At 35.3% G+C, this 281,663-nt stretch overlaps 32 protein-coding genes, 3 long non-coding RNA genes, 1 other non-coding gene and 3 pseudogenes across 70 annotated transcripts in view; 20 read left to right on the top strand and 19 right to left on the bottom strand.

Moving 5' to 3' along the window:
- LOC140815851 (uncharacterized) overlaps window positions 1-350 on the top strand; it is a 659-nt gene extending 309 nt beyond the window's left edge. Inside the window, exon 2 of the long non-coding RNA XR_012114454.1 lies at window positions 1-350. This exon is cut by the window's left edge and continues 116 nt beyond it. This is a non-coding gene — a long non-coding RNA (uncharacterized lncRNA).
- Window positions 246-7,271, bottom strand: LOC140815850 (polyadenylation and cleavage factor homolog 4-like). Of its 5 annotated transcripts, none has more exons than XM_073174833.1 (8): window positions 6,500-7,271; window positions 4,962-5,063; window positions 4,606-4,869; window positions 3,149-3,679; window positions 2,019-2,804; window positions 1,386-1,934; window positions 468-581; window positions 246-350 (listed from the first exon to the last, which is right to left on the bottom strand). In XM_073174833.1, the coding sequence occupies exons 1-7, from the start codon at window positions 6,851-6,853 to the stop codon at window positions 537-539; spliced, it is 2,631 nt and encodes an 876-aa protein (XP_073030934.1). In that variant the 5' UTR covers window positions 6,854-7,271; the 3' UTR covers window positions 246-350; window positions 468-536. The 5 variants fall into 5 exon arrangements, with proteins under 5 accessions (XP_073030934.1, XP_073030935.1, XP_073030936.1 ...); XM_073174834.1 differs by having other exon boundaries at window positions 4,615-4,869; XM_073174835.1 differs by having other exon boundaries at window positions 4,735-4,869.
- A 1,962-nt stretch (window positions 7,272-9,233) lies between these two features.
- LOC140816614 (uncharacterized) lies at window positions 9,234-12,126 on the bottom strand. Its single transcript, XR_012114604.1, has 4 exons — window positions 11,953-12,126; window positions 10,407-10,513; window positions 10,217-10,266; window positions 9,234-9,425 (listed from the first exon to the last, which is right to left on the bottom strand). It is a non-coding gene; the product is annotated as an uncharacterized lncRNA (long non-coding RNA).
- Window positions 12,127-12,783: 657 nt separating this feature from the next.
- On the top strand, window positions 12,784-16,217 carry LOC140817018 (uncharacterized). The gene is made up of 6 exons (XM_073176574.1): window positions 12,784-13,401; window positions 13,911-14,052; window positions 14,750-14,909; window positions 15,136-15,330; window positions 15,580-15,630; window positions 16,019-16,217. The coding sequence occupies exons 1-5, from the start codon at window positions 12,894-12,896 to the stop codon at window positions 15,583-15,585; spliced, it is 1,011 nt and encodes a 336-aa protein (XP_073032675.1). The 5' UTR covers window positions 12,784-12,893; the 3' UTR covers window positions 15,586-15,630; window positions 16,019-16,217.
- Window positions 16,218-16,921: 704 nt separating this feature from the next.
- Window positions 16,922-19,603, bottom strand: LOC140816886 (exocyst complex component EXO70I-like; annotated as a pseudogene).
- A 3,388-nt stretch (window positions 19,604-22,991) lies between these two features.
- LOC140816913 (uncharacterized) lies at window positions 22,992-24,238 on the bottom strand. The gene has a single exon (XM_073176409.1). It carries the CDS (start codon window positions 24,109-24,111, stop codon window positions 23,026-23,028), a length of 1,086 nt encoding a protein of 361 aa, XP_073032510.1. The 5' UTR covers window positions 24,112-24,238; the 3' UTR covers window positions 22,992-23,025.
- A 1,603-nt stretch (window positions 24,239-25,841) lies between these two features.
- LOC140816871 (protein SOB FIVE-LIKE 5-like) lies at window positions 25,842-27,021 on the top strand. The gene is made up of 4 exons (XM_073176357.1): window positions 25,842-26,358; window positions 26,447-26,491; window positions 26,653-26,713; window positions 26,827-27,021. Exons 1-4 carry the CDS (start codon window positions 25,987-25,989, stop codon window positions 26,853-26,855), a joined length of 507 nt encoding a protein of 168 aa, XP_073032458.1. The 5' UTR covers window positions 25,842-25,986; the 3' UTR covers window positions 26,856-27,021.
- A 2,260-nt stretch (window positions 27,022-29,281) lies between these two features.
- LOC140815855 (WD repeat-containing protein PCN-like) lies at window positions 29,282-39,369 on the bottom strand. 2 transcript variants are annotated; one of them, XM_073174841.1, is made up of 11 exons: window positions 39,054-39,369; window positions 38,826-38,969; window positions 38,182-38,497; window positions 38,023-38,086; window positions 33,718-33,831; window positions 33,457-33,619; window positions 32,831-32,978; window positions 32,109-32,710; window positions 30,751-30,932; window positions 30,323-30,580; window positions 29,282-29,757 (listed from the first exon to the last, which is right to left on the bottom strand). In XM_073174841.1, exons 1-11 carry the CDS (start codon window positions 39,213-39,215, stop codon window positions 29,454-29,456), a joined length of 2,457 nt encoding a protein of 818 aa, XP_073030942.1. In that variant the 5' UTR covers window positions 39,216-39,369; the 3' UTR covers window positions 29,282-29,453. The 2 variants fall into 2 exon arrangements, with proteins under 2 accessions (XP_073030942.1, XP_073030943.1); XM_073174842.1 differs by having other exon boundaries at window positions 32,109-32,707; window positions 39,054-39,366.
- Window positions 39,370-40,865: 1,496 nt separating this feature from the next.
- On the top strand, window positions 40,866-42,795 carry LOC140816927 (protein PHLOEM PROTEIN 2-LIKE A10-like). The gene has a single exon (XM_073176435.1). It carries the CDS (start codon window positions 41,218-41,220, stop codon window positions 42,502-42,504), a length of 1,287 nt encoding a protein of 428 aa, XP_073032536.1. The 5' UTR covers window positions 40,866-41,217; the 3' UTR covers window positions 42,505-42,795.
- A 952-nt stretch (window positions 42,796-43,747) lies between these two features.
- On the top strand, window positions 43,748-49,618 carry LOC140816186 (uncharacterized). Its single transcript, XM_073175275.1, has 12 exons — window positions 43,748-43,924; window positions 44,367-44,556; window positions 44,634-44,708; window positions 45,092-45,198; window positions 45,352-45,412; window positions 46,294-46,353; window positions 46,441-46,515; window positions 47,289-47,438; window positions 48,110-48,164; window positions 48,516-48,638; window positions 48,824-49,056; window positions 49,332-49,618. The coding sequence occupies exons 1-12, from the start codon at window positions 43,893-43,895 to the stop codon at window positions 49,353-49,355; spliced, it is 1,185 nt and encodes a 394-aa protein (XP_073031376.1). The 5' UTR covers window positions 43,748-43,892; the 3' UTR covers window positions 49,356-49,618.
- A 273-nt stretch (window positions 49,619-49,891) lies between these two features.
- LOC140816185 (kinesin-like protein KIN-7N) lies at window positions 49,892-56,069 on the top strand. The gene is made up of 18 exons (XM_073175274.1): window positions 49,892-50,097; window positions 50,178-50,267; window positions 50,675-50,793; window positions 50,900-51,013; window positions 51,092-51,173; window positions 51,266-51,333; window positions 51,466-51,543; window positions 51,855-51,997; window positions 52,066-52,168; window positions 52,256-52,336; window positions 52,671-52,739; window positions 52,812-52,871; window positions 52,948-53,100; window positions 53,545-53,823; window positions 54,336-54,422; window positions 54,575-54,733; window positions 54,817-55,089; window positions 55,288-56,069. Exons 1-18 carry the CDS (start codon window positions 49,953-49,955, stop codon window positions 55,705-55,707), a joined length of 2,523 nt encoding a protein of 840 aa, XP_073031375.1. The 5' UTR covers window positions 49,892-49,952; the 3' UTR covers window positions 55,708-56,069.
- A 1,859-nt stretch (window positions 56,070-57,928) lies between these two features.
- Window positions 57,929-59,484, top strand: LOC140816756 (uncharacterized). The gene is made up of 3 exons (XM_073176182.1): window positions 57,929-58,507; window positions 58,620-58,734; window positions 58,878-59,484. The coding sequence occupies exons 1-3, from the start codon at window positions 58,121-58,123 to the stop codon at window positions 59,333-59,335; spliced, it is 960 nt and encodes a 319-aa protein (XP_073032283.1). The 5' UTR covers window positions 57,929-58,120; the 3' UTR covers window positions 59,336-59,484.
- Window positions 59,485-60,474: 990 nt separating this feature from the next.
- On the bottom strand, window positions 60,475-72,385 carry LOC140816858 (pre-mRNA-processing protein 40A). 3 transcript variants are annotated; one of them, XM_073176338.1, is made up of 29 exons: window positions 72,240-72,385; window positions 71,887-71,953; window positions 71,373-71,441; window positions 70,992-71,276; window positions 70,720-70,914; window positions 69,283-69,356; window positions 68,926-68,995; window positions 67,061-67,113; window positions 66,879-66,936; window positions 66,460-66,794; window positions 66,309-66,381; window positions 65,865-65,972; window positions 65,721-65,789; window positions 65,574-65,651; window positions 65,314-65,400; window positions 65,026-65,060; window positions 64,847-64,952; window positions 64,666-64,746; window positions 64,509-64,601; window positions 64,264-64,317; window positions 64,063-64,179; window positions 63,838-63,936; window positions 62,936-62,983; window positions 62,753-62,845; window positions 62,308-62,415; window positions 62,130-62,194; window positions 61,899-62,001; window positions 60,918-61,268; window positions 60,475-60,805 (listed from the first exon to the last, which is right to left on the bottom strand). In XM_073176338.1, the coding sequence occupies exons 2-29, from the start codon at window positions 71,917-71,919 to the stop codon at window positions 60,668-60,670; spliced, it is 3,078 nt and encodes a 1,025-aa protein (XP_073032439.1). In that variant the 5' UTR covers window positions 71,920-71,953; window positions 72,240-72,385; the 3' UTR covers window positions 60,475-60,667. The 3 variants fall into 3 exon arrangements, with proteins under 3 accessions (XP_073032439.1, XP_073032441.1, XP_073032440.1); XM_073176340.1 differs by having other exon boundaries at window positions 65,865-65,963; XM_073176339.1 differs by having other exon boundaries at window positions 72,167-72,342.
- Window positions 72,386-75,416: 3,031 nt separating this feature from the next.
- On the top strand, window positions 75,417-75,507 carry LOC140817649 (small nucleolar RNA snoR8a). Its single transcript, XR_012114858.1, has one exon. It is a non-coding gene; the product is annotated as a small nucleolar RNA snoR8a (small nucleolar RNA).
- Window positions 75,508-80,524: 5,017 nt separating this feature from the next.
- On the top strand, window positions 80,525-83,891 carry LOC140817032 (uncharacterized). Its single transcript, XM_073176592.1, has 5 exons — window positions 80,525-80,908; window positions 80,992-81,119; window positions 81,253-81,365; window positions 83,233-83,418; window positions 83,697-83,891. The coding sequence occupies exons 1-5, from the start codon at window positions 80,571-80,573 to the stop codon at window positions 83,724-83,726; spliced, it is 795 nt and encodes a 264-aa protein (XP_073032693.1). The 5' UTR covers window positions 80,525-80,570; the 3' UTR covers window positions 83,727-83,891.
- Window positions 83,892-86,348: 2,457 nt separating this feature from the next.
- LOC140817012 (AP2-like ethylene-responsive transcription factor ANT) lies at window positions 86,349-90,101 on the top strand. 3 transcript variants are annotated; one of them, XM_073176566.1, is made up of 9 exons: window positions 86,350-86,982; window positions 87,090-87,642; window positions 87,920-88,002; window positions 88,171-88,179; window positions 88,280-88,368; window positions 88,440-88,513; window positions 88,591-88,641; window positions 88,796-88,872; window positions 89,250-90,101. In XM_073176566.1, the coding sequence occupies exons 1-9, from the start codon at window positions 86,715-86,717 to the stop codon at window positions 89,879-89,881; spliced, it is 1,836 nt and encodes a 611-aa protein (XP_073032667.1). In that variant the 5' UTR covers window positions 86,350-86,714; the 3' UTR covers window positions 89,882-90,101. The 3 variants fall into 3 exon arrangements, with proteins under 3 accessions (XP_073032666.1, XP_073032667.1, XP_073032668.1); XM_073176565.1 differs by having other exon boundaries at window positions 86,349-86,982; window positions 87,920-88,179; XM_073176567.1 differs by lacking the exon at window positions 88,171-88,179 and having other exon boundaries at window positions 89,250-90,100.
- Window positions 90,102-91,352: 1,251 nt separating this feature from the next.
- Window positions 91,353-94,434, top strand: LOC140817036 (transcription factor bHLH74-like; annotated as a pseudogene).
- A 2,111-nt stretch (window positions 94,435-96,545) lies between these two features.
- Window positions 96,546-99,932, bottom strand: LOC140816817 (probable xyloglucan glycosyltransferase 12). Its single transcript, XM_073176288.1, has 5 exons — window positions 98,598-99,932; window positions 98,178-98,486; window positions 97,629-97,919; window positions 97,361-97,474; window positions 96,546-97,248 (listed from the first exon to the last, which is right to left on the bottom strand). Exons 1-5 carry the CDS (start codon window positions 99,348-99,350, stop codon window positions 96,625-96,627), a joined length of 2,091 nt encoding a protein of 696 aa, XP_073032389.1. The 5' UTR covers window positions 99,351-99,932; the 3' UTR covers window positions 96,546-96,624.
- A 1,761-nt stretch (window positions 99,933-101,693) lies between these two features.
- LOC140816374 (amino acid transporter AVT6A-like) lies at window positions 101,694-105,810 on the bottom strand. The gene is made up of 6 exons (XM_073175596.1): window positions 105,358-105,810; window positions 104,681-104,833; window positions 103,824-104,027; window positions 102,438-102,903; window positions 102,182-102,301; window positions 101,694-102,093 (listed from the first exon to the last, which is right to left on the bottom strand). Exons 1-6 carry the CDS (start codon window positions 105,740-105,742, stop codon window positions 101,955-101,957), a joined length of 1,467 nt encoding a protein of 488 aa, XP_073031697.1. The 5' UTR covers window positions 105,743-105,810; the 3' UTR covers window positions 101,694-101,954.
- A 4,957-nt stretch (window positions 105,811-110,767) lies between these two features.
- On the top strand, window positions 110,768-114,356 carry LOC140817022 (squalene epoxidase 1-like). Its single transcript, XM_073176578.1, has 8 exons — window positions 110,768-111,141; window positions 111,762-111,873; window positions 111,960-112,134; window positions 112,521-112,689; window positions 112,894-113,112; window positions 113,200-113,475; window positions 113,658-113,936; window positions 114,018-114,356. Exons 1-8 carry the CDS (start codon window positions 110,902-110,904, stop codon window positions 114,120-114,122), a joined length of 1,575 nt encoding a protein of 524 aa, XP_073032679.1. The 5' UTR covers window positions 110,768-110,901; the 3' UTR covers window positions 114,123-114,356.
- Window positions 114,357-115,283: 927 nt separating this feature from the next.
- On the top strand, window positions 115,284-119,128 carry LOC140816697 (probable pectin methylesterase CGR2). 3 transcript variants are annotated; one of them, XM_073176107.1, is made up of 7 exons: window positions 115,284-115,570; window positions 115,700-115,739; window positions 116,145-116,180; window positions 116,623-116,811; window positions 116,908-116,997; window positions 117,985-118,040; window positions 118,589-119,128. In XM_073176107.1, the coding sequence occupies exons 1-7, from the start codon at window positions 115,442-115,444 to the stop codon at window positions 118,739-118,741; spliced, it is 693 nt and encodes a 230-aa protein (XP_073032208.1). In that variant the 5' UTR covers window positions 115,284-115,441; the 3' UTR covers window positions 118,742-119,128. The 3 variants fall into 3 exon arrangements, with proteins under 3 accessions (XP_073032208.1, XP_073032207.1, XP_073032206.1); XM_073176105.1 differs by having other exon boundaries at window positions 115,287-115,570; window positions 116,623-116,997; window positions 118,589-119,125; XM_073176106.1 differs by lacking the exon at window positions 116,145-116,180 and having other exon boundaries at window positions 116,623-116,997.
- Window positions 119,129-122,309: 3,181 nt separating this feature from the next.
- Window positions 122,310-125,496, bottom strand: LOC140817482 (homeobox protein knotted-1-like 2). Its single transcript, XM_073177193.1, has 5 exons — window positions 124,935-125,496; window positions 124,717-124,839; window positions 124,376-124,511; window positions 122,781-123,034; window positions 122,310-122,712 (listed from the first exon to the last, which is right to left on the bottom strand). Exons 1-5 carry the CDS (start codon window positions 125,349-125,351, stop codon window positions 122,509-122,511), a joined length of 1,134 nt encoding a protein of 377 aa, XP_073033294.1. The 5' UTR covers window positions 125,352-125,496; the 3' UTR covers window positions 122,310-122,508.
- Window positions 125,497-130,022: 4,526 nt separating this feature from the next.
- On the bottom strand, window positions 130,023-135,623 carry LOC140816286 (inactive poly [ADP-ribose] polymerase RCD1-like). Of its 5 annotated transcripts, none has more exons than XR_012114525.1 (6): window positions 134,635-135,623; window positions 134,184-134,422; window positions 133,978-134,111; window positions 133,758-133,860; window positions 130,551-131,851; window positions 130,023-130,478 (listed from the first exon to the last, which is right to left on the bottom strand). XR_012114525.1 is itself a non-coding variant. In XM_073175438.1 (5 exons), the coding sequence occupies exons 1-4, from the start codon at window positions 135,615-135,617 to the stop codon at window positions 133,765-133,767; spliced, it is 1,452 nt and encodes a 483-aa protein (XP_073031539.1). In that variant the 5' UTR covers window positions 135,618-135,623; the 3' UTR covers window positions 130,023-131,851; window positions 133,758-133,764. The 5 variants fall into 5 exon arrangements, 3 of the variants coding, with proteins under 3 accessions (XP_073031539.1, XP_073031540.1, XP_073031538.1); XR_012114526.1 differs by having other exon boundaries at window positions 131,480-131,851; XM_073175438.1 differs by having other exon boundaries at window positions 130,023-131,851.
- LOC140816287 (probable mitochondrial adenine nucleotide transporter BTL3) lies at window positions 135,506-138,432 on the bottom strand. The gene is made up of 4 exons (XM_073175440.1): window positions 137,976-138,432; window positions 137,562-137,865; window positions 136,465-136,932; window positions 135,506-136,347 (listed from the first exon to the last, which is right to left on the bottom strand). Exons 1-4 carry the CDS (start codon window positions 138,320-138,322, stop codon window positions 136,279-136,281), a joined length of 1,188 nt encoding a protein of 395 aa, XP_073031541.1. The 5' UTR covers window positions 138,323-138,432; the 3' UTR covers window positions 135,506-136,278.
- A 1,125-nt stretch (window positions 138,433-139,557) lies between these two features.
- On the bottom strand, window positions 139,558-143,975 carry LOC140817102 (uncharacterized). Its single transcript, XM_073176693.1, has 5 exons — window positions 143,837-143,975; window positions 143,051-143,186; window positions 140,701-140,838; window positions 140,504-140,625; window positions 139,558-140,018 (listed from the first exon to the last, which is right to left on the bottom strand). The coding sequence occupies exons 1-5, from the start codon at window positions 143,881-143,883 to the stop codon at window positions 139,859-139,861; spliced, it is 603 nt and encodes a 200-aa protein (XP_073032794.1). The 5' UTR covers window positions 143,884-143,975; the 3' UTR covers window positions 139,558-139,858.
- LOC140817103 (uncharacterized) lies at window positions 141,662-142,983 on the top strand. Its single transcript, XR_012114715.1, has 2 exons — window positions 141,662-141,844; window positions 142,517-142,983. It is a non-coding gene; the product is annotated as an uncharacterized lncRNA (long non-coding RNA).
- A 4,578-nt stretch (window positions 143,976-148,553) lies between the features above and the next one.
- LOC140816692 (E3 ubiquitin-protein ligase WAV3-like) lies at window positions 148,554-153,016 on the top strand. Of its 2 annotated transcripts, none has more exons than XM_073176100.1 (3): window positions 148,554-148,780; window positions 150,965-151,131; window positions 151,215-153,016. In XM_073176100.1, the coding sequence occupies exon 3, from the start codon at window positions 151,233-151,235 to the stop codon at window positions 152,856-152,858; it is 1,626 nt and encodes a 541-aa protein (XP_073032201.1). In that variant the 5' UTR covers window positions 148,554-148,780; window positions 150,965-151,131; window positions 151,215-151,232; the 3' UTR covers window positions 152,859-153,016. The 2 variants fall into 2 exon arrangements, with proteins under 2 accessions (XP_073032201.1, XP_073032200.1); XM_073176099.1 differs by having other exon boundaries at window positions 150,936-151,131.
- A 2,864-nt stretch (window positions 153,017-155,880) lies between these two features.
- Window positions 155,881-163,102, bottom strand: LOC140816595 (uncharacterized). 6 transcript variants are annotated; one of them, XM_073175960.1, is made up of 14 exons: window positions 162,988-163,102; window positions 162,659-162,810; window positions 161,809-161,882; window positions 160,974-161,057; window positions 160,393-160,473; window positions 160,049-160,129; window positions 158,999-159,091; window positions 158,386-158,565; window positions 157,339-157,406; window positions 157,204-157,255; window positions 156,729-156,782; window positions 156,525-156,617; window positions 156,252-156,318; window positions 155,881-156,141 (listed from the first exon to the last, which is right to left on the bottom strand). In XM_073175960.1, the coding sequence occupies exons 2-14, from the start codon at window positions 162,798-162,800 to the stop codon at window positions 156,050-156,052; spliced, it is 1,161 nt and encodes a 386-aa protein (XP_073032061.1). In that variant the 5' UTR covers window positions 162,801-162,810; window positions 162,988-163,102; the 3' UTR covers window positions 155,881-156,049. The 6 variants fall into 6 exon arrangements, with proteins under 6 accessions (XP_073032061.1, XP_073032064.1, XP_073032062.1 ...); XM_073175963.1 differs by having other exon boundaries at window positions 162,659-162,803; XM_073175961.1 differs by having other exon boundaries at window positions 162,659-162,812; window positions 162,996-163,095.
- A 5,457-nt stretch (window positions 163,103-168,559) lies between these two features.
- LOC140816317 (DEAD-box ATP-dependent RNA helicase 39) lies at window positions 168,560-183,422 on the top strand. Its single transcript, XM_073175507.1, has 9 exons — window positions 168,560-169,154; window positions 177,460-177,555; window positions 177,634-177,822; window positions 178,636-178,776; window positions 179,151-179,291; window positions 182,019-182,161; window positions 182,440-182,569; window positions 182,655-182,703; window positions 182,798-183,422. The coding sequence occupies exons 1-9, from the start codon at window positions 168,636-168,638 to the stop codon at window positions 183,244-183,246; spliced, it is 1,857 nt and encodes a 618-aa protein (XP_073031608.1). The 5' UTR covers window positions 168,560-168,635; the 3' UTR covers window positions 183,247-183,422.
- A 4,446-nt stretch (window positions 183,423-187,868) lies between these two features.
- On the bottom strand, window positions 187,869-189,250 carry LOC140817217 (probable choline kinase 3; annotated as a pseudogene).
- An 8,641-nt stretch (window positions 189,251-197,891) lies between these two features.
- Window positions 197,892-208,081, bottom strand: LOC140816304 (uncharacterized). 4 transcript variants are annotated; one of them, XM_073175488.1, is made up of 9 exons: window positions 207,910-207,937; window positions 207,607-207,702; window positions 205,458-207,575; window positions 205,216-205,374; window positions 204,906-205,085; window positions 203,845-204,039; window positions 199,081-199,179; window positions 198,442-199,002; window positions 197,892-198,347 (listed from the first exon to the last, which is right to left on the bottom strand). In XM_073175488.1, exons 3-9 carry the CDS (start codon window positions 207,555-207,557, stop codon window positions 198,006-198,008), a joined length of 3,636 nt encoding a protein of 1,211 aa, XP_073031589.1. In that variant the 5' UTR covers window positions 207,558-207,575; window positions 207,607-207,702; window positions 207,910-207,937; the 3' UTR covers window positions 197,892-198,005. The 4 variants fall into 4 exon arrangements, with proteins under 4 accessions (XP_073031589.1, XP_073031586.1, XP_073031587.1 ...); XM_073175485.1 differs by having other exon boundaries at window positions 205,458-207,644; window positions 207,910-208,081; XM_073175486.1 differs by having other exon boundaries at window positions 197,892-198,344; window positions 205,458-207,644; window positions 207,910-208,081.
- An 806-nt stretch (window positions 208,082-208,887) lies between these two features.
- LOC140817229 (uncharacterized) lies at window positions 208,888-209,564 on the top strand. The gene is made up of 2 exons (XM_073176870.1): window positions 208,888-209,382; window positions 209,475-209,564. Exons 1-2 carry the CDS (start codon window positions 208,888-208,890, stop codon window positions 209,562-209,564), a joined length of 585 nt encoding a protein of 194 aa, XP_073032971.1.
- Window positions 209,565-218,703: 9,139 nt separating this feature from the next.
- On the top strand, window positions 218,704-219,975 carry LOC140816683 (splicing factor U2af small subunit B-like). Its single transcript, XM_073176081.1, has one exon. The coding sequence runs from the start codon at window positions 218,910-218,912 to the stop codon at window positions 219,747-219,749; it is 840 nt and encodes a 279-aa protein (XP_073032182.1). The 5' UTR covers window positions 218,704-218,909; the 3' UTR covers window positions 219,750-219,975.
- Window positions 219,976-226,830: 6,855 nt separating this feature from the next.
- On the top strand, window positions 226,831-234,555 carry LOC140815844 (AT-rich interactive domain-containing protein 6-like). The gene is given in 16 exon segments (XM_073174825.1): window positions 226,831-227,016; window positions 227,120-227,160; window positions 227,544-228,223; window positions 228,225-228,302; window positions 228,413-228,543; window positions 228,619-228,658; window positions 229,785-229,837; window positions 230,573-230,618; window positions 231,093-231,185; window positions 232,066-232,188; window positions 232,278-232,329; window positions 232,443-232,515; window positions 233,351-233,417; window positions 233,514-233,564; window positions 233,729-233,821; window positions 233,959-234,555. Coding segments are annotated over 16 exon segments (1,728 nt in total). The 5' UTR covers window positions 226,831-227,014; the 3' UTR covers window positions 234,064-234,555.
- Window positions 234,556-242,630: 8,075 nt separating this feature from the next.
- Window positions 242,631-244,037, bottom strand: LOC140816383 (cysteine protease XCP2-like). The gene is made up of 4 exons (XM_073175610.1): window positions 243,535-244,037; window positions 243,224-243,459; window positions 243,012-243,152; window positions 242,631-242,947 (listed from the first exon to the last, which is right to left on the bottom strand). Exons 1-4 carry the CDS (start codon window positions 244,004-244,006, stop codon window positions 242,732-242,734), a joined length of 1,065 nt encoding a protein of 354 aa, XP_073031711.1. The 5' UTR covers window positions 244,007-244,037; the 3' UTR covers window positions 242,631-242,731.
- An 8,123-nt stretch (window positions 244,038-252,160) lies between these two features.
- Window positions 252,161-254,227, bottom strand: LOC140816398 (uncharacterized). The gene is made up of 2 exons (XM_073175645.1): window positions 253,833-254,227; window positions 252,161-252,645 (listed from the first exon to the last, which is right to left on the bottom strand). The coding sequence occupies exons 1-2, from the start codon at window positions 254,184-254,186 to the stop codon at window positions 252,436-252,438; spliced, it is 564 nt and encodes a 187-aa protein (XP_073031746.1). The 5' UTR covers window positions 254,187-254,227; the 3' UTR covers window positions 252,161-252,435.
- A 115-nt stretch (window positions 254,228-254,342) lies between these two features.
- Window positions 254,343-256,828, top strand: LOC140816397 (uncharacterized). 3 transcript variants are annotated; one of them, XM_073175644.1, is made up of 9 exons: window positions 254,343-254,580; window positions 254,654-254,705; window positions 254,812-254,885; window positions 255,032-255,133; window positions 255,347-255,508; window positions 255,664-255,715; window positions 256,133-256,206; window positions 256,325-256,414; window positions 256,543-256,828. In XM_073175644.1, exons 1-9 carry the CDS (start codon window positions 254,453-254,455, stop codon window positions 256,553-256,555), a joined length of 747 nt encoding a protein of 248 aa, XP_073031745.1. In that variant the 5' UTR covers window positions 254,343-254,452; the 3' UTR covers window positions 256,556-256,828. The 3 variants fall into 3 exon arrangements, with proteins under 3 accessions (XP_073031745.1, XP_073031743.1, XP_073031744.1); XM_073175642.1 differs by having other exon boundaries at window positions 256,538-256,828; XM_073175643.1 differs by having other exon boundaries at window positions 254,346-254,580; window positions 255,368-255,508; window positions 256,538-256,828.
- A 2,607-nt stretch (window positions 256,829-259,435) lies between these two features.
- Window positions 259,436-261,913, bottom strand: LOC140816496 (probable flavin-containing monooxygenase 1). The gene is made up of 5 exons (XM_073175818.1): window positions 261,333-261,913; window positions 261,007-261,244; window positions 260,741-260,907; window positions 260,225-260,574; window positions 259,436-259,908 (listed from the first exon to the last, which is right to left on the bottom strand). Exons 1-5 carry the CDS (start codon window positions 261,813-261,815, stop codon window positions 259,563-259,565), a joined length of 1,584 nt encoding a protein of 527 aa, XP_073031919.1. The 5' UTR covers window positions 261,816-261,913; the 3' UTR covers window positions 259,436-259,562.
- Window positions 261,914-263,986: 2,073 nt separating this feature from the next.
- On the bottom strand, window positions 263,987-270,280 carry LOC140817090 (BTB/POZ domain-containing protein At2g30600). Of its 9 annotated transcripts, none has more exons than XM_073176678.1 (13): window positions 270,177-270,280; window positions 268,070-268,922; window positions 267,116-267,445; window positions 266,595-266,825; window positions 266,092-266,253; window positions 265,550-265,762; window positions 265,426-265,473; window positions 265,286-265,344; window positions 264,846-264,978; window positions 264,695-264,769; window positions 264,551-264,631; window positions 264,413-264,481; window positions 263,987-264,321 (listed from the first exon to the last, which is right to left on the bottom strand). In XM_073176678.1, the coding sequence occupies exons 2-13, from the start codon at window positions 268,865-268,867 to the stop codon at window positions 264,103-264,105; spliced, it is 2,418 nt and encodes an 805-aa protein (XP_073032779.1). In that variant the 5' UTR covers window positions 268,868-268,922; window positions 270,177-270,280; the 3' UTR covers window positions 263,987-264,102. The 9 variants fall into 9 exon arrangements, with proteins under 9 accessions (XP_073032779.1, XP_073032777.1, XP_073032780.1 ...); XM_073176676.1 differs by having other exon boundaries at window positions 270,073-270,271; XM_073176679.1 differs by having other exon boundaries at window positions 268,070-268,875; window positions 270,073-270,259.
- Window positions 270,281-281,663: the final 11,383 nt, after the last annotated feature.

Genomic DNA, 281,663 nt, shown 5'->3' with positions numbered 1-281,663 from the left:
AACATGCTCTTTCTCCAGAAATATTGTAGTCGGCTCCAAGATGTGCTCATCCCCATGCTGGTTTTCTAAGTCATGAAACTATTTCAAGCCACCTCCTGCAAAACAGGAGCGAGAGAGAACTTTTGACTAAAACCTTTAACAAGCCCCAACCCAGCCCCCTATGCCGTTGGAAACTAATAAAAACTTAAAAATTGTCCCAATAATTCTTCAAGGAAGTGAGAGTGAATAACTCCAGAGAAACAAAGTTGTAACAGTATTGGTTCTACTTTCCCTTTTCACGCGAACAAGACAGTGAATAAACCAACTGTAGTATATATGTACAAGAATCTGGCAGGCTATAAAATGTAGGGCATATCTATCTCTGAGATGTTTGGATTTTTCAAAACTCCATGGACATGCAGAAGAGAAATGCTATCCCCACTCGGACCAAGACAGAACTTTGACTTGTTCAAATAACAATTAAGGTGAAAAATAAAATATCACTTGACAACTGCTTGATAAGTTACAAAAGACCTATCCAACCATTCCTAAGAAGGCTAGCTCCTCAGCTTTTTCTTTGGACCACCTTCTTCAGCCAATTCCTGAACATGGACACAATTAAAAGAAGGCTGAATGATTGCTTTAATCATATTTATCCACAAGAGTCAAGTTATCAAGGCTGATATAGAATAGAATATTTTTCATTTGCACAAGCATGCCACCAAACCAAAGATTATATGGTAATGCCACAACATGAAAGCATGTCTGCCAATATGTTATTATTATAATACATTTCTGCTGATGGAGTTGCTCATGAATGTGCAACAACAGTTGCCAGGTATGATAAATTATCCGACATTCACTTGAGATTTTAACTTGATTGTAACCAGTAACCAGAAAAAATGTCTCGAATATGATGAAAGATCTCTAGTTCAGATTCTAGAGATTGATATGCCTAGAGTTTTTCACTACACACAAACACACAATCAGCCTTGAAACTACAACCAGCCAGATGATATATTTATAGAACTTTTGGGGCTATGAAAGACTTTAGAACTATTTTGGGGAGGGGCGGGATTATAAATTCTTCCCTGACTACGGTTACATGCTTATGACCGCGAAAGAAGAAAAATGAAGGTTCGGTGACATCAAAAGAAAGAACACAAGTTCAAATCTCAAATAATAAATTGTAAAATGTTTTTTTAATGCAGATTACACACACTCAAGGTGCGAAATAATCATAATTTTGAAAAGGTTTGGAAACAATTTTTCTTCAATAATACACCTCATTCCATAACATAACAATGATATGATATTCACGAGAAGTTGATATGTTTGAGCAGTTGGCAACATTGAGCAGTGAGGAAAATTCATAGAACATATTACAACAGTGAAGAAAAGCATACCCCTTCATCTCTTGTAAAATCTTCAGGTGGAATACAATTAGAGTCAGACTTGCATTTAGCATGCACTATGGGACCTAACTGTGATCTGTCCATTCCTACTGTTGACCCAGCCGGTGAATACATGTACACAGCCCCCTTATACATCCATTCTTCCATCTCATCACTGTAAAAATCATCAAAACGCTCTCCGCATAATGCACAAGCATTCTGGTCCTCGTCAGCAGGAACAACCGGTTCGTTGTTCTCCTCCTTTTCAACGGTGTTCTCAGCAGGCAAAAAACCTGGAACTGCTTCTGTCCCCAATGCCTCCGCACCATGAAGCCACATACTTACACTTACAAACCACTTGGGAGAAGGCTTTGTTTTACGGGTTTTTAATGTCCTATTCCTGCTAACATGCCAATCCATATGCTTGCTGTGCTCTTCTTGGCTCTTGAATCGAAGACCACATGTGGTGCATTGCCTGGGCAGATCACTGTATAAAGCAGTTATTGCAGATTCATGCCGCATCTTGAGACTGTCTGGATCAAAATCCACTCCAACAGAATCCTATTTGTTGTAAACAAAGGATGTGAGAGGTTTGCCCATTTAGATGATGCTATATAACAGGATATAAATGACACAATCACATACCTGCTTTGTCAATGATATCACACCTTGAGCCACTAAAGAACTAAATAAAGTCGAAAGCGGCCCCACGGCTCCAGAGTTAGGTGGACGCCCACCGGGAACTAGATTAGAAGAGGCCAAACCAATAGAAGGACCATGACCTTGTAAGTATCCATAGTTTGGAGGTGGTACTTTTGCCTGTGATGGGACTGAGGCTGTAGAAGGCAGGAGCAAATTTGGTCTAAACTCCTGAGATGGTAAAAAATTAGGTTGTAGAAAAGAAACTGGTGCATGACGTTGGAGATTTAAAGGAACTAATCCAGGACTCTGACTGGGAATTTGAGGCATGTTCAAATGTGACATGCTAGTAATGCCACTCAAATGTGTCCCAGAATTAACTGTGCCAAACTGACCCCTGCTTTGCCATTGTGGGGGAAGAGCAGAAATTGGGGTTACCATGTGTGAACTCGACAACCTCACAGGATATGGTGAATTAATTAAAGCCGCAGCAGCATCAGGCCGAATCTCAGGAGCTGAAGAGTCACGAGTAGAACTAAGCTTGGATACAACATTTGAGGACCCACCAGAAATCCCATCTGATATTGGGAAATCACCTAATATCGGGGGTCTTTTATAACTAGAAGTAAAATGGCTTCTATTTTCTAAAAATGAACCACCTCCGTTGGCATTTAGACGACTCTGAGAATGGTGTGGTGGTAAATTAGGAGGGGGGATATGGACTATCAAATCGGTAGGGCCAGCAACATTTGGCAGGACTCCAGCAATCTTGTTCATTGCTCCACGACCAAGCTACAAAAAAAAGAGAAGAAAATATAACGAGTTAATTTTCAAAAATCACCAATGAGTTGTCACAAAAGATTAATTGTTGGTGTGCCGCCTGCTTAGGCGTGGGGCTAAAGCCTGGTATCGAGAAAGTAAATAGCCATGAGATAAAGTTCGACAAAAACATGATAATATAATTACAGAAAAGGTCATAAACTAACAAATCATATCATAGCGAAACGGATAATCTTCAAAGTTGCTAGCTATTTATTAAACACACGCAGATACAAGAAGAATCCTCAAAAAATAAATCAGGCTATTAGCAATAAAAAAAATCGACCGTTGGACCGATTTCCTATGAAATCACCCACCAACGGGGCACTAGTGTTTGACGGGGTCATATCTTCCCAATCAAATTCTTCTTCTTCGGTGTTTTGCCACGTCCTAAGAGCTCCCTTCGAATCAATAACATTGGCGTCCAACTGCTCTACTCTTTGACGTTTGGAGCTCATATTTTTCTCCCTTTCATCAATTCCATAGGCACTAATCAAAGCTCTAGGACCTCGAAGATCAACATCATTACTATGGTTATACACAGCAGAAGTTTTAAGATGATGATTGGATTTCCCCTGCCAATTTATCATTTGCCATTCACTGCTTTCCTCCTCACTGAGGCCATAATTAATCCCCAACCTAGATGGTGAGGGCCCAACAGCAACTCTCCTTGGAGAATTATCGATGCTAAATTCATCAAGAGAAGGCACTAATGACCCGGTATGCCCAGTTCTATAAGTAGAGGACCGCATGATCTTTGCCGTTGATGATAGAGACTTCTTTATCGCATCAACACCGAAAGTTGCACGGTTTGCACCACCAGTTGTGCTTGCACCTTCAGCTCCAACCTGCAAATTGAATAACTCAAAATTGTACAAACATGATCACTGTACTCCATGAATGTTCCTGACAATATTGCAGGTACTATTCCCTCCATATATATCATCAGTTATATGAACTTTCCCAGTGTTCTCATAAACATAAGCTTTACACTCCCAAAGCTTTGACAATAAATTCAATTTAGAAATGACAAAAAAATTAAAAAAGATCAGAATATCTCAAAGAAAATTAACAAAAATGTAATGAAATGTAGTGAAAATAATTTGAAGAAGTAAGATAGATGAAGTCCATAATATGTAAAACAAAAGGCACAAACAGTAAGCTATAACAACTCGTGCTCGTGAAATTTAGCCTCCAAATTAGCATTATAATATTTTTGCTAAATTTAAGAAGTAAAACTATTTTTTGTGTAAAATTGGCTAATTGGAATAAAAGTATATGTATCAATCCTTTAAAACATTGACCACAACAAAGGGGAGGTCTAAAAGAACTCAAAACGATATGTCCACTTGTCAAATATTCTTTCAAATGAAAAGGCCAGTTCAGTGTAGAGAGTAAGGTTCCTCAAATTATGTAAACAACTTTTACTTGCAGAAAGGCTAAGCATGAATTTCAATAAATACATATTGGAAAGACCTACCAGTAATATAAAAATAGCCTAAAAGAGTTTTTAGGCCTCAAAATAGTCACATGTCTACTTCAGTGAATGAGGCGCATGCTTTCTCTATTACACAACAATGTAACAAAGAGAGGAGATCGTAGCATTCAATCCAATTTACTCTTTCCTAGGATATTAATACTGGTGAAAAGGATCAATCCATTTGAATCATAAAAATGCAAAGCATGCACAATGTAACGAGTGAATCATGGCAAGCAAGACAAAAGACAATAAAGTAAGAGAGTTAAAAGAAGAGATAATTTCATTAAAGCTTACGGAGCCTACAGTTGAATGACCAAACTGCCGCCGTGCTTCCAAATATTTAGGGTTCACATGTATTCTATGTGTAGGTCGAGGAGATTCAGCAGCTCTCAAAGAATTCAATATAGGAGATTGACCACTTACAGAAGGGGAAAACTGTAACTGTTCCTCAATCTTGCGAAGTACTGACACAGGGAACACAGCTGACCATGTACCAAAAAGGTGGCGCATTGCAGGGTTCATACTGGGGTGGACTTGCGCATAGGCCTCACAAAAAACCTTTTGGAAATCAAACGCAAATGAGAAAACACAGCATATCAAATGCAAATGAGAAAACACATTTATTCAATATTAAATTCTTTAGTCCTCACCTCAGGCAAGTGGGCAGAGAAGTATGAAATATATCCTTTACCTATGTTCTTCACAATACTGTCCAAAAGGTACAAGGCAGGCAGCTTTTGATCGACAGGAACCTGGAAGAGATAAATATCAGAGAATCGGATGTCTTTAAGCCACATAGTGTATGAACCTACAATTAGTAGGTTGAGATGAGACAAGAAAATAAAAAAGTGAATAATTCAAATAATAAAAGTGTATGATTATGGGAAACAGACAAAGATGAACGTTGACAATCCTAACTATTATAGAAACCAAATCTCGATTGGGGGCATGAGCATTAAGTCATTGACTCGGGGATATCCAAGGAGTGGCAGAGATAGAATACCAATCACTACTTTTTACAATCCAAAAACAGTTTCGAGCAGTGGTGCTAATCTTTCCAAAAGTAATAGCCCTTTCTATTGTCAACTTCGAAAATTTGGAACAAGTGTGTAAACTATGAAACGAGTTTTTGTAAACAAGGCAGAGTGCACACATAGTTATTCATGGAGGACAACAGGTAACGGGCCAATCACAGTAGAGCCAACAGCAGCATAAATTGTGTGAGACTAAACCATCAGATTACCAGGATAATCAAAATAGAAGAGAATCAACAAAATTCAACACCTTTTCATGAGATGTTTCACCGTGAATAAGTGCCATCAGAGTTCTAGTCATTCATATTTCCATTTTGCCACAGCATTCCAAAGGTCAGTGACCATTAAGACGACACAATCACATTTCCCCAACAAACACACAACTGTCAAGCCAATACCTTAAATTCAGTACTGGCTAGTGTTGCCAGGAAAATTTTCATGGAAACATGAAGAAAATAAGAAGAAAATAATTATAAAGCTATAAAGCTATGATCATCAAACAAGTATCAAACAAAAGAAACCAGCACTTCCTCAAGTGAAATGAAACTCTATGAATACATACATGATCAATCTCTACAGCGTCAACAGCTATAAGGAAACCAAAATTGATAAAGATTTATACTACTCGAGCTACGCTCTCCTGGCATATATATTCAAATTCATATTTTAAGTAAAGAAAATTTTATTTCTTGCTCAGAAAGATATTAAAACCGCATTTTCAACCCATAATTTGAAGATCTGAAGGTGTGTGGCTCTTGCAATGAGATAATTCATGTCAATTTAGTTACGTCAAGGTTGGTAGTTTGGTTTGGTTCTCATACGGAGTAACCTCGTGATTAAATAAAACTTGCTTGAAATTATTTCACAAATCTTCAAATTTGTGCTAGCAGACACTTTACTTGCTGTATTTCATTCATTCGTGAGATTGCCAGGCTCATTATTTTTTGTGAACTAAAACGAAAATGAAATCATAAAATAATAAAACTTCAACGGAAAAAAAGAGGAAGAAATAAAAACGAAGCTTCAATTCACACACTTTATTCTCTACAACTCCAGCCGCTACAACCCCAATACAATCAAAACTACCACATCAACATATTTACAAGAATTCCATAAGGCTGTCGAGGATTCCAAAAGTATCCTAGATGCTATACCTCGATAATCCGGGAACAAATAGCTTCAGAAATCCCCTTTGCATGCGCCCTCTGCTCACCCGCAATCATAGTGAGATCAGTGATTGTGGGTTTGGAATTAAATGTAAGCTCTGATAGAACGATCTCATAAAACCGTACAATTTCATCCATACTTAAAGGTGAAACTGCTTCTTCGCCAAGACAACCAAAAAACCCAAGTTCTTCCTCCCTCTCCCTCACCATTTCCCGAAATCGATCCAGAATTATCTGCGGCGAGGGTCTCATGCCAACGGCATCATTTCGATTTGATGGCATCTTGTTAAAACTTCCGTTGCTGATAGGCATAGGATTCTGATATCTTGAAAGATTGTCCATCGACGGATAAGACGCTAAGAGAAGAAAATCGAGTAGAATGAAAATGGGGTTTTGGTCCTCGCGGAAATTAAAATTAGGGTTTCGAATCAGCGTTCGAATATAAACAACAAAAACACAGGAAACGATAATTTAAATAAAAAAACCGGCAATAAAAAATTGGACAGACAACCGGAAATTCCACGACCCGAAAGTCCGCGACTTTTTTATGTGGTGAGCGTTAAGGCGTGGGCGTCGTCGAATACGAGACAAGTACCTATGGGCTTAAGAAGAAAAGAGGACCGAAGGATGATGAAATGGGGGCGAGAATGTGGTGGCTAGCGGCGGAGCACGCGTGAGATCAGTACCGAACCCACCACTACTACAAAGACGGCGCGGCCGAGCCAGGGGGGGGGGGGGGGGGGGGGGGTTATGGGAGGGACGATGTGAGAAGATCGACAATCTCTATAAATTTAAACAAACACGCATAAATACATACATTTTACCTATTTATCTGTGTAATCGTTTTAGAAATAATTTTAATATATATTAGGATTTTACTAATTTTATATATTCAATACAAATAATATTTTTTCTCAAATATTATATCTCTCCCATTCGAAACGTACTATTTATTAAACTCAATCTGTTGCACCAACAAAAATTGGTATCTCGGTATGACTTTTATTTAATATCATAACTTACTTAGTATTTTTGTTCAAAAAAACCAAACTTACTTAGTATCAACTCGACTTTTTATTTAACTAGTATTTAACCCGTGCGATGCACGGGCTGATATTTTTAAAAATCGGTGACAAATGATTAGATATTTAAATTGAAAAAATAATATAATTATAAAAAATAAAAATAAAATTATTTTTTCGCTAATTTTAAAAAACTTTCTTAAATACAACGCATGTCGATTAATTTTTTTGCCTAATAATCACTATCATATATCAAAATTTTAGATTGTGTTAGTCTAAGGCCATTAATGACATGATGGTTATCATGTTTAATATATTGATGTCGGCCACCAATCTTAATACATATTTAATTCTTTAATTTCCGAGAAGCTACATATTATTATTGTTTAACATGTGACAAAAAAAAATTTCTAAATCATATTCATTAAAATTAATGAAAAATACTTTTTTAAAAATTCAGTAATTTCGTCTAAATCCACATTCACCAACAATTTCGTGACATGACACGTGTTTGACACATTTGAATGATAACAATAATTGTTTCATCAATATTTTTATCCAAATGGGTTGTGATTTTATTTACAAAATCTCTTCATAATAAACACAACAGCCTATTATTTCGAAAGAAAAATGAAACATGTGATCATAAGAAAATTATGTATAAATCAGAAAAGTTATTTTATTAACATTTATTATGTGTATTCCAAAACAATGTCAATATATTTTATGAGGTGCATTCTAATAAGATGTTCACATTCTTTAGAATTGGTTTAATAATTTCCATTACGGGAATTTTATATTATCATGTATCCGTGAACTTTGTAATATAGAAGAATATCACATTAGTAATACGTAATAATCAAAATTTTATATAAATAGATGAATAATATTTTTTACTTCTCGATCATGAAAAATATATTTCAAACTTAATATCTCATTGTTCTCGTTGTTTCCATATGCAGGTAGTTCATAACAACGAACAAATCTAAATTTAAATGAACATTACATCTTGAAAAGATTCAACTCAATTTTGAATTAGATAAATTTAGTAAGATAAATAGAATAAAACTGGTTTCTAATATAATATACAATTTTGCATTATTTATAATTTAACATTTAAATAAGACATCCCAAGGGACAAAAAATATACATTGGATGCTCTTGACATAATTATACCATACATTAACTCTTTTTAATTATGAAAATCTCGAATTGCATGCATTCGGTGTAATATACATGTTTATTAAGAGTAATTTAATGTCAATTTGAAACTATTTTGAATCTATCTCTTTTAGTTTTTTTGTGCTATCTTATTTGAATTTTTAAGAAGAGAATTTAAATTATACAATATACATATGGTTTTGGAAGAAAACTAAAATGCATTAATTCTTTCAAATTAAGATAATTTTGAAATAATATTTTTAGATAAAAAAATTATTATTACAACTGTTAAATAATGCAACAAACTGACATAGTGATTAATTCAAACGCAAAATATTTTAAAAAACAAATAACTATAAATTTGAAAATAATACAAAAATTCTTAAATAAAATGCCTTAAATTATTCAGGGTTTTTCTTTTTTTAAAAAATACAATTAAATTCATAGAAAATCGCAAACAATCAGCATGATTTCATAGAGAGAAGGAAAAATGTGCAGAAACGTATAGGCTTTGTTTGCAGAAATATTTTTACTCATAATTTTACGATCAAAGACAAATAATAGAGTTAATTATTCATAATTGATCGTAATCTAAATTGTAAATTGCTTTTTATTATGGAAAATACATGCATATGAGGAAATCAAACAATTCAGCTTTATTTAATTTTTAGCTCTTTGCCCACAATTCATGCCGATTATTATCCCCAGTTGAAGTGCACTTGCTCCAGATTCTGCAAGAGAAAATTAAGTTATTGTAACAATAAGAATCCCTTGTGTAATTCTAACTATGTACTAATAATGCATATACATTGCTTAATTACGTGACAATTCTGCATATACTGCATATCATCGGTTGGCTGACATTTTCACCAAGGGATCGAGCGAAGTACAACATTCACTATTGATATCCAAGCTTGGTGCCAAGACTTGTACCAAGCTTGAACGGATGTGTTGGTTATATTAGTTTACATTGGTCATAAACCGTGTTTTGTATTTTACAGCTTTTTATATTGTGTTCATGCAGTTAGTTTAGTTGGTTAGGTCCAAGCTAGCTGTATAAAAGACCATGTAATTCTCTGATATTCTTTTTTAATGAATAAGAATAAGATTTTTGGTCCCATTCTTCCTCACTTGAACACTACTACCCTAAAACAATATAGTCACAGAGGATAGTAAGATCAGTTGCTTATCAAGCCTTTCAGAAAGGCTCCTGACATTTGAAAATTATGTAGAATTGGCATTTGTATAATATATAATATGCACAAATTTCTAGTATATGACACATTCCCACTCAGTTGTAATTTAGGAATGCCTATACATCCAATTATCACTGTCAAGAACTCTTCAAATTCTTTATTGTAAATTGATGTTTTTTCATGATTTATGGATAATTTCATAAAATATGTGACGACACATCATCGTGGGATATAAGATAGATAACGTACTGAAATATTTACTGAATGTCGTAAAAAGAAAGAAAATAGCCCAAGACATTACGAAAATAAAAACTGAGAACACTTACATTGTGCAGTTTGAATTCAGGTAAGAAGTGTAGCCTCATCCCATCTGCCACTGCAACAAAATAAGATCAAATTGGTGTATCATTACCAGAGCACCATTATTCTTTAACAAGTGAACACCAAGGACAAACTCCAGTGTAGCCCATGCAACTATGACAGTGAAAACAAAAGGATATATATAGGTATTTATACCTTAAGAACTGGTTCGCCTTGATTAGTATTAGCCTTTTGTTTGGCGGCAGCATGCTAGCTGTGCTTTTGCAGCTCTTCCTGCTGGAGATTGCTCAAATTGTTCTTGCCTGCAGTCATGGTGGGAACAAGCATGTCATGCAGAGTTTACAAGAGAATACCGTAGACTTCGAATCACTTGGTTGTGCAGGATAGGAACTTAAAGATGTGCATGACAGCTGGCTGATGAGCTGGTTACAAGCACAATTAGTTTACAATCAAGAAGCCAATAGAACTATAGACGAAGCTGCAATATAAAGAGCCTATTGTTGGAGAGAAATGATAACAAATGAAACATGGAAAATATAATGCAAGATTGCCAGGTTTTTCACTTCTTTAAGCTGACCAACTGAGAAACATGACTACGGAACTCAACTATCCAAACTTAATGATATCTAGTTGCTTAAAGAAGAATACTATTTCAGATCTTCAGATGCATCTCATCAAACTTCACATATGCATGATTTCCAATTTTATTAATAAGTACAGGGGCTTGGGAAATAGACATATATGTCAACAATAAACAAATAGAGTTATCTGCCATCATAACGTACCGAAAACAGTCCTGCGTAACTACAAATGCTTCTCAGTTACCACAAAATCCCAATTGTTCTCTTTTCTCATATAATCCACAAAACGCATCGAAGTGGATCTTCCTGAAGCTTTTTCATTCTCTGTTCAATCTACTTTATTAGCTCTTATATGTAAAAATTCTTTAAGTTTATTGAGTAAGGAGACTATGCATGTGATTTCAAGGTCATGTAAGTTCGCAGATTTACACAACCTATCGAAATATAGCTTATTAGAATTGTCATCTATGGTAGGATGAATCTCCTCCATATAGAGTTTGCCAAGGGACAAACCAAAAGGTTCTTTAATTTGTTCCAAAGATTTATTTCTAGGCGATTTCTATAGACAATAAGATCTAATAAGAGCATCTAGTTTGATTTTGAGCTCAAATTAGTAGCTCTACCTGCCCTCGATAAAAAGTCAACTGTATTCCCCTTTTTCGTACCAATTCCAAGATCAAAATGGATATATTAGTGCTTTAGGATAATTTCATGAAACTTAAAAAGATCATTCGATTCTCCAAAAGCGCATGGAGAGAGAAGTATCTCTGACTCGGTGATGTTCTCTAAGCCTGGTCTTATTCCCTCCACAATAGCTTGAGAACAGCTCAGTAGCTCACAACCACGCACTGTATCAGTTCCTTAATGCAACATCTTAACAACAAACAACACGAGGAGCACACTCGTAAAGTTTGAGTACCTTGAAAATCAAAACTTAACTTTTTTTGGATAAAGTACAAATGAAATTGTGCATATTTTAATTAGATGCCACGGATAAAAGCACAAACCAGACAATACCGAAATGGGCCCTGAAACATACAAATGGTATTGATCAATTGTGGCGCAATTCACGTCAAAAACAGATTTCGATTCGATAATGGCAATAATTAGCCTTCTCAATAAAATCTCAGAAAACCAATCAAAAAAAAAAAAAAACTTACCTTTTGTGTGCTGCTTCAGCGGCTTTAGCACGGGCTTCTTCAGAGGCCAAACGCTCTTCTTCCCTCCTCCTCTGCTTGCCCCCTCCATCGAAGCAAGCGAAGCAACCCATCTCTCAAGTTCTCTTCTCCTGTCTTTGATTTTTGTTATTTGGGACATTTTTAAACTTTGACGTGTAAATGGAGCAATGGTTTTCGACGAGCTTAGTCCATTTTTCAAAAAATGTAATTTAATTATTTGGTCCAATAATTTGATAATTTAAATAGTCCGATTATACTTTCTCCCATATGTAATATTATATAACACAAACCATATGGTCACCATTTACAATGATATTATTATGTATCAATAGCTATTCCACGTCACATAATTCGATTATTTAAATGGTCCTATTATACCTTTTTCATGTGTAATTTTATATAATATAAAACATGGTTACCATTTAAATTGAATTTATTTTAACGTGAGAACAAATTTCATCAACAAATAGTGAAATCATGATTTAGACTTTACTTGAAAACAAGGCATTGCATTTATAAAATCCACTTGGGTATAATAGAACAGAAAACGAATATTCTCCAAGATAGGTTTTCCCAAGGAAAAAGAAGCACGTCCGGACGTGAATATTTTGAATTACAAACAATATCTTATTCTTCTTTATAATATGAATTCCGACATTTTTCAAATTATCAAATTATATATTAAATAAATATTAATTGAGCTTTTATTTTCAAGTAGTTAGTAAAAATGTTCAAATATTTGAAGTTGAAAAAAGTGGACCTTGATTTCCTCGAATCGAATAAACCTGATTCGGCACAAGTCAAACCTTATAATTTTCTTCCAAGATTTAATCTCTGAACCAGCAAGAAACTTTTATATTTTCTCAACATTTAATCTCTGAGCCGAGGAGACAACAAATTCCCTGCAATCGACAAACGCCGCCATGAGCCATCGGAAACCACTTGACAGCGTTCTCCCGACGGAGACCTTTGAACTCGATTCCGGTCTTTCTTTAGTCCCTCGTATAAAACTTAATCTTACAATCCACCGTGCGGACAAATCCGTGTACCCTATCGACGAGTGGAAGCTGAAACGTTCGTTAAGCGATTACTTCAAAACCTCCCACTCAATATCCGTTGCCGAAGAAGACATGAGAATACACAAGTACAAGGATTTAAAAAAGAGGAAGCGTGAAGATCCGGTGGCTCGTGGGAGTATATTTATTTTAGATTTTGGGTCTTTTTCGAAAGGGGCGTTTGGAGGCTTGAGCGAAGGAGATGGCGTGGAAGACAAATTTCTGGAGTGGAGAAAGGGCTTTGTGGAGAAGATGGATGGAATGGAGTTGAATTTGGAGGGGGTGAAGTTTAAGTTGAGTGCTGTGTTGCCTTTGTCCGATGATTTTGAAGGGATGAAGAAAGAATGGGAGGAAGTTGCTGCCTTTAGACATTCAAGTTAGTTTTTTTTTTGCTTATTCTTGAAATGCTTTTGTTCAGTTTGAATTTTCTGTATTAATATGCATTTGTATGGGAAAGAACTGATTTTGTGAAGAGAATTATGGGAAGTAACTGTACTGGGACTTTTAGCCAAATTACAGCTACATTGAATCTATTCTTCGACGAAGTTGGCAGAGTTAACTTGCGTTTGTACTTGAGCTTTCAGTTAAATTATCAAGATCTCGTCTTAATGCATTCTTGCTATGTGGATCTTATTTTTTCGGCAACCATACTTGTAGAAATAAATAAATTTTCCTTAATCTTGAAATACAATGGTTGTGATTTATGCAGTTATCTTCTAGGTTACATTTATCTGTACTGTTTAAATGATAAGTTGCTTTGAAATCGTTGTTGATTTTTGGTCTATTTCATGTTTGCTTTTCTACCCTCGTATTTTCTAGATATTTTAATCTGTGTGATCACAATAATCAATTCTGAATACGGTTGACGCAAGTTTATTATGGTAGGGTACCGAATGGCTGAGAGACAGCAGCCTGATACCCTCATAATGAGAGGTACGCCATCAAGGTGGTTTGCCGAGCCGCGAGTTTCGTCCAAACCTTCAATGCTAGTTACTCACACACTTCTCTCGGCATTTGGAAAGATAAGGTGTGTGTTTGTGTTTATATTAGGTTTAATAGCATTGCCCCAAACATTGAAACCTCTTGGAGGTCGTGTAAACGACTCCCCTACCATGTTCTAAATGAAATTATGAATACATTTTTGTTCATCTTTTGGGTAAATGGCATGCTTAAACAAAATTCTTAGGAGTTTTGTTCTTGGGCTAAACCTCAATGGTGTATTTGGAAACGATTCACCTAGATGATTTGATTAACACTTTTTAGTTTTAGCTTTTAATAAATTTCTCATTCGAGTAAATCCGTTATGAAGTTTGAAAATTCGCAACCCCAAATCCAATGTTTTGGTGTCGAAAATGGGTTTAAAGAAATGGTGAAGGCACCAAATAACTTGAATTCAGGTTTAGCTCTATCTCAGGCGTTTCATTGTAATTCTTTAAAAGCTTATGGAATTCTGTATGTGGGCCTAACATCGAAGTGTATTGTTTTAATATCCTATCATATCATTCTTTTATCGTCTGTTTTAGATTTTGTCTATTGTGATCACAATGATTTCCCTTAAGAATCAAATTTGTGCAAGAAAAAGTTCTGTGAGGTAAAGTATCAGTTATATACAGAAAGATGAATACGATTGCTATAGTTCAAATCTTCTCTTTGATGGCTATGTTATTTTTTTATGTGATGAAAGTATGTCTGTATTTCTATGACTTTAACTGTATTTGCTACAGAAATCTTGATGTTGCTGAGGACAATGATAGAGCTGAGGTTGATGTTGAAGACGGTGGGGACCTAGTTTCTGGCCTCAATTGTAAGATTGTTGTTCGGTTCAAAGGTCACACAGAGTTTTGCAATGCTTTAAAGGTTTTATGCGGCCGGTCCTTAGTCAAGGTACAGTGCTATCTTCCAATTTTAATGTATTATTTTCAACCTCTGCTGTACTTATTTGATGTCATTCCCCTTCCGTGAACACCAATCAAACCAACAGTTTTTTGGGTGACAGTTTGAATGGTAAAATATGTCATTACATTCATCCAAACAATTTTAGGATTAAGATACATTGACTTGACGAGGATTGAATAAGTTATTTGTGACGTGGAGTTGGTCATTAGTGCAGCAAGGATCACGCTTGAGGGCTGATTATGAAGTGATTTGGGACAAGAATGGATTCTTTCAAAATTCGAAAGGCCAAGTGGAAGATAGAAGATGGATGCCAGTGACAGGATCAAGAAATAACAGAAATCAAGCATATGGACATGGGTCTCAAGCCTCTCGGTTTATCTCCGATGAATCGCGGAGGAAACGCTTCAAGGTTGGTAGTTAAGGACATATTTTTTATCCCAGGCCTAGCTAAGAAAACTAAAAATCACGCTTGGCATTACATTTAATGTATATGCCTCGTGTAGTGTCCAGCATATCTTAAAGGTCATCATGGTATAAATGTTGTCTTGAACACCCAAGTACCTATTTCCTTGACCAATTCTCCAATTCGAATCGAGTCACTTAAATTTGTGTATTTGAACTCAAGCTAAGAATTCACCATGCTTGTTGCTGATTGCAGGAATGAAGAATAATTTAAAATTCACAGAATCCTTCCTGGTTAAGCTAAAAGGTCAGCAACACTCACTTTTTTTGTATGCAGTGGCGGACCTGGAAATTTAGATTATAGGCCGACTTAATTTAAGGATAAAACCTACTGTTTAGCAATTACAACCACTCATTAGGCGTGACAATTTATTTCATCGAAGTGGTTACATCCTCTAGGCACAGCTTGGTCTATTTCCTTATTTATCTTTGGCTCGAATTCTACAACTACTACTTGTTAAAAAAAATTATATTATCCATATATTTCGATTTATAAACCTCATATTATAGATCCTTTATTATTCCATCCCACGAAGAAAGTGGTGCTTTACAGCTCATCCTTGGATACAACCCTACTTTCCTTTAATTTAGGCCAATGTTGATCTTTAAGCAGAGTTTGTTTTTTCTTGTGCCAGTGGTCGAGATATCGTTTTATGCTACTGAGAAGATGATGCATGAAGCATAACATCTGCAGAAGGTGATTATTTGTAAGTGTTGCCCTTGCGCTGATTCCACCAACCTTTTATCTTGTGTCGTTGGATCATCTTTACAATACTGATATTCTGTGGGGTAGAATTACTTGTTTGTGATAATGAATGACAATCGACTTTAAAAGATTCAGCTAACACAACGTACTCAGATAAATAGAAGCTAAAAATGGGTCGAACAGTTCAAAACACCCATAGATCTTAGCAAAAGAAAGAATTGGAAAAACCAGAAAAAGAGGTAATTTACATGCAAACCCCGAAGTGATGCAAAACTTTGCAACACAATCAAGTTCAAAAGAGATTTCTTCCCTTTCTGTTTCGTAACTTTTGAGTATGCTAAAAGAGTATAGAATTCGCATGAACCTGCCTACATAAGTGGTTTGGTGCTGTTTTTGAAGAGATCGTCTTCGTTTTTTCCCTTTGGAGTGGAACATCGATCTGGCGTGATAATATGGGGATCTTTATTGAAGCCGGCAAAGGGTGGTGGCTAGCTACTGGTCAAAAAATTACCGCCCAGTCTTTCTCAAAGATTGGTTCCACGAGCCATCGATATTCCAGCAATAACAATGATAGCCACTGTATTAGCCTTCTCCACGCACATTGTGCGTGCGAATAGAGTGTTCACGAAGAACAAATAACGCGACAATAAATCTTTTAAAATTGAACATGTTTCGGTTTCATTTTGATTGAAAACAATAAAAACTTGGAGAAAAATGTATTTGACTTGCCTCGATGAGATGGCTCATAATCTATGCTATCGATACTAGTAGAAGCTAATATAGCTCAAACGCCTAACGAGAAAAGATTGTTATCATATAATGATAATCTTTCTAAAACGAAAACAACTATTCATAAATATCGAATTATTTTAAAAATACCAAATGACAAAAAAAAGTGAATTCCAACAAATTTACATTCCGTCAACTCTAAAGCGTGTCCTGTTTTACGAAAGGATTCGGATCATCAAACACAAGTCAACAACGGCCTGGGGTTAGAGTTTGTTTGTCAATGCCTGCGGACACCATCGTCTCCCACAGTGAGATTCTCTCTGTCTACATAAAATATCTCAAGGGCTGGTAGATAGAAATTATAAATATGCTAAACCACTCTATTTATATATAAATCACTGTTATCAAGTTCAGGACGTCGGGAATTTTCGATCGGACCTGCTCGGTTGATGACGTGCAAGTTCAGACTTTCCGTCTATTCCTTGATCACCATCTTCAAAAATTTGCACCAGCAATCCTTGTATTGTATCAGAGTAAAGATAAGACTTGACCTGCAGCAGAAGTGACGAGTAAGTGTCGAAAAGTAGAGTATGCAGGCACTATTAACCTGACAGAAGCCTGCCTCATTTGATCCCTTAATAGCATCGGAAACGATATTGTCAGTATTCCTGTGCCTTTGATACATTTCATCAAATCCCACCAGGAAAGCTTCCATTTTGCCCCTCACTGAAACTCCAATTCCATCCTTTTTATCCATTTTCTGGATTTCTTCTATGTTCAGCAATTTGATCAAAGAACCCCAAGCTTGCTTTTGATACAAATAAGCAGATTCTTCGGCAACTTGTCGGTATCTTTTCTTCATGTACGGCTCTTCTAATAGCTTCCCAAGCTCCGCATTTCGAGTCCTCGTGTAGATATAAAATAGGCGTTCATAGTAAATATTTGAGCAAGTACTTTGTCCTTGTAACGGCATTTCTTGGACTCGATGTTTCGTGGGATAGCCTCCATGACATTAGAAATGGCATCTTTCAGTAACTCTTGGTCGTTTTCTGCATTTGATGGTATGCCCACTTTCCATTACTGCCCAGTCTTGAGTGCTTTAGCCATCGGCGAACTGTAACTATCCGTTGCTAGATTCTTGAGGTAGTTGATGGCATATCTAACAAGTTTAGGAACTGATCCATCTTTTGGTGGAGGTAAACAGTACATTTGAGCTTCAAAAATATCTGAGAATTCAGATTTGAGCTTTTCTAATGAATCAAACATGTCTAATAGCTTAAACAGCTTCTGGGGTTCTTTGTCGCTTCTCGCAACACCTTCTCCGAATAGGAAAAAGACTGCTATGATTTTGTCTGCAATCTTTATGAAACATTCTGGCCATACCATTCATTCCATGATGTTTCCTAGTACATGTTTGCAGAGGTTCTTCTCTGATACGAAAACTACCTTGACCGCAAGTTCAAAGTGTTGGATCCAAAAAGCAATTGCTGTTTCTAAACTCTCCCATTCTACTGATCAATTTCATCTGGCGGTGTGTATGTTCTTAGGTAATCTGAGCTTAGTCTCATTAATTACCTGTCAACCGTTGCGGAAAAAGGGTTGTTTTAGAATGGATTTTATGATCATCTTAGATAATAATCGAACGCAACAGTACATTTATCATATATACAGGATTTAAAAGAATTTTTTTTTATGTAAACTTCAACATTCACCTTCAACCTAGTAAGCAAGAATAAAAACGTCCAATTCTTAGCAAACATGCGAAAGTTGTTAAAGGAAAATGAACAAGAAAGAAAGTTACTCTAACCTTTACAAATCTATCGATGCATATATCCAAGCAATCGTTTGCAGCCAAAGTCCCAGAAATTCATCTGAGCACCGCAATCTCCAAATCACTCACCAATCCATTCTTCACCTCCGTTTCGCTCTAATCGTCACCTTTTCCTTCGCCAAAATTCTGTTGCCTAAGTTTCTGCAGCAAACTCTCGCATTCATCCTGCAAATTCAACAATGCCTCGTCTGGAAAACCATCGAACTTCATTGAATCCACTTCGGTTTCATATAGCGCCTTAAGGGTGATCAACGTCTCCCTTAACCGAAGCATCCTGTAATGATCTGTGGCCTTAGTCCTGCTCAAGAAATTAACAACTTCTTGGAGTTTTGAATAGAAGACTCACTTTCTTGGCTGATGGAGTGGATTGATTCGTTCAACTTATCGACACAGTCCACATACTCGATCAGTTTCTCTAGTCTTTCTGTGGGTTCTTTCTCCACGATGAGTCTGGAGGCTATTTATAAAAGTTTCAGTTGGAGGCATTCGGATAGTTTGAAGCTCTCTAGGAGCGATAGGGCTGGAGAAATGGCTCGGTTTAGACGGGTGTCGAGTGCTTTGGTGGCAATGGAGAGAGATTGGAGTGGAGCTGCTCTTCTTGAGGCCATGTTTAGGTCTTCTAAAATTAACTCATTTTTCTCATCCATTTTTTGGTAAGTTGAATCCATATTCTCAGAGGATTTGAGGATCGTTTTAAGATCAGAACAAGCTGTTTGGAGTTTGATTAAAATTGGGTCATCTTCGCTTCTCGGATCCATTGATTGGAAGGGCTGGTTTATGCGTGAAAGTTGGTTTTAAGGAAGGGAGGACAGGACATAGTTTTGGCCAAAATTGCATTCTTTGACCCTTAGTTATAGGTAACAAGTCGACTCTATTCTTGAAGTAAAAGTCAATTTTATTTTTTGTTTTGTTCGGGAAACACTTGCACTTCACCTCCAAAGTCGCAATATTTAGCGAGAATGATGTACTGTGTTGGACGGCATTCATATGACTAGAAGATCAAAAGTTCTGCTATAAAGTTAGATAAGTTATTCTAAATATAAATTTATTGGCTGGTATCAGAGTTCAATAGCGTTTAATTAATGATCATGAGTACGAGAATTTACCCAATATACAAATAATTACCACACCAAAAACAAAAAAAATAAATATTTACAGTATCAAGAGTCTTAAGATGAGGACAAAGTGTCAAGAGTCTTAAGATGAGGACAAAGTGACGCCTATTAACCTATGAAAGCTTATGACAGACTCTCGTGGGATTTTATTCGAGATACTATCGGTGAAGCAGGTTTTGATCCAGTTTGGGTCAGGAACATCATGGAGTGTATTGAATCGCCTAGGCTGTCCATACTGTGGAATGGCGAACAACTAGACTGGATCAAGCCAGGTAGAGGAATCAGACAAGGTGACTCAATATCCCCGTATATCTTCGTCCTCTGCATTGAGAGGCTCAGCCATCTTATCTGTCAAGCGGTTAATTCGGGAGCCTGGAAAGCCATCAAACTGTCTAGAAGAGGCCCTAGCATCTCTCATTTGTTATTTGCTGATTATATGGTTCTATTCGCAGAAGCTTCCAGCGAACAACTTCAAGTCATCTTGGATATTTTAAACAAATTTTGTTCGTGCTCTGGACAGAGAGTGAATCTGCAAAAATCACATATCTTCTTCTCAAAGAATGTGGAGAGATCAGTGGCCAATAATCTGTCCTCTATGTCGGGGATTCCGTTGACAAAAGACCTCGGCAAATATCTAGGTGTACCATCTATCCACGGAAGAGTCACTAGTAGCCTTTATCAACAAGTTCTTGATAGAATACAATCAAGACTAGCAGGCTGGAAAACCAAGTGCTTGAACTTTGCAGGGAGAAAAGTATTAGTTAAATCAGTGCTTAATGCAATACCCCTCTATTCCATGCAAACAAGCGCCTTACCGGTGGGTATCTGCTCCAAAACTGAGAAAATAATCCGTAATTTCCTTTGGGGAGGGAAGTCAGGAGAACACAAGTGCCACTTAGTGAGATGGGATATTGTTACGAGGCCTAAACATATGGGAGGACTGGGAATCAAGAGTCTACATCTTATGAACCAAGCTTTCATGATCAAACTGGGATGGAGATTACTGGAAGAGAAGAATAGTTTATGGGCACAAGTCCTACAGAACAAATACATTGGCCCAGACCTAAACCAAATGGTGTTCCAGACTAAAAGAGGCGCATCCAATGTATGGCAGGGAATATCCAAAGTGTCGCATTGTCTGGAACAAGGTAGAAAACGAGTACTGAGGAATGGCAAGACTTTATCCTTCTGGAAGGATATTTGGGTTGGGAATGACCCACTAAGTAAGTCATTACTTCATAGCATTGACTTAGTGGAGGAAAATAAAAAAGCTTGTGACTACTGGATCAAAGGAGAAGGGTGGAACTGGGATGCATTAAAGGGGAAAATTCCTATTCATGTAGAAAACGAATTGGCCGGATACATGATCAGCGAAGATGAAAATTTAGAAGATTGCAGCTGCTGGGGCCTCTCCAATAATGGGAAATTTTCTGTTAGATCTGCCTATGAGCTGCTCACTAACAACACATCTCGGATAAGTGAAACCTCATGGGAAACCATATGGAAACTGGATGTGCCGAACAAGTTAAGATCTTTCCTTTGGCAAGTTTGCCATGGGAAGATTATGAGTAATGCTGAGAGAGTCAATAGGGGTTTTACAACCAACGGGAGGTGTGCCCAGTGCCAGGACTATTTGGAAGATGCCGACCACATTTTTCGCAAATGTAAGGCAGCAAGAAGAGTCTGGAGGAGGATTATGCCCAACACGTACTACCAATCGTGCTTGGATCAGAATTTTGAGGAGTGGATTATATCGAATATTCGCAGTAAAAGAAGGCTCTCTATGGCTATGGACTGGAACATTACGTTCGCGATTACAATCTGGGGAATATGGAATTGTCGTAACAAACTGGTGTTTGAAGATAAGCATGTCGACGAAAAAAGTAAGGTGGAATGGATCAGACATAAAACAAGAGAAACCATAGTAGCTTTTGCCTCTAAGAGGGTGATGCCTCTGCATAAGGCGGCCTATGCTACATGCAGAATTAAATGGACAACTCCACCTGCCGGCTGGAAATCCATTAACGTTGATGGCAGTTGCAATCGTAAGGACCGAAAGACTGGCAGGGGTGGTATTATGAGAGATGATCAGGGAAGATGGATCAGGGGATTTATGCACAATATTGGCTGGTGCTCCATTGATGAGGCAGAATGTTGGGCAGCTTATAAGGGATTGGAACTAGCCTGGAATTCGGGGTACAAGAAAATGGTGCTTGAAATAGATTCAGAGAAAGTGGTGAAGTGGTTGACGACAGAAGAGATGCACAAGTCATCTATTATTAATTTGATATCAGCTTGTAAGAACTTCTTGGGTAGAAACTGGGAAATTAGAGTCAACCACATCTATAGGGAGCAGAATCGAGCAGCAGATTTCCTGGTATCGGAGGCACTCAAGTACAATAGAGGATACATGACCGTATGGGCACCTCCTACAGGTATTCAAGAGATCATGGAAGACTCTTTGAGGAAGATTAGAGTTGCTAACTGTGATTAGCCGGGTGACCCCCCTCGTTTGTTAATCAAAAAAAAAAAAAAAAAAAATTGACGCCTATTATGTTTTTTAGGAATAATGTTTAATTCATGTTAAAATACGTAAATTTTAAATTCGTTATTAAATTATCTATCAGTGTATGTGGTGTAGACAATATTAAAAAAAAAACTAAAAAATTACTTATTAAACTAATTTTTAATTCTATTCATCTTCATTTATGTAAATGTTTAATATTTTTTTTGTCAATCACTTACGGGTATAAATAAAATACAAAGAAACATTAATTTTAATATCATTCACAATTTATCTCAAATATTTAGCAAAGTTTCAAATTTTAGTCAAATATAAAAAATTATACTTCCCGGTATTTTTATATATTTAAAAATAAAAGAAATTAAAAAATGATTTGTACTCACCTACCTAAAATTTAACATCAAAACTGTTTTGTTTTTGGTTTTCCCTATTAACATTATATCTGCATAACTAAACATCAAGATATATAGAGACGAACCTAGCTACAACAGACAGATTTGAGAATTAAATAAATCCAAATTTGTCTGAAATGCTTATTGTAATTTAGAATATATAATAACGGACGAAGATCAATTCAAACGCTACATATATAATATTATATTAATAACTAAATCTTTTAGTCATATACAAATCTTATACAAGAAGGCCAATTACATAAAAGAGTATTTCAGAAATTTATATATATATATATATATATATATATATATATATATATATACTTTTTACATTTATAAATTTCAAATATTATCGGAATCCGAACCAGTTTTGGGAGTAGCTTCCATTGTATGAAACCTCCATAAAAACCTGCAGCTTTTCTCCTCAAACCCTACTTTCACTACATCGCAGAAACCATTCACACGGATCTTCTTCCCTTCACGCTCCCACACAATCTCAACTTGGCTTGTAAATCCATGCATCGACATAATCTTCACCACTGAATCCCCACAAAATTGAAGCAAAACCTCGCCACCAATTCTTTTGCACCCGCCGCCGCACGCCGCCACACAGTCCAGCCAGAAGCATTCGGGCTGGCCTACCATCTCCTTGTATGCAGCATTTGTGACTCTTACTTTATTGTTAGAATCAGATATGATGGCCGGTACTGCATCCCCCTCGATCTCCTTCTCCACCTCCTCCGGTAGCTTTACAGTGGCGGCGTTCAGCCCTGTACAATCGCCGATGTTCTTCACGACGACGATGGAGCCGATGGGTCGAACTGGCTGAGGCGTGATGATATTTGACTTCACAGGCTGCTTTAGTTGTGGCATGAAATCTAATTCTTTAGGACCTTCTTCGGCTTCCATGTTCAAATCTATTCCTTTGCTGCAAACCCGATCTTTTCCCTCATTCCCAGTAACCGGGATCTGGGTCTCGTCCGAGGAGGTGTAGTGGAGAATAGGAAGCGCCACCGACTCAGCCAAGGTGGTCACGGCCGCGTCCAGGCCGCAGTTAATCGGCACTAAAGAAAATCCATGCATGGCCAAGTTTTCAGCGGGTGAATTTGTAATCATAAAAGGAGTAGAGATGCCCTGGAAACCACTCCTCGATCTCTTCATAGGTGGTGGCGGAAAGGCGGCACTTCGGCCCCTCTTCCGCGTCCGCGTCGGCCGGGCTTGGAGATGAGCCCACACATCCCTTAAATACGCAGACTTTCTTATACTCTGAGGCATGCCGGAATTCTCTTTTTCACTTCCGTTCTGAATATCACTATTCTCAGCCATAGAACTACTTGAAGGGGCTTCAGGCTTAGGAGCGATAGGCCTATACCTAGACATGATTTCAGCAGTTCTTGCAGAAGCATAAGGATTAATTGTTTGAATCATTTTTTAATCCAAAAATGACCAAATTCAATTAATCTTGCGTTTGCAACTCAAAGGGAAAGGAGGAGATAAAGAGTGTGAATTGGGTGTGTAGTGTATGAACAGTGTGAGGGGATTTTAAGAAGAATATCGGCGAATGAGATTGCGGCAACATCAAGTAAACTCGACACTTGGAGGTATACGGTGGGTACGTGTTTAAGAAAGGAGAGATAAGCCCATGTGGGATTTCAATACTACACTTGAATATCACATCCCATAATCTTGTCTACTTCTTGTGTATGAAAGTGAACAAATAAAATTAAGGAACTGCCTTTTTCTTGCTCTGAACTTTGACAAATAAGTGAAAAGAGGGGTTTCTAAACATAATAATTAATTTCACACCTATAAATTATTATTACGATCACTCCACATGTAGAACAAAAAATTGTTCAATTTTATTGATTAGGGTGAGTAATAAATTAAATATATAGGGGGTTTGTTTGAAAAAAGAAAGAAAGAGTTTATGTTTACCAATCAAGCGGTGGCTCGCATTTTGTGGCACCATTAAGGAAAAGGGGAGATGCAGCAACGCGTGTGGGTATTGGAGTGCATGCATGCCTACACCTATCAAGGATTTGGTTGGCTAACACGATATTCCCTTTGGTTTGGTTTTACTATACATGCCCTTGTTACACGCAACCATTGGGGTAGCTTATTCAACAATAAATAAATAAATAAATAAATATATATATATATATATATATATATCTATATATATATATATTGATAAAATCTAGAGATATTAAACAATTAAGTAATCAAAATGTTGTGCTTTCATGTAGTTTTTCAAAAAAATTAATGTAATAATTGTATTAGCAACGTTTAAAATTCCATTATATTATAAATTTTCAATGCATCTATAACTTTCATTATTTTCTAAAATGGGATCAAAATTTTCTTATTAAAATATACAATATTATAACATTTAATTTGTGGAAAGATGACGGGTTTATAATAAATAAGTCTCGTACCCCTTTACTTTAAGCTCGTAAACATTTGGCACATTCTTCATAAAAAGGGCCGGGCCAATAATATATTCTTATTTATTTGAGGGGCCAAACTGAATTCTGGCACTCATCACATACACGTGCTCAAAAATGTGAAAGTGAAAAGTACATATTTTTAAATTTATACGAGACAAATGTACGTATATTTGGTAAGATATGAAATATTTTCCTCGCCAGTGAGGTCCACAATCGATCGATCGACAACTCCCATAAATTTTTCACATTGTGATACTAGTCCTATAAGTAATTATAGTTTGTTTTCATTGCAACAATTTCGTATATTCTGTATAAAAGAAATTACATTGTTGGTCTTATATATTTGTTTTCTTTGTAATTTTAGTTTTTTCGACCTACTCCTGATTAACAAGAACTAAAATTACAAAAAATAATTAAGACTAATTTGATAAATTAGAAGATCAAAATCGAAAAGAAGCTTGAAAATTTATGGTAACCTGTGATAGGTTTACAAAACCTACAGTAGGCAGACAAAACTATATAAAAAGCGATTAATAACAGTTTTTAACATTTACTAAAATTTAGCTTAGCAGTACTGTTACAACTTACCTCCCAGAAAATGTCAAAGGCCACCCCAAACCCCACCAATGACCCGGACAACTGGCAAGTTTCAAATTCTTTTCAAATTAGATAATACAGTGTCAGAACAAAAGGGCAGAGCCAAAGACAAAAATAATCTAGGATTTGGGTGTGATTCATTTAATTTGGTCTCACATGTGGATGTGTGTTTATATAATTCTTCTTATAAATACATATTAAAGAAGAAGAAGCAGAGCTAGCTCAAATAAATATCAATCTTCTTCACTTAAAAGAAGCAATGAATGTATCGAATTCTGAATGCAGCAGTGGATGCGAATCAGGTTGGACTATGTACTTGGATCAAACATCAAATTTCACTGGTAAATACACCAGGGTTTTGGTTAAAAATGTGAATCCAGATCAAGAAGATGAAGATTTATCCATGGTTTCGGATGCATCGTCAGGCCCTCCACAGTTCCAAGAACACGAAAACTATGCCGGTGGCAAGAATCTGCAGCTGTTTCATGGCTATGATGAATCTTCAATGACTGAAAATAAGAGAAAGAGTAAGCAGAATAAGAGTATAGCAACAGAGCTAACGAGGGTTAAAAAGCAAGAGAGTTTTGGCCTGAATGACACTGCCACGTCTCCACTTCCTCATTTCGCGCAGGCAAGTTCAAGAAATAGACGAAACAATGTGTTTTGCTAATTTTCTATCTGCCCTTTTGAAATTTTGCCATGTTGGGATTGAATATCAGGACAATCTGGCTCCTTCTGGTCATTTGCAAGAATTTTCTGCCGAGGTAATATCTTTTCACTTTGTTGTTTAGGAACGTTTTCTTGTTTAGAATAGAAAATTTATCGGTAAGAAGTTACTTTTCTGAACTATATATATTATTTATGCGGCACAGTCTAGTTTATTTTCAGTCATAACTATTTTCATCGTTTTCTAAAAATCATTCAGGGCGAACCAATTACGAAGAAGCACTCGGGGTTCTTCAAATCTTCTACAAAAGGGAAATCAAGTGCGTAATTTTCACCGATTCTTTGGTGTCAATAATATTTTTATAGGTTGGGAGGTAACAAAATATATAATATAATGTTTTATATATATTGCGTCCATTTTGTAACATGTCAGGCACTTTACTTGGAAGAAAGAAGCAGTAAGAAGTGGAGAGAAGAATGTTGATGGAATGTCAGTTGAATTTTAAGGATCTTTATAATTTTATCTCCTTCATTTATTTAGTGTAACAAATATTTAATTTCTACCTGCTATTTGTTCCTGCCCGTTCAGTAGGGAACAAGCCTGAAATATAAAACCTAGCCAAATTAAACGCCCAAAAAAAATGGAGAAAAACAATCTTTTAATACTTCATTGCGATCATGAACAAATAATGAAGTGAAATAAACCTCTTCTCTTAAGGAGAGAGATATAATTCAAACTCATGTAAAAGCAAAAAACCCTATCCCTATCCATCCCAAATGTTAGTGGTATGAAAAAGAAAAGAAAAGGTTTAAAATTAAATTTAATTATGAATTTTTATTTCGATACGAGAATCCATAATTATGAATATGAATAGAGGTATAAAATTAATTATCGCTAGCTCGTCCAAGAACAAACGCATGACCAACATAATATAGTATAGAATCATTGTTTTTCCTTTTTCCCTAATTCAGACCACATAATATCATATCCATAACAACATTAATATTTACTACAAGTACTTGTGGGCTGACCACATATATCGATAATTATTGTAGAGCAAATACTGATCATAATTAGATAATAAAACCTTTCTATTATAGAAAAAAATTATTGACGTGTGCTTTACCAACTTAAATGGGACAATTCTCATGATGAAGTCAGTAAAATTGGTGCCACTTAACTCAATTTTTGGCCCCCCAAAACAGAAATGTCACAATTTACGGTTTTGGTAGGGCAGGGTTTGTTTTGATTTACAAGTTTTACATATTTATAATTATTTTTAGTTACTTATTTTATGCCAAATCACAACTCATGGAAAGATACATACTGATTCAATGATCTGTTTATTAATATTATTGATGCGAATATTGAATGAATTTGATTTTGATTGGATTCTTCCAAATATGTGTTGAAGTTCTTGCATCCTTAGAAATTAGAGCCCAACTGCTCAAATTTTAGGAAAAAGACAATGCCTCCCAGCTGTGTTCCTAGTCCTAACAAGCTCTCACTTCATAGTACCCAAATAATTGAGAATAATATCACAATGGAGTGATATCAAACAAATTACCATACAGCGAAATAATGTAGCACGAATTTAGGAAAAGAGGAAAAATCTTAATCGAGTTCGTTTTTTACAAAAAAAAATAATAATAATAATAATAATAATAATATGTACTATTGTTGTGGAAAAGCTTATCAATAATCGAAAAGAAAATGCCCATGTAGCATCTAAAAATCATTACTAGTCTTCCTACAATTGGACTATGAATACAAAAGAGTGTTTTTATACACGTGTAATATGTGCGAGGCAACTATTACAACAATAAATAAACAAACACAACAAATACAAAAGCATAAGACTTGTCTTCTTTAATGCCCCATTATTATTTTTCATGATTTTTTTGGGGGTGAGATATTGACTAAATATATATAATTGGTATAATTACCAGAAGAAAAAAAACACTCGTTTACAAAATTGTATATCCAACACCCAAAAAATAAAATGTCTCTACCAAAAGATTATTTTTCAGATATTTAAAAGACTTGATTATTAAATAAAAAAAATTACTAGAAAACTTAATATAATCACATGAAAGTGTTGCGATTTTCTTAATTGGATTTAATGGCATTTTAGATAATTAAGATTTAAAATGTGTCAAACATGACAATGGTCCTATGAAAGCATATTACATTAAATGAGAGAGGACAATTCAGGGAAGAAAAAATGTATCGGCCAAATGATTTTTTTGGCGAGGAAACTTTGTAAAATTAATGTTTTTAGATTTTATATGTTTCTCACTACATAATTTTATTGAATGGGCTTTCTATATACACGCACACGGCACATGTAACAACCACTTGTACCATGCCTTCACATGTATTGTTGTATGGTCCTTGCTAACATTTACAGTCTGAAATAATGTCAATCCTATCAAGGTTAATGAAGAAGATAATTCTTCTACGAATTTTTTAGGTTCGTTGATCCATCTTTTCTCACTTGCAGTTCAAATTTTCATTTTCGTAAAACATTTTGAGAAAGCTGAACTTTAAGTTGAATAAACGGGAACGGCAATGATAACTAGGAATTGTCGGAGACAGAAATTGGAATTCAGAAAGATCAGATATTTATGACAGCGATAAGTGGTGGAAGGAAAGGGGTTAAGCTTTTACCCCATTGCGAACAATTCCTTCCGAGGCCCAGCGTAGCTGGTCCCTGATCTACACAATTTAATGTGGTACAATACACGTTTTAAATAAGAACAGGTAAACGCAAATGAGGACGATTTTTTTTTTTTTTTTTTGGGTGGGGGGTGGGGAAACCATACTGCGAGAATAAAATAATAATAGCATATGGAAAGAATGCACAAAATAGAGAACCAATGAGTACATTAAACTTCCTGTCGTTAATATAACTATCAAGATACATTGCACAACATGGTACACAGCCTCCTCCCAACGCCACCGAGAAAAACAATACGAAGAAGAAAAGGAGAGCAAAAATGATAGAAGGCAGCATTGGTGACCTTGTGCAAAAAAAAAACCTACCTGTATTGAGTGTATTATGTCCCAAAAATATGTCTGTGAACAGGTTGGGCATCAAAAGTCTTAACAACTTGTATCCACGGCTTGTCTATGACCAAGACAGAATTTTTAGAAAGATGTTCAACGAATAAAACAGGATCCCTGAAAGCACAAAATTCAAAATTCTTTCTACCACCATGTTTAGTTTCTAATTCGTGAACTTTCCGCTTATGTTTCAGAACACCATTGCTGTGTAGCTTTCTTGTTAGTCCTTGATCATTTTCAAACTCAACATCATCATCTCTATCAACAGGCAACCCAAAATCAATCAAGCACATCGCCCTGGTGCATCAAAAGACATCAGTTTTGCTATTGGAATATTGGGTACATATATAAATAACTATATTTGAGTAAAATGGGAGTTCTATGGCTATTAATGTCTTAAATTCACTCCAGATACAACAGTTACATTTAAGTGCAGACCTATAAGCTACAGTATCATAACGAATTAGTTCTGAATTAAAAAACAGCACTGTCATCGTATTGTTCAAAAAACATCACTGTCATCATATTGTTCAAGGACAGCGAATTCCAACTAAAGATTTCACCTAGTTGCACGTCACTTTTCATATCTACAAGGAAATTTAAAGATATTGGCTCCCAAGATGAAGTCTATTAGCAGCTTCTACACTACAGCACCTAAGTTTTTGCAATACTGACAACAAATTACCCTTTCAGTAGCTACTGTGGAATGTGAATATCTTCTGACTGTAACTAAACAAAAGATGCATATTGACCGTCGAATTCAGTCACACTACAAAGGCATGAGAAAATTTAGCGTAAGAAAACAAATGCATGTGTGTGCAATATGTATATAAACCATTTCCATCAAAGAAAATTGAATCACCTGGGACTGTAGACAATAACAGAAGAACTAGAAGATGGCGGGAAGGAAAGACCAATTACTTCTCCAGGAAATTCCTGATATCTTCTGGGGAGAGAAAATGTATGACGAATGGACAATCCTCCCAATTGTTTGGACTCCACGTCCAATGAATAAACTTGATTTGATGAGGTGGAAATGATAAGAATGTTACTGTTTTGAGGCGTAAAACCACCAGCAGTAACAGATGCCCCATCCAATCTTGATAAGAACCAGTGTTGCCTGCGGTTAAAAAAAACTAATCATAAAAAATTTCCCACGTAGCCACTGATTGGATCAGTTGTATGGCACCGATTTTTGTTAAAATATATGTCCATGCAGTTATGATTACAAGAACAGGACATATTGAATAAGCAAATCTTAACAAGAGTACTAAAAGGGATCCCATGCACCTCAATGTTTCAAGATTGAAAATATATAAATCTCCAAAGCAGTTGATGGCAGCTAGCCATCGATCATCAATACTCGTGAACATTTTTGTCATGGGAGGTTCACAAGGCGGCAATTCCTCAACATCATCTCTGGAACAAGGAGTAAAGACATGAACAACCTCTGCACTTCCCACATTTACAACCTGCAAGAGATAAAAAGATTAAGAAGCAAACAAAAATAAAAAATACAAAAATAAACCGCTACAAAAATCTAAGGGCCTTAATCTACATCAATTATCAACAGACACTTCCGTGAATTATCATCGTCCCAATGACTTTTGGTTAGACAAAAGAACACATCATCACATTTGACCAGACAAACCAATGTTATTATCTAAGCTTAGCATCATTTTTAAAAAATCTTAATGAGTTTCATCTATTGTTCAAAATAAAGTTGGAAGTTACATAAAAAAAAGGATAAACAAGCATGCCAAAATATGTGTTCAACAAATAACAAGCACATGATACAGTCAATTTTATTTTTTTTAAGAATCCCAAAAAATGGAAAACAGCTGACTAATGATTAACATCAACATTACATAAGGACAGGACAAGGCCGTTCAGCACCAAATCTCCAAAAAGACCAATGCACAGTAGCACACTCAGATGATTACAGCTGGCTACTGAGTCCCGATAAGTCAAAACGGGAAAGTCCTTTCAAAGGAACCACTTAATTTTCCGAACTTAACATCCAAGTAGAACGTTTATTCCTCATGGCAGTTACATTCCAACTTTTCTAAAAACATATACAATGCGCTTCACTAACAGCATACAATGATGTGCCACTTTTGAACATCCATGATACCATATAGTATTATCTAATACATGGAAGACTAGCTTTCTCAAATCAAGAAGGTAATATAGATGCCTCCAATTGTGGTATCAAGTGATAAACTTAATTTCATCATTGGCTGAGTGAAATAAATTATATAATATATATCAAACATCCATTCGGAACAACATCCTCATGGGTCTGACAGACAGAGGAAAAAAGACAACATGAGACTATCACTGCAAGTAAGACCCAAAAAAACAGAAAGGAAACACTAACAGCATACAATGATGTGCCACTTTTGAACATCCATGATACTACATGGAAGACTAGCTTTCTCAAATCAAGAAGGTAATATAGATGCCTCCAATTGTGGTATCAAGTGATAAACTTAATTTCATCATTGGCTGAGTGAAATAAATTATATAATATATATCAAACATCCATTCGGAACAACATCCTCATGGGTCTGACAGACAGAGGAAAAAAGACAACATGAGACTATCACTGCAAGTAAGACCCAAAAAAACAGAAAGGAAACACTAACATATATCCTTCTATCTTGCCCAGCTAATAACAAACGTGAAGAATCAGAACTAAAAATCATGCAATGGGCAAATGGTATTTTCAGAGGAAGCTGCCTTTTATTTACTGCCCACAATCTCCTGCCAGATTTACTTCTTCTCAATTCAAATAAATTAGGTTTCACATGGTCGGAGTAGGCAAATGATGTGCCGGATGAGGAAATTGTACTGCATGTGATCTTCCGAGAAGCTTTAGATTTAACTCTTGCTACTAAATCTGTGTTTGCAAGCCCACCAGACGGTCCAGGGCTGATGTCGGAGACATAACCATTTTTCAAATGAACACAGTAAATGTCTAACCAGTGAGCAGCCTGGATCAAAAGCAACGACGTCTGATTGAAAACAGTTTTCATCACTAGCTGCATGGGCATTCTCTGTGGTGCAGGGCATATATCATGGGGAGAAAACTTGTCAAACTTCATAGCAGAGTATGCGAATAGTTTAGTGTCATCACCAGCTGAGATAAGCATTGGCACACCCAAATGGGCCCACTCATGATAACTGAAATCAAGCGGCTTTTCCTTGCCTCGTGGCCTTTTAACCTTCTTCTCAGGAGGTATATCTGCTGATGAAACGAGATCCATTTGATTTGATAGATGCAAAATATAGAGGAACAAGAAATGCACATTCAACCACACAGTCAGAAAAGTTGAAATTATCAAAATCACTCAAAGCACAAACCTACCATCATGGTTTATAGGTACTGCTACAGTCAACGCCTTTACATCATGTGTATGAGCCCTTACACCACGAATATATGTCCATTTTTTTACAGTGTCGGACTTTCCATCACAAGAACCAACAGCGCCATTGGAAACTTTATAAAGTATGACCTACAAAAAACAGCAGGTTCATATTCCAGCTTGATTAAAACATATCACAAAAAAAGGACACATAAAATATGTTTTGCGCATCACAAGGTGTCTAATAAAAATCACAGTTGGAATAGCTAAGATAATGAAGTAATTCAGAAGTAATGTTTCAGCTTATCAAATATATACAACCATCTCTGAAGAACCAAAGATCTTGTGAGCACCTAAACCATCAGAGCAAAGAGAAAATGTGGTGGTCACCCATCAAAGAAACCCGGGTAAATAAAGTGATGGCAATTAATTTTATTCCAATCATAATTAACCACAATCAATCATACTAACAGACTCAACCACATAAATCCATTGTTAGTTTTTACGGAAAGAGCCATGATCTGGTGGCAAACAGCACTTCAACAATGACAGAGAATGATACAGTGGAAAGCTCACCGAGGCATGTGGCAACAAATAACCAGACCAAAAAAATCAGATCAGAATGTACCTGACCATCTGAACCAGTAGAAAATACTCTGTTATGGTTAGGCGTTGTGGCTAAGGCATTTACGTCACCCTTATGATAAGTATGTGCCTGGAAAAGCGTCCCAAATTGACTGTCCCAGAATTGCACACTACCAGAACTATCCGCACTGACGATGGTTCCACATCTAAAACCAACAATATTATTGGAAAAATAATCTTACAGAAAGAACATTCAAATATTGAACATGCATAGGCAGAATGATGTACATGAATAGACATATACCTCAATGCAAGTAAAGACCATATGCAAAGATCACTTCCACTCCCAGGACCTCCAATTGCAACAGTAATTCTGTAGATCTCATAAGCCAGCTTAGCATCCCAACACCTTATGAATCTGATTAAAAAAGGAAATCTGAGAAACTGTACGAACTTTAATGCATTAAAGGCATTTTTTTTTTTTGATAAGAAACTATTATATTAATAATTAATATTAAAAGTTACAATTCGAAGTGGATGATCTATCCACCATCCAAAAAGATTGTCTAAAACGTAGCCAAATCAAGAACAAATAAAACTCCAATCCCTAGCTAGATCTGACACTGATAAATGCTGAAACGATGGTATGGATAGTGTCCATCTTGCGACTTTCAGTTTCAATTTCTCCCACAAGTTCTCTGTGTTATCTTCTAAATCATTGAAAATTCTGTTGTTGCGCTCCAACCATATCGACCAAAATAAGCAGTGTATTATGATGCGCCAAAAGTTTCTGAGGCTTTTTCCCTTTAGGTACCCGTGCTCCATGACAAACATGTCTCTAGAATTTTTAGGGAATGTCCATTGGAAACCTAATTGTTGCATAATCTTAATCCAAATACATCTTGTGAAAGAGCAGTGAAGTAATATGTGATCCTGATTTTCCTCATCATTTTTACACAAGACGCACCACTGAGGTTGTAAGGCATATGTTGGATTTCTTTTCTGCACTTTGTCAGTCGTTTGCAACTTGTCCAAAGCTACAATCCATGAGAACACTTTCACCTTTTGTGGGATGGGTACTTTCCAAATTTCAGCGCAGAAAGGGAAAGTTGGAGTAGCGTTGCTGTGAAAGAAAGAATAGTAAAAAGATTGTACGGAGAAAACACCAGAAGAATCCCCTAACCAAACCCTGATGTCCCCTACCCCCACTGTAATAGACACAGAATCTAGAAGACCACTAAGAGATGTGAATTCTCCCAACTCAGTATCGGTGAAACATCTTCTTAAACGAACATCCCACTGAACGACGGAAAGACCCTGACTATCAAAGACTGAATAGAAATGGTTGATTGGTTTATTATTAGACTCTGCAATAAGAAAAAGATGAGGAAAACAATCTTTAAAAGAACACAAACCCACCCATATATCCTCCCAAAACCTTAAAAGATCCCCGCTCTTGAGAACCGTGCCAATCAATTGCTGACAAAGTGGACGTGTCCGAGATATATACTTCCATGGGCTGCGAAAAGTTGTGTTTGTAGCCACTTTTAAATCCAATCCATTTTCCTTGAACCCGTAAATGTTACCCACAACACTTTTCCACCAAGATCTTTTCTCGACCGCACATCTCCACCACCATTTCCCAAGTAAAGCCCTATTCCTTAACCGAATGTTACCTAATCCTAAACCTCCTTTATCTTTCGGTTTGCAAATCTGAGCCCAATTTATTACATGGCAATGCGTGTCACCATCCGGTCCGTCCCAAAAGAAATTTCTCATCACTGATTCCATTTGTTTTGCCACTCTGATTGGTACCATGAACACTGACATAAAGTATGTAGGTAAAGCACTTAACACTGACTGGATTAGAGTTAATCGGGCACCTCTCGATAGAAAAGCCTTTTTCCAACCTGCTAACTTGGTAGACATTTTTGCAATCACCGGACCCCAGAATTCCTGCTTTGAAGGGTTACCTCCCAAAGGCGCCCCAAGGTACTTAATAGGCCATTGTTCTGTTTTGCATCCAATTTCCTGCGGCCATGCCATCAACCAAGTCATCCGACTGATTCAAACCAAGCAAAGAGCTTTTGTCTAAATTAATCCTCAATCCTGATTTCGAACAAAATAATTGTAGGAGATCTACGACGGCCTTCAAGTGTTGCTGAGATTGAACGAGAAATAGTGTGTCATCGGCAAATTGAATATGTGACACTTCAAATTTGTTTCGGCCAACCTCAAGTCCTCTGACGACGTTATTAGACTTAGCCCGATCAACCAATCTCCCAAGCCCGTCAATGACAAGATTAAAAAGGAAGGGAGATAGAGGGTCCCCTTGTCTCAATCCCCTTTGTCCTTTGAACTTTCCCCGTGGTCTCCCATTAATAAAGATTGAATATGTAACATTCGAGACACAACCCTTGATCCACTTCCTCCATTTGACTCCAAAACCCTTCTTTTCAAGCACAAAATCTAGGAATCTCCAATCCACATTGTCATAGGCTTTTTCGAAATCTACTTTGAAGATCCATCCGTTCTTCTTTTTCCTTCTATACTCCTCAACCACCTCATTAGCTATGAGGCAACAATCTGTTATGTGTCTACCTTGAATGAATGCACATTGATTGTCTGCCACTGTTATACTCATCACCGCCTTCAATCTGTTGGTTAACACTTTGGCCATAATTTTGTACAAACTGGTTATAAGGCTGATAGGTCTAAAATCTTTGATCTTCATTGCCTCTTGTTTCTTTGGAATGAGACACAAGTAAGTTTCATTAGTAATTCCATTGACAATTCCATCATCGAAGAAATCAGCGAATACTTTGAGGAGGTCGTCCTTTATTGTATTCCAACTTTTTTGGAAGAGAGCTAGTGTAAACCCATCGGGACCCGGAGCCTTACAACCATCACACTGTTGCACTGCCTGACTTATCTCCTCCTCGGAGAAAGGCTCTTCCAGCTTTGTGGCCTCCATGTTATTAATAGGCTTCCATTCCAACCCCTCTAGTCCTGAGCCATCACCTTCTGATTTCCTGTATAGTCTTGTGAAATAATGGATGATTGCCCTCTCAATCTCGGACTCTTCTGAAATTAATGACCCGTCATCCAACTCAATCTTGTCTATAATTGCTTTGTTTCTCCTATTTTTCAGCAACGAATGAAAGAATTTTGAATTTTGATCCCCATCTTTCATCCATCGAACTTTTGCCTTTTGACTATCCATTTGAAGCTTACGAATAGTTAAGATTTCCAGCTGATATCTTGCTTCCCTACGCTGCTGATGTAATTCGTTGGACCAAGATCCGTGTGCCTCTGTTTCGTCTAAGTGAACAACCTTGTTATGCAACTCTTTAATTTTGAGATTTAGGTCACCAAATACCTCTTTGTTCCAGCTCGAGACTCTTTTTTTTGTTTCTCTAAGTTTCATCATGAACTTGAATCCTGCCCAACCTTGAATGTTACCACTGTTCCACCACACCTCAAGTGACTCTTTAAATAATTTGTGTGACAACCATACATTCTCAAATCTGAAAGGTGATGGTCCCCATTTCAGCCTTGTAGTATCCAATATGATGGGGTGGTGATCGGAAGTTATTCTTGGGAGCACTAACTGTCTATAAGTTGGGAAGATAGCTTTCCACCCCTCCGATAAGAGGAACCTGTCTAATCTGCAACAAATAGGTGTTACTCTGAGGTTGGACCAAGTGAACTTGGCATTCAATAACGGTGGATCATGTAGACGTAGCTCCTGAATAAGAGCATCAAAACATTGCATGCTTACTGTGAGTGAATTGCTATTCAACTTCTCTTCTAAATTTCGGACGACATTGAAATCACCTCCCACACACCAGTTGTCCCCACATATGGTGTGCAAACCTGCAAGCTCATCCCAAAAAATCTCCCGTTGTCTCGGAGAACATGGCCCATAAATTGCAGAAAACCACCATGAGATGTCATCCTGGGGATGAATTTGAATTGAAACTGAGTAATTCCCAATCAGATTATCCCGCACCGCAACAACTCGAGGATCCCACATCACTAAAATCCCACCTGATCTTCCTTCCGCCGGCAGACTCACCCAATCAACGAATCTAGATTTCCACAAGCTTGCTACAAAGCGGCGGTCAGCTTTGATACTCTTAGTTTCTAAGATCACCACTATATCTGGATTTTCCTTGCGAATAACCGTGCGAACTAATTCTCTTCTTCGTGAAGAACCTCCCCCTCTAATATTCCATGAAAAAATCTTCATATCAAACAATTGGATCCCTTCGAAGTAGAGCCTTTCTCATAATTGACTCCACTCTGTAACCTAAACAGCTCTCTGCTAAGTTTTCCTGAAGCTTTTTTGACACCCTTTTTACTGATGTCTGTCTGATGATTATTTGGAGTAAGGAAATCTGCTTCCCTTTTGAAAATTGAGTGCTTGACTCTCTCGGATTCCGTAATGTCTGAAACAATTGATTGGCACCTACCCGAAAACCCACCACTGTTGGTTTAGTGTAAATTTTAAACTTCCATCATTAAAGGCATTTTAAACTTCCATCATTATGTAAATACAAATACCCATATGTGCTTTATCAACATAATACAACGTAAACAGACATACCCATCACTACTCCCTGAATAAATCCTGCTGGCGTTGGGACTCCATGCCACACTTAATGTGCGTCCTGCGAGAAATGTGAAATAAAGTAAGGCTGTCAGGTTTTTGCACCAAAAACAAGGATTAAAAATAGAAAATAACAAAATAAGGAAGCTGTCTCACCACTGACCCTAGGCAGTGTCCTGTTGTAAGTGAGTTTCTCAGCACCTGAAACACTATAAACTCGCACACAGCCATCATCACAAGCAGCTGCTAGAAGGGTATTCTTAGCATCGCTATCCTCGTGATGCTCAATAGCATCCTCGTCGTCATTGTCATCTTCACTTTCAACACGCTCCTCTTCATTGAGGCAACTATTGATTGAACTAGTATGACCATTTTCACGAGGATTGATTTCCTGGTTGACGCCGAATAGCAGATCATAGCATGGTTCGGCAGCAATTTGCCATATCGAGATCCCAATTGAATCCAAAACCCTCTGTAGTCAAGCACAGAACGAGACATACATATTCAAAGTTTCAAATACATGAACTTGAAAAAAAATTCCATAAAATGTTGGGTTGGTGTTAAAATAATTTATCGAGTTCCAAAAAATAACTTCAGATGTATTTGCATCAACAAGATTCCAGTATTCTAGCTACCCTCTCCAACTCCGACTACTGACATAAATTTCTAATTCACGTTTAGTTCTTCAGATCATTAATGGCTGAAAATTTTCCATTCCCTCCAATTCACGTACGTTGAAATGATGTACACACACAGAACTGTATTTAACACATCATTTAATTTCCATGTATAAGGTTCACCTTTTGTCTTAAATCAAACAGATCCCATTCGGAAATAGAACCATCGATACTGGACGAGAACAGTCGACCCAAAGATGCACCTGTCGGCTCGGAACGACACCACACCAGAGATGAAACTCTCGAATTAGGGTCCCCGTGTATCGTCTACACAGAAAAAAAACATTAATTTCACCATTTTTCCAAGCCACAAAAATCTTTAATTCATCGAAAAAGAGTGGTGTGACGTACAATCTGACAGTGCCAACCAACGGAGCCTGGGGATACCAGCCAAATCTCTAGAGAGCTGTCAGCGCGAGCCGCGGCGACCTGAGAGCCGTCTGCGCTGGTGGCTAGGGCAACGACAGGGGATGGATTCCACTCAACTGAGCTGCTCCGATGAACTTTAAGCATCTCTGTGTTGGGATATTGAGCTGCGTTCTTCGTGAATCTGACTGATTCCCAATTATTTGAAGGAAGCGTCACAGAAAGGTGGCACCAGTGTGGAGGAGAAATATTTTGTAGGTTTTTAGGGAATTAGGTAAACAATGGGTCGGGTTTGATTCGATCATCTATTCGGATCTCGTCAAAGTGGACTCTAATCTACAAGAAATTTTGGAAAATATACATTTTGTTATCGATAAATAACAATTCGACCGAATTATTATTTTTATTTTTTAATAATGAATGATTAGTTTTTTAAACACAATAAGTTGGTGAAGCTGGAGATATTGACTGTGATTCACGTCTTTGGTTTTGGATAAAATCTTTTTACTCGTCTCACATAGTGCATCTCTCTATTGTATGTGATAATAATTGATGAGATACTGAAGTTTCTTTCGAGAAATGCAATTCGTAATGATCATTCTGATTGCAATTTGTAATTGTGAAATTTGTAGTCCACACAAATCCTGATGTTGGACCAGTTTTTATTTCATTACAAGAATTATGTTTAATTTCAGATTCAGGAGAGTGAATTTACTTCCTAAAAGAGAAGTTCGTGACAAATGATGGAAGAAAATTATATTGCTTTCGTGATTACGTCGAGGAACATTAATGTGCTTCGTGTTGCTTGGCTTGCAAAGATGATGAATGTACACTAACTTGAGGAGTGATGGCCAACTTTTAGATCAAGATTTGTTGAGGTAAGTGGAGTTTCAGAAGCTCTAAAACTCTTGTTTTGTTGTTAGAAATGAGTAAGATCTCGAATGTTCTGGGACGTCATGTGGTACTTTAAAAGAGTCAAAAGTTTGGTAAAAAGTCGTGTTACCGTACCACTTTGACAAGAATAACTTACCCACACAAAAAATTTAGGATAGTCTGAATTTCTTATATTCATCAAGTTGAGTAAAATTTTTTGAGACATATACAACTATTGATATTAGCATGACTATTGATGCACATTATACGATGTTAAATCATATAATATGCATGAATCTCAAATCAACTAAGATTTTAGACGATAGTGTAAATAGTTAAATGTAAGCTACATGATACCAATACTCTAAAATTCCCACGTGTATTACAATATAAGTTAAATAAAACATTAATTTTTGAATACAATATATAATTCAATGTTTTTTGAGGTGAGGTAGCTGCATGAAACATGCTCTGACTTGAAATTCATTTCTTTTGGTAAGGTATTAATTAATTATGGCTAACTCCTTTAAAATAAACTTCACCATGTGAATTTTTAAAGTTAAAATATATTAAATGTTATTTTTCTTGTGTGCATATACTCAAATAATATTAGTTAAATTTCTTGAAATCAAAAGAGTGTTATATTTATGGCATACCCAAATGTTCAACTGAGTCACGAAGTATGTTTTGTTTCGAGAAATGTGCATTTAGTCGGTTTATTAAGATTGTATATTTTTTTATCAACATTTTTCGGTAATAATGATTGTAAGTTTGGAACTTCAATTCTTAATTGTTGTTCTTATGTTTGTTCATATGTGTCAATTCACTTATATATTAAGGAATTTTTGTGTTTTTATTATTTATATACCAAACAAAAAAGGAACCAAACAAATTTCATTTTATTTTCATTTTCGTTTTTCCCTTTGTCACCACAATTATGCTAAACAATCCCAGATACGGCGACTCGTCTTCGACATGTGTGGTGTATTCTCACTCGATCCATGTAGCGCTACAAAATTCATAAAGTGGCCATTATTTCTTGGTCAATACACCGATCAGAAGGCACGAATCCCGTCAAACGCTCCTCGGTATTCGAAATCGCTCATATCTTACATTATCGAATAACCTTTTACTCTTTGCTTAGGGTTCGATTAACTTGAGCTCCAGTGTTCGCTTTCTGTTTTCGTTTTCTTTGCTTTTATCTTGATTTTTGTTGGTGACGTGTAATTTTGTAGCTATTTGGGAATTGGTTTTATTTTGCCTCCATCTTAGCTTTATGGAAAGTAGGTTGGCGAGAAGCCGATTAAATTTTGCTCTAAGGAAGAAAAAATGGATCTTTTTACTGGGATTGGTTGGAATCTCGACTTATGGTGTGTACAAAGTGTACCATATACCCTCTGTAACTAGGAAAAGAGAGAGAATAATGAAAATATTGGGATCTCTGGTTTCAATGGCTGAAATGTTTACTGATTTAGCTGAGACCATCTCTGTCGTATCTGGGGATTTAAAGGAGTTTCTGAAATCCGATTCAGATGAAATGCCTAATAGTTTAAGGCAATTGTCGAAAATTACTCGGTCGGAAGAATTTTCTGAATCCGTGATCCGTATTTTACAGGCTATGACTGTAGGGATTTTAAGAGGTTATAAGGTAGGGAACGGTGGTGTCGAGATGCAAGAAATGGATAAACTGAGTCTTCCTGATAGGATCATGGATAAATTGATGTCACGTGCTGGGACTGGTTTCGTTTCTGTGATTGTTGGTAGTTTTGCGAGAAATTTGGTTTTGGGATTTTATGGTAATGGTTCCTCGGAAGGACCAAGTGGAAGTGGTCAGTTAGACGCGTCATGTATGAAGTCAAGTTCCATGACCTTGTCTAGATGGTTAGATATGATTTCGGATGATAGATGTAGGGTTTTAGTAGCAGACAGTATTAAGACCTTTGTTGGCACTGCAGTTTCAGTTTATCTCGATAAAACCATGGATGTTAATATTTACGATGAAATGTTCACGGGATTGACTAATCCGAAACATCAAAATGACATGGAGAGGATCTTGGTTTCTCTCTGTAATGGGATGATTGAAACTCTTATTAAGACATCACACCAAGTGCTGACAAGTTCGAAATCAGCTCCTATATTAGGATCAAATGATTCTTCTTCCATCGTTGACCATAGTGAAGCTTCAAGCTTGAAAAACTACAAGGGTTTTGAGTCCGAGGCCTCTCTGGGTAAAGTGGGAGAGATGAATGGGTTGATTGATCTTCAACAAAGTGGGTGGATCAGTAGCGTGTCATCAACATTGGCAGTGCCTAGCAATCGAAAGTTTCTTCTCGATGTGACCGGTAGGGTGACATTTGAAACAGTTAGATCAGTCATCGAGTATTTCTTGTGGAGAGTGATGGAGTTCTTGAAAAGAAGTCTTAATGTGATTCAAGATCAGGTTGTGGAGAGGGGATTTGAAGTGGTGAGATATTTTGGCTCAAAATCTTCTGTGATTCTCACCTTGTGTCTCATGTTGTTTTTACACATTGTGGGAACCACCGGAGCTATACTGCCTGCCTGAAACGATTGATGGACTTCCTTCAAGTATGCCAAAGAGATGATAAGGTGTTATGCGGTTTCCCTGTCTGTATATAGATTAGCTTCTTGAAATGATGGCCATGAAATTTTATGTTTAGATTAAAACTCGTTGAGCAACTCAGGACATGAAGATTCTGTTCGTGCCTAGTGTTGCTGGAGTTCTTGGCTCATCTGGAAATGAATGTATACTTAATACTTACAAATTCACGATTGCAGCTACGATATTAATTTCATTAATCATCCTGTTTTTAGTTATGTGATGATATTGAATCTTGCGCCCGCATGGGCTTAGCCTGACTGGCTAGCAGTGGTGACATCTTGGAATAATGACTAAGGATCGAGTCTCGCAAGCGGCAGTGTGGGAGTAACTCCCTTCGACGTAGGGGGGAGGCTCCTTGTGCGCGGTGAGCACGGGTCTAGCCACTGCTGGTTGGTCAGGTTACCATGATTTATCTCCTCTCACATATCCGTCGGGCAGGGTGTGAGGGGCACCCGGGGTGAGCGATTTCATCTTTTGGAATAATGATATTGAATCTTGCAGATTTGCGCTGTCCTCCTGTACTGCATCAGCTTCTGTCTTGTTTCCCATTTCGTAAAATTTCAATGATTTGGATCATGTTTGGGGTCCTGACATCGATCGATCATGTGTCGTAGATATCTAACTCTGAACGGGTCTGGATCAGTTAAATATGATATGATATCGAGATACTTACTCTGCGCTAAATTATATTGCTTGCCAGCATCTCAACGTCATTAACTAATAAATAATTATATGTATTAGTCATTATTATTAATAAGGGACCATAGATATAATTTGTTTAAAAACAATGGTCAATTTATAAATCTATTGTCGATTGAATAAAAAAAATAGAGTCAATCTCATGGCAAACGAAAAATCTGACTGAACGAAATTCAAGTTATGCAATTCAAATGTACTTAAAAAATGGATCGGGTCGACTTTTAAGAAGATTGGGCCAATCAAAAGCCCAATTGAATCTCACGTTGCAGTTATGCCTACTTTTTGTTGAATCGGACCCAAGTCGGGGTAACGTGGCAGTCCTGTAAGGGTATCGTGCCGTGGTAGAATTAAACCGGATATTTATTAAATCATCGATCATTTATCCAACTCATAAAAAAAATCATATGCAAACGATAAAATTCGAAGAGCAAATTACCAAATTTAAAATAATGAAAATATTACAGAAATAATTATTTATTTATAAAACAAAATAAATCGATCAACTCTTCTCGATCTTCGAAATGCGGCATCCGTTGGTAATTTGAAAACAGTAATCCGACACCTATCATAATTCAACCTCGATTGCCAAAATTCACTTCTCTGGATTAAGATCCCAAAACCCAGCTTCAAACATGCTAGATGATAAATCCGTAACCCCCGGACGGTGAGCTGCAATTTTACTTCATTTGATTCGATTTTACGTATAGAGAGCATCGATCAGCTAATTAAACTACTCCTGTGATTATCCAAGTGTTTATTAGTTGAATGAAATGGGACAAGTTTCTTTTGTGGATCGAATAGTGCCTTCCGGAATTGAGTTGCTAATTTGAGATATTTCGGCGTGATTGTAAACTTTTCTAAGAATTTTGAGTTAATTCGTTTTTTTTTTAAATTTGATTGTTTAGTTCGTGTATTAAGAAGTCGAAATTTTGAAATTCTGCGTCTTTTCTTTTTTTTTTTTTTGGGTGCAAATCCACAACTAACCTTCGTGACTTCTTCCAAAAGTTTTTTTGTGCTTCGGTTGTTGACAAGAGTATGTTGTAAAGTTAATTGGACGTTATCATTGTTTTTACTTAATAATACTTTGAAATTAAAACTTGTTGTAGGCACGAATTATTGAGTATGGTGAGGAAACACTCAAAGTTGATTGGGAAAACTATTTTGGAGGAGGAAGAGACATCGGATGTGGAAATGGATTCAGGATTCTGGCGGGGCATCATTGATTTATATTTTGTTCGTGGTAGGGAGTCCCAGGGTCGTCAAGATGATGATATGATGTTCTTTGTTCGGAAAATGGTATTTTCTGATCTTTATGATAGGTTGTCATCAGTCATTTTTTGTTTTAGTGGTGGTAAATGCATTTATCTGTGAAGAGTTTGTTGGGACAAAGACTCAACGGAAATGTGGAAGGCAACTCTCCCTACTTTGTGCGCAGGTGGGCCTCTAAGGTAAACCGAGAACAAAATTAGTTGGTGCCTGTTTTTGTACCTCGTGTCCTTCTATTTTAAATCCTGACATTAAACTATACCTTCTGGACATTAGCCAAAGTAACAAGGAAGTACAGAATCTTTTTGTGTGTGCGCGCGCGCGCGTGTGGCATGAGAGTATACGACCTTATAACAATAAAGTTATTTGATTATATCTTGAGTATGTATTTCTATATGCACGCGTCTACAAAATGAATTTTGTTTATCAGTAAATAATAATAATTATTTACATAGCTGAATTGAATTGCTTGGCCAATACCAGTCTTTGGATCTGTTTTACATTCTGCTTGATAGGATGATGCTAATTTGCCATTAGATGAAATTAATCTTTTATTATCTACCAGTTAGATGAATTAGTTGGCGACTATTCAGTGGAAGTAGATTGGAGACGATCGTTTTACTTAAATTTGATCGCTCACACTTCCTTCAGTGTCACTGTAGCAATTTGCAGGTAAAATATTTTAATCTTATTGTGATCTGTAAAAATTTTTATTGGTAAAATTGATCAGATTTAATTGTATATCAATCCATTTATTTGCTTAATGATTCACTGTTATCTTCCTTTTCTTTTTAATAAAAATTACTATATTCTTTTCCACGGCAGCAATCAGGTCCTTCAACAATATCAATCTGCCCAAGGCAAACCTTTGTCTCCTATCTATAAGGTATATTCTATTCTTCAGGATAGAAATCTGCTTGTTGTCGAATCTAAACTCTTCTCTCATGTGTTGATGTGTCCTCATTTATATCGAGGGATCAGAATTTAGGTCTTTGGCCTCGATGAATTATCAGTGTGTTGGTGTGTGCATGTGTGTGTTGGGAGGGTGAGGGTTTATATATTTAAGAACTGCTGTTTCCTCTTTGGTGTTTCTACACCAATATAAGTCAATAACAAAGTTTGATACCCTTCCATTACGTGTAAAAAGTTATAAACTGGTCAAGTCCAGTGATAAGAATTGCGACGTAAAAGGAAACTTTGGATTTGGTGTACTATGTAGTCGGTGTTTTTGAATTTTTTGGATTCGATCTTAAATTGATGTTTTTTTGTACAGATTCTCTCTCTTATTCTTGTTTGGGTTATTTTTAATTATTTTTCACATATTTAAGTATGCCACGTATCTCAATTTAGGACCTATATCATAAGAAACCCAATGCTCCACCAGAGGGAAAAATGGTTGCTCATAGCATGTGTGGATTTTTTGGAGTTCATTTTAGATGTTGGCTTGCTTCTTAAGCAATAAGCTCAAAACAGATTCTTGTGTTCATAAACACGTCTTTACTTGCAAATATTGTGATTGCTCTTGTGATTCCAATTGCACGAGTAGATCTATCACAGGACATATGTAGTGATCAATCAGATTGCTCAAGTATCCTATTCTCAAGACCTCTATGGATGTATATTTTGTCAAAATATTTGTATTTTACATAATGCATAATTATATCTTTAACTTGATGTTATCTATATCAGTGTTTGTTTTTATGGATTTCATTTCCATCCTCATTGATAAGACAGGAGAACTTAAAACAAACATATCTTGTTTTACAGGTTGTAAAGACTGTGTATGCATCTCCGAGTCGCGTTAATTTTCATTTGGATTCAAGGAAGGTAAGTCCTCTGCTTTAAAGTAAATTGGCTTTATTATCGATGTCTTCCCCCTATTGGTTATAGCGACAGTCTTACACACGCAATCAGGAAGTAGAAACAACGTCTGCCTATCCAGATATATGTTTTGCGGTTGATGACTTTGATTCCACTTTTGATGCAGTGGTAAGTTGCTGTTTTTTATGTAATCTGGATATTTCATACTGCTTCTGCATTATAAGCCATTATTTGAATCTCTATTTTCTAAAGAATGTCTTTTGTGCCCCATGTTGATACATATAGACCTTAAGAAAATTATGATGGATCAGCCTTTCTTCAGTGCATCTCATATTTGTATGGTTATGTTTCTTTTTTTGTTTTTTTGGTTCTCAAAACTCCTGAGCACTTCAGTTAGTAACACGTAACAAGTTAGGTTCCTTCAGGCAAACAGTTTGGCTGTTCCTTGAAAGGTGCTGTTATCTGATTCATGTTGAGATGATCATGACTTTGCTGATCTTTTCCCTTCATATGTGTTTGAGTGAGTAGGACTTTTGAAGATTAGCCCCTACTTTTATCAGTTAGGGATCTCATATTTTTTTTTTTGGGATTAGGTGGGGGTTGTAGGTGGTGCCGGGATGTTGTTTCTACATGTATTTGGTCTTTCTGAGCTTTGCTTTTCTGGTGTTTACCGCGTTAATGTTACAAGCATACTTTATCAAATAATAATATTTTGATATATATTTAGATTTCTCAGGATTCTTTACATTAAAATTCTTATTTTTTACACTAAATTACAAAATCAACTAAATAATCCATGACGAAGTTGGCTATCATCACAATATTATTGAATAATGAACGATGGCTAACCTCTTATGATGTTTTTTACATATTTTAAAGCGAAAACATTTTAATTATTTTGCAAAATTTGTTGATATAAATTTAAATTATTAATCCCACAGGTCTTGACTGATACAGACCACTGCTACTGTGTACTGCTTAATGCTCATGATGGGGCAGCATTTCCCAGCGAAAATATGGAGCAATCTGGTGGTTCTGGCATTTCTTCCTCGGGGACAGTCACCAATGCTGGAAAGAAAAAAAACTCCAAGGTATCATTCAGCAAATCATGTAAACAATTTAGTGCAAGGAATACGATAATTATTGTTCTGCACTTGAGTGAAACGAGAACAGCCATCCTAGTTGTCTGCCTCAGTCTAACTTGGCTTAATCAAGTGGGAGGTGTTGTGAAATAGTACCTACTTTTGTTCATCAATAACCGCAAAAAATATTAATGTACAAATGTTAATCAGCGAAAAGCCAAAAATGTTCAGGCCGAACCCAGTTTAAACATTACTAAAGTGTGACCAGGTTCGTAGGCTCAAAAATGAAGCAGACCAAGGTTCGACCTAGCAATACACATATTAACTATTCAAAGGCGCTCTCCTCTCATATCCAACTGTTGTTTAGACTGATGCCTTGACACGCCATCATCCTGCTCTCCGAAAGTACTTTAACTCCATACTCCATGTTGAATTACACCTAGTTTTTAAGGTTTTCTGCTCTCACGTGAGCCATTGCTGCACAAAATTGCTCTTGCGTCCTAGTTGCATCGCATTTGTACCTTGAATATTCGCCCCAGTGCAAGTTCATGCATGTGTGGGAGATAATTGAAGCCTCTCATGTGAAACTGATCTCAGCCTCGTGAAACTTTTGGTTGCCGCATGGTTTTCAGATACATTTTAAACGAACATATTGACAGCTGTATGGCCTGTGGTTGCAGGTCACTCTTTTCTCAGGCTTTGTTAGTTATCAAATGGTCCGAGAAGCATATGATGGTAATTTACTTCGCCCATATCTGATGCATCATACCCGGGGTTTTGAAGTTTTGTATTTACTTTTTCGATATAGTGTTGTCTTCTATAAGATGTTTATGTTACTGGTTTAGATTTTGAATTTGATAGTATCTGGGAAATATGCTTTCATAATGAGTTAAGGAAGACCAGTAAAGTGTTTAGATCCGTTCTGCACCTTATTGGGTTGCCCTTGGGTTTGTGTCTTTTTTGAAGTTTCCTTGTATAAAACTGAGAGTTTTTTATTAAACAATTGTTATGCTCAATTATATTGCAGTTGAAATTTTTTCTAATGCTGTTATACCTTTCATTTCCTTCATATTTTCAATGTTCCAGCTGGGAGGAGTGGTTTTGGAAGCCTTCTCTCTCTTGGGCATTCTTCTGGGAAAACCGACCGGATTTACATGAAAGGCCCTGGAGGGCGTGGGGAAGTTGAAGTAGCTGTGTCTGGTGTTCTAGGTAAGTTGACCTCTCTCTTGTTATCTTTATGTTCTGTGGGCTGAGAAGCATTGGTCTGAGTTCTATTCAACACTGTGGGGGTACTTGTGGATATATATTTTCCTACTTGGGTTAATTCAGTTAAATTTGCTAGAGATATTGGCTATAGCTCTAAACATTTATAATTTTTGTTTTTCCTATGATAGATCAAAGCACAATGGAATCAGGTCCTCACTCACCAGTTCAAATATCTAAAAAAGGACTTGGGATAGGGACTATTGTTCGTACAGCAGCATCAGTTGCATCAATGGCCGCAAAACATGCGTATGCAGCAGCATCTGCCAATCGACCTTCAGAAGAAGAGATGCTACCCCTCAAGTGCTGCCTAATGTCCATATCATTACCATGGGAACACATTGCTCAAGATCTTTTATTCAAGGTGAAAAAATTTATTTTTCCCAATCTTATTCCGGTATTCTAATCAGAAATCTTGACAGTAAAATGACTGTTAAGCTCAATCATGCCGGAAGCCAATTGTGGAACTAATCATGATTTTCCTTTTCAAGGAAAAGTCGTAACATTAAGTCAATTTAGTTAAAGTGTTTACTCTTACCACTGTGATGAGAAATATTTTCACATGAATGATGAAATATAGTTACTAGATCTACTCGGCTTGAAATGATCCTCACTTTTGTTTCGATGTGAAAAATGCAGGGGAGTCCTCCAGTGAACTTGTAGACATCAAGGAACCTCAATGTAAGATTGATTGACTCGGTGCGAGGACAGGTCGAATGCTTCAGAGAGAGACGATGGAGCTCATTTGTATATAGCTTGTGTTTTTGGAATACATTTACAGTTTGCCAAAATAATACTTTCATCGTCATGTTTATGTCTGCTAAAAGCTCTAGTCAGCACACAACCAGATAAATTGAACTGAGGGACTATTCCCATGGAAATAGTTCATCTGACTAAAGGATATTTTTTTACCACCCAACAACTGACCATATTCTCTCAAATCGTGTTTTAGATTGGATCTCTACTTCTTGGTTTATGCATTTAAAAAATGACATGACTTGAATAAACAAAACTAAAAACAATTAATTGAATGCAAACGCACGCGTGACTTTCTGTGCTGTGTCCGAAAATATTCAATGGCTAGGCCCAATATATAACGGCCCAAAATCAAACGGAGCCGAAGCAACAGCCCGATGGTCCAAGGGCATTTTTGTAAACTCGTTCCCTTCTATTCTTTACATCACAAACACAAAATGCCGCCCGTTGAATTATTCAAAACAAAATCTATTACCTCGCCGCCAAAAGGCTGCCCGATTGAAAATGGAGAAGATTTGCGTCGCCGTGAGAGTGAGACCTTCATCAAGAGAGGGATCGGGAAATGCCTTTCAGTGGAAAATTGAAAATAATTGCGTCTCTCTGCATGGAGTTCACAACACTCCAATTTCTGGAATGTCATTTGCTTTCGGTGAGCTATTTTACGAACTATGTTGAAGTATTTTGAGTTGGATCTGTCGACTGTTTGAATTATTTTATTCTTTTACGCAGATCATGTATTCGACCAGGATTGCAGCAATGGTACGGTTTATGAGCTTCTGATTAAGAACATTATCCACTCTGCCGTGGAAGGATTCAACGGTAAGCACGTGTCGGTATTATTTATTTATTTTTGGAGTTTTTTTGGTCAAATTGGATAATTACTTGAGACTAATCGCTTAAGGAATACGAAATGCTGAATAAAAGAAAAATGAAAGAATGTTTGTCAAACAAGAAGTCGGTGTCAGTTCAATTAAAATGTTCTGTTTTACTTGGACATTCTTGCTAGTTGAAGCTATGTGAACTAATTTAAGGAAAGTTTTTATCTGAAGAAAAATGCTTGGGATGAAAAATAAAGCCAATCATAGACCCACCTCCTTTTATTGAGTTGTGCCGTGATTTGCTATACTGCATCAAACTTGAAATTTCTTTTTCTTTCAAGTGTGCTTTAAGATATGTTGCTCTAGTTTAAGTTCTTACTGTTATAAAGATAATCGAATTGTATTTAGGAACTGCATTTGCATATGGACAAACAAGTAGTGGGAAGACTTTTACCATGAATGGCACAGAAAATGATCCAGGAATTATCCATAGGGCCGTAAAAGATATTTTTGCTAATATTCAGCAGGTGATAAAAATCAATTTTTTCAAACAACATAATTGTTTCAATCAATTTTTTTCAACAATAAAAATTGTTCCCATTATCTAATGAAATATTATCTTTTGTGTTTTAGACATTTGACAGGGAGTTTCTAATACGAGTTTCCTACATGGAAATTTATAATGAAGATATTATTGACCTTTTTGCGGTGGAGAATCAAAAACTTCAAATTCATGAGAGCTTAGAGGTGATTTATGGATACTAAACATATATCATAACAACTTTTTTTAATACATGAATGTTTTCAATTTTTCTTGTCCTCCAGCGTGGGGTATTTGTTGCAGGGCTTAGGGAGGAAATTGTAAACAGCGTCGATCAAGTTCTTAGTCTTATCCAACTTGGAGAAGGTTTGACTTTGGATCAGAGTGCGATTTAAAGTGAATTGAATTTTGTCCTTTTACTTATCCGAATCCAATATTGTTTATTTTTATTTTTCCAGCTAGTAGGCATTTTGGTGATACTAACATGAATGCCCGCAGTAGCAGATCACACACTATTTTTAGAATGGTATGCATTATGCTCTTGAATTCCCTGATGTTGTGTCTATGAATAGCTACTTGCTGTGTTTGTTTTTTAAATTGAAAGCTTTGTATCTCCCAATTCCCACTTATATCAACTTAAATATTTATCATGAACTAGGTAATTGAGAGCAATCAAAAGGATACCACCTCCAGTAAGGGTTCAAGTTCAGATGATGCTATTCGAGTCTCGGTCTTGGTTTGTGATCCTCAACTAGAACTATTCAAAAGGCATCAACTTTTTTTACCACTTGAGCCAAAACATATCGGTCTACTAAAGTGAATGTTTTCTCTTTATTTCCCTCACTACTGGCTAAATACTACCAATGTACACAAACTAGTGTTACCGATGTTTTAAAAGAAGTTACAATCTTTTTTCAAACTTATTTGGTAAGTTTTTCTAATGTATTGAAAGTAATTTTCACTTATTTTGATCTTCATATCCCATGATATATATCATGATTGTATCTTAATTTTCGGCATTTTTTTTGTCTAATTTTTGCAATGTAGAACTTGGTTGACTTAGCTGGATCTGAAAGAGTTGCTAAAACTCAGGCAGGGGGGGTTCGTCTGAAAGAAGGAAAACACATTAACAAGAGCTTAATGGCTCTTGGTAATGTTATTAACAAACTAAGTGAGGATGGAAAGCTAAGGTAGCCAAAGACGTCTGTCAATAAATATAGTGATAAATGTTTATTAACTCATCTAATTTCACGTGCAGAGGTCACATTCCTTATCGTGACAGCAAGCTTACTCGTATTCTTCAACCTGCTTTAGGTGGTAACGCGAAAACTTCAATAATTTGCACGGTTGCACCAGAACAGGTCTTTAACTGCTTTTTTGTCCTCCCATGTTGCTATTACATCTACTTGATATCAATTTTGCTTGTGGAAAACGACTGTAACCTCTAGGCTCACATAGAAGAAACAAAAGGAACTCTCCAGTTTGCCAGTAGAGCAAAACGGATCATCAATTGTGTTCAAGTGAATGAGGTATGTAAAGATGTCTTGTAAACGTGGTAATATTAATATTTTCAATGGTCTTTTTCCTTCCTTCCTTCCATCATTGAGCTATGGCTCGTCAAAATCGACTGTCAGTTTTTTACTTAAAATAATGGCTTTATTGTTTCAAATTAGTGTTTTCTCATTCCTGCCTATGAAAGATTCTGTCTGACCCTTGCTTGGTGCTATATGGCTGAGAATCGAATATTAGTATACCGGACCCTTTTATATAGTACCCTTTCGGAGGATTGCAGTACCCCGAATTGATTTGGGATCCTTTATTTGAACCAGATGGTATAGCTAATATTTCGTTGATGTATATCAGGTATTGACAGATGCTGCCTTGTTAAAGAGACAAAAACTAGAAATTGAGGAACTAAGGAGGAAACTTCAGGTAGCTTTGATTTTGCTGTATATTCGACTTGGACTGACAATTAAATAATCTCTGTAAAATTATTTTTTTCAGGGATCTCATGCAGGAGTCTTGGAGCAAGAAATTCTGAAACTGAGGAATGATATGCTCAAGGTAACTTTTATGCATTTTTTGGAGTTACAAACATTTTAATATCTTCTCACAATAAAATTCATTGACCGTTTTTCAGTATGAATTGGAGAGGGAAAAGCTGGCTACAGCGTTGGAGGAGGAAAGGCGATCACATAAAGAGCATGATCAGTGCATTAGGGAACAGTACATGAAAATTGACAATCTTAGCAATCTGGCTTCTTTGTCAGACTCGGAAAAAGGTTCTTTCCAGGTGAAACTTTGAGATGCCCTTAAGGTTTTACTTTCAGCACATTTCCTCTCTGTTTTCCCTGCAAAATGAAGTTATTTTTTTTACGCATTGAACCCTTATTAAATTCATTTTTGTGTAGCATTTTAACTTTTTTCTGGGTTTACTCCTTGTTGTTTATCAAGAGCACACCCCAGATCTTCTGGCAGGTGTTCTGATTGCCATTAAATGTGTTCTGATTGCCATTGAATGATTTAATTTGGGAAGCTGCTCCGAAATAATAATTATATGCCACAAACCTATGAAATGTCTTTTGTCATTTTGAACTCATGACATACTCTTGTTCCTTTTCTATTTGTCATTATGAACACATAACAGTCTACTCGTTTTATTTTTCTAGCTTACTTCTATTGATCCCATCATTCGTTAATCTTATTGATTCAAACAAGCGTCTAATAATGGTTACAGAATGATGTCACAATATGCCTTCAAGATGGAAGCATGGATAGTCACAGCATGAGCCAACAAAAAGGTCTTAGTACCCCATGTTATAAAGCAGCTCCCAATCTATTTGTCGCTAAGAGGTCACAATACTTGACGCAATCCGAGTTTAGCCCACTTCCAGATACATGTAGTAATTTTGCTGATGAAGACACATGGATGAAAATGAATAAAGGTTTCATAGTTGACCTTGATTCACTCCACATGACTCCTGCAAGGAAAGTTCAATCATTTCCGTCTAGTGAGGTAATGTATTCATATGCCTGCCTTAATTTCTGATCTCGTTGTCATTGTTCGGTCTGAATTATCGTATCATTTGTTGTCTTTCTGTTATGTAATTGATAAATAAATGTGACTCGAGTGGTTGGCGTGTGTTTGTCCACCAACTTTGCCAATGCTGTGTTTTACTTCTATAAGCTGTCCTGGAAATTGTTGATGGCAGGCTACTGTAATCATCGGTCGACACCTAGTTTATATGTAAGGACACATATTTCTGTCCAGGACATGTGATTGAAGGTCTAATACATATAATAAATAGTATTAAATCTTAAATATTTAGTGAGTTTTCCTATTCCCTAGAGCTTTTCATGAATATGGATTTGGAGAGAGTATATGTAATTCTGTGAAATCATATTTGATTTTGTGAGTTCCAATGCTGATAATGTTTTATAGTTGAAAAAGATGTACCTTTCTGACTCATTTATTTATCAGACTTGGGGAAGATGCTAGTATGTTCTTATATTGGGTATCTGTCACAGGATCTATCGACGGACAATTACAGTCAAGAGATTCAAAATCTCCAAAGACAGCTAAACCTTGTGGTTGAGGAAAGAGATGAATTTAAGGTGCGTTGCTGCAACTGTAAATTTGTCCTAAATCTGTGGAAAGGGCTGTGTAAATGGAATGCACTGAAAATAGCATTCTAATTTGTTCCTATAATTACCTTGATTGTATGTATAATTCATATTCATCTTATGCCTCACTACATGCTTCTCAGAGAAAATATGCTGAACAAGTTTCATTTAATAACCAAGTAACAAGGGAGGTATCTGAACTTCAACGAGAGGTACGGCATATTAGAGAATTTCCACAGAACCTGTGTGAGCTCGTGACGAATTGTAAAGATATTTACAAAGATGTTTTTTCTATTTTACAGGTGATGCCTTCGTAAAATTCTAATATCATTCATTTAATTGTCTACTTCCAGTAAATGGTAATATTTGTCTTTGGCATGATCAGGACTTCATTGCAGATGAGAGATCTGCGGCTGCACAAATGCTATCGACAACAAGTGAAGTTGGCTTGTGCCTATTCTCAAATTTAGAATTTCATCTATCAACATTTGCGGATGGCAAGGGACCATCCCCCACAATTGACTATTTGTCGGTTCAAGAGCAATGCAGTATGCTCTGTAAGAGGTTGAATAGCACAATATCAAAATTGGTAATACCAGATGGATCAACTCTAAAGGATGAACATACAACGGGTTCCCTTATCAGCAGAACAGTCAAGGTAACTTCCTTGGCATCTATATCAAGATTTCTCTAGCCAATTTTCTTAATTTTCTCTATCTTAACAGTTGGATTCTATTTTTTCTCATTTGCTTGCCATCTTTGGTTCAATTGACTTTCAAATTCTCGTCTCTCATATTTTCACGATGGATTTCTTGGTTACCGTTTTCCCTGCATTTCTCTCAACATTTTACAATAGTTAAATACCTTGGGAGAGCAAATTGCTTATTGGAAGGAGGCGGTAGAAAATGAAGTCGCAACAGTCAAACAAAAGTACAATGACTTGGAAAATGAGAGGGATATATGCAACAAGCTTCTTGAGATTTCTGAGGGTAAATATCAGAGCTTGGAAAGGGAGTTCCATCTTCTGAAAGAAGACAAAGAAGCGCTGCTTCAACGAATTTTAAATTTATCTCAAATGCTCGAGCTAGTAACAGGACAAAAGGATAACGCTTTTCAGGATTTGAAAACAGAAGTTCGTAGGAGGAAAAATCTCGAAGAAGAGATCAGATTGTTTAGCATTGCATTTGCAGGTCGACAGCGGTCATTAAATTCTTTCCACGGTGACTTCAAAGCTTTACTTGATACCATGAAGTCTTCATTATCCAAATCTCGTTGATCTTGAAGACATTTAATATTTCGGTATCATGTATAATTTCCATGTTCTAAATTACTTATCATTGTCATATAGCAACATATTTTGTTTATGTTTCTTCTGTATCATAGTTGGAGACCAGAGAAATATTTTGGTGTACGATAGAATGTGATTATGATATGCCCACAGAATTGGAATGTGCAAGTAATTAAAATTGTGGTGATGCGTCTCTTGGTACATGTGAGAGTTGGGGGTGTGTATTTTGGTAGAAAAGATTTTAAAATCCGAAGGTTTGCTGAAGGATTTCTGCTCTTACTACCTACTATTTAATTTTATGCGTGTAAATTCGAAGTACAAATTCAACATTTTATAGGAAAAATATTTGTATTATTTAAATTGTTTCCAGAAAATGGCGACAAAAGCAGAACGCCTGTTTTTTCTGTTTTTGAATGCGATGTAGCTTTCTTGAAGCATGTATCTCTTTTTATTTTATCATTTTCTTTGAAATGTCACTGCACCTGCAGAGACATATGCCTGCATCGAAACTTAATTGTAGGCTATTTGTTTGAATGCTTTTATGTATAAATGAAAGGACCACAGTATTGGCATGGCCAGTGTTGTTTATGTCATGACAAATGCCCCATGTTATTTAACATGGCCTATCCAACCAGCCGAACCCCTTATTTATGAATTGAAATTATCTGCTCAGGGAATGTTTCTACGTAATCACATACTTCAAGTAGCTGAATTTGCCTAAAACAATTCCAAGTATTTAGACAATCTAGCCATGGTGAATGTATCAACAAGTAGCGGTGATTATTTCACGTGTGTATATATTGTATGTAATTTTCTTTTTAGAAAAAACATATGAATTTTATATTTCAAAATATATTAAACCCTTCTGGGTGGTATTAATTACTGCTTACTTGTTTGCCAATAAGCAAAGAAGAATGTCACCCTACCTCAGTTATTATTACCACACCAGATCTTTTTGTTAGATAAAAGATTTATCTAGTAACAACCACAAGACTTTAAATACACTGCAATGATAATTCTCAATCTTGGTGATGGAGACTAAATATAGAACGTGATAGGTTTCAGAAAAGTGGTTTGGCCGTTCCAATAATACAACTGTTTATTTGGCTACCATACATGAAAAGTAGGGTCTAAGTCATTCTCCCATTTTTTGCAGCAAAATACGGGAAATATAGTGTATTTTGTACCTTTCTAATCTTTTTTAGGCTGTCAATTGTTTGTTAAAACAATCTGAATTTGTAATTGATTGATGTTCATTTAAATCTGAATTTGTAGGCTTATAATAAAACCAAATCCAAAACTTAGGGTGGGAAGGATCATCAAGGTGTAAGGACCAAAGTTTATATTTATTGAGAAACATACATTAAAATTTTAAATTAGTCAATTAGTCAATCGACTTTCCACTTATTAACTAGCTCGGTGCTAGATACAACTATATTGGAATGAGTTCATCTGGCTCATGCACCAATTATCATTATCGATTTCACAAAGATCAAAAGTGACAAGTAGTGATAATGAAACTCGTTTGTTCAAATAAAAGTATCCCAAATTTGTGTATCATTCCGGAAAAAAAATTTGTGTATTGATTGGTTAAATATTGGATTATTTTATGCATTTTGTGAACCCTAATAGTATTTCCGGAGCCAACATTGGTCCACAAGAACAAAATGAGAGAGGGCCGATGACAAATAATACGGAGGGACCATTGCAAATTACAAGTAACAGGCAGTGTACGAGCATTTTTAGTAGAGACAAATCCAGCAATGCCATGTACCACCACTATTCATTTTACTTCATCTTTCGTGCACGTATCTATATATCTATTCAATTTTTTTTTATTTAATTTTAATTTTTACTTTTATAAAAACACACGCTTTGGGCAAACACAAATTAAATTCCTTTTAACATACGATTATGTACTATTTGGGATGTCTGGGGGCTGGGCTCAGGAATCTAATGAGGCAACTTAAGAATAGTGAACTACACAAATCTACACGTACGCAATAAAACACATAATTAACGTGGTGAATTTCATAATAGGTTAAAGGCTCTTTTTGATGAATAAATTTTGTACTTCTCGTTATTGAATTTACTAACATGTACCAGACTAATTGGTCGGTCGATAATATAAAAAATAAAAATTCAAAATCAAGAACGATCGAGTATGTACAAATATGTTAATATTTAAGCACCAAAATGTGATATGCTCCAAATTACATCTCTAGGCATTAGAATCTCCAATCCGCTGCCACTGTTCAGATCAAAACTAACAAGAATTCTGTCTTCTCTCATCATTACACCTCTTTGTCCTCAGCAGCGCTTCGAATTTAAAATCCCCTCCGTTTCTTTCATCCAAATCCATCGAACTTAGCTACATCCAAATCTTACCATTTTTGAAACCATGCCAAATTTTCTTTCGGAATTCCTTCAAGAAGAACAAGAGCCATTTTCCTTGGAGCTCTATCTTCTCGAAAGAGGCTGCACCAAAGGTGCACCAAGACTCGGTTCAAGATCCCATTTTCTCAATTCCGACAAAATCTTGAAGAGATATGGCCTAAAGAACAGAAGAAACTTGATACCAAATTGTTCGAATTTTGTGGAGGCTGTATTTAAACAGCTCGGTTCGGTATCAATCAATCTGAAAATTAAGAATTTGAGCAATGGAGATCAAGTTGTTACTGAAGAGAATGCAAGCAGGGATAAGTTGGTTTCGAAAAGTAGCAGAATCTCGTTAAATTCTTCTCCGCGTTGTGTAGAAGAAAGCAGCAAACTTTTCTTGGAAGAAGAGGTGAAGTTACCTCTTACTGATGAGCAAATAGTTTCAGAATGTAATTGTCGTTGTTTTAATGTCAGAAATGTAGGAATATCGATTCACGTGTCGATTTTCATGACACTAACAGGTTGATGCGGATGGTAAGCTGAAATGGAGAAGTGCGGAAGATAACAGGCAGCAACTCAGCCCTGTCTCAGTTCTAGAAGTTGCAGAATCGGATGAAATTTCACCACTTCATTATAGTAAGTTAAATTTTCTTGAAAATGTAAAATAATTTGTACAACAAAGAATCTACCAATATAATTGGCGTTTAATTTCTAAGTGATATAAAATTATTGAACCATGACATCGTTTTTCTCTCACTTATTTGACCAACTTCGAACAGAACAAAGTAATATCAAGATGACAACACAAGCGGAATCCTCAACTTCAGCAACTCCATTCAAATCACAGCAGCCAATAAATTATAGTGCTCAAGTATTGCGACAGATACCGGCCTCGAATCCGTATACCCAGCACATGATAAACAAGAGGGCGTTGCGACAAACAAAACAGCTTTTGATCGATTGTGTGAGAGAAGTAATTGAAAGCTACCGAAAACAAGAGCATGTGAAAAAAATCTTGGGAGCTGAGGAGCTTTGGAAACTTGTTTGTGAAAATGTATGGCTATGGAGTCGAGATTCAATACATGAAAGAAACATAATTCATCTTCTGCATTATGATTTCTTGGCCTCTGCAGAAGAATGGAGTGCTGATTTTGAGGTACAGAAAGAGGGAATTTGGATGGATGTTGGAGATGCTATTTTGGAGGATGTCATTAACGAGATTGTCGTATACTATTGAAGTTCAAAAATTTAGTCATATAGGATGATTTTGGATTTTAAAGCTAACACTCCTTTTATCCGTTTCAAACACTGTAATATAATGTCATTAGCATATCAAGTGTATTTAGAGTGGCAAGATGGAAATCAAATGCATGACGTTGATCGAGAAGTATCCGATAGATTCATTTACTGGTCGGTCATACTCGAGTTTGAAATAGATACGCAAGAAATGAGACGAATCAACGAGCGAATATGGGATTCGTGCATGAATAAGAATAAAAAAATAATAATGTAACGTTTTGAGTTATAAGTATAATTGAATTAAATGTGGACTTTCAAAAAGTTTTGTTTAGTGCATAGTGGGTCCCCACATAGACAAGAAGAAGACAAGGTATCGGATGGGCAGACACACGGACTCCCCGTGAAAGTGTCATAAATGTGATTTTTTATCCCTTATTTCATAACTCCAATCATATTTTCTTAAGAGAAATAACTAAATCCTAAACATCATTTGATTAATACTAATAATAAGTACGTAGTAGAGGAACATCATTGATTTTTCCGTTTTCATACGGCATTTTGATAAATAATATCGCTAGGTATCTTAACCCATCGAGATAGATTCACTTCCAAGTACAATTGTACTTCTAAATTTTGGGCTTAATCTACTATTTCATCTTAACAGACGAATTAAGTGTTGCATTCAAAAGACGTCGACCAATCAGAGCACGAACGTATTCTGTAAACTAGACGCACGCATCTCTATTATCAGTTTATGGAAACAAGAATTCAATGTTGCTATCATGTGATGTGATGTGGGCCTTCTCCGACAATTGTTTTGGATCACCATTTGCTATGATAACTGAAAATTGGTCTTGAATTGTAAACAAACGATTTCTAAGACAGCAGCTACTTGGTGAGGCAGCGACCTAGCCATTTTAGAACATGCAATAACCAAACTCGGGCGTATGTGTCGAATGAAAGGAACTCGAGTCCAGAGAAACTGAGAGCATACCTTCAAAATAAAATTTCATGTCCCGAAGAACAAAATTTATCGGATTGGTGAAAACAGTCTGACGTAAAGAATTACCAATTCCTGCGGTTATAGAGAGAATAAACTACTACGGTGTTCTCAGACAAATGGTCAACCGCTATGTCAAAAACACTGACGCAGACCACATATCTTGAAATAATCCTCCGGAAAAATTTTCTTAAGACATCATAGATATCAATATCACATTATGGTCAGGGGAAGGGAAGGGGCATGTAGAAAGTTGTCAGTGCCGCAAAACACCACGATTTACTTATGTGAACTTATAAATAGATGCATAACAAAATGAAATGGCATTAACTATTGGATCTCCCCATCCTCACCAAGTTCACCATCTTCAAGCTCCTCGTGCCCACCATTTCTTCGATATCCATCATGGTAATCTCTTTTGTGTCTCTTGTGTCTACTTTCACTATCTGATTCAGGGGAATAGTTATGCTGAAAAGAAATGCGCAAACATGTAAATTTTTTGCATCTGGCTTAGTTTAGGATTAAAGAATGAATTAAGTTGACATTGAAATAGGAAAAACAAAAACGAGCACTCAATCACCTTTCTTGACTTTTTACGGTCACTACCATGCCGGCGAGATTTCTTTGTCTCTTCTTTCTCATCCTTGTCAGAACTGGCATCATCAGCTTGGCTCTGATGCCGCTTCCGATGTCTCCGCTCTTTGTCCTTTTCCCTCTTTTTATCATCTCTGTGTCCATGACTTTCAAAAACATCCATATTCTCACTCTCGACTTCATCTTTTCTGGAATAATCCTTCCCCTTGTCCAGTTCTTTCTCACGATCAGCATCTTTGTCTCGGTCTTCTTTGTCTCTCTCTTTTTCTCTCCTCTCTTTATCTTTTCTCTTCTCCTTCTCCTTCTCCTTCTCCTCCCGCTCTTTCTCCTTTTTGGCCTGTAAATGTAGCATAGAAAAAGTAAAATATAGTTGACAATGACAATCCTAAAAAATGAATGCGTGGAAAGCTAAAATCCAGTGGAGTGAATATAAAGAAGCATGCCACTGATCAATACAAAAAGAAATTAACAGGCAAAAAACAATTGTGCTATTTCGGCATAATAAACCATTGTATTCATAAGCACAAAGCATACAAAGAGGCCAAGTACCCTAAAAATGTTCAGCCATATCCGATGGAAGGCCTAACAAACAAGAGTCGGAAGACAAACTAGTTCACAGAAGTCTCTGCTGTATTTGCCAAAATACCCTATTAAATCATTGTAAAAATGGCACCCATAGAATTTGCATAGTCCAAAAATCATGCAAAGCCGGGTGGTATCAAACTGGTGTAATCTATTCTCAGATGTAAAACATACATCCAACAATAAACTGATAAAAACAGGCAAGGATAAATTGCTATTATACATCATGTGAGATAAACAGACTCACAGACCCCCAAAATATCTTAGTTGTTCTAGAAAGTACTACTGAGTTGTTCTATACATAAAACAAATGACAGATCATAGATATTTAGCCACATAAAATAATATATGATATATTTAAATGATGAATCAAGAATTTCATTACCTTTTCCTCTTCTCGCTTGCGTTCCTTCTCCTTAACTTTCTCTTGCAAGCGAGAAACATATTCATCAAATATTTCCATGCAGAAACTTTCTTCTCCCATTGACCTAGAATATATGAAGGTCGGTACAACAAACCAAAAAATTTCAGTACACGTCATATTTGTAGCACATATATTCAAGTTTTTTGAAAACACTGTAATACATGTAATATCCAATAGAAAAAAAGATTTAACCTGTACTCCGAACTGCCCTCGACAAGTTCTTTGCATTCCTCCCAACTTGAAGATGCATTTATTTCCTGATAAAAGCAAAGCCTAGAGCAGATCAGGCAACAGTTCAAAATATTTTGCTGGATAAATTGTAAAACACATAACAAAGCTCTTGTTCCACCCTCAAATTGATTTCACATACCTTAATGGTGCTCAGTTTGTCGGTGAAATCTTTGGCAAGACGTTTCCGTTTCTTAGATTCTTTCTCCTCTTTATCCCTTGCTCTCTCGATTAGGTCTTCAAATATGAGCTGCAATTTCAAATTAATAGCACACTAAACAATTAACCTCAAGTTCCACATGTCATTGCTCAAGTCCATTAACCTTATTAGCATGACTTAAACATGGAGGATTAAAGAAATGGGAAAATTCGAAATCTCCCTAGGGTATAAAATCTGGGCATATCATGCTTATGACAATTTATTCAACCAACAAGCTTATTCTCTTGTACAAGAAATCAGGAATGGTGACTTAATCAGGAATGGTGACTTGGCTGGTGAGAAATGCTTTTGCCCCTGAAACTTTTAAATCTCCCAATTTCTCCAGAAAGGGACAAGAATCTCAAGCAAAAGGAAATGAAAACTATACCTGTAAATTAATGTCAGATATTGAGGGGGAACCTATGCTGTCTTTAATAGAGGACTTCAAAACTTCAAATGTCCATGTTGATGAAATAGTGATCTGAGAAAATGCATAAGAAACAATTTAGTTTCAGAAACAGAAAACCAAATAGATCATGGGATGAAAGAGATAATAAGTTAAGAATCCTACCTTTTCCAGCTTCAACATGTCCTTTATGCGAACTTTGTCTTCATCAAACTGCATAATACAAAAATTGTTAGCAGCACACGAGAAGTCATTGGCCAAATGAACCTCAACATAACAATAAAGAATTACATAAAAGAATATGAATAACTAAGAGATGCAAAACAGTGTTTTCAAGCATTTCTCATATCGACTCTATCAGTAAAAACTTTCAGTACACAAAGTAATATCTTACTTGAAATGCTGGCTACGTAATTGATATATTATCATTCAGACAACACCACAAACAGATGAGGTCGAGCAGAATGATAATGAAAGCACACACTTAAGAGATGAAGCACTACCAAAATAAATAAAATAACGTTATAAAAAGATTTAAAAATTGAGCCTATCATGATGCTAAGAAGTATGGGCCTAAATTACCAAGTACATGACTATAGTCAGGTGGCATAATCAACCAACTTAAAAACATGGCATGCAAAGCAAGAATTGGCATGATGGTCATCAGGAAGTATCTAAATTGAAACTTGAATATGACAAAATGCACCATATATGATGATTAGTGATTACACGATACAAATATTTCCTAAAAAGCTCAGGGTTAAGTCCAAATAAAAAGTAAAAGGAATTCCAAGATATCAGGAATTGCCAACACACAGCCCTCATTTGATTCATGATATACAAACGTCACTTGTACTGGTAAATAGTGCCAACATCAAATAACAATAAAATATGGAGGCAATGCCGACGACCTAAGGCAGATAATTTGATTTTGCTTTCATAATAAAATCATATCAATATTACTTGGACACAATGGTGCAAATTTAAACCTCCGACCTCTACGAACCAAGGCCTCAGCCTTAATCATACAGCTAGGTCTCATTGTCAAACCTTAAGGATCAAATTACCTTTTTCTCCAATTCTTCAGCAACATCCTCAAACAAATCTTTGGGGGTGGAACCCGAAGTATTTGCGGCAACAGCCTCATATGGCACAGAATCCTTGACCTGAAAATCAAAGCACCAAAAATAGGAAAAGCACAATCGAGGAAAAATCAATTATAAAAAACAAGGAGCAATTGACACTTAGCAAACAGAGAAATTCTTCTTCAAAGGAAAAGAAAAGAGTGACACCTTCTGACAGTAATCTCTCCAGTGAGTTTTAGCCGTGAAAGTTCCAACAGCAACATGTTCTTCCATCATCTTGCGAAATGCATCACGGTTTTTACGTTCAGCTCGTTTTAATTGTTCCTGAATGTAAAAAAATCTCAGTGACAATCAAGAAAACAATACGATTGTGATGTAATTACCAAATAAGTTTGATTACAAGAACACCTTTTGTCTCTTCTTCTGCTCATCCTCCTCCTTCTCCAAGTCACGGATATAATCCTGAAGTAACAGAATATATAAAAGTCAAGCAACAAAACATGATCATCCTTGAACTGGTTTGACCTTTAAAGTTGGAATAATCTGAACCCAAATTACTTGACCCAAGGTTTATATGATGTGAAAAAGAAGGAAACCAAAAGAACTGATAATCTTGTGTGGGTAGCTGAGGACGTTCATCAATGGAAGTTCACCTGAAAAATATCCAGCCGATCTATTTTATCAAGGCGTGTGCATTTTTCATCATCTTCCAGGAGATCCTGAACTTTGCGCCACTGGCTATCCACCTACATAGTGCGAACGAGTCAATCAAAATTGCATAGCAGAAAAAGGAGCTAGAAGGCATTATACCTTTATAAAGCTGCATGCTTCTAGAAACTGCCGAAATTCCAACCTACTTTGCCGATACTCCTCTTGAGCCTTTGCTCTTTCCTGAACAGCACAAAAGACAGCAGAGATGTGAAAACTAAGAATATTTCAGATCATATGTCACGTCTACGACAGCAAATAAGGACACAAAACAAGTGTCGACCTTTTTATGAAGATCAACCAAGTAGTTTCTAAAGATATCCTCACGTTCAGAATCCTTCTCAACAGCCTTGAACCGTTTATCATCCTCAAACATTGTCACTGCTTTGCTGGTGAATGCCCAAGATGTTTCATTAGAAAATCTAGCCTGGTATTTAATTAAAAAGAGAGTTGGCAATCAACCTCCATCGTGTGGATGATGTGAGTTCTTCTGATTCCTAACAGGAAAACATTACAATCAGCTTTCATTCAAGGCATATAGCAAAAGAAGAATCAAACCAAAACATTTAATCGCCAGCAGTACAACAACCAAAAGTAAAAAACTAAAGCAAAGTAGCAGTACAAAACAAAAAAGCTGTCCACAGCACGTATATGAGGCACAGAAAAAAAATGGCGGTATAAGTAAAACAAAGCAAAGTAAGAGATAGACGGAGAGAGAAGACTTGATATTGAAAGAAGCCTGATGCTTACTTCCAGCATCTTCATGAACTCCTCCTTTGCTTTTCTCTGCCTGAGACGCCTCTCTTCAGCTTCCACCTTTTTCCTTTGCATCAAGTACTGCGACGTAAATAAGAAGGATAAAAGAACAAATCAAAGCCATTGTTACTCAGAAAAGATGAAAAGTAATATCTGAAAAAAAAAATGTACATACATACATATATATATATATATGTATATGACAATATATATATATGACACTAAATTAACCAAATATTGTAGAAAATAATCACCTCATTAAATGCTTGTTTGCGTTCACCAAGGGTTTTCAAAGCACTATACCGTTTGTCGTTGATTATTACTCGCATAGCCTGATGTGACATGACTCATCATCATTCAGCATCTCAAAGACAAAAATAAAAGATCGGATGAATACGCACCTGGTCCCAATTCCAATCAGCCTCGACATTTGCAGACTCTAAGAGTGATTTAAATACATTCTTCGCCTCCTGAACAAAAGTAATGAGATTAATACATTCTTCCCTTACATTAAAACAAGAAACAAAGCATCTCAAAGTTTGCACCTGCTTGTTAGCATATATTAAAGGTTCCTCATCTTCTGTTTTCTCTTCCACTGATGTGACATTTATCTTTCCTGCAACAGCCATCCCTCGCTTTGCCTCCTGAAATAACTGAAATTCCATCACTTCAAAATAAATTTTGATCGTTTGCATCCCATCCAACAAAAAGTCTCTTAATGTCCTTTTTTTAACTGAAGACAGTTTCAGAAAGTTTTAAAGAGTAGAATAAAATCACAAGAAACAAAACTTTGGTCACCATACAAGTGTTTCAGCTGAATAAAATGATAAACCAAAGAAATGTTTGAGATGAATGAAATAGCATACGCAAAGTAAAGTTTGAAGACATATTTGAGCTGAAAAGTAATATGAACGGTTAAAAATTTCGGACATGGCCAATACTGGATGAACTGCTGAATTGTAAAATGAACACTTGACAAGCTAGCATACCTCAATATCCTGGACAGAAGCTCCATCTAATGAACTAGAGACAACATGGGATGATGGATTCTCCGTGCTCGCACTAAATCATTTTCATGGAGGAATCAATCAAAAAATAAATATAACACAATTAAAAGTAAACAATTGAAGAGTTCCATACGTTGGTGTTGAATTGGCATTTGACAATATAATTGGAACGCCAGAACTTCCAGGAACTTCAGAAGGGGATATATTAACATTATCTCCCATTGACATCCCAATCGCACTCGTGGGAGAAGTTTTTATGGCAGGAATACCTAGTGGTTCAGAAATTAAGGGAGATGACGTATTAGCATCTGAGCCAATGGGTGCAGCAACAACTGGAGTAGGTGCAGCAACAACTGGAGCAGGTGGCGTAGTGGAATTGGACAAATTGACTGCAGCAGGAGGTTGTTCAGTATTCGGTTCTGAATGAGCTCTTTGGGCCACGGTCATTTCAGCCTGTTCACGAGCCAACTGGAAGCAGAAGCGCAAGAGTTAGTGCAAGGAAAGGAAAGGAAAGGAAAAATACTCCTAAATGAGATTTCTCTTCCAACAAACCTTCAACTCATCAGGAATGGTCCATTTAGATTGCTTTGTTTCCTTGTTGTAATAATACCTGAGGAAGTCGAATTGGGTCAACATTCTATATCAATATATTATGACATACGGATTAAATAATATCTCAGGGACGTTCCAGAGGATACATTTAACAAATTATAAAGGATTCCAAGCAAACTCACTTTCGACCCTCGGGAGTAGTGAATTCTTTCCAGACAGTTAATGAATCAGCTCTCTGTTCAAAGCACAAGTTCTCTATTAGATGAGTTAATTACAACTTTTCAAGGTAGAAAAACACAACTATGTTCTACGATCATGTCAAATTTATACACACAGAAAATGTTAGAACCCCAATGTAATAAAAAATGCTAGAATGTAAGTAATGAATGTATCATTAAATAATGGAAGGAAAAAGATAAAGACTAGCCATTCCAAAAAAATTGATAAGGCGATAAAGTTAGAATGCAGTACACAAGGCTGTCCAAGAGCTCATAAGAACAAAAAGTTGCTCCCATATGTCAGGTAGACAGCAAAAATGAGCCATACTAGATAACCGAGACAACAATAATACAAAGTACAAGCGGAAGCAAAATTTCAGTAGCCTCTTCAACTGGCTTATGCCTAATTGATAAAAAAATGTTACCAATTGGAATTAATGTTTAATAAGTGACAAAATATATACTCTCTCCTCTCCACATCCCTATTCTCTGAGAAATAATATGAAATTCTTTATCTTTCTATCATAGAAAATTGTTAGTTGTCTATGGCAATCCAGAACTTAACTGGCAAAATCAGCTTAGCAAGTTTGATCGACACACACAATCCCACTACAGTTAGGATTTTGAAATAAAGTGTCCTAGAAGTTTATTCAATTTTTTTTGGATCAAGTTGCTTTCCTAGTTTTCTTACGCTTATGAGAGCATAGGAAGGTAATCCTGTCAAAGAACTTATAGATACTTAGAATTCAGTCGTACATATGTCAGTCTCCATACACTCAAGAATTTCTGCTAATTTTCTTCTCAACTTCTGCCCAAAACAAGCCCTGTTTTCTGCATTCTTTACCAGCCTACTGCCTGAGGCAGATTCTCTCTCATTCCTGTCAAGTGGTAGCCAGATTACATAGCCTGGTAATCTCATCCATGAACCTTTCTAAATAATTATTTAAGCGATGTGTTCATAGAAAACCATAAAAGGTATCAAATTTGACGGGTAGATCCAAATAAAAAAATGAAACCGGAAGAAAAACAGGATTGCAACAAAATTATTTACAATGAAACTGCAAGCAGTCGAAGCAGGTGAATATTCAGTATCATTACTTTCCATCCAGATGTCATGTACCATTTCATACTGGCAACAATGAGATTAAGAATCTGTGCCTGTAGAACTCTTAGAGAACCACCAAAATGAAAAGAGAGAGACCAAATACCAATAAACTATTATGAAACAGCAAGGTAAATAAAACACCATACATATATTCCACACTCAAACCTTTATGAAACATCAAGTAAATACGGAATTAACTAATGAATTGTAAAAATTGCATGTCAAACCAGACATAAATTAGGAAAGTGAAAAGTACCCATAACTCAGGTGAATTACGGCTAAAATATTCGCTAACCGAAAAAGACCCACATGAGAACAAACAACTTAAATTAAATATAAGCTTACAATCCCCAACCCCACACAAATTGATGTACTAAAGCGAGACAACAACATTTAGTGATTATTTCATAAAAATTTAAATCCCACATTACATGTGAAATGTAAATAGCAAATTGGCCTGCCTCGAGAAAGTGAAAGCTCCTTCAAAGTGAGGATAAAGAGCAGTCGCTAAGTTGTTATATTCTCCTGACTTGCCATGACATCTAGAAACCAGTGGAAGGACATGCAAAGAAAATGAGAATATGCATAAAACAGAGTCGACAGTTTTTTAATAACCGCAGAATAGGATAGTATTGCACATTTTAAGAGCGGTATAAAATATATGCCTCAAAATAAACAAGTGATCCTCAACACTTGAGAATATCATGTCGAGAAAATAACACACCTCCAGAGGAGACATCAACTCGAGAGGCTTCTCCCAGCAGGACTGCTTGGTGATCTTGTTGTAGTAATATCTGAAAGAAAAAGTATTGTTATAAAATTTGTGACCACACAATTGGGGTTTAGAATTACAGAAAACACAACAATGTCATAGTGTTGAAAATAACGAATGACGCTAAGGAAAAAAATCAAACTCTCAGTGTACAAGTATAAATTCATTAACCAGTAGTTTAATTTTATCTTCCACTGACAAAAGGAAGTAGATCAAGCCATATCTGCATTCAAAATTCCAGTTGGCGTTGCAATATGAATTAACAGGCGATTAATAAGATTGCAAAATCAAATCAATTCTATGATTTACCTTCGACCATCAGCAGCTTCGTATTCTTGCCAATCAGAACCAATCTGCTGAGAAGAACTGGAGCCACTAATAGCCTGCGGTCAAGGCGAGTAAAGAATTAACAAAGGAAATGCAAAATGACTATGACATAGAATGGAGAAGTAGTGCCAAGTGCCAACCGCATTTTGAAATCTAAACATCAACAAATATCATGAACATAACCCTTAGCAGATTTTGACAAGAATGTATGACAACCCAGTGTCAGCAGTTTCAAGTAAAAATAAAAATACACATGAATTCTTAGCGCAAAAACAAATATAAATATTAATACAATAAAACTATCCATTTCCTAAAAAATTCACATGAAACATCATACAGAAGGAAAAGTCAACGATAAGATCCTCCCTGAGAATATTTAGTCTCCAGATTTCTATGAACAGAGCAACAATGACCACAAACACAATCACACAAACTTCAGGTAAAATGAAACAAGGAAAGAAAAAAAAAGAACAATATTCAAGCTGCGGGTAGCTCTTGAGTAAATTTCTTCACATACTCGATAAAGTTCCCAGAGTTTGCAGCCATTACACCAAAGTGAACATCTAATAATGCAAATCATTCTAATAAACTGGTATATTTCAAGAATTCTGGAGCCATGGACAACATTTCCAGGTTTTTTTTTATAAAATCTAACATTAGCAGTGTCGACAATGGCATCAACTTTTCAACTGCAGTAATCTTGTAGCAGGTACTTCCAATCTTGTTCTGTCTTCTTCGTAGAACACGACTTCAATAATCAATGATCCGGTAGAGCTAAATCAAATTGTCCGCATTATGTTATTGTACAACTATCAAATGCAAGGTAAACTTTTGTCTAGCCACACTTGTTTATGATTTTTCTGCATAAAGCAGGAAATTGCATGCATAAGCAGCTATTCATCCCCTTCCAAGATATCTGATACAGGTAAAAGTTGCAACTGTCCCATGCCTTGACTCCAGTAAAACATTCAAACAAGACATTAAACTAAAATATTCTTCTGGTCAATAAAATTGCATAAACAAAAAACTAGTGCATTTAGTTGGTAAAACGAAAATTGGATGGTCACTTTTCAGAAGCGTGCTAGTTATTGAATGATTCATCAACCGCGTTTTAAAATCAAATCCATTAAGCAGACTACAGACATTTTTACCTGTGTAAGGTTCATGTTGAAGTAGCCAAATCACAAAAAAGAAGCGCGGGAAAAAGTAGTATAATAATTAAAATAGTCTCATGCACACGGAAGTGATAAGTGAAAGAGAAATGAATGAAAAACTTGAGCAGCACATTCTTCTAAAAAATAAGTACAACAATAAAATTTGATTAATGTTTCAGAATCCATTGACCTTATTATTAATAAAAAAAAGTATCTGCCCTACAAGAAGTTAAATATGAGAGAGAAACAAGAAAAGAGCAACTACCGTGATTGGGGCACCAATAGCCGAGGCTTGCTGGCTACCTTGCTGCAACGGTGCAACAAGAGGCATGTTCTGACTTGAGTGCAACCATGGTTGTCCAGCAGAAGAACCAACAGGTGCGGTGATTTGGGATGAAGGTTGGAACTGGGACGGCGCGTTAATGATGTTTTGTGACAAGCCAAAAGAAGATGGTGCAAACTGAAAGGGAGGAAAGGACGATAAAATATGTTGTTCTTGACAGCATGAGCGGAAGAATTATCTGCCAATTTTCTTACAGTGTAGGATGATGAAAATGAGATTCCATGGCTGTGAGCAGTAGCCTGAGGCTGTGGCATGCCTGATGTGATAGGCATATTAGTTTGAGCATATGAAGATGGCGTCGCATGTCCAAGCTGACCGCTCCGTGGCAGAAACTGTTGGGTTGGCTGAGAATAAGGAGGCGGATGATTTTGACCATGAGGGACACCAATATTTTGTTCTTGTCCTACAGGATGAAATTGCTGAGTAGCCGATGCAGGAATAAATGGCGGTAGTTGTGGTGCCGGTGCAGCTGGACGGAACTGTAGCAAGAAAAAAGTATGTCTGTGATGCACTTTGTGGGAGTTTATCACTCCCAGCAGACGATGACGCGAGAAAAAATCAATCAATTTACATACTTGCATAGCATAGGGAGAAGCAAAACCCGGAGAGTTCATGGATCCAGATGCCGGAGGTGGCCAGAGTGACTTACGAAAACAAATGCATCAAAAGATATTAGAACCTCAAATTTTAATTTAAATCTTAAATTCTGCTATAAAAGAAAAAAGAAAACCAACTAAAAAAAAAAATCAAATTCATAATCTAACCGAGAGTACACACTAGGCACTACAATATTGATGCCACACTGTATTGTCAATTTTTAGATACCTCAATCAACATGGAAGAATTGTAACACCAATTATATTCTTGGTTACTCAAATTCCAAATTGTTTCCCTCAATATTATTAGTCCTCGTATGAATCAGATACCAAAGTCAATAATTCACTGTCGTACCAAGCTGCCATATATCTGACCAAATTACATTTTCCCCATTTCTTCTATGTCAAATCCATGAGAAATTCCTCAAAACCAAAAAACAGGATCTTATAGTCCAATATCGGATAAAGTGCACATGTTAAAAAGAAACTCTACCTGAGAACCAGATGAGGGAGGGTTACTTGCCATGCCTGTAACAAGAACCAAGAAGGGCCCAGAAAACCTGCGAAAGATAACACTGATTCAGCCTCGTAACCATCCAATAGAAAAAGAGGGGAAAACAAATAAAGAACTCCACAACACATGAAACTATTCATAATCATAGCCTCAAAGGGTTGCGATTCGAACTATCATCGAAGCAATTAGAAAATTAATTATTAAATTTAAATAAAATTTAAATAGTGCACTGATGTAGAAAAACCATGGGGGTGCATACGATGAGATAGAGACACAAATTGGAAAATTTCAATGTCCAACAGGACAAGCGAGCAGTTTGCTTCGGAAATTACCAGCGATATACCAGAGAAAGGAATCACCGCAAATATCGCTAGAATTTCAAGAAAAATGGGCTGTTGTGTAAAATTATCGTAAACCCTAGAGGGTCGATTTCGCTGTCACGGAAATGCTGGCTGATTATAGTGATATATTGATTGGAATACAGGATGAATTGGGCCGCCGGTGCGGATTGGAATTCGGGCCTTTTTCTGACCCGCATAACAATCACCTTCTACTACAACATAGATTATTATTATTATTCTTACAGCAAAAAATTATGTGAGACGATTTCATTAATCGTATTTTGTGATACAGATTTTTTATTTGAGTCATTCAGGAAAAAGTATTAATTTTTATGCTAATAGTATTATTTTTTATTGTGAATATCGGTAGAGTTCACCCGTTACACAGATAAAGATTTGTGAGACAGCCTCACGAGACATGTACTCTATCCCTACAATGTCCTTGTTTAGAAAACCACTTTCAATATTTTTTTGTTCAATTTTTTAAACACTTATGGCATCTAATTAATAAAAATATATATTAATTTTTTATATTTATAAACCAACTATATAAATATATAAATAATAAATATGTACATATATATATATATATATATATATATATATATATATATATATATATATATGGGTGTGTAAATATCGAGTATTTTATAAATTGCCCACTTGAAAATAGATTATAATTCGGTAATTTATTATAAAGACAAAAGCCTTGAAATAAAACGTATGCACACGCAAATTAATTTTACATGAATTTAGTAAATAAATAAATTGTTAAGTAATCTATAATAAATATTATGCACGTACAATACGTTTTGTTTATTTGTTAAAATAAATAAAGTTTACCAACACATTGACACAGATTATATCATTAAAAAAAATATTTCAAATTACAATACCACCCAAATCTCGCAGAAAAATGACATCATAATTTTTTAAAAACAAATTACAGATATTTTTACAAATTATAACAAAATAGTTACAAATATTTTCAATGCAGATTTTTCATAATCTAAATATTTTTTTAACTCAAACAATAATCATTCATAAAAAATAAAAATTAAAAAAAAATGTATGCACGCAACGTGCGTAGAGTTACTAATATTAGTAATTCATACGCATGATTTGGTTTGTTTGTCGTAAAACTACCCTACCCTCCTGATTATATTTTTATCTACACTTTCCGAACTACATATTACGCTTATTCATAATTTAAGGAATGATCAGATCAAAGCTTCGATGATTACTCAAATGATAAATAACATGATATTTGATATGATTTTAAAATGATGGATTATTTTTGTAAATTTTATTGTAATGATCAAAATGCCCAAAGTGCTAATTAAATATACATTCTTAAAATAATTGGATAAATGATTAAATATTTATAATTATAATTTACATTTTTTAAAATTAATTTAAATCAATAAACAAAATAAATTAGAATTTAATAAATATTATTTTCATAAAAGAATTAATTAACAAGGTTAAAAATTTATAAAAATTTAATTTAAGATAGATTAGTATTACAATTTATTTTTTTTAAATGACTGAAAAAAAACAAAAATATATTATATTAATTTATAAAATAATATAAAAAATTTAAATATTATATTAATTATTAAATTTTTACTAATTTAAATTTTCATATTATATTGAAGAAGACAATTCAAAAGTATTATAGTCAATATACAATCTTATCATGATCACTATTTAAAAATTATATATTATCACAACTTTTGATGAGGGATATTTAATCACACAAATAACATGAATAACGAGATATTTCAATTATAATCAAAGGCCTGCAGACTAAATAAAAAAATGAACGAAACGCGAGATGAGATATTTAATCACACAAATAATATGGCTACCAAACATAGCCTAAAAGATTAAAGTAACCAGCAAGACGTTCACGGGAATTTGATTCGACTAGATAAATCAACCATCCCATATTGACAAAATACATTGGATTCAATAAGTAGTCATGTAAAACTACATGATCAATATTCGGTGGATTCCATCAATATCTAATCATCAGCATCTCGTCTTAATAATCTTGAATTCGGAATTTGGCGTAATTTTAATATACTATTTTTTGTTAGAACATATGATCGTTGTTTACATGTAAAGAATGTCGTATTCTTCAATCCAAGCTCACGTCAGACTCCTCATATATCTGCATTCAAAAATTTACCTTTCTTAGAATCAGTACTCGCAGTGACCTCTTTATATGGGAGCAAAAAAGGATCATCCGACCTTTTCAGACATTTTTTGGACGAGCTACTAGTTATCACGTTATATATATAAAAATATATTTTTAGATATTAATTCATGTCTATTAAATGAGAGGGATTGATTATATGACTAGTTGTTATTAGTTTTGAATGACGACCGATGAATAATATACAATAAAATACCGAAAAGATAACGATTTGTGTCACCAACGCTGGAGAACTCACGAAAACGACACACATGTATTTGTTTGCCTTCACACTTGCTTGATTCATCGAGTTGGTGAACTTGTATACATGCACATTAACATTGACAACATGATCAAAACAATTTAACAATACATTTTAAAAAAAACCAATATAAAAGTCTATTTAAAATTGTATCTGTCATAAAAAATAAACACAATTTGAATCAGTGCTAAGCCTGAATTAAGCTCAAACAATCTCCTAAGTTATTATCTAGATAATTTTGTTACGCTGAGTTTGAAATTCATTTTAACAAACGTGGATGATCTTGCTACCTCTCTCAAGTGTTTCCGCAAAGGACGAGCTGCTAGTTATCACGTTACATATATTTGTTGTTGATTTAAAAGTAGAGTTTAAACTTAATATTTATATCTTTAAACATTGATAATGATAATGGTCATTTTTGGGCTTATTTTAGATCAGTATTTGTCATTGTTACACGAATATTGTAAAACGGTCCAAACAAAATTGGATTTTTTGTTTAGGGTTTGAGATCCCCCGCCCCCCCCCCCCCTCCTATAAAATCAACTAATCGCCGCCTCTTTTTAACCATCTTTCTGTAAGTGTATGAGCTTGTTCTATGCTCGATTACTTTCTCTTGCTTCTCCAATTTCATTTTTTTGTTTGATGGGACTTAATTTTCTTATAGATTTCATTTTTTTGATTTAAATGTTAGAGGTCTAAACAAGGGTGAGTAGCGATGATTATAAAGTAATTCTTCGTTCTGAATGCTGCTGCCACAGCTTGACAGACTCTTTTACACCCATAGAATATGAGCTACCACACTTTTATATCTCTGTTTTCTATATAATTTGTTTATTTCTTGAATATTTGAATGCGTGTTTTGTCGGTATGTTTTGTTGTTCCCTTTAATACGGTGCGTCATAATTGACACTCAGAATGCTGATTGTGAACAGAATGCTGATGAAAACGAGATTGAAACCTTTGGATAATAGGTTTTGGTTTGAGAAAATCTATTGTTGTGATAGGAAAAATACGTGCGAACAAGAGATTTCTACTTTCTGTATATATAAGTTTTTCAGATAAATTAGTGGTTTTGTATGAAAGATTCCAAATTTTGTACTCCCTAATAAACCCATCCAAAGGGAATTTACACGATGAAAGTAGACCCTAAAAAGCTTATTAAGTGCATTGTAATTTCCAAGTAATGCGCTTCTTAACCTTTTACATAATAAAAAAATTGTGTCTTGTTTAATGAAATGAACCACTTTCAAATTTTTTTTATACAATTTTACTTTGAAATGCTCCAGAAATTTGAATCTGGGATTGAGTTGAGGTGATTGCAATTATATTCTGTATCAGTTGCGACCTTTTATCTTACCAAGAGAGGTGTTTTGTTCAACTAATCGATTGGTTTAAAAGATCTTCAGCGTGCTTGCTTTTATTTCTACATAGCACTCGAAATGGATTCTATTATTTTGTAGTTTTTTTAATGAAAAATTTTAATTAGAAGGAGTTGGTTTTGTAAACAGCATAGCACATTTGCTATGCATATTTGGCCACTCTTCATATCAAGTTTTGGTGGCGTTTAAAGCCCAATTTGACTAAGTACTCCTAGAAATGAGGGTTACGCACACCTCCAAAGTCATTATTATCGAGTAATAATGTCATTTTAACAAAGGGTGTCTCTTTGCATCGTCTGCCCTGGATTATATCACTTTTCCTTCTCTCCATGGTGTCAATATCCGCCAACACAATTTGAGTTTTAATAGTTAACTGATATAGTTTTACGGAAATGTGTGATCATTATGGTTTAATCAACAATTTTGAAGTGCTTTGCCTAATACTCCCAACATGTGAAGTGGTTTTTTAGCCTAATTTTTTACTCACATTTTCTTTGTTATATCAAATAAAACACACAATTTCATATTCTATTATAATTATAAAGAATAATAATTATTTTGCTCAAAATTTTAGCTTCCTCTCATTCACTGCATAAGCATTAGGAAGGAAATATTTATATAATATATATATATATATATATATATATATATATATATATATATATATATATTATTAAAAACTAAAGCTTCGGAAAATTCAAATCTGGATATTGGGGGCAATTAAAAAAATGAGATTGAGACATAAAGTTTTTAAAAAAGAAGGACTCTGACTTTTTTTTTAAAAAAGAAGGAGTTGACTCTTAATAATAAAATTTAAACTTAATTAAATTTTTAACTTAATAAATTAATTATTCTTTTCTTTTTATTCTCCGCCTATATATGCTTTCACCCAGAAAAATTGATCGACCAAATATTTTCTCGGTCGACCAAGAAGAAAATTGGTCGACCAAATTTTTTTCTCGGTCGACCGAGAAGAAATTTTATATGGTGGACCAATTTGGTGAAATTGGTCGACCAAATATTTTCTCGGTCGACCAAGAAAAAAATTGGTCGACCAAATTTTTTTCTCGGTCGACCAAGAAGAAAATTTTCGTGGTGGAACAATTTGGGGAAGGTTGACCACGAAAAGCGTAATATTTGCGACGGTTATAATAAAACCGTCGCTACAATAGATCTTAATCGTCGCATTTAGCGACGGTTTTTTAATTGTCGCCTTTAGCGACGGTTTAAAACCGTCGCAAGTAGCGACGGTTAACTCATAACCGTCGCAAGTATGTGTATACCATTTCCCTCGTTCATCCACACTGTCAGGTCGATCAAAGCTTGGTCTATCAAAAGAATGTTGTTTGTCGACCGACCAAAGCTTGGCTACCCAGATTTTTGGGTAGATCAAGAAAAGTTGGATAGACCCAAATTTAGGTAGTTGTTTGGTCGACCGAAGATACATTGCTTGGTCGATCCAACATTTTGGGTCGACCCAAGATAATTACTTAATTTTGACGGATAATTACACAATTTTGATTAATGTTGCATGTTTTTAACATATGAATCACATAATTTCACAAGTATGTTCCATAATGTTACATGTTATGACATATGAGTCACAATTTCACAATTATGTTATATGTTTTGACATATGAATCACAATTTCACAATTATGTTATATGTTTTCACATATGAATCAGAATTTCACAACTATGTTACATGTTTTAATATATGAATCATAATTTCACAATTATGTTATATGTTTTAACATAATTTCACAAATTTCACAATTATGTTATATGTTTTTTAACATATAAATCACAATTTCGCAATTACGTTATATGTTTTAACATATGAATCATAGTTTCACAATTAAGTTATATGTTTGTTTAACATAAGAATCATAATTACGTAATTTTGATCAATGTTGCTCGACAATCGTAGATGTTTAATCCATTAATTGATTAATATATGAATCACATAATTTCACATGTATGTTTTATAATGTTACATGTTTTGACATATGAATCACAATTTCACAAGTATGTTACATATTTTAACATATGAATCACAATTATGTTACACGCTTTTGGGTCGACTCTTTTTCTCACACATTAATCCATAGATTTGACAAATATGACCGATAATTACTTAATTTTGACGGATAATTACACAATTTTGACCAATGTTGCGTGTTTTTAACATATGAATCACATAATTTCACAAGTATGTTCCATAATGTTACATATTATAACATATGAGTCACAATTTCACAATTATGTTATGTGTTATATGTTTTGAAATATGAATCACAATTATGTTATATGTTTTCACATATGAATCGAAATTTCACAACTATGTTACATGTTTTAATATATGAATCATAATTTCACAATTATGTTATATGTTTTAACATAATTTCACAAATTTCACAATTATGTTATATGTTTTTTAACATATAAATCACGATTTCACAATTACGTTAATGTTTCAACATATGAATCATAATTTCACAATTAAGTTATATGTTTTTTAACATAAGGATCATAATTACACAATTTTGACCAATGTTGCTCGACAATCGTAGATGTTTAATCCATTAATTGATTAATATATGAATAACATATTTTCACATGTATGTTTTATAATGTTACATGTTTCGACCCAAAAGGCTGGAATTTTGGGTCTACTCAAAAGGCTGGAACTTTGGGTCGACCCAAGTTGGTGCATAAATGTTACTTTGTCGACCCAAGTTAAATATGTGTTTCATATGTTAAATCTTGTAATATTATGTAATGAAATTGTGATGAATATGTTAAAACATGCAATATAGTTGTGAAATTATGATCCATATATTAAAACATGTAATTGTGATTTTTATGTTAAAACATGTAATTCAATTGAAATTGTGATAACATATAATTGTAATTTTTATGTTAAAACATGCAATTCAATTGAAATTGTGATTCATATGTTAAAACATATAACATTATAGAACATAATATACTTGTGATTATGTAATTGTGATTTATATATTCAAACATGTAACATAATTGTGATTAATATGTTAAAACATATAATTGTGATTTTTATGTTAAAACATGTAATTCAATTGAAATTTTGATAACATATAATTGTGATTTTTATGTTAAAACATGTAATTCAATTGAAATTGTGATTCATATGTTAAAACATGTAACATAGTTGTGAAATTGTGATTTATATGTCAAAACATGTAACATAATAAGTTAAAACATATAATATTATAGAACATACTATACATGTGATTATGTAATTGTGATTTATATATTCAAACATGTAACATAATTGTGATTCATATGTTAAAATATGTAACATACTTGTGAAATTGTGATTCATATGTCAAAACATGTAACATTATAAAATATACATGTGAAAATATGTTATTCATATTTCATATATTAATCAATTAATGGATTAAACATCTACGATTGTCGAGCAACATTGGTCAAAATTGTGTAATTATGATTCTTATGTTAAAAAACATATAACTTAATCGTGAAATTATGATTCGTATGTTAAAACATGTAACGTAATTGTGATTTATATGTTAAAAAACATATAACATAATTGTGAAATTATGTTAAAAGATATAACATAATTGTGAAATTATGATTTATATATTAAAACATGTAACAAAGTTGTTAAATTCCGAATCATATGTGAAAACATATATCATAGTTGTGAAATTGTGATTCATATGTCAACACATATAACCTAATTGTGAAATTGTGACTCACATGTCATAACATGTAACATTATGGAACATACTTGTAAATGTATGTGATTCATATGTTAAAAACATGCAACATTGGTCAAAATTGTGTAATTATCCGTCAAAATTAAATAATTATCGGTCATATTTGTCAAATCTATGGATTCATGTGTCAGAAAAAGAGTAGACCAAAAAGCAACCTTGATCGACCCAAAATCAACATGGGTCGACTCAGAGATACTGGGTCGACCAATCTTATGATCAGCTGTGTGGTCGACCAATTTTATGGTCGACCATAATAGTTGGTCGTTCACAAATGGTCGACCAATTATTTTGGTCGACCATAAAATTTGGTCGATCGACCACAAAATTAAAGTCGATCTCAACTCATCGACGCACACCGTAGGAAACCAAAATCGACAAAAACGTAGAAGCAAAATATCGACATAAACGTGAAAATTAACACATTTTTGTTTGTCATTCTTTCGATTGAGTTTGTGTCGCCTCGACTGAAGGGTTTTTTCGTGAACGGCGGGTAAGATTTATGGGAGGAGGTTTCTCTGTTTTTTTGTAAAGATTTATTTATGTGGATTTAATCGTGTGTTTAAAGATTTTAAACTTAAAACATAAGGACATAAAAGTAAATGTGCGTGTGGATCCTTTTTTTTTTTTAAAACACATTTGAGTCCCTTTTCCCTAATTTTCCCCAGGATATTGTTTTCTACCACAACCGTAGAATCCTATGGTGCCTCTGCTTAGCCAGGCAGCCGGCGGCGGCGGTGGAGCGTTGCTTTCCTCCACACATCAATCCTCCCTTCAATTCGCTAACCCAATACCGCCTCTTTTCTCCAAACACGGCCGCCATTTCTCTGTTTCGCGCCGCCTCAAGCCCCTGACCCTCGCTAATGCCGCCGAGTCTTCTAGCGGTGGTGCTGCCACAAAGCCGGCCTCCTCTACCACCATTCCTGTAAACGACCAAGGCCCTAGCTCTATCTCTCTGGTGGGTCCGGAAAATCTCCCACTTGAAGGTGTTATTCAGTTCGAAAAGCCAAATTCTTCTTCCCTGCTTGCTAAATGGAGGTACGTTGATGTTGATGTATTTTTTTCCCGATTTGCATCCGTTTTTTTGTTTCTTCTGATGAATCGCATTTGGAAATCTCTAGTCTCGTGGCTGTTTTAGCTGGGGGTGATGTGGCGGCGCTGCTTTTGTTCTCTTCAATCGGAAGATATAGTCATGGATTCTCTGTTTTAGATTTTGAAACCTTCAAAACGGCGGATCCTTTCATTGCAGGTTAGTTAATTTCCCTCAGCCATGACAGTATTATATCTGGTGTTTGTTTGGAGAAAGCTATATACGCACATGCGATTAGAAAAACGAGTTTTAGAACATGCTTAGCATTTCTTTTCTTTTTTTATGATGATAGGGTGGTTTTTGAGTGCTTATTTTCTTGGCGGATACGAGGAGGATGGCCGAGGAATGAATGGTTTGTTTAAGGCTGTTTTTGCAGCTGCCAAGTCCTGGGCTGTTGGCATACCGGTATGTATGCTTGTGCCTTTCATGATGTTTTCCAATTTTGTTTCTTCCTCTGCACGGAATAAACGAATCCATTTGATTTCTTGCTTGCAATTTTAAGATTTGTGACGGTACTGATTTTGATATACTTGTAAAGCAAAGTTGATTTGTGGAAGGCATAATTGCAATTGATAAAAAATAGAAATGATTTGTCATTCTAAACTCATGAAATTTAATTGAAAATACTGATCCAAGTTATACCCATATGAGGATGGAGCAGAGTTTCTTTTGTTTATGGTAACAATTGCTTTTCTGATGCTTTTATATATGACATGGTTTTGTTTCGACAAGAAACAAAATTCATTAATTACAGTAGAGTGTGCACAAATGAAGGATTAGGTTCCTTGCTCATGAAATTGTGGTTATGTGACTCAATATAGCCCTTACACGAGGTCCTTAGCACAGCGTGGCTCATGACTATTAGAAGAACAGCCTGAGCGCACGGTTTTAAGTAGAATATATTCAGCATGTTCATAGTTCTGCATTCACATCCTTATTTTTAAATCCTTTTGATTGCGGACCATCAAAGCTTTGGTTTCAAGTCATGATATGTGTTCATTTCTTCACTCGATAGCTTAGTCCATGGTCAAATTGCGTTTCTTCCTTTTTGTTTTTGAAGTTCGCATGTTATTTCGTTGAAAACTGACTCTTGAAATTTTTTTATCCCATTGCTCAACCCTGTGAGAAATTAAGACCATTTTTCAACATTTTACATGCTTGAAGTTTCATTTTGATTTGATTGTTGGTTCGTGGGTAAAAAACATGACATTGGTTCCGTTTTTGAGTGCCCCATGTCAACCTAAAAATGAACTATTTATCAAGTTCTTTTCTCCGGACTACTCTCATTAAATTAAATCCCATTTTTCATGTTACACATTTGTATTTTGAGATATGCTCATACAAATAACTTTGTTTCCGCTTTGAGAGACTAGAAAATACCGCATTTCCTACCCTAATGATACTTTATATTCGGAGATTAAATTTGAGTTTGGAATGTGGTGAATAATTTATGGTGTGAATTTTCCCATCTCGTTTCCCCAAAAGTGAATGTATGAAATTCTCTCCTTCTGGTGTTCTCCACTTTTTTCTTAATGATGAAAAATCATCATTTTTCATCTATATTTATGGAAGCTATTGAGTTTGACTATTGTAAATATATTTGGAGTGAATCTTATTCAACAATAAGATGCATGTGAAGATTATCTCATGCGTGGAGATGCCTTTTTGATTGTCTCAATTCCAAGTTATTTGTCAACAGTTGAGTCGCTTGTAATATTAAAAATAAGTTTAGTAGGAATAGATTCTACTTGAATGACTGGAATGCAACGCAAACCATTGGCAAAACTGGTTTCTTTTTTTATCCTGATTTAAGTTTAGCAAGGACTCTAGCTAGATTTTGACCATGTCAATAATTATGGTGGACTCGCCCAATCTCCTTTTTTCATAATATCGATCAAGACAAGTATTTAGGGTAGTTTGATCTCATTTAAGATACCATGATCTGTTCGGATCTAAACTGATTTTAATTCCTAAGTCAATTGTACTCAAACCAAGCACCAAGCATATAACAGACTATTCCACCAGACATTTTGAAACTATTTGTTCATTGTTCTTTTTGCATTCCTAGTCTTATAACGGAATTGAAGATTCTACTTGGGAAATGGCAGTTTCCGTAGTGTCATACTGGTATTTCATGGTTTTTGACACACCAAACTTTGATATTAATTGGATCATAATGGAATTAGCAACTGTCCCTTCACCTAATCTCGTGTGTGTGGCAGTCATTATAAAATTATGTTTGCATTTAATTGGATCTCCTCATACACTGCAGTTGGGGTTAATCATTCGTGCAGCCTCTATAGGCCACACACCACCAACCAATTTCATTTTAGTCACCATGGGCAGCACTGCTGTGTTACTGATTGGATGGCGAACATTGTTGTTTAGCTTTTTCCCTGCTAACAATGGCAAGAAAGATAATGCATACAAGCGTGGCAATCCATTTGAATTGTTTGAGGTACGTGAGCCTTTTGACCTCATAACGAGCTGCACAAGTTATTGCATCAGATATTCTCTTTGCTCTTTGTGTTTAAAATGCTCGAGTTTTTTGTGAGAAGACATTTTGGTTTCTTATTGGAGCTAGAGTTTATTTATTAATCTTTCGCGATGAGCTTTAAAAGTTTAGGCTGTGGATCCGAGTTTTGTTAGGTTGATTTCACAGGCTTTTGAATATGTATGAGCTTAAGATCATGTAACTGCGGGTTCTTAATGGATACTATGTTTGTTATGTTGCAGCTTCTGACGTCGTTAGTGAGAAGATGGTGAGCGATTTTGTCTGGCCAAAGTAGACCGCCTTTGTTTTTCTATGAGTGTGAGGATGTACATGTAAATCCTTCTGTTGTTGGTAGAAATTATGTAATATATGGTATCTCCTCGTTGTTATCATGTGTATCCATTGTACATAAAAATGGGAAAGATGGTTTTCAACAAGCTATTATGTTACCTGTATGATATATAGTCGGCGAAGTTAATATAATTTAGTTATAACCCACCCTAAATGTCAATTTTAAATCAATTTAAAATGCACTAAATGGGTCCGTTTGATTCCAATTACACATTTTGTTGAAAATGAAATGACCGGTTTTTTTTTTAAAATTTTCTAATGTTGATGTTGAGAAGGAATTCATTAATAATTTATAATATTACACAAAACCATTTTGGTACATGACGAAATTTATCAGCATCTAGCAATCCCAAAAAAGAATTAACAAAATTTTTATAATAATTTTTATTTCTTTTATGTAAATACTGTTCCATGGCTAAAAGGGTGGAGTGGATGAGTTCATGAGAAAGAAGAGCAAAAAAAAAACAAAACAAGCTCGGCGCTGCGGGTCTCCATCCCTGTCCCTTTCACTTTCGTGTACAAACCACCAGAAAATTTTAAGACCACAATATATATGTACTCATTTTTGCCCTTACACTGTCTCTCATGCAATTTCTTAATTAATAATATATATATATATAGTGAAATCATCTATATTATTTATTTTTAAAAATAGATAGACCACGAGCATGCAACAATGATTTGGTAAACGTACAGCATTTGATTGTTAAAATTAATTGGTGGATTCACTCATCATTGCCACATAAAATGGAAAAAAAAGTGTTAGTCGCACTTTGCTTTCTTTTCCCTCCCAAAAACTTTATTTCATTCGAGATTCAAACCAAATCATTCACATTTGAAAATCTGTCTCCAAATAATTAAAAACTTAATTACATGCACCTCTCATGCAAACAACCTACCCGCACGAAGAATATAAATATATACTACTTTTATATTTTCACACCTTAATATATAAATAACATTCTAGCTAATAATTAATCATCATAATTAAATCATCTTTTTCATATTTTATGATATGCATGCATGTATGTATGAGAGCACTGAAATATATTATAATTTGCAAAACGACATATGTCCTACCGCATTAAATATTGGCAAATAAAAGTGATAAATGAGATAAGGTGATAAAATCATATGAAAAAAAAAGGATTATATATTATTATCTCTAATGGCGTTATGATTTTATTGATAGAGCACAAACAAACCCACTTCTACCTTTTGTCTGTAAGCAGGTGTTGACTAATATTGGATGGTGCCAAATAAATAAGCTTGCCAAATTTGAGAGCATCAAGGTCTACAACTAACAAATTTTGTGGGTCGTAATTAACATCACGAACAAACATCGGAGGTGTTCAAATCCAAACTCGAAATTTAAAATGAGAATTGCCTTATAGAGTCTAGTTAAAGTTTTGTCACTTGTCGCGATAACTAACACAAATTTAATTAACTTGAATAAAGATAAATTATATAACACCCCATCAATTATATACAGTCTTAATATTAATTTCAATATTAAACATTTATTAATATATATATATATATATATATATATATATATATATATATATATATATATATATATATATATATATATATATATATATATATATATATATATATATATATACAAATTTGTTACCCTGCACACCAGGTGTGCAGGGTATCATGAGCACCGCCTACGTGGCGGTGCATGATTGGTCAGTTTTTTTTTAAAAAAACAAAACAAAAAATTTTGTGTGGTTGTGGGCGTGCCACGTAGGCAGGCGCCCACAGGTGTGCAGGGAAGAGGTGTGCAGGGTATCATTGCTCTATATATATATATATATATATATATATATATATATATATATATATATATAATAATATATGAATGGTACAGAAAAAGAAAAGGCTGTAGAGCATGAAGTGGGCTGGCAGATCTAAAAGAAAAGGCTGTAGAGCATGAAGTGGGCTGGCAGATCTAAAAGAAAAGGCTGTAGAGCATGAAGTGGGCTGGCAGATCTAAAAGAAAAGGCTGTAGAGCATGAAGTGGGCTGGCAGATCTACAGATCCTGTCCGTCAAATCTAACCACTTTTATAAAAAGCAAAAATGTCCTCTCTTGTTTCTCTTTTTTTCACCGTTCCTGAACATTAGATTGATCACAACAATTTGCACATTGTATAAATGTTTATATTTATTACCTGAAAATTGAAATACAAAAAGTCTTCCAAGACACTTCAAATTTAGTCATTAAAAGGATTGAGTAAAATAATAAAAAAAAATTATACTTAAGGATAATTTAAGAAGTTTAATTTTTATTACATAACTTTCCCAAGTTTAAGAGTTTTGAAATAATAAGGCACTTATTAAGAAAAGAAAATTTAACCACAAATTACGAAAACTAAAAAGACGACAGAAATGAAAGATTCAGTAATAAACGATCCAATGTCGGATTAACGCATGTTTTAAATCGCATCGTGGGTTTTAAGAACTTAATAACCAATGATATACTTTAAAAATATATATATGAAGAAGAGTGGCGACTGTGTGTATTCTAGCACTTTGCTTTTGGAGTATGTATATAAAAATATGTACACAGATCCCCATAGAACGCAGATAGAAATGCTACTCATTTCCCAGCATATGTTGCTTGCTCAACTTCATTCCTTTTGTTTAGTTTAAAGGGACCAGAAATTTATTTCTTTTTGCGTGGATTGGTAACAAAATAAAAATTTGTTTGCTAAATCTCGTGGTCTTCTCTCTTATTTTCTCTTCGTCCAACGAAAGATTCAAGTTTTATATTTTTGGCTTAACAGAAGGTTATTGAAATGATTGCTCTATGTTCACCCAATGATTGACTCGATCCTTGTCTTCAAGAACTTGAAATATACATGTATGTGTGTGTGTGTGTGTGTGTGTAAAGTAGAAGATGAAGCCTTTGAAAAACGACAGCAATGGCAGCAATAATAACTCGTTGGGCTTTTCTCTGGCACCCGACATGAAAATGGAGGCTAACAATACCACTAATGGGGTTGCAACAGCAAGCTTCTGTCTTTCCTCTTCTGACCTTAACAATTCTGCACTGTGTTATGGTGTAGCTGAAAATGGTGTCTTTCACTCCCCATTGTCAGTAATGCCACTCAAATCTGATGGCTCTCTTTGCATTATGGAAGCTCTTTCTAGATCACAATCCGGAGGTCAGTTTCTAGATCTCTGTCTTGTTTGAGACTTAGTTTTCGGCTTAAATGGATGCTTTGTTGTGAATCATGGGTTTTTCTCTCTTCTATTGTGCTGACTGGTGCAGCTATGGTGCCTAATTCTTCTCCAAAACTTGAAAACTTCTTGGGAGGTGCAACGATGGCGAATCATCAATATGGCTCCACCGCCTCTCCTCAAAGGGATGCTATGGTTTTAAGCCTAGACAGCGCATTTTACAATCAAGAACCTTATAGACAGCAGAATCATTTCTATTCTGGCCTTAAGTGCAACACCATGTACCAAACGACTGAGGAGCAGCCCAATATTCTGGAGGATGTAATGCCATGTTTGAAAACATGGATGTATCAAAATCAAGTACAGGAGAATCAGGTCAATAACAGCAATAATGATGATTTGGTTAATGATACGGTTGTGATGGAATGTGGAAATTTACAGTCCTTAACTTTATCCATGAGTCCTGGTTCTCAGTCAAGCTGTGTTACTGCTTCAAGGTACATTTCACCCGCTGAAACTAATGAGGGTGTAACCGTGGAAACTAAGAAGAGAGGGCTTGAGAAAATACCTCAGAAGCAAACAGTTCACAGGAAATCTATTGATACATTTGGACAGAGAACTTCACAGTACAGAGGAGTGACAAGGTGAGTTTATGTTTCTTTCTTTGACCTTGCAGTATCATCATTACAGTGTTAGTAGTAGTTGCTGCCTTTTCTTAATGTTAAAAGTTTTAAAGTATCGTATTTCTTGCATTTCTCGAACTTCTTTTTATTCATCCTTTTTCGTTTCTTCCTCCCTCCACCTCTATTTTCAAGATTTGGTTTGATTTCTATTGACTTTGGATATTATTTAGTGTCGTCCGGTCTGCTTCTCTACTTTATTTGAAATTTTATTTTTTCCATGATATGTTTATGCTCAAAGGCATAGGTGGACAGGTCGATATGAAGCTCATTTGTGGGATAACAGCTGCAAGAAAGAGGGGCAGACCAGAAAAGGAAGGCAAGGTACTTACAAAGACAAGAAACCAATGGCCTTTTCCACTAATTTTACTAAACCGATGAATTTTGACTTCTACCTTTGCTTCATTTTCAATTTTAAACGCCTTTTATTTTTGGTCGGATTCCCTCTCTTTGGTCTGGCTATGCTGTTTCCATCAAATTGCGTCATCTCAGTTTATCTTGGTACGAATATCCTACTCTAAGAAAAAAAATATTGGTATAATGTGAGAATTTTGTATAGATATACTTAATTCATAATCTGCTATTGATAATGAAATTTTAGGAGGATATGATATGGAAGAGAAAGCTGCAAGAGCTTATGATCTTGCTGCTCTTAAGTATTGGGGTGCTTCAACCCACATCAACTTTCCGGTATATATCAATTTGTATTTCAGTTATAGGATATGTGTGTCTCCGGAGTTATGATAGTGCTGTTGTTACAGTTGGAAAACTACCATCATGAACTCGAGGAGATGAAAAACATGACTCGGCAAGAGCAAGTCGCTCACTTAAGAAGGTGAATTCATTAACGCCTTTATTAGTCTCGATCCTCAAGTTTGGTTGCGATACGATTATATCTTGTTTCATTTTCAGGAGGAGTAGTGGATTTTCAAGAGGTGCTTCTATGTACAGAGGCGTCACAAGGTTGATTTCAATTTTATTATATATATGATGACTCGATTATGACAATCAGTGCATATTGAAAGCCTCGTTGTGAAGTAAAAAGATTGCGTTTTTATCATCTTTAAAGTTTTGAGGATTATGTAAATGAAGGTGTAAGGTTTGTGTTTGCCAACAGGCATCATCAGCATGGCAGGTGGCAAGCTAGGATTGGTCGAGTAGCCGGTAACAAAGACCTCTATCTAGGAACTTTCAGTAAGTTGATATTTTCGCTTTTTTCGGCATATAAAATTTATATTCTGGCGTGATTTTATTTCAGTTGGAAATATATATGAACTATTGTTTGTACTGCTAGTCGCTAGATTCCGGCATTATTCAGGATCTATTGGACTCGGTTTCGTGTCTTTATTTGCTTTCATGCTTCTCCTTTATCGGTGTGTGTTTTTATAAGGCTGATCATACAGCAACTTTGACTCTGAGTGACTGGTTTGAGTGGGACTATAACTTTTCTCAAGGCTGTCTGTATGAGAGAACATGGTAAAGAGGATAAATTAATAGTCTCTATCTATGTGATTTTTTTTATTATAATTGGAGTTTGAGTAAATAAAATTTTCGCTCAATCTGTAATGCAGGTACTCAAGAGGAAGCTGCTGAAGCTTATGATATTGCTGCAATAAAATTCCGCGGCGCAAATGCTGTCACTAACTTTGATATATCTCGGTACGCTGTGGAGAAAATCATGGCGAGTAACACATTGCCTACTGGAGAGACAGCAAGGCGAAACAACGACAGGGAGCCTAATGTAGAGGTGCCGGCCATTGAGTACAACACAGTCGTTCCTGGCAACGCGGAATGTGCCCAAGTCAAAAGCGTAGGAAACGTCCTTGACTGGAAAATCGTGCTGCACAATAAAGGAAATCCAACAACAGAACCGAATCATGAGAGAACCATGAACATAGGGAACTATCAAAGTTCTCCATTCTCGTTCGGTCTGCATGATCTGATATGCATTGACTCTAGCCACTCGATGGTGGATGAATCGGGTACTCATGTGATTCAACACTTGTCGAATCCATCTTCTCTAGTTACGAGTCTTAGCAGCTCAAGGGAGGCCAGCCCAGACAGAAAACTAACCCCTATCATGTTTGCAAATTTGGGTTCAAGCAAGATCAATTCTTGGATCCCAACTGCACAGCTGAGGCCCGTGCCACTCAGTATCGCTCAGTTGCCTGTTTTTGCATCGTGGGACGATGCACGAATGTAATTGTCTGGCGGTGTACTTGGGAAGAGTTTTTTTTATTGCATTGTCTTGAATAATGAAATGAAAAGAGGAAGATGGAATTTTGTAGCATTTCTTGTAATGGACACAAGGTGGAACCAGTTAGATGTATGTGAATGGAAGAGTTTTGGAAAATTTTCCGAACTCAAAAAAAGCTTTTTGCTAATACGAACAAGATTTTGCCAAATGGAGGGAATGTTTAATATGATTATAAGGGAAATCCATGATTAATTCCTGTATGCGTGAATCTGTTTCTATTATTATTATTTACATTAGTTCATGTCAAGCACAAAAAAGCCAGCTCATGTTGCGCCAATAATGCAAGAAAAAGCTTAATGCTTTGACCAAAATATCAAGATTTTACATTTCAATCTGTTCCTTAATTTACATTACACTATCATTCCCTCAGCACTTTTTAGCAAAGGAGTGGAACTATGAAGGTATGGATGATGTTGGATAAATTTCTCGTGTAAATTATATATTTTATTTTGGACAAAATATTATAACTGTAAAATCTAAACATCCTTTTTTTAAAAAAAAAAAAAAGAAGGAGAAGAAGAAGAAAACAAAATATATCCTAACTGGCTTTACCAAAAGGCAAGAGACGTTCCCTCCCATAATTCAAAAAGGAGTGGAAGGAGATTCTTTGATAAGGGGATTTTAGTTGGCATGCATCGCTTTTGAATTTATGGAGAATGATTACTCATGCTTTGTCTCCTGTTTTAAAAATCTATTATGTTTGAGATATTGATACCACTTTAAAGCAATATTTTGATCATCAATACACGTGTATCATAGATAAATATGACGTCAAAACAATTCTTTAAAAAAAAGAAAAGAAAAAAGATGCACGTTTTGACCCTATATTGAACATTTGGCCTTATTTAAAAGTCAAGTTCAATCAAACAGTCCTTACATAAAACTGTCTCCCAAGAGACCACAATCCTCTCTCTCTCCAACAAATTTTTGTGTAAATAGTGTTTCCTTTTAATAATATTTTTTATGTGTTTGTTTTTGAAACATGGATCCATTAATGATGGGCCATTTTTTGAAGTAATTGTTATCAAATAGGTGTGTGGCCCATCGCATTCATTTACAGCACAGTCCACCCGTTGCTTACTTAAATTCCATTTTTCCTCACTATTATTTAATAAAATAAATAATTGGTTTATCTTCCACCAAGTTTGTCTTTATTACATAAATTCTAAATCACAAAACCTATCTTCCAATCTTTCCCATAAATTTTCCTGGATATATATTGTCCGGGCCTGCCGCGATAAATGGGGGGAGAATAGTAATGTAATGGGCTTAAAATTGCGTTGAGTCCAAATTCTCGCAGGCCCAGCCCAAGTAGAGCTCTCAGATGGCAAATCTATGTACATTCATTCTGTTCGTATGTTACAAAGAATCACCAAATATATTTAAAGCTTTAAAACATCGCACCACTCCCTGACCCAGTTGACAAAAACACGTGTATTTGTTTTAATTATCTTTATATTTGTATGCTTTGATGCATATGTCGTCCTCTTTCTGATATTATTTGTTAGGCCGTGCAATTTACTTTTTATTTTTATTTTTGGGTGGAATTTAAGCAAGATTGATGCCCCGAGTGGCTAGCATATACCTCTGAAACTGTGCTCATATTCTGTTTGTTCATAGCTCAAGCGGAATTTGATCCCTTTTTATCAATTTTAGCCACCCACAGTGAGAATATCACAAAAGGGTCCTTGCAATTGTGTTTTTCTTCCATTCTTAGCCTACTTATTGAGTTGTTGAGTTCTTACTCAAAGTTTCTGGTTAAGCAGCTTAAAAATAGCCCCCTTTTTTTTTGTTAAGAGTTAGGATCCTTTTTAGTAGTAACAAGATAATTTCATATTTGGTGAAGAGATTTACTGTGGATTATAATAAATTATGGGTTAAGCATTCAGCAGATTTGTTCTTTAATTTGTTGATGCGACATATTTTATGTGATCAAAAGAATGAACAAGGAATCTGTTATCATAAGTCTGATGAGCTGTTGCTTAGCCAATAGGCCCAATACCTTTAATTTCTCCATTGTCTACTCTAAGCTATGAAAGGTTCATACTTTCTTGTCTGGGGAGAATTACTTCTTCCACCTTAGAGTAGGATTGATGCTAGGATTCAACAAAAAATGACTTTGAATAGCTGTGTAGATATTGTGCCTAGTACTAAGATTTTTTATTTTATAGATATATTTTTAATCTTTTTCTCTGTGACTTCAGGATGCTCAAATTGGGGGTTTCTTTTGTTTGCTTTAACTTACCTCTCAGTACTATAAAGCTGACAATTTTATTTGTTCCTTGGTAAGTCCCGCAAGATTTTACCCGCTGTTTTTGGTCAAAATCAAACCACCTCAACTTTAGTTGTATTCCTTCCGAAGAAAGAAGATTCGGGGTTCCAAGTTCTCGGGTTTGTCTGTTGATCCTGAGTTCTGAGGAAAATATGGATAGAGGGGTGGTAATGGTTTCAAGTGAAGTAGACCCTTTTTATGGATCTAACTGGGATTCAAGTACGTCGCTAAATCAGGGTGGGAATCTTGGAAATTCGTCATATTTTGCTCAAAATGAGTTTAATGATCCACATTACTCAGCTGTGCTAGAAAATCAGATTCTGGCAAGATCATCCCATCTGGTTCATTTCCCATCTGATCCTCATCTGCTTGATTTGGTGGCAAAGGCTCCCAGCTTTGGAAGTGGATGCTTTTCAGAAAAGGACCATTCATTTGGCGACATCCACTCATGTTTTGCTCAAAATAATGGAGTTAGTATTCAGAGCGCTTCAAGAAATGGTGCAATTTATCTGGATCACTGCCAAACTTCGGAACACAGGGTATTAGGAGATTCCTTCAATGGGAAGAGGAAAAGAAAAGTGGCGTTTGGAGCATCATTTAAGGTAATTAATCCAATTTTTTTTTCCCTTTAAATGTCTGATGTACCATGTAAAGAGTTGATCTAACATCACCTTTGCCCATTGGCATTACAGAATGCTGAAGAACATGGTAAGGATGCCTCTGAGGATACTGAATCACCTGGAGAACATGACGAAATGAATAAAAAAATTCGGTCCAAATTGTTCCACAAATTTACGGGGTAAGCAAGGTGTCGAGCTAGCTAAGAATAATGCTGTTGGTGCCGAACCTTCTAAAGAAAATTACCTTCATATGAGAGCTAAAAGGGGACAGGCCACGAGTAGTCACAGTCTTGCAGAAAGGGTAATTTTTCTATTAGTAAGTAGGATTGTAAGGAATATTTCTGCCAATTTTGTGAAATGAAGTCTGCAAGATAATATGGTCAACAGGTTAGGAGGGAGAGGATTAGTGAGAGGATGAAATTGCTGCAAGAACTGGTTCCGGGATGCAACAAGGTAGCCGGGCTTGTTTGGTTTAACTTTCGGTTAAATCTATTTTGTTCAACTTTATATTGAAGTTTGTTGATTTAAAATTCCAGATCACTGGGAAAGCAGTTATGCTTGATGAGATTATCAACTATGTGCAATCACTCCAGCATCAGGTTGAGGTATGTCTGATTGCTGTACGAATTGTATTAGGATTGATTTGTTTTTTCTTGGGAAAATATAGATGTTTTCTATTCCTTCTCCCCAAAATAGATGGTTTGATTTGTTATCAAGTTATAGTTTAGTATATCACGAAGATGAGTAAACTTTGTGGTTGCAGTTTTTGTCGATGAAGCTAGCAACTGTAAATCCAGAACTGAAGGTGGATATAGACCAGATCTTATCAAAAATTGTGAGATAAAATATATGAGATCAACTAGTGTTTAGTAATATTCTTGTAAACAGAGCCTTTGTAAACCATTTGTGTTCATTCACTCGTATTAGATACTTAACTCGCAAGGTGGCAATGCAAACACACATGGAATCAACCCCGGACTGAGCCCATCTCATACTCTTCGAGGATTTTCACATGGCAGCTTCAATGGACTCCCGGGCACCGTTCAGCCGTTCTGCCCCTTACCACATGTAACACAAAGATCTCTCAGCTTATTTTGTGTTAAGTGTCTTCAAAGGACTGATAAGATGGTCGCATCTCATACAGACTCTATTTGACGATGAACTCCGAAGTATCCTTCAAACAGGATCCGGTTCCAATCTGCCAGGGCTAAAAGGTTCTCGACTCGAACAGAGCTGTTTTAGTAATCTTTATTCAACTTCATTGTCTCGTTAACATGTTATCCTCCTTTTCAGAGATGTAAACGACGACGACGGAGCTATGTAATTTGTCAAAAAGTTGGGAAATGATGGTTTCTCCTCTAACAAGATGTAGACTGAACTGATTGGAGATTTATTATTATTATTATTATTATTACTATTTTTTGTGTTCTTTTCTCTAAGAAAATGGTGAGACATGGTTAAACTTATCTAGTTATTGTGGTTTTAATAGGGGTTATGAGTCATAACTCTTTGTTCTTCGAATTTTAGCAGAAGAAAATGACTGTTTAGATTCACGAAACCTTATTGTAAATGCGGATTGGATTGGGAATAGTGAAAGATGATTGATTTTATTGTTGTATTCAGCGGTTTACGATCCTATGTTTCAAAACAAACAAACCATTACTTCTACCACTTTTGTTTGTTTGTTTGTTTGTTCATTCATTTTTGACTGGAGGCATAATACTGTATGAATGAATATACATTTAATAATTTTGCATACTTCTTTCTATTAACATGGAATGTATGTCTCTCTCATTTCATTATACAAATCGATATTAATATAATAATAATAATAATAATAATAATAATAATAATAATAATAATAAGGGAAAAGAAATGTGTTTGTTGAGTGAATACCCACAAAATAAGATAAGGAGCGCGGGGGGATGCTTTACTCCTAACCCCACAAGGTTCGGACGTTTTTTGGTTTTACATTTATTAATTACTTGAATAAAATATGATAAAAAAATATTGTGATGTCTTTTTTCAGAGTTTATATTTTTCTACTCACTTTATTCTACTTGTACCAATTAGTCATAAATTATATGTTTAAATTAAAATTATATGTCTTTTTTAAAGTTATAATTTTCTAATCTCTTTATTTATCATTAGCCAGAAAGTATATGTTTAAATAAAAGTTATGTGACTATTTTTTAGAGTTTTTAATTTTTTAATCTCTTTATTCTACTTGTGGTAATTAGCCGGAAATTATATGTTTAAATTAAGAGTATGTCTTTTGTGAATCTTGTTTCACGAATTTTTATTTGTGAGACGTGTCAAACATATTACAATAAAACAATATTTTTGGCATAATAATAATAATAATAATTTTTCATGGTTGATTCAAATAAGATATATGTATCATAAAATTGAACTAGTTAGACTTTAGTTTTTGTATTAAATTATATATTTAAAAAAGATTAACTATATAATGTGGTTTGGTTTACGAATCATTATCCAGTTTTCAGATATTGTTGTATATTGAATGACAACTGATTATTTTCAAATGAAAGAAATACACAATATAAACATTATTAACTAAAACATTTAAATGAAATATTAGATTTGTCAATGCTCAAAATAAGAAATAAACAAAGTTTGATAGTTGACTGAAAATTGAGATATTTGAATAATGTTATAATCACCACAATGAAATAGTGTAACTAAATACATTTATCACTGTAGTTTTGCAACTAAAAAATCAATAAATTTTTTCCATCAATTATTTTTATACCATGTTTAAAATAATAATAAATCCAAATTTTCATTATTTGAGTTGGTATTTATTGTGAAAAATCATTATAAAGAAATTGAATTTGAAAATTCTTTTATATATAAAAAACAAGAAAGAAGTGTTGTTTTTCATTCAGTTTCCAAATTAAATATATTATAATAAAAAAATTTATATTTATTATTCAAACTTTATAAATACAATAGATTTTTCCCAAAATAAGTACACACAAATTATTCCGTGAAGACATATAAACAATTGAAAAAATTAAAGTATTATTATCCGGATATAATACTAATAAGATATTATTAATTTAAATATGCTCATTATGGTTATGAGTTGATATGGAATATTAAAAATGTGTTATAAGAGTTAATAAAAAAAGATTTATTGTCAAAAATAATATTATTATAAACTGCAAATAAATGAAAACATTAAATCAATATTTTTTTTATCAATACATCAATACTTTTATATATTGATAAATAGTTACAATAATATACAATTTATATGTTATCATACATAAGTGTCTCATAAATCAAAGATGATTAAGAAATTAAAAAAATCCAGCATCATTTATTGTCATTTACATAAAAGAGAACAATAACCAACATTTTTCCAAATTAGTTACATATAAATATTTGAATTGTCGAATTTACGATAGTATTATCAATTTTTATAATTAATTAATAGATGAGTTCGAAAGTTGTAAAATACTTAAATCAGTGAGGAACATTATTAGTAGGTGGATACAACGTGAAGTGTACCTATTCATTGATTTTTAACCATTACTTCGTACAAAAAGAATATACCAAGGGGAATTTTTTTTAAAAAAAAACAAAAGAATCCCATAAATTAAATTACAAAAAAGAAAAAAGAAAAGGAAGGGAAATGTGATCTTATTTAGTGATAAAACAATAATCACCATTTCCCCTTTTGAACCTCTCATGCATCATCTTGGATCTGCTCGCGCTTTTTATTTACAGAAAAAAAAAAAAAAAAGAAAAGAAACACGGGGCAAATGTTATCATACCTGCTCGCCAATCAAGTCTAGCCCCACGAGCAAGAACGACACGCCTTGGAATAGCAAGAAGTAAAAATGGATCCCTTGTGCAGACATTAAGCTTCTTACTGAAGCTGTTAACAACAGAAATGCCAAGGCCAACTCCTTGGTATATATCCTATTATGCTTCTTTTTCATAAGATCCCTTTCTCCTCCCACCTTCATTTCCACTCTCATTTCATCTAAATTCGGCTCTGAGCTAACCCTTTGAGGCATCGGCTGTCTATCAACCAATGATACCAGATCCCCCTCGGATGAACGCCCGGATTTTTTCGTGACGACCCATTCATATGCAGATCCAAGTTGGAAAAGGCCGGAGATCATGGCATTGAACTTGGTTACCGACATTGTGTTCTCGAATAACAAGTAAGGAACAATGAAGGGGAAAGATTTGGGTGCCGGAAGAATGTTGAGAAATGACATTGCCGCGGGAATGTAACACACAACCCATGATGGAAGGGTCGCCTCCGGTATGAACATGGTCATTGGAAGAATGATGCAGAAAAGGGTGAAAGAGTAAAACGGGAGTATGAGTTTTCTTAGCAAGAAGAAGAGAAATATGATGTTGGCTTTCTTCCAAACGCTTATCTGCACATACCAAATTTAGAAAGAAAACGAATCTGCATCAATAGCACACGATATATTTTTGGTCTTTAACAAAAATTATCGTAAAAAAACCGTTTTAAGATTCTGCACAAACCTTTGAACGGATTATGGCTGGCAAACAGAGTCGGAACAATTGCATCGGCCCCGAATGCCATCTATGCTGCTGCTTCCTATATGCTTCATAAGATTCGGGCAACTCACACTGGCACTGAAATTTTGATAAATGAACATTAATTAACAAGGTTCGCATACAGCTTAAATAGATTAAAATCAAGAATTTCATGATGGTATAGTTTACTCGGAAAGAAACTTAAACTACAAGGATCAAAAAGCCAAAAAATAATTCTTGCATTGAGATATACCTCAACATCATTGAGGAAAACGAATTTCCAACCATGAAGGTGGGCTCGTACTGCAATGTCCATATCTTCGACAGTGGTTCTCTCCAACCAACCGCCGGATTCTTCCAACGCCTTTATCCTCCACACCCCAGCAGTCCCATTAAACCCGAAAAAGTTGAGAAAAACTCCATTAACCTGCTGCTCCACTTCGAAATGAAATGCTAAATTAATGAGCTGCAACCTTGTTAGTAGATTTTCGTCCTTGTTCACAAAAGACCACCTTGCCTGAACCAATCCTAGTTCCGCATTATCCTACAATCCAAATAGTAACCACATCTTTATTCTTTATTTTAGCTTACCTAAAATTAACACAACACTTTTATCTGCCAAGTTTTTATGCATATATTATCCCAAACTGTAACCAATACTGATCGAAATAAATGCCACATTAATGGAATTTGGATGATAGAACATGTTCTGACAAGATGAACAAGGGAAATTCAAGATCACAAATTCAGTTGAAGCGACAATTCCCAAGCAATTGCGCAAACTTGTGAGTAGTAAAAATACCTTAAAATGAGGCATAGTTCTTTTAAGAAAATCCGGGAAAGGCTGAAAATCAGCATCAAATATGGTGACAAATTCGTAATCTTTAATATAGCTACAACCCATGGCAGATTTAAGATTGCCAGCCTTATATCCATCCCTAACAACTCTATGCCTGTATATGATGTTGGCACCATTCTGCTGCCATTTATGTACTTCTTCTTTGATCAACAACTGAGTTGTCGGATCATCCGAATCATCTAAGATTTGAATCAGCATTCTCCCTTTTGGCCAGTCCAAATTGCACACGGCTGCAATCGATTGCTGATAAACCTATCACAATGCAAGCAAAACCCAATAGTGTCCAGTAACTAAACCCATAAAGAAATGAAGAATTCGACCAATAATTGATCCTTTTTTTTTGCTTTAAAATCAGCGTGTCACCTCTTTTTCATTGCACATTGGTATCTGAACCAAGACCATGGGGAAATAGCCACCCCCATCACCAGACTCATCGACAAGTTCTTGTTTGGCTACTGGTTTGAGATTCTTGAATTTGATCCAGAAGCAACCCAGACACAGAATTAGCCTATCCACGCTTTGGACAAGGAAGAGAATTATACAGACATTGATCAAGAACTGAAGCGGTGGAGCAAGATACTCGACTCTGATCAGAACCCACCTCGAATAAAGCGAATCAAACACACCCTTTATGGTTAAAAGATTTGTTAGCGTAAAAAGATACTGCAATTGGAGATCTGGAGCCCCAAAATCCCACCCTTGGAAATAAGCAGATATTTCAAAGCCTAGTAGGATTAAAGAAAAACAAAGGAAGACTTTAATGCAGGTAAAAAATCTCGACTTGACGGCAGGGTTTTCTGCCTCCGACGTGTCGGTGGAGTCGGTCCTTCCATCGGCGATTCGGCGGCGAACGATGGCGGCGAGGGAGAAAAATGCAGCGGCGAGGGAGGTGAGACAACCGGCAGCTTTATGGGCTTTGAGGAGAAGAACCCAAGTGATCTGCTTGGCGTTCTTGTTACGGCCGCCCTTTGGAACGGCGCCGGTTGGGTACATGAAGTCTTCTTCCGAGGGGGATTCTAGCTCCACCATTGACCAATTATTTGGGTTCTCCATCTTCACAACTACAGGGGTCCCCCTGTGAGTTTCCTTTGCCCACCAATACAAGGATGGGGCCATTATATACGAACAAGTTATTTTCGAAAACCCAGAAGAGGTAATGAGCCAAAATGGCCAAAAAAATGCGGAATCCGTGAACCTTCTTCAAGCTAAATGGTGAAATTCCAGGCGGGGAATTGCTGAAGAAACACCTAAAGATAAAAACTTGATGACTTTCAAGCTATTTGAAGAGCGTTAACGAGGAAAATGCTGAAGAAACCACAAAAGTTAAAGACATAGGAGCCTTTCTTCAGAAGTGTCAGAGATATGCACTCGAAAGAAAGTCCAGAAAAACAGAGGGAAGAGTGCGGCAATAGAGACAGTGAATGCTACAAAAACTTCATTCTGGATGGCATTAAGATACGTAGAATAATGGAGGTGTGGACGCGTGTTGACAGGAAGAAGAAATATCGAAATCACATAAAGAATACAGCATAGAAATCAGAAAGACAATACAGTATTGTTGTATACAATATTATATTCATATTCTTAGAGATGAAGAAGAAAGAACATGAACGGTACCCAAGTTCCTTATTTTCATTATCGCGATTCATTTACGGCTTGCAACCGATGTTAAAAATTTGGAATACAGATTACCCAGTTGGCAGGTTAGTTCTTTTTCTTGCTGTAAGAGTGGAGGAATGAAGAAAAAGGGCAACAGCTCAACACGGAGAAGTACGTAGGAAACAAAACCAAAATGAGATCATCATTATCGTTTATTTATATTTACAAATTATAATTTAATATGCCTGCAATAATATTTTAGTACTCCTTTCTACCATCTACTGTTGCTTTGGATTCCAATACAAATAAATCATATTATTAAATAGAATGAAAGTTTAAGAGGTAAATGATGCACAATCAAGGCAGGCGTCTTTTAAGCTATGGATTTGGTCAGAGTTAATGCATCAATTTATAGATTCATTGTCGCAAATAGGGTGGTTTTGGAATTTGTGAAAATCATGCGACTTTTGGAGTTTAATCGACAAAAAAGAAACTGGAAAATTAAGTTTATGAAAAAATTAGTTATTCGATTTGACTTGATTAGCGCCGAGCAATTACTTTGTACTCTTTCTTTTTAAGGTGAAAGTTTTGAAATTTATTGAAAAACAGTAAAGTCTTTGATTACTAGATTAATCAAAAGAAAAAAAAATTCCACGCCTTCGAACAAAAAAAGAGATGGAAGAACAAGCAAAAATGGTAATAGAGTGAGCTACACTATTCGCATTACGTCGTACATGTCGAAGCGATGGGCTTCTTGGAGGAACTAGAAGTCCTCAGATCTGATTTTTACTGGGAAAAAAATTATGTTCCGAATCTCAATACGGAGATTTGGATTTAAGTGGTTGATAAATTCACGAATTGCAGTGGTCAAATAAGAAGATTATGATTGATTGTTGTCAAATAAAGCCTCCATCGCAACAAGTTATTTTCGAGTGAAAAAGCTTGTTTGCGTTTTTTTTTTCTTCATTTTTTAACACAAAATCATTTGTGTTGGCCGATTGTTTCGATGACAATATAGTTAGATAATGAGAAAGACCGTAGGAAAAAGTAGATGCCGTATTACCATTTATTTATTCCAAAATCCACTTGATCTAATTCAAAATTTAGGAAAACGAATTTGCATCATCCAATATGTTTGAATTTCATGAGGAAGTTAAGTGAGTTTTGCGTAATTTAAGGTAGCACCGACGGATTGGTGCTCTTATTTGGTAAATTCACAGACACGGTGAGCTACCAAATTGTTTCTAATTTTCCAATATCCAAGGCACAACCAGTTGCTAACTAAAACCAACAAGGAGAGGCTGTGGTAGAAGGGAGATTTTCAATCGAAGAAAAATTGAAGCGTGAAAAAAACAAGGAGAGAACGCAAATTTATGCATGTGGGTGGAAATCTTGGAATGCTTTTCTTGTTCTAGATTAGGCAGTCTTAGATTAAAATATTTTATAGAAATATACAAGCATTATTTAAGGTATTTTAGTTGGACTGTCAACTTTGTGTGGTATTCATTATGAAGTTCACAAGAAAAAAAACATCAGGCCCAGTGGATGTTTAAAAATATGGTCACATGCACTTTTTGTTGTCCACTGATTCAATGAATGAAGACAAAGAATGTCGGCTCCATTTCACAAAATCAACCGTGACCGATTTAATTTTGTACCAACAAAACTTACTATTACATTCAAAGATCGAAATCGAAGCATACTCGAACACTGTCTCAAACATACCACAATATAAATTAGAATTTAAGGAATCGAAGATGGTAAAAAATGAGCCATAAGCAGAACCCAAAATGCTGAATTTGTGATATATGAATCAAAATCATATTCAACATGCAATAAAAAAATATTTGTACCAAGACAAATCAAAGCACCATTCGTTATCTATTAAAAGACTATTCTTGAAAATAATCATGGACAAGTTGCACAAAATTACATCTCGAAGCCTACACTATTCTGTTAAGTCATCTGTATAAGCTGTATAAGGATTCACTATCAAATATTTACCTAAAACCACTGTTCTGAAGACTGGGAAATACCAAGAGTTTGTGAAATTTCCAAAATGGAGTCAACACAACAACAAATAAACATCCTTTTTCTTTTAAATCTGGATGCACCACTCTTTTAAGTTTTAAGTAACCACACTTGCAACGAATCAGAAAATCGAGAGGTGTGAATGTTTACCAGGAACAGAGAGATCACTTGGCTGGATTTATGTTCTATTTGAGTTTTACAAGTATAGTTCAGGAGTGTTTTTCCCCGGCTGCCAGTCATATTTCGCGATCAATGACAAGTGTGCCCGCCCCATAATTCTTTGAACACAATGGTGCAAGATATGCTCAGCTCCTTACCTATCCTCAACAGCACTGTAAATATCGCTGCAGATGGCCACAGTGCTGGAAGACACAGCCAAAAGTATCATGATCCAAGAAACTACTCTATCGTTTTTTGTTGCGATTCCATGAGTATCCCTGCATCATACATTGAGCCGGGAATATCAATGTACTATAGGTTGAAATGACCTATTGCGCTGGACTTTAATAAATATAAGTTAGGCTTTTCGACTAAATCCCATTAATTTAAACGGTGGTTGCAACTTCTACTCACCTGAGGACAATGGCAGCAGGGAAAATAAAACCAACGGAAACAGTAGCTGTTGCACCAGTAAACTGGAAAGCATCCCATATACTAGGGATGGAATTTGCTCCCATGAAGATAAAGGCCATGAGACATAGTGTCACTGAAAAGAATCTCCGGTTATCATATGCAATGGGAATGGCATATGGGAATAGGATACCATCGATGTTGAGACGAAGAGAGAAGAAGATGATCGGAAATACAAGCATCAAGTGGATGGCATAGCTTACTCTCACAATGTCATTAAGCAACGAGCTAAAAGGGATACCAAGATCTCCATCAAAATTCGCAAGAACATCATCCATTGTTTGATTCCCGAAGAGGAGAAATCCAAAGAAACTGGTTGCTACATATGCTGAAGTGCACAGAGTGATTGAGGTCTGAACTATTGACTTCATCTGCGAGGGGTCTTTTAGCTCATTCTCTATTGGATGAACTATGAAGTTAAACAAGAATCAGAATAAAAAATCAGAACCTAAAAATGTAGAATTGGGGATTTAAATAATGAATAAGACACACCAAAGCAGTGGCAAAAGACAATACTGACACTAGAAAGAAGTTTTCAAGAAAGAAATTTTGGCAAAAATAGAAAGAAAAGAAAAGAGACTATGTTTCAGTGGAATCCAGAGAACGTAATAAATGCAAATGAAATGGAAAATCTCTTCCCCAGTAAAATAATAACCTTCAACTCTGAAGGTAAGTCAACCATGTGAATTTACTTTTAACCAAGTACAAACCCATAAGTTGAGAGAATGTATCTGTTAAAGAGGAAAATTTTGGAGCAAGGCCGTCCAACAGTTCCTTACATAGTTAACTCGGAAAATACCGTATGTCATAAGATGAGGTTGATGCGACCAAAAGAAATAACACAACAATAATTCTGGAATATAGCTGAAAAGGTATAGACAGTTTCTGAAATAAGAAAAGGAAATACAATGAAAATACTCTACTCTCTCACTAAAGAAGGAAGATCCTCCTTGCTCTTGCAAAGCTAGCAAACTCTCAACAAAATTCTGGTATGCCTCACTCCCCACTACTCCCTCCCTCTTATTCCCTCACTCCCCTGTGCATAACTAACTCTCCACCCCCTCTGACCTCAAACGTGCGACTTATTTCTCCTGTGATAAATTCTAAAACTCAGTGGGCCTTTATCATGTGCCTATGCTGCTGGATTGATAATTCCTTGTTGGGCCTTTAAGGATTAATTCCCGTATCAGAGGTACAATTGGTAAAGAGGTTCGGTGTTTCAAATGACATATGATCACTCAATACATAGCATCAAAATGAACTATTTCACCTTTAAGCAGTATCAACCAGATTAAAGAAACAATGTCAAGTAGTTTCAGATAAACTTACTATTATGGTGACAAATATACGCAGTGACAAGTACAGGAACTGTGGTGAAAAGTTTCCAGAAAGCTGCTTGATCAACAAGGTCAGGCAGTAGTTGAGGCATTCCAATGCTTCCACCTATCAATTTGATAACAGCTACTCCTGCTATAATCACCACAAACACAAGAGCCAATGCCACCGACAATGCTGAAGTGTATCTTAAAGAATCTGATACCACAACCATTAAAACAATGTACTTGGAAAGTTAGAATGATGCTACACTCTTACTTTCTAGAGAGAGCCATAAAAAAAATAGGTAACCTTTACAAGTTATCTTAGAAAGTATGCAAGAAAATGTTCATTATGTCTAGCCAATGGATCATCTTATGTCTCAGCCAAGCTATTGGTTCAATTTAGGAAACTTCATCCTTTCAAAAATGTTATACTGCATCAACCAAGCAAATTGCAATTATATCTTTCAAAATATTTCCATCTAAATGAATATTGAATGGCACAATATTAAGAAAATAAATTCCTCCGCTTCCGATTCTTTGCACCTATCTCGGAAGAGGATGAATCTCTGGATGCTTGAGGCGTCCAAAATTTTGAAAGCACGGCCAAAAATATAGATCAGTTTCTTCGATATTGTATTAACTTTCGTATGATGACGAGGGCGATGTTAAGAGATGTATAAAATTTTTATAATAGGAATTTTAACGTTATTCATTGATAAGAAAAAGGAAAATGCAGGAATAACGTTCCCATCCATTATCAAGGTTTCTCGTCCATGAGAACCCAGTCATCCATCCACCAAGAGTGGACTTATTTTCAACACTGCAGTCACAATATTAAGAAAATGTGCATGCATATATATAGCTCACCGATACGCTTGAAAGAAATCAAAGGGGCAAACACAAAGATGGTTGTGAGGAGCAATATGGAACAGCGTGTGGTCCACCAGTGAAGACCAAACCATTCTTCCATTACACCCGTATGGTGCACTCCTTGTGACCATGTCTCTGATAACACATCGCCTGGCAAATGAAATGAATATGAGCTCGTGATTTGTAGATTTACACGTTACGAGCTCGGCCTCTTGATGAAAAAAAGAAAGAAAATTCTTCAACATTAAGTTATGTGCGTTACGGGTCCATTGATGAGGCTAGCCTTTGTAGCTAATGGTAACTAAATAACTGTAGCTTTGGACTGAAGCCTGAACAGACAACTAAATATCCCCATTCTTGAAACACTGTATTCATAATATTTACTTTGTTTCTAGTTAATGATTCAAATTAGATCTAGTACCAGAGCCGGGTAACATGTGGTCTAGCTTTGCAATCTCCCCGTGCCAGAAGAACCAGATGAATGAAGTAATTTATTTTCATAAACCAAAAACTTATTCATCAAGCCCATGAAGAGTAGGATAGTATCCATCAAATTCCCAATAAAAATAATAATTACTAAATCAAAGCAATAAGAAAACCCAATGAAATCAAAATCGATCCAAAAGAAATTAACTGAAAAATAAATAACAAAGTATAAGAAAGTTGACGCGTACCTATAATAATCATATAAACCACCAGCATGCCAAGATTATTAAGGACGATACAGAACTGAAGAAGATTGCGACCGGCTCCAGAGAACGCGTCACCAGCTAGACCGGAATACGAACCGGTCTTGGCGGCTCTGCTGAACCGAAGGATCATTTCTATGGATTTATACGTCAGCATTCCAGCCAATACGATGGCCATCAAACCCGGGATCGCACCGAGTTGTTTGAGCGTCTCCGGAAGGGCCATGATTCCGGCACCGACGATAGTGGTGGAGAGATTAAAGACCGCGCCGGAGAACGAAGCACCGTTCAATTCTCCGCCTCCATGGTCCTTCGGAAGGAGCGGGACGGACCTCTGGGTCCGGCGGTGCTTCCGATCCGCGAAGGGCATCGCAGCTTTGTGTAGCAAAGAAAGAAAATTAACCCTGGATTATTGAGTAGGAAACCTTAGCGAGTGAAAACATTAATTGATGTGATAGCGAATGAGAGTTAGACACGTCAATGTGGTCCGGTGGATGGTAATTGTGTGTGGGTAAATTTAACTAATGTCATAAATAAATAAAAAAAAAAAACTAATACATATTTGTATGAAACAATCATTAGGCGGCCAAGGCAAAGAAGTTTACAGAAAGAACAGAATAAAATGAATCAAATTCAATATGGAAACTGGGGCTCGTTCCATACTTATGATAACATTATTGATTGTGTCGAATTGAGATTTGAAAATGTTGAAATATCTTCGATAAAACCCACACTTGATGTTACAGTACCTGTCGGCAACACAACCTCATCTCAGTGTGATGGAAAGTAAGCGAATCTGATTAATTCCATACGCCATGTGACCTGAAATATTCTTCGAATCGTACGCCACGCGATATGTTTATACAGATTCGTAAAATTTGATAATATCAAAAATATGCCAACTAGTTACTATTGACTTTTGGTGCAGCAAAAGTTTATTACTGGAATTATCGATGGTGTGAAAAATGTACTATAACAAGCCTTTTGAAGAAATACAAAAATATGTTGAAGTATTTTGAATTAATAGCAAATGAGATTTTTACGACGCAATTTCTCAATTTTAATTTTAGTGAAACAATGTTTTCCAGCATTGAGGAGAGAAAACTTCAACTAAAAGTATATTCGAATTTTAACGAAACAATATTTTCATTTTTTTATTGATCCTCGAGAAATATAAAGTGAACATGAAATTTAAAGTTTAAGTTTTAAAGTCATGACGATATTTGTGGACCTCTACACCCACTATATGGACCATTTCAAAATCTCATCGTATTTATTGATGTCTCAATTAGATGGCCACATGTTAGTTCAATTTTATCATGAAATATAATGTTTGCTAGACTATTTAGGCAAATTATCAAATCAGTAGCTCAATTATCTTATTACTCAATCAAGACAGATCGTCTTATAATGATGTTAAATTTCAAATCAAAAGCATTCATTTGATGACTTTTGTATGTCAATGAAGATTTCAATTTCTCAAGCTCATAAACATAAATGACCTTACAGAATTATTTATTAAACGGTTGCAATGAATTGCTAGACAGCTACCAATGAAAACAAGACTACCATATTCTGAAGACAGGAGAGAAGTTTATCCTACACTGGACCCCCAAAAAAAGTAGCATACGTAGGTGGGACACAAAAATATTTTTTAAAAAAAACTTTTGAAGCCTGTTACACTTGGCTCGTGACCCAAATCGTTTTTCTTTAATTTGGTCTCCACTATTTAACATCAACCACACAATTCACAATTCAGTACATTAATTCACAAATCAATACATTTCCTGCCGGTCGCCGATCAGACCAGGCCCGTCACTTTTCTGATTTCATTCTAGATGGGGCTTCTTATCTATCTAAAAATAGATGCAGGCAACTAAATTTGTTTGTGATAAGATTTTAGGTTTCAAATTGAGATTTTAAATTAAATATTTCTATGAGATATGGATTAATTTTATTTATATGTTCAAATATATTTGTTAGGTTTTCAAATTTTCTTTTTATTATTATTATTATTTTTTTACTTTTTCCTTTGTTTTGAATATGGAGGCCAAAAGATTGTAAACAGAGGGTATTTTATTTGGTTATTGCTTGATAATATTATATATTTATTTAGAGGAACAAATTTGTAAGTATCAAATTATATTTATATATATAAATTATGACGATTGATATTTAATATTTTAGTATTATCTTGGGAGTTATAATTTATAAATTTTAAATGAAAAAAATTGAGTTATAATAATAAAGCTATTGATTATTGGAACAAAAAAAAAATCAGCTTTTGATTGAAATCAACTGGAACCAAAATTATCAAGAAAATATATCAATTCTTGTTCTATTATCTTTTAGGTTATAAATTCCCAAAACGAACATTTGGAGTGAGCCAATGTAGATGGTCTAATCCTTCATGGTTTAATTAATTGGGTGATCTGTTGGTGTAAAAAAATATATCACGTATTGTTTGTATTATGATCTCTTCAAAACAACTAAGAGAAAACAAGTAGGAGTGAAGGCTTTTGTTAGTGAAGGATTCACAAATTTGAAATATAAAGATATGTTAAATATTCATGTTGTCCAGCATGACAGTGAACATCATAAAGCTCGAACGAATGTGAAGCTTTGATGAATCAACTATGAGCACATTCAATGAATGTGAAGCTTTGATGAATCAACTATGAGCACATTCAATCAGTTTTGCACAAACAATCAAAGCAAATGCAGAATGATTATCGTATCCGTCTTAATGCTTCGATTGATTGTATTAGAGTTTTGTTGTGACAAGGACATTTATTTTGAGGTCATGATGAAACCGAAAGTTATCTTAATCCAGGTAACTTTCTTATCCAACTGGAATTTTTAGGTGCTCACAATAAAAAGATTAATGATGTGATATTGAAAAATACTGCTAAAAATTGCAAATTAACATCACGTGATATTCAGAGAGAAATAGTGAGTGTTTGTGCCACTGAAACGATTAATGTTATTATTAGAGATGTTGGTGATTCATTATTCTCCATTTTAGTTGATGAATCTCGTGATGTGCCAACAAATGGGCAAATTTAAAGTGTTATCCATTATGTGGATAGCAGTGGACATATAAATAATTGCTTTATCGATATTGAACATGTTATCAGTACTACATCACTCTCACTTAAAGCTGCAAATGATATGATGTTCTCTAAATATAATTTGAACATGTCTAGTTGAGAGGACAAGGTTTTAATGGAGTAAGTAATATGCAGGGTAAGTTTAATAGTTTAAAAGCACCTATTTTAAAGGAGAACCAATGTGCATTTTACATACATTTTTTTGTCTATGCTCTTACAGTTGTAGCCAAGAAAAATATTCAGATTTCTAATTTTTTTCGTGTTGTTGGTGATGTTGTTGGAGCATCTTGCAAACCTTCTGATCTTTTTCGAAAGAAACATTCAGATTTATTGTCGAGACATAGGAGAGGGTGAGATTTCAACTGGTAGGGGTCTGAATCAAGAAACTACCATTCAACATGCTGCGTATACACATTGGGAGTCACATTACAATTCTTTGTTCAGCTGTATTTCCATGTTCTTTGCTGTCATTAATGTGCTTGAAATAATTTCAGAAGATGATTCTAGTTCTCATGATAAAAAAAGGCATTTAATTTGTTGGAGTCAATACTTTCATTTGATTTTGCATTCAATCTACACTTGATGAAGCATGTCTTAGGAATTGCGAGTGAATTGTCGACGACTTTGCAAAAAAATAAAATCAGGATGTTATGAATGCAATGAATTTGGTACAAGTATGCGAGTACCGACCCCAAAAGATGAAAATTCATGGTTGGGGTTCATTTTTAGAGAAGGTTCACCGGTTTCGTTAGCAACATTATATTGATGTTCCATTTTGGTATCCGTTATTTCGTTGTTACCAACACTCATTGCATTGCATTTCATTGTATTTTATTTGATTTTATTTCATGTCAGTTATACTTGTCATAATTTTACTGGTTTGTCGTACTGGGGCCTGACCTTCTTTTCTTTTTTATTTTGTGGTTCTTTTTGATGCCATAGCAGACTATCCAGGAGGCTTTGACGCGTCTGGTGAGGCGTCAAGTAGTGATGCCCAGTAGTTAGGTTGTCGATTGAGAGTTACCAATGAATGCCATGTATAGCTGTACAGTTATTTTTACGATGTTTTCGATTGATAGTTATGTGATCAAACCTTGTCGGCGCTGCATGTGTTAGTCCTGGCCAGTGCGGTTGTAGATTTGTGAATTGCGGATGTAGGTTTGTGAATTGATGTTATGACTTTATTTCGAGTATATAAATGTTGTTTGTGTTGTTTGTAAATTTTTGAAATGTCTTATTTATGGGGGAAGTTATGCCGAAATTTCTATTGGCCCAAATTTTTTTTTAATCATTTGCGCTGTTTACATTAATGAATCATGTTTGTTTGGTAATTAAACGCTAATCAAGAGCACTGTAATGCCTCAGATTTGAGGATTGTCATCACTATACTAAGACGAGTCTTTCCAGCGTGCTTATGTTCTCATTTACACGCACCCTAAAAAACTTTCCAGATGGTTACACATTCCAAAATTACTCCAAGTCGAGCACACTTAACTTTGGAATTCTTACGTGATGAGCTAATGAAAAGAAGATGCATCTTCTTGATATGAGTAGTACAAATCAAATCCTTTAAGCCATACTCAACTGTGCAGTCTCATGCCTGAACAGTTTCGGAATCCCTCTCCTTCCGGTATAAGATCTGTTCATTCATGTTCCATCCGCTAGAAGACTGCCAGGAGCCGCTCATTGTCCGTGCAACCTCATGGCACCGACGATCACCCCCGCCCTCTTCGATTCCGGGCCTCACATGCACACCATCTTCCGCTTGGTTCGTTCCCGAACCACACCGTACTAGGAGAGGTCGGCTCTGATACCACTTTAACGCCCCAGATTGACGACTGTTCTCAATATACCAAGACGAGTCTTTTCAGCGTACTTATGTCCTCACTCACACGTACCTTAGAAAACTTCTCAGATGGTAATCCATCTCAAAATTACCCTAAGTCAAACACGCTTAACTTTAGAATTATTACGTGATGAGCTAACGAAAAGAAGATGCATTCTTTTTTTTATCAATTTCTCCTTATTCTTTTTTTTATCAATTTCTCCTTCTCCTCATTATCTACCTTTCTGTAAATTTATAACACATCAAACAACAACTACACTTTTAGCAATATAATTTATCATTAAGAAAAAACGATGCAGGCAAATTTTTCGAAAAATGGAAGATACCGCAAAATTTGCGATGGAGGCCATAATTATAATTAACATTTTGGTCCCATAATTTTCTGAGGCCGTTGCATGTTCTCTTGTTTTTGTTTTTCCTCTATATATATATGCATAAACGCCAAACCAATCCAGCGAAGCATTTAAGCATTAAAAGCACCCTCGCTCGAAGCACCGGTGTTATATTCTCTCTCCTTCTCCGGGGACCCTTTATTGCTTTTGCCCTTCTCTTCAACCTGCATTGCCGAAAATTATGGCGGATCTCATCCTCTGGCCATCTGTTTTGGCTGCCTTTTTGAGCGTCCTGCTCTTTTATTATGGGTTGTTGAGCAAAAAGAAAGCAAGCTCGTCGTCCGAGGAGGAGCCTGGAACTTCCACAACTACCGCCGCCGTCACAGATAATGGAGATTGCGGATCGAGGAATATCGGAGATGACGTCATCATCGTTGGTGCGGGCGTCGCCGGCGCTGCCCTCGCCCACACTCTCGGGAAGGTACATCGATATTTCCTTTTCGATTCGGTCGAGGTTTTGCTCTTTTTTATGGATTTACGGACCGGGAATGGGTTATTTAACTTTTTTAAGCATTGGGTGGTTTTTTCTCATGATAAAAGTTTTGCTTTTTTCAAAAAAACCGATGTGCTTAATGTGTTATTAATTTTGAAGTTTGAATATGCACGCACATGAATCAATGCATGTTACGCGTGTAAAAACTGGTTCTTCGAAATGAACTCCGATTCTTATTCTGTATATTTCTAAACCTTGATTTTCTATTTAACTTGTTCATTTCGGGGTGTCTCTTTTACAATTATTAATTAGTATTTGCAAAATCAAATTATTTACAGGTTCAGAAGAAAATTTTAATTCGGTGCTGTTTTTATAGTACATATTATTAATAATAATGCCATAAAAAGATATCTGAAAGAAAACAAATTACTGATATTTTGATATATGCGAGCTTTGCATTCACCTTTTTCATTTTTTCTTTGCATCAAGGTGGTGTCGATTTTTTTCTTCTCCCTCGTTTGTTTGGAAATTTTTTATTCTTTAACCTACTCCAACAGAAAGATTAACCGTAAAAGTCTCTGAATAATAACCTTATAATTTGGTTGTAGGAAGGGCGTCAGGTACGTGTGATTGAAAGAGATTTAACTGAGCCGGACCGGATCGTCGGAGAACTGTTGCAACCAGGTGGATACCTTAAATTGATTGAGTTGGGATTGGAAGGTAAATTTTGCATTTCTCGTGCTAACAAATTATATGTGTGGGTACGTATTTCTGTAACTGTTGAAAATGTGTTGTGTTCTTTATAGACTGTGTGGAGAACATTGATGCTCAGAGAGTTTTTGGTTATGCTCTGCTCAAGGATGGAAAAGCTACACGGCTTTCTTATCCTTTGGAAAAATTTCACTCTGATGTATCAGGAAGGAGCTTCCACAACGGACGCTTCATACAACGGATGCGTGAAAAAGCTGCATCTCTTCCCAAGTATTGTGTCTTCTCCCTGTTTTTTCTGATGTCTTTTCAGCCATTCTATTTTTAATAAGGCCTATGCCACGTGTGCTTTTGATAATATCCTCTGCCCCCACCAATGTCCGGGAGTGATGGGCAATGAGACAGGAAAAACTGACTTTATTCAAGAAGTCTTAGTTTTTACTATCGTATTTGTGATTATTTATCATTAATAGTTTTATGGTACAACTGGATTATTTTTCCTTTTGTTGTTGCTCAATTATTATTATTTGCAACTAAGATATGTTGGATGGATTATCGTTGATTTCCAAAGGTTAGATGATTGAATGCCACAAGTTTATTCTCGTTCAAATAAATGTATCAGCTGATGGAGGCAATTTTTGTCTCTTTTGTTTGACAAGTGTTCGATTGGAGCAAGGAACTGTAGTGTCTTTACTAGAAGAAAATGGAACTATTAAAGGGGTGGCGTACAAACCAAAATCTGGTGAAGAGTTAAAAGCTTATGCACCTCTGACCATTGTATGCGACGGGTGCTTTTCTAACTTGCGTCGTTCTCTTTGTAGCCCAAAGGTAAACTTTACTGCAAACTTTTGCTGTTCTGATGATTCTCAACTCTAGTCCAATCATTTCTATTCAATTTTTACAAGTTCAGTTAGAACTCATTGTATCTGTGTCAACAATTATATAAAATTTAACTTGTTCGGTTTTTTTCAGTTCTGTTTCTGTTTTCTTTTATCATTTACTTGTGATATTATATATCATTCTGCTCGACAGGTTGATGTGCCGTCCTGTTTTGTTGGTTTGGTCTTGGAGAATTGCCAACTTCCATATGCAAATCACGGGCATGTTATCTTGGCCGATCCGTCTCCTATCTTGTTCTACCCCATCAGCAGTACAGAGATCCGATGCCTCGTAGATGTTCCCGGTCAAAAAGTGCCCTCCATATCAAACGGCGAAATGGCAAAATATTTGAAGACCGTTGTTGCTCCTCAGGTAAATGTACTGCAACACACGCACGCGCACATATTATTTCACTTATATAATGCAAACATCTATTTATTTTCTTATTATTTTTTGTAGGTCCCTCCTGAAATACAAAATGCTTTCATCTCTGCAATCGAGAAAGGAAACATTAGGACAATGCCAAACAGGAGCATGCCGGCTGCTCCGCATCCCACTCCTGGAGCGTTGCTTATGGGGGATGCATTTAACATGCGGCACCCTTTGACAGGTGGAGGAATGACTGTGGCTTTATCTGATATTGTTGTACTACGTAATCTACTGAGGCCACTGCACGACCTTAGTGATGCACCTGCTCTTCGCAAATATCTGGAATCATTCTACACATTACGAAAGGTAAATCAAATAACTTTAGTTTTTAGTCTATATCATTTGGTTATCTTATGGTGTGATGTATTTTCTTTTGGTCATACTTTGGCCAATCTCCCTTTGCTTAGAATTTTTTAAACGTATTTGGTTGACATCTAAAGGACTTTTTGGACGATGACTTTATTGTCTCACCTGTATACAACCTGCAGCCAGTTGCCTCCACGATCAACACACTGGCAGGTGCACTTTACAAGGTCTTTAGTGCCTCACCAGATCAAGCACGAAATGAGATGCGACAGGCGTGCTTCGACTATTTGAGCCTTGGGGGTGTTTTTTCAGACGGGCCAGTTTCTTTGCTTTCTGGTTTGAACCCCAGGCCACTGAGCTTGGTATGCCACTTCTTTGCAGTGGCTGTTTATGGAGTTGGCCGATTGTTACTCCCTTTCCCTTCCCCCAAACGAATGTGGATCGGTGCCAGATTGATCTCGGTAAGTACATACATCATTATCATATTCTTCTCTGATATGTCTCCAAATTCTCCATCTGTATGATTGCATATGTTGAAACAGAGTGCTTCGGGAATAATCTATCCCATTATTAAGGCGGAAGGAGTTAGGCAAATGTTCTTTCCCGCGACTGTACCTGCTTACTACCGAGCTCCTCGTGTTATGTAAGTTTTGGATGAGAAGCAGAGAGAACTCTGAGCCATCTGTGAGTCCACTCAGTTCCAGCATTGGAGTGCTTTAAGATTAGTGAGATTTGTGCAGATTGTCGAAAAATGAGTCTATTGTCTCATGTTTTTCGCTCTTAGGTTGTTTTTGGTTATGTTGGCTCCTATTTTCGGTTATGTTGTTGGATTGGTTGCTGCATTTCTTGAGTTCGGAAGTAAATATGGTGTAACTTTGTAATGGCTAGTCTCCAATAGGAATTAGATTCCGGTTTTAAAATATTGAGCAAGGGCCAGGGCCGGCAACTATTCCTCTAATGGGCCCAATTTTTAAAATTTGACTCATTAAACAAATTTTAAATCAACTGGATAAAATATTAGTATATGACACTAAATATTTAATTAATCAATAACTTATCATCCATGAAGCGGTGCATCAAAGTAGAATGATACTAGACTAAGAAAAACATTCTGCCTTTTTTTTTTAGATCAATTCCAATTGAATATCATTTCCATGGAATTAAGCAAGCTGATAAAGTATTCTGGCATTATAAATAGCGCAGCTTCTACACTTTTTTTTTTTAAAAAATATTTGTATAATTGAAAAGGATCTTTTTCCAGCTCTCTCTGGTCTTTATCATGCTTGCTTCTTCCATGTAGACACTAATGTAAAACTGCTGGTCCCGCACCTTCACCTTAATAATCCATGCTGAAGCTTTCATCTTAATTAAAGAAACACAGTTTGAGGAGGGTTTGGTCTAATTTCAATCTGTTTTTTTATATATATAGTTGGTCTAATCCCCATTTTGTTTATATATTTTCTTATTTATGATATAAAATAATTAATATGATACAATTATGTGAGAAATTCATTAAAAAAATATAATATTTTTATTTGTATTTTACGAATATAGATATATGTCCGTCGAACTCACGGTGTTTGTGGATTTATTTCACCCTACCTTGTGAGTCACTGCCTCCATGAGGTGATCAAAGGCCCAGATTTAAACACACATACATCCCATGAAGTGATCAAAAGCCCAGATCTAATTATCATATAAAATCAATGACTGAGATGGCACTGCCCCACAAGTAGCATCTACTCTACCGTGTTTGTGGATTACGTTCGTTCTTGTTAGATTTGGTGGCAGCAGTAGTTAGTTATTGATTGTTTGCTATTTCATTTGGGGGCATGATGCAAATGTCATCTACCCACGCGCCAATCGCAACCCCACGCGCCTATTTCGCTCTAAAAACCACGACCCTCACAAACTGCACTCTCCCGTGGATTCCATTCCGAGTAACGCAAAGCTGAACTAAACAAAAATGGCGATGGCGAGGAGGCCAATAAATCCATCTAGACGTACATCAGAAAGTGGAGGGGCTCCATTTGCATCTTCCCTTCGTTCAAGATCTCGTTCGCATCCTTACCTGCCCACTGCTTTCATTATTGTGGTATCTTTAATCTTTCTTTCGGTGATCTACTAGATTTGTGATGTGTCATGTTCTGTTGTGATCTTGGTGTATTTGATCGATGCGACGTGTTTGAATTCTGATTAGAGATTCTAATTTCCGATTTTTCAGGGAGGATTGCTTCTCATAGGTTATTTCTATCGTGGCAGAGGTTGTAAATTCCTTCTGTATTTATTATACATACGGTCGATTTTTTAACTAAGCAATATCTTGACTAGAGTAAATAATTAATAATTTTGCTGCTGATGTTCTTTGATTATGGATTGAATAATGGATGGCCATGTAATAGATTAAGTTAATTTGCAAACAGGTGAGGTTGAATTTTAGTTAGCTGATTCTTGTAATAGCATAGATAATTATGTGGAGTTTGTGCTGTGAAACGGTTGAAGGTTAATGAAAGTGATTTCTCGGTCATAACATTAAGTTTAGATGCTATTCTTGTTACTATACTTGGATCACATTGAATCTAGCAATTTTCTGTTCATGATAGGATTTTATGCTTAATTTTTTTTTGCTGAATGGTCACGTTTTGACTGATGGGTGGTTTGCCTGATAGGTACTGAAGCTAATAAATTTTTCAGTCGAGTGGAAGGTAAGGACACTGGTTTGCTAGCCATATAAATCCTTTGGTTTTCCTGTATCAGTTTCCTGCAAACTCCCTTTTGCAGCTTACAATCTAAATGTTAATAATTGTCTACAAATTCAAACACATTGCTCGATACAGAGTCCAGTATAAGATACTCAATATCTTTACCTTCCACTGAAACCACACACTCTTTTAAATTGGTATCAACGTTTGGTAAGACGTTCAATATTTGACAATTAATTGAATTTTCTCCCAACTCATTTCAGGACCATCATTATCAATCGCCATACTGACTGTTGAATAAAGATATTGTTTATCATAACTGATATTTCTGTGAGATACAATAATATATCTACAGATCATTTGTTATTTTTGTCTCATTCCGTTCTTACATCACCAGAGTGTTGTGGCATCAACTTGAAGGTTATTTGACTATGTTCTTTATCAGGTGACTTTTCATGTACTGTGGAAGTTCAACGTGCAATTCCACTTCTAAAAATGGCATACGGTGGTAGCATGCACAGGGTTTTGCATGTCGGTCCGGACACTTGTTCTGTAGTTTCCAGATTGTTAAAAGAGAAGGATACAGAAGCTTGGGGTGTGGAACCATACGATATAGAAGATGCTGATCGTAAATGTAAGAGTTTGGTGCACAGAGGCATTGTTCGAGTAGCTGATATCAAATTTCCTCTACCCTACAGGGCAAAATCATTTTCTCATGTAATTGTCTCAGATGCATTGGATTACTTGTCTCCAAAATATCTCAACAGGACTCTTCCTGAATTAGCAAGGGTATCAGCAGATGGTGTTGTCATTTTCACAGGTACAATAAATTATGCCACTTGTTTACAAGACTTTGTGCATTTCTAAATTAGCGAATGACTGGGTTAAGCCTCTTGCCCTGAATAACCACATGTGACACTTTGTCTGTAAGAGAAAGTCCTTCAGTATTCTCCTGTGTGTTGGATTATATCATGCTTCTCGAGGATTTCTTTTGCTCACAGTGAATGAAACGGTGGGAGTAAGAATTGAGTGTTTTGTATGGTTAAAACTGGGATTAGATGTGGCCATGCATTTTTATTAGCCACAACATGAATTAGAAGTGTATTGTTTACCGCAAAGTATCCCTTGTCGAAAGGACAAAAACTAAAGGGAAAAAGAACTTCCTAGTTTATGATCTTATTATGTCCACAAAACTCAACCATTGAATGTTGAGAGAGGCAGGTTCCACTAAAAGATGAATAAAGAAGAGCAACAATAATAACCCCATGCATCTTCATGGACTTCTGTTCCTAAATTTGGATCCTGTCATTATGAGTACTAGGCAGAAAAAACAAAGAAGATATTACTGGAAATAGTAGATAATAAAATGTGGAGTTGGCATCACATGTTGCTAAGAATTCCCACCAAGGTGCGCGATTAAATTGAAACAGGAGAAGGATTCCTCAAGATACCTTTCTTGTGCCAAAGCCATATCTATCGTTCATGGTGCTGAGTTGCTATTTTGTGTCTAGGAACTCTTTTGCTCCTTCTTCATAATCCTCAACTTGATTCATATTTTTATCTATCCAAACATTGGAAAATGGCGTTTCCAGCAAAAATCTGTACTGTCAGATCACAAGTGTTCCCGAGTAAGGGGTGATGTTCCTCCAAACTTTCTAATTTATCCTAGGTCTTGTTCTCAAATTATCTACATAAAATTTCTGCTCTGATGCTAGATACTGTTTTTCTAGGGCTAAATAGTTTTACGGTTTCTTTTCCACTGAGATTTGAAACATTGTTTAATGGCTTATCTTATATAAATTTCTAGGGTATCCCCATCATCAAAAGGCCAAAGTTGTTGATAAGGCCAAATATGGACGGTTGGTAAGTCATGCATTTTATGTCATATTTACCTTTTTTTACTGTTGTTCCTTGACTAATAGGATGTTGTAAAACTGTCTTTGGGTGTTAATATGGTTATGCATCAGGATTATGATGAGGAAACAACGATAATTGCCTTTCAGTTATAATATGCATGTCTTTTGAGTAGCTGCCGTATTTCATTGCCGTCGAAGATAACATAGCATAGCTTTTAAATGTCGTTCCAGTAGCTTTCACTGTGCTCTGCTTGGATTTTGGAGTTAGAGCAGGAAACTGCAGAAGAAAGCATTATTCTCTAATTGTTTGATCTGGTCCAGAATTGAAGTAAAGTGGAAATTTTGAAAACTTATATTCCCTCGTAATTTCAAACTTTTTTACAAGCATTTTTTTCCGCAGTGGCCTTTGAAACCAATGAGTTACGAACGTGCCTAGGCATTTTAGTCACAAAAAAATTGAGGACCAAATGCAATCCCTTTTCCTCCCTTAGTAATCATATTATTCCGGAGAAAATAAAAACCAGCCGTGCCAATTTGGAATTATTTTTCTGATAGGCCAAGCTGCGGAGTTCTATTTGGTGGATCAGATATTTTGTTCAAATGAGCTTAGAGGAAAATGAAGCTGTGATCAAGAAGTTTGAGCAAGCTGCTGTGAAGAGATCTTATACTTCAAACTGCCAAATTTTTCATCTCAATTCGTACAGTTGATAGCCGAAAAATATATATCCATAACTTTTCACACGTCAATCCACAAAGTAAATGGCTTCTACTAGCATCAGGTAAATGATTCTTTGGGGAAGATGCTTCTTAAAACTGCTGAAGAAGAAACATCTGAAAAAATTATTGTTGATTTAACTAAATGTTCATATTCTTTTATTCAAAATCTATGGGATCATTGCACAATAATACTGTGGGTTTGTGCTTAATTAGATCTGGCAGTTGACAAGTACATCAGATGACTCAAAATGCTGCCTATTATAAATTTTCGAGTTTCTTGATGCAGCAATTCTGTTTTATACTCTACATTGTGGCCACGGCTCGTGCTGGTGTAGCATGTATGTTTGTAAAATTCCCTATTTTCGCAGTATCCTTTGGTTATTTACGGTACAAATTGGACCTAAAATACGCCTGAACAAAGGCATGGAACAAAGATATGTTACTCTAATTTGCAAGCTAGTGTGTTGACCTTTTAGATTTACTCCGAAAATACCTAAGATAACACCTGCGAGTTCTCAAGATTTTTTTTAAAAAAAGAAACAAAGTTATGCCTAACATTCACACCATGTTACATGACATATAGATATATGTGCATAATTTTCTAAAATATGTTTTTGTGCAAGCAATGCAAACAATTTTATATTATATATACAGTTGATAATGCAACCATAATCTTATATTGGAAGATCAAGAGAAAGATAATGTATTAATATACGTTAGAAGATATTTCCACTTATACTATCTCTTTTGGGTATCATACAATTTTGGAGATATGTGACTTCTATGACACAACAAGTAGTATCGGAGTCATGGTCGAGATCGAGTCATGTACCATTGTGGAGATAAGTAACTTCCATGACACAATAACTGTATCAGAGTCATGGTCTAGGTCGATTCATGTGGGTAATATTCTCAGATACTTACACGAAAGAGGTGAGGGCTTCAAGTAAATACGCGATGAGCTCTCGAGGTGGATGATGCTCCCGATATTTCATTTAAGGTATGAGATACAACGCAATGAAAATGAGTGACTTCAATTGAGGACGAATAAACTTTAGTGGGGCCTAAACCATGTGAAGAAGGGTGGAACTTCATTTGAGATGATGATTGTTGGGAATACAAATGCTCCCGGTATTTCATGTATAGCGTGCGATATAATGCAATGAAGATGAGTGAAATCGATTGAGGACTAATGGACTTGAGGGGAAGCCCAGATCACGTGAAGAAGGGTGAAACTTTGTTTGAGAATATGATTGTTGGGAATGGAACCAAAGTTTCGTATTAGAATATCAAAAGAAAGGTCATGATTTTTTCTTCAGTTGAGATCATGTGAGAGTGGTTTTGGTAGAAGTTGAATACAATTATCGAAGTCGACTTAATTGAATCACCTAAAAATGAAAAATTAACTAATGGATCAACCAAAGGCCAAATTAACGGCGGGCTTTCTTCGGGTTTCTCACGTAGACTCAACTTTCGGGCCATTTTCTCGACAATCCTATCTCCATCCGTATCAGCCATGAATCTATATATAAATTCAAACCCCACACACCATTTTCTTTGGGATTTTCTGCAATTTCTTCAATAGATATATTAATGTGCTTGTCATTATAATTAATAGCTAGGCTTTTATTTTATTTTGCCTTCTACGTACAGAATTCTTGTTTAAGCCTCACTTTCGGTTTAGGCTCGTCGAAAATTTTATTATATTAATTGGACTTAAATCCAAGAACTGTATAGAAACCAAGGACGAGTTATTGTGGAGAATATGGACGATCTTGTACGTATGTTCTGTTAGCTCCATTAATTTGGAGCTAGCCAGCGAACGCGAACGTCAAAAAGAATAATCTCTGGCCTTGCAAATTATTTTTTTGAATTTACTAATAATAGTAAGTGCTGTATTATTGGTTTCGTTCAGTTCCACTTGAAATGATCATGCATGGTCTCTAATTATTTAAGCACACTATGTACTTGAACATTTTGGCATGCAAGATGCGAAGCTTGTGGCAACTCTATTAGCAACTCATTTTAAACTCTCAGCAGCATTGTCACCCAACTTTAAGAAATATATGGAGCAAATGCCTTGTGTCCTTTATGGAAATGCAGTTGGGAATCTCATGTATGCGTAATGCGATGATATGTACTGGACCAAATATTTCTCAAGTTGTCATTGTTGCAAGCAAGTACAGGAAAAACCCTAGAAAAATACATTAGCAAACAGTCAAATGGATTATGCGATACTTGAGAGAAACTGTTGATGTTGGATCAACTTGTGGAAATTCTAAGAACAATTATGGAATCATTGTTGGATTTGTCAACTCAGATTTTGTTGGAAATCTTGTTGAAAGAAGATTGATAACTGGGTATGTGTTCACACTCTGCTGGATGTACTATCAGTTGGAAAGCAACCTTGCAGACTATTGTTGCTTTGTCAACCACCGAGGCAGAGTACATCGCAGTAACATAAGCTGTGAAAGAGGCTATTATATTTGACTTAAAGGACTACTAGGTGATCAGCTTGATATTCCATTAGTTAAGACAATAGTTTATTGTTATAGACATAGTGCCACCCATTTGAAGAAAAATCATGTGTGGCCTTGAATTTCACCCAAACTGAGAAATATAAGAAACAATTGAGAGAGTTTTTTCAGAAAAAATGAGAGTTTCTTTGTATAGAGTTAAAATAAGAAAAATATTGAGTGAGTGAAAATTCTCTTGTAAAATTCTTCATAGAATAAATTTGTTGCTCTCTTTGCCGTTGACGTAGGCAAATTTTCGAACCATGTAATTTTTTGTATCTCATTTTTCATTATTTACTCACATATATTATTTCTACAAGATGCATCACATGAAAGTTCAACATGCACACAGCTTAGTGGCTAATGAACTGTTAATATGGCTAATCTCCAGATGCTGTGGTCATGGTGTAACATGAGAATACACATAATATTAACCTTCCATTTTGCTATTGCTGTCTGCATACTTCATCCGGTGTTTTTTATTCTAATTTACGTGAACAAACTCATTGCTTCACATCGATAGGATTTTTGAGAATATAAGAGTGTCATTCCTGCAATAAAATCCATGCCCGCTTTTCTTTGTGCAGTGTCAGAATATTAACCGTTGTTAGTATTATATGCTTGTTTCTCCTTCTTCCGATCCATTTAATTATAATTTCGGAATTGTGATGGAGCACAAACAATTCCCTGATGATCCATTAAATGTTTTCACCATAGGGAATGTGAAGGAAGGGTCCAGATGGTATGTAATATGTGTATATCTATTAGCGTGGTTACATCAGGAATCAAAATTAGTGGCTAAGTTCTACTGAGCTTTATGCTTGGTTAGTGTATTCAAATTTAATTTTTTTGTCACGCTTTGGGCTGATTGTCTTGCACTTTACATCATAACATGCTGCGCTTGTATTCTCCTCTACTTTTTAAGGACTTCTACTTGAATTCACGATTTGTTTCCTTTTGATCAAGACACGCAAAGAGTATTCAATTTGATGCATGTCATTTAATTTCACACACATCCTCGACACTTATCCAAGAAACCTATAAAACATTTAAACCCCAAATTAATGCGCATTGCACAGAAGGAATGTTGTATCATTTATACACAACAGCAGCTCTTCAACAACAAACTCATGAATTAAAGCTTAAATTTCCAAAAGAACAATCGATTTTTATATTTGAAAACACGCTAACCAGGCTTGGTTTCTATATTGATTCCCGGAAAGCGGTATCAAGAAACATGATTCACGGCCCCAATCTGTAAGGACCTTCACCCATATAATGGCCATCCATGTAGATGGCAGCATTTTGATGATGCAAGCCATCCATCACCATAAACGGCATGTCGTCAGATGGTTTCCAGTGTCGTTTTCTTTGGTTAATGAACCAATTATTTATCTGTTTCTGGTCTAAACCCGTTGATTCAGCCAGCGCCACCTTCTCCGACTCCTGTTTCAATAAATTTACACCTTCACGTCACATGCATGAAAATAAATGGATAATACCTGATTACGTACCGATGGATATGGCCATTTGTAATGTAATTCCCACCAGTTGAGTAGCTTCTGCCGAGCATCTTTTGGAAGTTTGCCTTTCTTCTTCTTCTTGGAAAGCTCTTGCTTTAGACTGCTTAAATATCCGCTGTACTTCCTCAAGAGGTGGTTTTTCAATTCCCTGTCTTCTGCCCGTGGATCAATCTCTGCAAGTTCAGTTTCTCCACCGCGGTTTTCTTGGTCTTCTTCTGACGAAACAACACCTTCACACTTCTCCTCTGTTGTTCACAAGTTGTTCAAAGCAAACATATTGTACGTACCAAGATGCATATGTGTGTGTGTGTGTGTAATATCAATCTTGTTTAAAGGACGTCCTATAATCGATTAACTTGTGAACGTAGCAGTCACCTGGCAAGGATCGGAAGTTATGTCAATGGATGAAATGTTACTCTTCAATCGTTGTCTTTCGAATGGAGCAACATATGTGATTTCAGGGCAAGTAAAAATGATAATAGTTTTTAAGGAAATTCACACTCCGATACGGTTGTTATACGTTGTAATATCCTAATTATTGATCAAAGATCATGCTTTCAATAGTTTTCTTTTAAAAAAATTGCCTCTCTTTTATTTCAGCTATATCATAATTTGTCAAATAGTTCTTTTATATCGGTCAAAATGATCCGTCTGTAGAGAAAATAATCTAGAATAAGAAGGAAAATTAAAACAAAGACAAAAGAAAAGAATAGAAAAAGAAGAACAAATAGAGACATCATATGCTGCATATACATGAAAGAAAGAACATAAAAAGAAGACTGACAAATTTATACAGGCTGTGTCATGGGGATATGAACAGCACGCATCCTATGTTTCCTATATTTTTCAAAGCCTAAAGACTAAATGCAAACTGTAAACTAAGAAATGACAACATAAATGGTTGGTTTCATCTGTTTCCAAGTCTGCAGCAAGCATGCACGTAACACACAAGCCATCAGACACACACATATACAGTAACACACACACACACACACATATATGAGAAAAAATAATGATAGACTAATAATCCAATCTTATGGCATAAGAATTGATATGAAATCCCACCGAAGAACATAAACATTGATATTTGTATTTTTTCTCATTTTATAATATATAGCAATAATAAAATCTTATCTTTAACTATCTTATTCCTGTTTAGGGTTTTGTTGGCATTGGCACTAGTAAAAATAATTGGAAAATGATGGAGTTTTACGGGAAAGAGCAAATTTAGGGAGATCATTCAATGCATGTTTAATTCTTTGCAGACTGGAGAGTCAAATGCACACACCCACCCCACACGCTTTGCCAGTTTCAACTCTCAATATCGCACGTTCATCGCTGAACATCAACACATTGATCAACTTGGGAATCAAAACAACCTACCATTTTTATTCTTTTGGAGTTCTTTATATGATGAGGAACAACCATGAAAGATATATATCTATCTTTCTCATTCGCAGTACTTTCTCTGTCTCTTCCTACACCTATACACATGCATATTTATATTTATATATATGATACACACACACACATATATTCTCTCTCTGTTGTGTGAGTGTGGTGAAGAAAACGTGGATAAAATTTACCAGAGTTTAAGATCCGTACAGGGCAGTTGGTTATCATGTTAAATTGTGATTCAATCCGTCGTATGAACTCCATGGCTTCTTGTAAAGGCCTGGTTAGCTCCTCCCGATACTTCACCAGCATATCATAGTAAGCTTCCTATACCGCACACAACAGAACCGAGATCGAGTCAAGAATTAACAGTGTCAGATCGATCCCGTGAAACAATATGTATGAGTATATAATAACGACCCATTTAATTATCCTAAAATTCAAACATATTTTAGCAACAAGAAAGAAATTAGCGAAATTAAATTCCTACGCTAATCACTATGATAAATCAAGAAAACATGAATATATATACCATAAACTGATCGAGTTCTGGATCCTTCGAAACATTCCGAGCAGCTGGCCCAGTCCGCTGCCTCGCCTCAAATTCTTGACGGACCATCGTCAGACGCGCCACCACCTCCGTCGGAGCTCCCACCTGTACATATGCGATAAGATATACATGTATAGGGTGAAAGAGAAAGAATCAGCCGCAAAATTGTGCTTCGATTCATGAGATAAGGGGTAGTGGACCTTTTGACAATCCATGTACGCTTCCAAAAGATTAGAATACTGAGGATGAGCAATAATCTTGGCTTTAATCGCATCAACTTGACTGCAGGTATTCTTGCTTTCTTGTCTCCCGTGATGATCTTGAACAGTTTGATGCTCTCTATTTATGGACGGATAGTTAAATCTTAGAGCACGAATCTGCGAGGATCCAGCTTCAGTTTTAACAGTGGGATTCTGTTGAGCACCTTCGGATTGATCGTAACAGTCGCCTGATTGAAGATGAAAGCTACTGATCTGCGGCAACTGGATCTGATGATTACTGGAGCCAGTGTTTGTTCTTCCATAAACCGAAGAGCTTGGTGCAAGAACTGGAGTCATATAAAGAAAATCCCCTCGAGAATTTGTGTTCTCGCTCAGATGATTGCATTCTTCTTCCATTTCTAAAAAAATCCCAAGTGAGCGAATCAGGAAAAAATAAAGGAGAAGCAGTAGTATCAATTCGGAAAATGAAGAAGAAGCTGGAGAAAAGTGAAACCCTAGAGTAGAGTGTAACCAAGTGCCTACGCGATGAAAATCACTCTTTTTATTATCACCATAAGTAATTGCTTGTAGATAGCTAGACTTGAGAGGCACTGAAGCTGTAGCACCATTGACATATATATATATATATATATATATATATATATATATATATATATATATATATATGTTCAAAAGGGCAGAATCGGAATCAACAACTGTCTGGGTGACAAGACGTCCATCTCTGATCCGAGTAATTAAATAATAATCAATAAATATTACGGCTATTTTGTAAAGTTAGAGAGGTAAATAAATAAAAATATGTTTAACTTTCATATATATATATTTTCAATTTAAATTATATCATAAATTAAGCGTAAAAATCCGTGCATGACATTACATAATTTAAGTTTATATTTGATCCTCAGTCGATATCTAAAACTTTTGTTGAAGTACAATAAATATTTTTACTAAGTAGAATAATTGAAACATGTCTTTTGAGCTGTTATATATTTAAAAAGATTTGAGTTTGACGATTATCATCAACTATATAATATGATAATAAATAAATCATGTTGGAGTGTAATAAAATCAAATATCATATGTATAGAGCGAGTTCACAAGTTGAACGTCTTCTTGTTTTTGTTTTTTTTTTTTGTTGTGAGATGAAATTGATTTAAAATCATCATTATTTCTCAGGGGTAACAATTAAGCGATTTCCTTTTTTTATGGGATTTAGTGGGGTATTGTTTCATCGTTATATTCTCATTGATATAAATTGAAGATAACTTTTAGATTAATAATCTATAGGTTATGATTTTTGAATAATAATAATAATAATAAAATTATTACTATTTTAAACTGTGGATGTTATCATTTGTATTAGTTAATATTGACGTGCATGCGGTCAATGATAATTTCATTCTCCTAGATTAATGCTTGTTTTGATTCTAATCTTAATTTAATATTTGATTTAATTAGGTATATATTTTAATGTAAAATAAAAATAGAAATAGCATAAACAATATTGAAGTATGATGAAGACATAAAATATTATTACATTGTCAAAAAAGTTTTTAGAAGATTTTCGAATCTTTGAAGATAGTTGTTAATTCACATGTTACAAAGAACTCGATCTTATAATTAAGATACCATCGTACAATATTTCAACAGTCGAATGATTTAATTTAAAGAAAATGAAAATTATGATCCCTTTGCTGCTCTTCAATTACATATTGCAAGCAATTATAATTATATTAACTGTGTAATTATTACTCTTTCATGTATAAAAAAAAGTATAAAAAAATTGAAATAAAATATAGTTAATTATTGTGTGCAACTTCAATAGTAATATTCGATGATTCAATCGATAAATAAAATATGGATTGATATAAAGGAATAGACAGAGCAGTAGTTGATGGGCTCAGTGGACTTAATACGCCCGGGAGTTTCGCGCTACAAAAACTGAGTTAATTGAATGAGCACAGGTTGATTTTGACCCATTTTCCAGACTTTGTATTTTTTTTTTATTTTAAATAAAATCCTCATATAATAATTATATATAAATATTTATGTGGTTGATTATTATTATTTTTTTTTTAAAAGGAGGAAACAGGAGGTGACATGGGCTATCATATCAAAAGCCTTTTGGTCAGTGGTTTAGTTCAGTCACAGATTGGACGTTTGCGAAACCTATTGTAAGTAAAGTGGGTGTGAGACTTGCAGCTACCCACGTTCACTTGTCTTTCTTATATTTCTCAACCCTGGACCGGATCGGACCGGAGCTGTCTCCCATTTTCTTTTTTACTTACAAAATTGAATTAAGATTAAGGTCAAATCATTTCTTCCTACATTATATTTAATCAACATCCAACCGATTTCAATCTTCGTTTTTACCAGGATCGGAGGAGAAGCACCGACTTAACAAGTTAACTAATCACAAACAAGTCTTTCTCGTTGTTTGTATTTTTATAAACCAAACTAACGTAGTAGTATATAAATCATGTACATAACAAAAAAAACTGCATCAAAGATGTTGACAAAAAGAATCGAACTATTGATCACCGACTAAACGTTCATCATTTATGACATACCTCATCAACTCAGACAACCATTTGAGCCGTAACATTTGCGCATATTAATTAAGTGGGTGTGGTGGTGCATGCGGGGTAGAGAACAGAACAAGTAGTAGCACAGTGGAACATTAAGGCGCGCGAAAACCGCGCGGGGGTTGTTTCCCACAAATCACTCTCTCTCTCTCTCCTCTTTTTGTCAGTCTCTTCTCCCATCACTGATACAAACTTTACATTTTAAAATTACCAAACCGACCCATCTCTCCATCCTGCATATGACATGGACCTCCACCATATTTTCTAACACAGCCAGATATTCTTATTTTCCTTCCCTGCCCTGCATCATGCCAAACTTGATTGTTTCAAGTTAATAACTAATTGCATGTCCACCCCCTATTCATTCCTCATCCAACATTGCACATTCATTTTGACCAACTCATGAATTCATCACTCTATCCTTTTCAACACCGATTTTATTAACAAATTTACTTAATCTCTCTACTTATACTTGACAATATAGTTCAATTCGAAGCGGCTTTTTATTTGATCACACACGCACGCACAGTGACGGAGCTACCCCAAAGGATATTATTACTAATTATATTATATATATGTAATTTTAGCCTACAGTAAAGTTTTATTTAGTCCATAAAATAATTATATTTACTAACTTAGCCCATTAAAATTATTTTCAACCCATTTAATCATAAGAGAAATTATTCTATCAACAACTGTACTTTTGTAGGTAAGGGTCTCGAGTTGAAAAAAGTTGTGAGTATGAGGATTTGAAAGGAAATCTGGTAAGAGATTTGAAAAAGCTTGTGCGGGAGAGGGCCTCGATTGAGTTTGCACGAGGTGAAATGATTGTTTTTTGCTACTTAATTAGTTTATTCCATTTATTATGCAGAAAGATTCAAACTATGGCTTAGTTGATTTTATAGTTTGCACGAGGTGAAATGATTTGTCTTGTTTTAACGCTTCATGTTTTTACGGCAACAACTGAACGATCATTCTCAGCTATGAAATTTCTTAAGACCTCACCTTGGAATAAGATGAAAGAAGAGTTATTGGCAGATTATATGATTATCTACGTTGAAAGAAAGTTTAGTGCAAGGATAGATACTGATTCAATAATCGATGAGTTTTATTCGATTAAAAAACCGCAGAGCAGTAGTTTATATCTAGTTAATGTCACTATTGTTTATCGAGTCATTCAGCCCTAGGTCAAAAAAATTTCTGGCTACGTCCCTGTGCACGCACACATATTTTGACTATTTTCTTGTTATTTATTGATATCCGAAATGTAGTTAAATCAACATTTAGGATTAATTTGAGATTAATTGAGAATAGTGAGATTAGCTAGGTCCGCCCAATATAATAATACAAAGCCAAGGGGTCTAATCATGGTATAGTTGTATTTATTTTTAATAATAGTAACAACAACAACAACAACAACAACGATGATCGTGGTGACAGTGAGTCTATCAACCGATATGAACTCATCTTTAGTGGCTGCGGGACCCGCTTTCGACCTTGGTGTATGTGTATGTTGCTGTTACCATACACACCATTTGATAGATATGGTATATATATATATATATGCACACGAATGGTTATGGTCTACTCACTCTACATCTCACTTTGGGTGATGGAGAATGCAAATAAGTTTTGATATATAATGTTTTTCTTTATTATAGCATATCCATTCATTCAACACCAACTTGTAGACAGTAGCCATTGGGATTTCATTCATATACTAAACAAAAAATATGTCAATCAAATTTACAATTATCAACATATATAATTTCACAAATAAATGGAATCTTCAAAACAACAAAAATCAGATATAGGTAGGAATTCAACATATACATCTGGTCCTAGAAATTCACTTCAATTTGAACAAGACCACTCCAGATTTACTATATACAATGGTGTTATCCTTAGTCGATATACTGTTGGATAGACCCAACCGAAAAGAGTAAGCACTAATACAGGATAAACTCAAACTCCCGCAACAATGCAGAGGTGGCAACAAGTATAAAGCTATCTTGGTACCAGAAAAACATGGCGGAGAATGATATTCCTCGTTGGCACATACAAAATGATGTGTTTTTTTTCATTATTATTATTATTATTAAGTGGTATACAGTCGGGGTTTGGTTTTAGGCACAAATACATACAAGCGTATCATAAAAAGAATTATTGATCTCATAATTAATTCTTCACAAGTAGCTAATTAATCCAGATTTGATCATTGAAAAATGCATGGTTTTTAACCACAAAAAGGAGTAACATCCACAATGTCACTACCGTTCATCGCAGATCTCATATCAGCACAAATAAACTTGGTCACAACTAAATGCTTCAAAAACTTGGTTGTAATTATTTCAAGCGAATCAAACTGTTCACATCAATTAATCACTTCATGATGAAAGTCACTTGGGCGACAATAATACAAGTCGTTTTCACATCATAAATTCTACACACAAACAAATCACACCTTTATACAGCGACTTGTTTACTAATTTATCAACACAAACAGCGAAGGTTGTGAACATCACATCAGATTCGAATTCAGAAATTTAGTTTGGCATTAGGTATTGAAATATGGGATTTTAAAAAAGCAGTTTAAATAGTAGTCCATTCATCAAGGGTAATCAGAAGAATGAAACATTTTCACGTAAAATTTGTTCGGAAGTTATTCAGTCACTGCTGTTGGATGAGAGAAATATCAGTTAGAGCAACCAGATGTACGGCAGGTATCAGACACTTCGACGATAGAACTACTCTAACAGAATATCCAGCTCTTCAGTAGGCAAACATCGGCCTGCAAGAGAGATCACGACAGGACCTCCAAACCAGTTCAATAAAGACATACTCAAACCAGATCCGGGTCAATATTGATTCAACCCACGTCTCAGTTTCCTCAAATTCATCCTCTTGCACAGGTGTTTTCGAAACTCATGTCCGTTTCCTAAAAGACAACAATTAGAACCAATTAATTAAGCACAAATAATAACTAAGTACAAAAGAACAGGGCGCATACCTGAATATTGTCGCTGTTGGACGAACAAAACAAGAGGAGAAAAACACTTGCTCGGAAATTCAGTGCAAGAGTTGTGGAAATCTATAAGCTTAAACTAGAGATATTAATAGTCACTAATTTTATATTTACAACACAAGAAACTCGCTCCCCTACTATCGTGCATTTGACTGTCCGCTTCTTCCATCACCAGAAGTATTGTCAGAACATGGAGACACAACAATATAACAAATTTCCAATTCAATTCATATCTAAAATTGAAGGGATCAAATCAGATCCCCGATCTGCATAAATTCAATTCCTTTCCCTTTATATGAAACTCAATCCTCAATTTTTCATTCACATATGCAATTTTCCAACACGGGTAACAATAAGAAAAATGAGAAACAAACAGAACTATAGTTCATAGCAATCGTAAGTAAATAATGTTGCTGTTATTATGAAAAAGTTTAGGCACCGGTCATATTTGGTGAAGCACACAAGTTATCCGTTGTGCATTATAATGGGGGCTTTGAATATGGGCTTTTTTTCACGCAGCTTGTTTTTTTTAAAGAGAATTACACGTCAACATCTAGAGCTCCCAATACAAAGCACGTGACACAACCCTAAAAGTAACTATATAAAATATTTTGAATATAAAATTTAGATTTTTGAAAACATTAATCAACGATTCAACAGCCATTATTTGGTGCACAACATCTGACATGCTGGAATCTTGCTTGTTTCACATCAAATATATCGACAATATGGTGGAACATTTTAAACCCCAATTCGTCTTCACAAACACAGAAGTAACCAAAAATGCAAGTGAGATGGTGCAACTATGATAACATCTGATCGTACTCTAATTAGGTACAAATACAATATGCAATTGTAAGCAACACAGAGAAGACAACTCAGAGAATTATTTTATGAAATATGGTTTAAATTACCTGCTCGCGTGAGATATCTTTGCTGGTCATCTTTTTAGCACAAGAACACACTATCTTCCAGTATGCTCCTATCAAATACATCTTCTTTGATTCTCATGACCACTTGCAGTTCAGAGAGGGGATGCAAAAGATATTGTGGATGAAGTTTTCTCATCTTACTTAAAATCCGTATCATAACCATGGCAGCAACGGACCCCAGTAATCACTTAATTTAATGGCAATAACAAGAGGATGACAAAGTTCCATAAATTTGATATAAGGTGTAATGTTGTCAAAAACAATTTGAAGCATAATAAATAAAACACCATGCTTCAATCATCCAAAGCAAGTATGCACTGAAGTTCTGGCAGTAAGACCAAAGAGGACTGCAAACTGTAAACAAAAGCAAAAGAAGTAAATAAAAGGGCAAGACCAAATACTTTTAACACTGATTAGTTATGAGATTCTATAAGGCAGGGTTGAATTCAAATACTTTTAACACACTGTCAGTGTAACAGATTAGATAAACCTCAAAAACACTAAATACATGACAGAGGATTCAGTAAACCGAGTATCAATACACCGGCTACCGAGGATAAAAAAATAAAAATATACATACAAGCCATCAAACAATTTTCGAAGTGTGGGGTTTATGGAGCATAGAAGAATAACTTTAAAAATGCAGAATTGAGGAGCGTTACAACTTAATAAGCATAATTTTTTATTAACAACTCAAACTTTGACTTGGTACAACCACCATATACAAATGACGCACCTTAACCTGGATAAAAAATATCAGGATGACTAACTTGATTGAAATAACAGAAAATGAGTAAAAATATCGAGAAATCTTCGCAATGGTTATATAAACATCAAGAAAATGGTAAACTGAGGAAAACCAGAATAGCATAATAAATCTATGGATTATGGCATCAGTGAGAAATAAAAGTAGGCAAAATTAAGGAAAACAGTTCATTCTCGATGGACAAATTTGACTTCCAAGCAAAAAAGAAAAGAGTGATAACAAAAAATCACCTAGTGAAGAATGCAGAAGACATCACATATATTTAAAATAATCAATTAATGCTACAATGAAAGGGAGAAATCATAACCATACACCTTCACAAAACAGAATCCTCAACCTTACATAAAAAAGTATTTTCTGTATAAGAGGGATACACTTGATAACCTCTGACAAGCTATTAACTCCTTAAGATTTCAGGAAAGAACATGCCAAGTTCTCGATAGGCTATTACATTACAAGCTATTAAATGGTTAAGACCTCGTGAAACATGTAAACAGAGAAAGTAAATGAAAAAAATTATATATTTCTTATACAGGAAAATATAGTTGATAATCTGCAAACAAATTATTCAAAAGGCTAAAATCTCAGGGAACAAGATTTCTATCGAGAAAGTAGAGAAGTATTTATGTCATAAAGTACAAGAAACATCATTCACACCTCTTGCCAACCTGCACAGGAAGGAGCAGGGAGCTGGAAGTGGGAATTCTAACAATTAACATCTCAACTTCACAACGAGGTTTTTAACGAATTTAATCTCTAACAGATGGGATTGGATAGCCGTGCAACATAGAACACAAAGACTTACAGAAAATTGGCCAGAACACATTCCTTTATCCATTATATCCATTTAATAAGTAACTAGCACAAACAATACTCCATGACTTCTATTTTCATCAAAACGAACCAAGCACACATCATGTCTGGGTAATTATAAATTGCTAGGTATCAATGAATACCATGAAACCTAATTTAGGCCTTTCCAATCCAGTAAACAAACCATAAAATTCATCAAAACGTGAGCCAAACTATGTGTTTGAGCTAATATACCAGAGATCACGGTAAATTGGATAACATGCAGACTAGACACATTCACATAGAGCAGTTGCTCTCAACAAATTTCAACTGAATTAATAGCAAACGCTAGGAGTACAAAGATTCCCACTAGCCAACACAACAATTAGACAGCGGCAGCACCCCAATGAGACTGCCCCACCATTCCAATACACACACACCAAAAAAGGGAAAAAACATGGGAGAGGGAGAGATAGAGGGAGAGATGAAGGCTTCAACAATGAACAAACATCATTTTAAAAGTAAACAATAAAGTTCAAAAATTGATTCCAAAGTCTGCCCTAGGCCTACAGATTGATTCACATTTGAGGGCCTTTCTTGATAACTAGTTGGTAACATTACAATGAGTTCTATGGACTACATGATTCATGAGAAAGAAAATTTCTTAAGTTCTTCCAACTGCAAACACAACAAGGACAAAACCTTATTATCAGCCACGAAATTCTTGAATAGTAGACCGTAACAGATCATCTCCAATAACTGATCTTAACTGTCTCATGAAAACATTTTTGCCCAACTTTCCTTCCTGTCGTGCAAACAGTAAAGAAGTAGGATAGTATCAATTAAAATTCAATCACCAACCAAATTTTGTGAAATTAACCCAATTACCACTTACATAACAGTTTTAAGAAATAATTCTTACGTTATACAATCCACACAAAGTTTGCAATTCTTGAAACTTGGGCATAGGCAGATAACTTTTCATCCTATAAAGCAACTTGGCAATTAAGCGAGATGGCGGAACCCAATTCACACTAGGAACACCATTTACCGAACCTGTAAAACAGTTTTACCTTAGTTGAAACCAAATTTTAAGCAAAGAGAATACATACAATCAAGGAGACTTACCTGGCACATTTGAAGTCCTATAGCTGACAACACACTCTGGGACAATATGGGTATTCATATTTCCATACCACACTGTATACCACTTAGGACTAGTCAAGTCATCCACACCAGTATCATACTCTACACTTGAAGGATGAGACTGTCGAGACCCCGCATCAATCTTCTCGCATTTTCCTAGTATCACTTTACACAAAATGATATGTTTCTCGCTGTTCTCGTCCATCTTTGATAATAGTGCACTAGACGAAAATCCAAAAAAAGATTTAAAACAAGTAATATAAAAGCATTAACAGTTTTTTCCCTTGTTTTTCAAGGATGATCAACCATTAAACAACAAGCCATATAATAGGCCATCAATACAGAGAAAAATCAAACCATCTGTCTGAATAAAACTCAAGTCGAACAATAATTCCTTCAAACCTTATAAAACTTAATCTCAAATACATAATACCTATTCTGGGGTGAACGCACAGGGGACAAGTGAATCCCCAAGCCATGACCTTCAGATCTTGATGCCGTCGCAGGAATCCCAAACCCATGCATCAAAATGCTCTCCACACCTTCCGCAGATGTCCCATACCATGCAAAAACCATGTTACTTGTCCCTCTAGCTTGTTTGGTGATTTCCATCTGCTTCATGAAAACCTGGCGACGAGCTACATCCAGCGGTCCTCTCCTCACACATTGATTGATGACAGTAACTTCTGCACCCGGCTCCAGAGTCTTCAACCCCGTCAAAAACAAATTTTTCACCAATGTATAACCTTCTTCCTCAGCTCTCAAAACTCTCGTCTTGGACCATCTTGGTGACTGCAATTCTTCCTCACAAACAATTTTCGGCCTTTTCACTTTAACGTTGAACGAACTCTCCTCCGGTTGATCCATTTCTGCATGTTCCTCTCTCTTTCCATTACTTAATTTTTCCATTTCATTTAAGTCCGAACTCTTTAAACTTTCCAAACTACCTAACTTGCTAAGTTTGATCTCAACCTCAATTTTCGGACTATTCTCATAGCCAGCGACAAAATCCGGATCGTTATTATCATAACTGTTGATAAAAATCTTGGGAAAAAAGCACTTACCATCAACATCAATCCAAGAAATGGAGCGCTGATTTCCAGACTCCAATTCAATCTCAAGCATGCGGTAAAAGTCTAGAAAACGATCAAGCCCTTGAATACGAGCCTCGATCGCGGGCTTGCCCTCGGAAAACCCTAGCTTGATTACTTCGACCACTGCCTCCGGGTAGTCAGCCCAAGATCCGTGATCGTAAAACATGACCCGTTTCGGTTCGGAGGTCCGTTTGAAGTTGGAATAATTCAGGATCAGTGGGTCGCGAGTCTTTGAGCATGGAGAAACAGCGACTCTGAGGCATTTGTCAATTCCTTCGACACCTTTCTTCGCCATCATTGTTGAATTGGGGGCGGAATCCATGGCTGAGTAAAGGTACAGATTGAGAAGCTCTGGGCGCAATCAGCTGCTAGAACTTCTGAGAGAGGGTCAATTTTGCTTACCCAAGTTTTATAGTGGGAACTGTAGACAACGGGTTTAGGAGACGAAATGACCGAAATGGCCCGAAACGTAAGGAGGCGGAGGCGGACAGCATGCGAGGGTAAAATGGGGTTCTCATAGTTCATTTAGGTCAATTTAATTTAATGGGCTAATTCAGATTGCTTCAGCCCAAAGAAACGAAGGTTGATTGATTTTCACTCTGTTGACATTTCCAACGAAATTACACATAAAAATTTATTTTAACTTGACTTTCTTAAAATTCTTTATTCCTTTTCATTCTTATAGAACACCCTGACATTGCAAAACGTAGTTATAATCCTCATAATACAAAAATGACTAGCATTTCAAACAAAATTGAGGAGTTATGTACAAAACAATTGTGCAAGATTAGATAGATATTCATGAGGTTATCTATCCTGGCAGAACCTTTCCATATGGAACCATTCATGTCAATGTCAAACATGTACTGGATGAGCCCGTGCTGATTCTCTAGCTTTTGCTCGAAAAGGATATAGCACATTGAAGCATCGTAATTCGTATGACGCACGAATAATATAATGATAATTTGGAAAGATCCTGTTAGTTACTCCACCTTCAGCACTACCTTCATAAACTCGTAAACAAAGTAACTTATTGACGCCGAAGGTAATACCTGAACAACAACAAAGAACGAGACAGGCATGATGGATTGATTATCTATAGTTCCATTCATTTTAAGAAAGTCGAGATAACAATCAGTACAGATGATTCTGAAAGACAATAAATATACCTGCAACAAACTAGGAAACAGACCAGCATAAAGAGCAGGAACACCTCCTCTCTCTATTACTTTGAGAAAAGTGCCCAACGTGCTTAATCTTGATGCACGCCCTTGCAATTGGAGCTGCCGTCTTACAACCTCAAAAGGGTAGGTGACAGCTTCAGTACAAGCACCAGCAATGGCACCATGCAACAAAGTCCTGATGGGTCCCAACTCCAGCTGGTCCAAGGCATTCAAGTCCTCAGCATGTTGCTTCATATTCTCTATTCTTTTTCTTCCTTCAGGTGAATGCAAGTAAGCTGATTTTAATATGTCGTATACACCATAAAAAACAGCACCTGATGGCGCCATGCTCAAAATGGATGGCACCAATCCCTTGTATAGAGAAAAGAACCCTTCACTTTGGATTACATGCTGAAAAGCACCTATTACACCGCCCAATGCTTCCCCACCAGGGGCCACCAACTTAGTCCGAATCTGAAACATGCACATGCTATCATCAAGAACATGAACCCAACCAAGGAAATTAAAGTAAACCACATCACACATGGTGAGTTGGGCAAGAATTTTCAGCCTTCAATCACTCGACATATTTGCAAAAGAAAAGCAAGTTCACCCTCTTTCATGGCAGGTAATTGATGGAAATTTCCCAGGCATCTTTGGTTAAAAGTTTATCTAAAGCTAACCATTCTGTATGTAAACAAAACAAAATTGGAAATTTCATTTCTAATCTCTTTCTCCTTCCACTCAAATATAAAATCATTTTACTTCCCATTTTCAGTGTACCGGTTTCTTTTCCTATTACCAAACATATACAAAGTCAAAACTAATGAAGATGAAGGCACAATTCCATAACCTGAACTTTACTTCTAAAGTTAAACTACAGTTGGAAATAAGTTTAATTTGACATCTCCAAAGTACATCAAAACCAAGATATCAATTTAAACTTATCGTACTAACCTCCAAAACCCACAATTTAACCTCTAGAAACAATGTTCCTTCATCAATAAATAAACACAATCACTCGACTTTTCAAAGGATAGATGTGTACTGATTCAGTAACAGAAAAAGTAAAATAAAGGAAGCAAGTAATGAATTGCCCTCACAGTATCCAGTGGCAAGCAGAATATCGTAGCCGTGATACCAGCTGCAGCACCAGCAAGAAACCTCTCGGAATTTGTGGTCTCTTCATTCCCAGACAACTTGAGAAGCCGCTTTCTATAGGTATCGTAAGCACAAAAATTGATAGCCTTGAAAGGAGCAGTACGCAGAATATTAACCAAGTTCCCTTTCCAAAATCCCCGCCATCCTTGAGTCGTAGCTATTGATTTGATGAGGTCATGTAGCTTCTTTTTTTCACCCCTAACTATATATTCTAGCTTTAATCTCTCGAGGGGAGCAAGAAACGTTCTGAATCAGAAACGTTAATCAGGATAAATTCACGAAGGTCTCCAGATTCAAATTTTTGGAAATGATGGTACTAAAATTGGAAGGAAAGTAATAAGAGAAAGATGAGGCACCTGGAAACCATAGCAGCAACAGCCCCCGCCCACAAATGCTTGGTGGTGTTCACGGCGCCGCGACCACGTAACCTAAGTTGTGCGTTTTCTCCAGAATCCGTGGCCAATGGGGAACTCTCAGATACAATACTAACCACTCCATCTTTTCTATTCACCGACAGGCTCAGACACAAGAACTCATCACACTTTCTTGTCTGCCACTTTCCACGAACTAAAGAAGGAATGTTCCCAGAAAATCTACTGTAAATTGAAGAAGGAATTGTATTATCATTGATGAACAATCCACCGGAATAGCATATTAAATCATCGTGGTTATGGGATGAATTTTTAATGTCAATCTGTGGCATTTCTTGTACGATACAGTAGCAGTGAGGAGGAGCACAAGGAATGTCGAGACGCTGGTGGATAATGTAGAACTGGGAGAAATGTAGATGGGCTTCAGGTCTGCTAAGTAGAAAGCCCACCAACCAGTTTGTGTATGAAATCAATTTTGAACTTGAACAAATTGTACTGGTTCATAAGTTAGACCAATAAAATCACTGAGTAGAACCAGAGAGCTGGTATTTAAGTTAAATTTTATTTTATTTTTAGTTGAAGTGATGATTATTTTGTAGTGCATTTGGTTATCCCAAGAGTTAACCGTGATAGCAATAAAAAAAATAGTATGTCTCCTTATGTTTGTGAGACGATCTCACGTTCATAAGACGGTCAATATTTTTCATATTTATAACCAAATATCACAAGAGTTTTTGCGCGAAACTTAATAGCCGAAAAACTATGCCATTGTGCTGACTTGGCTCATGGTTTTGTCAGCCTCGTTTATTATGTAGTTTAAATGCACAACTCTTGGTTTTTGGGGCACTTGATTAACAATATCAACCAGCTGACAACAGTACATTATACGTACATATGTGCAGGCATATAAATTTTGTCGCACAAATTGCAATATGTTTTGAGGTATCTAAATTTTGTATAAAATAAAAAATTATAAATTAACAAAATATAAAGGTCTTGATTGCAATTTTGGAGAGCGCATACCAAGGTAATTTTCCTCTTTATAATAGACAAAGCGAACTCAATCCAAAAGCAAGAAAGGAAGCAAAAATGCATACTGTCAGCTTAGGAATGATCTTACATGTATAATATGCCAACAACGTTCACATCTAAAGGTGACTTCAATTTCTTCCCAATTCATTCCCTCACTACTATGCAACATACTTGGGTTAGGTGAAATTGTGATTGATACAGTAGCTAAAGCTCGAAGATGATCCATGAATTGGAAAACGAAATACAATACAGTGTTCAATCCTTTAAATTTATTTATTTTTTAATAATTATACTTCACTTGTATTTTGTTGGCACAAAATCATCACAACCAACGATGTGCACATTCACGAGCCCTCGACGAAATTATTTTTCTAAGAAGTAATTTCATAAATAGTGAATTATTTTGTTTTAATGACAACAAACGAAAATAAGTCGAACTATGTTGCAATATAATTACTCATGTTGTATGTTTCGTAATATTTGTGTCTAAGTAAAAAAAAAAAAAAACCTGTTAATGTATTCCTTTCAGCGATCCTTTTCCAAAATTAAAAAAGGTTTAGCATTGAAAAAATTACATATAACTGATGTTTTGTAGCATTGGCAGATCAAGCTAAGGCTCATTCATAGCCTCGACCCTAAATCCCATCACTTGGATCCAACCAAATGCCAACGAATAAAAAGAGCATGAAATCAATTTTCTTATACCATATTTACGTAAGCAAACACCAATTAGTCCCAAGGGTCGTAGAATGGCACTATCAGACTCTTATACAAACATGGATAAAAGCATGAATAGAATCAGCAGTCTCAGATATCAAACTCGGTAGTTGAGGCTATCAGTGAACTTGATTGTGATCTGGTTTCCTTCGGAAAAAGAGTGAACCTAACAAAACTGCAATTCCCGTAATAGCAATAGTAAACAGCAGGCGTTTGGTTGAAAACCCCCGCTGCTGCCTTCTTGGAGCACCATGACCTCTTTCAGGTGGCCTCGTGTTCCTTCAAAGACATGTGATAACAAGATAAGTAGATATTAAATTACATAGAAATGCAAGGAATATGACAGCCAGGTGCTGGAGTCGGGTGAAGGAGTAATTACAAGAAATGCCATGTTCTCATCCCACTCACGACTCGTTTTGGAATTTTAAGTTAAACGAATTTCTACAAAATTTAAAAGTACTGTCGTTTTTAGGAAAAGATCTAACACATCAAGTGCACGAAGAAAATAAGAATCTCCTACGAAAAATTTGTCCCACCCTCCTTTATTTCAATATATTCCATCTCCTCAGTAACAAAGACAACGCCTTTTAATTGTAATGGAAAGTTCCTTTTTGATCATGTTAATAGGAAGATTCATCCACACATTCCTTTGTGACCAAACCAACCAAAAAAGATGGGTCGGTATTTTCCCTAGTGAAACTCAATATTCTAACAAAACTTAAGGTAGAAGGTGATGGCATATGTTAATCGGTGATTTTACTTACCTGGAAGATTCTGCAGCGTTATCAACAATGCCGCTGCATCTGCTTTCATGGCCATACCTTTCACGAAGTCTAATATATTTGTGACACAAATGACATAGTTCTGTCCGGTTGCCACATACTTCCTGGATCAAACAAGAAAAGCACATTATATCACACAAGATTGACAATTTCCAGTATCATCAAAAGCAACTAACTACCTGATGCTCCAATAAATCAATTGCAGGCAGAGGAAACTCGCAGTATTCACATGTCGCGATCCTTTTCGGGCAATTTTCTCCTCTGTGAACATCTAAAATGTCACGATCCATTGTTTCACTGCAAAGAGAACAAGCCACCTGGCAATTTATCAAGGTCAGCTGCATACATAGCTGTCAACTGACAAGAACGAATTCACGATTATCTGACCATTGATCCATCCACAAAAGGAGAGTTATAAAATGATTTGAGAACCAAAATAAATCAAGGAAATGATTAAATAGATGTTGCAAATGATGTTGGGGTCAGAAAATGTAGAAGACTTTATCTCCATCACAATGAAAAGTGCAGAAGATTGTGATCTGAATCCCTTAAAAATAAAAAGACAAAGACAAAACCTTTTAAAATTATAGACCATTGCTATATTTATGCGTAAAAGTTTCAAGCTTGTCATAGTAAGGGAATCTTTTAAGGTCTATGCATACTTATATAATCAAAATAATTACGCTAATTTATCCTAATCAAAACAATGCAAAAAAGGAAATCTGAGCTCAGAAGCAACTGACAGATGATAAATGGGTCTAACAAAAATAAGGTCCCCCTTAATAGGGACTCGTCCACACGAAAAACCTATTAATCAGACCACAGAAAAATCCCGAGAAGACTAAAAACAAAACATTCTTTAGCAGTCGTTACTTCTTGTACAAAATCAAATCATGTCATTTCAGTAGTAGGATAAATTTGCATACCAGAGCATGATTGCGGAGAAAATTTTCCTTAAAGAAGAACAATGAAATGATTGTCTAGCTAAAATGGTTCAGGACTTCATAGGGTGTAATAAAAAAACACGTCTGCATATAGTCATACAACATGAATGCTTCAAATGAACCCATTTATTCCGGGGCTGATGATGCGAACAACCCGGTTACTCTTTTAACTCTTAAATTCCCATCCCCTCCCCACCCCCACCCCCTCAAATACTTCAAAAAAGTATTTTTGTACTCTGGTACAGCCAAATATCCCATGGTTAATGAGATGGTGACCCATATTAGGCTATTAGCCCAAGTAAGGTATTTTGTAAAGGAGTCCATGAGATTTAGTTATTCACAAGTTAGCATCGGGAGATACCTTATACTCTAGATCTATGTTGCATGGATACGGGTACGAGTATCGTATCGAATACGATACGGATACGGCGATACGTCAATTTTTGAAAATACAAGACACGATACGGCTAAGATACGACAATCATTAAAATATATATAAAATTATATATATTTATACTTCATATAAATTTAGTATTGAAAAGTAAAAATCATAGAGATAGATATAATATGTGGCGACGGCAGCGGCAACGGCGGCGGCGACGACAGCGGTAACGGTGGCGGCAGCAGTAGCAGTGGCAGAAATAGAGAAGAAGGGCGACGCGATATCACGTTGAGAGGCTTCAGCAGAAAGATAAAGAAAGAGACGACAAATGTATATTGGAATTTAAAAGCCCAGCCCAATATATGTTAAAGTATTTTTCTTTTAGTCCTTAGCAATTTTAATTTTTTTAATTAACCCATAAAACTTCTAAAAATTTACAATTTTGCCCAAACGTATCCGAAAAACGTATCTACGCCGTATCCATGGCGTGTCCTCGCCGTGTCCAAAACGTATCCGACTGGTCAACCCTGAACAAAGTCAACGACACGGATTTTGGGGTATCCGACACGCGTATCCGCGTATCGTATCCGTATCCGTGTCGTATCCGTATCCGATACTTCAAAAAAAAAAAATTTCAAGGTATCCGTGCTACATAGCTCTAGATGTTAGTTTTAGCTGAGCAAAGTTTTTAAGTTTTATAGAATTTCAAACTGAAAGTGACATCAAATATAAAGTAACATGTGGATGAGATAATCGCTAGTGAAAACATACAACTGAGATTAACACGCTAGAGCAACATATCAATGATATAATCAGGATTCATCCATAAATAAGATAAGCTTTAGATAAAGTCAATGCAAAAACAAGGACATGTGAGCTCCATGGTAGCTACCTACGACTTGTTTCACTCTCCCGCGCAACTGGTAGCTACATCTTCCAGCCAATCGAATGGTCTCACAGCTTGCTTAGGAATGGACAGATAACAAATGGTTCTACCAAAACCTACCCAGTTAGGGACTCATTCACCTTAAAATCTATCATCCAAAACTTATCCAGCTAGGGACTCGGTCACACCAAAATCTACCAGTGTACCATCCAACCACGGAATCAACAGTAGCAATCAAGACAGCTTAGCAGCCACAGATGGTTCTTGTACATAATCTAGTTAATAATGTTTTCACATGGTAAAACTGTATTGCATACCGGCGCGTGAGTGCTGAGAAAATGTTCTTCTGACAGTTTTTTTGGAATCATATCACCACATACTTTACATTTTTCTAGATTTCTGGAGCAGTGTGCAAAATGTAAATTGATATTAGAGGAAGGGATTGCCCTGTCACTGTAAAAAAAAAAAACAAAAATAAAAAATAAACAAATCAGAAAACACTTCCGAAGTTGAGGCGTAACAAAATTATCAAAGCATATCAGCTCAAACAATTATAATAATATACCGAAAAGATGAAGGCGCCAGTTAAAAATCAAATTAGACATATATAAACAAAAATGTAAAAACGGGTTTTTGAAAATGAAATTGAATGTTCAAACTACATTTTGAACAATGAATATACACAACTCATCAATCAGGTTACATAAAGAAAGTAAAGGGCGAAATTGGCCGAACTCAGCTCATTTATTTCTTACCCTTTCAATGAACATAGACCAAAAATGAGTATCGGCAATCAGGGTCTGTGCTTCTAGACCCGTAGATTTTCACAGTAAAATTGTTGATACAGAATAACTTACTAGAGTAACAGAACCGTTGAGAACATTCACAGTTCACGACAATCATCACGCAAATCTTGGCATAAAACAGCAAATGATCGGCAGCTATATTCAGTTGCGGGATCATACATAGGAATGAAGCCAACATGAAGATTCTTATAAAATAAAGTAGGTATTGGATAGGGAGCGAGTTGATGGAAGAAGAAAATGATTGATCACACAATTACATCCAAAAAGTAAATTGATTCTTCATCAGAAAGAACTTACCAGTGGGTGCAGACCGTTGTGGCGTTATCATCAGAATTCACGGCCATTTCTTTCGTCCAGACGATCCGTGCCCTTGGAAGAAAAATCCCCAAAATGTAGACGAAACAAACGATTAGGTACAAATGAACCAATTTCAATTTATTTAGCTTAGAAAATAATAATAATAAAAATTAAAGACTTTAAAATAGTTTTAGGTGAGGATAAAATTATTTATATATATAATAGGTACTTGATGTAGCTAATTAAATATTGTTCCGAATGTTGAATATTAGCATATTGTTAGAGCAAAGATTAAAGGCTCGATATCCAATTAATCCTTTTGACCTACAAACGGCCGGAGAGATGGATAACGTTGTGAATATTAATATTGTTTTAGAGCATGATATCGTTTTATTGGTCAAGCTAAGCTTTATCATTAACTCAACTGTTTCTTTTATCATACCTTTAATTATTATTATAAGACTAATAAATAACACAATAAATTATGATCAAGTTCTAAAAAAACATGAAAGTCACAGATATTAATGGTTATTATATTCAGTTAATTTCTAATTGTCTATCGGGGGTACAAATTGCGAATGAATAGACGTTAGTTAGTTTCGAATTATTGATCCTACAAAAAAATAACATTTGTTCTACTATATTATATTATATTTAACTGTGAAATATATTTTTGCTCCACATGCAAATGGGCAATTGGCTCAAATTAATTATAAAAGTTTAAACCTACAATTAATTATAAAAGCTCAAGCTCACTACTTATTATGGGTAATGAGGCTCAAATTAATTATAAAAGTCCAAGCCCACAATTAATTATAAAAGCTCACATTAGCAATATCTTTAGTATTAATGAATGAGAATCATCCACGAACATAATAGCGCATGCAAATCTTGTGTAATAAGCTTGAGATGATTAAACTTATAATGACAATTGTAAGCTCTCATGTTCGATGGAAGAGCTCTTGCAGCTTGTTAAAGATATGGAATATATATTATACGATCGAATCATGTTGATCAGTCTCCCCAATATAATATTACTTCTTCTTCTTCAAATGCTCATGGGCCATGGCAGCTTTCAAGATTACTCCAATTTCCCCATTGTTGACATCCAAGCATGCCAAGTTATCATTATTGTCCATTCACTCGTCATAATTAAGTTGGAATATTTTTAGAATATGTAAATGATTTAATTAAAAAAACGTGTAAATTAAACAATTAATGTTAGAGATTTTTTCTAAAATCATGTTTTTGCACACTTATATAAACATGAAACAAATATGCGGAAGCTAAATCGAGACCTCCAGCCATTGAATCATCTGTAATTCTTCTGATTTTCCTCCAATTGAAGCCTTCTAAACACTCCAATCTCTCTATAGATGGTGTATTATTCTGTATGAGATTGTGTATTTAGGGACCTCAATGCCTTCGGTATTTATAGGCAAACTCATACCATCAACGAGTTTATGTGAGAGTCTGAATGTTCAAAAGAAAAAACGTGTACGCATGTTTTGGCCGTCGCCAATTCCTACACGCTACGTCTCTTTTAAACATGTGTCATATTTCTTAAATTCTCCCACTTGACACATATATCTCATTTACCATAGGAGAAAACAAAATACATGAATCATGGCGATAGATCATCTTAAAACAAATATTATCTTCCATGTATTACAATGTATTATGTCTCTCAAATCTGTATAACTTAATGAATAAACCCAATGTTTATTCGAGGTCCAACTTTATTGATATGTTTCTCAAGATAACTGAATATGTACATAACTGAATATGAGAAATATCATAATTGAATGCGTTTCATTATTAAAACCAAATGTATATAACATAAATTTATTATGGAATCAAATCCATCAGTAAGTACCATATGATCCTTTAACATCTGAAATTTGCATGCCTTTAGGTTAAAAAATCATCAATTCAGTGCTAACGTGTTCAATGACCACTTTATTAACACGTTCTCCAAAGGTTTAAAATACATTATGTCGATATACTTAATTCGACCACCGCTTTAGTCACAAAGACCATAACTGAATTGCACTAATATAATCTTAATGGCTTAGACATAGAATTCGTAATTCTAAGCCCATAATGAAACTCTTTAAAATACACCACACAATATTGCTTCAATGATGAATTTTGACTCAATAGTGGAAGTAGCAAATCACTTTCCAAATTGTCAATTCGCCTCGCATAAGCATGTAAAACTTTAATACCATAAAGGTATCCCAAAACATTTTGCAGCTTTTTAGTGGTCAAATATTTATATTACTCTGATAATAATTAATCTCTCACTAACATTCTGGTATTCATAATGGCCCACAATATTCTCAACAAAACTTAATGAAGAGATAACATTGTAAAACCTGAAATACCACTAATGTGAGACATGTTTCAATCCATATCGTTTTCTTAATCTTGAAATATTAAATATTCATCATCACTAGATATGAATTCTTTATGTTGTTCGATGTTGCCTAATGAGAATTTATTTATTTTGAAGACTCATCTAAAAATGAATGGCAATTGAACCAACTTTCTATGGAATTTATATGATTGATTTCACAATACACCTATTAATTGGAGGATGTTGTGAATAACAATCAATACATATAACTTGTGTGGATGAATGAGCATCATAATGATCAATATTCTGAATTTGATCGCTCCCACTAATCAAGTCATTCTCAAGAAATTAATATCAGAGTAATAGCAATATGCTGCAAATTTAATGAATACATGCTAATGTAATTAAATGAAGCAATAAACCATATATCATGTTTTACCCATGTAAATCATGATTTACATATGAATCACTGACATAAAAATTGTTTGTGGACTGAATTTTTAATTCAATTAGATTCATACAACTTAATGATATAACTATTGAATTATATTCAATTCTTAATCCATGTGGATAAATTAAGAAAATAATTCAATATTGTATCCTAATTAATTATATTTAACATAATGAAATTTCTTGTGGGATAAATTTCAATGTTCAAATATAATTAATTACAATTTATATCCCTTATAACCAAATGTGATCCTCATAATTTATGTATAATTTTAATTTAATCAAAGATGATGTGGCTACTGTTCAATTAATTAAAATCATACGAATCACTAGGATATTAAATTCTTTATGCATAAAATATTTATTCTTCATAATTATTCATCTCAAGGTATTATCAAAATGATGAATAATTTTATGTAATTTATGTCTCTCATAACTAAATGTGATTAAAAATGTATAATTTTAATTCAATTAAAGATGCTATAAATATTCTTTAATAAATTAAAATTATACGTATCACTAAGACATTAAATCACAAATTTTTTAAATATTTATGCTCTTAATAAATGTCTTTCATGTGATCCTCAGTCCACTTAATGTATAATTTTGTATAATTAAGGGTGTTGTGACCAAACCTTAATTACTTAAAATTAGACGGTTCACTAGACATAAATTTTGATTTTATAAATATCTTTTATGTGATCCTTAACCGACTTAATGTATAATTTCTCATAATTAAGGGTACTGTGGTTAAACCTTAATTATTTAAAATTATATGGATCACTAGATAAATGTTCTTTTATGTGATCCTTAACCGACTTAATGTATAATTTCTCATAATTAAGGGTGATGTGGCTAAACCTTAATTATTTAAAATTATACGGTTCACTGGACAAAATTTTGGCTTTACTTAATGCTTTATATAATAATTATTTCGCAATCAACACTTTCCAAGAGTGCTCCCATGAAAAATAGGTAGTGCTAAGACCCTTTAAATACCCAACTCCTAGACAGAGCAATGTTCATCAGGGAGACCAGTGGCTAGTCAAGGCAGTTTAAACCGGTCTATGAAGAACTCCCTCAGATCATGTTTTCTTACGTCACCTTATAATTATTATTCAACTTAATTATCCACATATATGTGAATCTTTATAAGCCAAAAATTTTCATTAAATAACTTTATATTCACATTTTTACTTAATATGAACAATTACATTCCTCATCAGTTTTTCTCTTCAATCAGAATAGTGATAAAGTGAGGATCACATTTACATAAAATGTAGGCTCCTCATCAGTTTTTCTCTTTTATCAGAGTAGTGATAAAGTTAGGATTATTTGTTCATTTGGGAATATCTGAAATATTTTATTATATTCACATCTTACTTGATATGTTCATCTCAATATAATTTAATATGAACATAATGTGAAAATTTATTTTCCAAAATATTTTTCAATGCAATTTGCATTTAAATTTCAAGAATAAATGCAAACACAATATTAAATTTGCATGTACAAATCAAACACTTATCCGTAATGTTTGACCTCATCTTTAACATGCAAAAATAATTTCTAAACATGTATTAGAAATTACGTCGAACTTTAAATTATTTTAATGTGTACAAATTATTTGACCAAATGATATATGTATACTGAATTATACATATATCTCAATTACACATTAATTATTATTTATTTATTTATTTATTATATTATTTTTATTTTTATTTTAAAAATAATAATAATAAAAACATAATTATAACAACATGTGGGTCCCACAATTATTATTATTATTTTTTAATTTAAAAATAATAATAATACCGAAAATTGATGTAATTGAATTCAATTGCATTTAATGAAATGTTCTTTCAATTCAATTCAGGCAGGACAATTATGCATTCAAAATTCAATGAGTGGGGGTCTTAATTCAATTATTTCGATGCAATGCACGTTGAAATTATTGAATGCATAATTTTTCTTGAATGCAGAACTTTTCATTTCAACTCTTCTTCTGCAACTTTTCTTTCGGAAAAATTTGCCCTTCAAATATCAAATTTCAGAAATCTTTTTCGATTTTCAAGATCTCATCTGAGAACTCCGAAGTGCAACGTGAAGAAATTTTCCGAAGAAATTTGCAGGTACGTAAACTTTCATTTTTCATACGTAAATTCCCAGAAACAAAATTTTCAAGGCAGAGGTATAACCTTGCTCTGATACCAAATGTTAGAGATTTTTTCTGAAAATCATGTTTTTGCACACTTATATAAACATGAAACAAATATGCGGAAGCTAAATCGAGCGTTACCTCCAGCCATTGAATCATCTGTAATTCTTCTGATTTTCATCCGATTGAAGCCTTCTAAACACTCCAATCTCTCTATAGATGGTGTATTATTCTGTATGAGATTGTGTATTTAGGGACCTCAATGCCTTCGGTATTTATAGGCAAACTCATACCATCAACGAGTTTATGTGAGAGTCTGAATGTTCAGAAGAAGAAACGTGTACTACACGTTACGTCTCTTTTAAACATGTGTCATATTTCTTACAATTAATTGTCCACAAAATAATAATATATATTATAAAAATTGAATTTTGTATAGAAATAAAATAACTGACGAAATGTCAAATTATTGGACGGATGATGGATCAGGTATGGAACGTGATTCGGCATTAGTAATATCGAGCTGGATAGATGATATTTATTTAATTAACATTGAAGATGATCGGTAATTGGTCTGATCACATTTCCATATGCACTTTTCACTGAAGCTGAGAACCGATGATTATAATAAATAAATCTATGGAGTAAGGACAGGTAGTATATATATATATATAATAGTAGCGAGCTAGGTAGATGATTATAATATATAAGTAAACCGATGATTATGATAAGTAAACTTGGGCATGAAAATGTATGTTAGATATCTCATATTGGATTAATTAAGTTATTGAAAGGTGTATTATATATGTAGATAATTAAATATTCTTTCTGAGATAACTTTTGAGTTGAAATTAGAATCAAGTTTATAATCTTAAAATTTTTGGATTGTATGAAAAATGATGGGAAGTCAACCTCAAGTAGTTGGAGTGCAGGTGTTGGGAGCAGGCCCCAGTAAGAATTGTAGAAAACAATGGTTGAAAACAGAACTAAGGGTGCGCTAGGGCCTGCAAAAATAGACGCCCAGTCGTCAATTTTTCTCGATCGGATCCAAACTATTAACAAGAGGAGATGCATGAATATTTTTTAATGTACAAATAATTTAGTGAGATTACATTCACTATATATTAGTTAATCAATAGTTCTCTTATAAGATGATATCATATATCTCTATCTATTAGACGAGTTAATAATGTCTATATTTACAATAATAAATAATATTTTTAGCATGATAATATAATATTATTTCATGAGTAAATCAAATAAGATATCTATCTAACAAAAATAACACGTGAAATCGTCTTAAAAAATTTTTATGTTATTAAATTATGAGGGTTATATAATCCAGTGGTTGATTCAATGACCATGTACAAGAGAGTCACATCATTATTTCATATATGACAAGATATATTGAGAGTAACGTGAAAAAAGAAAAAAAATGATTCCTTCGTAACCATTGTCTACATGAATAATTTAGGTAATGTCCTAACAAGAGGTAGGATCGAATAAATCATAAAATATATATGTGGAAATACCAATTTGGTCAAAGGTATCAATCATATCACGTGGAAATATACCCTTTTGAAATCATAGTCCGACACCCAACATGGAGTGTTTTATAATGTCCATTATGACACATGAATTGACATGGTTCGAAGACAAATGGCACATCCGTTGGCCCATGTTCGATCATGTGTTTGACTGAAAATTAATAATTATGCATGAGATATGGGATGTTGCTCAAATAATTAATATACATAGTAATAGTCCACGATACATGTAATTCAAATTTCTTGGTAATGGTCGTTTTGTTTAATAATGGATCCTGGACCAGGAATGGGGGTGGATGACATGAATCTCGGGTTTATGTACATAAAACTAAAATAAATAGGAGTGATCACTATGGAACAAAGAGTTGCTCTTGATTTCGAAATCAATTCACTTTGAGCCGGGTTGTAACTAATGACTTTGTACAATGATTGGTAGTAATAAATTTTTATTTCAAAATTGAAATGAAACTAGATCGAATATGAGCTCACTTGCACTTGCACTGTTGTCTGATCATAATTTTTATTTATTAGTTATTATAATAAGTAAGTTGTATTTAGATTTCCTTGGTATTCTTCAATTAGATGTAAGTGCGTACGTACGTAAATGGTAGGGAGTGGCTGGAGAAGGGCATTTGGCCAAAGGAAAGAAGCCATTCATGGTAAAACAGAGAACCATATAACCTCCAATTCCAAAAGCTCAACAACTTTCTCTGCTTCCAATCCATCCTCACCAAGATCGCCTTTTTCAGTCTTCAAGAACACCTTTCGCCTATCCAGAGTAAGTTCCAACAGCAAATTATGTAGCTAGCTAGCTTTTCATTATCTTTTGCTGACACTAGTTTTTATTTTGATTCTCTGCAGGCTGGTTGTGGCGTGTGTATGCAGAGTGTGAGGACATGTCAAGGAATGGCCATATACACTGCCGAGTGCTCCCACGCTTTTCACTTTCCTTGCATAGCCTCGCATGTAAGAAAGCAAGACGCTCTGGTTTGCCCTGTCTGCCATATCATTTGGAAAGATGTCCCTTTACTCTCTACCCACAACCAACACCACAACCAAAATCGACAAATTCCCACAAACAATCCAATGTCCAGTTCTAAATATACCGACCAGGGATGCTTTAAAATTTATGCTGATGATGAGCCCTTGGTTTCGCCAAAATTTGATCATATCTTGAAAGGAAGTCGACTAACAGAGTCGGATGAATTTCAAGAGGTTCAAGAGTTTCAGGGATTTTTTATAAACCACATTTCCAGTAGTGATAAGACCTTTTCGTCCATTAGAGAATCAAGAAATGTGGAGGTGTCTCTATTGCCTGAGGCTGCTGTCATATGCTTGGGCCAGACCTACGTCGTGGTCCTGAAGATTAAGGCCCCACCGCTACCGCCAATAGCCACTGCCTTCCGGCGGCGGGCCCCGATTGACCTGGTGACCGTTCTTAACGTGAGTGAGAGAATGGGCGGAACCAAGCTGCAGACGCTGAAACGAACCATGCATTTGGTAGTTTCATCTCTAGGCCCCGCTGATAGACTCTCGGTCGTGGCGTTGGCCACTACTTCGAAAAGAATAATGCCTTTGATGAGAATGACGGCTCAGGGTCAGCGCTCAGCTCGACGCATAGTTGATCGCCTCAGTTGCCGCCATGGAAGCAGCTGTATGGGTGAAGCTCTAAAACAAGCCACCATAGTGCTTCAGGATAGGCGCGAGAGGAACCCAGTGGCAAGCATCATGCTGTTGTCAGACGGACAGGATGACATAAGTCCCACCGACAATGACACCACTCAGCAACACCGATCATCCCATGTGTCATCCACCCGTTTTTCCCACATCGAATTATCCATAAACTCATCCCCCAAAGCCACTGAAGCTGGCATTAGCCACGAGCCAGCCGAGGAAGCTTTTTCCAAATTTGTGGGTGGATTACTGAGCGTTGTTGTTCATGACTTGAAAATCCAGCTTAGCTTTGCAACCGGCTCAGACCCCGCCGAAATCTTGGGCGTCTATTCGGGAAACGGACATCCAACCCTACTGGACTCCAGGTCAGTCAAAGTTGGCAACTTATACGCGGAGGAGGAAAGACAACTTTATATCGAATTACGGGTCCCGCATTCGAATCTCCGTTCACAGCACTGTGTGTTATCAGTGTCTTGCAGTCACAAGGATCCGGCTACTCAAGAGGTAATTTACGTCGGGAATCACACATTGCTTGTACCCAAACCACATGACGTTCAATCAGGAGTACCTAAGGTTGAGCATTTGAGATATTCATTCATCAGCACCCGAGCCGTGGCTGAATCCAGGCGATTAATCGAGTACGACGAGCAATGTAGTGCCATGCAGTTGTTGTCATCGGCTCGATCTCTATTGTTGCAATCGAGTTCAGAGTCAGCTCTCGAATTAGTAAGAGTTTTAGAGGCGGAGTTGGCGGAGGTGCAATGTAGACAACTGTGCAAGGAGGCGGAGGATGCCAAGAAACCTGTGAACAGAGGTTTTGGCGATGCTTGATTCTAGACGCCTTTCCCATATTCGTTCAATTTTCCTCCTTGAAACTTTTTTCTTGATGTTTCGAAAGAACGTGAACGAAAAATGTAAATCAAAAGGGAAATATTTTGGCAAGATTTCCCTATGCTCATGAACCTTTTTACTTGACAGAGTTTAAGCCATATGCATGGTATAGTCGCATACAAAGAGATGTGGATGTGCAATAAAAAAATATAACAAAGATAATTACAATGTTGCAGACAGCAAAAAATTGACATATTCTTCAATTTTTATAGAAGGGAATAGATCAATAATATTCAAACATGTAAAACATCAATTGGGAAACATTCTCGAATCCCATAAAAAATGGGATCAACATGAGGAATTTCCACATTCATATTTGTTGTTGTCCTGCGAAGAAAACAGACACGGGTCTTACTTCTGAATTTGTTCCACCTTAGTTCGAATTTTCTGTTCCAAAACAGACATCTCCGTCTCTGAATAAACATTCATTAAGACTTTAGAGACTGCATATTCTCAAGCGTTTCACTCCATGTCCGGCTGTCACTACCGTCACATCCCAAGTGCTGCATTGGACCATGCAGCAGCGCGTTCACAATACCTGTACTCAAATCATCTACTAGCGTTCTACGACTATTTCGGAGTATCATCCCCATTTTTTAAAGCATTTTTCCACCTCTGGAACCCTGATTCTTTGGCATAAGCCCTTAATTTCTTGATGGCCGGAACAGTTACTAGCGAATCCCACCTGGTTTCAAACTGTTTCGATTCCTCGGTTATGATTTCTTGAGTTTCCATGGCTTTGCGAAGTCTGTCTCAGCCACAACCTCTTTGAGATCATCCACGTTGTACACTTGTGATGCTTCGTGCTCATTGACACAGGCACCCATGTTTTTTGGAACATAAATATGGATAAAAAGCCTCAAACCGCCAAGATTTGGACCTACGGGTGGAAGGTCAACAACATGGTCTTTAAGAAAAAGTGGGACATCAGGTGTAGCGCTAATCTGCTTCGGCAGCATCGTTTAGCATTTCGAGAGGGGTTTGTAGAAAATCTAGATATCCTTAATCTCATCTCGCATGTCAGCAACTCTATCTTCACTTCTGTGTTCACCACCCCCATTTTTTGTGCACCCTTTGGCTACCAAGGAATCGAGCCCAGATGATACTCAAAAAATGTGCTGCGTTGCATCATTGTCATAGAGCAGAAGGAAGCGGTGATGGCAGATATCTGAAACAGGAATCGCACTGGTATGAAAAGCGTGTATTATTCGTGAGAATGGATACGACGGAACTAAAGATACATCAAATCAAAGAATATTAAAACAATTCATGGAAAAACCATGCTGAGTTGATTTCTTGCACATCGAAGAGCTTTAAAATTTGCCGCTTACTCAACGTGTAGTTCTAAATTAAGAAGAAGGTCAACACAGACAAATTTATATTCAAGTTTAACAATGATCTTGGTCATGCAAGTTAAATGAGCAATTTGAAAAAGAAAACTATCCTTGAAATTAGCACTAAAAGTTCGTCCACGGAAGGTGAGTCAGGGCCTAAGATTTGGCCGAAAGGCATCTCATTTCTATGACTTACTCACCTATATGTCACCCCTCTAAGGGACGAGTTCAAAATAACGGTTATTATATCCCACCGCATCAGGGTCTTAACCAAAATATATCAAATATCGAAATTTCCTTGTCATTTCTAATTTGAATCATTACAGTACATTTCAAATATGCTTTCAAATATTATAACTCATATCAACAACAAATTGTTCAAGAATTTTCATAACAAATAGGAACGAATATATCACGCCGATCGAATTTCAAGAAACATACATAATGTATTTTTAAGCAAATGTTGACATATATATATATATACATATATATCAAGTAATACACTTATGAAATGCAAATGTACGTGAAAATATAGTAAAAACCCACTTACCTGATGATAATCTTCAAAGATTTGAGGCAAAGACAACTAAAATTCGGACACGAAAGCTGCTGAACTGCGTCGAACCAGACAAGAATTTGGCTGCTGCGGTGCTTCGAAAATGGACAAGAATGAGTTGTTGAAATGCTGCTGGAAGGTGTGATTTTTCTTACCTTTTGGCCACTATTTATAGGCTCATGGAGGTGAAAATGCTACTATTACAACCATGTTTATGGCCTTTTTAATGGTCTTAAATACCTAACATGTTGTTATGATTCTTCAAATTCCTCTTTGAATTCATGGATTGAATGTATTTTTAATTCATGGCTTTGTGTATTAATTCTTTGGTGTGGGGGATTTTTTTATTAATAAATACGATATATATTTTTAAATATTGAAAATAATGAATATCACTAAATTATTTTTATAAATACATATTGAATGAACACATCGAGAATTAAGTTAGCCCGAACACTTACGTACAATGAATTTTATTTTATTTTATTTTTTATATTAGTTGAAAGAATACGACCGCCTTCCTCAAGGGCAGGGGAACCTATAAACATTTTGCATTTTGCTGCTAATACAAGAGAATAAAGCAGTAAACTCACAAATAGAATAACTATAGATTTAATTTAATCAATTAAACGAATAAATAATGCAAAAGTATAAAACAGTAAACTCACAAATAAAACTGATATAAATATAATATAATAATACAAGAGGATAAAAACTCACAAATAAAACCGGTATCATGTGTGTGTGTGTGTGTGTGTGTGTTATATAGCATTTACGTCTGGCTGTTGAGAACCACACAAATTTCTTTTACCATGTTGCTGTCATTGGTGCATTAATGAATGAATGAAGATTTTCCAATTTTGATTTCCAGGGCAGATAGATCGTTTGTGTCGATAGAGAGATATTTAAATCACAAAATAGCCAAACATTATAACTGTGATTCACGTTCTCTGATAATTTTTTATTTTAGTTTTGGAGATAAAATGTTTCAAAATAGAAACAGAGACAAATTTATATCCAGTAATGATTATGAAAGCAATGTTAACTGCCATTGCACCTAGTGGATATGGCAAGCATCCGAAAATTTTCATAAATATATTGATTTTCAACGAGAGTCCAAACATCTTACGCCTACAAGGGAATTTCTAAACTATTTTCCTTCTGTTGAGGAAAAATAAAAGCGATCCTCTTAAACTAACACCTTCCAACTTCAAGCAATTGTCGTGCAGGCGCATATATCATCAGCTAAATTTACCGATTTCCATTTTTCTTTTTATTGCTTTCTGACTGTGATATACAAACGAGTCAATTATCCCAGAGACTGTGAAAACACCTGCAAATATACCAGAACAGATTACCAAAGATACAAAAATGTCAAAAGGATTAAACATAAGGATTCACACACACACACACACACACGCACGCAGAGAGAGAGAGAGAGACCTCCAACAATGGCACAGACGTTGGTCAAGAAATGCAAGAATGAAACATGTGTTTCCGTGAAAGTCACCTGTAACCATGAAATACAAAGAACAGAAGGATTCCATTACATGCGTGCAATCAGATATATTGAGCCACGTTGTGTTGACCAGTAAATAAAATGCTTTCCAAGAAAATAGCAAATTTAGAAAAGCGAAAAGGCGAGTGACTGGCGCAATTTTCACTTTGACGATGGTCAGAGTTATCCAGTACTTTTACATTTGTATATATATTCACCTTGATTGGTGAGAGGTCGTAAAAGAAGAAAACTCCAGGAAGAGCTTGAAGTCGACCTAGTTCTGCTCCTTTAACATGTTCAGTAACTGAAAACTGTGGTTCAACAAAATATTATGAATCTCAAGTCTTCCAGTAGAAATATCCCTACATAGAATGCAGTAGGGTGTTAGATTTGAAAATGCGCCTGTAATGTTTAAATCATACCTGATTTGAATGGATGGCATGCCCGTTCTCATCTGTGAATACAGTTGGTACCACCTGCAATATGCAAACAGATTAAATACTCATGCAACCCGTGACTTAAAAAATTTCACTCTAACAGTTTATCGTACACAACAGAAATAAACAAACGAAGGTCGTCTACTAATTCTTTTTGTTTGGATGAGTGAATTTCAAGATTGTACTACTCTCTGTTTCAGAAGTAAATGACCCGATGTGTTCATCCAAAATGTTGAACTACACAATATCTCTATATTATAATCAAGAACAGTGCTCGGAAAGTAGTTCTTTGTGCCAACAGCTCGATCGATCCTACAACATTTTTCAGTGGCAGCCCAATTATATGCTGTGACAACTCTATTTTCCCGACCAAAGACAGTCCCAAAAGACATAACGAAAAATAAAGGTTGGGGAAATATTATCTTTATTTGACCATACGGCAAGAACATAAACTACCAACCTTGAGAAAATACTGGTACATAGCATTTGGTGTTTGTTGTGTCCATTCCACACTGCATTTAAGACACAAATTCAGATAAACTTCACATAGTGACAATAAAAAAACATTGACGCTAAGAAATGCAGAGAAAAATACCCATCCAGAGGATTCACGACACCAGGGAAGTAGTCTCCAAAGGCTAATCTGTTGACCTTGTGACTTATCTGCAGTACATATCCAAAATTCAATTGACTTTAAGCTCACGACAAGTATCATCATCATCATCATCATAGTACATTCCCGCTAATTACTACATGGATATTAGTTCTTCAAACTAAGCAATTTTCCCATGTGTCATCTCTTAAACCAAGATTTAAAGACATATTCCTCACCAACCACCTTTATCCGAGTTTTCAATAACCTACCCCTCCTACTCCTTCCATTAACATGTTAATCTAAGATATGTCGGATTGGGACCATGTTTGGTCTCCTCTTCACATGACCAAATCATTTTAAACGTCTCTCGGTGATCTTATCCTCTATGAGAACTACACCTAAATAGTTCATAATTTTTTCATTCCTAATTATATCCTTGCGCGTTTTGCCACACATCCATCTTAACATATGCATCTCTGCTACCGTCAATTTATCCATATGCAGTCCTATAGTGGCCCAACTCTCCGAGCCATAAAGCATAGTTGGTCGAACAATAATCTTTCAACATTTTCCTTTAAATCTCGCAGGCATCCTTGAATTGCATAAGACTCCTGATGTCATCCTCTATTTCATCCATCATACCTTAATCATATAGTCTATATCCTCTCTAATGTCCTCAATCACTTCTAGACCGTCAATCTCAATTGGACTACCCATTCGTCTAGATTCAGGACCAAAGTTACAAACTACATATTCCGTTTTTGAGCGACTAATTCTAAAACATTTACTCTCAAGAGCTTCACGTCATCTATCTAATTTATTATTTACACTTTCTTTAGTTTCGTCTATCAAGAAAATATCATTTGTGAACAACATCCACCAAGGTACCTCATCCTGAATATTGAAGTTCACAAGTAGTATAATGAATAAAAAAGGAAGTATCTCATTTGTATGTATGATGAAGCACTGCGAAAATTTTTCGATAAGTTTTCTATAAGAAAAAAGATGTGGTAAACACATGGTAAAGGCACATAAATAACATCTCACATTAAAACTGTCTTTCTGAAAGGCTAGCAGATCGTGAACATGCACATTTGACTGTTGGAAACTCTTCCCAGGTGCAAAATGAAAATTACCAGCTACTCTATTGACATCCAGGAATCCATAGAGGTTGCATCCTTCACCCTCTTCCTCTTTGATTCTTTGAAGAAAACCTTCTCTTTTGCACTAAGTTAACGTGAACATAAAGAGCACAAGTTAAGAACACTTAGAACTACTTATCTATATGTTATGTTCAAAGAAACTACTGCATATATTTTTGGGATCACCATACAGGCAAGCTAACAATGATGGTGAGCTGGTACAATGGCAAGAAGAATAAAGTAAATAAAATAGAGCAAATGATAAATAACAAACAAAGAAAAGAATCAAAATTTTACATAAAGCCTTAAAAAGAATCCAAACATGTGGCTTTTATCCAACAATAAAAGTAAAAAAGGCAAGCATCTTCGTTTGTGTTCCATGCTTCCATAACATGCACACACACACACACCCAGAATTCAAAAGACAGTGAAGGTGAAAATTGGATTAATTTAGAAACAAACTTAAGATACAAATAAAGCTCTAGTACAAGAAAAATCAATAAGAAAGAGAGACATACCTGGTCAATAGAATCTGGATTCGACAACGCCCAACCTTTTTTTCTATAAGCTTCACGAACTTCTTCACAATTGTTACAGCAATCTTCATCCGCCTGCAATCGTAATGTGTGTTTGATCAAATATAAGCAATAAGAAGTAGGGGTAATCAAATTTTTTAATTAACCGCACAAACCGCTCAGTTTTTCCGAATATTTTAAAACAAACCGCAATTAAAAACAGTAATCATAAACCTCACCGCACACACGGTTCGGTTATTTTTTTGTCAAGAATCGCACCAAACCGCACCGTCTAAACCGCTTATTATATTATTTGACCTAATATTATAATAATTTACAAATAACATATTCAATTAAAGAAGTTGTCATTCATTATATCTCAACTATCTTCAAAATTATTATTCCTACAAAAAACCTTATATTCTTCTTAATTATTCTTCATATTAGTCTTTTATTAGAGTTTTTATTTCTTTTACCACAATATTTTGTTTGAAGTTTGAAAGTAAAAAAAAAAGAAGATAAAATAGTGTAAATATCATTTTTGTTGTGAGTGTGATGTGTTATTAAGTTATTAACTTAGTTTTTATCTTGTTCTATCTTTGTATGCTTTGAATTATATTTTATATATGAAGACACTGTATTGTTTTTGTTTTCAAATAAATTAGAATATAAGTTCTAATATTTTTCATTAGAAAAAACCGTAAATCAACAGTAACCGCTCAAAACCGTAAGACCAATTCTATATGTAAAACCGCGATTATTTTTTTAAAATATTAACCGACCGCATATAACAATTCGGTTAGAATTTTTTAAAAATAACCGCAAAACCGCACCGTGATCATCCCTGATAAGAAGATTAGGAAGATCAGATAGATATTTTACTCTAGAAAATTCAATAAGGTGTAAAATTCTCTTCAGGGAAAGACAGAGTTCCACCTGAGCTCTTAACACAATGGAAAATGACACGTTATGCCTAGCCTTCTTCGCAATCAATTTCAAAACCATAAAAAAAAAAGACATCATAATGAACATGATTATATGAAAATGTCTCACCACTTCTGCACCATAACACGAACCACAATAAGTTTCATTATGGTCCAGTCTTCCACCATGCCTTTGTAAAGGTTGTTCAATCTATGTCATTTTAAGAACACGCAAACAAGAAAAAAATTCGATCAAGACTACTTTAGTAGTAGAAAAAAAAGCATGCTGCTTAAATAGCTAAAATAGAGAAAAGTCTATTTAGCATGACTCCCTGAAGTAGACTACCCTAATGATGTTCCTGGCACAGTGAGCAACTATATATCACCTATCAAAAAGATGACACTCCTCTAATTCAAAAAAGAACAATGGATTGCACAGACCTGTGTATCTACATATACTTAAAAGTAATTTACCTTTTGAGCACCAATAGTATCCGCCCTTGTTTCTATGATATTACCATGAGCATCAATCCTCCTTTTAATTATATCATGTCTCTGAAAAAAGTAAATGAAATTGTTTCTGCATGTGTCATGAGAAAAGATGCAGCACAGTAGCAGTTCCCAGGAGAAATATAGCAGTCTGCGTCTTATTATTTTTAATAAATCTGTGAAATAAATATACTTTGCAGGTTAACATTTCTTTCTGGTTCAAATTCATAAGCAGTATCTAATAGCTGCTGGGATATTCTCAGCTGAGAGTTCGTGATCATAGGCAACAAACATTATAATCTTCTTTAAAAAAAAACCCATTTGTTTTAACCTCATTTTGTGAAAGACCCATGTATCATCATCGCATACCGAAGGAGAATTGGAAGAAACGAGATTATTACTATTGACAATTTAAAATCGTTACAATAACGCACTCCTCCATGTAAACCCGAAAAATATTGATTCTACACAAGTAAAAGACAATTCTAAATGGAACTTTTTTTCTTTTAGATGAAAATAGAATTGTGAGAAAGCATTAAAAGATATGATCTTTCTACAGCACTTACCACGTCCAGATGTTGTTCCCCACCCATATCCATCGCATCAAGACTAAGTATAGAGCATGGAAAGGCTGGAAAAGTCACATCAAACTGCAATTTAGACGTGATGTAGAAAACCATAATTAATTTTCTAGTCAAGCACAGTTTACAGCATTATAAAAAATCCTTTTAAAAAACAAATTAAAACAAGGTAAAAATGTAAAGAAAAAATCAGTAAAAAGGCAAAAATGTGAAAAAAAAAAAAGAAAAAAAAAAGTGGGTCAATTTCACATATCATGTTGCTCCAGCTCGACTTGAAATCATAATATGACTCAAAAGTAAGATTCCAGCTAAATACCTTTGATCTTTTAAGTAATATTCAAACAAACTCAAAGGCAAAACCAACTAAAGATGTTAACACCAATGAGTTAGTTTCATAAGACGAGTGTCCGGGTTTTTGTGATTAAAATAGCCACTTACCAAGTAAATGCCACAGTTCCATTTTAATAAACAAAGATAATTTTGGTGTTTGAATAGTCAGATTTTTACGTGATTCAAATTTTTATTTCAAAGTCATGTCAAGTGCATAAAATACACAGATTCAGGATAAAGTATGAGTACAGATATTACAATCATGTTTCTCTCACCACTACCAAATGCCGAAGAAGAAGTTACAAAAAAAAAACAAAACAAAGGGAAGGAAGAAACATTCACACTCAATACATCAACAAGAAAAGGTCCAAAGGGGTGAGGATTGATTCATGACACAAATTGCGAAGAAAACTCGAAGGGATGAATGATTAAACTTGTAAAAGAATATTTGAGTTGTGGAATAATTATACAAAGTGTTCAGAAGAAATACATTAATGCGAAGCCTTTCTCCTCTTGATGTGTCTACCACCAAATTGGTCTCAGTTGCAGTGTGGAAATATAATCCTGAAAAAGGGGAAGCATTAATCGAATCATACTCGACAAAGAGGAAGCAGTAAAATTCAACAGAATCACATCATATTCAGGGACAGAAGTTATGTCAAAACTATTTAGATAATCGTTATCTGAAATTATGAGCTACATTAATCTTTCAAAAAAGGGTAAAAAAAAAAATATTCCAAGCAAAGAAACAGACACGAATTCTGTTAAAGGACAACATTCCATCCAACGGAAAATGATCGGTGGATCATTACATACGGTATCTCGAGCAGTTATTCTGATCTCTTAAAAATTCACGCATCATAACATGAATGTCATTTTACAATTAGGACCTTCTAAGTTCTAACAATGCATTGACTAATTAAAACCTCAAAATTCCATGATTACATAACGAGCACTATCAGGGATAATATCATTAAACATCCAGTAAAAACCAGTAAAATGGTATTTGTCAAACATCAACAGGCAATGAACGAAGTGGAGCAACATTTGATTTTCTATGTCCTTTTCTAGCATCTTATTTGCTACCCAATCCACACGATAAAGTCAGATAACAGAAACGCTGACACTCAAAACGCAAATAAAGAAAACCAATCATTCAATTCTTTTCGGATGAAACGTCAAGAAAAACAACACATCACAAACTCCAGTAGAAATCAGAAATTCGTAGAAAAAAGAAATTTGATGATCATCACATACCAATATCAACAAAAGGCGATCACGCGATTGCACACACAATACATATCCGGGGTCATAAACATAAAGGTAAAAAAGATACGAACTGAGCTCGGAGATGAAGAGGAGGAGCATAAAAATAGATGAGACTAAGGTGATGACGCCGCCAGAGAGCGTTCTGCTGTAAAAATCCTCGTTGATCTTAGGGTACGCATCCAGGCTCCGCATTTTCCCGAACAAAGTCTCCATAACCTAAAAGCTACCAAAATATGCTGACAAAAATGAGCTAAAACTGTCATCCAATCGAAATGATCAAGGCGTTTGAGATCCATAATAAAAAATGAAATTGACAGTTCAACGATACTCAATCGGTCGAATCAGAATGGGAAAAAAATTAAATCTTTTGTCTTTATTATGGAATGAAATACGCACGAACCTCGAGGTTGAGGAAAGGCGAGAAACCTACAGAGAAGAGCTTCTTCGGCGGAGGGTTGATTACTTGCTGGTTGGTGCAACTGTGCCAGTTAAAATTTGGTTGAAACTAATTTTTTTTCTGACGGTATATATTATTTTATTTATCAAAAATTTAAACAATAAATAAATATTTTTCAAAAATCAGATTTTTATTATTTATTAGAAAAATTATTTTTTAAATACAAACTTTAATTATTTTTTAGACATCCTAAAAAAATTAATATTAAAGTTCTAATTAAGATACATAATAACAAAATTTACAAATAATCAATATACCAAAATTCATGAAAAATACTCTTTTAAAAAACTCAATGCCATTATCGAAATTAAATGAAATGATATAATAAATGTAAACTCTTAAATGCAATTTATATTTTCAAAAGACATCACATTCAAATTTAAATTTTTTAAAAAAAAATTTAAAACACTTAACATTTAATTATGTGTTTATTTTCTATTTATTTTCAAATAATCAATATGGTATATATAATCCCGGACTTTAACTTTACTCGCAAAGTTTTATTAGTAATTATAATCGTCATCTTGTCTTGTTAATTTATTTCCAAATAATGTTATTGTGTATTAATTCAAATTTCTAATTTCTAACTCAAATTCAGGCACTAAAATAAAAATAACAATGATATATAGAAGTTTTCTTTTATATATATATATATATATATATATATATATATATATATATATATATATATTTGTTTATTTATTTATATATATATATATTTATTTATTTATTTTTTTATAACTCGTGTCGTTAGAGAACTCGAGGGTAATAAATATTATATAATCTTGTACCTATTAGTTAATTATAACTAAAATTGCATATGGATATCTATTCCATCGAAATTTTTTTGTCGGAAAAATATGTCCAGTGTTTTGTTTTCCATTACCACACGTTCCCATTCACTTCTCCGCTTTTTTTTCGTCGTAATTATTTTTACTCTAACATGGGAAGCGAATAACCTTTCAATAATAATTTTTTTTGGCAAATTGTTATATTCCCATCCAAATCCCAAACACGGGAATATTATTTTGTTCAAAAATACCTAACTGATTTAACGGGTTTTTTTATAATTAATGTAAACAAAAAAAATTAATTTCAAAAAAAAATTTTAAAAATATATATTTACAAAATTAATTTAAGTGGCGAGCGTCCGCGCTTACTCGTCCACGTATATATATTATTATTTATTATTATTATTTATTATTATTTAATATTATTTTGTGATGTGACGTAAGTTTATTTTTATTATTATTATTATTATTTATCATTATTTTAAATAATTAATTTAATAATTTAATAAAAATATATTATTATTATTTATTATAACTTTTAATATTAATTTAATTCGAATGAAAAATATAAAATATAAATATGTATAATATATGTTAATTATTAAATATTTTGTATTATTTGGTTGGGTGATTGAAAAATTAGAGATATGAGAAGATTGAAAGAAAACGTACATAAAATCAATATTTTTAAAATTTGAGAGGGTTGAAAAAATATTTATTGTTTCATTTTAAATTGTTGTTCCATTTTAAAAATATGAGATGATAAAAAATATGAAAGAATCAAAAAATATTTTTTATTTTTAAATTATTATTTCAAAAAAACGTACATAAAATCAATTGGTCAAAAAGAAATTTTAAGAAGACCCATTTCGAATTCTCTCAAAATTATATAAACACATAGTTCATAAAAAAAATTAACTGTAAAACATATAATTATATATAATTCGGTTTATTATTATTAATAGATTTATTAAATAAATCAATCAATAAAAATAAGAATGCCAAAAGTGAAGGAAGCAAGCAAGCATTAATAATTACTTGTATAATATATTAATATTGTATTATTATGTTGTGATTAATATTTTATTTTAATGTTTTGATTGAAATTCAATTAATAATAAGAGCTTAAATAGAAAATAAACAATATACATTTACAAATAGAATGAAAATATTGTAATTTAATATAAATTTTATCGATGATATATGATAAAATTAAGAGTGAGTTTCATGTGATACCGTCTCACGGATCATAATCTGTGAGACGAGTCAACCCTACCCATTTCACAATAAAAAGTAATACTCTTAGCATAAAAAGTGATACTTTTTCATGGGTGACCCAAATAAGAGATCTGTCTCACAAATAATACCCGTGAGACCGTCTCACACAAGTTTTTGCCTAAAATTAAACATCTTATTGGTATATTGATGAAATAATACTATTTTTATTCTCCTTAATTTTCTCTTTTCAATCCTCTCATAATTCTAATTTTCAATCACCAAACCAAATAATACAAAATATTTAATAATCAACATATATTATAAATATTTATATTATTTTTTTCATTCGAATTAAATTAATTAATAATAATAATTATATATTTATAAATATACTTTCATGCCGTTTGTATTGCAATTGAAACTAAATTAATAATAATAACTTAAATAAAAAAGAAACAATGTAAATTTAATAATAGAATGAAAATATTATAATACAAAGTAAGTTTCATCGATATTATATGTTAAAATTAAACCTCTTATTGATGTATTTGTGAAAGACTATTATTTTTATTATCCTTAATTTTCTTCTTTCAAGCCTCTCATATCTTTTTAATTTTCACATTTCAATCTTCTCATATCTCTAATTTTTCAATCACCCAACCAAAAATATTTAATAATTAACATATATTATAAATATTTATATTTTTTATTCGAATTAAATTAATAATTAAAAAAAATAATTATAATAATAATATATCGGAATTAAATTAATTATTTAAAATAATAATAATAATAATAATAATAATAATAATAATAATAAAGTTACGTTCGATCACAAAATAATAATAAATAATATTAAATAATAATAACTAATAATATAATAATAAATAATATTAAATAATAATAAATAATAATATATCTACGTAGACGAGCGTCCGCACTTTGTAAACGCAGATTAAATTAGTTTTGCAAATATTTTTTTAATTATTTTTGAAATTAAATTTTTTTTATATTAATTATAAAAAAAACCCTTGATTTCACCCTTCTACGACCGAGATATTTATTTATATATGTAAACATAAAAAAATTTTCTACTTGTGTTCTCATCAAGTATCTATTCATAATGAATATGCACACTTTCAAAATCATTTGGAAGCAAACATTGGATATGTTTTTGTTGTTTTGAGGTTTCTGGAATGCAGATAAAGTTTGGAAGATCTTTACTAGGTCAATAGTTCAATTTGGAATTCAACATTATTATTTGAACTTTTTTATATTTTGTTGTAGATGTTTAATGTATTAAAGTTTAGCGTGATACTGTTCATGTTTTTTTTCATCTTCTTTTTTGATTTGATATTTAAATTCTGCATCTCTCCACACTCATGGACCTAACCGCCCGAACTATTAGCATCCAAGTATGTGCATTATACGGTGCCATAAATATTAGGAAATTACGGTGCCATAAATATTAGAAATAAATTTGCTTACACATGGATTTGGAATTAGAAATCTCATTTTTAGTGTTTGGTATGATAGAATCTTAAAAAATGATTGGTATTTTGTGTATTTTGATGGGATTGATATAACTAAATGAAATCTTAACAAAAATAAAAGATTTTGTCAGATTTGAGTTATATGAACAAAATAAATTTTTTTTTTTCCTTTTCAAGACTAATTCAAATATAATTTTCTCAAAAACCAAAACATTTAATTCACATACTTTATCGTAAAATTTTAAAAATTATTTCGAAATTATTTAAAAATATTTATAGTTTTAAAAATTATGTAAATTCCTTTTTTTTACGATCTTTGATAAAATTTTAATATTAAAAAATAAATTATCATAATTTGATGACTTTATATCAGTTTTCTATTGATGAACTGTTTTTATTATTATTAAAATTTTATGTAATAAAAATTATATATTTTTTCTATTTATAAATCATTTTTCTTGTATATTATTAATAAGCAAGATATTTAAAAATAGTAAGTAAAACAATTTTTTATAATAACATTAATTTTAACTATCAAATCCAATTATTAAATAACATCAACCAAACACTACCTAGGGTGTATTCATTCTATGCTTTCAAAGACTTTTAATGATTTTTTTTAAAATATAGACTTTTGTGGAATTGATGGATTTTTATCGACTTTTATGGAATCTCATAGAATTGTAAAACAAATTCTTATAGACTTTTTTTCAAGATTTTTGTAGAATTTTATAAACTTTTTCATATAATTATATTAATTTTGTAGTTTATACTTGTGATTTATTTTTATTATTTTTTTAAAATAATTATTGGACATAGATAACTTCTTCAATTTTAGATTATTATTTTTATTTATGAATGTAAATGAACCATCCAATTTATTGAAATAAAAATTTCAATTCTTTATGTCAATTCAACATATTAAAGAATAATATTTTTATAAGTTCATAATAAAATTTTATAAAAGAACACTCAAAATAATGAGTCATCTTTTATAAAAAAAATGTAATCATTACTGACAATTTGATCAACATCGTTCTACATTCTATTGGTTATGATATCCCTCCATGCATTAGCATTTTCTCGTTGTTGTTTTTGAGTATTAAACAACTGATCAAAGTCGTCACCTTCATAAACTTGTGCTGATGAAAACAATTGAACTTCATTATCTAGTTCGATTTGAAATTCATCAAATTGACACTTCTTTCAAAGAAAATTGTGTAATATAGCACATGCCAATACAAGACCTGTTAGGGGTAGGAAAAAATACCGAATTTTCGGTATATCGAGATTACCGTAACAAAAAAAATTGAATTACCGAATTTTAAGTATACCGAAGATTTCGGTACGGTACGGTAACAATACTGAATTTTTCGGTACAGTAACGATATCTAATTTGGAAATTTTGGTATATTTCGGAATACCGGAAAAATATACAAAAAATTTAAAATATATAATATTTTAAAACAATAAATTATAAATTTCTTTAAAATGCAAGGTTTTTTGGTTCGGTATAGTATCAGTATGAATTTGCTTATACAATAATTTAATAAATAGATTAACTAAAATTAAAGAAAATAATTAAAAATAGAATGTTAAATATGTTTTTAAAAATTACAAATAAAAATAAAAATAAATAGATGAGAAAAGAATGAAAGTTTGTATTGAATTTAGGAGATTTCTCAATTAAATGTACATCCAAATCTTTAGGTTGAATCAAAGACATATGCTGTAGAACGGGGAATTGGCAGGAAATATCATTTTGGTTAATCAACTTCTGATGCAGAAATGAGGGGACGAAGCCTGAGATAAGGATGCCACCTTAAAGTATGTCTTAAGTGGCTACCGGGAGGTAAAACGTGTGCTTGTGCATCTGCACCAAAGGATGACCCAACTCTTAGTCTTGACTTTGGTGGGATGTTTGTCAATATATCTTAGGAATGGATGCAACTTTTGGAATATTTAATTAATTTCCCCATGGAAATTTGGTACAACGACGATTCCAGGCCCAGGCCCAGGCCAACGGGTCGAATTTAATATCTTTCTTTGCCTTCCAAAAACCTAAAACCTGCACAGCACAAGCTTCGACATGGTCACGACCGGAAAAGTTCTCTCTTTCTCTCTTATTTCTTTACCAAAACGCTTCCGATCGATTCCCTCACGTGTATACCCACCACCACCTCCACAGACGCTGGTTTCCAGCACATTCAGGCCTCTTTGCACCGCCACCGCTGTCGACGAAGCTTCAACAATTTATCAATCCTCAAAGCACTCTATTCTCCTCGAAAGATTGAGGCTCAGGCATCTCAATGTTTCAGACCAAACCTCAAAACCCACCACATCTCAACTGGTGTCGAGGAAGAGAAACCAATATGGTGAATTCGAGGGTTCAATACAGGATAAAGGTGGAGGGGCGGAAATGGTTTCTAGTTTTGAGGAATTGGGCTTGACTGAAGAGGCCATGGGAGCTTTGGGAGAAATGGGGATTTCGTTACCGACTGAGATTCAATGTATCGGAATACCTGCGGTGTTGAAAGGGAAGAGTGTGGTTTTGGGGTCGCACACTGGATCTGGCAAGACTTTGGCTTATCTTTTGCCTCTTATTCAGGTTCCATTTTTCATTAATCAACGTTAATGCTACTTTCTTTCATCTAGTCTCCCTAATATTTATTCCTCGCTAATACATGACTTCATATTTAACAACATAGGCCTCGATTTTAGAAATACTATATTATCCTTATTAAAAAGACCACATGGAAAAAAAAAGGGTGAGATTTTCAATTTTGATTCTTCTTTGAGTTCACTCCATATATTATCTTTTCAAGTGGTTTTCTAAACTTTCCATCTTTTCTCGGCATGTTTTTGCTCTTTTCCTTATGTGGAGATATTGACTAGTAAACAACGTCCAACTTTCTTTACTCTTCCGGTGTTTCATTATTTGTCCGGATTCAATTTAGATTGCCAGATGATAAAGACAAAAGGAAAAAATGCTGATAAGTCTTCAATTTTCAAGTCATTTTTTTTATTTCAGTTTATGTTGACTTGTTCTGACTGATTTTTAATTCATGTGGATTGTGGAACGACTCGACTGATTTTTGGTTCATGTCGACTGAGATTCAGTTTACTTAGACTGCTCTTGTCTGCTTTTGCAATTAGTAGATTGTCTACTGAGTCAGTAGACAATGTCTCTTGACCTTCAGTAGACATCTAGTAAAGGTCAGTAGACGGTCGACTGCCATTTGAAACAAGAATAATTGGAGAAAATGAAAAATCTTGCTTGCATTAATTTTGAAATTGATACAACCTATATACACAATACAAAGTTATAACAAAGGTAAATAAATCCCTAGTTGATTAATCTTGTAATTATTTACTATTCTAATTTCTTTATAAAGGAAAATCTACAATATAAAATATACAATATATCTTCTATATTATTAATAAAATCTTCAACATTTCCCCTCAAGCTTAGGAATAGAATTTTCACATTCCGAGCTTGCTAAGAAGATTTTCGTGACTTGGCTTGGCTAGACTCTTGGTTAAGATGTCGGCTTCCTGTGCATGAGTGGAGATGTAGCACAACTTGATTCCCCTTTTTCTAAATCTTTCTTGATAAAACTTTGGTCTATCCTCACATGTTTCATCCAATTATGTTGGACTGGATTATTCACAATGCTAATAGCAGATTTACTATCTCTATACAACTTGATAGGCGTGTCAATGGTAATCTTCAAGTCTTGCATCATCTTTTCCAGCCAATAACTTCACACATCCCCTGTGCAATAGCCCGAAATTCAGCTTTTGTACTACTACTGGCTGCCACAAATTGTTTATTTTTTCTCCATGTAACCAAATTTCCCCACAATTGGGAGCAAAACGCAGAAGTTGACTTACAATCTTCGCTACCAACCCAATCTGCATCGACATATCTTTCGATACTTCTGTTATTTCTTTTTGAGAGCATTAGTCCTCTGCCAGGAGTTCTTTTAGATATTTCAAAACATGGTCTGCTGCTTCTAGATGTCTATGAGTAGGTGAATGCATGTATTAACTTCCCACACGACATATGCAATATCAGGTTGTGTGAGGGATAATTATATAAATTTACCAACCAGACGTTGATAGCTTCTAGCGTTCATATATGGTTTGTCATCTTTAATCCTACTCTTTCAATTTTTCTCTAGAGGAGTTCCTGCAGGCTTACAACCCGATTTCCCAGTTTCGCTTAGCAAGTCAAGAACGTATTTACTTCGAGAAATAAAAATACCCTATTTACTCCTAGCTATCTCCATACCGAGAAAATATTTCAAATATCCCAAATCTTGAACTTCATATCCCTCTTTTAAATTTTTCTTGATTTTATCAATCTCAACACAATCATTGCCGATAATCAGTATATCATCCACATACAAAATAAAGATGGTCTTTTTGCCAACTTCTCTTTGTTTAACAAAGATGGTATGATCAGCTTTTCCTTGAGCATATCCTAACCGAATGAGAGTGGAGCTAAATTTGGTGAACCAAGCACATCGAGATTCTTTTTGTCCATGTTACAATTTCTTCAACTTGCAAACTTTTATTTGCTCACTCTCGAACTGAAATCCAGGAGGAATTTTCATGTATACTTATTCATCAAGGTTACCGTTCAAAAAGACATTCTTTACATCAAGTTGGTGCAACTTTCAATCTAGATTTGCAGCAAGAGACAAGAGAACACGCATCGAATTGAACTTTGCCACATGTAATTTCTCCATAGTCAATTCCTTATGTCTGTGTAAACCCTTGTGCCACCAAACGAGCTTTATATCTTTAAACCTCTCCATTAGCTCTGTACTTCACTATCAAACCCCATCTACTTCCAACCACTTTCTTTTCCTTTGATAGATCCACGATCTCCCAAGTCCCATTTTCGTACAAATCTTTCATTTATAGCTTCTTTCCATTTTTCATCCTTTTACACATCGATAATGTTCTTGGGAATATGCGCATTATCAATCTTCGCTATAAATGCTTTGAAGCTAAGAGACAACTTTGTAACATAGTTGTCAAGGCGCTATGCGACGTCAAGGCGATGAGCCACTGCCTAGCGCCCGAACGCCTAGGCGACAAAAGGCGATCGCCTAGCCACGAGGCGATAATATAGAGAGAATGTATTATATATTTATGTTATACTAAAAATCAACTATTAATAATAATGAACTCTATGAAAACCTAGATATATAAAGCTTCAAGTAACAAAAACCAAAAATATCTCAATATTGTCGATAAATCAACACATTCAAATCTTATGCTAGACAATTTAATTTTTCCAAAACAATCTAGACTCAGATCAATCACTTTCTAATTCAATCATTTCATCCACATCACCATCCTCCACCTACACCCTTACTACAAAATTTTGGGTTGTCAAAACCCATACTACTGCAACAACCACCACCATATAATCGTTAATCTCCAAATAAGATTGAGGCAGTACATGCCCCATTTCATCACTCTGAAGTCTGAACCTCTCATATTCATTGTTCATGAAAATAAATAAATAAATATTCATCAAAACAGCCCCATTGTAGTCAACAATTAAACTTCCCCTACCAATACCCAGTTCCACAACTATTTACTGCAGAAGTTTACTGTCATTGGTGCGCAAACAAAAAACCAGAAACTATAATGAACAAAACCTACAGCTAGAGTGGATTGACTCGATGACAAACAAAAAACCAGAGAGAAAGAGATGGTGCGCACTGCGCAGAAGCTTCAATCGGCAGAAAGAGATTGGTGCGCAGCGTGAAGCTTCAATCGGCGGGCCTTTGGACGATTGTAGGAATACGTATCGACATACAAACTAGGCTATTTTTTTAAAATAAATTACTTATGGGCTGAAATTAATTATGGGCTTATTTAATTGGGCTTTGGGTCATTAAAAAATAAAAAAAGAAGCCTGCTGCAAAGAGGCGGAACGCCTGGACCGCCCGTCGCCTGGAGAAAGGCGCGCCTCAGGCGCTAAAGGCGCTCGCCCAGCCATGCACGTCGCCTGGTGGTCATCTGAGGCACTGAAGCGCCGCTAGGCGGCGCGCCTCAGGCGCGCCTTTAACAACTATGTTTGTACATGATAGAATTTTAGAAATAAGATGTTGAGTACAAGTTCTTACCCCTTTCCTCACTGCAATTGGTAGTTTCAAATCACGACTCATATCAGGTTCCAATTCTTCGGTCAATGATTGGTCTTGGTGAGAAGTCTTTGGCCTTCGAGAGTAAGTTTGAAGGGGTTTCTTAGCAAGAATTTCCTCTTGAACTTCTTTAAGCATCTCCTCCTGCACTTCTTCCATTCCTTCATCAACCTGAGTAGGAGAATAACCACAAACATACATTTAAAGGCCTTCGGATCAAGTTTACTTCGGTTTGGCTGTCTGTTATGAACAAACACAGTGCATCCAAAGACCTCTGGAGATAAAGAACTGAAGAGATTGACATTTGAAAAGCAATTACCCTAGACACTCAAGGAGTTTTTAAATTGTAGTGTTTTGGAGGGGAGATGATTAATCAGATTGGTGGATGTGAGAATTGCCTTCCCTCAATCGGGAATATGAGTAGGAACTATTGAACATAATGGACTTGGCCACTTCTAACAAATGACGGGTTTTTATCTCTGCCACCCCATTTTGTTTTGGTGTATCAACACATGACCTTTGATGGTGTATCCCATTTTTCCCCAGGTATTGATTGAATTCACTCGAGAAGTACTCCCTACTATTATCTGTGCGAAGGACATGGATATTGGATTGGAAGACGTTCAACACAAATTTGTGGAATTGTTTGAACCAAATTAAGGTATCATATTTATCCCTAAGTACACCCAACATACACTCGTGTGATCATCAATGAAGGTGACAAACCATTGAGTTCTAGTTAGATTGCTTGTTCATGATGGACCCCAAATGTCACTATGAATTAGTTGGAACGGTTTTGAGGGTTTACATGCATGCCATGGATAATTAACTCTGGAATGTTCAGCAAGGATACAATGTTCACATTGAAACAAATTTGGTTCTTTATTGATAAAAAGATTTGAATACAACATTTTCATATAGGAAAAACTTGGGTGTCTTAAACGTCGATGCCATAACATTACATCAGAGCTAGAAACGATTGGCATAGACGTTATGTTCGGTGACTTGACACAATTGTACTCCTTTGCGCCCGAAAGATAATAAAGCCCGTCTCTCTTCTCAATAATTCCAATAATATTCCCCGAAAAATGGTCCTGAAATTCACAATGAGAAGCAAAAAAAGTCACAATACAGCACATGCCCTCAATGAGCTTACTTACCGACATAAGATTTTGTGTCAATTTGGGCACAACAACAAACTGATTTCAGTTTCATATTTGGTAGATGAGTTGAGCCCATTCCTACAGCAGGAGGTACTCTACCATCTGCCACCCACACATCAATTTAATTGTTGCACTTAATATAACTTTCAGAGATATCCCTTGAACCGGTCATATGGTCTGAGGCACCTGTATCTACAATCCAACAATATGTTTGTTGTGATTTTGATAGAAAACTGTGGTTAATTGTACATGTCCTTGCCATAGTTTCAGTAGGTGTCTTTGAATGTTGATTTTCAGCCCTTGCTGATGGCTTATTCTGGTTGAGAAGTTGGCGCAGCATATTCATCTCCTCATTTGAAAATTCGTGACTAGTGGCTGCACTTAAGTTTGATTCAGACACATGGGCTGATTTAAGCAGCCTTTTGCTTCTTTGGTTTTCAATCGAGAGGCTTGCCATGTAATTCCCAACAATGTTCACGAGTATGATATGGGTTGTGGCAGTAGTCACGCCCAGTTTGCTCATTTGGCCGAGACCCACAAGCTCCATCCTTTTTATTCACTACCAAGGCTGAGCCACGAGAATCTAATGATAGTACATCCTGTCGAGATGGATTCATCACGACTCTTCATCTGTTTTTCTCTCGCCTCACCTCCGCAAAAGATTCCATAAGATATGGGAATGACTTTGTCCCGAGTAGTCTTCCATGCACCTCATCCAAATCAGGGCTCAATCCTTGTAAAAAGTCAAAAGTGCGCTGCTTTTCTAGCATCTTCTTATATTTTTCAGCATATGTGGAACATTCCTAGCCCGTCTCATAAAATAGATCAATCTGCTGCCATAATTCCAACAGGGATTTGAAGTATTTAGTCACATTGCGGCTTCCTTGCCTGGTGTTACTGATCTTAGAACGAGTCTCAAAACATTGAGATGTATTTTCTAAATCTGAGTAGCTTACCTGGAAGCATTCCCAAATCTCATTTGCTGTCTTATAGAACGGGTAAGTTCGACCAATATTTGGCTCCATCGAATTGATGAGCCAGGCCATGACAATAGAATTTTCTGCCTGCCAAGTTTTGTAGCTTGGTTCAGTTGTCAACGGGACTTTAACTGCACCTGTTAGATACCCAATCTTCCCTCTACCTCTTATCACAAGGATAACAGACTGGAACCACTCACGAAAATTCAATCCGTTAAGCTTATGCTGAGTGATTTGCGAAGAATGATTGTCAAACAAGGGATTAAATGAGGTTGAAACAGGAGAGCGTCCCTGATTTGGTTGATTTCCTACCAAGGACGATGTTTTGAAGTTTCTACGTGTCGTTGAAAAGATGATCGCAAGAGTAGGAGAAAAAAGGCGCAACAGAGCAGCCCAATAAAGCCCAAGAAAATGACCACGACCAAGCTGCCCAACAGGACACAAGGTAGAACCAACGATAAGTAGCCCAACAACAAATAAGGCGGCGAGGCGATAAATCACCACCTTCGCTGAGAAATAACTTTGGGTAGTGTCGAGTAAGAGAAAGGTCGGGTTCCTCACCACCGCAGCAAACCCTAGTATTTTTGTGGGAGAAGAAGACCAAAAGAACCGTTGCTTTCTCAACGCTGCAATAAATCCTAGTATTTTCGTAGGAAAAGAAATGTATTTTGTTGGAGGAGAAGATTGAACCTTGGCTCTTGATGCCATGAAACAAGAATATTTGGAGAAATGAAAAATCTTGCTTGCATAAATTCTGAATTTGATACAGCCAATATACACAATATAACGGGATATTTCGTAACCTTGGTCAACTATTTATTTTAAGAAAATGACCTCCTCAAATGTATTTAAATCACATTGTGATATGTCAGGATTGAAGATCAATTGGGATAAGAGTGTTTTATTGGGATTAAATCAAGAAGAAGTAGAAGAAGAAGATATAGCTCAGAGGATTGGTTGTCGCAGGGAACAAGGCCAATAAAATACTTGGGAGTCTCTCTAGGGGGTTACCCTCTAAAAGTGTCTCTATCATAATTAAGATAACTCGAAAATTGGCAACTTGGAAAAAGACTTTTTTCTCCAAAGGGGAAGAGTAACATTGATTGCCGCTATATTGACTGTTTTTCCTATATACTTCTTGTCCCTATTCAAGGTACCAAAAGGAGTAGCGGGGGCGATGGAGAAAGTAATGAGAGATTTTTTGTGGGATGGGAATGAGGGTGGATCACATTGTCATATGGTTAGGTGGGAACAAGTTTGTAGACTGAAAGAGAAATGTGGCTTAGGTATCGGGAATATTTGTTTGAGAAATATAGCGTTAATGGGAAAATGGTGGTGGAGGTTTAACGTTGAAAATGAGCCGTCGTGGAAAAGAATAATAAAGAGCACGTATGGGTTACAAGAAAATGGATGGGATGCGGGGTTGGCTAATAATGTGACTTTTAGATGTCCGTGGAAGTTCATTTCTACAACATACCCGACTTATCACCGACTACTGAGATTAGTGGTTCGAGGGGGTACAAAAATCAGGTTTTGGGAGGATATTTGGTGGTGGGATTACCTTTCCTTGATTTGTTCCCTTCTTTATTTCAGATTTCTTCGGTTTCGGTTCGTAATTTGCCTATATCTTATTTTGTTTCATTTGATACTTCATAACATGGTTTTTCTTTGGACTTGCATTTCCGTAGATCTCTCCGAGAGGAGGAGATCATTCAGTTGTCTTCGTTTTTAAGCATTTTGGAGGGGGTTAAGATTGGTGAATTTTCAACAGTGGGGAGAGAGATCCGTCAGGGAAGGTCACAGTCAAATCTTTTTTCTAATCATTCTTTTCGGATAATATTTGTGCCCAAGATTTCAAATTTTTCCATATCATTTGGAAAACACCTATTCCGACAAAGATTAAAATATTCTCGTGGACGACAATCCTAGGAAAATTACAGACATCCGAGATGATGCAAAAGAGATGTCCTAAATGTGCTCTTTGTCCCAACTGGTGCATGTTGTGTCGTAAGGATGTGGAAACACAAGATCTTATGCTCATTTATTGTAAGTTCACTCATGCATTGTGGGCTAAGGCTTTGGAAGAAATGAGACTGGTTTGGGTCGTGCCGAAAACAACTCAAGTTGTTTACTACGGATCTTAGACATGCTCGGCAAAAGAGGTAAAATATTTTGGTGAGTGGTGATCCATGGAATTCGTTGGGCAGTTTGGTTAGAGAGAAATAGAAGAAATTTTGAAGAACTGGAAGACAACACGGAAGAATGTTGGGAAAAAATCAAGTTCACAATAGCAAACTGGATTGGAGCGGATAAAGAGTTTCAGGGCTTATCTATATTTGATCTTCTACGAGATTGGTCTTATGTGTATTGTTAAATTAATGATTTTCTAACCACTAGTCCACTTCTTGTAATGTAAACGATCATATATTAATAATAGTATTATGTTTCTTATAAAAAAAACAATGAATACAAAGCTAATTTTTCTTCACGTTTCCTTGAGTTATGCTTGGTGTTTAACTTTGGCTCTACTTTTGCTTGGGTAAAATTCACGGCACCCCATACAATATAGTTTCATGTGCTTATGAATCATTTTCTTGATCCTGTAGTTGATGAGAAGGGATGAAGCATTACATGGTATGCTGATGAAGCCCAGACGACCTCGGGCTGTTGTACTCTGCCCAACAAGGGAACTTTGTGAGCAGGTTAGTATTTGAACATCTGTTAATGGACTTTAAACCTGACTCAGTATCCAATTATAAAACTCAAGCTCGTGTTGCTAGGTTTTTCGTGTGACCAAGTCCATTAGTCACCATGCAAGATTCAGGTCAACCATGATAAGCGGGGGCGGTCGTTTAAGACCCCAAGAAGATTCTTTGAACAGCCCAATTGACATGATTGTCGGGACCCCTGGCAGAGTTCTTCAGCATATAGAAGAGGGGAATATGGTTTACGGTGACATCAGATACTTGGTAATGGCTCCAACTCTCACCAATCTTCTAGCATACTTAAGTTTTTAATTTGCATTTACTTCAAATTATGCCTGTGGCAGTGATGGAGCTAGAAAGATTAGTTTGGGAGAATTAATTTTCTGAGATAATTAATCATTATATATATATATATATATATATATATATATATATATCGATATAATAATTAACATGGACACACAAAATAACGACATTTCTTATATTTGCACCCATATTCTTACAAAAAGATGATTATAAGTAACAATCTTAATTTAGTTGAATTAAAAAAGATATAAAATTGAAAACTATAGTTTTAGAATAATTTCAATAAATAAAACAATAACATTTAATGCCAAAGTTTTCAGTGCTTGCTCCATAACATATTTATAGTAATCAAGTTTGGAAAAAGAACGAAAAATAAAATTAGATGTATAAAAATTAGAGCTGCAAGATATAGATAACAAATCACTATTTATTATCTTATTCATATGTATAGGCATTTTAGGTTGTGATTGACGTCTCTTTGTAGCACTGAAAGTGTAGCCAACATCGATTAGGCGACCATAAATTAAAGAAAACATAAAATATGAAAAATTTAATGACTTCGTGATAAAAACTAGCAAAAATCTTGACTTTAGCACACAAGAAAATGCTAAACTAAAAAATTATAGCAGAAGAACTATATTTACAAAATGATTAAAATAATAACAAGAATCCAACACTAGATGCAAAAAAGGAGGTAAATCAATTTAGGGCTTGAGTCTTGAAATGACTTTGCTGTTCTTACTGCTTGCTGATGATGGCTACATGTGACAGGTTTTGGATGAGGCAGACACCATGTTTGATCGTGGTTTTGGCCCTGACATCCGCAAATTTATTGGACCATTGAAAAGCCGTGCTTCGAAAGCAGACGGTCTAGAATTTCAAACTGTGTTGGTAACTGCAACGATGACAAAGGTATGCTCAGTTGAGCAACTATCTTAGCGTGTCGTGGACTTGCTAAAACCAAAATGAAAGTAAAATATATCTTCATGGTTTGAGACAAGAGTCGGTGTTTTGAAACACAAATTTGGTGGATGGACTTTATTAATTTTTTAGGAAATCCAAGTGATACTGGTTTATGGGTTGGATGCATTGTCAGTTTATGTTTGTATTTAATATTTTTTGGATGACATTTTTTTTCTAGTTTTTTTTGTGGGTTGAAATGAGGGGTTAGTATATTGTGGTTTTGTGGAATTTTTAATTCCCCCTTTTATAAATGTAAAATCATGTATCACCTCATTCTTCCTTTGCTCTTGATTAGATAATTAGCATGCGTGTCATGCTTGTAGGCTGTTCAAAGTCTGGTGGATGAAGAGTTTCAAGGAATCATGCACTTGCGTACATCTACACTCCACAAGAAGATTGCTTCTGCTCGCCATGATTTTATCAAACTTTCAGGCTCAGAAAACAAGCTGGAAGCCTTGTTACAGGTATACTACTTTCATTTGAGCCCCTCAAGTTATTTCAGTCACACATGGGAGCCTACCGGCTTTGTGCATGATGGTTCTCTTTCTTGACTATCAATGCTTTGTTTCTTATGCCTCATAACGACACTTGAACACATCATTTTTGTCTTAAGAAAGAATCAACAAATAAAATATTGAGATCATAAATGCCTCAGTGTTTGCACTCAAACTTGAAATAATGTTTTTGCTCTTAGTTAAAGAAAAACATCTTTCTTTCTTTCTCTGTTTCTTTTTTTTTTAGTTATGAATGGAACATAACAAAGCGCTATTATGTATTTCTAAGTAATTATTAAACTCAACTATAATTTTTACTAAATTGGCAGCTATTATGTAATATTAAACTCAACTAGAATTTTTACTAAATTGGCCGTTTTAAATTATATTTCTGTTTATTTGGTTCTTAACTATGGAACATGTGCAATAACTGGGTTAGTGTACTTGGCTTTTACTGAACTTATAGTAAATGCCTCACTTTATGCACTAAAAGTGAGTACGTATTTTTGCTTTCTGTTAATTTTTTTTTTATAGGAAACGATATTTTATTAATGAGAAAATATTTAAGATTACATTAGCACACTAGTTGGGACACAAAGCATTTCCGGGAAATCTTTTTTGAATCATCTCCGAGGTCAGTAACTTACCCAGAGTAGCTGACCAAGAAAAAAGCCTGATCTTGTTTGGAACGGGAACTTTCCAATTCGTAGGAACAAAGGAAAAGCAGGAAAAAGAATATCAGGGAAAAAAGACTCATAGAATGACCTGACTATGAAGATACCCAAAGAATCCCCGCTCCACTCAATAAAATCATCTACCCCTTCAACTAACCTAACAGAATCTAAAGCACCTAGTAACTCTGACAACTGAGTAATCTCCTCATCTCTCACAACCCTTCTAAAATGAAAATCCCAAGAGTGATTACGCGAGACATCATCAAAACGGCCAAAATATGATATAGGCAGATTGTGAAATGATGATAGCTGAAACAAAGCTGGAAATTTATCTTTGAACGAAGAAACCCCCAACCATAAATCCTCCCAAAATCTAACCTTATTACCTCCTCTCACCTTAATAGAAACTCTCTGTTTAAAAGTCGGGTATATTCGGGAAATAAACTTCCAAGGGCACCTGAACGTGACGTTTCTTGCCAACCCCGCATCCCATTCATTTTCTTGTAACCCATATTTGCTAATAATAATTCTCTTCCACAACGTCCCATCTTCATCAAAAAATCTCCACCACCACTTCCCGGGCAAGGCCTTGTTTCTCAAAATAATTTTCCCAACACCATACCTCCTTTATCCTTCGGTTTACACACTTGATCCCATGCTGCCAAGTGAATATGCACATCTCCATCCGCACCGTCCCATAAAAAGTTTCTTGAGATCTTATCCATCGATTTTCCGCTATACCTTTAGGAACCCTAAACAAAGACATCTAATATATTGGAATGGAATTCAAAACCAATAATATCAATGTTAATCTCCCCCCTCTTGACAAGAATGCTTTCTTCCAAGTAGCCAATTTTTTCGAGCAATCACTGGCTCCCAGAACGATGCTTGTAACGGATTGCCACCCAACGGTACTCCCAAGTACGGGTGAGAAATCTCGATCTTGTCTCTACCAACCTCTATCCCCCTTATTAAATTCCTTTCCTTTGCTTTGTCGATCAATCTTGCCAACACATCCACTACCAAATTGAAAAGAAAAGGAGACAATGGATCTCCTTGTCGGAGCCCTTTGAAAGCCTTAAATTTACCTCTCGGCCTCCCATTAATCATGACAAAAAATGATACATTCGACACACATCCTTGCATCCAAGATCTCCATCTTCCTCCAAACCCCTTTTTCATTAAAACGAAATCCAAGAAATCTTAGTTGACATTATCGTAAGCCTTTTCAAAATCCACCTTCAAAACCCACCTTTTTTTTTCTTTCTTCTTCCTTCTTCGAGCAGTTCCTTCGCTATAAGTCCACAATCGAGGATTTGTCTTCATTTGACAAATTAGACAGATTCTTGTTCACGGTGGGGTGGACTGAAATTTATCCATGTTACGAACAATCAATCTTACCATGAATCACTTCGGATCACTTCCACTTGTTCTTGATTTGACAAAAGCAAGTGGGGTCCAACACCTTTCAGATTCGAGAATGTGTGGTTGAGGCATACAAGCTGCTCAGTTGTGGTGGAACAATGTGGATTCACAAGGATGGGAGGGTTATAGATCTATGATGAAACTCAAGACAATTAAGGGTGACATTAAAAGATGGAATGTTAAAATCAAACATCTTAACATAAAACTTAACTAGGATTTGTATTAAACTGATCTTTTTAAATGAGAATTTTGTTTATAAAATTCTGTGATGCTTCCCTAGTGTATTTACACAATTTATTGATTTTTAACAATATTTTATTGTTTACCGTGTCAAACTGGTTTTCATTCTCAAAGATACATGACTCAAAGAATTATATATAGCGGTTTGTTAATTGTGCTTCTTTTATTCCATTGTCATTTTTAAGGATCCTTTGCATACAATAACATCTAAATTGAGAAATCGAGGGTGCTGTGGTAAATAGAATTCAAAACTTGTCAAAGTTCCGTGGGTTCTTAAATACATAACACGAGAACTGATCATTATTTGTCGCAGTTTTCTCAAACTTGGTTATACCTATTGGCTGTTTCATAACTGCAGATTCTTGAACCGAGTTTAGCAAAAGGGAACAGGGTGATGGTTTTCTGTAACACATTGAATTCTAGTCGAGCTGTGGATCACTATATAAATGAAAATCAAATCTCTACTGTTAATTACCATGGAGAGGTTCCAGCTGAACAAAGGTGAGATGAGATATGTCGGGTTAAATGTTGATAGCCGGTCTGTGTGGCATGCTTGCAGTTTGTTCTTTTACCCTTAAAAGCAGTGGTTGTAAGTAACATGGTACACTGGCACTGGATAATTCCAATATTCTCCTCATGCAGATTAATTGGAATAAGTAATCTACCATCCACTTTCCATGTTTCACTTTAACCTTACACGTTGATCATTTGAATTTCTATTTATGGATCTTTGTGCAATTGTAAAAACTGGTGACATATTCCATTATTCTTCGATACAGGGTTGAAAACCTGCGGCGGTTTAAGAGCAATGATGGAGATTGCCCCACTTTAGTCTGCACTGACTTGGCGGCTAGGGGATTGGACTTGGATGTGGACCATGTTATCATGTTTGATTTTCCCTTGAACTCTGTAAGTACTAGATTGGTTCATTATTTTCTCTCTCAATGCCCTTGTGTTTTCACAAAATATATAATTTACTATGTTTTCACTTTAGATCGATTACCTCCATCGCACTGGAAGAACTGCTCGAATGGGAGCAAAAGGTATTCATAGTATTCTATAATGTGTGTCAATATGATCATGCTGAGCATGAATACCGAAGCTTATATATTGCAAATAATTGTGGGGAAAAATCAGGGAAGGTGACAAGTTTGGTAGCTAAAAAAGATGTCATGTTGGCAACTCTCATTGAGGAGGCTATGATGAAGAATAAGAGCTTGGAATCTTTATCCATAGATGGTATCAAAAGGGATATTGCCAGGTCTCGGGTAAATGAGCAGAAAGAAAAAAATGCAAACATGGTTAGACGTTCAACTTCGAAATACAAGGCTAAAGATGTCTCCACAAAATCAACTGAAGCTCGTGGCAAGGCAGCAATAGTTACCAAGAAACCTTCAGTACCCAAGGCCAAGATGACACTGGGTAAGTTTTCAAAAACATCCAGGTCTTCCGAACCTAGCGCCACAAAAGGTATGGCTTATATCGGGAAGAAACAGTCGGGGGGGCGAAACTTTGCTGCCAACAGATCTCCATCAAAGCTAAATGTTGTTGGATTTAGGGGTCGAAGTGCAGTGAAAGCTTCTTGATATCTAAGGGAGTCCTGTCAAAACAAGCCTGAAATTGTATTGATATATTATATCCATTATTTTCCTTGTAAAAAAAACGGTTATTTGTGTTTTATTTTGACTGAAATATCTATCACAACGGTGGTATCATTGCCCTTTGAAAAGGCAATTGGTATGAAGTATAGTACTCTAGAGTTTCCCCCTTTTTCTAACGAAAATAAGATGCTGTGGTGAGCCCAATGGGGCTACAAAGCAAGAAAAAGGTATAAGTGTTTTGCATTTTTTTTTATGATTTTCATTCCCAAAGCATTTAAGAGCGATGATAAAAAGTTGTGATGATAAAAAGTTGTGAATCTCTATTATTCGCATGGAAGTGGACGTGCTTTATTTGTTTTGGCGGGGGTGACGACATTTCCTGTAGAATCATAGATGATGACTCCAGAGAATTCTGGGAGCTGGCATTTGCCTCCCATGAGTATGTTTTTCTTCCATACAGAGACATCTTCAGCGCTGCAAGTACTGGGGTCCGATTCTCCAAAATGAAAACTTGGAATATCTTCGGCGTTGAGTTGAATGACTGGTTCTTGATATCCATATCCATAGCAAGCTCTCCATTTACGTGTCCACCTTCTGGAATGATTGGCACAAATGAGGAGAGCAAATGCACTTAAGAGGAGAGTTCCAACGCCCAAACATATGTGAGAAATGCTTACTTGATTGGTGTTTAGGAGGATTTGCCTAGCCATTAGGGAATCAGAAATATCTGATGGTTTTGATAGAACTCGGAGGTGGATTTATTTGTGTTCTTATAGGAGTTTGGTGGGTTGGTTGTGATTTGAGTTTTGACTTTGTGTAATGGGTTCGGTAATGGTTAGAGACAGAAATTGTAAATGTGTGTTGTATATATGGTTCCAAAAGATAAACTCGAAATTGGATGTAATTAGAACTCTGGTAACCAACCACTAAAGTGTACTCTTTAGGTGAACTTGAACCATCTATGATGGATCGGATATGGATACTGCCGTCATAAAACGAGTAAAAAATTTCCCTACATTAAAAATTTGCGAATGTGTAGTTTATATATATATATATATATATATATATATATATATATATATATGAATTTAGTTGGTCCACATCAACTCTCCTCAATCAAGTTATCAATTGACTATTATTTTTTGTAATCCCAAATTGATTTCAGTCTGATCCATTCAAACCCAACCAAGTCGACCGAATTTAAGGCGATATACCTATATACTTCCCCTCCTCTCTCTCTCTCTCTCCCAGTCTCAAAATGCATTTACGCTCATCAAGTTCGGTCTGTAAATTGCTCTCCAGAAACCCTTTACGAAGCTATGGGAAACCCAAATCTCCGTTTCCTTCAAAACCTTTGATCAATCTCTCATACCAGTGCTCCGTTTTCGATAAACCCCACCAATTTTGTCACCGGACGAGCATAATTTCACCGACCCACATCAAGAGTTTCCAATATGTCAAGCAGTACGGTGTCGGTATTGGAAACGAAGTGGATGATATCAATATCAAGTTTGCGGAGGCTAGGGAGGAGATAGAGTTGGCCATGGAGTCCAAAGAGACGGTTTATTTCAACGAGGAAGCTGAATGTGCTCGTAGAGCCGTGGGTGAAGTTGTTGATATGTATGAAGGGCTGTTGAGAAAGCTACCCGAGAACGACAAGGCTGCAATTCAGAGGGCGATGGGGCTCAAGATTGAGCAGCTGAAGGCTGAGATTCAACAGTTGGACGAGTAGTGAGTTTTGGGGTTTGCTTTCTTGTTTCCTACTGTCGGCAATTTGTGGTTTTGATGGATTTGTTTTCGCAATAAAGATTGTTCACATAGCATTTGTATTATTATGATGATGATGATCATTTTGGCCTAGAATTTGAAAATTTTGCAAACAGTGAGATTCAGTTCTTGATATGATAATGGCAGTATAGAAACAACTGAAAATTGCAAAACTCGCCGATTACACTCTCTGTTTTTCGCCAAAATTATTATTATATAGTCTAAGCACCTTATCAATATGAAACACACATTACTGAATGCAGAAACAATAGAGAGCAATCCCTTGCATAGCTACATTACAATATATACATGCATATATTGCTATTCTCCACTAGATTCCACATTGAAAATTCCATGCTTTCTCGACCAATAGCTCAAACCTTTGTCTGGCATACTCACATGTAATCAAGCTCGATGTGATTCACATATCCCTACACATCAGGAAACAATGCCAAGTTTACATTTTACAATCACCCGCATATTACATAACTAGTCTTTTTTCTTTTTCCAAAAAGGACTTACTGGGATAATCCCCCAGAGTCCCCAGAAAATATGTTTTGCAATAGTACTTCTCCACACTATCAACAAGCTGCTCTATTTCAGTGTTCCTAGCCTCATGGTCTAGACGCAGGCAACAGATTGAAATGTCATTGCAAGCATATTTTTCACTACGACAACATGCAATGGTTGTTATATATAAACAACCTACATCACTGAGGTATTGACTCATGAATCTGTTAGAGTAGGTGCCCGTCGAGCCAAGTGTTGGCCGAGTGTTCACAATGAAACTCTATGTATAAACGATCTTTATTTTAATTATATTTGAAATTATTGTTTTGACACATCTTTATCTGTATACCCATGCTAGTTGCATAGATAAAGTCCTTGAATATACAAATAGTAGAAAGAATATGAGATGCTCATATGATGAGTATCATGAAACTCATATTTGGAATACTGTATATTCTAAACAGTTCCTAGTCGATTCAGCCGCCGCTAAGAAGGATATAGGCCGCTCGAGTTTGAGACTAGTATCTGCGATGTGAGTACCATGTTTCATTGGTAGGGGACATTGTGATGTCCAAGCATGCAGATAGGTGCTCCTGGTAGAGTGCACTGAACATCCCTCCATTAAGGACTTTCCAAGTGGTTCTCACTTATCGAGTGGAAACGTCCTAGTTTATGGTTGTACACCATTAGTCCTTATGACCCGGGACAACATTGAGACTCTATGTGCTAGCATCGCACTTTGACTTGTTTACCGACTCTCAAGGGGTCATCAGGTGGCAAGGTTGGGTGTTCTGTCGAAACATATAGGAGTCGATGCATTGTAGTCGGGGATTCACCACTTACCTTCGGGTATGGATATCCTATGTGTTTTCATGTATATGTAGTGTGAAATCTCTGATCAAAGTATGGTGGTAATTATGAAAGGAGTTTCATAGATTACACCATCGATGCAACTACGGCATGACACATAGTATCGATTCATTGACAACTCTCGATAAACCAATGGTTGTCGAATCGGTCGGGATATATGAGATGAAGGGACCGTACTGTACGCTAACCATAATTGAATGGTTCTTGCAGGCACTATCATTTGATACCTAGGGAATCATGTAAGCGATGCTGCTAGGCGTTTAACATGATTGGTTGGGTACTATCAGACTTGAGTTCTGACGTTCTTGTTATCAAGGAGTTGATAAGTAATAATGGAGCAATTTGGGTATGCTCATATAAGGACATGTTTAGTCCGAATCACATGGAGATGTGAACCCACGGCTAGTTGTATCAATGAACCATTGAAGGCCACACAAGTACTAGCTTTCTAGATCCCGTTGAGAAGTAAAATAGTTCAATGTGTTGAACGGCTTATAAATGAGTTTATAAGTGTAAGGAAAAATAGAAGTATGACTTCTATGAGAGAAATGTAATTTTAATTAATGAATGTGTTCTTAAATTAAAAGTTGGCCAAATAAATAATGTATTTGAAAATTGTGATTTTCATAAACATTATTATGGACTAAATTAAATTAATTCAAGTGTTGAATTAATTAAACACTAGTGGACCTAGTAGAGTCCAAATAATTAAATTAATTCAAGAGTTGAATTAATTAAATCAAATTGAATCTTGTAGAGCTCAATTTAAATTAATTATTTAACTAGTGGGACTTGGGTAAATTCAAGTAATGTTTAATTGGTCTCAAATATGTTTGAAATAATTAAATTTAGTCCATGGATTTTTAATTGTTAAAAATCAAATTAGATATGCATGCATGGGAGGTGAAGAGTTGGGAGACAACTTTCTCAATATTCAAGACATGTGTCACACATGCCAACAACAACTTTTTACACTACCAAGGCTAGTCTCCCTTCCCCCCATTGAAGCATGAAGTGGCCGAAACATTGAAGCATAATTCTCCAAGTTTTTCTCTCATTTTTCTTCTTCAAGTGTTGAGGAATGAAAAATTCTTCTCATTGAAAAATCCTTTTATTTTTCTAGTGCAAAATAAGAGGGGTTCTAGTTTGCAAGTGGTGGGCTTAATTTGAAGGAAAGAAAGGAGTCCAAGGAAGCTTGTAGATCTTCATTCCATTCAAGAGCCAAGTTGTTTACAACTTGGTTGGAGCCATCATCAACCTTAAGAGGTTGATAGGTAAACTATTTCTAAACACACTATGAATGTCATTTTGGTGTTTTATTGTATTTCCTACACAAACTCATGGTGGCCGAATTTTATATGCTAAAATTGAAAATTTTGTGCTTCCGTTGCGTTTCCGGCCACCGTAACCGATCCCCTTTCAGAATCTTTGGCGCTCTTCTAAACCAATAGAAACATTCAACATGCATGTAAGCAAAATTGTTATCGACTATAAAGATTAATCCTATTCTGCACTGGAACAAACCAGTATATTTGCTCTACTCCAAGACATGAGGTGTTTCTGTATAATAATTTACTGCCATTTCACAGAAGTGATTTGCAATATCATATGCCACGGGATTATAACTCACATGACACATGCTCATAATCCTATATTCCCAAGGACAAGAGAGATTATTACAAGTCCATCAAAATATATATCCTCGCTCTTGGTAACTGAGATGTCCAGAAGCTTTGTGAAACTTATGATAATAGTGATGGATAGTGTCTCGTCATCGATCATTTTGTTACCATACTGCAGATCGTTGTGGCAAAAACCAATCTTTTGGAGGTTTCCTTCGGATATTTATTTTTTCAAAAAGGCAATTTCTTTCCCTAAGTTATCCAAGTGAAACTCCCTCGCATGTTCAGCAAAGCACAAATTCTTGCCCTTTTGAAGCCATTTTCTGCAGAATTAAGGCGAGGAATATTTTTTTAGGGGGAAAAAGAGCCATTTTACTATTGTATCTCGTTTAATTACTTTGGCAGTGAGATTTATACCTCATTCTATCCCACAGGATAACTTTCTTGGAACCGGGCATATCAAGATTGTGAAATTCTTTTAGTTTCGCTGCTGTGAGCGCAGAAACGATAGGATCACGAAGATTGGTAGCCGATAGAGTCTGTCATTTGGATGATACAAAACCTAACGAATCAAAATTGTATCCACGGTAAAAATGCAAGCGACAAGGGAACAAAATATAAATATCTGACATTGACATACCCTGGCGTGGACGAATTCCTCAACCCTCCCTTGCAAGAATTGACCAAGAAGCTTGGGCCATAACCACGCAGAAATAAACATTTGAAAGTCCGAATCTCATACTCCCTATCAAAGAAAAGATCGACCCCTTCGCCTCGCCATAAATCCGAACTAAAACTGTTCTTGAGGAGGAATTTCCCACCTCAGTTGGACAACTGATTGCGTAAACCTCATTAGTCATGGCACCACTAACGTGATTTATGTTCAAGTTACTTTTATCTATCGCATCTCACCAATCTGAAGTGAGACATGATAGGAGATTCATCAATTCTTTAGGCAAAATACCTTCCATAAGTCCATTAGTGCCGTCGCCTAATTATCTTCAACCTTGGGAAAACAGAAAATATACCTTGATTAACACACCAAAACAATTTCTTGGGGAAATCTTTTTCTAAAAACAAAATATGGATTAGATTCATGAAGAAATCCCGACCATCCTAAAAGGTCGATGCGCAGATCATATATGTTACCCATTTTAGATAAATCGTTACAAAGTACTCTAATCGAATGAACACTCGCCATAAAATTCAAGAAAATGACGAATGAGCTGAGGGGGCAGGGGAAGAATCAAAATCAACTCTGAAACGATGCAAACTGATATAAAAATTCATTAGTATCGTAGTGTCACGGAATTTTGTAGATGTAATTATCATAATAATAAAAAGATGTTGTAATACTGAAATTAACATTTTAAAGCTTTCTTCATAATCATAGGGGTGCTTTTCTTCCAAACTTTTGGATATACTCTACCATTTACATGTTCTCTTGTTTAAGATCCAAAATTCTCTCGATCTCTTTCCTTGCTCGAACGTCTTTACCAAAGTATTTGTTGAAAAGGTTGTTTTGAATTGTTCCCAATTCATTTGATCCACTCTTACCGATACTTGACGCTTTTCCACCATATCCTTGCATGTCGAGTTAATAAGAAAATGACACAACTCACTCTATCAACGTCGTTCATGTGAAGATAAGAGAAAATGGATTCCAAAGATTTTATCCATTCATTTGCCACTAAGGATTCATTTCTCCTGCAAATACTGGTGGGTTCATTGCAGGAAATCTGTCGTACGCACTTGTAGTTGGTTGTTCATTCTTTGATGTGGCTGCCACTTGAGTTCGTGCCTGTTATTGGGCCATTCATTGTAAGTCTAGTAATTATTGGATAGCTTCTTCGTGGCTTTAGCTTGTTTTAGCAATTGGGCAAAGTCATCCCCACCACTTGTGAACCACCATCTTCACTTGCATGTGTTCCACGACTACCATCTCCTTCATGTACTCCATGACTACTGTTACCCTCGTGATCCCCACGGGCTGCTTTCACCCTCAGTTACCTTACGTTTGGGTGACATTTTCTGTTCCTACACATAATTCTTATTGATTAACATAAGGAAACTATAGGATAGAAGACATAGATACCTAGTTGTCGAGTTCTCCAAGCATGGATGAAGTCTCGTGTCTTCCCTGTCCAAGAACTTGTGGCTCTGAAACCATTCAATTGTTGCGCTCATGTTCATGTATACATGGTTCATACATAATATCATGCAATTAAGATATTTCAAATCATATAATATTTTCCTACCAATTTGGTATACTTATAAAATACATAAATTCGTTCTTTTTAAATTTACTAGTAGCATAGTAGCAAAGCACGTGCGTTGCACGTGGGTAACGAACTTGAGCGTACTATGAATATTGGTCCACGTGAGTGAGGACATAAGCACGCTGTAAAGAATCGTGTTGATACAGTGGGGACGATCATAGAATTTGAGGCATTACAGTTGCTATCAGAACTCGTCCTCTCCTAATATAGTGTGGTTCGTGCATGAAACAAGTGAAAGCTGGTGGACATGTGACACCCAGAGCCAAAATTCTCAGGCTGGTACATTGTCCACAATATGGGTGGTTAAAACATGAAAGATAGAAACCCCATCAATGACTAAGCGAAGAGGAGATTGAATGAACCGATCCCACACCTGAATGAGATCTATAAAATATTTGACATCTATTATCCATATCAATAAGATGCATTTTCTTTTTGGGAGCTCATAACATAAGAACTCTAAAGTTATGTGTCATTGACTTGGAGGAATTATGAGATGAGTGACATTCTGAGAAGTTTCTCAAGGTGCATGTGAGTGAGGACATAAACATGTTAAAAAACTTGTGCTCTCACAGTGGATATAGTAGTTGAATCAGGGTCGTTATTGAATGTATAGAGTCTAAAATACCTTTTTTTTGTCTTTGTAGGCTTCAACCTTACTCTGCAACTTTTACCAAGTATGCACTCTTCATAGAAACAAAGTGCACTGATTTTATCCCTAGAAAACAAATTTTGATTGCAAAATTCTGTGAACCCCCTATCACTGATATGAACAAGTCGAAGATGGCACAATTTGCACTTATTCATTTGCTCAGTTGTTGATTCAGATTTGCCAACAATTGTGCTTCCTATGTACAATCCATTTCGTTTTGACCTTTCATGATTTTAAAGGACCATTTCGATTCCTTCATCAGCCTCATTCGATTTTCACATTGAATCCATTTAGTCCAACATGCCAACAGACATCAAGTTATGCATCAAATTCGGAACAAACCTCACATGAGTTATGGTTTTCAAGCGTCAATCAGCCAATTTTAATGTGATACTATTATTCCCATAATCTTGCATGTCTTGTTATTTCCCAAGAGTAAACACCTGGCTTCTACCTCGATCAAATCATGAAACCAACCTTTGTTGGAGCCCATGTGAAACGAGCATCCAGAATCGAGTACCGAATCTACATTCGATTCAATGATTGTTTCTAGTAACACATCTGTTGTGTCATATACATAGCTTGCTACTCCGAAATCCCCGCTTTCTCTTTTCTTATCTTGATTTACAATTTTCTTGTCTGGGCAATCTTTTTTGAAATGGCATTCTTTGTGACAAATGAAGCATTTCAATTTTCTCTTTTTCTTGGAACGTGATATCATATGCTCCTCTGATTTTTCAGATCCCTTTTCACCGATCTCCCTATGATCATCAGACCCTCACCTTGCAATTCTTCCTTTATTTCATGCTTTCTCTGCAACTCCATAGAATTCAGTGCAGATTTCGTTTCGGCAATTGTCAAGGTCTTTTTTCCATATAGCGCGCATTGTATCAACGAAATGTTCACATGACTTTGGCAAGGAACTCAACAATACAATGGCATAATCCTCTTCGTCGATCTTTATATCGATGTTCTTGAGATCAAGTATTGTCTTGTTGAAATCATCCATTTGTTTACTTAGGTACTTGCCCTTCTCTGTATGAATCGTATGCAATGACTTCTTCAAATATAGCCTATTTGCTAGAAACTTATTGAGATCTAGGCTCTCGAGTTTCTTCCATAGATCAATAGCAAAGGTCATTTCAGCAACTTCTTAGAGCACTTAATCACCAAATGACAGTAAGATCGTGCTATGTTCTTTCGAATCATGATCCTCTATCTTCTTCTTGTCAATCAAAGTTTCTAATATTTATGAATTAACTACATTTGATAATCCACTGTGTACCAAGATTATGCCACTAATCAACGGCCCATAACCACCACCACTTTGAAATTTATACGTATTGTGAACAAATTTCTCCGGATGCAAGTATCACCTTTTGGAAATTCTTAGCGAAAGATGAAAATTTAATTAAGTAGATCGAGACTTTGATGTTTGCACACTCTCTTGGGTATCAAATGTAGCAAATAGATCCTTATCAGTAAACGTGATATCGTCGATATTGATACATATTTGGAATTGTCACGTTCTCCTTATGTACGTTAAACCCGTTAATTTCAAAGGTTGCATTTTCAATTATCAACTTGGTGTTGGATAATTATCAAGAATTCTACTGGATAATTATACAAATTTGTACTGGACGAATTTTTAAAATTGTATGGGATTGTGTTCAAGAAATTCGAAACCCCAACTAGATAAAAAAAAATATATTTTGAATTTGGTGCATAGATTAAGATTTACATCATGACAAGAAGATAAGAGGGTAGTGATCTTGAACCTTGAATTTTCAAAATAGAGTGTTTATCAAGAGATGTTTACTTCAAATTAAAGGATCTACAAGATATGGAGATTTTAGCATGGAATTCGAGATTATTCTTATTAAGAGAGATGGATAAAATATTTACTATAAGTTATGATCATGTAAGTTTCAAATTTAGGTGTGTGTGTGTGCGTGTGTGTGTGTGTGTGTGTGTGCAAGGTGTCTGGATAAGAGATTACTGGATGAGAAGGGGATGACCATGCCAAATCCGAAATTTATGTGTACATATATCGAGTTACCTAGATAAACGATTTCAAGATAATGAGAGTGTAACATTGGAAATTTGAGATTTATGTGTACACATTTATACCAAGATACACACATAAAAGATTACAATGTGGGGAGATTACAAACTTGTAAATTTCGAAACTTGCACATAAATAAGGATAAAATATTTCAAAGAAGATCAAGAACCCAAACTTTGATTTCAAACTATCCAAGAATTTCGAAATTTAAGTTTGTAATTTTTTTTAAAAAGATGATATATGATCTTGATGGCCTCTACACCCCTAAAAATAAGATCGCACCCCCCATGCGAAAATCACACCTTTCAACACATCAAATTTCAAAATTGATATCCAAGTGCTGCAAGATTTTAGAGTTCTAATCTCCGAGTTCTGCCAAGATTTCGAGCCAAGGTGCTGTCAAGTGTCGAGGTTCTGTCCAAACACAATCTAGATTCAAGGATATTTTCGAGATCTTCCAAGCCAAGAAAACGGTCTCTCACGTTTCTTTATTATTCAAGACTTGAGGTACGTGGGCTTTTATATATAATTTGGCACACTTGATCTTTTAAGTGGGTTTAGTTTTTAAAATATTAAATTCGCCTATGAAGTTTCTTTCCTTTTTGAAAGTTTTGATTGAGCATTATTCACCTTCTTCCCTTTCTTGTGATATGATTAAGAACTATAATTAGTGGCATTATGTGGATTCGACTAGATATGAGTGAGAATCCCGATATAAGATAAGTTTATGCTTCTTATATTATAGAATTGTAACTATTATATGGTTTCGTCCCCTTAGAAGAACAAAAATTATATATCACTATAGTAAAACATGGAAAGAAAATGAATTTCAGTGACAATGTTATGCTTACATTTATGCTACGTTATATATTGCACGAAATATGTTATGACATAATATGTTGTTTTTTGAAATTTATGCATAATTGTTAGGTATATGTTTGAATGATCCTTGTTTACTGAGTGTTTACTCAAATTGTGGGGCCCTTAGCTCCTAATCGTTATTACAATGCAATCTGATTAGGGTTAAGTAATTACAGCGGAAAACGAGTTTAAAAATTCTTTACGATGAGCCCAAATCATCTTATTTAAATACTAAAAATAGTATTTAATCTCAACTCATAAAACACGCCCACACGTAATCACAACCAATCACATACAAACATCTCATATCCTCGGGACATGCCCCGGTATATAGATACATATACATATATACTGGGAACAAGACATAAACATAAACCTCAGCCCAAGCTGTGGCTCCCACCAGAAGTACCCTCTCCGGTCTCCTGATATCCTGGAGTACCTGCCATTGTCCACACACAAAGACAACAACAACCCCCTTTGGGGGTGAGCAAAGCTCCGTATGGAACAACCAATCATATATACCACAGATACCAAAACAATGATATATGGCATGCAATGCATGTATGTCGTGGAGGTATCAGGTCAAATGTCCATCCACTGAGCACATGTCAGAATCAATCGAATCGCTATCAAATCAAATCAATGCTCGAGCTGGCACACCGGCCGATATGGGAATACACGTATGATAGCGTCGACGAAGCACCATCAATCCCACATCTCATATCCAATCATATGGGGCCACAATTGTCTATGCTTTACGGGTCATATAATACCGGCATAGCGATTGTGTTCACAAACCCCGGAGTCCAATCAAATCATATCAGGGTATCCAAGGATCATAGCTCAACGTGCATGTCATGTATCGATGTATGCATAAAATGATGTGTGTTAACAAAACATTTATTTTATACATTGATACTCAAATCTCAATGTCATGTATGCCACATCAAATCAACAATTAAGGCATATAGACACATAATCTCATTCCAATCAATCAAATCAATCCGACATATATCATATAATACAGATATCTGTCGTATGTTACCCGGTCGCAACATACCTCAATTCTTCGTTTCCAATTGATGTAGCCTGAAGACACTGATATTACACTTTATCTACATCAATAACATACTTATTCCAATCAATAACATATTCCAAAATTATTAATATAAGTTTCAAATATCATTTGAAACTTCAATATTCATATCAAATCATAATCATATCCTAATTCAATTCCGACTTCGAATATCAGTTTATTGTCGGTTATCCTACTACATATCAGAATTTTAACTTCAAATACATGCTATTCCAGCACTTTGATATTTCAAGCTGCTGGAACTAGAAGAAAATTACCTCAGTCAGAAGCCCTCGACGCGACGATCACAAATACATAATTTGTTTCGCGTTTAGACAACGTCTTAAAGTCGAATCGGACGAAAGAAAATGAAAATCTCTCGTGTTTCTCGAAACTCTGAAATGTACAATGAAGAAAACGAAAGAAAGAAACTCATTCTTATCTCTACCACTCTCGCGCTCGGGCGGTAGAATTCTCGCGCCCGAGCGCGACACATTCTGTCCCCGAGAATCATTTACGCCGCGCTCGGGCGGTCAAAAGTTACCGCTCGGGCGCGGGGTGTTCTGCCCGAACACTCATAATTTCAATCCTGGCGCTCGGGCGGTCATTTTCTACCGCCCGGGCGCCACATATTCTGTACAAATATACACTTTTGTACTATATTGGCGTCCGGTCTTTCAAATCAAGTTCGTACAACATCAATTCATATACAATATTCATTTTCTCAATTTCATGGTCATATTATACATCCAATGTATAATCACATATCAAATGCATGAATTATCGATAATCATATAAGATTTACAATAATACGATACACGGTCCTTATACAAATATTCACCACTTACTCTACCCTTCCCAGATAACTCTGAAGAACATGTCGAGAAGAGGAATACGACTAGTTTTGGGGCTGGTGACAGAGAAGAATCGAGAAGTTTATCATATTTATGTTTTTATGTTTTTTTTTTCAAGTTGCAAACGCTTCCACATATTTTATATCATTTTTAAAAATTTATGTTGTAAATACAATATTATGATTCATTACGAGTAATAAACTGGTTGGCAAGATTTTTGGTCTATGATGCTTGATGTTTTCAATTATGTGATTGTTCCACAACGTCGATGTCTATACGTCTTGATCTATGGGGCATGACACCTTACCCTTGCCTTTGCTTGATGTTCATAAACCTTCGCAGGCTGGGAGTAGGAGTTGGGCAGACCTTCCATGCGGACAGACAGTCCACTCAAATTCAAACCTGATTGTTTATATTATATATCAACGTTATTTTCAAATTATTTAAATTGCATATACACTTATTTCATTTTTCATCAAATATTTTTCCAATATCTATTCTCCAAATATACAATGGTTAACAGGCACGTTTGCCGGCTATGCCTCGGTGCCAATTCACAGTTAATTGTGACTCGTTGGCATGTTTACCCCGCAGCTGTAGACTTATTTGACTAATTTTTTTTTTTTCTTAAAAAAAATATCTTATAAGATCTTTGTTCGATGGGTTTGTAAGATGTATGATCTTATTTTAAAAATAAGATGTAAAGTATGATAATATTCTTAAAGTTGTTGATGTGTTTGTTATTATAAAATCTTTTTGTAATGATAATTACCAAAAAAGCATAACACTATGAAATAATAGTTTTATTAACTATTATGAGAGTGTTATTTATACTTCATAATTTATTAGTCAGACTCTAACTCCAAATTTCGGCGACCCTTCCTATATCCGGCGGTGGAAAAGAGTTCACAACACTTTTAAAAATATCTATAGGAGAAGATGGGTGTATTTTCGAGTGAAAAATTTATGTATGTTTGTTGTGATTAGATTAGCCTCTTTTAGTACTCATCTTATCATATTATCAAACGGTCATTTCCTGAGCTTTCCATCGAACGATAAGAAAACTCAGAGGGTCAGATCAACCCATTCATTAATCTCGTGATAATGTGATATGATGCTTGATAGCCTAGAAGTTTGTATGAAATATTGAGTGACCAACAATGTGAACCTACTTGGAAGGTAAGTCTTGTGAGGTCATAAATTCGTCCCCTAATTCCACTTTATCCATCTTTTTGTTTCTTTTCTAGGTTCTTGATCTTGAACGTAAGATTTTCTTTTGTAAAAAAAAAAAAAAAAAAATTAGAAATAGATTTTATTTGCTAAAAAAAGAAAATAAATTTTATTTAAATAATCTTACAAAATCGCACAGCTTCTTCGCTATCAACAGTTTCATTTTCTTTTACATGCAAAGCAATCCAATTATGTTATTTACAATACATATTTTGCTTCTGCACAAAAATTGAAATAAAATTACTTCAATAATTTTTAACTAAGCTTCTTCAAAATTGAGAATAATTTGTTGGGGAGAGAGTTGAATAAAATGGATTTGAGTTTGATGATATAATAGATGAATTATTATATCGACTCATAAACAAACTAAAATTAAAGAGAAATAATTTATTTTCATAGAATTTAAGAGTATCAAAAGCATATGATATATTTACATAAGCCCTTCAATCTAGATACATTCTTACGTTTGTAATTTTTCTTTTGACGCAATATAAAAAAGTTCCTATTCTAAATACCATTTGTATTAATATAGAAATTCAGCATAAGATTTATTTAAATTTGTTGTTTATGTATTTATATTGTTGAGGATTTTTTTTAAAAAAAAAAATCATCGAAATATTTCTTTTTATTTTTGAATTTTAACATGATCGTGTCAATCTTGACATATATAAAAAGACCATATAATATTTTTTTCAAAAAAAAAAAAAGAGATCGCTGACAAGGTGATCTGAGTTAAGTGGGGGATTCGAAGAAATAGACAGCTAAATTTGGGATGAGACCGTTCAAGCCCAGAAATGCCATATTCCGACGGTCCTGTCCACTATGACAATAACCACCGCCTGTTAAAAGTGTAATTTCCAATAAAACCGTCTGATTGTCATACTCTACCAATCCAAACAAAGGGGAAAAAAACCTCAGAGAGCCTATACGGAGGAGTATATATTATCATTCATGGCCAGCTAATAACCAGGGTTATGGCGCTTGAGATTTACGTTAGCGAACAAACCCATATTTCCCAGCCAGAATACAAGTATAACAACGACGCTTGTAAGAGTTACCCATATCCACTGCTTCCATTTTTTCCTGTTTCGATTGCGAAAAGGTGGGGGGAGGGATTTGGTATTGTTTTGCTTGCTCGCAATTGGAGTTTTTTTAGGCTTTTTAGTTGGTGCGCAAGAGGAATTGTCACTCACTTGTATTTCTTCCTTGACGATATCCACAGCTTCACTGCTATCATTCACATCTGTCGACGCGGAAGCAGCTTTCTTTCTCTCTTTCTTTCTCAATTTCTTTTCCTTCTCCTACACGTTTGAACAGGTACTTAGTTTCATGTCGTCATGCGTGACAGGAAAACAAATAACAAATAGCAACAGGACAAGATCCATAAAGATTCACCTTTTCTTTGAGTTCCGCTCTCAGTTCTTCTCTCATTTGCACCTTCTCATCATGCCGTTTTTTATTCTCACGTCTCTCCTTAGCCTTCGCTAGCTGCTCCAAACGAAGTTCCTCCTTCTTCTTAGCTTCAGCCTCATCCCTTCTAATTTCTTCTTCCTTGTGGGTCAACTCAGCTTCCTCCCTCATTTTCACAGAATCCTCTTCCTGCAACTCATCAGTGATTTCTCTACCAGAAACATCAGTCAAGGAATTGCCTGACTGATCCTTGGATTCTGTCACTGTCTTCATTGATTGGACATCTGTGACCAAATTTTCTAAAGACATTTGTTGCTTCAGCTCCACAGATTGACATGATATGGAATCAACATTGGCAGGTATCGAGACCATCTTATCATTTCTTTCTTTATTATCACAAATGGGTAGGTTAGGAGGCTTCTCATCAGGGCCTAGTGAACGACCATCCAAAGTGCCCAATCTCCTCAGAGTACTCCTTGCATTGAACCTGGCATACTCATTTCGAAATTCCCCATTCCCGTTCCAGAGTTTCATAAATTTTTCCACCTGTAAAGTTGTCACTCAATTCTCAAAGTAAGAAGTTTGAATTGACGTAGCAAATAGAAAAACAATCACAAAACTAACCTGATTCATACACAGATGGTATAGCACCTCTCTATCCCCGCTAAATGCACAGTTACTGGCTGTAGCTTCATCATCTTTGTATTCAACGAAGTATATGTTCTGCAATGGCAATTATCCAACAACTTATAAGCTTTTTCCTACTATTTATCACAAGCACATGCACATATTCATTTTACAAAGAAATCCAGGTGGCATTGTTTCTGAACTAAAAGCATCCACATGATGCAATACGGTGGTCATATTGATAGAATTAATCACTATGCTTAAAATGCATATCTCAAGTAAAATTTATGATGACTACAACTTCAATCCCGAACTTGTAATGAATGAAGAGGTATGTTCCCCGTTTATGCTCTTCAAATTATGAAGCCCACACAACAATAATTAAATTAAATTCACCAAATAATTTTTTAACAGACTCCAATGAAACTGTGTAATATTTGATCATGCCAGATAAGGTTTACTGCCTGTGTTAAAAAAAACATCCTATGTAACATGTGATATTTCATATTTGTCCGATTATCAATAACTATTAAATGACTTTCTAGGACATAAGTCACCAATTTCTACTGTATTCCACAATAAATACCATGAGTCAACCTTTGAAAATGAGTACACAACTTGACTGAGAGGATTCGTCTGGGATAAAGTGGGGGAGGGGCAGAAACCATAGAAATGAAAAGGTAGCACTTTCCAAGCAATTGTCTAATTAGTTCTACTAAAGTTCCACAATCAATCAATTTTGACACAAGAAGCAAACCAGTGACGGCATCATCTGATTCTTAAAGATCATTCAAAAGTTATAGCAAATATGTAATCGGGTGGTGCGTAAAAGAAATAGCAAAATAAAATCCAGGCTAGGACACACAACACCACTACCCTATCTTAAAAGTGACTGAATGAGAGTGATTTATACTTCGCTTGTTTTCTCATTTCTTGGAACAACAAAATAATCATTTAAAAATAAAGATACTAATTCCAAGTGGTGATTTATCCGATGAGCAACTGAAGCTTCAAATTAAAAAGGTACTCATAATACCATAGTTGTCAAAGGCGAGCGCGAGGACCCTGCGTCTGGGGTCATCACAGGCGCAACGATTCACTAAGGCGAGCTTAAGCGCTCGCTAGCCTAGCTTTGGAAGCTCACTCAAACACGTTTTAGTGAGTTTTACTTGTTTAAAACAAAAAGCCCAAACTCAAACCTTCGCAACACAACGCTCCAACGCTGGAATCAAAAGAAGAGGCCTATGAATAGAAGAACGAGGTGAGGTCATCTACATCTAAAATAACAAAAAAAAGACCTATTTAACTTCTTTTGGATGAAGAGAAAGAAGAAATTGATGTTGATCAAGAAAATTATGAAGACCAAGAAGAATACAAGCCCGAAAGTTCCGAAAACTCTGATGATTCGATGGAAAAAGATGAACTTGATTTAGATAATTGAAGAATTTTAATCACGTTACTAATTATTATGAACTTATTAATTATTTTTTGTTTCGAATAAATTGTAACTTAATTATTTCATATTTTAATATATTTATTCTAACATAAATATATTTTTTAAAATTTTTTAAAACTTGTGCCTTGCTTCGGTAAGGCGCGCGCCTCAGGCTCCAAGGCGCTTGTGTGCCTTGGTGCGCTTTGCGCCCTTGACATCTATGCATAATATATTCCATGACCATTACCAGTTTAACCGAGGGTAACACGTGACAAGTTTTAAGGAGCAAATATTGAGACATATTTGAGAAATTGTTGATTGTGATGTAACTGCAAAAGAAGCACCGTGCTAGGAAAAATAGGACAACGTGGGTGACAAAATACCTAATCCACTGTATTGATCTCTACAAAGAATTAAAACATGCATTTCATTCCTCTATTTAATTCTTTACTTTAGGGTAGAAATGTGATTGGACGATAACAATCAGTCAATGTTAACTAATAATCAGTGATTTAAACGACAAACAGACACCACATCCAGCATTAAGGAAAAATTCATTCTTGTTTCCAATTGGCTGGTTACCCAATGGCTAGTTTGTCCTTCTATATTTTTCTCGTCATTTAAATTGATTTCACACGAAAAATCTGGAAGTGCTTTATATGAGACTTTTAAGTTTTAACACAGATTTATTTCTTTTTTAAGATCCTTCAGTTTTATGTTTCTCAAATATTGCATGTTCTGCAGCATAGTTAATAAAAGTTTGCAACACATGTGCCTAGGATTAAGGCAAAGCAACACTCAACCTTTGTGCCTAGAAATATGACAAGGCTCAACCACTCAATGAGGCGTGCCCCATTAATCATAAAACACATGCATTGGTATGCTTAGAGCCAAATGCATGTTTTATGCATGCCTTAAATCAAATGATTGTGCAATTTAAGTTAAATCCATGAGTTTATCATTCATATTTTCTCACACTCGGATAATACTCGAATGTTCGAAAATTGCATATAACATGCTACTTGACATAATTTTCTTCATACTTTTAAATTGTATAGTATAAAATATAAATATTATTACTTTATATATATTATTACTTGGCACATTTTAGCTCAATAAGGTGCACACCTAGCGCCAGGAGCCTAGATTCAGGTCATAAATGCTCCTTAGTGTGTTGTGTGCCGTTAATAACTATATTGATGGAGTTCATTTCCATCAGGCACACGCTATTTCCATTTTCAGGCAACCAGAACCAATTTTTTGAACCATAAGCTGCCATGTTCTCTATTGATTTGGGTCAGTTTGGTCAAAACATTGAAAACTCAGAAGACTTTTCAGTTTATCATTCAACAAGCTCAAAAACAAAGCATGACGACATTCATAAAACGCGAAGTCGACTTCAAATATTTAACTCATCAACATATAATGTTAGTAAGTTCCAAATATTGAAAAAACTATAGCATGTTAATAAGTTCCAAATATGGAAAGAAAATAATTCTAGTCCACACCTTAATTAGATTACATGATATACAAGAACTATATGGCCTCAATTTCCCTAATTATTCTATACTACTGTTTGACATAGTAATTTAAAGTTCTATAGAAGTATATTTGATCCTTTTGATTTGCCATGCAATACATGATATCTAAATAAATACCCAAGCTTTCTTTTAGTATAAAACATGCTGATAAATGGAAAATTTTATTATTATTTAACTGACATATTGAACTATAATATCGAGATATTTAAAGACTTGCTCAAAAAAAGATTATTTAGTCTGTTGAAATTTTCCTGCTAAAAATAGTGAAGAATGTTATCGAGCAATCATACAAGGTTGGTGCTCGAGAGAGACTCGAGAGATGTTTACTTATTAGCCTGGGTAATTGGCCACAAGTCATACGAGTTTTTTTTGGAAGTATTTGTCTGAGCTCGAAGCACCAAGTAGACAATGTATACTTAAACTTAACCGAAAGTGTTAGAAACTTGAATCATATCTTTACTTTGGTCAATTAACTCCGGATATTTTAGGGATGAAAATCCAAATCAATGTTTTCCTTTTATATTTTCATATTCTCTATTTTGTTTTTCGGCGTCTCCTGTGTGTAACTTATTTTTTAATTAGTTAAATGTAAGAAAATATGGTGCCACTTGGTCTGGCATAAACTCTTTATTAGTTAGAAAATTTGGAATTAGATTTCATAGTGATCCTGAAGAAACTTTTGACATAGTGTTTGTAAATGAATTTGAAAGTCAATGGAATATAAGCAAAGATGGATGCAGATTATATGAGAAAAAATGTAAAAATATGTAATGATTGGTAGAAGAAGGTAAACTACTGTCTCCAATAATTTTCTGAAATGTGTGGTAATGGTTAAAAGTTTTGGAACAAGAAAAACTAGTTTTGTGTTTAATAGTTATAGTAGAGAAAAGATCCACTATTGAGTTCCTCGCCAATCATTTTTTTTTTTTGGATAAGAAACAAAATTCATTATTATTTCCATCATATATATACACCACCCAAATATTCCAATTTTAAAATGTTTCACTCACATTTGGATAACTAAAACCAAACATACTTTTAAATAACAAAATATGACTTCAACTTCAAACAAATTTTAATTATACTTTTTAAAAAATATAAAAATTTCAAAGACTACTTTCAGCATATCTGAGTTTGAAGTTATTCAAAGCTCCACAAATGTCACCAAAGATATTAATTGATTTTTTAAAAAAAAACACGTGTTAAGCTTTCAGTGGAGAATTCTCCACTCCAAAGCATAGTTAATAAGGATTCAAGAGACAAAGGAAATAGAAGCCCCGAGCTCATGTAAAGGAGAGTAGTGTGCGTTGTTGAAGCATTTATAACGCATAAAATTCTAGATAGCAAAAGTAATATATATTTCACATAACATCAAACATGTACTTTATAACTGACAACAAAAGAACAAATACTTATCGTACAGACAAGCATGTATGATCATCATAGTTATTTCACCTAAGATTTGAAACATCTGCATTTAAGGCACACCTGTAGCCTTTAAAGGGGCACAAAGGTGCACATCTTAACAAATGGCTATGCCCTGGCTTGAACCTAAAGACAGGGAAATTGTAAGTTTTAATAACAATGTCCAAACCCCAACCAAACAAGGCCTATATCTTTCCTTGTAATATCCTCTTTTCACAGTTCCAAAATAGTATATACTTCAGTACTTCACAAAGAATTTCTAGTTTTAGACTTAAACTTATCATTGTACTTGTTAAGTGCACATGTGCCTTTCTAGTACCAATAAAAAGTGAATAGGTGCATGTTGAAACGAGGTCTTACCTTCTGTGAGAGTTGTTCTCTCAAAGTCAGCCATCTAGCATATGCTGCTTGGCGAATATCATAAGCGGCTCTGAATTGAGCTTGCAGTTCCTTAATCTTCTTGTTTTCATCATCATATTTATTCTCAGCTTCCACGATCGCTGTCTGGGCCATTGACATTCTGTCTTTAAGGGTAGCAAGCTCTTTCCTTAAAATCTGCACATGACAATACATAATAATGATAAACAGCCAGATGAGTTAAGGTTTTCACTATTTGCAACTTTTCACACCTGACACCACAACTCGAAATTAACCTTGACAACTGTAAGGCAGTCATCTGAATAATGGTAGAGGATAATGGATAAAAAAAATGGTACCACGAGTATCCGATGCTTTGAAATAAGTGAATCCGATCATATAAGGTTCACACACATTAAGTTGGAACTGGATATGGGTTGATTATTGGGTACCCACAAAATAAACATTATGCTGGGTTTGGGTAGGCATATCTATTCAGGAACTAATAAGAAACCCTACAGTTTAATAGAACAAAAATGTTCCATCACTGGAATATATTCAGGTCAACAATCCTAAAGCACTCTTGGAAAAATTTCCAGAATGCAAATCTCAAAGAGAATGAAAATTTAAAAGAAAATCTCATTTTAAAGCATAAAAATGCATCTTAGAAGTTCAAAGATGCAACCTGAGAAAGAAACCAGCACATCGAATGAGATAAAAAACAACTGTTATTTAAGAGATTATAGAACAATTACTACGACGACATACAAGCCTTTGTCCCACCAAGTGGGGTTGGCTACATGAATTCTCCTCCGGCCTTGTGCTCTATTTCCTACTAAATCATCATCAATAATAAATAAATTTTATCATGTTTCATCGTTGCTAACTAATTCTTCTTTTTTCTTCCTCATCCTTGGTCAATGTGTGTATTTGTCATGATCTCACATCACCTAAACGGGGCCTATTATTCGCCTAACCACATGTGCCTACCATCTCAATCACGTCTCTCGAAATTTTTACTCAACACCACACCAACATTAGATAAAAAGAATAAGGTAGCATACTTTCAAGCGTTCTTCAGCATCCTCTCTCTGTTCAAGAGCCTGCTGGATTTCGCTTTGGCTACCCATGTTACAAGACAATTGTTCACGGAGCTGCTTCAGTTGCTTGATCTCACGGATTAGCTCCTTTTCTTCCCGCAATGGCAGTGATTCATGTTGTATCATATGTTCTATATTGGTTATCTGCCAAGAGGCACAATTGAATCATGTAAAAAATTATGAAAGGATGATTTCTGACTCGTGACAAGCCAAATGCATTCAAACAAGTAAAGTGCAAGTGTTTATACATAAAAGAGGGTGAGCAAATGCTTACCCGGATATCTATATCCTCAATAGATATTGCATTCTTAGCTTTGTTAATTAAAGACCGAAGAGAACTTATTTCCATGCGCTTTAACGCCACCAACTTCCGTAAGCTTCTGGTTTCACCCTTGGCATGTTCATAATCAATACCATGAATCTGATTGTTGGCCTAATACAAGAAGAATTATTTTGTAACCAGTGTGTCCTTAAACATCACGTAGAAAACATTAATTTGATGGATGGAGCTCTTACTCTTTTCTCCTGGATTTCAGCTTGAATAGCATCCCTGAGTTTTGTCTTCTCATTGATTTCTAGTTTTGCAGTCTTGAGCTGTTCTTTAAGTTTTTCATCATTGAACCTTGGAATCCTAATAAAAAAGTTGAACGGCTTTGGCACAGCATCAACACTCACATCCTCTCCAGTGATAGCATCAGTACTGGAACCCTTTAATGAAACTTTTGATATGTTTTCATTCTGAAAAATTCTTGTGTCCTCATTTGCTTGAAATAACAAGGTCTCAGCCTTACTTCCCACAACACCACTGAATTGTTCTCCCACATTTTTAACTTCAGCGGATTCTACAATGATGTTGGCACAAACTTCTTCGTCAACAACAAAGTTATCTAAAATCACTACCCCCCTTGTGACCATGACATGACTTGTCGAATCTACATTGTCCAAAGCAGAAAAATCATGACAATCATGTTCCATTTCCTGATCTGTAAAAGTATGAGAGTCGGTTCCATCTTTAGATTTCCAACTTGAAACTTCAGCTCCAGCATGGGCATTATGACCTTCATAAGTTTGCTCCTTTTCGATGCGAACAACCGATTCAAGAGTTGGATCACAGCCTGAGTTTATGCTGTTCACACTATATGCATCCTGGCTGTTAAAACCAAAAGGTCCATTCTCAACAGCATGTGATTTTGCACCATTAATAGATGAAGAAGATGCAATCACTAACATTTCAGCATCGGAATCTTTATATTCAGTCAGAGACTCATGAACCCCACCACTTAAAGCGGAAAAGCTCTGAGACAGCACAGGACCCTCGGTCTCATTGTCAGAGATCATACTTATATGGGACACTTTGTTCAAATAAGAAAGCTCGCTGGGGTCTTTAGGATATTGAATATTGTTTTCAACATGAAATACAGAAAATTCTTTAATTTTTCCCTTTGAGACCTGGTGGCAAAAAGTTCCGAGATGACAATCCATATTAATTGCCTCTCCTTTTTCTTCAGCTAAGCTGCACTGTACTCTGTTTCCAGGGACTGTACTCCACTTCACGTCATCCCCTGCCACACCCAAAGCTGACTGTGCCTCCACTTCGATTGTCTCCATTTTGTTATCAATTGGATAGCATTCCAAACCTGGATTTAAGAAAGTTGCTTGGGCAACTTCACCTTCCACTCTTTCCATAACCAACCTTGCAAAATTTATCTTATTTTCTTCCAAATGACAATCAGCCACATCTTCAAACGAAAGTTGAGATGTCTCAGTTGATCCTAATATAATTTCACACTCACATACATCTTTGGTTTGAACAGAGATATTCACAGGTGACCACATATTCATATTCCCTTCCTCTCCTGATTTTGCAACCACCCCCAAGTTCGGAGCTTCAGATTCCTGATTCTTTTCCAGACCAGAAGAGGATTTTGATATGATCTGCTCCTCTGCCTTTTTCCTTTCAGTATCTGCCACACTTTCAGTTTTCTCATTTCGGTCATTGGGCTTCTCTGCTACAACTAACTCCGAGCTTTCAATTTTTCTATTTGGATCACCATCCTGTTTAATTTGAGCTTTTGCCCCACATTCAGTTTTCATAAAGTGATGCTCTATTTGATCTTGGATGCCATCGCCATCCCCCAAGGAACTCTCTTGGTTTAAGGTATTGTCATTTACCACCAAAGGCTTCACATAGGTTCTTTCCACATTCCCGTTTTCCCCCTCCTTTAAAGGCTTGCAAACTTCACCATTATCGAAATCCAAAGTCACATTTTGAGCATCCAACTCCGCCCGGCATTTAGTTTTCAGACTATTCTCTTCGATAGTATCTAGGAACGCAACTCCATCCACAGGAGAAGTCTCGTTCTCTGCTGAAATGACATTTATGACAGAAGGATACCCATGGATTGCCTCTGCCGTACCATTCTTCCCACCCATCAAAAACTCATCAACATCCGTTTTTACCTCAAAATGCTCGACAGAGGACTTTGATTCGAGCACGCTACTCGGATCTACCGCAGCTACAACCTTAATTTCAAAGGAATCACCAGTCTTGGCATCAGCCCCAGTGACAAAAACATAGGAACTGTCGGGATCACTTTCTAGATCTTCGTTGCCCATCCCATTGCGATTAGGCTTGGGGAAATCATGAGTAGAGCAGGCATCTAACCCGGATATCCCCGCATTTCCAGCCACCTCGGGCGCCACCTTACAAAACCCAGTTTCAGCCGCCATTCCGAATTACCCAATGGTAGATCAAAATTATCTATATAAAAAAGAAACTCGTTCACGTACATATATATAAAAAAAATCATCATGTAAACATATATATGAACATGCAAACTTGTCAAATTAAAATTGAAATCCGCGGAAACGGAAAAGATATGGTGAAATTAAAGAGAGAGAGAGAGAGACAAAAATAAAAATAAAATAAAATTGATGATTGCATGCATGAAATGAAGGAATGTAGTACCGGGAAAGGGACGAGGAATCTAGATCCGAGGGGTGGAGCGAAATCGGAGATCCGGAGCGCCCAAAAAGGATACTGAATTGAGTGAGTAGCCGTAGCCTCAGGCTCTCTGTGTTGATTGTCGAAAAGAGTGTGTGGGAACTGGCAAGGGCAAAGAAACATGTGGCAAAGTGAGACTCAGCTTTATACACTGACTGGCATAGGATTTCATAGCTACCTTTGCATATTTATTATATATTTCTTTTTTTAAAAAAAAAACCTTTTGACCTTTTTAAATAAATAAAAAACACAATAAATTTGATTAGAAATTAAAATTTTAAAAAAACTATTTAAAACAAATAAAATCAAATTGTCTATCTATATTTATTAAATGACTTTACTCTTGTTAACTTAGTTGACAATTTAATTTTCAAATGACAATAGTATAATTACCACCGTCCCACTAACAAATTATATCATTGTTATTTTTTAAAAAAACACACATTATCGACACAATATTTTACAAGATTATTACAAATATTTTCAATAGGAATTAATCTTAATCTAAATATTAACTTAACTATAACAATGATTATTTATATATATAAAAAACCCAATTATTTATAAAGCATCGATGGACTTCGCCAATATTTTTTTCCCAGGGCCACACAGTTATGTAAAATAATTAGTATACATATATTTTTGCATTCAGTCCCCAACTAAGAATGTATGTAAATTAAATTTCCAGCAATTTAATAGTTAAATTTAATATGTATACATAATATGTAAATTTAATTTCCAGCATGGCTTTATAGAGGTTTTTGAGAGGTTGTGGATGAATGCAACCTTCGGGATTTACGGACAGAGGTATATCCGATTACGTGAGAAAGATCTAAAGGCTCTAGAAGTGGTGTCAAAGAAAGATTTGATAGAGCCTAAGTTACACGATCATGGGTGAAACTCTTTCCGCAATCTTATAAGCTAAAAAATCTTGTGGCGCCTATGTCAGACCATTCACCAATTCTGCTCCAATTGGAAGCGAATGAGATATTCTATGCAGCTCGTTGGTTTCGATTTGAAAATAGTTGGTTACGTGACGCTGAACTTTATGGGATTGTAAAATCCTCGTGGTCAGGTGCTAGGAATACAGACATGATCTCAAAGCTTTGTTATTGTGCTGGAAAGTTGGATTCTTGGGGTAGAAATCGAGTGGTAAGTTTCTCGAGGGAGATAAGATCTTGTATGAATAGGTTACATAACCTACATGATAGAGTGGATCACGAATCAGTTCAGCAATATGATGATATCAAGAATAAGCTCTCATATTTGTTCATTCAACAAGAAGACTATTGGCAGCAGAGAGCCAAAGCATATTGTTTGAGAGATGGGGACTCTAATTTTCATGCAGCTGCTTCAATGAAGAAGAAAAATAATACTATTACTAAGTTTAGAGATGACAATGACAATTACCATGAAGACATTGATGAGATATGTTGGGTTGTGCAGAATTATTTCCAAAGTCTATTTGTTGCCTCTAGTATACTGTGCGATCTACATACATGATCTTAATGGAGAGATTAATACTGCAGGATTACCTAAAAGTCCCAGGGAATTGGAGCAGATTATGGCAGCTTAAGATTACTCCAAAGATGAAGATGTTTTTATGGCAAGCGTGCTGAGAGTGTCTCCCGATGCGAAATAAACTAAACTCATGAGGTATTTATGTTCCTTGGTCATGTGTTATATGTGATCAGGACATATAACATACTTGGCATACTTTGTAACTTGTAAATATGTCTATGAATGTTGAGCACATGCTGGTATTCTAAACTTGATGGATACAATGTCAAATACTTCAGAAAGTTTCTCGGATTTTGTGTTCAAAGTACTTTCTGTGTCAAATGAAACCATAGTTGGTAAGATTGCTATTATATTGTGGAGTGTATGGAAACAGAGGAATAATAAATTGTGGAATGCTTCTATTTTGCCCGCTGCTCAAGCTACTATCTGTGGTTATTCATTTCTATGTGAGTGGATTGAAGCTAAAGCACGCTCCCAAACTGATGCTCAAAACCAGCATCTTCCAACTGATGTCCTTAGTAGGAGCGACAAAGTTCACTGGAAATTACCACCACCAATGTATCTAAAGTGCAATGTTTATACAACATTCTTCAAGGATCAGAGATTAGTAGGTTTTGGCATGGTTATTCGCGATGATAAAGGGTAGTTTGTGGCCGCTAGAACTGCCTTTAACAGAAGGTTTGCCGAGTGTTCGAGAAGGACAAGCTATGTGGCTTTTAGAAGCTATTAACTGGGTTACAGAGATGAGCTTACAAATAGTCGTCTTCGAAATCGATTGTAAAAGTTTGGCTGATGCAGTTAAAGCTTATGTAGATGACTATTCAGAGTTTGGATATATAGTGTAATGCCCGAGAATTATAGAATTGATAAACCAAGATTAATAATCTTCGTTAACGTGAGACTCGGAAGACATGAGAATGCATGACATGCAATGAGGGAAGAAAAGACATGAGAAAATAAGAGTTTTTATTTGAGACAAGACCGCACCCGCGCTCATGGAAAGTACCGCACCCGCGGTGAATGTCCAGTAGGGTACCTAATTTTGACATTTCGATACCGCACCCGCGGTAAGAACAAGACCGCACCCGCGGTGGTGTTACCGCACCCGCGGTCTTGTATGTAGCGCACCCACGGTCGAAGATTTTAGAAAATGATAAAGCTGCCGAATCATGAGCGCACCCGCGCTGCTGAACACACCGCACCCGCGGTCATGCGTGTAGCTTGAAAAATGATGCCACGTTTTATGATGTGCATGCAGTATATATATAGAAGAATTACACGTAAATTCCTCAGAAATTCAGAAAAAGGGCCGAGCTTTTGAGAGAAAAATCCTTACGCCTTTTAGATTTGCGATTGTGAAAGATCCGTCCATCAGAATTTAAATCCGAACGCAGTATTGTGTTCCTCTTGACTCAAGCTACACAAGGACGTAAGTTTTGTTACGTTTTGAGATGTTTTGAAAATATGATGTTGCTAGAATCGAATATGATTTAGATATGGTGTTTCTACTACCGTAGACATTGTAGAATTGAAGTCAGATTAAAGAACAGACTGTTTTTGTAATTGTTATTATTTTTTAAAAAAGATATGGACGGAGATTCGATATCAGATTTGTGTTATCGTTGAGATTATGAGTTATATTAGTATTGATTATGAATTCTAGTATTATATCTGTGATGTTGAGACTGACGGGGTTATTCAGATTGTATTGTTATGCCGTCGAAACATCAGTTGATTTAGATTGATCAGATTCAGATATGATTTCGATTATATTATGATGTCGATGATATGAATTAGATTGTATCTTGTTCAGACATTGATCAGATTATGTACTGATTTGAGTATTGATCAGAACAGATTGTGTATTGAGTTATTCACTGATACAGCGTATTCAATATTGTCATTTCAGATTGATATGGACAGATTTGAATACAGGTCATCGTCTTCGTCAGACAGGGACGACAAAGGTATAATGCATGTGATATTCGGGAAGATACAACTCAAATAAGATCCTATTTGAGTTTCCAAATAAAATCACATACTAGAATTATTGTGTTTATTGTATGATATGATTACGATATGTTTATAGATGATATATTCATATCTTTTGAGATGATTATGCTTTGTTTACAGTTTGTTATTCATTGCATTTAAGATAGGGAGTCTTGACAGAACAGTCAAACTTCTAGACGTTCGGTGATATCACAGCTTAGGGGAAGATCATTCTCCTATTGTAGATGTGGATACAGATCAGGCCGAAGTCTAGGAATAAGACGTACAGTCACCCCGATTGGGAGGGTAGGTGATAGATCGTCTATGAGAGAAGACGAGTTTAGCGTGGTGATTCCGGACTTGGATATAGATAGGTTTTATTACTGGAACTTTAGTAGTTGAACCTTAGATTAATTGAAAGACTGTTGTACATTATTGTACTTTTATACAGATATGTATATTATTTAGATGTCATTATCTTCCGCACTTGTATTTTAAAAGAAAATAAAAATTTAGACCCTGTTTTATCTTAATTGATAATTAAATCCCAAAAGAAGATTAAGAAAAATATCAGCGTCCGGATCCCCACATATAGTTGCAAAGATGTAGATAGCTGATAAGCCGATGTAGATAGCTGATAAGCCAGGAGAGCCAGTTTTCTATTTCCTTGATTCAAAGACATGCAAATAAGTTAGCTCATTTGCTAGCTACAAAATGTTGTTTACATTTAAATCCATCTATTTGGCATGAGCCACCCTCATTTCTAGAAGATCGGTTATTGTACGATGTTATTATGTTATCTTGAATAATGAAAAGCTTATTCACGTTAAAAAAATGAAAAAAAAATAATTTATAAAATTCTTTAAAAATTAAAACGCACAAAAATAACGTTATACGCAATGGTTGTGATTTACAAAATTTTGGACAGATTCTCCTCTTAAAATCAAATGTCCTCCAGTCACAATCCAAAAATAACATCAATATTACTGCTCATGTCACGACTGAAAGTTAAATCAATGGTTTTCATAAAACTTTAACTCTTACTTAGCAACACAAATTTTTTACATTCTCACATGATTTATATTCAAACTTAGTGCTTATTTATATAGACGCATGTATTTCATTCTCTCCCAACCAAACCATAGAAACAAGAATCTTAACCACATATTTATACATAAGAAGTTACAATCCTTCAAAAACATATAAACTACAAGTATAAACATATATGCTTCAATATTTCTTAAAACTAAACATCATAACACAACCATTCTATAGTGACGGCAGGACATATGATCTCGCACCAACTCAACAAACTGAATTCGTATTTATCTTGATGTCCTGCATCAATGAAACTAAAAGAATGAGTTTGAAAACTCAGCAAGTGAGATTCGTATACTATCGACATACATATATAATTTCTAAAAAATCTTAGTGAAATAGAACAGTCTCCTGGTGAATTATATAAAAGACAATACGACATACATAACATTGATGGTTTTCATAAATTAATTCATTTAGGGCATTGATTATTAAATGTTCATTAATTCCATTGTACATTTTAGTTGGCCAACATAACATATTGTGGGTTTTCTATCTTTCAAGTATTTACCATCATTTCATATATATTTCGTGGTTTTTTTATCTTTCAGGTGTTCAATACCATTCACTTACATGATGGTTTTTTCATCTTTCAGATATTCACCAACATTAACATTTAATCAATCAATCCATAAAATTCATAAACCTTCAAATTCTTTTTACAAATACATAATACACATTTTATCCACATTCATAGCCCCTTCAACATTTGAATCATATAGGTAACATATATTTCCGGACATATAAATACAAAGATACATAAGGATGCAAATTCTTAGGGATGTAAATGAGCCGAGCCGAACCGAACCGAACAGTATCAGGCTCGGGCTCGGCTCGTTCAACTATTTTCTCGGCTCGGGCTCGGCTCGGGCTCGTTACGAGCTTTTGGTTTCAAGCTCGGGCTCGGCTCGTTCGGAAGTTATGAAGCTCGGAGCTCGGCTCGAACATTTAGCGACGGATTTTTGAAACACCGTCCCTGATTAAATCAGCGACGGTTTTTAAGCGACACACCGTCGCTGATTAAATCGACGACGGTTTTAAAGCGACAAACCGTCGCTGATTTAATCACCGACGGTTTTTTAGCGAAAAACCGTCGCTAAATGTTCAGTATAGTTTAGTTTTCTTTGTTAATCCGTGCGGTTCATCTTATTACTTCAGCATGAAATTATTTTTCTTATTTTTTTACTTCGTCAACATTGATATACCGAAGTAAAATATAATAAAAAAATATAGTGAAGTCCGTGTTTTTAAACATCCGAAGTAAAATATATTATTTTACTTCGCTTGTGTTATTACTGAAGTTATTGGTAATGTATTACTTCGTAATTTATTATTGCCGAAGTAAAACCTGTCGAAATAAAATCCGATTTTTCTACTAGTGATTATTGTCATAACATTCACATTTTTAATATAACTAGGTAAAGATACGTGCGACGCACGTGAAAATATATTTCTATTATCAATAATTGTTCTTAAAGAAATCAGATCAGAAGAGATTAATTTACAAAAAATTATATATTAATGATTTCATGCTATATTAGTCGATAGAAATGAGTAATGCTATGTGCAACCAAATTTGTACAATAATTCTTACAATTCAAAAAAATCAATAGAAATTTCATTTATCAAAATCTCATGATAAATTAAATATAAAATCTCATTAGATAATAACAAAATCTCACGATATAATTGTTGTAAATATCGCAGTACTATATATTAGTTGTACCTTTAGCATTATCCGTAGGAAATTCAATGTAATATAATTTATACTATATGTATTATAAAATGATTGCAAAAGATATTTGTTTAAAAATTTTATGTGTTATAAATCTAAGGTTATTCTTGATTGGAAGGATTTCAAATCCATGGATTTCAATACATTCAAATGTATTTTTGTTATTTAGAGATGTAACATCATAAACTTCAAATCCACTCATTTCATGTTTATATAGTAGTATTTCATGTTAGTTATGATATTGTTCAAGTCCACCAAATAATAATGTTATTTGAAATTTATTCTACTTTATATAAATAATAATATGTAAATAAGTAATGTGTAGATTCAAGATTTGATATATTGTTTCATTGTTAACAATAAAATTATAATTCTAATCCATAAATTTGAAATCCATTTATCCAAGCACAATCTAAATAAATTAATAATTGTTGAAAAACATATTAGTAATAAATATTATAATTTTGTATAAATTAGACATTGGAGAAAATATAATATAAAATTGATATCACAATAGGTATTAAAATTAAATTTGAGAGAAGAAAAAAGTATAATGCATAACGTTGACCACTTATTTTATCACGTGTTATTGATTTATGAAAAATAAAAATATAATATACATAATATATTCTAAACCTTAAATTAAATTATTGTGTCAAAATTTTTCTTCTTTTATATTTTCAATTTATATTGCTTTCACGATTTTTTTTTGTCATCAATTTTTTCTTCTCTTTGAAAAACAATATTATCGCTATCTTTATTATCAAATCTTATGAGAATAAATGTATATTCTTCTCTATTTGATGCCTCTACAAATCTCCACACAATTAAGTGTTTTGTAGAAAAAAAATTTGTTTCATCAAGCAAATAAAATCAAAGAATTTTGTTATTTCAGTATTCTATAAATTATATTTATTTTTTGTAAATATTTTAACTTAATCTACAAGCAAATAAAATCAATGAATTTTGGTTATTCTATCTTCTAGACAACAGACAAAATATGATTTAATTAATATTTTATTATATTTATCAAAAAATGTTCAACTCTTTAATGATATAACATATTTATGCAATATGTTATTTAAATACAAAAATTCAAAATTAAGATAACATAATTTTTTTTTATCTCATACTATATTATTGAAAGTATTAAATTTGTATATATTAATTTTTTTCTGAGACACTTCTTGCATATATAACTCATTCAAAAGATTATAGATTTACAAAATAAAACAAATCATATTCAATTTAATATTTTGTGAAAAATATATGTTCACTTCATCTGCAAGCAAATAAAAACAAATAACTTTGACCTTAATTCACACTTTTATAATATGTATAGATTTTTAATGTTTAATTTATTATTATTTATCATACATAATTATTTTAATATTAAAACTTATTAATTATCTCAAATTCGAGCTCACGATCTACCTAAACGAGCCGAGCTCGTGAACCACTTAAACGAGCCGAGCTCGAGCTCGAGCTCACGAGCCAGCTAAACGAGCCGAGCTCAATTTTGAGCTCACGAACCTATTATCGAACATGTTCACGAGCTAACGAGCCGAACATCATTAATATCAAGCTCGGCTCAACAAAATTGTCGAGCCCAAAATAAGGCTCGGGCTCGGCTTGATAAGCTTAATGAACGACCCCGAACGAGCTTTTTAACGAGCCGAGATCCGAAAAACTCGCGAACAGCTCGACTCATTTACATCCCTACAAATTCTTAAACACGTAGAAAGATCTATAAATAAAAATGACTTCAGTACATAGTATATGCCTCGTGCGAACAGCAAAAGAAGAATTCAAATTAATGACGAAAAATGATGATTGGAGCGATTCTACAATGATTATAAGCTGAAAATTCATGAAACACTCGATTAATATGCACAATTTCCAAGTTTAATTTCAATTTTATTCTACCTGTTTGTTGAACCATCAAGAATTCATAATTCATTTGAAAGATTGACATGTTTATCCTTCAATTTTTATAAGGCCTATGTCATTACCTCATTTGGGCGGCAATTTCATAGTAGTTCACAACGCATTTTTTTTAATACAGAAAAACTTGTAATATTACTCACCTATAATTTTTTTTTTTTATTTTCGTAAAATATACCCCATCATATCAAATTAAACGTGATATTATATTATATTTTACTATTAAATCTCTTTCATGATATCTATTTTTTTTTATCATTTCAATTTCAAATTTTCTATAATTTCAACTTAAAAATTTGATAAAAATTTTATTTAAAATTTTTAAACAACATTTTTTTTATGAATCATACACGTATTTTTTATAAACAAAATATCCTTATAAGATTCGGGGAAAAAAAACTATTTAATCTTTATTTAATTAAAAATATCATAAAAACCTTATTTTCGTAAATTTAGAGTTATATTTATAACTAATATATCTAAACAAAATATTATTTTATATATATTTTGAAATCTAAATGATCCTATCAGCCAAGCTAATATAAAAATAGTATTACAAAAAAGTATAAATTTTAAAATTATCTTTACTGTATGGTTTTGATAGTTGTCATTGCAAGATACAAGTTTGTGATTTTATTTCTTGATCAAGCTCATCACAATTAGGGATGTAAATGAACCGAACTGTTCGCGAGCTTTCGGATCTCGGCTCGTTAAAAAGCTCGTTCGGGCTCGTTCGTTAAGCTTATCGAGCCAAGTCCGAGCCTTATTTTGGGCTCGACTATTTTGTGGAGCCGAGCTTGAGATTAATGATGTTCGGCTCGTTAGCTCGTGAACATGTTCGATAATAGATTCGTGAGATCAAAATTGAGCTCGGCTCGTTTAGCTGGCTCGTGAGCTCGAGCTCGGCTAGTTTAAGTAGTTCACGAGCTCGGGCTCGAGCTCGGCTCGTTTAGGTAGATCGTGAGCTCGAATTTGAGATAATTAATGAGTTATAATATTAAATTAATTATGTATGATAAATAATAATAAATTAAAAATTAAAAATTATATTAAAAATGTGAATGTTATGGCAATAATGGCATATTCCCGTAACCTCATCCCCATCTATTCCAAATCCCAAACCCTATTCGGCCATTCCCGTAACCTCACCTATTCCCCCCGAATCTGCGCCTCCCGACCTCCGCCCGCCGTCGCCGAGGGTCTCCGGTGTAGCCCAGGTCCAGTCGACCATTATCGAAGCAGAAATCGGTAGATTTGAGCGTGTATAGGTAGCGAGACCCCTTTCTCGTCCCCCTCTAAACCGCGTACGATTTCCGACGATTCTCCGTTCTTCCGCCGGCGCCGAGGGCTGAAAATCCTTGTACCGTCTGGGTCGACTTTGATTGAGGCGTGAATCGAGAGTTTGGAGTTCATATAGGTCGCGAACCCTAGCTTTGATTCTGGTTTAGTTTCATCTCCAAATACAATGGGCAAAACAATTATATAGTATTGCGATGTCCAAAAATACAAGACCACGTTCGTGATACATTATATAGTATCATATTATAATATGATATGGTCCAAAATTATACAGGCCACGTCATTCATTATATTTATATATATATATATATATATATATATAATATTCATTTATTCAAAAATTTAAAGTGTATCTTACAGAAATTACAATGTTATAACGCTAGTAGAAAAATCGGATTTTACTTCGACAATAATAAATTACGAAGTAATAAATTACCAATAACTTCAGTAATAACACAAGCGAAGTAAAATAATATATTTTACTTCGGATGTTTAAAAACACGGGCTTCACTATATTTTTTTATTATATTTTACTTCGACATATCAATGTTGACGAAGTAAAAAAATAAGAAAAATAAGTTCATGCTAAAGTAATAAGATGAACCGCGCAGATTAACAAAGGAAACTAAATTATACTGAACATTTAGGGACGGTTTGCCGCTAACAAACCGTCGCTGATTAAATCAGCGACGGTTTTTCAAACAATCCGTCGCTAATAGCGACGGTTTTTTCGCGCATATGTGCGCACTCTTCAGCGCATTAAACAAGATAAAAGAGCTTGTTTAACGAGCCGTCGCTAACTTAACGAGCTTGTTTAACGAGCCGAACCCGAGCCAGGCTCATTAAACAAGATAAACGAGCCATTAACGAGCCGAGCTCGAGCCGAGTCCGAGCTTCATAACTTCCGAACGAGCCGAGCCCGAGCTTCAAACTAAAGGCTCGAGCCGAGCAAATAGTTTAACGAGCCGAGCCCGAGCCTGATACTGTTCGGATCGGCTCGACTCATTTACATTCCTACTCACAATTTTAGTTCTTTGAACAAATGTACAGTAATTTGTTATTTACATAATACATGCAACGTGTTTGTCTGAATATCTATTATTTTATTTTATCCAATATTTTAACAAAAATAAAATCGCGAATTAACTCATTGGATCTTGGCTTGGCTAACCAATACTAGTACAGTCGACTTTCTGACTAGTACTTCTATCTTCTTCGTTTGGAAACGATCCCCACATTTCAGTCGCACAATAATTAGATTAGGGTTTCTGTCGGCCTTCCCTAACCCGTCGCCGTCCTCCCCCGCCCTCGCCCTCGCCCTCGTCCTCCAAGAAATTTTACGCACTAGCTGTTGGTTCAATTTAATCACAGAGAAATGGCAGAGCACTTGGCCTCAATCTTCGGCACGGAGAAAGACCGCGTGAACTGCCCGTTCTACTTCAAGATCGGCGCCTGTCGTCACGGAGACCGATGCTCCCGCCTCCATAACCGACCCACTATATCCCCCACGCTAGTCCTCTCCAACATGTATCAACGTCCGGATATGATTACCCCAGGCGTAGACGCCCAGGGACAGCCAATCGACCCAGCTAAGATACAGGAGCATTTCGAGGATTTTTACGAGGACATCTTCGAGGAACTCAGTAAATTTGGTGAAATCGAGACCCTCAACATATGTGATAATCTCGCTGACCACATGATCGGCAATGTCTATGTCCAGTTCAAGGAAGAGGATCAGGCCGCCGCTGCCTTGCAGGCCTTGCAGGGCAGGTACTATTCCGGCCGCCCAATTATTGGAGATTTCTCTCCAGTTACAGATTTTCGCGAGGCTACCTGCAGACAGTATGAGGAGAATAATTGTAACCGGGGTGGGTATTGCAATTTCATGCATGTCAAGATGATCGGCAGGGAGCTCAGGAGGAAGCTCTTTGGAAGGTACAGTCGGAGGTCGACGAGGGGCAGGAGCCGGAGTAGGAGTGTCAGCCCACCCCAGTATTACCATAGGCGGGACAAGGAACGCGAAAGGGATCACGACAGGCGGGACCACCGTGGGAGGAGGGGAGGTGGTGACAGACATGGAGATAGGCACGAGGGAGAGAGGAGGCGGCATGGAGGGAGTTCAAGGAGGAGCAGAAGTCCCGTGAGAGAAGGCAGCGAGGAGCGCCGAGCTAGGATTGAACAGTGGAATCGGGAGAGGGAGGAGAAGGGTCAGTGATGCTGTTGTTTTATATTCTAATAATCAGTTTGCGTGTTATCTTCCATTTGGGAACTTATGTATTCGGTAGTCTAGAAGGCTCCTTGTTTTGTTATACTTCTTTTGTGTGTGTTTGGAGGTTGGGAGAGGTGGTCAATGGGTAATAGCTGAGGAATCTGCTGTAATAACAATGAACATTTAAAATCTAGTGATTTAAGACTCTGGCTAGTGATTTTGGTTGTTTTAATGATGGCTAATTTGCTTCCTTGCATCATTTTACTTAATACGTACCTCCATTTTTGTTATATTAACAGTACTAGCGGTTTATCTTTGTTATCTGTTGGTTGTCCTTATGGTCGACCCCTGTTGTGTAAAATGGGTTTGTTTTAAGATGAACGTCTTCCCTGTTATTTACCAATGTTATCATGAATCTCAAATGATTGGAATGCCTACTTTCCTGTTGCGATGAAATCAGCCGCAGTTATAAATCTGAAGCTTTTGTTTTCTTTCGGATGCTGACTACGTGCATGCTTACATGTAAAGGGAATATGTTTGGCTTAAACTTGGCAATACATGTCGCAACATAAGGAATAGGTAACATAATTTTTACATTATCCAAATGGAATTCAACTTCTGGCCATAGTTGTCAAAAGCTTTTGCCTCGGCTGCTCAAGTGTAAAGCGGCTCGAGGCGCAAGGCCGTCACTTCATGGAACTCCCAAGCAGACTTGCTGCACAAGGTGCTCACTTGTGCGCTTCATAGAAGCCGCACATGCCTTTTTTTTAAGCTTTGGAAGACTAAAATCGCATTTTGGAAGTGCGATTTTAAGTCTGCTTAAAAAATAAAAAAATGTTAAGCCCCTGAACCCTGTGGCCTGCTGTCTCGTTTATCAGTTCTCACCACCAGCCTTCGCCTCTCACTGCCTCGCCTTTGGCTCGCCGGCCGCCGCCCTTGCCGTGTTCCCACTTCCCCTCCTCTCTTCTTTGCTGCCCAAAATTGTTAAAACCCCAATCTTTAATATTGCTGTAAAAAAATGTGTTTTTTAAATATGATATTTTTATTGATTTTTCAGTTGTTTACCATGTTAAATTCAACAATTTCATCAAATCGAAACTTTTGGATCCTAAAAATCCAAATATTATATATTGTTTATGTGGTAAAATAACAAATGTTAGGATTCATCGACACGAACTACATTTGTTAAGGGCAATAGAAATGTGAGCATGTCCAAAATGTCCGGAGCATGTTAAAGAATAAATTAAAGAGTTCATGCAAAAAAGAGTAATTTGAAGAATCAAACTAATCTTGTAAATGAAGAAGAGATCAATCTTGATGAGGAAATTGAGGAAGTTGCAAATGAAGAAGAGATCAATCTTGATGAGGAAACTGAGGAAGAAGATATCGATTGATACAAATCAAGCGATAGAGCTGATGATTTGGAACATGAAGATGACAATGATTTTTATATTTGATATTTCATCTATAACATTTTCAAAGAATTTTTTGATCTTATTTTTATTTTTTTGAGAATATTTTGTTTTTTGCGCTTTTGGTGCGCTCCGTTTTACGGTTTAAGCCCCAGACAATTTATCTTGTTTTTGCTCATCGCGCTTTTGACAACTATGCTTCCGGCGTAACTTAGATTTGGAGCTACTTTAAATACCGGGTGATAGTTGCTCACGAAGGATTTAGAACGAGCTGAATTGCTGAGAGTCGGCTAACATATCAACATGCTTGGTGGTTTGAATTAGTTCATTTGCTGGTAATTCCCTACAACTGGCATTTGATTACTGTCAAGTGTCAACGGATCTTTACGTCATAGGTTTCAAATATACTCATGAGCAGGGCGTTTGTATTAAGTGGACCATTTTTGTTTGTATTTAAGGATCTCTGAATAATACTTGCTATGCTAACTTCTTGAATGAAGATTCTACATGTTGTCTGGAATCTTGATAACCAGGGACATTGCCCCCGGTTGATCTCAAACGTGTTATTCTAAAGAATACTTTGTTAAAATCCACAGGAGTTCTCAACAGGCACGCAAAAAACATTATTTTACAAAGACTTGAATAGTCTAGTTTGATATAACTTTTAATTAGAGAAGAACTAGAGTCTCCTAATTACAGTGATGTATTTATATGTACGTGGAAGCGCAAATTGAACCTCAACCTTAGCCCTATGAAAGTTCATGGCTTTCATACGAGAAATTATAATTTCCACTCTATGTCTACGTTTTATGCTTGTATATACATGTGTTGAATTTGAGGGGGTGCATATGGCACCGCCCCTGTTGGTGGTCACGCTCTAATAAATAGGACCTCTGTCAAAGTTGTCAATTCCAATTTGAGATTATCTGAAGAGTTTAAGCTTCTATCTTTTGTAAATATGTTTGAATAGATTATGTATTATCTCCATGTTTTACTGGGATAGCACTTTATTCTCATCTCATTATACCCATGATATGTGTTAAACGAACGTATCTGTCAACTGGGAGGAAATATTGATGAGAATCAAGATGAAGATAAATGTTCTACTTTCGGTGAAGCCTTGTTTCTTAATATTTTCTTCTAATGCTAGCATACATTACAGGGCCAATTTGAAACATTAATCGGGTCTTTTTGAATTTGACGAGAATATCAACGTGGTTGCTTAGGCTTTGAATGATTCATTCTGAGTCCTGGATGTAGGGGAATATGCATGCCACATTAGCTGTTTGGTTTCTGTATTCTGGTTCAGAGAAATTTGGGAAGGATTTCCCCTGGTAAATTTTTAACTGTCAGCATAAGGTATAACAGTTCCCCATGTCTGTAGGCCGGTCTGCCTTTTATTGCACAAGTTGTAAAGTGCTTTGTGAATGCCTACTGTTTTAGAAGAGCAGAGGCACTAGACGTTGCTTATTACTGCCTCATGATGATCAATCCTTTGGCGCTCGAGATGTTTTAGTTTGGATGTTGGTCAGTTATCTGCATCCAAATTTAATATGGTTGTGTTGATGTCGTGTTTAACTTCGGCATGAAACTTGGATAAGAACTTGTCTGGAAATGCGCTAAACTTGCATGTATGAATATTCTCAAATCATACGATATCCACGTTTTGAATGTCCCAACAAAATTTTCAAATTTTTTAAACTTCAGTTATGCTTTTTATGCGAGAAATCGATTCTCCAACAATGAAATCAATAAAGGGACGATTGTCATTTAGTGCGTTACTAAAGAAATTTTTCTAAAGGCGACGTCCGATTGTCTGAGATACTTGGAATTAGCTAGGTGACATTGTTTTTTTTTTTTTGACAAAATAAGAATTTGTTTGCATGCTTGTTCATTTTATCAAATTTTTCTGATGTTTGCGTAAAAGAGAAAGAAGTAGCTGCCCGTAAAGCTCATTTTGTGGTGCTTCCTTATCATGGGCAAGGCCACGAGAATCCATTGCTCCAATTTTCTAAAAGATTGGCCGCAGAAGGAATCAAAGTAACGGTAACCACAACTCTCTCTAACGCCAAATCCATGCCATCTGCATCTACTTGGATCACATCTGAATCAATATATGATGATTTCAGTGAAGGAGTGTCTGCAGGACCGGGTGGTTTTAAAGGATTTCTGGAAAGATTCGAGGTCATTGGCTCGAAAACCTTTATAAGTATCTTGAGAACATTTGGAGATTCTGAAAATCCTGTGGCATGCCTATTATATGATGCAACTATAACATGGACCCCAATTGTTGTAAACCAGATGGGTATTAGGACATATCTTTTATCCACATTCTTGTGCTTCCTTTCATAGTATCTACCTGATGCACTGTGATTTATTGGGGGTTGTTCCATCAGTTTGTGTTCTGTCGATGGTTGGATTGCCGAGCTTCATGTTCCAGCTATGCATTCATTAGGTCCCTTCATGTTCCAGCTATGCATTCATTAGGTCCTCAAACAGGACGTTATCCTCCGATCATCCAATTTTAGTGGAGACAGTTTGACAACATCGAGAAAGCAGATTGGGTTCTCTTCAACTCTTCCCATATGTTGGAAGAAGAGGTAATTTAGCACTGTATGAATGTGGTCAATCGGATGTTGAAGCCTGGCCCATGAGGCCCAAAGGACCGATTCTTTTTATCTAGACAGCCTTGTAGAAGTTGACGATGATATTCTACCATAGAGGCAATAAGCTTAGGAGTCCCTATAGTGGCGATGCCTCAATTTTTGGACCAGAAAATAACGAATGCACGTTTTGTGGAGCACATATGGCCAGTCGGAATCCAACCTAAAGCAGATGACAAGCGATTTTCTCCTAAGTATCGAAGTAAGCAGGTGTATTTGGGACATCATCAAGGGGAGGAGGAGATATTCAAAACAATGTTGATACGTTTGAAGGCACTAGAGGAAGTTTGGATAAGAACATGAGGGAAATTATAGATCAGCTCTTGCCACAATAATAGTTTTGTATGTATCATCTTTTGCTCGACAACACCAACATTGTTCTGGTATCATTTTCATTGTTCTAAAACGCGGTATGCGACCATCCATCCCTACCACTTAGATATTGAGACAATTTTTTATTTTAAGCACAAATATCTAATTCTTATTGTTCATTTTGATATTTCATAATTTATTTATATCAAATTTAAACTCAAAATCCATAACATATTCTTTCTTTTCATAATTATTTTTCTTCGTTAAGTTACAGTACAAAAAAATAGAAATAGATGATTGACACACACACACACACACACACATATATATATACTATGAATGATCATGTGCGATGCATGTGGGTGATTAATAATGAAAAATATAATAACAAGATTTAGATAATTTTTAAAATTGTTTGAATAACATCTTGTTTATGAGTATTTATTAATCTAAATATATCAAAACACAAAAAATAAAAATACATCATGACGATAAATTAAATATATTCACTTATTTATATAACAATTTTTAATTTGCATGATTATAACTAATGACAGCTCTCTCAAATTAACAAAGATATTTTTCCATCCAAATATCATTCATAATGAAAAACAATAAACATAAAATTAAGAGAATAGTAAATTTTACTAAAACCAAAATCACAATGTATTTAAATAGAGTGCATATAGTGATTGTCATATAAAATTATCTTAATTAACTAAATTATCATAATGATGTTAAAATAAAACCCCTAAACTTGTTATTAAGTTAATATCAATTGTGTTTTTGCTAACTTTCAACTCCTTGCGAATTTTGTTTAACTTTTTTCCTTTTATAGAATAGATATTACACATCATCTCAAATATTTTAAACGGTATAGTAACTCAATCATCATGATTCGATCGATGTATCCAATAAAAACAATTATTGCATTCCAACAATATCAATAATTACACTAATTGCAATCTATGATAATCGATCTCATGACTTTGACTCTTATATATACCAATTGTAAGATCATGCATTTGTCGGTTTACCAAAAGTTATAACCGGGGTAACGATACAACATTAACTAAAATCTTTTAAAATCGTAAAACCACTCAAACGTCACATTTGGATTTTATACCTTACATAAACAATTATTGCACCTAACAAATATAATATAATTGTTATTTTACAATTTAAAAATCATTTTTCTAAGTCAAATTTATTCTCATTAATCAAATAATTTCATTGAACACAAAGTAGTTTTAATTACTAATAATAATTTAAACACAAATATTAATTGTTAGGGTGACCAATCTATGTCATTACATGTGCTTCATTAAGTTGCAATCATAGTAATAATGCACAATGAATTGGTAAACATAACTTAGTTAATTTAATAAGCGAGTAATATTAAATAACAATTTTGTTATTTTGAAATATGAAAAATAGTTTTTATATATATATATATATATATATATATATATATATATATATATATATATATATAAAATTCATCATATATAACGATAAATTAATTAGTATGTAGAAAAGAGAAAAAAATGTTTTTTATGTATGTAATTTCATCATATACAATTAGAAATTAATTAATAGGTTGAAAAAAACAAACAAGATAACAAATCAATATATTATATACGATGATTTTGTAATAGAATAATGCTAATATAATCATACTTTGTATTATGTTTAGAACGCAATCAAAAATTAATAAAAAAATATATAATAAGAGAAACTTTAATTTTAAAAACATTTTTTATCTAAAATTCTATCATAATACATAATGAATCATAAATGAAATCACTAAATTATTGAGTAACTATTTATTTAATTATTACTTAAATCAATTTATAAAATAAAAAAAGAAAAGATAATATTAAATATTTATTAGCGACAATGAAAAAATACACTAATTTTAGTAAAAAAATTTATTTAGCCACAAAGAAAAATTATGGGTAAATTGATAAATTCAATGTGTATTAATAACCAAAGGTATTTAAGATAGACAATAAATTAAAAAAAAACCCATCAAAAAAATTATTGATTTAATTTGTTACATTAAATGGATAAGGGTATATTGAAAAATTCACAATTAGAAGTCTAATATATATATATATATATATATATATATATATATATATATATATATATATATATATATGTTAGATGCTAGATATGTGTGTGTGTACTGTCTAGGCGGCCCAAGACATATTTCAAACCGCTCAGGTTGTTTGGTCATCGTCTAGGAGGCCTATTAATGTGGAACCGTCTAGAAGAGCCGTGTTTGCAAAAATCAGAGCGAAAGACCGCTCTGTTCAGAAAAACTTTTGTTTTAAAATATTTATCATTTTGTGTATGATATTTGATGTAACAAAAGCTACTTTTCTTTTTCTAGCTTACATAATATTTAATTGTGTATGATCTATGATGATACAAAAGCTACTTTTCTTGTTCTAGCTTACATAATATTTAATTCGATACTTAACAAATAATTATAATACAATAAGCAATATTACCAGTTAGTTATTCTGGACCTTTTAACAATATATAATGAATGCTTTCTCTTAATTAAAAAAAAAAAAAGATCAGAGTAATTAAAAATAATATTTGTCAAATCACAAATATAAATCTAATATATATGTATATATAATAATAATAATAATAATAAATATATAAAAGGGAGAAGAGAGAGACAGTGAAGTGTGGATATCGATATTGCTTGAGAGTTGAGGCAAACCCGTTCTTCGGGTTGAGCTACGAAACCGCAGAAGCAGAGGTTTACAATATCTCTTTCTCTCCTCTCTCTGCGCCGTATTTGTTTGTTTTCGTTTGCAGAACACCCTCTCTCGTCTCCTCTTGCCGTGTCAGGGAGGGACCTTACATGTAAATTTCCTCAATTTTATTTGAACTCGAGATTATACTAGGTCAATCATCACCTCTCTCTCACATTCCCTCAGCATTTTCCTCAAACTCTGCAAATACACAGGGATTTCATTTCACAATCGAAGCTCTGGCGGGTTGTTACAGGCAAGTATTGGCGTCTTTCAGGCACCGTTTTTGTCGTTCATATGTATTTATGTTACTTGCTTTATGTGAATCTTGTAATTTTATTTAACAGAAATAATTTTTCATTGTGCCGCAGCTTTTTTCCCCAAAATTTGGGCTTTGGCTTTTTAATTCATGCGCGTAAATTCACTTTTTTTTTAGATTTATACGTAATTAGGGTTTTTGAACGGTTTTGTTTGCTGATGGACGATAAAATTTGATGGGGTTCTGTTCGGTTTGTTTGAATAATTGTTTAGGTTTTTATTTGTAATTTTGCACGTGGGCTTTTCTTCTCTCCGTTTTTTTTACTAATCATGTTTGCATATTAAATTTCTAATTTACGATACTTTCCTAATTCTTATCAGATATCACAATGGATAAGAGTGATGTAGAGATGGAGGGTATTGAGACGCTCAACCATGATTCCGGATATGATGTTCGAGAGTCTGAAGGTAAACAGCATGATGGTAGGGTTGAAAACAAAGATGAAAACTTTTCCCCTTCAATTCTTGTACTAGAGGATGCGAATAAAAGCTTGAACAGCGGAGATGAGCCCAGTAATTTGAGAAATGAATCAATCAGCACCAAAACTGAAGCAGTGAATCAAACTGCAGCTGGTAGTGCAGTGGAAGAACAATCTCATGTCAGTAATGAAGTGGTTGTGTACAACACTACTAATGGCGAGTTGGAAGAAGGGAAGGCTACTGAGGAAGGCATGGGCAGTGGAAATCCTGTCGAACATGCTACAGTGGAAGAACATAATACAGCAAATGCTGATACTGGGAATAATTTGATTAAAGTTGGGCAATCGCCAAATAAATTATCTGGTAGTGAAGTTCCTCTGAGTCACACAAGTGCTGCAGCAGATCGGGATGAGGAAGAGAAAGATCTAGCAAAAACAAGCCAGGATAAAGAAGTTGAAGACGAGCTTAAAGAACAAAGTAAGGAAAAAGAAGTCATGGCTGCTGAAATTGTTGCCGTAGATGGAGGTGATAATGCTTCATTTCCAAATCAGGAAGAACCTGTAACTCCAAAGTCCCTTGCTGAAATTGTTGCCTGCAACAGCTGGAGAGCATAATGGGGAAACTGTCAAGCCTGTTTCTACACTAGCCACATTACCGTTGGTAATAAATGTGGAATCAGATCATTAATTAACTTTAAGAATGGTTGCTCATATGAAGTTATGACTTGTGAGAGTATTAGATGTCTTTGATATTTCTTTTATGATTGTTAGACGGGAGAGAGTGATGATGGAACACCAGAGGAGCAAGCGATATTCATGAAGGATGTTGAAAGTCTATATCGAGAGAGGTCAATGGACTTTAAACCTCCCAAATTTTATGGCCAGCCGCTGAATTGCCTGAAGTAAGTATTCTGTTATTGATCTGATTATCACCGTGTGTTAGTTAAATATTTATTTCCTCATTTTTTGGCTGCGAGGTTGTGGAGAGCTGTGATTAGATTGGGCGGCTATGACAGGGTATGCCTGCTATTGTCTTCTTTTATTGTGTGCACTCCATTGCACTCCATCAGTTATTACTTATTGGAATTTAAATAATAGCCCTACACGACACCCTGGCCCTTCGCATGGCAAGTCTCAAGCTCTCTTTTAGGCCACATTGCCAAATACTTTTTTCCCAGACAATGCATGCTAAAAGGCACCATTGTCGAAGATAAGTTATTTGTTGCCTCAATAATTTTTTATGGATTTATCAGGTAATAAGTTATTTAATTGAAACAATAGCACACCCTAGGGTTGCAGGAGCCAAAGTGTGTAAACAATGTTCTCAAATTTCTTTGATATGCTTGTTAATTGTGATGCATGAAGCCAATTTATAAGCCACTGTCAATACTCCTAGTCCATGACTGTTGGAGTATGTTTCTTGTCCTCGTCCAATAGATATAGTTTCTCTTCGCTGACCTTGCCTCATTTCTTGTATTCCCACTCTCTGTAGTATAACAGGATAATTAAGAATTTTTTTTCTATGTCAGCACATTATCTTTCATCTGTCCTGAGGTCGAAAATTCCTAAAAAAACTCTTCATGGACTTGAGATTATATTATTAGCTACTTAATGTGGCTTTAATGTACAGTTTTTCTCAGTCACGAATCAATTTATCTTTGTTTTGGCTGCGTAGTTTCTATTGTTTCCATCATATACACAATATACAAATAGCTTTTAAGATACATGCCTCTTGATTGGTACACACTTCAAATACTTGTTCTATAATATAAAAAAATAAATAAAATCATATCTTTCAAGACCGCAACCATTTTGTGACATATGAAATGTTTTAGTTAAATTTTTGCAATTATTCTTCCTCCTAGTCGTTTAATTGAGGTATAACTGTAGCTGAAACTGTTTTCTTTACCTTGTACGTCATCCTTTCAAGACTAGGAAGATTGAAATATAAATTGCAATCACACTGACAGGCATGGAGTCAGCATTGCTTTCACAAAAGCATGTTATACTTTCGTAATAGACAAGAAACTTAAAATTTCTTGAAGTATATTTAGTATGTATGGGAACTCTTACCATGATGCTGATGATGAAGTGTCAAAATATTCTGTATTCAGTGTTCATGAAATTTAAGGTCTTTGAATAGGTAACTGGAGCTAAATTGTGGAGGCAGGTAGGAGAGTCATTCCATCCTCCAAAGTAAGGCTCTTTTTCAAAATTATCATGCATTTTTTTGGGGTGCAAAACTTGGTGTCAAATTCTTTGTTCTTTTTTTTGTCATTATATTTAACAATTTTTGGTTTGCGTTACTGTCTTACTGACCTATGGAATATATTAAGTTATTTTATGAATCCTTTGAATAATGAGTTATTGCCATAAAATTGTTGTGAAAATTATGTCAATTAGTGGTTGGCCTAAGTTTCATCATTGTAGCTTACCTATATAGTCATAGTCTATTTAACCCACACTCAAGACTAGCGGGAGGGGATCAAATCTAGACCTATGTAGTAAAAGATAGGGGTTAAAGCCAATATCTCCAGCAGCTGCATTAAAGAAGAGCGATAACCAAAGTTGTCCTTTTGAAGATTCAAGAGATTAGAGGACTTGGAGAAAAGGGACCAAATCTGTTACTTCTATGTATATCTTGTACTCAATCTGTTCATATTTGTACAGCTCCTAAGTCTTTGATCGCCTCGGTGTAGGAGTTGATCAACATTTTTCTGGATGAAACATATAGAGTTTTCATTGTATTGAGTGTTTTTAAATCTCGTTTTACTTTTAGGGTACCTCGCTTTATTCTAAATTTTTCATGTTTCATTTCTTTCATAGATATACTTCTGTTGCGGGTAATTATGAACATAACATGTTCCTTTTTAGAAAGTGAGTGATCTAGTTATGAAAGGTGATTAATTGAACTTGTTTTTTATTTTATAGGACATGCACGACAGTTTCTTGGACATTCCGTATTTTCTATGAGAAGGTGACATACTATTCCCCCCCCCCCCACACACACACACACACACACACATTTGATTCTGTTGTAACTGTTGTTTAATTTCCATCCATCATCTGTTGTTGGTGTGAATCATTCTGAGGGGACCTAACTCACCTATTTGTGTTAAAATATTGGGAGAATTCTGCAGACAGCTATAAACATGTTGTTATTGTAAAATCTTCTTTATGTCATTTCGTGATGTGAATATGAGTTTGAATTTCGCTAGTTCATTAAAAAATTGTGAAAAAAAAGATTAATTAGATTAGGATATAAGTCCTGGTAACATGAAGGTGTTATTTAATTGCATATCCTGTTTGCCCCTTGACATTAAAGAAAGTGATTGATTGAACAAGAACTTGGAATTTCAGAGTATGTATCTATGGCTCTCTGAAGTATGTGGTTCTTTTTACCTTTAACTATCCATATTTGATGAATTGATTCCTCAATCTATGTGGTTAGTCTCTTCTGGAATATGAAAGGCATAAGAGACAAAGTGGCGAGCTTCAGTTCCCAGTTGATCCGCTTCCTGAAGCTTATGGTGTTGACATCGAGGTTTGTAGACTTGATCTTTCTTAATACATGTCCTTTTTGCGAAAGAAATTTTTTGGTATCCTTTAATATTTTGTGTGAACTCGATTTTATAAATACCTCAAAGGAACCTAATGTGATGTTGACTTCTAACTGTGTGACATCTACAATAACCTAAGTGAATAGAAGTACTCTTGTCATGCTTAGGAAAGCACGTTTAGGCATCAATACACAATTTCAATTTTGCATCGAAATGCTTTCTCAGCCTCACTAGAAAAACTTCAATAATTACAAAAGACTTTCGTCATGAACTGTAGTAGACTTGTTTTTTTGTTCGTATCTCTATTTTTATTTTAATCTTGTTAATTTTGTGTGGAGAGATACCACTTTGCCGTTTTTACTGGCTAGAACTGGGAAATTTGTATTTTTTTTATTATTGCATTACTACGCTGTCATACATTTAGAAATTTAGTTTAGTAATAGGAATATTTAGTAACGTGGGATGGAGATGAACAAATGCTTCCTGAAGCTTCAATCTATCTTGTTTGGTTTTTTGCATGCTAATGGAGGATACGTGGCACAAGAGATGCTTCATACTGATGAATATAATTTATTTTTGGCATTTGTTTCATTAGTTTATGCAAGAAATTTTAATGGGTCAAATGTTATTTCCAGCACTCACTCACTCTCGCATTCTTCCCCTGAGAGGCCTTGCCCTTCTCTTCCCTTCCCTGAAATGTATGCTAATTGCTAGTTATGTATAACTGTACCCATCATCGAGCCATGTTTTTAAAATGCGTATTTAGATTTGTATGTTCACGTGTTTATGTGCCTGTAATATGACTGATGGTTGCATAAAAAATAATTTAAGCATGCATTATTTGTATCTCAAATATGTATACAGGGAAATGGATGTCAAGGATCAGGATCAGGAAGGGCTAGAAGAGATTCTGCGGCTCGTGCTATGCAAGTATGGCATGGTCAAGACATCTTTGGTCATGGCGAAGCTGGTGAACCAGTTGCAAAGGTTTGTGGATGTTGTCATCTGAAAGCACATTGTTTGAGCACTCATTTATTTTCGCATTGTGCGGTGCATAATATTATGCGATATGATAGGACAAGAATCTTAACAATATGACGAAGCGTGAGAAGAGTCTCAAGAGCATTGGTAAGGGAACACTTAGGTTTTTGAAATATTGCAGATGGACTCTTTTTCATTATGATCTTTGCTATAAATCGGTTTTTATTATTAGTTTACTCCAAATCGATATGTGGATTCAGGTTCAGTCAAGCAAAGGAGACCAAATGAGGTAGAGCTTTCGGTTAAGGCTGCTCGGACTGAAACATCTAAGCAGTTAAGTCTGGGTTAAAACTTAAAATATAGTTAGTCTTTCAATTTTTGTGGGAGTGTTAAGTGTTTGCAATTTAATTTGTAATTGTGATGGTCAGTTTGATATATTTTTCGAAATTGTAAGTTCAATTATTTGTAATTTTAGTTGAATTGGATGGTTGAATGAATTTGGTTTCATTTTCTGTGAATTAATCTATTTCACAGGTATTTTAGTTGTTGTAATAGACTGATGTGATTTGTATGATATGAATTCTGACCTGAAACTGACTTTATACAAAGTGAAGGATTTGAATCTGAAATGAAAAAAGCACTTCAAGCTGCCAAGCTTCAGCTGTTTATGATTATGGCTAGTTGGTGTTGGATCTTCTGCTAGTTTTGTTGCAGTGGCTAAGAAAGATTGATCGTCTTTTGAATCTCTCTTATCTATCTGAAAGGGTGCTTAGCATATGATGAATATTGAATAGGCATGACAAATGTGCTTTGTGTTGTGTTTTTTATGTTCAGAATTTTGTGCGCCTTTCTTAAATATATAAACAAGATTTGACAACTGAGACAAATGTGCCTAGATGTGTGACCATTTTTATGATAACACAGACTCTGTTGCTTTTAACATATGGATTAGCATGGGACTGAATTCTATGGGAAAGTAATAAGCACAAACCAAAGAATATGTATTCAACTGGTACTTGCTGATGTCTTTCATGTTTAAAGACATTGTTTTGTGTACTTGTCTATTTAATTGTTCATCTTCCTTACCCAAAATATTGAATCCTCGTGACAATGTTCTCCCTTCTAACTATTGAGTTGACGTAGATATTTTTCGAACTTCTATTGTTAGACTTGTGACATCAGTTGTTGATATCGGTCCCCCAGCTGATTGGGTGAAGATCAACGTACGCCAAACTGTATGGTTGCCTCCCATTTCATTTGTTTTTCTTCAGTCTGGGATCATTCACATAGATGATTAAAAGTATTGTCTGGTACTGGTTTTATGTGCGCAGAAGGATTGTTTTGAAGTTTATGCTTTAGTCCCGGGGCTTTTACGTGAAGAGGTATCTACTTGTGACTTTTGGATATTCAATTTCCTTTTAATTGCTCATCTTTTGTTGCAGCTATGGTTGGATGATTTGCTATCCCTTCCGCGTAATTGGTCTTTATATGCTTTGTTCACTTATTAGGACATAAAATGACATTTATGACATAATTGCTGCTTTAGGTGCGAGTTCAATCAGATCCTGCTGGACGATTAGTCATTACAGGTCAGCCCGAGCAAGTCGATAATCCTTGGGGGATTACACCATTCAAAAAGGTAACCGTGTGCTCTCTTTATCTCTCCCTTTCTCCTTTGCGGGCATGAATATGGAGGGATTCAATTGTTTATACTATTTAAAGGAAGCTGCTTGTATAGCAATAGTTTTAAGTAATGAGCTATTGGGTGGTTTTCAGATTGTTAGCTTACCTGCAAGAATCGATCCACTTCAGACCTCTGCGGTGGTTAGCCTCCATGGACGCCTCTTTGTTCGTGTTCCTTTTGAGCAGTCAAATATTTGAATCTTGCCGCATTCCTTAGAACAAGAATGTGAATGAATTAGTAGTGGTACGGTAACCCCAATTCTTGCAGGAAAACATTTAAATTGTGAATGTGTAGGTTGACCAGTGCATGTGTGGTTATTTCATTAGCAGAATAGGTTTTCAGATGTCTCCTAAGTATGGATTTTTAATGGAGGTTTTTCCAGGCTGCGGCCACCACACCCCCATTTTCAACTTAATTTCTCCTTTGTATGACCAACCATTGGCTCGTTTAGTTAGTCAATCTTGAATTTCTTCCTTTAATCACCATTCACTTATCAGGGTTTCGAATTTGATTTCCACTGATCTTGAATTCTTTTGATGATGTGGAGCCTCATATGGTATTTTGATATAAAACACAAAGAATACATTAGGATCAACAATTTTAGCAGTGACAGTGGCATTTGTTATTACAAATGTATGTTTTATACGTTAATATTTATATAAATGTGTACAAAATGACTTTTGAGGTGATACCTCGTGACAGATTTAATGACTTCAATTCTTTCCGCCCAAAGACGATAATTTAATCGAATAATCTAAATGATATAACAGAAATTATTTTTGCCAAATTTAATTCTCCTGAAATTCAGTCTCGTCTTTTTAAAAAATGCAAATTTTAATTTTTTTATAATATTTTGGACGTGGTTTTCCTTATTTTAAAACACTATTTTCAGTATATTAACTTAATAATCTAGTTCTAGTAAAAGGGAGAATAATTCAAATGCAGGCATGGAAATCAATCTAAAAGTGGTAAAGATATGAAGCTCTATTCTACTGGAAGAAATTAAAATACATTTAAATAATTCGGAGAGGGAGATGAACTAAATGAAGTTCAACATCTATGTTTACCACATCAATTCTATGTTATCATGTTAAACTGAGTTTTAGATCCATGATTTAATAAAAACTTACATCATAATCGTATGGAAAAAAGTAGGCAGCCTAGTGGCCCTTCACCATTTTTTTTTGTTTTCCCAAAATATCCACAATAACATTTTTTATGTGATTCATAAATTAATACAACAAATCAATTCAGTATTCAATATCATTTTTTCAGATTTGTAGTTTTGTGATAATGATTCATCAGAAGGCAATGAAATTTTTTTGAAAAAGAGAACAATATAGTAAAAAAAAAAAAAACACCACAAAAACAAATTCCTCAATTGAAAAAATTGAACCACAATGTAATTTAGATATAGAGCATGAAAATTCCGATTAGAGGGCCCAACAAATTAAACATGTTTGTGTCCTCCAAGAAAGCACATTTTCTTAGAAGAAATGTACCTAAAAGCATATTCATGGCCTCAAAAAAAATCCAACATACATAAAGTAGAAACTGAAAACCAACTATAAACCAAAAATCAACGTGAACCCAATACCGGGTGGGGCGGGTAATGGGTCAGTTTTTTTTTATGGGAAGGGTCTTGGGTTTAACCAAACCCGTCCATACATGTCCCATCGACATCTCTATGAGTAAGTCACAAGAATTTTAAATTCATAATTATTTGTTGTTATTGTGCTTCATTTATCTAAATTATGATTTCTGTATTGATAAAATCCATAATTTGGTTGATATTTAAGTTATTCTGCGTTATACATGGTGTTTGTATGTATGTATATGCGTGTGTATATTAAAAATTGTTTATGTTCATTTCGCTCTATATATTATGCTCATTATCATTTATTATATAAATGAAATCAACCGTTTGAATTTCAATTTGGGATACGATTTTGAAAGTAAGTTATATAAAATCTTAATTAATTTATTCATCTAATATGACAAGAGATTAAACTCAGATAAATAACAAAATGATTCAAATTGTTTTTTGAGAAAGCTAATTTTTTTAATTTTTATTAGTATTTGCGTGCATCACACGAGCTTCATGCTAGTCAAATTAAAGAAAATATTAAGGTATGGTTAATGTGGTTTGTTGTGAACAATTGTTAAGACATTCATTCTTTGTAAATACATTGTTTCAGAAACAAAGTTTTCAAGCAGAGAACTAAATGCTAATGTTATGCTTTAAACGAAAAAATGGCCAGTGGAAGGGCTAAACATGCTTGCAGCTTGATCCAAAATTATGATACCTCGTCCCTCGACATATGAATAAGGTTCTTCAAATTATAATCTATTTTTTCAACAATGAAATACTATCAAGATTATCCTATATTTTCCGAGAATATGTCAAGCTGACTTTTCGAACCAGAAAAAGAACAAAATAAAGGAAACATGGACCTCACCCTGTATACGGAATAATAAAGGGCTGAGGAAGCCGTTTCTGACCAAGACATGGGTACAAAAGTGAGTGAAAAGCCCAAAAAATATTTCCTAGGAGCATGTGGGACAGCCAAAGATAACTTGGGCTGCTCATAGTAGACTTTGAGCAGTGGTAGAATGGATTCAAAACCGTTGAGAGGACGTCCTGTGAAACAAGAAAAAAATAAATGAACAGTGAAATGCGAAGTACCCATTTTTTTCTTCTGAAAAGCTCTTGAGGAGTACTATAAAGTAAGGGAAAATATGGACTTCAATAAGGCTAAGGTTGAGCCAGTTCCAAGTCAGAAGACACGTCCCAGAACACAGTGAAGTTGTTACAAAGATGGTCCAACTAAAATGTGATGGATTCAATAAACACAGTAGACCATCATTTTACCATCTGATATGAAGCAAGGTTGACCAGCAGCAATTGGACATCCTTCACTACCAGGAATATGATCAAGAAGGCCCATGCTAGCTAAGAGCAGAGCCAATCCAATACAAGGTTGTCGATGTAGACCCATCTGTTTACTGTCAGGCCACGGGACGGGGTCGGGAGACATCTGACGTAATTTCACAATCACACAATCACAAATCAACAAGTTACGAAGTAAATCAAATAACCAAAACTAATATATTTCATAAAATAGATAATCGTCTTCACAAATGATAAAAAATTAACAAAGTGCTACAACGATAAATAAAAGATAACATAAAGAAAGATTCATCTTCTTCTTCGAATGGAGCTGCATCACTATCCTCTAAAGTATTCTTCCTTCTTATCTTCTACTTCTTCCTCACTCAAATATGGGTAGATGTGTAAGAGGTGAGTTTTTTTTTTTGTTTTTTCTGAAATACTCAGCAAATGTGAACACGGAACAACAAGAGATACATATAATCTTTAAATATCAGCCAAATGCTTAATCATAGAGTACAAGAAAAAAATTTCAAGTATTATCAAGCATGGTATCATCACATCAAAATTTTGATCTCATACATATATGTATAGCAATTAGTAGTGAAACTCATTTCATATCTCATTGTATTACAGATCAGTTCCCTACATCCTCAGGGGGTGAGGCCATTTATCGATTATTTTTACTCACTGCATCAGGTCGTATAACATTTATTATCACACATCGTGTCAAGGCCATATAAATGTTATTATTATCTACCATGTCAACGTCGTATAATTGTTGCTCAACGTGTTAATGCCATATATCTGTTACTATCACCCACGGTGTCATTTTTGGAATATTTCCTTTACCACTTCAAATCAAATCGTAATAGTGCTTCAAAAACTTATTTCATATTTTCAATGAAAAAAAATACATATATCCTCAATTGAACTTTTCAAAAATATAACAACCAATCAACCGTCTGATATTAAAGCAAAGCAATAGTTCAAAATCATATTATATCTACTGTTCAAAATTCATTATTTCAATTGACGGTTCGAAGTAAGGGTTCAAAAAGTGTGAAAGCCATATCATGATACATATGAGCTTTAGAACAAAAGCCCACTTACTGCAAATTATTTGTAGCATGAAAAAACTAGCTGCTGGTTTGTGAATAAGACATAACAGACAAAAGTGTGCGTGCAAAGCTTCCGGCCGCTGGTGCTCGAGAATGGTCGAGTCTCGTCACTGAATGGTTGTCGAATAACTGACAATCTCGCTGCTGAGAGCAATACAAAATCGAGAGAATTTGGGATGGTAGAGTGTGATTTCTGAGAGCATTCAGTCCTCTATTTACATGTGAGGCGATGAACTAAAAATGGTAAGCTCTATTATGGCCATAATCATCCTTAAATTCAACCATTACAAGGCCATAAATATGCTCCATATCTAGTCTTAACTTCATCGGTTACCATCTGCAATCGAGCTGGGCAGATATATGTACTCGAGCTGGTGTTGAGTTGTTTGATTCGAGTTGTTGATATTGAGCTGGTACATGTCTTGTAGCACCCTTATCTGAGCCACTACTAAACAGACTAATAATAATGCATAATTAAATTTGATAACAAAAATTAAAATTCAAATAACTTAATCATCTTACGACCCAAACGAAAACAAAATAATAATCTTAGTATTAAATGTTAATACAGTCATATAGAATTCATAATCTTGCATGAGAATATGAGAAACCAAATAAAAACTTCACTAGATCACCATCGAAAACCCAACTGTTCTAACCATTGTCATGACCGTCCAAACCTTTCAACATAAGACCTTTCCGCGGAATGGGAAGTCCAAGATGACAAAAATGTGATCGAAAATCGCCCAATATGAGAATGTACAAGTATATATACAAACTGATATGATGTATGAGAAATACTAATATGAATCCACCTAACTTCACTTCAAAAGCTAGCTCATGAGAGGAGGATTGTGAATTCATATATATTTTGCCCAAGACAACTCTTACTAACCGATGTGGGACACATCATTCCCGACCCCTTTAGACTGCACGTCCTCGTGCCAACTCCTTCGTTAACCCGCACTCCAGGGCACTTCCAGGCATTCTCGACCCTTTTAGACTGTACGTCCTCGTGCCAACTCTTTCGTTAACCCGCACTCCAGGGCACTTCCAGGCATTCCCGACCCCTTTAGACTGTACATCCTCGTGCCAACTCCTTCGTTAACCCGCACTCCAGGGCACTTCCAGGAACATGCAACCACACGACCAGTCAAGAGTATGGTTCTGATACCATATGATATGAATCCACCTAACTCCACCTCAAAAGCTAGCTCATGAGAGGAGGATTGTGAATTCATATATATTTTGCCCAAAACACCTCTTGCTAACCAATGCGGGACACATCAAATGCAATATGTTCGATATCAAAGATCAAGTCAAGAGTCTTGTGTTCACTCTAGAGATGCCTGAGTGTGTAGTATCTGATATGCAATAGGCATCTTTTGTCTCCCACACTCATCATAAATACGTGGACCTACAATGTCCAAGGTCATCAGAGCCCCCGGGTTCTGCCAAGAACTGTATCTCTGGATACCCAACAGTCCACAATAAAAAATAGGGATGAACATCCCAAACAAACAAGGTATTTCTCAAAAGATATCAGACACAACATGATATGTCATGCATAATATATAAATGAAGTAAAACATGTATAATGCAATATATAAATATGCAATATATAAGTGTGTGTACTAACTATTCTTGGATATCTCAGTCAATACATCATGTACCTGCGTCCATCGTCATCCCACTGATGACATTTCGATCTAAAAACCTAAGGTATATGGCCATAACTCTAGAGAAAAAACCTGAGGGAAAACAATGTATGAAATAGAGGAAATCAGCTTCTATTTATGGACTGCATCCGGACTAGTGATCTATATCAATCTTATATGCCATTTGTTATAATCTCATTCGTCTAGTTAGTTTTCTCATGATAAAGTAATCTGAAGTAGATTTTGAGTGGTCCATTCTCAATTTGATGGATCCGAACATCCTGATCTTCAATTAATCACTGTAGGACCGAGCGCTTGCCGCTTTACCAAAAGTTATAGCTGGTGGTAATGGTGCAACTCAAATCTTTTAAACCGCACAGCAGCTCAAGCACCACGGTTCTATCGCTCTACCAAGTAGGGACAATTATTGCACCCACCAATCTCCCTCCCAATAATTACACTCATTGCAATCAATAGGAATCGAACCCGTGACCTTAGCTCTGATTCCAATCGTAGGACCGAGCGCATGCCGCTTTATCAAAAGCTATAGCTGGTAGTAATGGTACAACTCAAATATTTTAAACCGCACAACAGCTCAAGCACCACAGTTCGATCGCTCTACCAAGTAGGGACAATTATTGCATCCAACAATCATTTTCTTACTAACGCTTAATCGACAAATATTTAATCATGTTTCAATTAGTACTCCATTCAAAAACATATTTAGGTCATTACATGTTTAGCCGTTGATTTATCTTTTTGCCATTACAAGTAAAACTGTAGAAAATCTAGCTTGTACAAGTCTCGCCGTTTGTAAGTCACGCTGCAAGAAGTCTCACTGCTTGCATATCTCGCCGTAAGGGTGTTTTGACATTAGTAAGTCTCGCCACTCCTATAATTTCTCGTAGTTCACATGTTTCACTGATTTAATATCTCGCCGCATGGATTCTCGTCGTTCATATGTCAAGCTAATCACAAATCGAGCTGGAAGATGGAAAATTCTTGCTCTTCATATCCTTCCATCATTATTGGAAGTTTCGTACTCAAAACTTGAGTTGGCTTGAACATATATGATAAATTGATAGGTTTAGAAATCGATTCAATGCTGAATGATTTATGGTTCAAGGTTAATTGATTTAAAGTATTAAAAATTCAAACTTGAATCCTATGTAACATGAATATGATAGATTTCGAAACAAAAGTCACGAGTCGCAAAAAAATGGATGAAGATGTTCTTATTACAAAAGAAGAATGGGAGTTCAATCTAATTGGTGACATTTCCGTCTCCTAACTCCTCGTTAGCCGTCTCTTCTTGTGCATTCAGCAGTTTTTGACATTTTGTACATGATCAACATTTTGTTGATTGTCGACTTCTAGATCCAAGTTTTGGTTGTTTAGCTCAAGTTGGTGCACATAGTTTCCCATTTCTGGGCTATATGCATAGAATTCTTGTTGAAGTTGGTCATAAAACTCTTTTATAACGTTATATTGGCTACACCAAGCTTCAGTGATGGTCAACATCTGATGACCATATTTTTTAGCCTCCTAAAGTTGTTTCTTGAAGTCCTTGAGTTGTTTCTCCAGAAATTTCTCGTCGAAAGAAAGTTTTGTTACATCTATTAGAGTGTAAAGTTTTCAAACATTAATTATTGCTCGCTTCGCAGTTTTGGTAGCAAAACTATTGATTGAATTTGCATAATAAATTTTCTCAACCATTTTTTCTTGATTGATAACGTAGCCAAGTCATTTAGCCTTTCTTACAATATAGTTGATAGAAAATAAGTTTAGAACAACTTCAACCTGAAAAAGTCATTTCGATAGATGCCACCTTTGATGGATCACAAAAATTATGCAGCTAAGGGTCCGCTTGGTTTGTAGGACGTGATAATTGAATGATTGATATGAGAATGATTGTGGTAGGATTGTAATATATGATGTAAAATAATACTATGTTTGGTAAGATTATTAAGTGTAGGATAATTTTGAATTTTTTGATGAAGATACGAAATTGCCCTTCCGGAACATTAGCGACGGATTCTTAAAACCCGTCGCTAATAGCGACGGATTCTTAAAACCCGTCGCTAATAGCGACGGATTAAAACCCGTCGCTAATAGCGACGGTTTCTGAGAAACCGTCGCCGATCTTGTGAAACCGTTGACATATAGCGACGGTTTATTAGTCATGAAACCGTCGCCGATGTTGAGAAACCGTCGCCGATTAGAATCCGTCGTCGATTTTTTTTCAGAAACCGTCGCCGATCTATTTTCAAAAACCGTCGCTAATTTCAGTCCACTCGGATAAAAATAATCACGCCTGAAAGCAAGGACACAGAATCCCAAATTTAATCCCAAATTGTCCCACAAATAATCAATCTCAAATTTAATAATTGAACCAAACAACTGACTATCTATCAATCCATCCACTATCCCACCTACCAAACTGGGCCTAAGTATAAGAAAATAGCCTGAAACAGATAGATAGACAGAGAAATCGTGTGATAGTGAGCTTGATCGCCGTAGAATAGTAGAGAATTTGTATTCTGGTGGGAACTCACGAGATATGTATTTCATATTGATTTTCTATTCTTGCTAAATGTTTATGAGTGTGCTTAAAAAAGATAATAAACGGTGATACTTCAAGTTTTCACAATGAGTCATTTCCCATTAATCACTATTTATGAGATGAGCTAATAAGTTAACTATATTATACTAATAATTTTTTAAAAAAAATTTGTTCCCCACAAAATTTGGGGATTGAGAAGCTTGCCTCAAATTTTATACTACATGTCTCGGCGTGCGTATTGAGTAAACTATCGGGCTAACGTAATAGTTTGTAAAGCAGACTAGCTAGATAAACCGCATTGGTCAAACCCTATATAACTGGCTTGCCCGAGAAGTGTTAGTTGAAAATGGAACTTATGATTATTGGTCAAACGTTCACCTACTCCACCAACTCAAATGATTGGAGAATCAATCAATTACCTTTTCATTTCCCATAACTTCAATCTATCCTTGTATAATTGTTTGATACTAAACATTATTTGTTTTAGAAAATAGAAATACATGTTTTTTTCTAGTGTTAAATCACTTTATCATTATAATGAGTAGGTCATATCTAACAATGCCACAACTTTATAATGGTATAAAAATATTGCATCATATATCAAGTTTTATTGAGAAGTACAATAACAGAGATTCAAATGGTTTTGGTGGGAAAAGAAGCCATTTTATTAATTCCACAAATCCCTTCAGCCTTCCCATTGTTCCTCTTCATTCTTATAAATCCCTTTTCTCCCCATTTAGGACCCCATGAATTCTTCACAATGATGTAATCCAATCCCTTACTCGATCCATATCCTACCGCTGCCACTCCGTGATCTAGCTCATTTCCGCAGTGCCCATCAAACACACCCTACAAACAAACATCATTTGATATCTCACCATTTAGATGTTCCAAAAACGATCAAAGAACTTACCCCGCTGTAGAATTGAAAATCTCTACCAGAAGCTTCGATGGCCACACTTACTGGCTGGTTTGCCAGTGCTTTCAATAGACTTTGACCGTCGTTTGCAGGTACGTCTTGGTATCCGCTAATAGTCACCAACTCTGATTCATCCTAGAAAAATTTATAACATGATCATCGCCATTAAAAAATATAACATGGTACTCTTTTAACAGTATTTTTACCCTGTTTTCTTCACAAGTTCCTTCCTCCATCAAGTAGGGATACTCTTCCTCGTGATGAAGCCCGCCATTTGAAACTATGAACTGAAATGCATAATCCATAAGACCCCCATTGCATCCATTGTTATGGGTTGTGTCACAATCGATGAGCTCTTGCTCGGATAATTCAGTTAAATTCCCCGTCACAATTTGGTTTATTCCCTCCACTGCTGCCACTGTTGAAAATGCCCAGCAACTCCCTGCATGAATTTTTTTTAATCAATGTCAGCAACCACAATCTAAAATGACCCTTTTAAGTCAATCGTGATACTTACCACATGAACCTTGATTCTTGATCCTGGTGACGGCACCTTTCTTTCTCCAATCCACAGACTTGGGCAAAGTGTTGAAATCTTTGTACATAAATTCCTGAGGGGAATCATTTTTCTTGTGGAACATTGAATCGACCTTGAACCCCAAGTACCCCTTCTTGAATTCGTCAGTGCTCATGTCAGCAAACTCATTCAAACCAAGCCAATAGTTACTAGTGGCTTTATTCCTCTCATCTATGTGCTTCAGATTATCCTTAAAAATCTCAAATCTATGCAATTTATCTTCAATGCTCTTGTACTTTTTGCCATGTTTGTCCATCCATGATTCGAATAGATTTATGAGTTTATCAATACAAGAAAGATCGTCAGGCGAATAGCCTACAATTGAGAAATCGTTTCTCGTTGCTGTGATCAGAGTAGAGAGGAAGATGAAGATTGCCAGAAAAAGTAGCTTGGATATCAAAGATAGGGCCATTTAATTAGAATAGAAATAGATGGATGAAGATTATGTGTTTGGGGTGTTTTAAATACAGAAGCAGGTTCTGTTGCTTTGAAGTGAAGTTTTGGAGTAGAAAATATTGTAAACTGAGACGTGAAGCTTGGTTTTGTTGGCGACCTTTGCATCTAAGCATACATCATTGAAATTATCTGTATGTTAGGATGAATGATTAAGATGTCTAATAATAATTATTGTATCTTCTACAACATGTTAAAGTTGGAAATAATTTAGATAAAAGAACTTGGCTTATAGTACATTTTTTAATATCTAAATTTTCAATTTCAGTGTTCGATTTTTTTACACATTTAGTGTACTTAGAAAGCTCAGTTGAATGTTACATTTAATTTCTAATTTTTTTTTTATAACAAGAACACCTAAAAAAAATTGACTATAAGCGCATACAACACATACACAAAAAAGTTGTATATGCACGGGGCGCTAGCATTTATAACGTGATAGTTAAATATTATTCTATTTTATTAAACATTTGATTAATTAGGTCATTATGATTTTGTAGCTGTTATATTTTTGTTCCCATATAATACAACCATATATATATATAAATATATATATATATATATATATATATATATATATATATATATATATATATATAATTTGAATGAAATAAAATATAAAAAATTTCTCCGTCTAGATGGCATTTCCTTTTATGAATGTTTTATACTTTTATTCAAAGAGAATCTTATTTTTTTATACCATATCGATAATCTATTTTGTGCACTAAATTACATTTTGTTTTTCAGTTTCGATTATTTTTGACTGAAAACTATTTGCTTACATCGGAACATGCTTATGTGATGCCGGATAATAATAATTATTCTTAGTGAGATGAATAGTAACATTTCCCAAATTAAATCTTGAGGCACCAACTCCGCTGAAACTCGCGCGGCCTTCAACGTAAGGCCAACCATGAGCACCAACCTTCTATAACGGTGCATTCATTTCTTATATTCAATGAAAATTTAGGGTCTGATTCTAGCAAGTGATACTAGTCCAGACGCAGGCTTCTCATTTGTCCTGAGCCTGAAATCACGAAGTAAACCGTTAGAAAGGGCCGGGAGGGTGTCCTGGCGTAGCCCCTCCAACGCTCTAGTGAGAGACTGAGGATATAAGTGGAGAGCAGCTAAGGGTGCAGCTGAAAAATAATATAGTGAATGAATGAATCGTACGCTCAAACATGATATTCATAGGAGAATACATGGATCTGTCATGGGCCCTCCATCAGTGTTAGGGATGGGCCGGGAGTTTGTGCCTGATCTTGATGGGTCCATTCCTGGGGTATCACCAATCTCCCCTCCAAAGTCGAACTGAATCGTAGATTCGAAGTTCAATTAATTTTGTTGTCATCGGTTTACAAGGCGTGAGTTGTGCATTTTTCCCTTGCTGCTTATTAGTCTCCAAGAGTTTGGAAACAAATTAAATCACCTTCCCATTTGAAGTGTTAGATTTGCGTTGGGCTCCATCCACTCCCCACTTTATCCTCCACTCCACAAACAATATCTCTTCTTCGTTTCTCTTCCCTCGCCCACGCTTGCCTTTGCCTTGAATTTCCCTAAGCGTCTCATCTCACCTAGCATCACCACGCCCTAGACTTGCGTCCTCCCTACACATCCTCGCCTCCCTCACCAGCACTAGTACTAGCCTCGCCTCTCCTCCCCTTCATCTCGCTGCTCATGTTGCCACCGCCTCATCCCACATCGCAGCTCCTCCCTCGCCCACGCTTTGGCATTCCCACTTAGCCCCCCTTACTCGCCAGCCCCTCCGCCATTCCTTGCCTCGTGCCCATCGCCTCGCGCTTGCCCCTCCTCTGCGTGGCATGTGCCCTCGCCCCTGCACTAGCTAGCTGCGCAGCCCCCTCACCCTCACTTGCGCGTTATTGCTCGTCACCCTTGCCACAGCCTCGCCCAGCCCTCCGCCTCGCCTCCCTCTCCCCTTCACCTCACCACAACCCTTGCCATCCCTGCCTCGCCTTCCTCTCCTTGCCTTCCTCTCCTCGCTCCTCGCCTTGCCTGCCCAAGCCAGCTACACCCTCGCCTTCCTCCTCCATTTCACTTACACAACGCCTCGCCCCTCACCCAGCATCCAACAGCCTCGCCCAATCTCGCCTATATCGCTTGCTCGCCCCTTGCCCAGCCTCACCTACCCAGCGCCTCACCCCTCGCCCCTCGCCTCAGTCCGCAAGCCCTGTTGCTCGCCCGTGCCCGAGCGCTCGCCTTGTGCAGTAGTCCCTCCGTACACCCGCCTCCGCCTGCATGCCCTGCCCTTGCTGTCTCGCCCACGACAACACACCCTCGTTTGCGTGCCATTGCCCATTGCCCTGCGCGCTCGCCCTCTCGCCCAGCAGCGTCGCGCGCTCGCCCCTTTTCCCGCACAGCCCTGTCTTCTGCCCTGCGTGCTCGGCCGTCAGTCCCTTCGCCCATCCTCGCCCACACCCTTGCCTGCAACTCCTTCACCCGCTAGCCTCGCCACTCTAGCTCTGCACCTCCTCGTGCCATATCCACACGCCATAGTTTGCCCTCCTCGCCCCTATCTTCAAGGTCCTCTACTAAACTTTAGATAGAAGCAACGAGTACTTCACTCACCTTCCATACTTCAAGCTTTTCACTCTCACCACCTCAAGATTATCTACTACGCTCCAACCTTCACCCTCACCACCTCAAGCTCCTTCACTAGGCTTCAGCCTTAGTAAGAAAATAAAACTCTCACCTCCTCATCTCGCAACTTCTCTGCTGAGCCGGGCCTTAGCAGAAAAATAAAAATTTCACTCACTCCTGACTCCTCTGCTAGGCGATGCCTTTGCAAGAAAATAAAAGTTTCACATTTTCACCCTCTAACTCATCTGTTCGCCGATGCCTTAGCAGGAAAATAAAAGTTCCACCTCCTCACCCTCTGACTCCTCTGTTAGGCGATGCCTTAGCAGAAAAATAATAAATTTCAATATCCCCAACTCTTCTCATCTACTAGGCATAGCCTAAGTAGGAAAGTAAAACTGCCACCTCCTCACCTTCTGACTTCTCTGTTAGGTGATGTCTTAGCAGGAAAATAAAAGCTCCACCTCCTCACTCCTGACTCCTCTGCTAGGTGATGCATTAGCAGGAAAATTAAAGTTTCACCTCCTCACCCCCGACTCCTCTGCTAAGTGGTGCTTTACCAGAAAAATAAAACTTTCACCCCATCGCCCCTTGACTCCTCTGCAAGGTGATGTCTTAGCAGAAAAATAATAAATTTCAATCTCTCCAACTCTTCTCATCTACTAGACATAGCCTACGAAGGAAAAATTTAATTTCTCCTCATTAATTCTTCTCCTTTACTAGGCACAACATAAGTAGATAAAATTTAATTTTTCTTCTACCCAACTCTTCTCCTCTAATAGGCGTAGCCTAAGTAGGAAAATTTAATTTTCATTCTCTCCACCTCTTCTCCTCTATTAGGCATAGCCCAAGTAGGTAAAATATGATTTTTGATCTCTTCACCACTTCTCCATTATTAGCTGCAGTCCAGATAATAAAAACTTCACCTCTTCACCCCATGACTCTTAGCAAGAAGGCTATAAGAACTCCGCCCATTCACTCGTAACTCCTTTGCTAGGCGAAAGCCGTAGCAGGAAAATAAAAAATTCAATGCCCTCATCCTCTAACTCCTCTGCTAGGCGATGCCATAGCAGGAAAATAAATATTTTTTTACATCACTTTGCTCCTTTACTAGGCGATGCCTTAATAGAAAATTTTAATTTTTCTCCTTCTCAACTATGCTCTTCTGCTAAGTGATGCCTTAGCAGGAAAATTTAATTTTTATCCTTCACTCTGCTCCTCTCCTAGGCGATGCCTTATTAGGAAAAAAAATAATTTTTCTCCTCCACTCTACTCCTTTACAAGGCGATGCCTTTGTTCCTCTCCTAGGGGATGCCTTAGCAGGAAAAATTTAATTTTGCTCATCGACTCTGCTTCTCTACTAGGCGATGCCTTAGTAAAAAAATTTAATTTTTCTCCTCTCCAACTCTGCTCTCTGCTAGGCGATGCCTTAGCAGAAAAATCGAATTTTTCTCCTCCACTCTGCTCCACTACTAGGAGATGCCTTAGTAGGAAAATTTAATATTTCTTCTCCACTCTCCTCCTCTACTAGGCGATGTATTCGTAGGAAATTTAATTTTTCTCCTCCCCACTCTGCTCCTCTGCTAGGCGATGCCTTAGCAGAAAAATTTAATTTTTCTCCTCGACTCTGCTCCTCTATTAGGCGATGCCTTAGCACGAAAGTTTGTCCACTCTGGTCCTCTTCTAGGTGATGTCTTTTTAGGAAAATTTAATTTTTCTCCTCTCCCACTCTGCTCCTCTGCTAGGCGATGCCTTAGCAGGTAAAATTCTATTTTTCTCCTCTCAAATCTTCTCCTCTACTAGGTGCAGTCCGATTAGGTAAAATTTAATTTTTCTCCTCCCAAACTCTTCTCCTCTACTAGGCGCAGCCAAATTAGGTAAAATTAAATTTTTCTCTTCTCAACTCTTCTCCTCTACTAGATGAGGCTCAAGTAGGTAAAATTTAATTTTAAACTCCCCATCTCTTCTCTCTCAACCTCAAGTCTCTTCCTACCTCTTCTTTCCGCTCCCTCCTCCCTACTTCCCCCGGGTTGCTGCTCCATCCTTTTGTACCGTTGGGCTTCTTCCAGATTTATATATTTCTTTGTCCGAGCTAATAAATCATCATAACTTGATGGAGGTTTATTGAACAATGATTTAAAGAACTCCCTCCTCTCAGTCCTTGGGTAAAAGCACTTACCCTCATTAAAACATATTGAATTGTTATTTAATTTAATTAGAAACTTTATTGATAAAATCGTCAACATATTTAAAAAATAAGTATAATTGTCTTTAAAATATTATATTATAAATTGTCTTAGTTGTATTAAATTAATCCATTTCAAATAATTTAGTGTAAATATAGTTCATAAATCATACTAAGATTTGTTTTACAATTTATTCGATTAATAATAAGCCTAATTTTATTACTCTAAACTTATAAAGTTAAATTATTAGTCTATGAACTCTTGATTAAGTCTAATTATTTAATTAATTCTTATAGATATGTCAATGCGAAAATGCAATTATAAGATTTGAATAAATTTTATTTATTTATCATGCTAGTTTTTTAAAAGAATGTTTTGCCATAAAATATACAAGCTTAATAAAATTAGCATTCGGCTTAGTAGAGCGAGGTCATATTATTTTAATGTATCTCACCCTTTTAAATGAATTGTTTAGTATGTTTTTGTTGAGTTTTATTTTTTGATTATGCTAATTTTTTCAATAATAATTTGTAAAGTTACTTAATGTGAATATGACTTAGTGGTATAAATTTTGGGGATAAAATGTATAATTTGATGTATTTATGTTATGTGATGTTATTTTATTTTAAATATCATTTTAATATAATGATCTGCAAATTAAATTCAAAAATATAATCGTGGTTAAATGATGTAAATCCAACTTTCTTTCAAGAGAGTCTTGTGTTCAAATGGTCAAATCCTTCTAAATGCACAAGTGCTAAAAAATTTATTCGTTAACTCCACAAATGAGTTTAGCTCGAGCTAGAGAGTCATATAGAGAGCACATTCACATATATGTAGACAAGCCAAATTCGAACCAAATAAATGAGCCAAACTCGAGCTTCATCTTGCTAACCATATAAGTAAACATGTTTGCGAACAATAAACGAGCCGAGCTCGAGAAAAAGCTAGCGAGCACACGAGCCGAATATACTTAAGCTCGAGCTCGACTCGATAAAATTATCAACCTCAAGCTCGGTTCGATAAGATTAACAAACGATCTCAAATGATCTTTCACGAGCCGTTTGATTCGTTTATATCCCTAAACATCTTATGTGATGAAAATTATTATAATAATTTACCATAATATATTAAAGCACAATATAATAAGAATTACCTCACATTATTGCGACGTAATTATTTTTATAGTATCACGTACTTTATTAATTAGTCACACAAATGATTTAGAGGTGCAAACAAATCGAATCAAATTAAATATTTTTGAGTCGGCTTAAAAATATTTGAGTCGTATTAAAAAATATTGAATCTAGTCAAACTCGAACATGTTCGATCCTTTTCTTGAACCAAACTCGAGCGAAAATTATTGTGTTTGATAGTTTGGTTTAAATGGTTCGGTTTTATCGATTTTTCTGTCGGTTACGGTTTCAAAATTAAAGAAATTCGGGTTTTCAGTTCGGTTTACGGTTTTGATCCCCAGAAAATGGAAAGAACCGAACCGGCCATATTATATTTAACTATAGAGTTTTTTGTATAATTGGCTAATAAATGAGCCTTAGTCATATGACAAGTCCAATATTGACAATTGGAAGTTCAAATAGTTATTGAAGCTCGTATTGTTAAATGTATGGCAAAAACTTGTGTGAGACGGTCTCACGGGTCGTAGTTGTGAGACAGATCTCTTATTTAGGTCATCCATGAAAAAGTATAATTTTTTATGCTAAGAGTATTACTTTTTATTGTGAATATGAGTAGGGTTGACCCGTCTCACAGATTAAGATCCGTGAGACGGTCTCACATGAGACCTACTCTAAATGTATTGAGATTTTAGATGCAAAATCTATGCGCATTTTGAAGTCTGAGAATTGGAATTTAATAATTGTGTATTTTTTTTATTGAAGAGCTCTTGTTTAAAATTATATTTCAAGTTGTTATTGAAGCTTAGATTATTAAGTCATAAGTATATTGTAATCATATATGTTATACTCATCTACTATCATTGTTTCTTTTATATGTGTTGCATCCATCAATCATCAAGTGATGTACAATTTTATTTCTTAACAAAATGTTATGTAACCGTATATAACCGACCATATAACCGAACCGTATCATAAGAAATCCGGACCGAACCGTAATAAAATGGTTTGGTTTTGGACCAGATATATTCAAAATCGGAAACCGAACCATTATAGAGGAAAATCGGACCGAACCGACCGACGCCCACCCTTAGTTGTTCGCGAGATTTAATATTTTACAATTTAATATAATTGAACTTTAAATAAATATATTTAGACCATTTCGATAATTCGTTTTCGAGCAATAATGTGAATAACTCGTAATATGTTCAAATGTGAACTCGAGCTCTAATTTGAGCTAAATTTTTTTTAATTGAATCGAACTTGAGATCGAATATATCTAATTTGAGTCAAATTCGAGACTTAAATTTTTCTCAGTATTCGACTCAATTTAGTTCGTGTGCACCCTTAATTATTGATCCCCTCATAGATCAATAAATTGAATAGAAAGGGCCAATATCTAAAAATTGGAATTAAAATAAAAAATTATATTATGCATTCCTGGCCAAAATGGATAAAAAGAAACCTGCTGATAAATTTTTTTAAATATATTTCAATCAAGCAACGTTCGAACTTTAGGGCGACTTTGGATACAAAAACTGTAACTTTTAAAAACACTTAAATTAATCCAACTTTCAAAAGTGCTTTAATTAGGAAAATAAAAACGGTTTTGACATTAGGATAAATGTTACAAAATATTGTTTTTATTTTTAAAAAGAAGTAGAAGTAGAACCAGAAGCCCCCAAACCAAAATTTTTGGCTTCTAAAAAAGCTCTTAAATAATGGTTTTTTAAAATAACTTTTGTAATAAAACAATATACTTTTAAGAAAAGTGCTTTTAGTCCGATGTTTTCTCCAACCAAAGGCACTCTTACCCAGTGTTTTCAGAATCATACCAGACTAATCGGTTAGACCTGGAACATGTCACAAGTCACGAGTCTAATCCGACAACTCCCAAAAATCGTTTTACCGATTAAATCGGTCAAAATTAATCAAAACTAGTCAAGAACCGATCAGATTGGTATTGAACCAGTGAACCGGTTAAAAACCTGTTGGATTGTTTCATATTTTTTAAATTTTTTAATTTATTTTGGTTGTATATGTGTGTGTGTCTATATATACACACATTAAAGATATTTAAAATTTGAATATATTATTTAATATATCGTATTATTATTTTATATAATATAACAATGTTCATGTCCGACCATCCGGATGAACTTGTCCGACCAGTTGAACCACTATTTTAAAATAGATAAGTTTGATCATCAATTCGGTTATAAAAACATTGCTCTTAGTAAGCGTCAATTGTGATGCACTTTCTTAAAGCAGTCATAATACAATTTCAAATGAAGAAATGCTTCTTCAGAAACATGTTTGTTCCTAGGCCCCAGTTTCTTATTGCAAGAAGCACTAATTAAATAAACATCTCCAACCAAATCCTGAGGGAAATCAAGTATATGAAGCAAAAATAACAAATGAAACAAAAGGTTTATTTGGAAACTTTTATTCAGAGCTAAAGCTCTATAGGCTCACTATATGAATTTGTCCAGAAATCCCTTGGTTCTCTTTCTCATTCGAGTGAAAACAATTACTGCGCAGGCTAAGATCCATGGAGGAATTCGACTGCCTGAGAAGCTCAACTTTTTTGCCCATTCTGGTGTCTCTTTCACTGCGATAGTGATCATGACGGTTATGGTAACAATCCCTAACAATATCTTGGTAATTGGATTGATAAGTGAGTCCTGAAATTATTAGGATCATAAAACCAGTTAACATTCTCATCTGGCTGGTAATTGCAAATAGATCATTTATGAGCAAGAGAATTTGAGCTTCTTTATCAGAAGTTTAAACCCACTAGCATGCTGCACAGCAGAGGGTTAATGCAAGAACAGGGAAACATTATGCAAAAGGTTCATTGTTTGCATATTGCTCATCAAAGTCCTGATCATGTCCGCGTAGCTTTAAATCAATCTAATACTTTGCCCGTTATTTTAACAAAGCTTACACCTTCATGAACAATTTTAGAAATATTAGATGTAAAAGAAGACATGGGACTTTGCTATGATTGTACAGAGGCTATGCCCTGCCATTTAACTTTCTTTTAAATAATTACCTCTATCAAGGTCATGATATAGCATCAAATAAGAATTTTTCAATAGGCCTGTTCACCATAGAGCTAGAAAACCCGTATCAACAGGAAAACAGTTTTGTTCCATGGTACCAATTCCACACCAAACTTTTATGAAAACCCTTCAAGGTTTATATTTTTCATTATTAAGAAAAAGTTGAATGAAAATTTGTAGTAAAATGAAGTTGAAAGGAGTTCTCTGTGGTCTAGATTCAGAGATGCAAAGACTTGTACACAACAAGTAAAACGACCTATCCAGAACTAGAAACAAGTTTTGGAAACTAGGACCTGAAAGTGCAAAAGGGCTAGAGCCTTGGGCGGAAAGGAACTGCAAGAACTGTGGTGGACTGGCAGTCTATGAAACTGTCCCATGGAAATTTACATTTGCCAGTTGCAGTGTATACAGCTGTATCAAGGAAATAGGTTCCATCGAGCATTCCTAGTGTACACAGAGCCACTCATGGCCATATACGAACCAGGAAGTTCATTTTGTTCTCAACCTCTTATAACAAAGGGTAGATATGGTTATCCCACACAAATCGTATAGAAAGGCTGAAATCCTAATGGAAGTAAATTGAATGCAATCCCACATAACCGAACTACAAAATTCTTGGGAAAAATGAGCATGGTTATTCATAATCCTCTTGTGGTGCCTCGTGTATTGAAATGAAAAAAAAATGAATAGAAAAAGTTCGAAGTTGCAGTCAAAATCCAAGTAAAAGAAAAACCAATCCAACGCAGCTCACATAATAAAATATCTATGTTTATTCCAGTATTGGATGAGAAAAGGAGATGTTTTACCTTGGGCTCACCATCAATATAAATAAGGGCGCCGTCGCTGTAGGTAAGCAAGGAGCGGCCATTCCGTTGATTGAAGCGAATAGGAACTCCGCGTCCGGAGCCGGGGGAGAATGCATAAATGGACTTGAATCCATACTTATCGAGAATTTCCCGGACCTCGAGCTGATCCTGGTCCCAGCCGCCGAGGCTAGTTTTGTAGACATCGATCGGGCCCTTGCCTTTTTTGTAGACGTGCAACTCGGCTTCAGGAACTTTGGTTCTCACTGACCGGTTCTTTTTGAGATTGGGTCCAGGGCTTGATATCAGCGGCGTTGCCTCCTCTTCTTCCACGATTTCTCCGACGGCCATGTTCATTTATTTTATTTGTCTCCTCTTCTGTTACATTACATAACATTACGGTCCTTATTAGTTATTACCTTTCCATGTTTCCAGTTTGGTCCCTTAACTTTTGAAAAGTTCGAATCCAACCTCTCCTAATTATGTTTTAATTAATTTGGAATTTGTGTGGAACAACAGAGGCAGACGTGGATTCTTGTGATCCATCCCCCCATCCATACATATGCAAGACCACACCACACCAAAAAGTCTGAATATTTGGATCTTCAGAGATCATCTTGTCCATGGCAGCGCCGTCACTTGCAACTGTGCTGAGAAATCTGTTCGTGCTCCTGGGATGTGGGATCGCTGCAACTGTTATTTACACAATTGCCACTGATGGCCTCCCTTTCCGCAAACAACTCCTCACACCGTTCGCAACGCAATTTCACTAATCTTTTTTGTCCAGGGAAACATCTTCTTAATTACGTTTTGATTTGATACAGGTGGATGGCAGCGACACTTGTTGATTTTTATATTAATATCCTAGTAATAGGGGTATGTATCATCAATTTCATTACTTGGTTTTGATTGGAAAAAGGATCCAAAACTATGCCTCTTATCACCAGAAGCTCCATATTTATGTTCCATATCACATTGTCAGGCATGGATTGTCTACAAAGAGTCAAACTGGATTCGTACAATTATTTGGATAGTTTTGCTTGTATGTCTTGGAAGGTATGTTTGCTCTATCTTTATCCCATTTAGTGTTCAGATTGTATGCTTAATCCGTTGACATATTCCTCTCGTATCTTTTCTAACACGGATTTGTACAGCTCGTATACCAGTGAATGGTAATGTATGTTTTTTTCCTTTCTTTGCAGCATTACTACATGTGGATACATTGTTTTGCAGTTCTTCAAGCTAACTCCACAAGAATCACTGCAAGATCCTATTTACTTTGTTTTGCTCAGAACCAGAAAAAAGTAAGGAACAAATTTAAATCCTCTGTATACGATTGTATCCTTACTTTTGTGCGTTCTTGCAAGTTTGGAATGTAATTGAAATTATGAAGTCTCTGTTGTCTGGGCAACGACTCTTTCCAGCATGTTTATGCTCACTGATTGTTACGCTGTCATCTTACTAGTTGAGATCGTCTTCTTTTTCATCCACCTTTTCTTTTTTTATTAATTGTTTAGTGATTGTCTATCAACTCTTAGGGATGGAACAGATTCAAAGGGCAAACTTTCAGTTGTTGGAGCTAGGGTTCTTTTTAGTGTTTTGGGTTGTCTTATGCTGGGAACATTGATTTACAGTATTGCAATTGACGGATCTCCATTTCGCCAAGAAGTTTTTACTCCGTGAGCTTTTATTTTCCTGCTCTATTTTACGTACAAAATTACATTTTTTTTAATCAAAATGATTTTATATCGTGCTTTTATATCTTTCTTTCCAATGCTCCAATCCACTTTACCAATATTTTTTGGATTTGTCTAAGAACTCAACGTGTGCACAGGTGGCTTTCAGCAACACTGGTTGATTTCTATGTCAATGTTTTCGCTCTATTGGTACTTCTCAATGCAAATTCTTCAGTATTGCAGTTGTATTTTCTAATGTTCTAACATAAGGTGCAACTTCACAGAAGTATTGTTGTATGTATTCGTAATTCTTGTATAGAAATTGTTTTTGTACTGTGATCTTGATTTTGAATCTTGAGGCAAATTTTCTCAGATACCCGTGGCTACACATAGTATTTAAGTATTATGCATCATCACCTATTTTTGTCTTTCTTAAGAAATCCCATTTGTATTTGGATTATGGCTCTCAGCGAGTGACAATTCTTTACTAATCTTTTCCGGATTAGTGGTGTAATTTGATACATCTCTTTCCTAATCTTTTCCGGATTAGTCGAGAAATATCCATGTGTATGGCATAATACAATAGAAATTATTATATTTATACATATGGGTTGTTTGTGCTCCTAGGTTTGGGTTGCATACAAAGAATCAAATTGGAGAAGTGCAGCAATTTGGATCATTTTGTTTATTAGCCTTGGCAGGTGATTTGTGTTTGGATGCAGTTTAATGATATTGAACTAGATCAAGTCTACCCCTTTATTCTACCTGACTGATTTTGACGCATTACATGATCTTTGTATGTCTTTTTTTTCGGTTCAGTGTGACGACGTGCAGCTACATTGTCCTACAACTATTCCACCTCTCCCCTCAAGATCCCGTATTTCTTATTGTTTTCAGTAGCAGCAACAGGTTAAGTGTTTGATGATATTCAACGTTTATGATTTATTGAACAATTTTGGTTTATGCATAGCTTTCGATTTGTGCTGTCCAGTAAAACTTAAGAAGCACATTTTTTTGGGTTGGTTGTGATAGGGCAGAAAATGGCTTTGAAGGAAGTTTGCAAGCACAGTAGGTCAAACTGCGGAATATTATGGTATACGTGACATTTTGCATGGATGACGGTGCAACAGCTGGATGGAGCTAGTCATAAATTTGAAGATGGTGGTGAAGATTGAAAATGATACAATCATCGACAGCTTGAGGCTGTGTTTATTTTTCATTTCAAGTGGATTTCTTCACTTATATAATATCATCTGTTCCACTTCGTTAAGATTTAAACTCTCGTCTCCCCTATCTGATTTTACATTCCTCTTTAATCCTTGATACCCGCTGGTGGCTGCTAAATTCACGTCGTCACTCAAAGCACGGAGGATTGTGGTATTATGTCATACAAAATGTGGTACACTTCATGTAGAAATGTGGTACTAAAAAAGTACCTAAGGACTGAACACAAAAAAAAATGACGGCTAGAGACTGAACCAAATTTCCCGTACATCTAAAGCATAAATGAGAGTGCTACGAAACTAGGTCTTCCAGAGTATAACTTCCTACGTACATGTTGCAGTGTACAATTACCTGACTACAACAAATATAACGTAACGTTAATAATTATGGGTTGCTAACGGGCCGCTGGGCATTGCTGATGTAATGAATACGACATAACCTTCAAAATTACTAATGGATTGCACGTGGAACACTAGACATTGTTGATGTAGTGATATGTTAGTATTTCCAAGAAAAAAACTAATAGAGAAAAAGTGCAAACTTTTTTATTTTTAAAATATAGTACATGGTAATTAATATTGATTTAATTTATATATATATATATATATATATATATATATATATATATATATACAAAACATAAAAAGATTTACAAATATATATCAAAGAAATTAAACAACAAAAGATTTTACTGAGGTCCATTTCAAAAACATAAATTCAAAAAACAATCACCCATAAACGACTTAAACGACATCTCTCGGCTAAGCAGGCTGAAGGGCTACAACATGAATTTATTATTTCCATGTTAAACTCGAACATTGTGTTTACTATTTTTTGGTTCATCTCTTGTCTTATGTTTTAACCAAAAACCCTTATATTATATAAAATTTCAATATAGAGGAATATGTGGCTGGAGAAACCCCCTAATATTATTGTTCAACATGAAAAACAAAAGCTTATAGCCCGAAATATTTCTAGTTCATCAACCAATAAGACTGAGAAAAATGATTCATTATACAATGAATTTCAAGAAATCTTGAAACAAAAACATAAACAGAGACATAATACAGATTTCCAGTCTCAAGCATCATATACTATCATCATTAAAGATGATGAAGGTGATTCAGCTCTATATATAGAGACTAAATATCGAGATTTAATTCTTCTTATAGAAGAAAGGTATTCAATGGGAAAAACTCCATGGACTATCATGGAAAGATATTTAACTAATACATCATATATATATATATATGTATATATATATGGTGCATAAAAACAAAGATGATTTTATGAAAATCTTCTATTATCAACTAAAAGTGTTGAAATAACTCACTTTTACGGTAATACTCAACAGAAAAGAAGTAATACTCAACAGAAAAGATGTTATAACTTCTCAAAATTTATTATAAAAAAGATATTGATATAAACTAATTTATTATGGAGTAAAATTAATTGAACTATTGATTGTACAATTAATTTAGTACAAATGAAAAACAAAAATGGGCATATAAATTGGACCAATAAAATTTAACATCTCATTGTTGATTTCGTGCACAAAAAAATCCACATTATTGAGTTTAAATTTTTAAAAATGAAATAAATAAAAGATATACGTTACATTAATTAATTTGGTGACGCTCACTGAGAAAATGAGTTGTAGATCTGTAAGAAAAATGTTGGCTGATGATGATACGAACCAGTAGCACCGACCAGTCGCACGAGCACACTTGAAATCACGAACATGAACATTAAAAGGGGGCCAGGGACGGTCTCTAGCGTATACGCTCAAGTCAGATATTTAAAAATATAATATAGTAAAGAAGTTAAGATGAAAATAATTGTTATCTTTCACCTGAAATGGCCGTACATTTACAGGGATAAAAAGAAGAATTCTCAGATTGCTAGAGGATGTCTACTTAGATGATTCACGGGATCAACCCACAGAGATCGAGAATCGAGCCCCTTCTTTTTTAGGCAAGTCAACCATCCTGCAAGATTTTACTGTACGAAAGATGAAGGCAAGAGCTAAACCTCTGAAGCCAGTCGGTGTCAATTACTTTCGGACCATGAACCGATCTCGGTTACCTCGCCAATCTCTCATCGATCCTCATTTATACCAGATAAGGGCGTTCATGTGGCCGTCCTTACTTATGTCCGAATGATGCAGATCCTAAAAGATTCTACTTTCTATTCTCAGCTTTCTGGTCTTATGAGCCATCTACCCTAAGTTGATACATTGCCATCTACCCTAATTGATGAACTCCGACCTCCTCATACTTCACAACTTTCTCCTCACACATCTACCGTCAGACGATCTCCGAGATCCTAAGGGCAATTTAATAGGATGTTCCATCAAGTTTGGGTATTGGGTTTGGGCCTTATTGGTCGACCTCACTTCCGGATAATTTGGATAGTTAATTTTTGCCAAAACAACATGCTTTCACTTAACACACGTTTTTTGTTCTTAATTCATATAAATGAAATGATAATTTTGATAGATTTGACGAGTGACATTTCAAATCTATTTTTCGAAAATTCCTCCTCAAATTAAATCATTCTATCTAATCGCAACCTAAGAGACAAAAAATTAGTAAGGGCTAATAATATAATTTTCCTAAGAAGATTAGAATAGCTGGACATGCATGCATGTGTCATATGTCACATTAATAATATAAGAGAGAGTTGAAACGATTAATTAATTTAATAATATACGTCCTAATTTGTTTTCACTTCAAAATGCATTGCACAATGAATGAAACTTCATACATGATATATATAGAGTACAATTTTTTTTCCAATACAAGCATTATTAATTTGGACATTGTTTTCATTTTCATAAACCGGCATAATCGAAAGGGTGATATGGAGAGAAAAATTCCGGAAAAAACCACTTCTTCCTCTTAGGATTGGCTCCTATATCCATAGATATCTCGTCATTACAGTGTATCGGCAGCAGCACACCAGCACACTCCCTTCTGTAGTTGTTTCCACCGTAGCGTCGCCCATTTTTTTCCCATTTATTCACATTCTCCTCCATTTTTTGAATGGACGGCAACCTGAATTTACCGTCAAGAAAATGTGCGATCCATTTGCTTCGCATCTCGAACGAAAATATAGTAGCCGGGCTCTCTGAGTATCCCACTATTGCTAACTGTGGAATTCTTGGATGAATGCATTCCCTGTGTATATATTTATACATACAAGATTTGATAAGAAAAAAAGAAATTACAAAATTCGTCTCTAGTTTTGTCTTTTGTCTTAGTCAAAATTTGGTTAAAGTCTAGTATGTCGACTTTTAGTCATTTTTCTCGGTGTCTAGATGTGAAGATATTAATTGTTGACGTGACTTGGAATGTTGGTGATATGTCCAATGTCATTCGTGACTAGATTTAATTTTTTCCAATTTACGGTTTTTAGTAATAAAATAAAAACATGACTGGATTTATAAATTCTCCTAAGTTAATGCACATATGTGGGACAATCTCGGTATATTACCTGTAGAAGGGAGCTAGGGTTCCCCTAATGAATTTCTTGAATTCAGTGGAGCTGAAAATATTTAAGAGTTTCTCATCTCCTTTGTATCCTGTTCCCAGAATAACGATATCCGTCTCCAGAGGATCGGACTCGTTTTCTAGGATGAACCCGTTTTCGCAGAAGCATAAAGTAGGTGATTTCTTTAAAACAAGACTTCGTTCATTTACCCTGTCGTAGAAGCTTTCAGGCAACATGGTGAACATACAGGAATATATCTGTGAGAGGAAAGTGTGGTCTGGGACCATATCGTATTTCTTCAATGGATATATCCACTTGAGGTAGCATTCAACCAGTTTGGAGAATATCTGACGCTGAAACCATGCAATATTTTGTGTGAATTATAATCTTAATTAGAAATTGAAACTTTGTCTTTTTATTTTTCGATCGAGTTTGTGTCAGATATAAATTACTTTGTCTCCTTATCGTGATTAATTAGTTAAATACTTCATGTGTATGATAATTCCAGGAATTAATTACCAAAGGTGAAAGCACAAGTGCTAGAAAGCAGATGACAAGTCCTTCATCGGGCTTATGGATCATAAGCTCAGAAAACCGGGTTAGATTTCTGAAGATGAATCTAACCAGCATCTCAGTACCTGGCCACTGTACCCTCCTGAAAAGTAATGTGCATGGATACGTGGCCCCTGAAAATACATATACAGAAAAAATATTTAACTTTTTGAGTAGGATAATATTGGGTATAATATGCTCAGAAGAGAACTTTATGATTAATCCAGTGGCACCATTCGTTTTAGCAATTTGTGTTGCAATATCTAATGCTGATTTCCTGGAACCAACAACAGTAACTCTCTTGCCTTCCACCAACTTTGCTGCTTCTATTTTGTCCATTGCTGCGTAATCCATTGAGTGCAGAACTAGTCCCTTAAATCCCGCCACCCCTTTGCTTATCGGAATGTCCGGGATGTTCGGAAGACCACTAAACAGTCCAATGCAAAGTATCACAAAATCCACTTGATACACCTTTTAAGTTAATTCATTCATCAGAAACATTTATTAATATTGATATTAATATCAAGAAAAAGGGGATAGAAAACATGATTGCTATTACCTTATATGGATCCATAGGATGCATGGAATCCTCCACCATGACATTCCATTTTCCTTTAGGCGAAAATGCCTCACCGGTTCCACCCCACATACTCCAACAACGGTACAACTTCTCATCAGCGGATGATAAAATATAGTCAATGCTGATGACTTTAGAGTTGAATTTGATTTGTGGGATAATATTAAAATGAAGGGCATAAGAATGAAGGTAGTCCATCACTTGGTTGTAATCAGGGAACATGTCGGCTACGGAATTGGGCCATGGAAAATCTGAAAACTGAAAGTGATCTTTGGGACATTGTAGTTTAGTTGATTCTACTGTTCTGGACCAAACTCCTCCGATACAGTCTCCTGCTTCGAACACTATTGGATTGAAGCCCTTTTCCAGGGTGTGTTTACAGGCAAGCAGCCCGCTGATTCCAGCACCAATAATGGCTATTTGTTTCTCTTTCATTGCGGGTTGGAATGTTATGGAAGAATCCATTGGACAAAAAACTTGGCTTTCGATATAATTACGTACTGTGCATGTGATATTAATTTGATTATGTAGTTAGCTAGGTATTGGAATTTATAGCTAGCTTGCACGGAGAAAGAATAGTATTACGGGTCGACGGGCCAACAAGTTGATATTTATGAAGCTTTTCTAAATATAAATATTTAGAAACCATTTGTTGACTGATCACGTAGGACAATTAATATTGTTGGTGTGGATAACCATCAAGACTTGGAATATTAATTAACTGGATACACACTGCTTGACTTTTTCAAATATATATATACAAGTCAATCAACCGGTGAATCATATATATCACTTCTAGCTAGAGTACTCTACTAGTTGTTGTTTGATAGCAGGGCCAGACCTTCTTTAAGGAGTCATGGTCCGACCTTGGGAGCCCAAATTTTAATTTTATATATATATATATATATATATATATATATATATATATATATATATATATATATATATATATATATATATTGAGTTGGTGACTCATAAAAATAAAGTTTAATATTAAATAAAAAATATATCAATTCGAATATTTTATGTTTATAATTGATCAAACTCGATCTTGTCATCAAGTTCTTTTTCAACAATTTAAACAATATCATTGGAGTTTTGGCTATTTCCCGAGTTTGGAGAAGTTACATATAGTGTACCTTTAATAGCTTGATTAAGTTATGTGTGGAGTTTCAACAATTTTCGAGTCATGGTAGACATTCAAACATTAATGATGATGAGTTATTATCGGAGTTGATCATGAGATGCTATTTAATATGTGAAAAATGAGTAATTTATATGCTAAAGTGTCTGATGAAACTAAATTGTTTATTCCCAAACACTTACACTATCTGCAAGATTTTTTTAACAATACGAGTAACAGCTTCATCAATAGAAAAAAACTTATTGAAGTTAATGATAAAAAAAACTTATCTTCGATCATAAATGTCACAAGATAGACTAAATGAACTATGTTTTCAATTGTCAAAAATTGGTTCGACAACAACATTATATATTTTTGATAAATTATTTCACCTCTAAAATAGATAATCGGGTAATACTCTAGCTAGGAGTGATATACTCTGTGTCCGTGTGTGATGGTTTTACCTCCACAAGCTGGAACACCAGTTTCTATGTTAGTTTCACAAATTAATTTCTTCCAAGTTAAATAAGATGAAATAAATCTTTTAATTTATTGTATGTTTTCTCTATTTTATTTATATTTATGATATAATCATTAATCCGAGCACAAATTGAATGAGAAAATAATAATAATAATAATACCTGAGAAAAGAAGAAAAGAACAAAACGATCGTATATACGTATTCAATAAATTGTTAAATAAGACTGCAAATTGATCACCATCACATCCATGCATGGTGACTAGCTAACCAACATTAGCTTTCTTTCAAGTTGCGATATAAGAATATGGTTTTGACAATTGAAAAGCAGTTGGGGGATTGATGGTATTAATGTGTGCTTATATCTCTCCCAAATAGAGATATAATTTTTAGTTGGGGAAGAAATTGTTGAATTAAATGTGCAACTTAATTGATTTTGTATGTGGGGTCGGGCATGGTCACGTGAACATATAAGCTTTTGACTTTCAGTTCTAACAAGTCAATGCCTCGCTACTCATGCTGGGAATTCAAGGACAGATCTCAACAAATTAATTAACGTCAATATTAATTCACTCGTCGCGCATTTCTGTTGTATCCCTTGTGATATGAGATTTTATTCCTCAGTTGAAAATTGTGAACTTTGATTATCTTGATTACGATTCACATTAATTTTTATTCGAACAAGTCAAAGTTCTGTCGTGATCCGAGTGAGATAACATTTCTCTTTAGCGTGTCCATAGAAATTTGAAAAAACAAAATATACCAGAGATAGACAGACAAATAGGAATTTCTCGAATGAAACCATATACCCAAGAGTCTATTGTTGAAAAAGACATGGGAAAGCTTGAACCTAATTTCTACATGATAAATATGAGAGCCAAATGGAAGATAAATCGATTTGTGGATTAAATAAAAGAACATACATTTGATAATCATTCCTATCAGAAATCTTGTGTCCACTAAAATTTATGGCTAGCAACTCACATTTTCATGCAATGAAAAATTCATGGGTCAAAAACAAAACAAAAACAAAAAGAATCAGTACAACTTCAGCAACATTAAAAAAAGAAAAAAATTTGCTTTACACACTAAAAAAACTGTCCTCCATTTATTTTGAGAAGAAAAAAGCGGCAACAAATGCTAAAAGAATTTCACCGAAAGTAACCGTAAAGCTCCAAGAAGCAAATGCAAAAGTTCCATGGGTTTGTAGCATCCGTTGTGGTATCAGTAAGAACGAGACGAAATAATCTGAAAGGAAGAAGGGCGTTTGAACCGACTATAGGCCATGATGCAAACTGGCCAGGCTTGCATATGGTTACATCGTTCTCGTGTACTCTCAAGTTCGTCCAATTGTTTCCATCCATGGAACCCTGCATGGCGGATCATGAGTCATAACAAAATGATAATGTCATTTGACATAACCCGAAGAATCAAACGAAAATTGTGCTGTGAGATACATACCTGGAAACTCCAATTCCTAATGAAAGCTCTTGATCCATCCTGTCTCACTGTGTAATAGTTGCATATAAGCTGCATTCAATAATTATTTGTTAATTGAATTCTTTCTGTAAGGTGAATGTCATTACTAACCAAACTCACCTGGTGACCATGGCCAATATCAACCGTCCACCATGAAGTATTTCTCCCACCCTCCATCCGAGGCCCAGCAAAAGATGTTCCCTATCATTCTTTTTGTTAAGAGTTTTACAGATGTAAAGTCTGGCTATCGACATAACTTCATACCTGGTAAGTCCTGGAGACTAAAACTTTTGGATCGGTGAATCTGGACAGAGGACTGCTTGCCAGAATACTTACTTTCTGAAACATGCATATCTTAGGCTACTCATCCCATCTTTGCACATAGTTGAGAGAAAACAACAGTTTTGAGGTTTACCTTTGATAGAACAGGATTCACCCACTGATGTTCCCCGTACGAAGTGCCTGCGTAGTACAACACCCCATTACCATCTCCATTGCATATGTACTGGAGTTCCTTAAAACTTGATCTCCTATGCTGGAATCTGACACTGTAAATTCAACAGCATCAGCACAGAGAATAACGCCTGAATTTACAGCGTCATTGAAGAGTAATTAAGAACCAGAAAGGGAAGCAGGCAGTGGAGTGCCCAGGAAATAGGTGTTCCCAGTTCTGGTTTTTAAAAATATTTTGAGAATATCCTCGAGTAAGATATGGACATGAAGAAATCCATCACGCTCAAAATAAATTATTTCCTTTGGGATACAATGTTCACAACTCAAAAATTTGCTGTATGATATTGCATGCACATGAGCAGGTCTTATTAAGCATTGCATAGCAGAATTTAAAATACTTGCTTGATGTCTTTTTCATTGCCAGAAGCTCCAATTTCCAGAAAAGAAGTGGCTTCTTTCACCTGTTGAAATAGAGGTTAAAAAAAGGAAAAATCCATTGTTTCCAAAAGGAATTTCTGGGAAAAGAGTACTTTTTAACTTACCAAGTTGTCGAGAGCAGGTAAGCGCCTACAAAGGTTGCTTTTCTCCAACTGCAAATCATTGACAAATCAACATTATCCATACATTCTGTTGGATCAGTTTAGAACCCGTTGATTTAGGATGTACCTTTTTAAGTACCGAAAATGACAACAAAGAGAACCGCACGTAACATAAAAATTCTTCAACAGATTTGAGCCTTTCACCAAAAATAAGTTCTGGCGTGGAATTCAACATAATTTCATCTACTCTGTCCCATCCAAACAACTCTTCTGCTTTCACAAACCAAAGAAATATTGCATTGAGAACTCGTTCTTCAGAAGTTACCGTCAAATCTGGATGCTGTGAAGCAAGTTCTGCATAAGTGGTACTGAATTCAACATGTACATATCTATGCATGCTTAGGTCTAGGGTGGCTTTGGCCCAATACCAGCCTAACGATCCTATTCTGACAACTCTTGAAAATACAGGCTCAAAAAACTTTTTGGCCGAACAAAATTGAGTATTATCTTTGACTAATTAGGAGTGACGGATCTTATACACCGACAGTATGCTGGTTTGCACTTATTGTAGAAAATTCAACAAAACCACATGTAAACAGACACAAAATCATAGATAGAATAGTCAACTTCGGATCCAGAATACAAAGACTTGAAAAAAAACCACCTCACCTGAAGAATGCTGCCAAATGTTTCTTTGTCTAACATAACAAAATCGATGCTGGCAGTCGTGCAATAATCAAAATTCATTGAGAATTTCCGCTCGCAAGTCTCCTCGATAAGTTTGCATGAAGGAATGGATGAGATTACTTGCAAAATTTGGCACACTGAGTCCTGCAACAAAGTACAGAAGTTAGAACCCCCAAAAGAAAACCTGAATACTGTTCCAATTTGTCTTCTTCCTCGTCCAATAAACTTGGCATAATAGAAAAACTTGTTGTACGACCTTCTGCCAGTATGAGTACTCCATGCCTGCATATAATTCATAGATGAGAAGTATCAATATTTTCATCATTTCTTGTCATAAATTCTCTGTTGCTGCTCATAAACCCGATACTGCACCACTTCCTCGTTCTTTTAATTCTATTACTCCCAAATAATGGATTTCACTTAAACAACAAATGACAAAGTTAATACAAGAGAGAACAATACAAGACAAACAACTAGGATTCTACCTCAGACAGGTGTTCTAAAAGTCTCTTGCAGCACTCCTGATGAAGAAGAGAAACCCCAAACTGATCTGCCAACAATAGAAGCTGAAGTAGTAATGTGTTGATGTCCATGGTGTCCTCCATGTAAACAACTCCAGTATACATGAACTCCAACATGATTTTAAATGCTTCGAAGTACACATCTTTCAAATGAACTTCCGAGGAAACGCTTTCAGTCATTCCATTAGTAAACATCTGCATGTTCAGTTTATCCACACCCGATCATGCACTCTTACCAGAGAAATAATGTAATTAAAACATGGGATCACATTGCAGAGCTTTGAAATTTTTCTTCACGGAACAATACAAAAGTTCATAAAACCTTTATATCCATAGGTAGTGGCTGTTAACCAGCATCAAGTATAAAGATGCTTTAAATGTTCAACTAGCTAAGAAACAAGATAATTTGTACAATTTACATCCCCATCATACCCATTTAGAACGCATTGCATTATAAGGAAAATGTGTATTTTGAATTCCCGTACCTTTGTAAAAGGGACGCTCCACAACCCAAGTATTATTCTATGTGACCGTGCAACTTTGCCATGGCCTTCAATGTAGATATCTACATCAGTGTATTCACCAGCCAATCTAAAATTATTAAGCCTCTTTACATCAATTGGTAATTTGTTCAGAAAAACAGTGCCACAATTCAGTCGAGAGCTGGGGTATGATATCTCTATACTTCTGCCGGAGTCAAAAAGTTTCTTGTTGAGTTTGAAACGTTCCATCATTTCTTCACACTGCCTCGCCAACGTAATCACTTCAAACTGTAAGCTCAGAGATTTAAGAGAATTGAGATGCGGCTCCTGAATCTATATATTAAAATAAGTATATAAGCTGTCAGACAACGTAAAGCAACCTTCTGAAACAAGATTCGAACATGTATTACCGATAAAAACTGGCATAATGTTAAAAATTCCTCCTTTTATAATTTAGCTTAAAGAAATTTTATCTTATTCACCACAGCTTAGTATACAGATTCGATGAGAACTTCGAATTCAATGGACAAATAGAGGTTAAAAAACATATCAATAAGGACTTCGTGGATTAGAATTTCTTGAGGCCAACAGTTGAAGGTCTCCATATTCATACTTAACGTCGACAGAGAAATGTTTATAAGAATAACATATTAAATAATCAATTAAAGGAGGAGAATGCATGTGTTTTCTTGTAGATGATAACTTTCATGGTTCTTCTCAGCAGTGACATAAAAGCACAATAACCATGACAAAATCCAATCGCAGATGATATGGTGGACCAAGTTTTTGATGAATCTTCCAGCACAAATCAGAGTTGTCAACATTCCCTTCTTTACTATAGTTGATAAAACATATTATTTTTCAAACTCGAAGAAATATATAATTGAGATAACAAATCAATATTAGATTTTTAAGTAAGTAATAATCGATAAACATATCATGTAGATCTCATCTTACACAGGTGTGGCCGGTGTAAAGGTATTCAAGAAATGCATGAAGAATGGGATAGCTAACATCTTCGAGGTGAATGCAATTTTCCCCTGAGAAATTCAAACCAAAGTTCCCGGAGGCAGCCAATATGACCTTATGCCCTGGTACAGCTCTCTCCTCTGCCCCAACAATAATGATCACATCCGAAAGCTCCCAGTTTTCAAGAAAACTTTGAAGACCCCAATTTTCATATCCTCCAAAATCGTCTTGCAACTCTTCATCAGCATCATCCATGCCACTGTATTCGCCACAATCCACGTGTTTCCATAAGGATATATGGTTTTGCATCAAAGGCAGAACATTGAAATTCCGATACCCGACATGCCTGTCCCAACTGCTAAGCCCTACATACTGAACACTTCGATTTGGATTTGAGTCGAGCCACTGAAAAACGAGATTCTGGAAAGGGTACCTCCCTTTGCCAATACTAATAAGCCCATCATATATGCTGATCCAATAGCTCTGGAATGTTGAAGAACAGCAAAGATCAACCCCAGCAACATCCACGACTGTTTTCCCATTCACCTCGATGTTTAACCTCTTATTTCTGTGACTACCAATTATCACAGTGTAATGTGGACTGTTGTCCCTTTTGTAATGGTAGTGCTGACTGCCTGCGTTTTCTCGGAAGACAATAGTAACATCATTGTGTGCAAAGGCATCAAAAGCTACACATCCTCTCCCGGCTTCCCTAAACCTTAAGTCATCATGCCAAGCACACTCAAATGGTGCCACAGTTAAGAACTTCTTTTGCTTCTTCTCCATTATATTTCCTCAAGAAAAGAAAAAAGAAATCTTCTTTTTCCACCGGACTCTTAAACTGAAAATCAACCGCATTTAAACTAAGGCATCAACATTATGGGTCGTAATATATGACGTCTTCGACAAATAGAAAAAGATATAATCAAGTTCAAGAATTAGTTAAACAAAATAATAACTATGCAATAACTAATACTGGAAAAGAAAGGAGTTTCCAACAATTGCCAAAGATATCAGAAACTGATACTGAGATATCATGGCTGATTTAGGTGGGGGGCGGGGCGAGGGAGAAAAGAAGATTCTGATCTACTTAACGCTTGTGAGGGCAGCCACAATCCAAGTTAAGGATCTACCAGATAAAAAGGTCTAAAGGTCCACGAGTGTCTTAAAATATCAATTCATACAACATGCTACTATCATACACATAATTCTTATCCTATTCTCGAATTATCCATACTGAAAATCATTAATTAGAGGGACAAGAAATCCAACTAAAAATTAAAAAAGACACAAACCAAAGTAACGAAAACACTAGATTCTGAAGAAATAAACAATATCAAAGTAGAAAAGCTTGCAACTCGCAAAGGCCCGAGAATCCCAATCCATATCCTCATAAAACCATATTTGTCAAGCTTTTGAAACTTAAAAAAAGAACATGATATAAGAATTGCTTACAAAAATACAATGCGCTGCCACCTGATGGATATTTTTTTCTTTTAAAAATTGGTCGTAAATGTCAAACAAACAACAGTTAGCAAGGAAAGTTCACAGGGAAGATAAGCAACAGCCATAACTCAAAAGGCCAAGGGAAATTGACTTAACATTTACCTTTCAAATTAGTTTTGGATACAAACTAAATACAAAATCTGGTAAATAACTTACATATAATATAAGCAGTTAAAAGGTGAAGGATTTGATCGCTACGGATAATAAAAGATCATCGAACAAACCAGCACTCATACTTCACTTTCACTTTCAATGAATTGGAATGGAAGATATTTGTAAAGAAACAGATTGTCAGAAGCAGAGATCGGCTTAGAAAATGCTAGAACAATATAACTGACAGGAAAAATTCTTACGGCCACAGATTAATATAAATATCAATATGAAACCATCCTACACCACATTCTTATCCATCCACCAATTAATATCTAATATCTTCCAGAGTGCAAATAAAATCAATCATAAAAAAGGGATTTTGTATGCTTTACCAAAGACAATAATTCCGTAATTGGCACAGGGGAAGATGACCAAAATCTAAGATTTTGAAGTACGAAACACCTTGAGTAAAAAAAAAAAAAAAGCTACGAAACACCTTGAATTTATATTTATCCTCAAGAATCCATCTTTGTCCCCTAGTTATGAGACGAGTAATTTCCCATCTGTACAAGATTGATTAAAATTTCCTATTACGTGGTATATGTACAACATGACAAAATAGAGAAAGAGGGATGGACCTGATAAGTGACAACACGTCATAGGATATTCTCGAGGTTATCTATGGTTAAGGTTGTTTTCAATTCGTTTGACCACAAATCCAATTCCTCTTGTCCAAACACAGCCTCATACATCCGTATTTGATATTTCAGAGCAACAAAGCTAAAAAAAAATGCTCAAGCACCGCAGTTCCAGCAGATTTCTTTTTCTTTTGTACACAAATGTTCGGAAAGGCTCGATTAATTGTAGAATATATTTTAGTTTTATTTTATATATACGTTGTCATCATAGTAAAATCCCAATTTATAAAATCCAAATTAGTTGATTACATATTATCGGAATCAATCTCTACTATTAGATCAAAATGCATAAATAGAATGGCAAAAACTTGTGTGAGACGGTCTCACGGATATCTTATTTGGGTTATCCATGAAAAAGTATTACTTTTTATGCTAAGAATATTACTTTATATTGTGAATATGGGTAGGGCTGATCCGTCTCATGGATTAAAATCCGTGAGACGGTCTCACATGAGACATACTAAATAGATTAAACAAAATATAATCAGAATTTGTATATGAAGTTTTTCATCAAGTAATATACATTTCTACAAAATCATACCAGGCTTCATCAACATATTATTTAGTTACTTGTGCACTTCTTTGGTTACTTTGCTCAACTTTATGGCTTTCAGAAAAATACACATCCAATCACAAAACTATTTCTTTTTTATTTAATAAAAATTATCGACAAAATTCATAGAAAACTGCCATTTTAATTCGTAAGTTAATATGTTTTGAGTTTTAATTTTGTAACTGTTTGATTTTCATACAATAATTTTGAATTTTTTTTTGTCATTTTTTCTCCATAAGCCAATAAATAATGAAATAATGCTTCTTTGGCGCTAAAGATATCCGGCATAGCTAATGTAAAGAGAATAAATCTATATCACACAATAAATATTAGCAAAAACAAAAAGGAAAAATAACTCAAAACAACTCAATATTTAAAAAATGAGAGGAAAAAACTTATCTTTTCCGTTTATTTTTGCTTTGACAGATTTTTTTGTATAATATATGTTTTATTCTAGTCTTCTAAACTATGTATGAGAGTATCAATGCAAAATAAGCAATATTTGATGGATTTTGTGGTTTTATGCGAAAATGCTAAAATATAAAAAAATCCAAGTTATTTAGTGGACCAAACATTAACATATTATTACATTACTGAAAAATTAAATTTGCTAACTTACAAGATTAAAATTGTAATTTTATCTAAAATTTATATTTACTACATTTGTGGCTCCCATATAACCACCATATCTCAATCATTTTTCAAAAATTTAAAATTATTAAGTTATTTCTTTATCATTATCTAGATTTTTGAATTTTTAGATGGTTATCACTCCTAGTATTAAAAATATATTACAAAAAACATAAATTTAAGATAAAAAATGTTTACAATAACAAAAAAAAAAATAAAACTAATGCGCGCTAGTGGTAATTAAACATATAGTGCGCATGCACAAATGTGATGCAAGTTCATTTGATGAAATACATTTACCATAAAAAGTGATCAAAATTTGTTCAAGGACTAGTGGATACTGAAAGGAACATGTATACTCTGCTCCATATACGAAGATCTTTTTGATAATACTAAAGGTGATTTTAAGCCTAATTGGTCGAAATTTTGTATTTGTCGAGCTATGTTGGGATTATAGTGTGTCGAGCTGGTCAGACGGTCAGACTTTTGTATTTTTCAGGATGTATTGGACCTATAGTGTACCGATCTGGTCGGGTTATGTACCCAAGCTGTGTTGGGTTTATAGCGTTTCGAGCTGGTCGGACTTTTATATTTGTCAAGTTGTGTAGGGCTTATAGTATGTTGAGCTGATCGGGCTTTTGTGTTTGCCGAGTTGTGTTGGACTTATATTGTGTCTAGCTGGTCAGACTTACATGTTTTTTGCCTGGGGTGCTATTTCTGATAGACAACAAGTGTCGGTCTTACATTTATCAAGTTGAATAACTTCATCAAATTAAGTGTTCAGAGGAAACTTTGAATGTAATAAAATAACAATCCAGTCAGAATCAAAACCAACATAATAAAGAGTACTATTGACCCAAGCAAAATAAAAAGACTAACAGAACAAAATCCGAGTAGAATGATAAAATGCAAACAAACTTAAAGGAAAACAATATAATTGACAGTAATGATGGGCGATCTTCCTAAGATTAGTATTTTGAGATGACAAGCATTCTAGGGTCGCTTAGTCTTCTTTCCTTCAACATATTCCAAGTAGTATGCTGTCAAGCCCGCCTTTTCCATGATCTTGAAAGGACCTTCATATTTAAGATTCAATTTTCATATTTTTCCTTGTCATTGAATCTTCTTCATTACCAAGTCCCCCACTTTGAACTATTGAGGTTGAACTTTTTTATTGTAAACCCGGGATTTTTTTTGGTAGGCATTGGCCATACTGCTTCTTGGTTACTCTTTTTTTCTAATAAATATAAATTCATGGATTTCAAAATGTCATTATCTGAGCCAACAATTCATTATCATGAAATTGTCTCGGCCAATTTCTGTCGTCAGGACAGCTTCCGTGCTATGCACAATGCTATACGAAGTTTCTCCCATCCAATTTCACTCAGTGGTGCAATAGGACCACAAAACACTCGAGAGCTCATCCACCCATTTTACTTTAGCTGTCACAAGCATGGATTTCAACATTTGCATAATTGATCCATTAGTGACATCTACTTGCCCATTGCTTTGTGGGTAGACCACTGAAGTAAACAGTTGTTCTATTTTCATTTATGTTAGAAATAATCAATTGCTAATAGTAAAAATTTTCTCTGACCTGATGCTACCGAGAATGGCCCCACAATTTCTAGGCTGCATTGATCTGAAGGGCAGGAAGAGATGACAATCTTCATTAGCTTAGCTGGTTTCCATAGCTGATTAGCATTTCATTGACCATTCTGACACCCTTTTACCACAAACATTTTGTCCTTCTTCATGGTGGGCCAGAAGAATCCGGCTGGCAAGGCTTTCTAAGCTAGATCTGTGCTGCTCAAGTGGTCACCACAACTGTCTTTATGAATCTGACATAATAATCTTTTTTCTTGCCCAAGCATTTCAGGAGTGGTATGGAAAAATACCTTTTGTATAGAATTCTACCCAATAAAACAAAATGCAGGGCTCTTCTCTAGATTTCTCATCCTTCTTTTGTTATCGCAGAAATGCTGGTAAAGTTCATACCTCCAATCTTCTTCTTTTAACTCAGTCACATATTCTTTTTTATGCTCGATTTGAGATAAAAGTTCCTAATTGGTGAATTTGAGCTGATGAGTCAGACAAGACAGCTAGTCATTTTGGTTAGTTGATCTGCTCTTTCATTTTTGGTATGAGAAATATCTTGTATAATGAGCTCAGCAAAAGCTTCCCGAGCTATATTGAGGGCTTCTACATATATGATAATCTTGTTGATTTTTACCTCGAACATTCCATTACTTTGCTGAATCACTAGCTGGGAGTTTTCGTAAAGAACAACTCGAGAAACTTCCCTGGTTTGAGTGGCATTAAGCCCAATAGGATGGCCTCATATTCTGCTTCATTATTAGATGCTCGAAAATCCGAATTCATAGTCGGAACTGATCCGGAACAGATATCTAAATATGTAAAAATTTAAGAAGAAGTGCTACATTAATGGGAATCCTAAAGTATCTAAAAAGCACACTTAAATAAAGGAGAGTGGAGTAGGAGTTTGTGGCCAATCGGTTCTGGCAAACAGGATAGTGTTTGCACATTTTTGGATGATGCAAGGCATGGGGGACCTGAGGCCCATATGTAGCTAGTTAGTATAAAAGGAATGAAAGTCCTCAGGAGGGTTGTGAGCCCTCTCATCTATGTCGGGCATTTACGATCTCTCCCAAATCTCATCCCCTCTCTCAGGATCTAAATAAGACTCATGCACCTCGTACCAAGGAATACCTACTGCTCTCAGCCAAGCTTCATTAGCCCTGATATTTTTAAACTTCCAAGCTTGAGGTCTGTCCTACTCGGAGCTCAAAGAGTGCTCGGAAGGGGAGGCAACATCTACAAATTTGGATACCTACTGAACTGACTTAGGGTCGGGACTAGACAATTTGAGCCAAAGGAAAAATGACTTATTAGAAGGATTAATAGGAAATAATCCGAGCAAGATTCTAGTCAGGATTTTCTAGCCAATTAGGCAGAGTAATGATACAAAAAGAAAGAAAGTAAAAAATAACATGAAGAGAACATATAATTATAGAGGAGCTCGAATGATAACAGCCACACGATAAAAAAATAATTTAACAGTCTGGATTTAGGCGGGAACTCGAGTAGACGCTTCAGGAAGGCAATCTCCATCATATGTACTTTATCAACAATGGGGAAAAAGAAGCAAACATATTGAAATGTTGTTCATCCATTCCTATGGTTCAGAATTAGCCTGAACTAACTCAAATTTTATAGAAACACGGGTAAGGAATTATCATCGTGTGCTCGGGTCAACCAAGTCTCGATCCAAATACTTGGTCTAAATTTTATACTTCTTTTAGACAAAAAAAAAGAGGTACCATTGATAACCTCGGATAGATGAACCGACCCGAGTCCGACCTGAACCACTGAGTAACAAAGACCATTTACAACGGTAGGCTTGGCACTTGTTTGATACACGTAAGTCAGAGTAAGAAACTAACACTTTACAGTGAAGACCCGAAAATTGTTATCAATATGAAAGGAAATTAATGTACATTAGACCAATAATTTTCACACATTATATGTCATTTACAAGACATAAACTCAAAAATAAAAGGAAAAAGAAGATGTTTCATCAAGCTGAAATGCTAAGAGTTGTAACATCTAAATAAAATAAAATTATGGCATTTAAAGAGGGCCATGATGAAGACTTTTCAGCTCATCTCATTGGAGACTATAAATAGTGGTTTGAGCTTAAAGAAAATCACACATTATCAAGCACAAAAGACTCCAAATTTTCGAGCCATATCAGCAGCAAGAAGAGGAAATTTTTCTTCTATTTTTCAAGGTTTTCAAGATGAAGTTATGTCCAAATGTAGTTCGAATTCAAACGAAGTTCTAACCATTTTTGAGTCAATCTTTTCACACGTTTTTCTTATTCAAGAACAACCAAGTAAAAGAGCTTTTGTATTAAGTTTGCATACTTATATTTTTAAATGAGCTTAAAGCTTTTATAAAAATCAATTACATATTTTTTCGAAAAATTCAATCGGCATGATCTATTCGTTTCTATTTGATATGCTATATTTGAATCCGTTTTTTATTCGATATTAGATATGATATTCAAAATCATGTTTGAATTATCTGAAATGCACTATAATGATTCGAGTTAGAAATGAAAAAAAAAATCGATGTTTGATTTGCATTGATATGGACCTGATGCAGTGATATATAATAACCATTTATTTGGCTTCGTCCCTTAGAAGATTAACATATAGAAGACTTATCGGTAGACCATGGAAAAATGAGATGATTTTCTGTATATGTATGTATTTTGTTCGTATTAGATTCAACATGCTCATAATTGAAACTTTGGTTATGTATACGTATATGTATATTTGTTATTTATTTTACACGATTGACCTCCATTTGTTGAGTATTACTCCAAACACTCACTCATTGCTCTCTTTTCCCATATAAGAATGAAGAGCAATTAGATGAGGATGAGCAAGCCATGTTTTGGGGCTGGTGATGAAAGAACTAGTTCAAGATCAAGCATAGTTAATAATTTGGTTTTGTTAATTTATATTCTCTTCCACATAATTTGGTTTTGTTAATTTATATTCTCTTCCACATTTTTAATTCCATGGTAAAGACGCTCATATATTTTTACGAAATAAACTACTTTGGATAATTGCTTACAAATTGTGTGATTGTGAAATAACGTCGATGTTGTGAGAGCCCAGCCTATTTAAATATAGGCAAAAACTTGTATGAGACGGTCTCACGGGTCGTATTCGTGAGACGGATCTCTTATTTCGATCATCCATGAAAAAGTATTACTTTTTATGCTAAGAGTATTACTTTTTATTGTGAATATGGGTAGGGTTGACCCGTCTCACATATTAAGATCCGTGAGACGGTCTCACATGAGACTCCCTCTTAAATATATATTGTTTTGTTTTAAAAAAATAATAAATAAAGAGAAAAATGTGAAACTTCTTTTCTCTCTCCTCGTCTTTGACCGTCGATTGCGGCCACACCGGTGATCGAAAAATTAAAGTAAATACATATTCGAAAACCTCTTGAGGAGAGCTATCCATTGATACCCATTTTGCAAGGTTTTTCAACAACCCTGTTCGAACCCTTCGCTCGTGCCTCGTTCGAATTTTGTTCTTCGCCTTGATTTCATATTCGTTCGAGCTTGGATGTGGGGACCCGGACGCTAATATTTTCTTAATCATCTTTGGGATTTAATTATCAGTTCTGATAAATTTGGTCAAAAAAATTTTCTTTTTAAAATATAACTGCGGAAGGTAATGGAATCTAATTAATATACATGTCTGTATAAAAACTACATTTCAGTATAAAGGTACAATACTGTACAACTTAAATCTAAGGTTCAGTTACTAAATTCAAGTAATAAACCAAGTCTGCTACAAGTCCGGAATCACCACGCTAACTCGTCTTCTCTCATCGTCATCTCGACCCTGATCCAGCCCTACCTGTTGTCATGCACACATACAAAACAAGACAACAGCCGGATATCTCCGATGAGAATAAATCCCAGTATAAAACATGGTAAGCATGTATATAACTAAACTAATTCATAAAACATGCCGTCATGTAGAAGCACAATATATCTCATAATCTATGAAATTAAGCATGCAACTCAAATCAGATAAACATGCATATAAACAATCTAAATCATAAAAACATGCTAGCACAACTGAGAGCAATAACGATGGGTCCCATGATCTAGGAGCCACATCCATGTAGGCATGCAGTCCTAATCAAATCATATCTAGACTCGACTCAATCTATAACTCTAGGGATCCCGGGGTGAATAAGACGTCACTGGCTGTCACCTACCCAACCACTCGGGGCGACTGTACGTCTTATTCCTAGACTTCGGTCCGAGCTGTATCGACGGCTGGCAATAGGAGTAATGGCTACTCCTACGTTGAGATACACCGAACGTCTAGAAGTCTGACAATGGCTGTCAAGACTTTCCTATCTTAAATGCAATGAATAACAATCTGTAAACAAAGCATAATCATATTCATAGCTGAATATGACAATAATCTCATACATTTGAATACAATTCTATAATCAAAGCATAAACATAATAAAATATAGACAACAGTCTAGTATGTGATTTTGTTGGGAAACTCAAATGAGATTTCATTTAAGTTGGGACTTCCCGAATATCACATGCATTATACCTTTGTCGTCCCGGTCTGACGAAGACGATGACCTGTATTCAACTCTGTCCATATCAAATCTGAAATGACAATATCGAATACAACGTATCAGTGAATAACTCAATACGCAACCTGTTCTGATCAATACTAAATTCAGTACATAATCTGATCAATATCTGAACGAGATACAATCTAAGTCATGTCATCGATATCACAATATACTCTGAATAATTATTGAGTCTGGTCAATCTCAATCAATACTGAATCTGATCAATCTGAATCAACTGATGTTTTAACGGTACAACAATACAGTCTTGTTACCCCATAAATCTCAACATCACAGAGATAATATAAGAATTCATAATCAATATCGAAACAACTCAAACTCTGAACGATCATACAATTTTGATATGAAATCTCAGTCCAATCGACTCTGAAAATCATAACAATTGGATAGACAGTCTATTCTTTAATCTGATTTCGATTCTATGATGTCTAACATGACAAGAACATCATATATGAATCCTATTCAATTCTGACTACATCATAAATTCAAATCTTGTCTAAACGTAATAAAACTTACGTCCAGTTGTAGCCTGTGTTGATAGGAACACGATACTGAAGTCGGATTTAAAATTAGACAGACGGATTTCTCACAAAAGGCGTAAGGATTTCTGGAGGAATTTCTCGACCCTTTCTCGATTTCTTTCGTTTCTCTCTTCTCTGAAAGATTAGCATGTGTATATATATATATATATATATATATATATATATATATATATATATATATATATATATATAAATATATATATATATATATATATATATATATATATATATATATACACACATTCGAAACATGCAAGAAGGCAAGTGGCTCGTCTCGCCTATTCCACGTCTTACCGCTCGGGCGCGACACTTTCTGTTCAAATACTCGGGTGGTTATCCGTTGGCGCTCGAGCGATAATTTTCTACCGCTCGGGCGCCATATATTCTGCCCCAAGCCTACTCTTACGGAATACTGGCGCTCGGGCGGTTCTTTTCTACCGCTCGGGCGCCGAACATTCTGCCCAACTTCCATATTTGTGGTGGATTGGCGCTCGGGCGGTCCTGTTCTACCGCTCGAGCGCCAAAGGTTCTGTCCAACTTCTTGGCTAACCACGCAACAACGCTCGATCTCGACATATTGGTTCATTTGAGTTCTTATGACTTCAATTACGTCCATCAATCAACGTCTGATTACAATAATTAAATCTCGGGCATTATATTTCTCCCCCTCTTAGATCTGAGTTCATCCTCGAACTCATAAGCAATCAATTCAAATATCTCAGAAGAAATGTATAACAGAGTTTAAACCAAAACTCACACATCTGATTCCTATCTGGAATAAGAATTCACTAAGTATCATATCATAATATTCCTCCAATTCTTCTGACGGAATCAATCTCGCCATGTTGGTTATACAACATCCGTATAAACCAATCACAGTTCATAACAAAATAATACTAGCAGTTGTTATCAAACCTGCTAATCCCAATCAAGGACATATGAAATCTTCAGTTTCAAATACCAAGCATCATCATCCGATGTTGGTTTCTTTAATCTGTCCATTCTGAACTGTCTTGATAACTATTGTCATGCAATAAGTCATATAGTGACAAGAAATCATAGCAACTAGTGCTAACATCCAGCACCAAAATTCTACCCATATCTGGATAATACCCTCTGACTATCTGTCAATCTGTGAAAAATCTGCGAAAGTGCTCATGATATCTTCTATCACAAGTACAAACTCAATCAAAATCACAATCTGATATAATCTACTTAAATTTTCTGTTCTATCTGAACATTTCTTTGACATCGACCTATGTCATTTAGTTCTGTTTGTACGTAATCTGGTACCAACCGATAGATATAGATTGAGAAATCTGTCAATCATAATCATATCATGTCATAATCTAACATGGCGGTAATTTCATTACGAAAGCCATAGAAATGTACTCCCATTTCTATTCAGAAATATACAAAATCTGTACTAATCTTCTGATTTCTATCTTTCTGTCTTCTTCTGTTAGCGATTCAGACATATCTGTACAATTTCTGCTAACATTGCAGTACAATTTCTGTCATAACTGATTTAATCTGTTTATAGCAACACTGTCTGCTATCCGAACGAAAACTGAACTAATCACTGTGCATGTCTGACACTACTTGTGGTAGCTGATTCAAACTATTCGGTACTAACAATCAGTTAATAATATAAATTAAAGAAGAAATACCTACCTGGTATTCGGCTCTGACTACAGATATCAACTTCTGTTATAAAATTCTGAAACATTATGATATCACAAGATAATCAATCTTATACAAACACAACTCACATATCGGTTGCTCTGATCGAAACTCTGTTCTGATTATCGAAGTACTATTCTGAGCATTCTGATCACATTTCTGAACTGTTGCAACTCTCAACTGTTTACAATATTCTGTATCAAACATACATGCAGACCACAGTAATATCAATCAGATTTGAAATACAAACAACCTATACAGATCTTAGTGAGTTTAAGAAAACTCATAAAACAGCGATTTCTGGCAATACTGATAATTCTGACTACTGATCAATCTTCACAGTGCCCAAATCATCTGCCATACCTCCTCTGCAAATAAAATATGCTCCCAAACAATATAAAATGTCTCAAATACTGATTTAGATCAATCACAATACGCAAGCAGATATAACATAATAAGGGAATAAGAGAATAAGAAAATCTGTAAAACTCAGCAATTCTGACTTTCTGACATTCCTACTAATTCTGATATATCTGTTACCTGTGTCGTTTATAGTCGCTGATTTCTGTCTCAACTGTGCAAATAATTCGGTATACACACTGCAGATATTACATATGCGGAATACAATCCGTTTCAATTATGATTCATACCTGACCCATTTCTGTATACAATAATCACCATTCTCTGAATATTCAATAAAGTCTTCAAATATTCATTTCAACCAGTCAGATGCTGCTAACATATCAAATATCATAGATATAACAAGCATACAATCATCCGAATATCCCTGAATCTAAGAGTTAGCAATCTGTACCCTTCTATTAATCTTCAATATCATTCTGTACTGAATTCTAGTCTATAACCATTATCTGGTATCGATTCAATTCTGAAATCTACTTTTCTGATATCCACACATCTTAAATCTTATCTAGGCAAACACCAGTCAACTAATACATTACGGGCAAATCTGTCACTGTTAGACTCAATTTCAGTATATCTACCAAACACATAAGAATACCATCTGTTCCTTTCTGTGCTAATCGAGTCAACAGTACAATGATCTAAGGAATTCTGGATCTAGAATCCTCATTTCTCAACTAGATCTGATCTTAATCTTACCATTTCTGGAACACATTCTACGATATTTCTGTACTTGTTTAGCATTACATATCAATAATGAAATCGAAATCATATATCACAAGTACATCATAATCTAACCCAATCCCGGGTTCATCTCACTGTAGTATATAACATGTCACAGAGATCTCTGATATCAACATATTCCTCAACAACCAAGAAATCAATACTACAGTATAATCAGATCCAACATATAATGCATATCTCCATGCAACTCAGTCACAGATACTCATAAAGAATGCATTAGTATATATCAATACATATGCAATATAATCGTAAAGAATAGTACCTGTTACTATGTTACCCAGTGTGACCTGGATCTGTCCCTCGATCACCATATCCAGATGGTCCAGCCCCCTGAAATCTTCGAGGACCTCTCTGGGGACAAACTCTAGCAAAGTGTCCTCGCTGTCTGCAGATATGGCAACTACCAGATACTCCCTGGCATTGCTCTGTGAGGTGTCTCCCACCGCAAGTCCTGCAATACACTCCAGTATCGCTGGGAC

Source organism: Primulina eburnea, chromosome 16 (genome assembly GCF_022965805.1).
Source record: "Primulina eburnea isolate SZY01 chromosome 16, ASM2296580v1, whole genome shotgun sequence".
Lineage (NCBI taxonomy): Eukaryota > Viridiplantae > Streptophyta > Magnoliopsida > Lamiales > Gesneriaceae > Primulina > Primulina eburnea.
This window is presented reverse-complemented; position numbering and strand designations above follow the sequence as displayed.

What these genes read in the sequence shown, in the direction of transcription:
- LOC140815850 (XM_073174833.1), bottom strand. Translation starts at nt 6,853, where the DNA reads ATGGACAATCTTTCAAGATATCAGAATCCTATGCCTATCAGCAACGGA. An exon ending in TTTGTTCCCGGATTATCGAG is followed by an intron (nt 5,064 to 6,499) that starts GTATAGCATCTA and finishes TATCTCTTCCAG; the next exon opens with GTTCCTGTCGATCAAAAGCT. An exon ending in GTCATTCAACTGTAGGCTCC is followed by an intron (nt 3,680 to 4,605) that starts GTAAGCTTTAAT and finishes TTCAATTTGCAG; the next exon opens with GTTGGAGCTGAAGGTGCAAG.
- LOC140817018 (XM_073176574.1), top strand. Translation starts at nt 12,894, where the DNA reads ATGAGCCATCGGAAACCACTTGACAGCGTTCTCCCGACGGAGACCTTT. An exon ending in TGCTGCCTTTAGACATTCAA is followed by an intron (nt 13,402 to 13,910) that starts GTTAGTTTTTTT and finishes TTATTATGGTAG; the next exon opens with GGTACCGAATGGCTGAGAGA. An exon ending in GCGGCCGGTCCTTAGTCAAG is followed by an intron (nt 14,910 to 15,135) that starts GTACAGTGCTAT and finishes TCATTAGTGCAG; the next exon opens with CAAGGATCACGCTTGAGGGC.
- LOC140816913 (XM_073176409.1), bottom strand. Translation starts at nt 24,111, where the DNA reads ATGATTCAAACAATTAATCCTTATGCTTCTGCAAGAACTGCTGAAATC.
- LOC140816871 (XM_073176357.1), top strand. Translation starts at nt 25,987, where the DNA reads ATGAATGTATCGAATTCTGAATGCAGCAGTGGATGCGAATCAGGTTGG. An exon ending in CACTTCCTCATTTCGCGCAG is followed by an intron (nt 26,359 to 26,446) that starts GCAAGTTCAAGA and finishes ATTGAATATCAG; the next exon opens with GACAATCTGGCTCCTTCTGG. An exon ending in TTCTACAAAAGGGAAATCAA is followed by an intron (nt 26,714 to 26,826) that starts GTGCGTAATTTT and finishes GTAACATGTCAG; the next exon opens with GCACTTTACTTGGAAGAAAG.
- LOC140815855 (XM_073174841.1), bottom strand. Translation starts at nt 39,215, where the DNA reads ATGCTTAAAGTTCATCGGAGCAGCTCAGTTGAGTGGAATCCATCCCCT. An exon ending in GACACTGCCTAGGGTCAGTG is followed by an intron (nt 38,087 to 38,181) that starts GTGAGACAGCTT and finishes CATTTCTCGCAG; the next exon opens with GACGCACATTAAGTGTGGCA. An exon ending in TGGTCTTTACTTGCATTGAG is followed by an intron (nt 33,620 to 33,717) that starts GTATATGTCTAT and finishes TGTTGGTTTTAG; the next exon opens with ATGTGGAACCATCGTCAGTG.
- LOC140816927 (XM_073176435.1), top strand. Translation starts at nt 41,218, where the DNA reads ATGGAAAGTAGGTTGGCGAGAAGCCGATTAAATTTTGCTCTAAGGAAG.
- LOC140816186 (XM_073175275.1), top strand. Translation starts at nt 43,893, where the DNA reads ATGCTAGATGATAAATCCGTAACCCCCGGACG. An exon ending in AAATCCGTAACCCCCGGACG is followed by an intron (nt 43,925 to 44,366) that starts GTGAGCTGCAAT and finishes AACTTGTTGTAG; the next exon opens with GCACGAATTATTGAGTATGG. An exon ending in ATTCCACTTTTGATGCAGTG is followed by an intron (nt 46,516 to 47,288) that starts GTAAGTTGCTGT and finishes TTAATCCCACAG; the next exon opens with GTCTTGACTGATACAGACCA.
- LOC140816185 (XM_073175274.1), top strand. Translation starts at nt 49,953, where the DNA reads ATGGAGAAGATTTGCGTCGCCGTGAGAGTGAGACCTTCATCAAGAGAG. An exon ending in TGCCGTGGAAGGATTCAACG is followed by an intron (nt 50,268 to 50,674) that starts GTAAGCACGTGT and finishes AATTGTATTTAG; the next exon opens with GAACTGCATTTGCATATGGA. An exon ending in TCTTATCCAACTTGGAGAAG is followed by an intron (nt 51,174 to 51,265) that starts GTTTGACTTTGG and finishes TTATTTTTCCAG; the next exon opens with CTAGTAGGCATTTTGGTGAT.
- LOC140816756 (XM_073176182.1), top strand. Translation starts at nt 58,121, where the DNA reads ATGCCAAATTTTCTTTCGGAATTCCTTCAAGAAGAACAAGAGCCATTT. An exon ending in AACTTTTCTTGGAAGAAGAG is followed by an intron (nt 58,508 to 58,619) that starts GTGAAGTTACCT and finishes TGACACTAACAG; the next exon opens with GTTGATGCGGATGGTAAGCT. An exon ending in AATTTCACCACTTCATTATA is followed by an intron (nt 58,735 to 58,877) that starts GTAAGTTAAATT and finishes AACTTCGAACAG; the next exon opens with AACAAAGTAATATCAAGATG.
- LOC140816858 (XM_073176338.1), bottom strand. Translation starts at nt 71,919, where the DNA reads ATGGCAAGTAACCCTCCCTCATCTGGTTCTCAG. An exon ending in TGGTTGATCTTCATAAAAAG is followed by an intron (nt 64,747 to 64,846) that starts GTCGACACTTGT and finishes TGTGCTGTTCAG; the next exon opens with GAAAGAGCAAAGGCTCAAGA. An exon ending in ATCGGCTGGATATTTTTCAG is followed by an intron (nt 64,318 to 64,508) that starts GTGAACTTCCAT and finishes CTGTTACTTCAG; the next exon opens with GATTATATCCGTGACTTGGA.
- LOC140817032 (XM_073176592.1), top strand. Translation starts at nt 80,571, where the DNA reads ATGGTGCCTCTGCTTAGCCAGGCAGCCGGCGGCGGCGGTGGAGCGTTG. An exon ending in TCCCTGCTTGCTAAATGGAG is followed by an intron (nt 80,909 to 80,991) that starts GTACGTTGATGT and finishes GGAAATCTCTAG; the next exon opens with TCTCGTGGCTGTTTTAGCTG. An exon ending in ATCCATTTGAATTGTTTGAG is followed by an intron (nt 83,419 to 83,696) that starts GTACGTGAGCCT and finishes GTTATGTTGCAG; the next exon opens with CTTCTGACGTCGTTAGTGAG.
- LOC140817012 (XM_073176565.1), top strand. Translation starts at nt 86,715, where the DNA reads ATGAAGCCTTTGAAAAACGACAGCAATGGCAGCAATAATAACTCGTTG. An exon ending in TTCTAGATCACAATCCGGAG is followed by an intron (nt 86,983 to 87,089) that starts GTCAGTTTCTAG and finishes TGACTGGTGCAG; the next exon opens with CTATGGTGCCTAATTCTTCT. An exon ending in CCTCTATCTAGGAACTTTCA is followed by an intron (nt 88,873 to 89,249) that starts GTAAGTTGATAT and finishes TCTGTAATGCAG; the next exon opens with GTACTCAAGAGGAAGCTGCT.
- LOC140816817 (XM_073176288.1), bottom strand. Translation starts at nt 99,350, where the DNA reads ATGGCCCCATCCTTGTATTGGTGGGCAAAGGAAACTCACAGGGGGACC. An exon ending in GAACTATGCCTCATTTTAAG is followed by an intron (nt 97,920 to 98,177) that starts GTATTTTTACTA and finishes TTTGGATTGTAG; the next exon opens with GATAATGCGGAACTAGGATT. An exon ending in TTTTCCTCAATGATGTTGAG is followed by an intron (nt 97,475 to 97,628) that starts GTATATCTCAAT and finishes TCAAAATTTCAG; the next exon opens with TGCCAGTGTGAGTTGCCCGA.
- LOC140816374 (XM_073175596.1), bottom strand. Translation starts at nt 105,742, where the DNA reads ATGCCCTTCGCGGATCGGAAGCACCGCCGGACCCAGAGGTCCGTCCCG. An exon ending in GATTTCTTTCAAGCGTATCG is followed by an intron (nt 104,028 to 104,680) that starts GTGAGCTATATA and finishes TTGTGGTATCAG; the next exon opens with ATTCTTTAAGATACACTTCA. An exon ending in TACAGTGCTGTTGAGGATAG is followed by an intron (nt 102,094 to 102,181) that starts GTAAGGAGCTGA and finishes TATGACTGGCAG; the next exon opens with CCGGGGAAAAACACTCCTGA.
- LOC140817022 (XM_073176578.1), top strand. Translation starts at nt 110,902, where the DNA reads ATGGCGGATCTCATCCTCTGGCCATCTGTTTTGGCTGCCTTTTTGAGC. An exon ending in AAAGCTGCATCTCTTCCCAA is followed by an intron (nt 112,135 to 112,520) that starts GTATTGTGTCTT and finishes TTGTTTGACAAG; the next exon opens with TGTTCGATTGGAGCAAGGAA. An exon ending in CATTCTACACATTACGAAAG is followed by an intron (nt 113,476 to 113,657) that starts GTAAATCAAATA and finishes TACAACCTGCAG; the next exon opens with CCAGTTGCCTCCACGATCAA.
- LOC140816697 (XM_073176105.1), top strand. Translation starts at nt 115,442, where the DNA reads ATGGCGATGGCGAGGAGGCCAATAAATCCATCTAGACGTACATCAGAA. An exon ending in TTATTTCTATCGTGGCAGAG is followed by an intron (nt 115,740 to 116,144) that starts GTTGTAAATTCC and finishes TTTGCCTGATAG; the next exon opens with GTACTGAAGCTAATAAATTT. An exon ending in TGGTGTTGTCATTTTCACAG is followed by an intron (nt 116,998 to 117,984) that starts GTACAATAAATT and finishes ATAAATTTCTAG; the next exon opens with GGTATCCCCATCATCAAAAG.
- LOC140817482 (XM_073177193.1), bottom strand. Translation starts at nt 125,351, where the DNA reads ATGGAAGAAGAATGCAATCATCTGAGCGAGAACACAAATTCTCGAGGG. An exon ending in CAGAACTCGATCAGTTTATG is followed by an intron (nt 124,512 to 124,716) that starts GTATATATATTC and finishes TGTGCGGTATAG; the next exon opens with GAAGCTTACTATGATATGCT. An exon ending in TGTACGGATCTTAAACTCTG is followed by an intron (nt 123,035 to 124,375) that starts GTAAATTTTATC and finishes TGTGAACAACAG; the next exon opens with AGGAGAAGTGTGAAGGTGTT.
- LOC140816286 (XM_073175438.1), bottom strand. Translation starts at nt 135,617, where the DNA reads ATGGATTCCGCCCCCAATTCAACAATGATGGCGAAGAAAGGTGTCGAA. An exon ending in GTGCGTTCACCCCAGAATAG is followed by an intron (nt 134,423 to 134,634) that starts GTATTATGTATT and finishes ATTTTCGTCTAG; the next exon opens with TGCACTATTATCAAAGATGG. An exon ending in CTTTGTGTGGATTGTATAAC is followed by an intron (nt 133,861 to 133,977) that starts GTAAGAATTATT and finishes TTTGCACGACAG; the next exon opens with GAAGGAAAGTTGGGCAAAAA.
- LOC140816287 (XM_073175440.1), bottom strand. Translation starts at nt 138,322, where the DNA reads ATGCCACAGATTGACATTAAAAATTCATCCCATAACCACGATGATTTA. An exon ending in GTTGCTGCTATGGTTTCCAG is followed by an intron (nt 137,866 to 137,975) that starts GTGCCTCATCTT and finishes TTTCTGATTCAG; the next exon opens with AACGTTTCTTGCTCCCCTCG. An exon ending in TCTGCTTGCCACTGGATACT is followed by an intron (nt 136,933 to 137,561) that starts GTGAGGGCAATT and finishes TGCATGTTTCAG; the next exon opens with ATTCGGACTAAGTTGGTGGC.
- LOC140817102 (XM_073176693.1), bottom strand. Translation starts at nt 143,883, where the DNA reads ATGGCCGTGAATTCTGATGATAACGCCACAACGGTCTGCACCCACTG. An exon ending in ACAACGGTCTGCACCCACTG is followed by an intron (nt 143,187 to 143,836) that starts GTAAGTTCTTTC and finishes TTTTTTTTACAG; the next exon opens with TGACAGGGCAATCCCTTCCT. An exon ending in TTCTCAGCACTCACGCGCCG is followed by an intron (nt 140,839 to 143,050) that starts GTATGCAATACA and finishes ATAAATTGCCAG; the next exon opens with GTGGCTTGTTCTCTTTGCAG.
- LOC140816692 (XM_073176099.1), top strand. Translation starts at nt 150,958, where the DNA reads ATGGTAGGGAGTGGCTGGAGAAGGGCATTTGGCCAAAGGAAAGAAGCC. An exon ending in ACACCTTTCGCCTATCCAGA is followed by an intron (nt 151,132 to 151,214) that starts GTAAGTTCCAAC and finishes GATTCTCTGCAG; the next exon opens with GCTGGTTGTGGCGTGTGTAT.
- LOC140816595 (XM_073175960.1), bottom strand. Translation starts at nt 162,800, where the DNA reads ATGGAGACTTTGTTCGGGAAAATGCGGAGCCTGGATGCGTACCCTAAG. An exon ending in GGGAACAACATCTGGACGTG is followed by an intron (nt 160,474 to 160,973) that starts GTAAGTGCTGTA and finishes TACTTTTTTCAG; the next exon opens with AGACATGATATAATTAAAAG. An exon ending in CGTCTGTGCCATTGTTGGAG is followed by an intron (nt 156,142 to 156,251) that starts GTCTCTCTCTCT and finishes GTATATTTGCAG; the next exon opens with GTGTTTTCACAGTCTCTGGG.
- LOC140816317 (XM_073175507.1), top strand. Translation starts at nt 168,636, where the DNA reads ATGGTCACGACCGGAAAAGTTCTCTCTTTCTCTCTTATTTCTTTACCA. An exon ending in TTGATTTTCCCTTGAACTCT is followed by an intron (nt 182,570 to 182,654) that starts GTAAGTACTAGA and finishes TTTTCACTTTAG; the next exon opens with ATCGATTACCTCCATCGCAC. An exon ending in TGCTCGAATGGGAGCAAAAG is followed by an intron (nt 182,704 to 182,797) that starts GTATTCATAGTA and finishes GGGAAAAATCAG; the next exon opens with GGAAGGTGACAAGTTTGGTA.
- LOC140816304 (XM_073175485.1), bottom strand. Translation starts at nt 208,068, where the DNA reads ATGTTTCTTTGCCCTTGCCAGTTCCCACACACTCTTTTCGACAATCAA. An exon ending in CTGAAATCCAGGAGAAAAGA is followed by an intron (nt 205,375 to 205,457) that starts GTAAGAGCTCCA and finishes TTCTTGTATTAG; the next exon opens with GCCAACAATCAGATTCATGG. An exon ending in TTGAGGATATAGATATCCGG is followed by an intron (nt 205,086 to 205,215) that starts GTAAGCATTTGC and finishes GCCTCTTGGCAG; the next exon opens with ATAACCAATATAGAACATAT.
- LOC140817229 (XM_073176870.1), top strand. Translation starts at nt 208,888, where the DNA reads ATGTCAGACCATTCACCAATTCTGCTCCAATTGGAAGCGAATGAGATA. An exon ending in ACATTGATGAGATATGTTGG is followed by an intron (nt 209,383 to 209,474) that starts GTTGTGCAGAAT and finishes TTAATACTGCAG; the next exon opens with GATTACCTAAAAGTCCCAGG.
- LOC140816683 (XM_073176081.1), top strand. Translation starts at nt 218,910, where the DNA reads ATGGCAGAGCACTTGGCCTCAATCTTCGGCACGGAGAAAGACCGCGTG.
- LOC140816383 (XM_073175610.1), bottom strand. Translation starts at nt 244,006, where the DNA reads ATGGCCCTATCTTTGATATCCAAGCTACTTTTTCTGGCAATCTTCATC. An exon ending in GAACTTGTGAAGAAAACAGG is followed by an intron (nt 243,153 to 243,223) that starts GTAAAAATACTG and finishes AAATTTTTCTAG; the next exon opens with GATGAATCAGAGTTGGTGAC. An exon ending in ATTTTCAATTCTACAGCGGG is followed by an intron (nt 242,948 to 243,011) that starts GTAAGTTCTTTG and finishes GTTTGTTTGTAG; the next exon opens with GGTGTGTTTGATGGGCACTG.
- LOC140816398 (XM_073175645.1), bottom strand. Translation starts at nt 254,186, where the DNA reads ATGAACATGGCCGTCGGAGAAATCGTGGAAGAAGAGGAGGCAACGCCG. An exon ending in ATATTGATGGTGAGCCCAAG is followed by an intron (nt 252,646 to 253,832) that starts GTAAAACATCTC and finishes TAATAATTTCAG; the next exon opens with GACTCACTTATCAATCCAAT.
- LOC140816397 (XM_073175642.1), top strand. Translation starts at nt 254,453, where the DNA reads ATGGCAGCGCCGTCACTTGCAACTGTGCTGAGAAATCTGTTCGTGCTC. An exon ending in TTGCTTGTATGTCTTGGAAG is followed by an intron (nt 254,886 to 255,031) that starts GTATGTTTGCTC and finishes CTTTCTTTGCAG; the next exon opens with CATTACTACATGTGGATACA. An exon ending in TCAATGTTTTCGCTCTATTG is followed by an intron (nt 255,716 to 256,132) that starts GTACTTCTCAAT and finishes TTGTGCTCCTAG; the next exon opens with GTTTGGGTTGCATACAAAGA.
- LOC140816496 (XM_073175818.1), bottom strand. Translation starts at nt 261,815, where the DNA reads ATGGATTCTTCCATAACATTCCAACCCGCAATGAAAGAGAAACAAATA. An exon ending in ACAAATTGCTAAAACGAATG is followed by an intron (nt 260,908 to 261,006) that starts GTGCCACTGGAT and finishes ATGTATTTTCAG; the next exon opens with GGGCCACGTATCCATGCACA. An exon ending in ACCCTAGCTCCCTTCTACAG is followed by an intron (nt 259,909 to 260,224) that starts GTAATATACCGA and finishes ATATATACACAG; the next exon opens with GGAATGCATTCATCCAAGAA.
- LOC140817090 (XM_073176673.1), bottom strand. An exon ending in GGCAATGAAAAAGACATCAA is followed by an intron (nt 264,979 to 265,285) that starts GCAAGTATTTTA and finishes TTGAATTTACAG; the next exon opens with TGTCAGATTCCAGCATAGGA. An exon ending in TAGTCTCCAGGACTTACCAG is followed by an intron (nt 264,632 to 264,694) that starts GTATGAAGTTAT and finishes AAAGAATGATAG; the next exon opens with GGAACATCTTTTGCTGGGCC.